Below are 230499 nucleotides of genomic sequence, written 5' to 3'. Positions count from 1 at the left end.
GCGATTTCGGCACGATTCGGCACGCGGAACCGGCTATGTTCAAGTAGAACTTGCACTCCGCGGATTCTGTATTATCATATTATTGATTTATTTACAATATTGATCAATTATTAGTATTTGTTATTATCCTGTCAATTTTTCTTTATAAAGATACCAAATAATTTTTAGGCTTACGCAAAGACCAAGAGCAGAGTTTAGCATAAAACCGAAAGTGCAGAGTGTCTCAAAGCTTTTGTGCATGGCTAAGCTGCTGGAAACAGCACAGCTCGGAAAAGAACAAAAGAAGATACTGTGTTAAAAAAAACATATTAGTGAAAAGCAAGGAAGGATGATTTATTTATTTATTTATTATTTCAAATAACAAATTGCACCTTACAGCTAATGCCTAAGATGATCAGCTTTGAACCCGTAGTAGGCCAAAGGACGCGCTCCTCTACGGCCGGCCGGGTGCCCGAAATATGCCGAGTTGCTGCAAAGCCGTTATAAAAAGAAAACAGCGCGGCCCCTATGCAGGGCTATGCATTCGCGTAGGCTGAATGTAAAGCCCTGCATAGGGCCCGATACCCAAAGTATCCCAGCAAGTCGTACTTTCAAGCAAGAACTAAAGCCGAGCAGCAGGCGAGCCGAAATCTAAAAATTCGTATACTAGGGAAAAATCGGTGACAATACAATATTATCGACCTGATCTGATGATGAAAACCAAATATAGAAGATAGGAAATGTGATAACACAACTTCATTAAGATTAGGATCTTTTAAAATGCCTAAAAAAATAAGAAACAAATAAAAAAACCGGAATTCCTTAAAATATTACTAAAGGTACACTGAGGTACACCGAAGGTACAGTCAGCGTCAAATAAATTGTAGCAGTCAAAGTGGCCAAATAGTTCGGTACACCATACTAAATATATGGTGTACCGAACTATTTGGCCACTTTGGTTGCTACAAAGTATTTGACGCTGACTGTACAATATGTTTATAAATATTTCGTTCAAATTTGCTGAGGTCCACCCGCCATCCTGACGTTCACGCAATCCTGATGTATTTGTACCAACCAAGGCCCCCGTTGTCTGTTCTCAGATGAAACGTAGTCAAAATCTAAATGTAAAATTGTAAACGAAACAGTTCTACATATAAATGTCACGCGGTTTTCGAACAATTCAAACGTAGTGTTGCTAACCCACGATTTTTAAAATTTTCCGACTTTTTCTACTGACAAATTTTGCTTGACCAACTTATATTTTATTATAGTATAAAGTATTCATTCTCCATTAGCATTCCTAATATATTTATTTAAGTGAAGATATCGAAACTTTAATTAATCACTATTCCGTTCTACTGTGTAGAGATTATCGATAACATGATTAAAATCGACAACTCCAAATCCCAAAAAACAAGCTAAAATAAAAACCTACGCAAATACATTTATATGCACACTTACAGCTTTCCCACCATAAAAATGGCTACGGCTTGAGTATTAAATTTTGTACTGAGAACAGACAACGTTGAGACCTCGGCGAGTGTATTGCATTTCTTTATCTGTGGAGTCCCAGTACGTTCCATTCCATTGTGGAGTTGGGTTCAAATAGAGTCAGACCAAGCTGAGTTGGCAGCGATTTTGATAGTCCAGACGGTGCAAGTGTTAAGTAAACGTCATAATTTCAAAGAAGTTTGACGTTAAAAAAAACACTTACTGAGCTATCAAAATCGCTGACAACTTAGCTTGGTCTGACTAGACTAAACATAGATGGTTGGATCCTGTAGATCAAAGAATACAATACTCAGTAGATGTCAAAAAGCATATAATCACTACGTTTTAAGAGACGGGACTCCCGTGCTAGCGAGTGGATTCAGTTTGTTTCGCAAATCATAACCAAAATTGAAAATGTACGACAAAGAACCGCAAAAAACCATAGTACCAGCATAAGATTTAAATGGTGTAGTACGCCACACGCTTGCGTTTCTTATCGATATCGATAAAATGGGGAGGATTGAAACATAAACTCGAAATCAGGTTAGTATCGAGTCCTCATTTAAGTTGTATGTTATATAGTGGATAGTTCTTTGAGTGGGCTAATACGTGGCCGGGCTTAATGTGGACCCGAATTATTTTTATACAGTTTTTAAGTCGAGGTTTTTTTTTTATTAATAGATCTTTATTTTCAAAATGATTTGCACACACATGTTTCAATAAATGTAACTTTTCTATGGGAAGATGTATCAGGTCTTCGTTCCCAACAAATTTGACCCACTGCCTGCATCTGAAAATATATAGCCTTGGATAAACATGCCTTTATCTACAGTTTATATTCCAAGTGTTTGCTAATGACTAATGAGATCATCAACTGATTATTTAGCGCTAATATGCATCTATAAATCATGTTTTTTGGCATCCAGTTATCAACAACCCTTTATCAATGTTCTAACTTTTTATGTATTTACGTCTGTTAATCATGAAAATCGGTCTGGCCTAGTTGGCAGTGGCCCTGCCTATGAAGCTGATGGTCCCAGAGATTATTTTCTTACATTTCAGGTTAATATATTAAATAATGACTAGATAAAAAAATATGTTAACTAATGACCATTAATGCATAAATGATAGATAATTTTCCACTGAAAGTCTTCGACGAATTCATTATGGTCATATTGCATGCAAGTTCTCAGGAAATTTCACATATTTAATTAAATTATTTACACTGATATACAAATAGACCTACAGTTATCGATAGTTATAGTACTTATAGTGTACATTCCTAGTTCACAACGAAAAAGAATATAAAATGTCTAATTTTCGATGTGAATAACCTGCTGACCCAAAATAATGTAAAGTATCTAAAGCAATACTTACCGGTCTTCATCCAAGGGAAATTTCGCCATAAAATCCCTTTTTTCGTGATTTTCTCGAGTGGCTCGCTTGTCACATATTTCACACTTAGTAAACCGTCTTCTCGGTCTCATTGTAACTTCACTATTTTCGATTTATTCACTAAATAAAAAAGAAATTGCACGAAATACCGAACAAAATATTGTAGCCTTCATAACAAACAAAACAATTAGGTTTGACAGTTGACTTGATGTAAACTTGACAGAATAAATAGCACTGACGTTTTCTTTTACTTCGTTGGCAATGATTTGCGAAATAAACTCCATACTAAACTTTTTTTGTTCCTAGTTGCGTCAGCCTGATAGATGTGCTATACGCGTGCACCCGTGAGGGACAGAACATACACAATGCGACAAATTTAATAAAATAAAATAAAAAATTCCTGACAACATGCCAAAAACAACTACGTAGGTTTGGCCGGATTATTTGTCTCCCACCATAAACCATATTAAAATTTACGGTGGGGAATAAAAAAAATGAGACTGTGACAAGGACATAAGACTATCCCGTTCGGTTATTCCCCCCGCTCATGCCTGTTCAAGTTATTCTAGATTCATGAGATTAGACGTTTGAATATGAATAGACGAGTGTATACTTTACACATAGTTTTTACTCAAATCAATCAAAACATGACATAAATAAAAACAATACTTTTTATTCTACGTAATTACGTATACACTATTATGGCAATGAACTATTGTTAAGGGCTCTTATTTCAAATATTCCTAGTTATATCATCCCAATTGCTGACTGAAAGTATTCTCCGAATTGTTGTTGTGACGTCAGAGGGTTTCTTTCTCTGTCACTCTAATGACGCCTTAATTGGAGTAAAAGAGAAAGATGCTCGCAATTAGCGAACTCGATTGCATTGCAACCTCCCGCCCTCAGTTGCGATTTCCGTTTCGTACTTCCTAGCGATGCGCAGAGGGAATGTTGATGTAGGATCACTGTCTACTTTGCGGGCCCACCTCGAAAATAGCAGTTTCATTATTTGCTTCTTTATCGCACGACAATGCAAATGTGATAGAGGCAAATAACGGAAATTTCGATTTTTCGTGGTAGGCCCATTAGGCACTAGCAAATCGAATTACTTGTAATTTGTATATAATTAAAAAAGTAAGCTTGAGTCTGGGGCTTTTTGCATACTTAAGTAGGTATAGGTCTACCGTTTAACTGAGGCAGTTGATAAGTAAGAATATTATGTTATTAAAATCTGCTACGAACTGATTGCAAGCATAGATTTGACTTATACCTAGGTACCTCTATCTATCTAAAACAAGCGTTTTAATCTTAATTTGATCTTGAGGAAGGGATACGAAGGTTAGCGATAGAGCCAGAGATTATAAACTAGTGTTCCTTGTAAGTAACTGATAACATTTGATTTACGTATGCAATAAGTAAGGTCCGACCGAGATCTCGGTCTCGGTCTCGGTCTCGGCATTCTCGGCCAAAAATCGAGCCGAGATCTCGGTCTCGGCTCTCGGCCAAAATGGGCCGAGATTCTTGCCGAGACCGAGAATAGGCAATGATCTATTGAAGTTGGTGAATTTGAATTTTCAGCGCAGGAGCGCCGGGGTCTAAGCCACTCGTTGGTTGCATCACCCGGTTGGTGTGACGTTTTTCGTAGCCACATTTTAAGCCAATTACTTATCAAATACTAAGTATTGGGATCGGATAGGCGCGGTTGCAAGTAATGACTTGTTTATTTGTTTTTTTTCGTTTTGTGGTTGTTGTTATTGATGAATAAATGAGTGTATATTGTTATCGGGATGTAACTTAGATTAACTTGTTGTGAGTGGAAGATGACACTGGATATTTTGATACTAAATATATTTGTGTCAATGGGAAAATGCAAAGCAGTAGATAAGTACAAAACGACACCTGTGGCGGATATTTTGGGTAGAACTCTTTATTTTGATTATTGTTATTTTTCCTCTTTTTGTGCACATCCGTACTGAAAAAACCGGCCAAGTGCATGTCGGACCACGCATAATGGAAGGTTCCGTACCTTCATACAATACAAAAAAGCCGTACAAGCAAAAGAGCGTATGTTAGTGGCACTTTCGTCGTTTTAATAAGAAGATCAGTTTTTTTATAACTCTTAAATGGCTTAACCGACCATATTCAAAATATTTTCCTGAAAAATTATTTGCTTATTGAGCTTCATTATCTAGAATTTTTTTAATGGTTTTGCTCTCCAGGTTCAAAAGTTAGAGCGGATCACACAATGTTTTTTGAAGTGATTATTGTCAAAAGTATTTACTTAATCAAAAAAACGTTTTTACCAACCTTTCTGTATTTTTAAAGACCTATCTAATGATGAGCCACATTACTTTTTTTTACTTTTTGTTACATTTATACGGAGTATATATTTGAAAATATATTTTACATTTTTTTTTTCGAAACTAAGAAGCGACTTACATTCTACACCTACGTTCCAACTTTGGTTGTAAAATATACCGTATAGTTTTTGAGTAAAATGGCTGTGACATACGCACAGGCCAACAGACATAAGGACATGACGTAACTACAAGGGTTCCATTTTTGCCGTTATGGCTACGGAACCCTAAAAATACTATTTAATAGCGCTACGAATTGATTATGATAACTTTTTTCTGATAAATCGTCGAATTTCGACTATAAAAACATTTTTAGTGCAAAATTCGTATTTTTTTTCTTTTTTATAAATTCTCGGTCTCGGTCTCGGTCTCGGCCGAGAATCCCATTGAATCTCGGTCTCGGTCTCGGTCTCGACCGAGACAAAAAAAACGTTCTCGGTCGGACCTTAGCAATAAGACTTGTACTAATACACTAAAATAATATGAACATAGAAAAAATTACTTACCTATTTCCTGTTATACTACCCATGCTTTTCCTAATGTGATTGTAGGTTTATAGTTATATATTCCAAGAAAACTGCTTAAATTATCAAATTTCAACAAAAAACAATTTGGCAAGATTTTGCTAGAGTCAAACCAAGATCAGCTGGCAGCCCAGACAGTGCAAGTGATATTTTGAAGGCCATACGTTTATGAAATTATGCAGTAGTAAGACATAGTGTTGTGTTCCTGCCGGTAAGGTTGCCAGAGCAGAGCAACGCGCATGTAACTGGTCTGGATTTGCAGGCGTATATAGGCTACGTTGACTGCTTACCATTAGGCGGGTCGTATGCTTGTTTGACACCGACGTAGTATAAAAAAAAGTATACTTAACACTAACCGGTCTGCCTGTATGGTATTATTGGTCATTATCATTATTCTCGTGTAAGGCCCGAGTGGACGCTCGAGTTGGGCGTGCAGCGGGGCGGGGCGTGCGGCGTGCATGTTAAACAAATGAAACTCATACTGGTGTCCTCAGTCGACGCTGCTCAAAGCAAATGCCGAGCGGGCAATGCAGCGTCGTGCGGGGCGTTGCGGAGAGGTTCAAACCTGTTTGTGATTTGCAGCGGCGATAACAGCGTGCAGTCATGTCAAGCAAACAAATAATTATTGACATATAAAATAAACCAGCATTTTGGCTATCATCTCACACTTTATACAAAAATAGACTGTATAAATAAATGGAAAGTAAATTAACCCTTTACCGCATATGCAACTAAACAGTTATTAAAGTTCAAATTTAAATAAAATATTTTTTATGACATGCGTTAAGAGTAAGTATTTATTTTCACTTTTAATCCATTGCATGTTAAGGTTTCGTATAAAGTGGGAAATTCTCCAAACAGTTTTCTTTACTTCACTACGATCTTGTTTTGTAGAAAAACAACACATTTTGAGCCATAAATGCTCTTCTAAAAAGAAATCAAGAATGTCGTCCGATGTCGATGCCATGGTGAATGCGACCGATTCACACGAGCGGTGAGCGTGCGCTGAGGCCACTCGCAGGATGCTTTATCTCACGCTCGCCCGCCCCGCTGCACGTCCCGCCGAACGCTCCGCTCCGAGCGTCCACTCAGGCCTTACACTTAGGTGGCTGAATTGAATCGAAATATAAATAATTAGATGAAACGTTAATATCAATAAAATATGTAAATGCACAAGGGGTTTCATAAATTTATTTATATTTTGTTCTAAAATTGTACATTCACGCACATACACTCAATAAATGACTTAAAAACTTGTTTTTCAGTCTGCTCCGAATACAAAATAAAGACAATACAAAACAGCTCTACTCATACCACTACTTACATACATGATACTCTAAACTGTATAACAGGGACACAAATATTATTATTCCAAAAATATTCCAATAGATAACTATTTCAAGGTGTACAATAATAAAATCAGGGAAAAAATAAAAATAACTCAAAATGAAAATATTTATTATAGAAAATAATACTTGACTCTGAAGTCAAATGAATTAATCTACAAAGTCATATGATTTCAATTTTTCTTATTATAAATCAGATTACGCAATACCTATTACAATAAATCTACAAAAAGGATCTTACAAATTATATCTTAAAGTTGTACGTTTCTAGGGAGAGTCCTGAGCCCAAACTTTACCCATGTTAGAGTAGAATTTGATTTCAATCACTAATTTTGTGTCAGAGAAATTCAATGTTACAACAACATTTTATAGGGGCATTTTTATCATACAATGTAAACAATAATGATATCTGACATGACTAAATTCTGGGTTGACAGGACTTCAAGAGTTCAATGTTGTCGAGATATCCCGAGATATCCGAGATATATGTTAGCAGAAATTTGCAGTGAGTCAACCGTCTACAACACAATGAATGTATCCCGACAGACACATTACACCTTATATTGAAGAACAAATTACACTAAGAATGAGTGTAGTGTAGTAGTGTCAATAATCAAAGTATTTACTGGTCGGAGCCCTCATCCTCGTCCTCATCATCCTGCTCCTCCTCAGTGGAGGCAGCATCCTTTCGCGGCGGCGGCGCGTCCTTGCGCGGCCGACCTCGCCCTCGGCCCTCTCCACTGCCACCCTGCATGGAACATCACATTTATTAATTTTAACACTGATATTAATCCTACAAAAATAACATTAGTAAATAGTATTAAACGTAAATAAAAATAAGCCATATAAGAAAGCATACCTTAGCCTTAGGAGCTGCTGCCTTTTTCTTGGATCCCTTGGGCCTGCCGCGCCCTCGTTTCGCTACCGGCACTTGTTCATCATCAGAGGACTTGGTTGACTCCTTTGCTTTTGTAGCCGCTGGTGGTCTTCCTCTTTTCTTTGTATCTGCTTTGGCCTCCTGAAATAAAATTAACAATTATATCAACAACTTTTAGAATATGGTAATCATTACAAATTTTATATTAAAGGAAAAAATTTAAAAATGTGCACTTCCGGCAGGACTGGAACCAATTGAGCTACGGAAGCCCTTGCGGAAATTTGGAGTATCACTCGCAGACGTATCTGCTGGTTAAAAAATTATTATGGTAAACATTGTTTTTTTTTTCTGACATGAAACTTACAGCTTGTGTTCCATTGGCTTTAGGTCTACCACGGCCCTTCTTCTCCACAGCAGTTGAACCATCATCAGACATTTTGAGTAAAATAAATTACACCTCCACAGGCAAATCTAAAAACAAAACATATTGCATCTTTAACAAGAAATACAAATTTTAATTTGTGTGACATGTTTTATTATAAAAAAACATGAAAAATACAAATGTAACTCATCTTTATCCCTAAAATTAAAGACTCTTTTATGAAACAGTTTATTCAATATTGAGCGGGATAGGCTCCATTTCGTGAATGCGTTGACTTTGCTAACACTACACAATACACAGAGGGATATTGATTAAAAATTATTCTCAAAGATAAATACATATCACAAACATAAGGCGTCCGTCACTTAACATTTACCAGAAAATAAGATTAAGTTTGACAAAAACTGTAGTTTAACTTTACTCACTTCTAGGAAAACAAAAGACAAAATTCAATATTCAGTTACAGGTCAGAAAACTCGAGACGACGCCAACACAATTTCGAGCTTATTTACATACTTAAGCGGCAAATCTTATGAAACAAAATGAAAATCGTGAATATTTCTTTAATTTTACCACAAAACCGCAAGTATTTAGTTTTCTGGAGAGGTCAAACACGAAAACAATTTTCAATGATACCAAGCGTACGAAGCCATTACATCTTCATATAATGGAGTCTGCTTGGATTCAATAAATGACGATGTTTTATACCAGCGAACTAGAGAAGCACAGTATTATTTTACGTAGATATTTAGTCAAGAATTATAATAAAATTAAATAAAATACTAAATCACAAGAAAAAAGCGCGAATAAAATTACTTACACAGTTGTTTACTGCGAGCGTTATCGCAATGGCGGGCGGCGAACGAACCGGGAACCGGCGGCAACGTTTATTCTGGCGTCTGTGTAGAGGGCGCCAATGTTCAAGTGTGAAAAGCTAAAAAAAAGTTAGCTTGTTTGCAAAGGCAATCGAATTCAAAATAACGCACGTTGTTGCATTTCGGTCTTATTCTAACTTTTGTAAAGATTGAAAAGCACTTAGTTTCAAATTTTAAAACAGGAAACAAGTAACAAAAAAGTGAAATAAACTAATACTTAAGCTGGGCTCACACTTATATCATGTTGTCGTATCGTATCGTATCTCCGTTGCGTAGCTCCAACACGTATCATGATTGTTAGTGCGGACGCAAAAAGATTGCGATCATGCAACGCGCCTTTTTACGCGCGGTTAATTTTTTTTTTTAATACTAAGTCGGTGCCAAAAATGCATACGGCCCGCCTGATGGTAAGCCGTCTCCGTAGCCTATGTAGGCCTGCAACTCTAGATGAGCTATATGCGCGTTGCCGACCCTAAATCCACCCCCCTTATGGTTACTTTTTAAACCACTTTACGGTTTTACGATATGATGCTAGTGTTACGGTATGCCCAAAGTGAGCGTCCATACCTAATGATACGGCGTTATGAACGGATACGCTGATAAGCTACGGTTAGTATGGACGCATTTTGTCACGCCACAATGCTAGTGATAAGTAGGGTTACCATAATTATTCGGAACTGATACGGGACAATGGAGTAATTGAGGTAGTAATGGCATTACAGGAGTGGGAGGGGGGGGATTGAGTGCAAATACATAAATAGCTTTGCTCTGTTATGTCCCTTTTTTTGTTACATATGTAAACAGACTGATGGATTGTGACCATTTCTCTATGTATTCTACAGCGATATCGATTTACGGGACAGATTCACATACGGGACGCGAATCTTCAATACGGTGACAATCCTGTATATACGGGACGCATGGCAACCCTAGTCATACGGCATGTCCAAAGTGAGCGTCCATACTTTGGATATGCGAGCTCGATCGATACAATACGCATGATTGTGATCGGCAAATCGTATCTCCGTCGCGTAGCTCCGACGCGTATCATGATCGGTAGTGTGGACGCAATAAGGTCGCGATCATGCAACGCGCCGCAATCCATGTTACTACGCGGTTATTCAATACCCCGCACTCGATCGGATACGCGTATCATGATCGGTAAGTATGGACGTGTTTTGACACTGTATCATGAATTCATGATACGCGGTTATAATCGGATACGTGATACGCTGCGATCCATCTCGAGTCGGTTTCTTCCCGATCATCAAAGGGGATACGGACATGCTTTTGACAAATTTGTACGGGTATCGATCCAAGCACCGATCAGGGGGCCTACCGCAAAAACCGAAATTCGCAAATTGCGAGGATGCTCTTTTACTCTTAGTAAGGCGTAATAATAATAATAATAAAATGCTTTATTGCACACTACAAAAAAAAAAATGGTACAAAGTATGTAAAGGTATAAATATGTAGGTAACAACAGGCGGACTTATCGCTAAACAGCGATCTCTTCCAGACAACCTAGAATAACCTAGAATAGTAATTAGAGTGACAGAGAAAAATGCCCGCAATTGACGAATTTCGATTTTCCCGGTAGCCGCCCAGATCAGTGCAGTGCTGACTCAGTAGAAAAAGGCGCGAAATTCAAATTTTCTATAGGACAATAACCCTTCGCGCCAATTTTTTTTAAATTTGCCTCTTTTTTCTACTGACGAAAATGGCATAACAGACTATATTATAAAACTAGCGTGCTATTAGAGTCAGACCAAAACAAATCAGGAATGATTTTGATATCGCTCAGCAAAATGTATTAGACTTAGACAAGTCTGCAACGATTTTGATAGCACACGCAGTGCGTTATTTTAAATCTTCTATAAAATTATGGCGTATAAATAAAACTTGCACTGCGTGTGCTATCAAAATCGTTGCAGACTTATCTTAGTCTAAGTCTAATACATTTCGATGAGCGATATCAGCAGGCGACATTTTTGAACAGCACGCAGCTCAGGGGGCCTAGCCAAGATGCCAATCCCAATCGTTTGCGCTACGACAGCGAAAGGCTTTATGTTTCTTTATAACTCTTACATACCCGTATTAGTGAGATAGAGAGACAGGATAGCGGTTCGTTGTCGTACCGCAAACAATTGGCATCTAGGCTAGGCACCTTCTACAGACGAACGATACGGTGTGTTACGATATGATGCTAGTGATACAGTATGCCCAAAGTGAGCGTCCATACTTAATGATACGGCGTTATGATACGATACGCTACGGTTAATATGGATGCATTTATCCATGCCACGATGCGAGTGATACGGCATGCCCAATGTGAGTGTCCATACTTAAGATACGCGAGCTCGATACGATACGCATGATCGTGATCGGCAAAATGATACAAGTGTGGACCCAGCTCTAGACTCCAACGCGTATCATGATCATTAGTGTGGACGCAAAAAGCGTAATCAGGGCTAAGACCATATGTTGTCTTTAATAAAGAAATTTTAATTTACATTTTAGTAATTTATATTAAATGATTCTTTATTTACAATACCAATATACAAAATGGATATATACGGACGATTACTATAACTAGCTTATATCTAAAATAGGCCCTTGAGGAATTGTACCAAGGATGCTGGCGGCATTTCCTCGTTGTATCGCAATACTGATACGTTCTGTGAGGAAGCCGCCAGCTCTTGGGTCGAATGGGTCGCCAGTTACGTCAACCCGACGTTTCGCGATTTCTCCAAAAACTTGTGCGCGCTGTAGTGTAGTAGAGGAATAGGGTTGTTTCCATCTACAAATCTTAGGGCAGAATTGTATCCCAATAAATTCTTTTGGATTATAAGAACATGTTAAACTACTTTTAGGGGACCTGTAATGACCATATTTTTGTAAATATTGAATTTAAAATATCTTTTCGCACACGTTACGTGACCAAACTCGAAACGTTATTGAAGATTCTAATGACGTCGCAACTCTCGGATTGACACTGTTGACAGTTAGGCGATAAACAACAAATCACAAATGTCAGTTGACAGTTCGTATCTTCTACGTGCGTATGTAGTTATGTGTCAAACCGTAAACTGTGACGTCACACAATTTTCAAAGAGCGTTTTGGGCGCGAAAGCCAGTCAAAATATATTTTGTTAATTTAACATATTTAAAGCTATTTTTAGTATAAAAGTTGAATTTTAGGGCAATTTTTAGTTAATATAGAACGTAATACAAGCATTTCAAAAAATTGGAAACAACCCTATTAGTGGCAGATTTGTGAGATTTGTATGGGGCACCCTGCATTTTTTTCTTAAAAGACGCCACTTGCCACATATAGCTATCAGATCGAGTTTGGTATCGTTTTATAATTCGAGGATGAGCAATTCATTTCTGGGACACACTTTTTACCCGTCCATAGAAGAAAACGGAGTAAATTGAAAAACATACAAAATTAGAAAATAAACAATTTCAGTAAGTCCTCGATCAGAATTATATAATTGCCTAATTCACAAAATAAAAAATATGATAATATAGCCCACTTATTCTTAAATATAAAAAGTATAACTTGAAAATTTTTTTTAAGTAAAAACTTGTCAAAAAACATATAAACGAGGACGCGGCGGAACCGCTCTCGCGGTCGGGCTTCGGACGCGGCACCGTGCGGATTGTAGTAGGTAAGAACAGAAGAATGACCTAAGGAATAAGTGTGCCAAGTGGCGACTTTTAAGAAAGAAATGCAGGGTCACTGCCACTATTTCTTCTACTACTGGGACCCCATGGACCTAGAGTTTTAACGCCAAATGGTACAAATAGTACTCTCTACTTTAATTTTTTTTTTAAGCGCCAATTATATCCACACTTCGATATCGGACCCGAATCGGGACTGATTTAGGTCCCGATATAGGGAAGTGCGGATGTAATTGGCCCTTGACTTCAGACCCGATATCGGGAAGTCTGGATGTAATTGGCTCTAGAATCGAATGCTGCCTTGACCCCGGTGGCCGAGTGGCTCAGGCAGGGCCTGCTCAGGGCTATAACCGCGAAAATCGAAGTTCGTCAATTGCGGGCATTTTTCTGTCACTCTAATTACGCCTTAATGAGAGTAGAAAAGAAAGATCCCCGCAATTTGCGAATTTCGGTTGTCGCGGTACGCCCCCAGGCACCTGCCGCGATAGCAGAGGACGCTGGTTCGATTCCAGCCTGGGGCACTGGAGGCCTTGGTTTTTTCTTAGTATATAACCCCCTCCAGACTATGCGCGTGAATCGCGGCGCGACATCGGAGCGAACATACCGCGACGTTGACGTAGACTCCACGCTCGCACAACTTCACGGCGATTTCACAGTTTGGTTCGCGGCAAAATGGCGCTGAAGCGTCAGCTGATCGGATTTAGTTTGCGGCAAGGCACTGATTCAAACTGGAAACTGTTAAATTGATTTTTGGTTGATCAAGTTCGCACCCAATATAAACAAGTAGCCGCCATAGAAGGTTATGACAGTTCAGATTAACCGACTCGTGAGCGAATCGCGGCGCGAAGCGATCGCGAGTGTGGAGTCTTGCAAGTTCGCGCTTCGCGTCTCCTTTGACGCGGGCCAAATACCGACAAAAACGGGGAATAAGGCGCGAAGGCGTGAACAATCTGCGAAATCGACGCGAGGGCCCTCCACACTCGCGTTCGCGGCTTCGCGCCTCGATTCGCGCACGAGTGTGGAGGGCTCTTAATAATACTTCCAATAGTAGTGTGGATGTTGGTGCTTGAGCAAGTCATTTTCCGTTTCACGAATTACCAGAACATGAAAATTACTGAAGGTGGAGATAATGAATATCTTTAAAAAATTAGACGTAAAAATACTTTGTCTCTAATTGCCAAAAATATTCAATATTTGATATTTTTGCATTTGAATTTTTTTTTACATTTCAAATATTGTTAACGTTCCCGATGTGTTGATATTTGGTGAAACGGAAAACGATTCTTGCTCAGGCCCGACGTCGGGCCCAACCTGACATCGGGCCCGTTTGCATGTTGATGTAATTGGCCCTTAGGGCTCCTCTACACGATGGTCCAGAGTAGGCCAGTCTAAGGGACGCAGCTATGCGAAGAAATGAGATAGCAATGTCTCTTGCTCCCTCTAACGCATAAATGTAAGGACTTGATTATTGAAACAACGACATATTGGAAGTGTCTTTTATTTGTAAAGCGCTGTCCCACTCTCACCTTATTGTTTATAGATATCTCTATTCTTGTTACTCTAACGGTGTTATTAAATATCGAATGAGACTACTATGGTTCGACCTAATAATCGACTTTGCCCTTACATGCCCTTTGAAATTTAAATTGAAAAGAATATATTATTTTAATTTTAAATTTCACATCTCTCTTACCCTTACATAAATGCGTCCCTAGGACTGGCCTACGCTGGGCCATCGTGTAGAGGAGCCAATAAAATCACATGACGTGTGACAGTCTGACAGTTCACTTCATATTTGATTTGACAAAATCAATTTAAGTCATGACGTCAGGAGGTCACTGAGCATGTAGTATTTTTTTTATGTCAGAAAGTTCGACGATATGGATGAACATCACTTTTTTCATGATTTAACGTATATAATCAACAATATTGTGGTCTGGGATACAACTTAATGAAAAATAACATGAGACAGCCAATTGAACCAAACAAAGAAGATTGCTGTAACAGTGGATGTATTCCGTGCGTATTTGATGTCTACGAAAAACAGCTAAAATTGTACGAAGCCTTTGTAAAGAACGGGAAATTGTCAGAAGTGGTAGAAGAAAATGCTATATCACAATTAGAATATACTAAGTTTACACTTGTACATAATTCGGAACTGTGTTCATTTCATAGGATCCTTGCATTCAAAAGGACTGAATCTGTTATTGGGAAAAAGCTATTTTGGAAAGCTGGTGATCATTTCTTAGTGAAATATAGTGCAGGAGGTGAAGTGTGTAGTAGAGCATATACTCCTATCAAATATAGTATTGAGAATAATGACTATGATTTTGCAATAATTGTGAAGAAATATGAGAATGGAAAAGTATCCAATTATTTGTGTAATATTACATCAGGGCAAGAAACTTTGTGGAGAGGGCCCTATGGATCTTTTGAATTGGTACCTAATAAGTATGAAAGAATAATTATGATTGCCCAAGGGACAGGCATAGCTCCATTCTATTCTATCATACAAGATGTTTTAACCAATGAAGATGATTACACTAAATTAGTGTTATACTTCTGTTGCTCATCACCAGAAACAATCATTTTAAGAAATGAATTATACTCTTTTAAATCTTATTGGAATTTTCAATATAATGTTTTTATTAATAATTCAATTTGTATGCCAAAGTATCAGGAACCTATTCATAATAGGAAACTGGAGTTTACAGATTTAAACTTTTTAGAACCATTTTCCAATAATGACCAATTTCTGCTATGTGGATCCACTTCATTTATGAATGATTTTAAAATCTGTTTAATTGAAGCAAATGTTTCTTGTAATAATATCAAGACATTGTAATAATCAGTATATAACAAAAATTTTCAACCATCAATCAGTGTTTTCTTTGTACAGTCAGCGTCAAATACTTTGTAGCAGTCAAAGTGGCCAAATAGTTCGGTACACCATACTAAATATATGGTGTACCAAACTATTTGGCTACTTTGGTTGCTACAAAGTATTTGATGCTGACTAGACACATAGGACACATTATTTTAAAAATTCCTTCCATACATTGATTGTAACTATCTTGTTATTTATAAGTGCATGGTTTAGATTGGAGGACTCTATATTATAAGTTTAAGAAAGTCACCCTTAAAAACTGCCCAAGTGTACAATACAAATTATTTTGTATCATACTTGTAATACCTACAGTAAGGCCATAGGACTTCAGAGATTTGTTTTTGCCCATTCAATACAAATTCATGAAAAATTAGACTTTTTATATATCTAGAATCTGACCAAGTTAACTCTGCATGGCATTTGTAATGACAAAGTGTTATATTATTAAAATTATAATCATTAATGTCAAGTTTCTATGAAATGTGTCATTTTCAATCAATAAGTACCACTTTGTTGCTTACTGCACGGCCGCTTTGACAGGAGCAAATTTCATCCTTATGGTAAGCAATAAAGTGGTTCCTTTTGATTGAAAATGACCCAAATTGTGAAGTTTGTAATGACACATCCTCACTTTGTTCTGTTCAAATTAGTGCAAAGTTAGTTTGGACAGACTATCAAAATAAAGAAGTTCTTTTTTCATGAATTTGTACTGAATGAGTAACAATAAAATCATGGCATTGCATGGTTGTGGGGCACAAGAATCTGATCCCACTAAGTTAGGGTACATATATTATTGGTATATTACCTCTACGTTTTCTTCCACAAAACAACATTTGCGTCGACACTTTCTGCTGAGAGGGATAGAGAAAGGTATATGTTATTTTCCTGTCCCAACCAGTAGCAAGATAGCAGAAAATGATGGACAAAAAGGTAGGTCGGACTATACATCATTACTTTACTCTTTGCTATACATTAGTTCTATGAATAGCTGGATGTTGCGTCACTTATCGGATAAGTATGATGACATTTTATTTTTGAGACGTCTTTTAATAATAAGTACACAGTATTTTGCATTGTAGAGTGTAATTACGGTTACTAACAGAAATATACTATAACCTCATATAGCTAAATCATCCTCATATAAATATAGCTATAAATCAAGTAAGCAATAACTTACTTAACAATGTTGGAGGGTAGAATAAGTTTTCTGCCAACAAACTGCTATGCAGTTTGGCAGATAAGTGATCATAGCCGATGTAACTTCTCTTTTATAAATAAATTTAAAAAAACTTTTCTACCATTTTTTCTACTATATCTACCATGCATCCATGTTTTTACTGCTGGTAACACTATCAGGTCAGATATGGATTTTTTCGCGCCGGCGCGAAACGTGTGTGCTCCTCTGGCACTCTAGTCCATAATCATTTACAATACCAATTTGTCGTATTTTTTTTATAAAAATAGTATGATATGAAATCGCATAAATTATTTAAATTAATATCATATACAATGTGTTGCACAAAATGAAATAGTATCATTCCTAACGGATAGTTATTTTAAATGGATTGAGGCATTTTGTATCACCACTGATAAAAATTGATATAGTTTGAAAAATGGGCTCAATCGTGTTAAAGAGTTTATCAATCCTTTTAGGGGTGTTTTTTATATTTGTTGGAATCACAAAGTTGACGCCTTTTATTTCTAAGGAACTTCACAAGGACTTGGTAAGTGCATTGTTTTCTATTAGTTATAAACATTAATGGGTGGGTGCATTGATTTTGTTACTGAGCGATGAGAAATGCTATTTCGGTATTTGGCCTGCCGCCTAATTCCCGCAGGTCGGCCGAGTCGGCGGGTTGCGACAATGAGTGGCGACACCGTTCCGAAATTCAATCTATAAAATTAATCATAGCCAAATTAATACAGCGTAACAATGTTCCTTATTTGCAAGCCTAGCTTATATCTCTGTTACGATGCCAAGTGATTAAAATAATGGGTTGTGATGGATAGATAGACATAAAAATCCGATGCGCGACGTTATTTACAGCACCGACGAAGTGCATGGTTACGCATATCTATGTAGAATTGTTAGTGTGTGGGTGACGTAGTTGTAGAAACTATATTAGTTTTATTTTGGGTTTACATCATTCCTCGACGCAAGGTCAAGCAAAGTTCGTTTACGCGTTTCTGTACTGCATTGACTGACGCGATTTTACACGTGCTTTTTTCACAAACTCATATGTTAGGCCTTGGTACATGTCTAGTCTACCTAATGACTACGCCATTAGACGGGTCCACAAAGAGCGAGCATACGCGCGAGGCATGCCTCGTTTTGTGAGCGAGGAAATTGCCTCGCGCGTATGTTCGCTCTGTGTGAGCCCGCTTATTTACTTACCTATCTTTGGAATATTGTGCTAATTGGACACCAACTGAAAAAAAAAAACATTAAAGATATTTGGAGCGAGTTCTCCCATGGGGCAACTGCAACTACTCTAAAAATTCTAAAATACATGTAGGTACCTATGCCAGGCGTTAGGATTGGAGTGACTTGGAGGGCCGCGGTCCTTACCCGTGACTAGGGTTGCCAACTTAAATGCACAGTTTTGCGGTACATTTGCGATCAATTTGCGGGACTTGGGTATACAATGCGGGACTCCTGTATTCAGTATTCATTTATTTCTTGCTTCCATGGTACATTTTTAGGTAGTAGTTACACATTTCTTACGGTATCACATGGACCCTGAATAGGGTGTAGCAAATACAAAACAATTTAAATAAAGTGCCAAAAAATATTTGCTAAAATTATATAATCTTATGTTTAAGGAGTCAGCCGTACCCGAACAATGGCGTAGTGTGCAGGTAGTGCCTATTCCCAAGCCCGGAAACCACAATAATTCTGAGATTAAGTTACGTCCTATATCTTTAATCTCGTGCATATGTAAAATTTTTCATGTTATGCTTGCGAAACGGTTAGAATGGTACGTAGAGAAAAATAAAATATTTGCTGAGTCTGTAACGGGTTTTAGAAGAGGCCAATCTTGTATAGATTCCTTGGTTCGCTTAACCACATATATACAACTGGGATTCTCAGAGAGGATGCCAACCCTAGCATGCTTTTTAGATATAGACAGTGCTTATAACAATGTTCTTATAGAAAAAGTGGTTTCCACATTAGATAATTTATCTGTTGGCTCTAAACTTTGTACCTACTTATGGGAGTTCCTGAGTAATAGAAAACTGAAAATAAAAGGTGAGACCACAGATAGGTTTGTCAGATGGTGTAGTAGGGGCCTGGCTCAGGGTGATCCTATATCCCCATTGTTATTCAATATAGTCACACATAGAATAGCAAAACTAACTAAAAACGTAATGTTATCACAATATGCAGATGACTTTGTCATATACAAAAAATCTCACAGTTTAAGCGAGAGTATTTTTCTGGTCCAGAATTCACTTAATGAGACTACAAAGATGTTTGAACAATTAGGTTTAGAGATATCAGCTAGCAAAACTAAAGTTTGTTTATTTACTCGTGGACGCAAAGTACAGTCGATCGATTTGAAACATAATAATAACCCGATTCGTACAGTGGACAAAGTTAAATACCTAGGATTCTGGTTAGATAAGGCTTTATTATTTAGTTTACATATAAATGAGATGAGGGTGAACATTTCTAAGTACTTGAACATATTTAAAGTTTTGACAGGACCGTCATGGGGAGTTCACCCGTCACATTTGAGAAGGTTATACATAGCTTTAATCAGAAGTAGACTGGACTATGCATGTTTCCTTTATGATTGTAGTGCTGAGTCACATGTAATAAAGTTAGACAGGCTTCAAAATCAAGCGTTAAGAATAATTGGCGGTTTTATTAAATCAACGCCAATTCACGTGATGGAAAGTGAGCTTTGTCTACTACCCCTATATTTACGCAGATCCTTTTTAGCTTATAAATATTGTTTAAAGTGTCTAACATGGACAAAGAACAATACTGTAGAACTTTTAATGTTGCTAGACGTTTCATCTCAGAATCGGTACTGGAGGAAAAAGAAAACTCCACTTCTAATGACTGTCTACCATGATATTAAAGATGAAAAGATATCTATGTCGAATCCTCTTAAGATGTTTTGTTTAGAAACCTGGGTCTCAAATATAGATGTCAAAGATGCAATTATCACAGATTTAGGTGTAGCTAAGCATCCGAAAAATACATACTACCCTTGTGATCTTAGGAATATCGTCTCATGTGAATTAAGTGAAAAATACAAGGATTGGCACACAATCTATACGGATGGGTCCAAAAGCGAAGGCAATTTAGGAGCTGCGTACCATGACCCGATATGTAATGTAAACAACTCTTATAAAATAACGTCAGAAATATGTATTATGTCGGCTGAACTATTTGCCATCTCAGAAGCCATATCATATGCAGTTAGTTCAAAACTTACAAAAGTTGTAATATTGACAGATAGCAAAAGTGCCTTGCAGCATGTAGCTCGCTGCACCTCTGGCACCAGAGGCACAGCGCTAGCGTACACAGTGCTACAGAAATTAAGAAGAATACCTGCCGATATGGTGCTGAGATTGCAGTGGATTCCCTCACATATAGGATTAAGAGGTAATGACGAGGTTGACAAGTTAGCCAAAGCTGCCTGCACGAGAGGGGCGGAGGTATATGTTACTCCAGAGTTTACAGAAAAACTACATATATACAGTAGAAAAACACGATGTACCTGGAAGGAACATTTTGACGAACGTTGCAAGGAGAAAGGTGTGTGGTACAAAACTATGCAATGTGAACCTCCTCATATACCTTGGTTCACAAAAGCAGATTTAAGTAGGAAATTAATTAAGATAGCTTTAAGGTTACGTTCTGGACACATTCCGCTTAACAAGTTTGCTTACTTGATGAAAAAAGAACCATCGCCAAACTGTGAGGCCTGCAATAAAATAGAAGACGTTCAGCATGTTTTGACGGAATGTGTACGGAATGAAGGCGAAAGATTAGCTCTGTTTCGCTTACTCAGTCTGAATAGGTTGGATATGGGTGGATTCCAGTGTATTTTGGCAGAGCCTTCGTCAGTTGAGGCCAAACAAATTTATTTATTTGTGTTAGACTATTTAAGTAGATATAAGACTATAACATAAATATTGACTGTAATATTGATTAAGGTACGATGGGGCTGACATAATCATTAAGGATTGTAAGTCCCTAAATAATAAAAGAATAAAAAAAAAAAAAAAAAAAAAACGTATCACAAACTCATTGCTAATAACAACATTCATTATATATGTAGCAATTATTATGTAGTATTATTTCACCCGGCCTAACTGGGAAATGGTATACCTATTTGCCGTCAACGTATTGAAAGGCATGAAAAATTCAACCAAGGTAACTTTCTAAACATTTATAGCACACTAGCGTATACTATTCATTTTATGACATAAACATTAAAGAAAATTGGTTAATATAGATCGGTTCAATCCCTAAACACTTCAAATTAAAGTCACGCGCTGGTGCAACCTCTGTTTCATTGCTTATAATCTAGTCTAGCCAGAAAACGGGACAATCGGCGTCCCGCACGGACCTTTTGCGGGACGCATACTTTAGGGCTCCAGAAACGGGACGTCCCGCGTATTGCGGGACGGTTGGCAACCCTACCCGTGACTGTACTTGTCCTTTGTCATACTGGCGACACAGGAATGTAAAAAATATCTTGTAAGCTTTTATTGCCAACTGTCCTTTTTGTGACAACACTATGGTCACTATTATCTATATTTAATAAAGAAGTTACATTAGAGTGTTTACTTAATATTAATATAAATAATAGGTAGGTACTAGGGGCTCTTGAGCTGTAGACCTCGCGGACCCCCAATGCTCTGCTATTTTAAAAACTTTCAAATAGTGTATCGACAACAATTACAACACATGCTTATACTCACTTAACTATCGATTCTGCTCATAAAAGTTCACTAGAATCGCTTGAGAAATTCGACCTGTATAGGAGAACAGCCGCACAACGAAATACGAAACCATTGTTTTTGCCTAATAAGCTGAAACGGAGACCTTCACTTTCGCTCAGTCAAGAACATCAAAGATCTATTATGTTAGTGAATGTCATGACTAATGGTGAAAGCCAGTCAGGCACAATAGTAGTTTATGTGACTGCTAGATAATGAAAAGCATTAAAGTATGGGTGTAGGTTTGAACGAGCTGAAAGCGAGTTTCATAAAAACATATCACACGAATATTTCTTTCTGCATTATCTACACACATATTATTGATATTATAAGCTCTGGCTGTCTATGATAATTTTATGTCACGATCATCATTGCTATTGCCGTATTAATTGACTCTGTTTGCAATTAACATTTCATTTCGATTAAAACGCCATCTCGACTGATACTAGTAATGAGGTCAAATCAAATTCCTTTGTTTTTCAGAAATGTATATGTATTATTAAATATAACTACACAATAATAACATTTTCACAGATAAGAAATTTGTTCTAACAAAACAGTTTATCTGTATGCTAGCCGTAATTTGCGGTTTTTGAACGATTCATATAGAGGGTTTATGATAACTAATGTTTGTTGACAGGCTTTTTAGAAACACTGAAGCCAGCTGCATACTAGCTAACAGCAAAGCTCTTTAACTGACTATCGGTGCACCATATGTAATTGCAATACGATCTATGAATAAGAGTGAACGATGTAAATAGGTGCTATTTTATCGACCGGATGAAGCTTCATTAGTTTCCGTTTCAATGAGTTTGCATGGTCAAAGCGAGTGCCTACTTGAGCAACAAATGAGGTTAAACTCCGGCGCTGTAATCAAATAAGTCCTAACTAACAGGCGAACATCAGTGAATTCGAACTCTAGGTTTCAATAAAAAAAAACTTATTTCATGTTTACGGAGTAAAGAGGCAAACTTTTTTTCACTTTTCAAAATACGTGTAACGAATTTAACTGATTATAAATAATTAAAACATTTTACTAAGAGGACATTAGGCCACAAAATATTTCAAGCGCCCTCTGTAGTGAGCAATTGGCTGTTGCTCCCCATGGTTAAATTGCTTAATGCTTAACTAAAACCCCCTGATAGTGGTTATTAAGCAAGCCTAATTTTAGGTTTCATACAACAATGATCTCTGGCCTTAGTAAACACGTTGGATATAGATTTGGCACCATATTACCTACCTATACTTGGTGCCATCTACAACAATGATGTCAATCGGGACTTCTTATGGAGATTTGCAATAGCTATTTATTTGTCTCTGCGATCAGCGATTCTATTCTATAAAACGAGATCATCAGTACCCCTAGTGTAAATTTTAATTAATTTTATCGACATCATAACGTGACGAACGCGTTTGCGTTAATTCTCATTTTGTATAGGATTTTGAGTTTCCAAAACGTCCCGCTTGGCGCGCTCTTTCTAAATCCAATACAAAATGAGACTAAACGCAAACGCGTACGTCACGTTTCAAAATCGAATTTATTTACACTAGGGGTACCTAATGAATGATGTGTAAACTGTCTTGACGTAATACCACAACAATATAAACGCCTTTAAGTCAGAACATAACTAAATGCTGCCGTCATCATTCTATTATTTAAAGCCAACAAAAATGTTAATGGACCCACGCGGAGTGTGACATGACAGATGTTTACATTGTTTCAGAGGAAGGAGTACGTTAGATATGCCAAGGTGTTTCCATTAACCGAGACGTTGGATTTCAAGCTGCCGTCGAAATGGTACAGGCGGACCGTGGGCGCGCTGGAGATACTGTTCGGGCTCACCATGGCACTATTCCCTGGACGTAAGTTAGCCTTACAGTTATCCGCCAAGTCTGTACCGTCCGTTAAGGAGCTGAACTTTCAGATTCGGGCGGCTACCCAATGCTAGGATTGCTGCCGCTAACTAGCACAGGGGTCGGCAAAATTTTGAGAATAACGAAAGTCAATCACCAGTTTTAGGAGTCTAAAAAAGCCGCAATCGTATACTTACCTCAAACGCAGCGGCTTACGTGGGCGATGACTCGTGAATGCGACGCGGCGCGGCGCGGCGGCGCAACGGCATTCGGAGATCGCCCGCGTAGGACACTTCCATAGGTATCAAAGGATTGAATTCACTCGCGTCGCGCCGCGCCGCTTCGCGTTCGCGAGTTATTCGCTCAGGTAAGACACTGCCTAAAGAGCCGCATGCACCAGAAGATGAAGATAGTTACGGAAAAGACCACCTTTGTTCACTTTGTTTGAATAGTAAAGTAGGATGGTCATCATCAGATTTACAGCTAGAATAATAACTTATCCGGTGACATATCGCTTGCCCTTATTATTTATTATGCAGGTTGTTTATTTAGTCAACTGCAATAATTTACGGGGTGAATATATAGATTATACTCACAAGGAAAGGTACCTACCCAACTGTCCGGTTCCGATTTGATTTATATTTATATATATGTTATAGAGTAGTCTAAAATAACGGACACGTATATTTTTTAGCTGCCCAAACTCAACCTATTGAGAGAAATTGTCCTCCAAAGTATCCGGTATTTTAGACAACTCTATATATAACATATATAAATATAAATCAAATCGGAACCGGACAATTTGGGTACCTTTCCTCGTGAGCAACTTTTATTACTATGGACGCAACCCCGAAGTCGCGAAAAAAAAATTGTCTGTTTGGTACATTTTGGCTGTCTGACCTTGCATTTTCTATGGGAGTAAAATTTTTTTCGCGATTTCGGTGTTGGTCTTGTAGTATGTCAGAATATTATAATAATGATTTGAATTTTAATTTAATTTAATTTATTGGATGTATGAATTGTGTTGATTATTACTATTTTATATTGTTATATTTTATATTATTTAATTTGATAATTATGACATGTCAGAATATTATAATAATAATTTAATTTAATTAATTAATTAATTTATAACCTATACATATATTCAAAACTTTGTAGCTATAATAAATTTACTGTCAACTTTCGACACATGATTAAAACTTTTAGAACGCAATTTGACTTTAATCCTTATTCTCTCACTGATATGTGTTAAATATCAAAAAGTGGCGCCATCCAAAAGGCCAAAGGTATGGCAGCATGGTTTCGAGCGATGGTGCCACAACCTTTAGCCGATGCCCAGTAATATGGCGCCACTTTTTGATATTTAATAAATTTAACACATATCAGTGAAAGCATAAGGATCAAAATCAAATGGCGTTCTAAAAGTTTTATTCATGTGTCCAAAGATGACAGTAATTTTACTGTGGCTTCAAATGTTCGTTGACAATAGAAGTGCTCTATTTCAAATTCTTTGCTCTTTCGAGACAGAGTAGGTAATATTAATGCGTTTTTTGAACATCATTAATTTCGATGATAATGCGATTTTCTTTTTTTAGTGCGTGAATCATGCGCGAAAATCGCGGACGGACACGAACCGCAAACCATTTAATTTAAGGAAGCGATGATAGTAAAGTATCCGCCCTCTTCTGTTGCAGTACAAAAACCTTGACGTAGCACTTGGCATGAAAATTTTGCGTGACCCGACTCCAGTAAGCTGTAGGTACAAGAACAACAAATTTGGGGGGAAAAAGAGTCAGACCAAGATAAGTTGGTAGCGATTTTGATAGCTCAGGCGGTGCAAGTGTTATTTTAAACGTCAAACTTCTATGAAATTATGACGTTTATTTAACACACTTTCACCGTCTGGTCTATCAAAACCGCTGCCAACTTAGCTTGGTCCGACTCTATTAAACGTCAAATTCAGGCAAAAATGTGCGGCTAGGCTCAATCTCTAGGGTCGGCAACGCGCATGTAGCTCCTCTGGAGTTGCAGGCTTACATAGGCTACGGAGACTGCTTATCATCAGGCGGGCCGTATACTTCTTTGCCACCGACGTAGTATAAAAAAAAAAGTGCTTTAGGATTGCGGCTTTGTATGAAATCAACGTCGGAAGACGCCAGTAAGTAGATTCGGAGCACGCTATGTTTTCATGCCAGGTACTTATATTATAGTATGTCAAGTACCTCTATAGCGCTCCTATTGGATAAGTAGGTAATATATGTCCGCGTCACTGTCAAGTCGGTGCAAAATTGCAAATTTAACGTCGTCGGAGTCTAATATGTACTGTACACTACACAGAATCTGAAGATGCCGCTGGACTGGATAAAATAAACTGTGAAGTGATATTTTGTTCCTACAGAACGTTTACCTCTACGTGTTATTTTTGTAAGCTGACCCACAAACCCTGCGTTACAGATAAGGTAAAGAACGCCGCGAACATCGGGCTGGTGGCGCTGATGGTGCTGGCGGCGTACTCCCACGTGATGGTCGGGGACCCGTTCGACCGCTGCGCGCCGGCGCTGGTGTTCTTCTTCATGCTGAGCGGCCGGCTCGTCGTCTGGTGAGTTAGCTACAAGTTTTCTCAGCGGCGCCTTAAAGGTTACCACTTCGTGCTCTTACCCAGTTCCTCTTGACACCTTCCTGGTTGTTTTCAGTTAGCTGTCAAAGTTGAGACTAGTTACTATTAATTGCCTGCAAACCGAAAGAGTATATTAGGCGTAGTCAGGTAGGTGGAACTTGGCGGTAATACAAAGTAGTCAAGCTATACCCGCGGATGCCGCGAAATCTGCTTTACGGCTGTTGTGGGTGGGATCATCGGCTTAAAGTACCTATAACTATTTAAAAGTAGGCAAGTGCTCAGTTATTAACTGGCGTCGTTACTTTGATGCTCTTTTATCCCATAACTATACATTTGCTGTTCGAATTGGATATGATGTAGCTTCCTAATTGGAATTATATCTTTCCGGTCTGCAAGGTTAAGTATAAACGGAAATGATGGAAGCAGAAATAACGCGTTCCATCTTTCAGATCGTAAATATAACCTCAAGTTTGTTTTTATATCCTGGACCTAAACATATTGAGACAATTTTGTCTTTTATTATCATCATAATATATCTTTGCTGACGCGTGTGTACGAAAAAGTGAATTCTGATTTTAGAGCCACCTACGCTCGATTGCTGCTTAATGTGCATAACAAATTTTATATTCCTGCATAAATTTCCCGCACACATCAAAGATAAACCGTGACTTTTGCATTCAACTAGAAACGGCTGTCATAAAAGCTAACCTCAGAGTTTCATTATCATTACCTACTACTAACAACAACATTCTTATTTGGCCATAGGTAGGCCTTAAGTCGTTGCAATAAGTTTTAAGAAAGGTCAATTGTCGACAATGGTACATAATTATAGTAATATACAGTAACTCTCCATACCTTGACCAATATTTATGCGATGTAAACATGAGTTACGAAACAAAATTAGCGGTATCAGACGTCTTACATTGGTCTGGCAGCGCGCCAGGAATCCGCGATGACGAACGCATGTCGCGCAAATAATACGCGTTCCAGTCGATTGCGATTCCAACTATGCCTGTTATTTGTAACACTGTACCTTTGTACTCGTACACTTAATCACCATGGTAGAGAGAACTGAACGCGTGAGAGCAATCCGATCATCATACGGCACATTTTGTGGTATAGATAGGTACGTTATTTTCGAACTTATGATAATGCCGTTCGGATTAAAAATTCTCCTCGTCTTCGTATACTTTTAGGAGTAGCGAAATACTAGGTAGATAAATCTATGTCGATTAGTTTCCTAAATTGTCAAATTTCCAGTTGGAAAAATTTCAGACATTTGAGACACTCAAAAATGTATCTATACCTCGGTTTCCTGTAAGATTTTCCTGAAATTTCTGAGAGCTTTACTAACTTTTTGGAAACTCTCCGCAACACTCACATCTGTAGGTAGACCTACTACACCAAATTTTAATCTGCTGAGACAGCAAGAAGTTTTACTTAATTAAACTTACCTAGCTCCTAAACGGCTACCATGAGTTGGCTATTGACATTTACGTTACGTTAGCGACTTCGTGAACTCGATAGCATTCCCTCTGTATCGCATCAGTGCGAGCGAGCTGGACTACGATCGAGTTTACGCAGATGTTTAAAGATTGTCCTCTGGCGTAGGTACAGTAGGGGTACACTTATGAGTCAAAGGGCCACCATCGTATGCAGTATACGGACAATAATGAAATGAAAATGATGTTTATCCTCAGGTACCAGATCAGCCGCCGCGAGGAGCTGGAGAAGAGCGCGGCGACACAGAACGGCAACGGGCTCAAAAGAGACTAGCTGAATTCATCCATTCTTTATTTGCACCAATTGCTTCCAAATTTCAACAATACCGTGAGAGGTTTAAATTGGAATTCGTAATGCATTTTGCATATTTAATAATGTTATTGTAAAATATTGTTTTACAAATCCTGTCGTTACGATCTTTAGTCACTGCTGTGATTTACTCTAGTCACTCGCCGTTGTTTTAGTTAAGTTACTGACTTAGTTGACAACAACCGTTTCGAAACCTAATTCTTAATAGGTAAGTATTTACAAATTGGGCCACGCCATCATTAGATCACGAACAATATTAACTCGTGCTCCGACTATCGATAGGAGCTATTTGTACCTAAAAGTGATATTAATTTAAGCGATACCTAAGCACTAGGTTCATTTTGTATGTGCGAGTATGATAGCAATGCGTATGTAATTTAGGGACTACGGTAACTGCCACTGTATATTATTATTGGTAAGTTTAGCCAACTAATGCACAAAGATATATCTTTGGTTAAAGCACCTTTACATTTTGTGGTGTCTGATTTGCTCAAAGGGAGTCTTAAAGATTAGCTATGTATTTAATTAATTTTGTTACCATCATGAATATCATGACGTCAAAAAACACGTATGTTCGTATAGGTATCAATAAACAATTATTATGATATGTAACCTTTTAGGTACCTATATTCATCGTAACGTTATGATTGTTACCCATTAGAAACTTCACTTTGACTGGAGATGACAAACTATTTAATAATCAGTGCAATTTTGATAAAATTAGATAATTGTATTATTTATTTGTGTGAAGTGCGTCGTGTTTGAAGTGTGATTGTTTGAATAAATGGAAAGATAATTATTTGGTTTCATTTGTATTCCCTGCCGGCAAAATTTACTTTTGGTTTAAATAAAACTCGAAAAGAATTAAAGCTGTTCTTTAGTACAAGCATATTGGACAATACTTGTTAAGGTAAACTAAGTATTTAATGTGAGTACCTACTGTTTCCATACAACTTGTTTTCAGTATATTTCAAATAAATAATATACAGATATATATGCCTATACAATCATCATGCGAATTTAAGGCGACATGTGCCTTAGACAATTAGAGGTATCATCAAATTTCTATTAAGCAAACTTTATGTATTTCTGCAACTGATAACAATTAGAAATGTTGCTAATTCGGAACTTATTATTATCGAATAGTTATTGAGTGTATTAGAGGTGTGTACAATAACTACTCTCATTCTCATCACAAAGGTCAGTTAATAGAAAATAGGATCAAAAATGTCACAAATCAGCATGGACTTCAAGATTACACCCTCTTATTATCAAGGTTTGATTTCAACAGATAAATATAACGTAAAATCACCTGTATTGCCTCGATTCCATAACAGTGTGCTGAAAATAAAAAAATGTTACAAAACTTCAAGCCGGGTCTCTTCCAGTTTGCAACAGTTCCAAGGCATTTTTGAGATTAGTGATGGCCGTCTTCATGTCCTCGTAATTGAGAGCGCTGCTCGCCCATTTGCAGTATTTCTGGGCTTTAGCTATCTGGTCCGGCGTGAGTTGGGCGGCGGCGCTCGTGCTGTCTCCGTACAGGGAGGCGGGCGCGGGCTGCTGCGCGGGGTCGTAGGGCACGAAGCCGCCCGGGGCGGGGTCGGGCGTGTAGGGCACGTTGGGGAGCTGCGAGGCCGCGCGCATGGCGAGGTTGGGGTCGGGCAGCGAGCTGCCGAGGCTGCTGGGCGGCGTGGCCGGCGCGGGCGAGGCGCCGGGCACCTGCGGCAGGCCGGGCACCTGCGAGAAGCCGGGCACCTGCGGCAGGCCGGGCACCTGCGAGAAGCCGGGCACCTGCGGGAAGCCGGACGCTGCGGCGGGCGCCGGGTCTGAGGAGGGTGTGGGGTTTGTCGCTTCTGAATCTTCGTTTTGTTCTCCCTCTTGGATTGGACCTGTGATAGGTATTTAAATTAACACATCTTGTTTTATAACTTCACCGAAAGTGAACATATCATTTACTACAGCCACAAAGAAATGCTGTCAAGTAGTTAGGGTTCAAGTTATGGAGGGTAGAGGAAGTCAGGTGAATTTTTCGGCTTCTGCGTTAATACATAACAACACATAATGACATTGATTCATAATTCCATTGTAAGCTGTTATACGGAATAAAAGAAAACAAACCCTTAGGTAAAAAGCCTCAAAAAGTAACCTTAACATCTAACCTATATGTATGAGTCAAAATCAAAATATTTCAGAAAAAGACTTTTGTGTTGCATTGAATGTTAGTTCTCGGTCATGTAGTTTTCTTGCTTTTATATAAATTTTAGCCATATACATAAGGTAAAGCATTTTTTTTTTTCAAAAGACAAGATCTAAACTCGAAGTCTCCTTAGCACATCTGCATTTTACTGATAATGATATAGTAATTTGAGTGATTGTACTAAATAAATATATGTACATATATATTAACGAGTGTTGGAGGAGGCCTATGCTTATTAAAGACACACTGAACTGCGGGACATTCTCTAGTTTAATATATATATATATGTATATCTAATTAAACAACATTATACCCAAGGATGGGAAAGAAATGGCTATATAAATAAAAAGTACCTGGGCGACCGAGCTTTGCTCGGTTATAACTATTTATTGTTATATGGTGGTGTATATGTGATAATCTTAACTACATTTTTTACTAAATTAAACTTGTCTAAAACAATAAAAATTAAAAAATTATATATAAACTTGAACATATAAAAAAAAAGTTAGTGTCACAGGGCGAGAATCGAACCCGTAACACTCGTTTAGCAGTCCGCGTCTTAACCCGCTGGACGGGTTACTATCAAAACGACTGAATCTCAAAATGACCTGTTTAGCATGAGGTCCAGAACGCAAAACGACCTCAGTATTAAAAAGCATATATCTCATAATAGCATGGTAGCAAAACGACTAACGAGTAAAAGGCCTTCGTCTCAGAATAGCTTAGTATCAAAACGACTTGTTCGCAAAACGACCACTCCGTGGAACGTCTACATTTTTAAATGCCTTAATAGCAAAAGGACTAGATCGCAGAAGAAATTACACAGATCTCTATTCCATTCAACAAACCGCAAAAAAAGAGACATTATATTTGATCGAAAATATAAGATGGAGCTGGAATCGCTGAAGGATGGAGATATTAGCCCATTTGAGTTTCTCAAAAGCATATCGGAAAAAAAAACGCCAATTAAAAATGTGCCAATGATTTATTTTATTATTATGATATAAAAATCATTAGGGCTATTAGAGTTGGGAAACTCTGTTTAAAATGTCGTTATACTGTTAAAAATTTCATTGCGTTAAGTAAAAGCAATTTTTTGTTAGTAATGAGTAAGCATATTTATTACCACGACATAAAGCATAGTTCATATAGAATTGGTACGCACTAGAAGATTGTTATTTTTTTAAGTTAATAAAATAAGAAAGTTATGAATGGTGAATTTTAAATAGTAATGTATTTAGCTTTCAAATATGTATAAATTTAAAAAAAAATCTCTGTTATGTTAATAATTGCGAACTGTTTTCATAATGGACCCCCGTCATTTTCTGCACAACACTTTTGTCGACATTTTTGGCGTGTTGATTTCTTGTAGATCGCAATGAATTGATACCCTGGACAATTTGACTAGTCTTATTTAATTTTATTTCATGATTGCCCAATATTGATGATGAGTATTTGATAGATTGAAATTGGGGACGATTCGAAGGATTCATCTCGCGGGGTATGTATTTGGCCTGATTATTAGCATACCATGCCAAAACTTTTTTTGAGTAGTGGCAGCTGGCTAAATCTGGCCAACATTTCACAGGACCGTTATGGGATCTAATAAATGCCAATACTCATTTCTCTAAGCACTCTTTAATATAAAGGTCCGACTTCATTGTTGACTATGTTATAAAACTTTTCGTCTTACAGCCGCAATTATAAATTCCTTGCCATATCATATGTTTTTTTGCGAACTTGTCAAGTTTCACGAACTTATATTTTTCGGGTAAATGACCTCTATTATTGGCCATATAAAACTTCGAACCGAGTAGTTGATTAAAATCGAGTTTTACATACGTCTTGTCGTCCAACTACAAGCAACCTTCGAATTCTGTCGGATCTGTTTAACAGTTCGATTTGGCTGTTTTATTGCTCGATAGCTCTTATAGCCACCTCTGAGGTGAATCATCTTTATCTTTCTAGAAGTTTCTTTGATTTTTTGGGATAAATCGTAATTAGACCGTCCTGAATTTTGTTTGAGTGACCTTAGGTCTTTTTTCCCAAAATCTTGTTATTTGTACCAGACCTCCGATTAGTTTGTGTTTTCCTGTCAGCTGATAGAGTCTCCTTGTAACTTTTTATGACCCCACAAATACTAGCTTTTAACATCTTAAGCGACTTAGCTGTCTTTGTCCGGGATCGATAAGAATTTTCGAAGTATTTGTGCACAATCAATCTCCTGTTCTCAATTTTCATGGTCGAAAACTTTAAAATGCAAAAAGCTAGGAAAAAAATATTTTGACAATTAATACTTTGAAGGTTGGTGATTGAACTGTAATTGTCAATTTTTTTCCCGCCATGGAATTATTATTTTTTAAACATTGCTAATTATGTGCCAATTCTATATGAACTATGCTTTAGATTGATTTATCTTTATTTTCTTTTGTTTTATTCCTTGCGATTTGACTATTAAGTAATTCTTTAACATACTTCATCTTCATGCATAATGTTTACATAATGTTATACAATTAGGTATCCATAGATGCCCGAAGAGAAATAGTGTTTCATGCCCTTTCAACAAGAAGTCGTTTAGCTATTCAACCATTTTGAGATTTAGTTCTTCTGCGATCTAGTCCTTTTGCTATTAAGGCATTTAAAGATGTAAGTAGACGTTCCACGGAGTGGTCGTTTTGCGAACAAGTCGTTTTGATACTAAGCTATTCTGAGACGAAGGCCTTTTACTCGTTAGTCGTTTTGCTACCATGCTATTATGAGATATAGGCTTTTTGATACTGTGGTCGTTTTGCGTTCTAGACCTCATGCTAAACAGGTCATTTTGAGATTCAGTCGTTTTGATAGTAACCCCGCTGGACCAGACGGACAGTGGCCGGCAATACGAAATTAGCGACCATATTCTGCGTCGAAAGAAAAACGCATGAAAACTCGAAAACACGCGTTTTCCCAAACATAAGACTAATCTAGATCGATTGTATACCCCCAAAAACCCCCATATACCAAATTTCAGCGAAATCGTTAGAGCCATTTCGAGATCACAGAAATATATAATATATATATATATATATATTTATATACAAGAATTGCTCGTTTAAAGGTATAAGAAAGATATATTAACCTGGGACAGGTGTTTCTCCATTCTTCAAGCAGTTGTGGATGTAGGCTGCCTTCCATTTAGCATACTTCCTGTTCTGTGCTGCTTCATCAGTTAGATCTCCAAACGTCGTCAGCACATCATAAATCATGCCGGCTGTGTAAAATGCTTTCACCATGTTCCTGAAACAGCAAGTACAGTCACAATTGTGTTGTTATTTCCAGAATTGAAATACTGAGAGTTTTAGGTAAGGTCCGACCGAGAATGTCTTTTTTGTCTTGGCGGAGACCGAGATTCAATGGGATTCTCGGCCGAGACCGAGAATTTATAAAATAGAAAAAAAGACGAATTTTGCACTAAAAATGTTTTTATAATTGAAATTCGAGTTATCAGAAAAAAGTTATCATAATCAATTCGTAGCGCTATTAAATAGTATTTTTAGGGTTCCGTAGCCAAAATGGCAAAAATGAAACCTTTATAGTTTCGTCATGTCCTTATGTCTGTCGGTCTGTGCGTATGTCACAGCCATTTTACTCAAAAACTATACGAAATATTTTATAACCACATTTGGAACATAGGTGTACATGTATTGTGTAAATCGCTTCTTAGTATCGAAAAAAAATTCGTAAAATATATACTCCATATAAATGTAACTAAAAGTAAAAAAAAAAAATGTGGCTCATCATTAGATAGGTCTTCAAAAATACGTAAAGGTGGCTAAAAACGTTTTTTTTGATTAAGTATATACTTTTGGAAAAATTCGCCCCAAAAAATTAGCGTGATCCCCTGTAACTTTTGAACCGGGAGAGCAAAACCATTTAATTTTTTTTAAATAATGAAGCTTAATAAGCAAATTTTTCAGGAAAATTATTTGCTTATTTAATTATTTAATTTAGAATATGGCCGGTTAAGAGTTACAAAAAACTGATCTTCTTATTAAAACGACGAAAGTGCCACTGACATACACTCTTTTGCTTGTACGGCTTTTTAGGGTTCCGTAGCCAAATGGCAAAAACGGAACCCTTACAGATTCGTCATGTCCGTCAGTCTGTCCGATTATGTCACCGCAACTTTTTTCCGAAACTATACGAGCTATACTGTTCAAACTTGGTAAGTAGATGTATTCTATGAACCGCATTAGGATGTTTACACAAAAATAGAAGAAAAACAATAAATTTTGGGGGTTCCCCATACTTAGAACTGAAACTCAAAAAATCTATTTTCATCAAACCCATACTTGTGGGGTATCTATGGATAGGTCTTTAAAAATGATATTGAGGTTTCTAATATCATTTTTTTCTAAGCTGAATAGTTTGCGCGAGAGACACTTCCAAAGTGGTAAAACAAAAAAAAAAACCATTAACCCGCATGTCATATCAATGTGGTTCAGTGAAGGGGACGGACTGAAAATCAGCGCTGCGCAATCAATTTGTAATAAAATGGCTGACGCAGCGTACGCTGAGTCCGTTCCTTTTGCCGCGCATGCCTATTATTATTATTTTTAAGTGAAACATTGTATTTTGTGTGGCAATAAATGGTTTCTTATTCTTATAAAATGGGTGTCCCCCCCCCCCCCGTAACTTCTAAAATAACAGAATGAAAAATCTAAAAAAATATATGATATACATTACCATGCAAACTTTCACCGAAAATTGGTTTGAACGAGATCTAGTAAGTAGTTTTTTTAATACGTCATAAAATTAAAAAAAAAAATATTTTGTTTTTCATCAAACCCATACGTGTGGGGTATCTATGGATAGGTCTTCAAAAATGATATTTAGGTTCTTAATATCATTTTTTTCTAAACTGAACAGTTTGTGCGAGAGACACATCCAAAGTGAAAAAATGTGTCCCCCCCCTCCTACTGTAACTTCTAAAATAACAGAATGAAAAATCTAAAAAAAATATATGATATACATTACCATGCAAACTTCCACCGAAAATTGGTTTGAACGAGATCTAGTAAGTAGTTTTTTTTAATACGTCATAAATGGTACGGAACCCTTCATGGGCGAGTCCGACTCGCACTTGGCCGCTTTTTTGTATTGTATGTGGGTACGGAACTTTCCATTATGCGTGGTCCGACACGTACTTGGCCGGTTTTTTTCAGTACGGATGTGCACAAAAAGAGGTACAATAATATTAATCAAAATAAAGAGTTCTATATTGTAAGCCAAAATATCCGCCACAGGTGTCGTTTTGTACTCACCTACTGCTTTGCTTTTTCCGGTGCAAATATATTTAGTATCAAAATATCCAGTCATCTTCCCCTCACAATTTAATCTAAGTTACATCCCGATAACAATATACACTCATTTATTCATCAATGACAACAATCATAAAACGAAAAGACACAAATGAACAAGTCATTACTTGCAATCGCGCCTATCCGATCCCAACACTAAGTATTTGATAAGTAATTAGCTTAAAATGTGGGTACGAAACCAATCAAAATCGTAAATAAACGTCATACCAACGGGCGATGCAACCAAAATTAAAATTCACCATTGATAACTAATTGCCTTGGTCAAAATGGGCCGAGATTCTTGCCGAGACCGAGATCTAGGCTCGATTTTTGGCCGAGAATGTCGAGACCGAGATCTCGGTCGGACCTTAGTTTTAGATATTCATTAAATTTATTTTTTATATTATATTATAGGGATATTCTTACATATACATAATTATAATATACAAATACTTAATACGTAGAAACCATCCATGACTCAGGAACAAGTATCTGTTCTCATCACACTAATACATGCCCTTACTGGGATTCAAACCCAGGACCAATGGCTAGCAACCCACTAGGCCAGGCCGGTCATCAAAATGTATATAAAATAATAAATGTTGTTAGAACTCATATTTCATATTTTAACATTATACATATATTAAAATATTTCAGTTTCAAATATTTGACCACAGTGTCATCAAGCTCACCATACTTATTAACCTATCGAATGAGCTAATGCTTTTACGTTAGTGAGATGACGATATGAGTTGTGCTGGTGTCCGACTTTATTACCTACATATAACATGAGTATCACATGATTATCCACCTGGTTTCTTGAGCTTAATAGTCGCCTCCAAACCTCCCCTTATAGCGACCCCATTCCTCACACAAAGTTTACCTTAAGTTCATATTAGCCTCACTGGATCACTGTTCACTCTGAGTACTGATAACGTTGGTCACAATATACCAGAGACTCATCATTATTCTAATAACACCATAAGAACGTTCTTGACTTGATCTAAAAGCAAATATCACTGCCGCGTAGATTTGTTCGCACACAACCTCCTTTTTCCTACTGTCGTTCTCATCTACCCTCTCAACTTCCGTCAAAAAATCCCAATAACCTAGAAGAGGTTACTTAACTTAAACGTGACTACTAGCGCCATCTACTCCATGACGTTGGCAAATATTAGCTGGTTCGCAATACGTTCGCGACACACAGCATCAATGATTGAATAACAATAAACATGATATGACTAGCCTTGTCTTTAGGCTGATATATTCAGAACTAGCTGCTTTGTGAGAAAATTGCTGTGAGAGGCAGCTTGGTTTTTGTAATCATGCCTCGCTAGAGGCAAACATGGCATACCTTTTTAACAAGAAAATATCACTACAGTTATTTTAGTGTAATAGGCTCACATTTGTTATGTCCAAAGTACACTTAGGATCACTTATGAAATAAAAGTACATGAAAACCCTGAAAATCATATTATTAATAAAGATAGAACTGCATTCTTACTTTCCATAATTCTGTTCTCTGTCTGCCTTGTCAGCAAATAGAAACAGTCTTAAAGCATAATTCTCCAGATGCGCCTGACCTGCCACCTCATTGCTGATGGCTTCATTGTCTTTCATGCTCTTCTTGGCTTCTTCTAACCAGTCCATTAGTGCTAAAAATATGCGGACATATTTCATACATTCAGTGAGTTACAACACACCATATATGTAAACAGTACAATATAATGTCTAGAGATATGATACAAATTTTACAATTATGCTTCAAAAATTTCGACAACAAATAAAAGCATCACCCACCCTAATACTTTTACAAATAGATATGTGCTTCAACAGTATGCATTCAAAAGTGTCTGCTACATCGTATTTGAGTTACATATAGACACAAGTATTTCTGTGACCTGTGTTTACCTGATTACTATTAATGCTGATTGTATGACCCATTTCTGTATTTGAATATGAAATATATAATCTACTCATTGAACAATGCGATAAATAAAGAGCAAATGATTAAGAAACTGTACTTCTGGTTAATTTTAAAATAAAGGAATCTTTACCCATTAAAACTTTAGTCTCTTCTGGTGTTTTCTTTGTTGTTGCCTTAAGGCCAACTTGTAAGGCATGTAGCCTGCACCAATAGGCAATCACTGGATCCCTTGATTCATGTTCTGTCGCTACCTTCAAATAGTGCTGGATGGATTTCAGACTGGGCGGACATTCCGGAATATTTGCCATCGCGACACTTACAGTGCCTAAATGTAGAGATTAGTTAATTAGAGATATTTACACTCTATAAAAGAGAATCTGTAATACTTACGATAATGAACAAGACAAAAAATATCAACAAAGTTAAACAGCTTAAGGAATATTAGGTTGGTATTCTTACCCTTTTTCAAAGCACTGTTCAAATTTGTCGTAGAATATGATGTATACAAACAACTCTTAATTTACGTGTTAAACATGAACGTAATAATTATTGAAACATGAAAAGAAAGATAAGAATATTGATAGTACTATGAATAATATGAATGACGTCATGTATAAAATGACATTCAAGCTGTCACTGTCAAGGGTTTACCACAGACGAAGAATTTAAAAAGTGCTGACAATAAAATTTTATAATCTTAAGTGGTTTCGCACTATGCTACAAATTAGTTCAAAATAAATCAAAATACTTTCTCACGGTACATGTGGGGTAAGTAAGGTACGAACTACATATGCAAGCAGAAAGCTAAAGTAACACGAGAGGGCGCGCGTTTCCTCGCTCTAGTTGCGAGTAGTCGTGAGTCGCTGTTCGCGCGGGTTGCTTTGCCGCTAGACTGAGGGACTATCGTGGAGATTGAAAATCGAAATTTGTTCTCATCTCTATCACTCGAATTGGTGAAATGTGATAAAAAGGGAGCTAACAATCGAACTTCGATGTTCGTGGTATAGGAGGTAGGCAGGTAGGTAGGTAATAAGCATTATTGATACCGTTACCGTTGTTACTTTACCTATAGGAAAGTATATACTGCGTAAGTATATTTCACTATTAATGTTCTACATAAATAATTAAAAATATACATTCACATCAATGAAGACCTAACAACATTTACCAGTTTACTACTACCAGCAAAGTAGGTTGTGTAGGGAAATACCCGAAAGCACGCATTGGGGCGTTAATGTTGACGGAAATAGTCCCCTTTACAAACGTCAACGTCAAGCAAGTTCAAACTTCAAAGGCAAGTCGCAAACGCAAATGCGTGATTTGTTTTAGTGCATTAAAGCATTTTTGTGAAAAAGTAATCCGCTGCTTATTACTAGTAACCATCCAGTCTTAAAAATGCCGTCAAAGCAGAGAAAAATCGCAATGATGGGTTACAGATCAGTCGGTAATGTGAAGGTCCTAAGAAATTTGCGTCTTATTTCGTTTTGACGTTTAATTAATTTAACAAAAAATGTTGCAGGTAAATCATCTCTAATTATTCAGTTCGTAGAAGGACAGTTCGTGGATTCATATGACCCCACAATTGAAAATAGTAAGTAACATTTTGATTACTCATCTTACAACGCGTGTTTCCCGAACAAAGATTTGCGATGTTTACATTTCTTGGGTAAAAACAGTAATGCGTAAGTATTTCTATTGTAAACATTAGTAAATAAAAACAAATTCAAATTAATAATTGTAATTAATGTATCATATACAAATTGTATAATGCATACTAATAATTATAATTCCTTATATGTGTTGTTTTTTTGTTTAAAGCATTTACAAAGTTCATACGCCTGAACTCTACTGAGTACGAGGTGAAGCTTGTGGACACGGCGGGGCAGGATGAGTTCAGCATATTCCCTCTTCAGTACAGCATGGATTTCCACGGCTATGTTCTGGTGTACTCCATCACCTCCAGTAAAAGCTTTCAGATTGTACAAATCATTTACGACAAACTGCTTGACATGGTTGGAAAGATACAGTATGTATACATTTTTCTTTATCTTCTATTTTCCTTTATTTGTATGCTCAGTGGAATTTGTACAGTCAGATAAGAGGCCAATTAGTTTTCTAACCTTAAATATGTAGTAAGGATATTAAACATGCCTAATGTGATCTTGTTTAACATAACATGACTTGTTGTGCCCCTTGAAGCAGATCAGCTTTGCAATGGGAGTCCTAAACAATTTGATGTGTCACTTGATCCATACTATAAGCTAAAAATAAGTAAGCAAGTAAATATTCTTTATTGCACCACAAAGAAAACAGATTTACAATGTAAAGAAAGGTAGCATCGGGCAGTCTTTCACTGTAAAATATCTAATTTTTTATAAGGGACTTCAAGTACATAATTTGGAATTTCCAGTATTGATCAAATCTTAGAGTAATTTGTTTTTTCCTGGATGGATAAAACAAGACTATTTCATTGTGGTAAAACCCAGGAGTAAATATATTAGTAATTCCCAATTCTGAATTGATATTGACATAGGCTCATCAGTTAAATAGCTGCTTGCCTATAATTACATAATAATAATATTTCCAAGCTACTTCTACCATATTGGTAGGATTCAATAAATAGCCTGACTACATATTGTCACCCTAGTTCCAATCGTACTAATTACATGGAAAATTTGGTCATAATATAGACATTGTTTTTGCACACTGTTTTTTTTGTAATACTATGTTTGTGACAACCATACAGCCCGTCTGATGGTAAGCAGTCTCTGTAGCCTATGTACGCCTGCAACTCAAGAGGAGTTACATGCGCGTTGCTGACCCTAACACTCCGCACCGTTATTGAGCTCTGGCAACCTTACTCACCGGCAGGAACACATCACTATGAGTAGGGTCTAGTCACTGATTGCAACAAATTTTTTGGCGTCATTAGTATGATTGTGAACTAGGGTAACAATATGGACTTTAATGTCTAAAAAAAAACAATAACAAATTACAACTTTATCGGCTTACTAATATTGACTTTTATAAGATTACAATTGAAAATGAAAAATGAAAAATTATAATTTGTGCTAACAAAAGTACACGGATTTTACAAGCATAATAAAGACAGTAACAATTTATAATTAGTTGAGAAAAAAAAGGCTCTTTTGTTCTATTACATTGAGAAGCTTATTAACTTCAAAAAATACTTATAATTTGTGATTAGGCGGATCCACACAGAGCGAGCATACGCGCGAGGCAATTTCCTCACGCATAAACCGGCCAGTGTAGACGTGCCTCGGCCTAGGTGAGGAAAACGCGCGAGCCGCCTCGTCTACACTGGCCGGTTTGTGCGTGAGGAAATTGCCTCGCGCGTATGCTCGCTCTGTGTGGATCTGCCTATTACAATAGTACACAGATTATACAGGCATATAAAAACGGTAACAATTTACAATAATTTGAGAAAAAAAGGCTCTGTTCTAAATGTTACTTCATCAATTTTAGTGTACCCATAGTATTAGTCGGCAACAAAACAGATCTGCATCTTGAAAGGAAGATCAGCACAGAGGAGGGCAAACGGTTGGCGGAAAAGTGGAAAGCTGCCTTTGTTGAGACCAGTGCTAAACGGAACGAGGTAATTACTCTTTGTTATTATAATACTCTCCAGTTTATATTATACAGATTATACATGTGAGTGGGACATTGCCATAGCTGTACTTTATTTATTTGTCCCTATACTTTTCGATACAGTCTTTATTTTATTAATTTTCGCATATGTAATCCTCTAGTAAAATGCTAACTTATAAAATACCAATTTCAGTCAGTGACGGACTTGTTCCACGCAATCCTGCTAGAGATAGAGCGCTCGGATGGACACATAAAGGAGAACGGCAACGGCTGCGTGTTGTGCTAGTTGAACAAACAACTGTGCTTTTTACTTAAGCTGAAGTGAACTAGATCTAATTTTAGATTATGCCTAGCTCATATGGGTTAACACTGTTACTCCTTCCTAATTCTCGGATCTCATTAGGCTGCCTAATTTTGAAAGTGTAACTGCATTTAGCATCTTAATTTAAAATGCTAAATGTGGTTACACTTCCTAAATAGGTGAAGAAATCATTTGGGATGCAGAATTTAGGAAGGTGTTATTCAGTATTTAGTATCAAGTGGGTATTCTATATATTTCTATTCGAAACAGAACTGTTATAGGCGGAAACTTGTAATAATTGGAACTACTAGGGGAGACCGAGCAAAATTTCGTCAACAACGTCAATTTCGCGGTGTCTATAATCGTCTTCACTGAAAAAAATGGATAGCCGAACTGGTTTTGTAACTTTACTAAATAACTAAACTACGGTTATAAGAAAATAAACTTTGCATAAATTTACAAACTTATTTTGTAGTGTATACCCAGTACCTGAACACTGAGAGCCAAACACGGTTTTGTAACATATAACACATAGTTCGCAAGTCCCAATTTTTGTGTAAACAGTAACCAAAATTTTGTTACAGTTATGCAAACCATTTCTTTCAGTGTTGAAGCAAGAGACGCATATTGAGGGACCCGTGGACTGTGGAGCGCGGCTAAACATATATATGTCTTAATATTTACGTTGTTTCAACTCACCTCGGTCTCCCCTACTATAATTGGAACACTGATTAAGTTAGTTGCCCTACGCACTTGATACTATCCCCGTATACAATAGCAATGGTTGAAGCATTATTTGGAAGCATAAATGTGTGAGCATAAGCCTGTACATTTTGTTTATAATTTATGCTTTATATGCTCTTACCTCATAGTTTGGTTGACCAGTGATTATTATAGTTAAATAGTCAGTAAATTGCAGAGTGTCATGGGACCTTGTTCCTACCTAAACTCTGTACCTCAGCATACGATGTTTGGAGATGTTTTCATAACACGACAGTGGCAAACAAGCTTGCGGCCAGTGGTAAGCAAACCCATTGGTCCTTCCAAAGGTATCACATGCAACTTGCCCATCCATGCGAGGCTTTGCTTTGGAGACAGCTTAAGGTATGCATCATGACCATCCGCGGGATCTATCGTATTTTTACCATCACCCATCAGGAACACAAACTAACAGTAATCTTAACTGAACATTGCTGGACTTTGTTAAAAAATATTAGTATATGCCTTTGGAGTAAATTGTGTGATTGTGGTCTTCTGTGATGACATTTAACATCTCCAACCAATATGTGTTGAAGTATAGAAACTTGAAATTGAATATAAATCTGTACATATTGCAATAAATGGAATATTTTATTACTTACATACATAGTTGTAGCATTTTGTTTTTGAAAGGTTGCATTTAATTTGGAATTTATATAAAAGTTATTGTAAGTGCTTACTAAATTTGAAGAATCATCTTAATAGTTATTGTTGTTCAACATAGTCTCAAATATTTGAAACATAAAACACTAAACTTTTAGCAGATAGAAATTGTTGATTGGTTCCTCTTTGTGTATTTTAACTGGTCATTTGCAGATAACTCTTAGATAAAGTATTGACCTTCTCTGAGTCTAGCAACATACGAAAGGAACATTTGTTTATAAACATAGATTACACGCCCACTAGATCGAATAAGATGACTTGCGTCCACGACGCCGTATGCGTTATATGCGTACTCGTATGTTTATTTATAATCATCAGTCTATCGCAGCTGGAATCCTTTAATGCTGGTTGTATGTTACTGTATGAGCCACAGAAAGTAACCTGCTTTGCGAAGTACGTTACAATTTACGATTCTAAAGTTTCTAAACCAACAGTATTGATGAATATTTGTTAGGTACTTTAAACTTGTAAAATTGTAGCCTGTGGCTTCGTGAAACGAGCTACTGTTTGTTGTTTTGACTGTGGAATAGCGAGATTGAGTTTATCAAACATAAGAATTCTCAGGTCATTTTATGTCAAGGCGTTTTCGATTTTTGGGGTTGCCTACCTCAAGGACAAACCTTATCGTCTGGTAATTATATTTATTTTTTTGGTAGGTTATTTTTTTAATGTTAATTTGAAAAACCTTAAGATAAATTTATTTATGTTTTTGTAACTTGGTTCAAATGTTGGGCTATTGTTATGAGTATGACCGATGTTGGAAATTAATGAATTATCTTTCATGTAAGTGAGAGTAGAGGATGACTCGCGCTAGACCGGGCTGGAGCTTCCGGCGCTTCGTTTTTCATGGAAAGCACCACATGATCGCCGATCAGCCGTCATAGAAAATGACGTGTCGGACGCCCCGGCCCGGCCTAGCGAGACTCATCATTAGTGCAGCATGAAAGGTCTAAATCATACAAAGTTGGATAAAATAATCCTTGTAATGGAAATTTTACTGATTGGACCTTTCGCACAGCTACATCCAAGTGTAGATTTAGTTCCTACTTTTAATTTGAAAAATATGTTAAATTATTTATAAGGCCATTGGTGGTCTATAAAAATGGGTTTAAATATTCTGATGATGAACAATGAGAGTGTTTCTACGATTCACTCTCCTTTTTAATCGTATCTCAGCCGTGTGTGGCTATGTAAACAATATACGTTTGATTTGATTGTAAAATTACGTATATAAGGTCTGCCTGGTCGCAGACTTGTCCTTTCATAATTGTAATTAGGTGCCTCCTATACCTATAATTATGATGTTATACTAAGTTTGTTAAATAATTTATAGCGGCAATTCATCTCAGACAGCGACGTTGAACTTTCTTTAGCATGTAAGCTCTTTCAATTCATTTTAGAGGGACAGTCAGCAACTGAAGCAGCTCTTATTCTCTTAGCAATAAAGCTGTGATGGTAATTTTAAATTCCTCCCTGGCTTGCTCACTGAACAATAAGTTCATAACATTTTTTTAAATTACTAAATTATGTTCGTACTTACCCTTAAAATTTTACAAGTCTCAATTTTCTTACAAATAAATAAGTCAAAATGACAGATTAAGACACACGGTTAATAGCTAATAGTGGCTTGTAGCGCGTTTATGAATAACGCTATTATTGCTTTCTATTGACGGCGCAAGGAAGTGGTCATAATAAAAACCACTGCACATTATGTCTCTGTTCATGTCTATGTTCGCATAATGGTCTTCAGTTGTGTAAAGCAAACTTTCACGGTGATTATAAGATACAAAATTACTAATATTTCTTCCTCGACTTATCGCAATCGTTATCCATTGACGGTTTTTCGGCGCAAGTTGTATTTTCTTATATCATTTAACAACATCACTGCATGAGATGAAATTGTTGACATTATATTTAATTTTCTGCTAGCATATATAGTTTCTAATGTATGTGTAAATATCTGGAATGGGCATGGGCAAAAGTATAGACAATTGTAAACGTAAGTATAGTGCGCACAGCAGTCCAAAAAGAGTACAGTAGGATAAGGTGTGATGTTTGTATGGCTCGAAAATTTAACAGTAAGTACATTGTTAAAGTGGTTTTATTTGACGAGGGTCCTATTTTACAAAACTAGGTTTATGCTGGTAGCTTTATAAGATAGGGCCTTGCCTTTATAAGTTGCTGACTTGCACTTGAATTGAAAGTAACATAAGTCTACTGAAATCATTTGTGTGAAAATCATACAAGAGTTCATAGTGTCAACATATTTACCGTTTTCAATAGATGGCGCTGTTTGTAGTCGGTAATTTGATTCTGGGGATACTATTTTGATGCCACGAACTCTTAAAAGCAGTGTCAGCAAGCCAGGCTTAAAGTCAAATAAGTAGCGAATTGGAAATTGTATTCGATGTTGGATTGAATTGGAGTAGATTTATTGGAAATTCTGAGATCCAGTCCCAGTTTACAAAAAAATACCAGCTACAAAAGCTGAAACTTACGAAAATTGTCATTTGACAGTAGAGTCGAGTTTAATTAGATTTTTTTTTTAATGCAGTTACCCCACATAATTTTCACAAACGACAGCAATATGTTTAAAATCCACGACAAAGCTATGTTTACATTTTTCGCCTTATTACAAAGGATCAAGGTGTAAACATATATTTGACGTTGACTGTACAACACCAGGAGCGTTGCCACAAATTTGATCTGTATCTTTTGACACACTTTACAACAAATGTTCTACTGCGATGATACTTGCTCTGTACTTCCAGTTAATCTATTCGTATGTGTGTATAATGTGAATCGAATTTATCAAGGCGTGTGCTGTGCATAGGATTTGTCTTGGATTAATATATGGATAAGTGTTTGGACGGTCTTTACTCGTGAGGTTGACCTAAAGTTGCTGGCGACTATAGACATCATCAGTGCTGGTTTACTATAGGTACATTGTGCACGTATCCGTAGGATCTTTGTTCCTTTTCACTGACGTTACGAAAAGTTGTCGCGCCTCAGTGGAAATAATGCTACGCACATCGAAGCACACGAGCGTTATGAAAGATTTTTCGTAGCGTTTTACGTGAAATTACGGATGTGTAAACAGCGTGTAACCCGGATAGGCTTTGAAAGAATAGCATGATATCACTTATTGCTATTGGTCTGTTACTATCTTCTCTAAAGAGCTACCGCGAACGTCTCAATTAAAAAATGGTCTATCTCAGGGGTTTCCAAACTTCGGTCTGCAGAACGGAAGCGAAAGCAGTCATAATAAGGTTTGACTGGCCCGAATTATACCCAAGGCGCAGTTTGGCTCTCGCTGTCTATCTACATCTCTATAAATACACAGGCCATAGCGATAGGTATAGAGCTTCAGATACATAATTTCATCTTTCGATGTTCGTGGTAGCCTTTCTTCAAGAGGGAAGATACGTCAATGATACTTAAATGGTATCATGTTGGTCTAAACTAGTGTTGGTGGGTAAATTTGCACATAACTGCTATTTAGATTTTAAAAATTGACCACTGCCAAGTATTTATAACTTTGTTCATAAATATTCGGGAACACAAAATCTGCTTGTTTGAACATAATGTGGCTTAGTAATCAAAGAATGGGGAACATTGTTATGAAGGTAATATTTTACCCATGTGGCGGCTTAATTTGCACAATAGATTTAGAGATCATGTTAATAAGTTAATTATTTTTGTCCAACTTAAAACTTGTTCAGTGGTTTTGTATTTAGCTCTACAGTGCACTATCATTATTTAGCTACCTTGATAACTGCCTGCAACTGTAAATGTAATATAAGTTATACCAATTACTTAATTGATTGTGTGTAATTATATATATGTTATTTATAGTTCTTTATTTGTATATAGTTAATTATACGTTACATTAAACAATTGCGAATACATTTGCTTTTTTACTTCTAGATTCTTCGGAGACATTCAAGTATTTATTTATTTATTATATTTTAGAAACATACAGTCGTTTACAAACAGTACTTATACAATATTGCTTAAGTTTAGACCTAGAGTTTCATTTGTTACATAAAATCACAGCCTGTTTTTTTCTTTAAGATTACTATTTTAAATGTTACCCAAAACTAAACATTTGAGAGCGTAAAGAAAAGAAAACATGCATTATTACCTAAAGAAAAGCACGTTTTAAAGTATTAATGGAACAAGTAAATTTATCTATGTTAGAGAGCGTGAGAGTCAGAATGGCGGGTGTACCTAAATAAAATTAAATGAAAACCATACCATATTTTTGTACCTAATTTGTACTATTTAGTACCTCCTTTAAAAAAAATTGTACCTCACGGTACTTAAAGTTATCACCAAAAAACAGGTCACCCGCCATCCTGACAGTCAGAATGGCGGGTGTACTTTATTACGCTATGTTCCCGTGGTTATTGATAAATTCTATAAAAGCCAAATTTTTGTACCTTCATATTCAATTATAATACGAGTCATTTTATTTTTGGTTTCCAAGTTTTACTCATTTTATATTTTGCTTGCTATTACAATTTTGCAGGCGTTATAATTTTTCAAATTATCGATTTCATTTTTAAGAAAAAACGCTAAGGTACAATTATTTTTAATACGCCAGGATTTAGTACCTTTAATGTTTAATCTGTTAAGTTCAAATAACTCAGTAAATCATGTCTTAAATAAAACCGGCCAAGAGCATGTCGGGCCACGCTCAGTGTAGGGTTCCGTAGTTACTCTTCCGTCACAATAAGCTAAACTGGAGCTTAAAGTATAGTAAATTGTTAACCAAGGGATGACACGGTACCTTTCACCCGAGTTAAACAAATAGGCAAATTTGCATAATCAGTACCTAATTAAAGTAAGTCTTTTTACTATGAAGGGAAAACTTTTTGCGATAACTCAAAAACAGCTAAACTGATCATGTCCGCTATAGTTTTCATTTAATGTCTTTCTTAAGCTCTACTTCCACGATTTTTTTCATATTTTTTGGACCTATGGTTCAAAAGTTAGCGGGGGGGGGGGGGACACTTTTTTTTTTCTTTCGGAGCGATTATCTCCGAATATATTCACTTTATCAAAAAATGTTTCTTGAAAACCCCTATTAGTTTTGAAAGACCTTTCCAACGAAACCCCACACTCTAGGGTAGAAGCGAAAAAAAAATATTCACCCCCACTTTACGTGTAGGGGAGGTACCCTAAAAAAAATTAAATTTTTAGATTTTATTGTACGACTTTGTCGGCTTTATTGATTTATATATCCATGCCAAATTTCAGCTTTCTAGCACTAACGACCACGGAGCAAAGCCTCGGACAGACAGACAGACAGACAGACAGACAGACGGACATGGCGAAACTATAAGGGTTCCGTTTTATGCCTAAATAGTACAAATTAGGTACAAAAATATGGTATGCTTTTCATTTGATTTTATTTAGGTACACCCGCCATTCTGACTCTCACTAGAGAGCTTGTCATTTCCGTTAAATAGTTTGCAGGCACGTCTTATGAATATATTTTGTGCATAACACGTTCTACTGGGAATCGAGAATAACCTTCTGACAGTGGCGCTGACGTCTACGAGGAACTCTGAGCTGTATTTGGTGTAGTAGCGAGGGGACATCTAATATATTACGCATAATTTTACAGAGTAAGACGGAATCTGCGATATCTCGACGGTTACCAAGTGTTTGAAGTTTATGGTGGATCAGTGATTCACTATAGCTAACATGTGTGTGACCAGTTCTAAAATCGAGAGTTTTAAGGAACTTTCTTTATATCCGTTCCACCCGTTCAATATGGATATTATGATAAGGTTTCCAAGTATTACAAGTTTGGGGGCTTTGCTTTGCTTGTTGATGGCAGTGAGGGTAAGGGTGAGGGTGGGGGTGGGGGGTTGTCTACATGGTGATTACGTCAGCAATATAACGCTTGCTTGCTTAGAATGGAGTGAAAAAACTGAGTAGGTTCCTGTATTCAAAACATATACCTTACTTACAGATTGTAGAACTTGTAGAAGTCGTGTAGTACCATTGGGAGGTAAGAGCTTTGCTGAAAAGGGGGACAGGGGTTGATAATTGCAAAAAATCTGCTTATATAATACTTAAACCCCTCTACTAGGTTCTCATCCAAGCTTTTCCTCCAGTCCAGGAAAAGCTTGGATGAGTGTTGCAAGAAATAGACCAGAATGGAAGACTTTGGAAGAGGCCTTCGTCAAGGGACGAGTTGCCGATGGAAATGATAAATAAATATACTTACAAATGTAAAAACTTCAATAATAAAGGCTATTTTTATTTATTTATACTAGGTTCTAGAAATTTGGTGTTTCTAATATGAATTAATTCGAATAGTATACATTTAACACATAAGCTTAATATTCTACCGCTAAACGATGAGATCTTTAATAGGCTCGGATCCAGAATTTGGTTTTGGCCTAGGAGGGATAATACTAGAGTACTGTTTTAGTAGGATCATGGAGATATAAAATAATCTTTCAAGTCCGTGAGTAGGATTAATACTTATAAAAAAAATGTTCGGTCGATATCATATCATGTTGACCGTGTTGATCTCGGTAGGTGTGTGACAAAGAAATTGTATTGTGCTTTTGGCTTTTACAAATTAAAACTTAAATGAGCAGTCAAGTAATTAAATGAATGAAGGTAATAATTAATTAGTTAATTTTATTAATTTCTGAGTATATAATAATACGCGTCTATTTTATAACCCTGTAGTACAAATTGGACAACTATACTCGCTTGCGCGTAATGTCACTTTGACATGCCCTCTGTTTGTCAAATTGTCAACAAGTTTATTGTGAAAATGGCGACTACTGGAGTTGGTTTCCGATGGTTAGATATATTAGAAAAGGAATTTGATAAAGCATGTGTGGAATTAGATACTTCTATAGGTAAGCGTTAAGTTATTACACGTTATTTAGAAACCTAGAAGTACATCAATGTCGTGGTGTTAGATATCTCATCTAACTTCGTTTCCATGTCGCACTGTCGAGTTTATGCAACATTTAAACTGAAATTTATTCCATTATTTCTTACATTGGTTATCCCTTCTTCTAAGAATATACTGCTTGTGTTTTGTTTTTGCTTAGAATCTTACTATTTCGAGGGTAATTACCTGCACAACCAATTTGTATCGTACTAACGACATCTCTTCCCCTTGTCCAATATTTGAATTCCCATGGTGCAAAACAGGTTCAAATTAATAGGTAACTATTTTTTTTGATACTAGTACCAAGCTATAGTAGGCGACACACTCACTACAAACCTCCCTGGCACACGTGTGCTGGCAGCCTGGCCACCGCTGCGAGCGAGCTTCTTTTGTTTACTAAAAGTAAAAAAAAAAGATCACTCAGCCTCTCAATTCTGTTTGCGTTGAATACTTTTTCCCAGACTTTTTTAAACCGACTTCAATTTCATAGAAGGAGGAGGTTCTGTATTCGGTTTTGGCTATTTTTTTGTTATTGTAAACTGTTTGTGCTTTTCCATGTTTTGAATGTGTACTGATATTGAACAAACTGTGAATCAAGTTTAAGTGTATATTTTCATTTTCAGTAGCCCAAACTTTCTAATATTCTGACTGTGATTTATTTTTTATTATTTAATATGTTTTGCTTTTTCTTCCTACTTTTTACAATAAGTTTTCTGTAATACAATTGTGATTTATTAACTGATGGTTATCTAATATAATAAGAGCTAGGAGTTTTTATAATCTAATGATAGGGTATTAATTAAAACTAAATATTTATTTCAGTGGACTTGGATTCAGAGGAATCAGAGTCAGTGTTTGCGGCGCGTCAGAAGATTGCCACGCTCAGCTCGTGTTTTGCACAACTTACGCACAAGGCCCTTACAATATTTCAGAACAGTGCAAAACTTGAGGTATGTCCCTAGTGGTAGAATTTTCAGCTTATGCGGTTATCACACTAATGCAATGTCGCTCCAGTGTATGAGTGTGACAGCCCTATGCACTTATATAGAGATGTCCCGCTTGCACACTAGAGTGAAGACCGCCTTAGATTCACTTTCTTATACTATGATGGTGTTCAACAAGTGTATGGGCCTGTAATTATTAGCTGCAACCATTTGGAATCGGATGAATCAACTGTTCGTTTCATTTCAGTACTTGCTAACATTAACATAGCATACCTCTGCTCCCATGTTCTATTAAGTATTTATGAAGGAAGTAAAACATCTGAGAAAGATACAATAAAAATACTACTTCTTATTTATATTATATGAGTGAGAGTGTTGTAGACTGCACAATAATTTTATTAAATCTTTTTGTAGCACTGCTCTAGTTTTTTAAGCAGAACCGGCTATTTCAACCCAGGATGTAGTTTCTCAGCTTTGATAATGGTTAGAAGGCTGCCCCAGAGTATAAACTAGACCAGAGCTTTTGATTGTGCAACTTAGTAACTGGAGAGTGGGGGCCGATTTTTTAAATTTCGACCACTCGATTACCTGTATTTTGTTCAATAATATCTCCACTACTAGGCATTTAAATTCTCGTAATGAAATTGAAAGCAAGTGGTCAATACCACCCGATTCCCAATTTCTATCGCTCGTATTTAAAAAATAGCATTTCGCTGTTTTCTAAATATTTTCGAGTGACGAAAACGAGCGCTCAAAATTCAAAAATCGGTGCCCTGGTAGTAAATAAAACATTAATACATTAAGGTTATAATTTTTTATATAAAATGATCATAAATCGTTACACAGGAGGCTTCCTCCAGCTAGGGCCCCGGTCGTAAGGATGTTTGTGCAGATGTCTCCGGTGTGGAGCCCTTGTCGAGGGTGTTTCCAAATCATGGTGATCTGGCTTTGGGGTTATGTTCAGGATGTCATCATTCTTGTTGGTGTCATCTTCACCCCTATAATCAAAGAAATCATTGTCCTCGACACTTCCCCAGTATTCTTCTTCTGACTCCTGTTCACTTCTGTAATTTTAATATACATAATTTAAATAAAACAGATAATACACAGTTGTACCCATTGTACCCCTAGCTAGGACTCTAGACGGTTGTTAGAAGATAGGGAAATTCTCTTCCTTTGCTGGGGTATAATAAATTTGTATGGATGCCTAGTGTATATTATTTTGTAAATCTTAATTTTTACTAGATTCAGTACATATACGCTTGTGCCGCAGAGTGCCGCACACTGGTGGAATGCCACCTTTACACGAACATTTGTGTGCACAAGTGGCTAAGTAAGTATCAATAGCACACACCTCCAACAATTGAAAATATAATGGCTAGAATTTATGCACTACAATCATGATTTGTCATGTATAGGTATCATATAAGGTAATAAGTTCTGGATCAAACCTCGATGGTTTTTATTTGCACAGTAACATTGAGTAAGTATGTCGTGTAGATGTGTTTATTATAAGTTGCTGGAGCCTTTTTTATCAAAAGAGCGTACTCCCATCTTAAAGGCCGGCAATGCACTTACAACCCCTCTGGTGTTGCAGGTGTCCATGGGCGGCGGTAATCGCTTACCATCAGGTGAACCGTCTGCTCGTTTGCCTCCTATATCATAAAAAATATATATATATATAGCTCAGGCGAGGCATGTCTACACAGGCTGAGCTGCTTCGCACAGCAATTGTCATGTGAGGCGGCTCGCTATGTGTCGACCCGCCTATCCTTTCCCTGTCATACAGGAAGTGGGGCTTGAAGCTTCAAAGAGGTGTTACTCCCCTTTAGTGTGCCTTTAAACTTACTTAATTCCTTTAAGTTTCTGCAACAACCGATCCGCTTCCGAGGTGACATCATCATCAGACGGTTGAGCCGGCGCGTCGGCGTCGTCACCAAGCCGCGCCTCGAGACGCTGCAGCGTCGCGTCAGCGCGTTCCGTCAGCGCGATAAACTTCTCGGTTAGCTGCTGCAGCTCTGTTTCTTTAAAGGTCGCGTGAGACGCATTGCGGAATACAGTCTCTAAACGTCGACAGGTAGTGTCGCTCTGGAAATTTACAACATACACACTTAAAAAACTTGCGTTTTTTTATTGGACGTAATCTAGGGAAAAAAATCCATTCCACAAAAATTTGTCTAAATAATTTTAACTTTCTCTGTCAAAAAGAAAAGTCATTAATTTAAATAAACAATTGTCGTCTTTCTCCGCAAGCGGATTTTAGATCGAACGGAACTTTTAGGTAGACTTCCGAGCAAAGCGGCTCCGGCGTCACTAACGCAGCGACACTGAAGCGGCGACAGAGCGATGGTATTATATTATGCAGTATGAATCTTACTTCCGAGCGCAGTGTTCCTATCGCAACGACAGTAACACGCGTCAGTATCGTTCGACGATAGCGGCCGTGCTACGTCTGTGCATGCACTGTCGCGCAGCCGCTGCGATCGCACGTGGTTTTGAGGTTATCAGGATACTTGGCCAGCGTCCGAAATGAAATACCGCTTTGAGTTGATATCGAACATGTACAGCATCGAATGAAAATGCTCTTGTACTGGATAGATTAAACATATTTTCAGTAGGAGTTTCTTGCTTGTTACGTACGTAATGTGGGCTGGTTGTATCTTCAAGGTATCAAATTCGACAAACTTCAATTCAGAACATTTTTTCCATTCAACAACCGAACTCTACAACATAAGGCATGTACCGAAAAAACTGTAAATTTCAAGTCGCTGTAATTTTGTTTCTAAGCAAGATGACTACGGCTTTCTTACCGCGATAAAAAGTCTTATAATTATGTTATGTATTCCAATATAAATAATTCTGGTTTTACGCTGTTCGATTTTACACCGGCAAATAGAAGAGATCACTGAAAATTGGTCTTTTCCAAATAGCAAGAAAATTTGCAACATCCTACATGCCTGATTTCGAAACACTTAAAATTACCTCGAAGTTTCGTGCATTTCATAATAAATAACTAATTTAGTATGTTGTCTCTTGAATAGAGGCTTCGAAGCGGTAGATCTCTAGGAGCAAGTGACCCTGGGTCCATCACAAAGATTGCTAACAGAATTTGCGAAAACGAAGCATAGCTGTCATAATTATCGTAAAAACTGGGGTAGATATGCGGCTAAAGTGCAACGAACTACGATGAAAGTCAGTTCAGTTCTTTGTACGAAGGTTAGGATAGCCAAAGTTACAGAAAATGTGTTACTTAATTCTAGGCCAAGTCGAAAATCATACAATTTCCTTCGTACAAAAATCGCATTTGGCAATTGACATAGAATAGAGTAAGAGCTCCAAACGTCCTGCAGCGCCCTTCTCTCAACTATTATTGGACTCAAATCAAGTGTATTAAAAGAGAAGAATGAAACAGCCAAAAAACATTAACAATTCTAGTAGATGATGGGCTGATGCAGGCAAATATGAAAAACGGGTCCGTAAAAGGCTGCCACTGAATGCGCTAGGAAGAAGCTGCCTATCTTTCCTACAGAAAAATTATAAATAAAAAAACTGACAATTATCTAAATTAAAAGTCGCTTTTTATTGTAGTTATTCTAAAACCCTTAGATTGTTCTCAATCGCAACAGTTTTTTTCATTTGAAGTTGACAGTTTTTTTTCGGTACACCCCTTACACTCTTCTGTTTCAGAAGTAGACAGAGGTGTACGGTACGTCAAAGAACATGAAGCTACTGATATAGCTTTAATTAGCCGGGTCCACACAGAGCGAGCATACGCGCAAGGGCGAGGAAAACGCATGCGCCGCCTCGGCCGAGGCACGTCTACACTGGCCGGTTTGTGCGTGAGGAAATTGCCTCGCGCGTATGCTCGCTCTGTGTGGACCCGGCTATTCGCTATGAAGAATTGCAATAATTTACTTTTGTGTTGTCACTCTCACTTACTTAAATAAATTTACTTTAAGTTTATATAATAAATATATACCTCATACTTAAAAATAGTTAACGCTGCGACACTGACGCAGCGGCTCTAACGCTGCGGCCGTTGCGTCAAAGCCGCTTTGCTCGGAAGTCCAGCTTTATAGTGTATACGTTATACCAATTGGGATTGGAAAGGTTTTTTTGTTAAGTAGGAAATTCTTGTTAAAATATCTTTTAACGATGCTTTTTCAAACGATTATTAAATAGGCAAGTTCGCCAAGCCTGACTTATCCTGACATTACTGACCTGCGGAGGTCGCCCAGAACTGAGCAACTTCATTACTTTGTAATCGTGATTGCGTATGCTAGTCTTAATTTCTTGCAGCTCTTGAAATGTGGAATTGGTTCTGTAAACAAGACAATAAAGCAATTTAGTAATTTACAAAGTGCCTAATATTTATTAAGACACACATAAGAAGTTCGTAGAAGGTTAAGGTACTGATTATGTGATGCCACGGAGTATGTGATAAAAAGAGCGGCGCCCTTTTGTTAATTCCTCTTGAAGATCGATCTAGGCTTGTCTTTTGGCGGTAAATTATGAAATAATAAAATATGTACTTATTGATAAGCGAGTCGATCAGTTTATCCAGCACGTCAGCTACGTGCGTGGGGTCGTCCAGCTGCACTCGCTGACAGGAGTCCACAAAACGCTTCTGTGCGTCCAACATCTCTTGCATCTGTGGACAGGAAAGGAGGTCATCCGGTTTTTACTTAAAACATACTATAGTTGATATGTAGTAACTTTAAATGTTAAATATAAACAAAGTTTCAAATGTGCAGAATTGGTATTTTTATGCCTTTCATGAACAATTGATTAATTCGGTACCATGACATCTTTATATTAAGTGATGTCATTTGTTTATTGCGTTTCCTCAGGCTTTCCGGATAATCCGTCGATGTTGTGACTTAAAGGGCCTTGTTTACTTAATGATCCGCATCGACCTTGTTTGTTAACGAATTAATGATTATTTTGAATTGGATTCGTCAATTTAAGTAATTAATTTCGGTCACAGTAATGAATTGCTTGTTGGCGGGAACTCGCAGCCCGAACCAGATGAGGGCCTTACTGTCAATAGTAAAATTTAACTTTTTAAAAGATAATACCCTCTTGACATCATTTGGGCATTTTTCGTGTTACGGTGAAGGAACTGAGTCAATCCTGCAGGTGTTGTCTCTAACTACCCCGGTTCGAAAAGGCGGCCTTTAAGGCGTTAGCTTTCGCCTCGTCACATTTACTAACCATAGGCCGCGTCGCATTAGGGATTCCATCTTACCAATCTTACCTTTAAGTCGAGTCTTGTACGTTTTGTCATTAAGCTGTATCGAACAGTCCGTCAGTTCTCGTCACATTTCCATAACCATAGATCGTCCCGCGTTGGGCATCTTACCTTCAAGTCGATCTTGTAAGTGTTGTCACTAAGGCGTTTTGAAAAGGCGACCTCTAAGTCCGCGGAGGTTAAGCGCGCGTCGCGCTGCCTTCTGGCGAGAGCGCGCAGCCCATCAGCTAATTCACGTCTCGTCACGTTCACTAGCGATAGGCCGTCCCGCATTAGGGACTCGAGGATCAGACCTCGGCGCCAGGTCTCGGCGTAGGCGCCGCTGACCTAAAAAATAGGGCGTAAATAATTTACTATTATTTAGTTTCGTCCTACATAATATGGGCTTCTAGTCTAGACGCAAATTATATAACATATGCTACGGCATGTGCTTAATATGAAGCGGGCCATAAACTTGGTGGCACCCAAAATATTTGTGAAAATTCACATTAAAAATCGCTAACGGAAAATAAAAACAGAAGAAGAACCATTCTAAATGTTTTGTCTTAACTTAGTTTATAGGTTAAGTAATTTATATTCTATCTGTTGGATTTATACCTTTTCTAGTAAATGTGTGTGTGAGGTTATATGGCTCGTCAAGTTTTGCGCAACCTCAAAAATTTTCTCTTCACTTCGTTCTATTTTATCCGCACTTTCTTTAACTGCTGCCTGAAAATTAAAATGCACATATAAAGGGAACCCTTAAATTCAAAATTATCACTTTCTTGTTTACGAGTATCTATCAGTTGACAGTATTATTCGTATGAATGTGAGGTTCTAACCTAACCTCTCTTTTCTTGGCACTACTCACAAATCTAGCAAGTAAAAGTGGTGAACAAATAACTTTTATCCCTAGCCTTCCTCTACCTATATCTAACATTGCCAACACCTGCCAACATAATGCCCTCTTTCCACTTAAAAATAATCATCGGAGGTAAAGGACTAAGCGCATTGGAGTAAAATTGTCAGACACTTCTACTGAGAAAGAGTTTCAGCACTTACTTTCCACTGCCAGCGGACTGTGCGGATCGAGTGAGGTGGGTAATGAGATCTCAGTTCGTGCAATGCAATGCAGTCCTTCCACTGCGTGCGGAACGGGCTCCGTACGGAGTACATTTAACTCGCAATGGCAAACAGCAAAAATGTGCTTCTACTGAATAAGTGTGAGCGGAGCGGACTTTAACGAGTTCTCGTGCGACGCGGTGACGCAGCGGAGCCATTTAACTTGTTCAATCCGCTTCATTCACATATTGCCATCCAGTATTGCGAGTCGAGTGGAGCCCTCACGGAATATTTGCTCGGCTCTGCTTAGTCTCATTCGGGGGAAGCACTTCCATGCAGTTCGCCGTTGCGAGTTTTGGTACGGAGTCCGTCCTGCCGAGTTACGATACTTACTTCAACACTAGTCTGAAGCAGGTGCATCCTATGTTCCAGTCTTTCAGCCGCTAGTTGAGCTCTTTCCAGTCTTAACGAGAGTGTGGTCTCCACACGATCTGTAAACAATGAAGTTATTTCGTTACTGGCTCCTCTGTAAGTTGGGCCAGCGTGTAGAGAGGGTAGTGGTAAAATAAGTAACACATCATTACACAGCATCAACATCATTAATTATTAGTGGCGTCGGATGGCTTATGTCGCGGCGGGATGGCCACGGTGTCGGTTTTTCGACCGCACTTCAAAGGTAGTGGGCCAGCGATGGTGCGTACGCATCTATATACACGTGGCCCATTTCTTAGTGCATGCTCTCAACCATCGCATGGCCATTTCACTGGACCAGCGCTAGGCTATCGTGTAGTCATACTACAGTCAACCAAGGCAATTATACTAAAAGTAAACAGATTCCTTACGATTTGATGTAGTTGTTTGTCCAGGTTGCATTTTTGTTTTGTATCTTTATTCAAATGGATTCGTATAAGGCGATGGGTGGTCTCAGTCATCGTTTAATCATTGATTAAGAGCCCTTGTCGAGTCAATTACTGCGGGAGTGATATTGCGAAAGTTGTTACCTAAAATAGGATATGACACAATAGAACCGTCGCTCATCAGTTTCCCGGATGAGAAGGGGGCGAATTCGACTTCTTTTAATGATGACTTGTGACTGTGCCGTTTGAATACATATGATGTAGCTACAAATTTTGGTATATATTTAATATTCGAAATGTATTGAATCGTAGATGGCTGAAATATGGTTAGTGTCCGTGTACTCCGTGTGTAGCTAAGCTTGCTCTGACATTGATAAAGCAACGTGTGGGTGAGAGTGCCAATATAAGCGTCATATCTTCATAGAAATTTGAACTTTATGGTGACACTTGCACATTTCGTCAAAGCAAAGCCTGCATAGAGTTAGCTTAGTCTGACTCAAAATTCGACATAACACAAGACTTTCGATGTCCCAAACTATTCAAAATATATATAGGTAGTATTGCGCCCTAGTTCTGCGGTCGTGAAAATACACAGTGCGTTCAGTTTGTTAACATGCACCAACGACAAACATCACACAACTTTATGAGCTATATGATCTTCATTAATAGTGATGTAACGCTAAATACATTAACGTTTGTACGTGAAATTTCGCGACGTTTTAACTTTTATTGTTGCTGTAGGTACTGTCATAAATAATTCAGACGATAAACATGTTGATGGATGTTTAAATGACTAGGTCAGGGTTTTGGTTTGAGGAGTTTTGGTGCCTAACCTACAAACCGATAAATATAATTGTTATGAGGCACTTTGCCATGTCTGACTGCACTTTATTTTAGGAATTTGTCGTTAAAATTTGCCTGAATTTATATGCTTTATAATGAATAAACCATTAAAATGGTGATCAAGTAGCATCTTTAGATATTATAATTTAATTTACCTACCTAGTTTGTCCTGTATGACTTCTAGCTTGCGCGCTTGTTTGGCCTGAGCCGCACTGACCGTGTCCAATACCCGCAGTCTCTCCTCAATTTTGCCCAAGACTCCGTTAAGTTCCTGAAAAGAATCATGTTTTTTTTCATTTAAAACAAGTTTGTTTGAAAACATTATCATGGTCTTGTTTGAAGAGCATTCAGAAATATCCGTCTAAACTCGGCGTTGTTGTCAAATAAATCAGTGCTCGTCAAAGTCAATATCCCTTTCTTAGTTAGGTGACGAGGCACGCTTTGTCAGTTACGATACGAATGTTTTACATTTACTCGAAATGAACATTCTAGCCCGTGTTATTATAAAAGCTGTCATGGAAAACATGGGCATTCTGACAAGCTGTCTAGCGAAACGATAGCAAAGTAGCTACGACCTTTTTGCGGCCCGGGCATTTCTCATTGTTCTGGCGCTGTTTAGTCCTATTTATCTAGAAAAATCGACGAAATCTTCGTACCGACATGGCTCTATTCGTTATTTAGTTCAACTACAGAAAATTGCAAAAGCTCGCTATTTTTTTAACAGTCAATGCTACATCTGTATCTACAGAATAAAATAAAATTTTAGTTAGAACAAAAAGCAAAGCCACGTGGATGTGGAAGCGAAAAATTCTCGTCCGTGAAATGCTAATTCCGAATGTGTGCTGTATAGGGCTGCCAGTTTAAAGTATGAAACTGACCAAGACAGTGTGTGCGTTGCGCGGGTGGACACGCAGCGCGTGGGACTCCGGCGAGCAGCGCGCCAAGCTCAGGCACGCAAGCGCTACCACCGCCCTTAACATCGCCCCGTCTGTAACAAAATAATATTTATTGTTTTCTCTTGTTCTCATTATTATTACTTGAACTCGAATTACTGACGTCGCTGGTGGCAGCTTAGATCGAATTCGCTAACTTATCCCTTAGTTATTGACTTATAGGCTAGCTACTATAGTTCATTTTTGCTAATACGACCTGGCCTGGCTTTCCAACGATGGTGGAAAATTTTACCTCATCGGGGTTAGGCTCGGTTTAGCGAGTAAACTTTTCAGTGTAATGACACTAAGGGCCAGTTGCACCAACCACATTTAACGGCCTGATCAACGTCAGACAGCAGTGAGGTATGAAACTTCCCATACAATAAAATTTAGCGAACGCTTTAACGGTGACAGACGGTTTGGTGCAACCGACCCTTAGTCTTCTAACTGTAGAACAACAACTCTCTTCAGTACGCGACTCTCCTTTAAAGTGCAGCCTTTCTATTTAATCAACCTTCTAATAAATCGTCTATTTAACTTAAACAATATTCAGTATCGTTTTTAGCATGTAACCCGCGTAGTGACTCACTTGTGACTTTGTCTTTACGAACCATAATTTACCGAGCGCTTCTATATCAAACAGAGTTACATCTTTACAGCTACTTCATAAACGCTTCGCGCTGCAAAACAAACATCTACCTCAATACTATTTTGTCTTGAAGAATCAATTCTAACCGTCTGTCTGACTGTGATTATTCAGTGTTGTTGTTAGCATGTAATCCGCGTCGCCGTCATTTGCGACACAACGCATTGTCTGTATCAAACACCGCCGCAGGTGCGAGGCGTCCTGTTTATATGCATCTATTTATTTGCATTCCGGTGCAGTTCGTGGACCCCGGATGGCCGGAATCATTGTCTGACGTCCTAAAGACAATGATAGTAAGTTTGTGTGAAGCTTAAAGGTAGTTAGTGCCTTTTGTTTATGATTGGACGCCCCCGCTTCGACCTTTCAACAATGCACTGTCAGCAGATCAAGCCGGATAAGCTTAGGGTTGCCAGACACAGACAGACCTTTGTAAAGTCCTGATGAAAGGGCCTGGCCGGAATGTCATAGTATAGTCGCCCCTGGCTGAAATTCAAATATTCTTATGCACGTTTATTTGTATTATTATTAGATATAATTTAACGGAATATTATTCCCTAAATTCTTACTGTTTGCGAAATAAATAAATAAAAGAAAAAATATTGTGTATTTTTTGTTTGCCAAGCTACGTAATCGAGTTAACATTGAGTTATAATAATAAAAAGTTATTTAAAAGTACATGCAACTTGATAATAAAATTGACCACTACTAAAATTGACAGCACATCAGTTACTCTGAAACGTGGTACAGTGCAAAATATCAGTAATTCGAAACAACGAAATTGGCAACTTGAAAACGTATCAACGAGCTAGTATCGTTTTTGAGGGTCCGTGGGTTTAGGCTTTTCTCTCACTCTCACTGAGCATGTGCGTGAGTGAATTTTAGGATTTTTGAAAATTTTAACAAATAAAAATGTATGAGTTCGATTAAAAATAAAACTGCGCAATTTTAGAAGCAATTTTCATATACTTAATAAATATCATTAGCTGAATATATATATTCAGGTTTTGTGCGAAAATGGTTACAAATTTTTAAGGTGCGTTTTAGACCCTATGTTACTAGAGGAAGGCCTCAAGATTCCTAATTAAATGTTTGGCAACCGTATTATGATCTAAAAAAATCGACTACGTTTTTTCAAAATCTGACGGCTGAACCTACAGCACCTTAATAAAGTTTATATATTTTTCAAGCATATTCATATATTCCGCCTCAAGCCCTTACAAGTGACCCAAATTCCTGACATGTCCAGAAAAAAACCTGACGTTTGGTAACCCTGTAAGATATTTTGTCTAGGGCGTATATGTTTGGCTGTTTCTGACCTGCCTTCCGCTGTCTTCACCATGTCAGTTGCGTAATATTCTTGTACCATTGTGGTGTCCACTTCAATTGTAATGCGTTTATTGATATTTTAAATCCCGGCTCGATTAGAGTTCTGCACCAAATGTTGGAATGATGTTTTTTTTATACGCAGAAGTTATTTTACTTAGCAAAGAAAAGAAAGAAAAGTAAGTTAGTTTTTAGATTGTAATAATAATAATTACCTAATATTTTAAAAGAATGAAGGTAAACAATTATCATCACCCTATGATCGTTAAGATTTTTCTAATATAATCATTTTAATTAAAGGACAGACCCGTTACAATAGGCTGTCTTGGCTTGAATCGGGACTATTAGTTGGTATCCCGTGTAACAAGCAAAAGGAAGTACCTTTGCGGCACTTTTACTGAGAAAGGCAGGTTTTTGCAAAAACTCAAACGGCTTAACCGATCATGTTCGTTATAGTTTTCATTGAAAGTATTTACACAGTTATTTAAACTTTATTGATAAAATTGTACATGTTTTATAATTAAATGTTATCTTTATCAAAAAAATGGTTCTTGAAGACCCTTATTCGAAATGAGAAAGACCTATCCAAAACCCAACATCACAGGGTAAACGCAAAAAAAAAATTGTATGTTTTTTTTGGAATTTTTATTTTACCGTTTTGCTGCCATGGTTGATTTATGTATTCATGCCATGTCACGATCACGGAGCAAAGTCGCAGATGGACAGATAGACGGACATAGCGAATCTAAGGGTTCCTAGTAGGCTACGGAACCCTAAAAAAGTGACAAATCTAACCATACCTCGCAACAACAATGTACCGCATTACGAGGGGGGTTTGTTTAGTAGACTGCACTTTACACTAGTCTACACGTAACCAGTAGCGGAATCCATTAGTTCCAGTGAGTGAGGATTATTGGGCCATGATTATTATGTGTTTGATGGTATGTCGGAATGAATCGTCACGTCTCGGCGTACATATCAATTTACCAGTATTCTAACTTCATCAACGGCCCCCTCAAATACGGCCTAGAGCATAGGTGGGTAACTACACAGAAGAGTTTATTTTTTTAAATACCTACCTTAACACCTTAGCGCAGGTAGTATGTAACTATGTCACTTAACCGCATTGCACATAAACATCTTAACATAAAAAAGACAAAACCAAACAAAAATGTACAAAGGGATTTTTCCAGCTAACCTTGTCTATCTGTTAAGATACGTGTTTTATTTAAGGCGCCGTAGGTTCAGAGAGCGCATTTTTTGAAAAATCGTAGAGACATTTAGATCACAATACGCCTCCCAAAAAAAAAATACAGCAATCTTGAGGCCTTTCTCTTTAGACTTCATCCATTCGAATCCAGATTTTTTGATTTTCGCTCGTTATAAAAAAATCACGAACATAGGTCTAAACCGCACTTTAAAAACTTGTAACCACTTTTGCACAAGAGCTATATTGATTACTTATTTTTATGAAATTAAAATGAATGAAAATTGCTTACTTATTTTTTACATCGATTTTTTTTTTGTTTAAACTAATAAAAAAATAATATTCAAAAACATGGTATCGTGATCCCGGACTCGCACATCAATCTCGCTCTCGCTTACGCTCAGTGAAAGTGAGGGAAGAACCTGAACCTACGAGGCCTTAAATATATTTAGCCGACCAACAAATCTAAAATAACAAATGAAGCTTTTTTCGCCACAACATTCGCAAGTGCTTCTAATTTACAATTCAAGTATTTTTTTAGTTTTAAATATAGGCAATTCGATTGTCTTCTAATACTGAACCAATCATTCCGTTTTCACATTTATACAAAACGGCGGTTTACCCCGAACGCGAACCTTTTTTGTTTCTTCCTGGGTGAAAACTGTGTCTAAATTGTTACAATGTGCGTTAAAAAGCGGCCAAAATACTGACGCATTCGTATGACTGGACCGTTCTGGTCACGTAGCTGCACTCATTCCCGTGCCCAATTCGTCGCGGACGCGTATCGTTAGTAATTGATGTCCGATCCGACCCGCCACTGTCCGATATACAGTCGCCGTCAAATGTATCGGCACGCCTCCATTGTCAAGGCTTTAGAGTGCATTTTCAGTAAGTTTTTAGCACCTTGGCCGCTCGGATGTACCCGATGGCAATCGTACAACGGACGTGATCAATAACTTCTCAAATATCCATCTATCATTGATTGATACAATAATTACGTTTAATGAGCCTTTATGAAAGAGCGCTTCGCTTCGATAAAGAAACTCACTTTAACGTAGCACATCTATACCGAAAGAATCACGCTTTAAAATATGTTTTGACAGAAATGTCAAATCGTAAATGGATTTTTGTTGATTTTGCTCACACTATATAAGAACAACGTAGAGTTCAATACAATCAACAAAGTCACATCAACTGTAGGCATTCCGAAATTCAGAGGGAAAGCACTCGTATGCGAGGACGTTGACCCGGTTTATTCAGAAGTGGAGTGGAAAACCAGATGTTCAATTTAAAGATCAATTAGATAGAGATGTAGATAAGGATCTCTTCTCGCAGTTGTTAGTGATATTGACCTTCCTTGTGTCCAGTTTTAAGTCAGAGGTAAATGCTGTTATGGTGTTAGATTTTTAGAAGCTTTATATTTAACTTTCCCGTTAGTATTATGTTATTTTGGGTCGAATCTTGGAAGCTAAATTAGAACCGCTTCCTGAAATTCGATAGAGATCAAATTTGGTAATTTTGATAAAGATATCAAAGGCTGGTGACAATGCAGTTTGATGACATCGTGCTGGTCTGATACAAAATTCAAATAAAACAAATATTTGGGAACAATCTTACACATATATACGGTGTTTCACGGGAAATCCGAAATATTTTAATAGTGTATTCCTGATCATATTTAAATACTAAAATGTGCTGTAAACATTTCTGGATTTCGCCTACTGTCAGAGTTAATGCTAATTTAAAAAAAAAAAACAATTTTATTGTTACTTAGTGCTAAACGCCTTATTGATGGCGATTTTGCTACTATGGGTAGTAAAAATATCCACATTGATAGATGAAAAAGTGTCAAAAAATTATTTGCAAAACTAGGTTTTACGAATAAAAGTACAAATTTATTTCAAGCGGCAGGTTTGCTAATAAAATTTGATTTTTATGTACAAATACATAAATTAAAAGTAATCTACTTAACAAAATAATTAATATTTTTTTGGCGAAATTGACTTGAAGTTGTATAATTTTTTTTCCAGAAATGCGTGGTCAAAATCTTTCGGGTTCCTCGTGATACACCGTGTATAAGGTACACAGCTTATACTGTGGGTGCTAGGCGACGATACACATACCTACTTTAATAGATAAATGTGGCGTTACATGTGCCTAAAGGGCATTCTCCATGTGCACAAGGATCCTTTTGGCAGGGAAAAATGTTCGTGAGAGACACAATAATAAGCCCTTACCGGGATTCAAACCCGGGACCTCCGGCTTCGTAGTTATAGGGTCACTACTAGGCTAGGAGCCCGTTATAAGGTACAGTCGCTATCAGATATATTGGAGCGGCCAAGCCGCTCACAAATATCTGAACGCGACTTTTGTCAATGCGTTAGGGTGCGTATTCAGATATTTTTGAGCACCTCGACCGCTCCGATATATCTGATAGCGGCTGAACGAACAAACCTAAATTTGAATTCCAGATATGTCATACATGTCGACACCGAAACAGTTGTAATTATGTAAATTTATGAGCCTGTGCAATTACCTAGGAACGAATAGGTGTGAGGTGATTGACTTCCTAAAACCGTTCCGCCTTCGTTGTTTGAAACTAGTGCACACAAAATGCAGCACAAACATATTTACTGGCTTGTAAACTATAAATTAATGTGTACCTAATTCACAAACCAATGAGTCGGCGACTTTGTTCCTATAGTCCAGTTTGATCTCCTAACCCCTATTAATAATAATTATACTGGTCCGTCTAATAAAGGTACTACAAGTATCCTTTGAAATACCTATACTTAATAAAAATGATTTTATTAATAACAGTCTAGGCCTTATGTTCACGACGCTTTTTGTGAACGCTCACCTAGTTTTTTTTTCTTTTTTTTTAATACCACGGCGGTGGCAAACAAGCATACCGCATACGGTCCGGCTGATGGTAAGCAGTCACCGTAGCCTATCAGGGGCAACTCCAGAGGTATTATACAGGGTGTTTATTTAGTCACCTGCAATAATTTACGGGATGAATATGTAGGTCATATTGAGCAACTTTTACTATGGGACCAACCCCGAAAGCACGAAAAAAATTCGCTGTTTCATATATTTTTGCTGTCCGACCGTGACATTTTCTATGGGAGAGTAAAAAAAAATCTCCCGATTTCGGGTTTGGTTTTGGTCCCATAGTAAAGGTTGCTCAATATGATCTGTATATACAGCCTGTAAATTATTGCAGGTGACTAAATAAACACCCTGTATGTCCCTAGCCGACCCTTTAAAAACCTGTGCACTCGTTTCATTTCTTCATGAAAAGAGTGTAGTCCCCATACTGTAACCTACCTCGAGAAAACCTCGGCAATGGCAAGGGTCCGCGGGGGGAAATGAAAATATAATAAAACCAGTCACTGTGACCTTAAGAGAAAACGTTAGTGGTCATTTTTCCATATAAATGATCTCGAAATTTTCTTCTCTGGATTTTAGCCTACATATTAGATGAATATATTTTTATAATACTCAAGTTCAATATTTCCAGTACCTGTGTAGTTACGTTTTGCTTTTTGTGATATTCTTGTTTTTATAAGAACTAGGTTATACTAAAAATCGCTGGAAACGGCCAAATAAATGATACTTAATTTCTTTCCTGTTCCGTTCCCAAAATTACATTTTTGGAGGAGGAAAATGGATTTCTGAGATTTTTACGTAGAATTTTTCGCCTAAGCTGCAGTTGTCCTTCTCGTACTTATTTTAGGAGCCGCCCCCGTCAGCGCGCCGTAGATTTTTACCTAAAATTGACAAATTTGAGAAGGGGCTCAGCTGGTATTTCCTCTTAAGGTCGGCGGCAAGCGGCAACCACATAATCGATGATTACACTTATACTTTAGCACAATCGGATCAACTTCGAAATCTCTGGAACAGTCATGAAAGTTGGTATGTATATAAATTAAAGTCCCCTTTTTCATGTCCACACCATTTAACATTTGGGGACCTCGAGGAATCGCAGCCATCTTGGAAAATGTGTACCGTCCAGGAGAAATTTGCGTTTTACTCTAAATCTACATTCTTTATGAAAATATAGTGTAGGCAACATTAAAGCTTATTAAATTCTACACAAAAAAGTCCTAGATATCTTTGCCGAAAAAATACATCTTGTTATAAGTAGAAAATACTTGCTGAATCTTAGTTTAACGCTTATACACTTCCAGAATATGAATTCCACTATTAACTATACATTTGTACGTGATCTACCCCAATATTAACATTTTACTCGACTGCGACTTAACCAGAAAGAAGGGTTATGGGTTTAAGTACTGATGATTCAGAACATCATGTTCTGAATACTGGACGGATTTTTTAAACTGATGTATCGGTAGATTTCTCTTACTCTTCGCAACTTGTTTACGCTTGTTTTATTACAGTAAAATTAACCCAACCGCCTTGAGAGGACTCCGAATATTAAATCATATTTTTTCTTCTAGCGCCTAAACTATATAGCGGATTTCAATAAAAAAGACATCAGTAGATCCATAATTAGAAGACGAGTGCTAGGCAATACAAAGTTACTAAAATTAACGGAGGAAAACTTTTTGGTGCTAAATAATGTTATTGCAAAAACAGATTTTAGGTCTTAAATGGGGTTCAAACAATAGTGACAGTAATCAAATATCACTCCTACTATTTCTGGGATCCCGGTATGCGTGTCTTAAAATTTGAGCTTCGGGGACCATGGGGATAAGACGGCATAGGAAAAAGTATGCGACTTATTTGTTTTTTTCTTTTTTTCTCTTTAGATCTCTATGGATTTAATTTGAATTTATTTCATGACTGCTCTAGAGATTTCGAGGTTGGTCTTAATCCGGTTGTGCTACTTATAAATTGAGGCGATATGCTCTGTAAGCGTGCCTAGCAGACTGGCGCGCTACGCGCTAGACACATGGATGTGGGTAGTTGTAGTTACACCACTGTCGGCTCCTTGTCAAAGTTCAGTGGAGCTGGAAGGGAGCCAACGCGGCTAGCGGCGTACTTCCAGGTGCGACTGCACTTTCATTGCTTTTTTCGTTTTACTAGTTCGGTGTCTACTGCCATTTTAAATTAAATAAGAAGTTTTCTGATACGTGATGAGACTGATGAGTTTTCTCTAATTAGCAAGATTTTGGCTCGCACATTCGTGTATTTCCGAAATTTTCCATTATTTGGAAATATTGATGATTTTTGAAACACGAATACCTATGATCATTGATCAAACTGCAATCTCAGTAGGTACATTTGAATTTGAACTTATCGCGAAATAAGTATGATGACGGATACGAACATTCTTTCTATAATTTTTAATTCTCTACGGAGCCTCTGCCGAGCTTAATGCACTTTTGTTTTAAGAACACGTGGAAGTCGTCTACACGTAAATTTAGATCGACCGTTTTTTTTTCTAAATATAGTTCTGTTTAAAAAAAAAATAGCTTCCATAATTCGCCAATATCAAAAGTGTGCTGTGCTCGTACAGCATGATGTTGTTGGGTAGTTTGTTTTTAGTAAAGTGATAGCTGGACTTTACTAATAGCCACGATGGATTGCTGGGTGTTGACAAAAAAAATGGTTAAAGCGTTTCAAAGTTTAATTATGCATTAGTTGCACACTTCCACGTTAGTTCACTGCATAATAAATAATCAATATTACACTTTAATCAACGTTATGGGCAAAAAACAAAAAAAAAAAATTTCGAGACGCCTCCGCCATTTTTAAGTTCAACCTCAAATCTAAATATACATGTCAACTGAAAATTTGCAGAATGACAGTTTAATATATAATGACCATTCAAAATGGCGGGAGAAGAAAGTATAAAAAAAAATTCAAATTGGTCAGGTCGCAAATTTTTCAATCTGCCCTTGCCTTGCTTTCGCCTATTGATTGGTCGAATTAAATTTATTTGCCATTGTTTTAGGAAAATATTGAGATTTCTCTCGTCATATGACGATGAATTGCAATTTGAATCCAGGCACCGCGTACGTTGGCATTCAGTGACCGCAAGAAAACATTTTCGTCCTCCCTTCCTGGTGTTATTGTGTGAATACTTCCTGGTGAGATCACGTTTATTTCTAAGCCACAAGTTTTCGCCGTGACAACGTACAATGTAGTACTTAACGTGTATATTTGTCTACCGGCACGTCTGCCTCGGAATCTCGCAGCGATTCATCCAACATAATGGTCGCGTCAGAACAACGGTGAAAATTAATCGGATTTTTTGTTGTCGAGTCATGCGGCTTCCGTCCTTAAATTAAATACTGGAAAGGAAGATATCCTTGTGCTTTTTATTTACATCGTGATATGTGCTTTTCTTAAATGAAATAGACCACCCGACCACAGCTGACTAGTGACTGTCAGTTTATTTTAATCTGGGCTGGTTTTAGATGGCAGATAGTACCTTTTAATGAAAGCGTTCCGACGCGGGGCATAATTTTGAATCTGTGACGTTTCAACAATGAACATCTCCGTGCAAGTACATGGGGCAGGTTTGTTAAGATTTATCGCTAAATTGCTGCTTCATACGACACATCGTCACAAAGAAAACTCGGAGACAGTGAGATCTATATTTAAAACGTAATGCCGAGGTTACAACACATGTCCTACGAGACACTAATCGTAATCCGTGCTGAATGCCGAGCCCACCGCGTCGTCATCTCAGATCTTAATACAGATAAATTGCAGATCATGTTACACCGGCGCTTGTTAATCCTTTGATATTAGCATTCAAATTACAATTCTCATCACTCACTTTCATTGATCTGCTTGTAAAGGAGGTTAGTGTGGCTATCTCGCGTGGATTTGGGGAATATCGATTGATGATGATGATTCGAAAGTCGTTACGGAAAACTAGCGGTAGGAAAGCTTAAGGCTTTAATTTTAATTTACATGCAAATGTAGTAAATATTACTAAATATACTTGATTTAAGCAGTTGTGTTGTTGCTTGATTCGGTTTTAAGTATGCTACTTCGTTATCGCGGGCGCAAGCTTACTGGTCGCGGGCTCTTCGGAATGCAGTTTGGTGGCCACTTATTGTAAATTTGCACTCATGTTGCAATTCCATGACTCACCGCGGTACGCAATTATATTTTTCAACCACCGTATTCGTAAAAAAGTCATTTCGTAAAAACTAACCAAGATTTGATAAGACCTTCGTCATAAGTCATAAATTCATAATGTTAACGTAATAGCCGCTCTTCGGATTTTTTTGTTTTTAAACCCCTAATTAAATCCCGGAATGCTAGTCTAATGCACGTGTTCCAACAGCCCCTGTCAAATGGGTGGAACGCATGTCAAAGCACGTCTGCCACCTTAACAACAACTTAACACCCACGGCGGCTTGTTAATCCAGCCGATGACAGTATACTTACATCATCAAGGAATCGCATTTAAACTAAGAAACTAGAACTAATTATTGTAACGATTTTTGTAGCTCTGAGCTTTAAGTCCTAGAATGCGTTCACGTTATCAGCTTGCGTTAGGTCGTGTCACATCACGCCCTCATTCTGAGGCGTGTCAGTGTGTAAAGATTGAACATAGGTACATAACACAAGTACCACACTGGTAGTAACATATTTCGATAGTTTTAGAGACAAAACAAACACGATTGAGTAAACAAAGGGAGTAAAATGTTCTGTTATATATGGGTATATTCATATATTTGTAAGAAGTGGGTAGCAGTCGCGTAATAAATACTTGTCGAGCAACACGTCTTTTATTTAACAGCGGCGGCGAATGGTAAAATTATAGTGCAATACAGTGTTTTTATCCACAAAAATGGCTGGCAAAGGTAAATTTTCGGAGTTTGATGTGAAAACGGGGAATTGGACTTTATATTGCGACAGGTTAGACATGTACTTTTTAGCTAACGGCGTTACGGACGATTTGAAACTAGCAACCTTGATCGCGAACGTAGGTGAAAGTGCATATGAATTGATAGTGAATTTATGTAGTCCGGACAAGCCATCTACATTAACTTATGCTAAAGTGGTGAGTTTAGTGAAAGAACACTTAGAACCCGTACCATCGGCGTTAGCGGAACGTTACAAGTTTCGGCAATGCAGGCAACAAAATGGCCAGTCTATTGCCGAGTACGTGGCCACGTTAAAACAAATGGCGAGGTTTTGTGACTTCGGTAGCGGGCTAGAAGAGAACCTACGGGACCAACTCGTGTGCGGGATTACCAGTGACGCGATTCGACAGAGGTTATTTGCGGATAAAAAACTCGAATACAGTAAAGCGGTACTAATAGCGACTACAATGGAGTCGGCGGAGAAAGATTCTAGTGCGGTAGAATCTCCGGTGATAGGAATGCACTACAATGCCAGCCAGATTGGAAAAAAACAGTGTACGGCGTGCGGCGACACGAGACATGAGCGCTTCGCGTGCAAATTTAAGGATTACATATGTGACACGTGTTCGCGTGTCGGGCATTTGAGGCGTGTGTGTCCTGAAAAGGAGGGGCACAGAGCTAGGGCAAGACCGGGAGCGACTAAGAGTTGGGGAACCAGTCAGGAGCACGGAAGTGGCTCTGGAAGCCACGGCTACAACGAGAGGGCATTGACCGGCCGTGGAGGCAGCACGGCGGGCAGGAGGCGGCGAGGCGCGCGCACGGGCGCGGCGCTCGCGCGCCATCACTGCATCCGGGGGCACCCCGATCCGGCCGAGGAGGCTAGCTGGCGCGACAACGGAGGCGAGGGCTCGGGTGCGGGCCTTAGCCGGCGCACGGACAGCGACGACGAATGGCCCATATATCAAATGGGACTAAGTCAATATCCACCGGTATGTATGGAGATACTTGTGCAAAATAGGCCATTAATCATGGAAATTGATACCGGATCTCCCCTTTCGTGTATAAATAATGACACTTATCAAAAAAATTTTAGTCAACTAGAATTAAAAGAGTGCCGCATACGGTTATTTGCTTATAATGGTTCCCGTATTTATCCATTAGGCTTCGTCGAAGTAGAAGTGTCATTTAACGACTGTGTTAAGAAGCTAGATTTGTATGTGATAGATAATGGAACCACTAATATATTAGGACGGCAATGGCTTGCCGAGTTAGATATTCAGGTTCCGCGAATAAAAGTATTAAGTGTCAATAAGCTGGTGAAGGATTATGGGAACCCGTCTCTTACTATGAATGACATCCTTTCCAGGTTTAAAGATGTGTTCGACGGAACCCTGGGTTGCTTCACCGGCGGGCGGGCCACGCTGCAGCTGCGCGAGGGGGCGGTGCCTGTGTATTGCCGGGCGCGACCTTTGCCCTACGCGTTACGTCAGCGCGTGGATGCCGAACTGGACGCCATGCTGGCGGCGGGCGTCATCACACCGGTCGACCACTCGGACTGGGCGACACCGCTGGTGGTGGCGCACAAGGCGGACGGCGCCATCAGACTGTGTGCGGACTACAAGGTTACGCTAAACAAGGTACTAATGGTAGATAGATATCCCGTGCCCAGGATTGACGATCTGTTAAGTAATATTAGTGGCTACAAATATTTTTCCAAGCTTGATCTATCACAGGCCTATAACCAGATTCTTTTGGATGATACGGCAAGTTATACGGTGGTTAACACACACAGAGGTTTGTTTCAATACAACCGTCTCGTTTATGGTTTATCCTCCAGTCCAGGCATATTTCAGAGGATCATGTTAAATTTGTTCAAAAATATGCCCCATGTCGTTGTCTTTCTAGACGATATATTGATCGCTAGTAAAACGATACAAGAGCATAATCAACACATACAGGAGGTTTTGCACATATTGCAAAGTAACGGGTTAAAAGTAAAAAAAAACAAATGCGAGTTTTTTGTTGATGAGGTTAAATATTTAGGTTTTATTATAAATAAGGACGGCGTTAGGGTTGACACGGATAAGATAGCACCCATTATTAAAATGTCGCCTCCCACCAATATTTCCGAATTAAGATCGTTTTTGGGCATGGTGAACTTTTACGGGAAATTTATTAAGCATTTAAGTGACATTCTGGCCCCTCTATACGAGTTGCTTCGTAAAGGTAAACATTGGGTGTGGGGTGGCAGGCAGAATGACAGTTTCATTAATGTTAAGAAGGCCTTGTGCAGTGTGGAAGCCCTGGTACACTATGATATGCGCTTGCCATGCCTGGTGACATGTGACGCGAGTGGACACGGCATTGCAGCGGTCCTGGCTCAACGCGGCAGCGACGGGGTGGAGCGCGCCGTGGCGTATGCATCGCGCGCGCTGACGGCAGCGGAAATACATTATAGTCAGGTGCATAAAGAGGCGCTGGCCATCGTCTTCGCCATAAAAAAATTTCACCAGTATTTGTACGGCCGTAATTTTGTTCTCCGCACCGATCACAAACCACTAGTTACGATTTTTGGGCCAAACTGTGGTGTTCCAACAGCCGCCGCGAGTCGATTACAAAGGTGGGCTATTTTATTATCGGCGTATGATTTTACTATTGAATATGTTCGTAGTGATCAAAATACCGCGGATGCCTTATCTCGCATGATACAGGGTCATCGTGACAACGGGGTTCAGGAGCGCGACGAGGTTCCTGAACAGACGTATTTACATTTTGCCTCGGACGCGATGTTGCTAGACTATAAGCTGCTACGTAATGAAACCTCGAGAGACGTATTACTGAGTCGGGTTTTGAACTATTTAAAAGATGGGTGGCCATTAGTCGTGGAGGTTAGAGAGTTAAAACCGTTTTTAAATCGCAAAAATGAACTATATGAGGAACTCGGGTGTATAATGTGGGGTCACCGGGTTGTTATACCAGAGGCATGTAAAGAAAAAGTGTTGCGGGAACTACATGAGCCACATATGGGTATTGTCAAAACCAAGGCTTTAGCAAGAAGCTACGTGTGGTGGCCCGGCATTGATGAGGCGGTGGAACGCGTTTGCCGCGCGTGCGTCGTATGTGCCGCGGTGGCGGACGCGCCGCCGGCCCACGAACCGCGCCTCTGGCCGTGGCCTGAACGTCCTTGGGTACGGTTGCACGCCGATTTCCTCGGTCCATTGGCTGGTGCAAAATATTTAATAGTAGTAGATTCGCATTCAAAATGGATAGAGGCAATTAAAATGTCAGGTACGTCAGCGAGTTACGTAATAGATGTGTTTAGAGAAATGTGGGCGCGTTTCGGTTTACCCAAACAGCTGGTGACGGACAACGGTCCCCCATTTACGAGTACTGAATTTCAGGGTTTCCTGGCCAGTAATGGAGTTGAACATATTTTAACCGCACCTTACCACCCAGCGTCGAACGGGGCTTGTGAGTCAGCGGTAAAAATATGTAAAAAGGTAATTAAAAAAAGTATGGAACAAGGGACTAATATTCATACGGCGTTAAGTAGATTCTTGTTGAACTACCGGAATACCCCCCATTACGCCACGGGTTACCCTCCAGCCAAGCTCTTGCTAGGTAGGTCACTTCGAGCCAGATTAGACTGCTTAAAACCAGAGCTGGCGTCACGAGCGCACGAGCATCAGGACCGCATTAGGAAGCAGGCAAAGGGGGTACAAAGAAGTTTTCAAGTAGGGGATTTAATTTGGTATAGGAAATTCGGTACTAATAACACTAAATGGTGCCCGGGGCGCATTGTAGAATGCCTTGGCGGTACAAACTATTCGGTTAAGGATGAATCTGGAACGGAAACGGTACATAGGCACGTAGATCAAATTAGGTCGAGAGTGATAGATCAAGCTGGGCAGAACAGTCCAATTAATAATCCTCACGATACATCACAACATCGAAGTTTAGCGTATCCTTTACCCTCCACCGGGCCAGCGGGGGGGCCAGAAGGAGTTGATGATGATGACGCTGCGGCCGGTAATGCACAGGTCGCGCCGAGTGAGACACAGCCAAATATTGTAATGAACCCGCCCGCGGCAGGTCAAGCAACTCCGGAGTTACTGGTGGCTAACCGCCCAACAAGAACGCGGTTCCCACCAATAAGATATGGATGGTCATAAGAAATACTATAATTCGTAGGAAGGTTTTTTTTTAAATTGTGTATTATGTCATAGGTTAATTGCATGAAACATGGCCCTTCAGGCGAATACTAGAACTAAATACCTAAATTAGTTTTTTTTAAATCTTTTAATTGAGTAAAATACATTATTTAATTGGTACTTTGCAATTCTCTTTCTCCCATTATATACAGTTAATTAAATACCTAACTACCTATTAATACGTAATATGTAATCAGTACAATAAATCAATAATAAACGAGTTGTAAGAACAGAACTAATAACGCAGGGTTAACAGGAAAACATGTGGTTCTTCACATGATGTAATCTTGGTTTAATAATAAGCACAAAATAAGTACATGTATATCCGCCAATAAGTCCAATTAGACTGTTAGTGTTTAAATCTTTTTGGAACTATGCGTCAATGTCCATAAATGATGGTGCTTAATGGTTACGTTAATGACAAAGAAAATTATTGTAAACTTAGGGTGAAGGTGATAATAAGTAGTTAGGTAACATCATTTTTCTAAATGTATACCTACTTAGTTGTACATCATTAACTTTTCTCGTAATTTTAGTCTATAGTGTGTCTTATGTTAATAACGTAATTTAATAGCTGTATATGTTTTCCCCCCTCATAGCCTCACGTAGGTAGCACACTATACTTCACTTTAGGGGTGGTTTTAGAATAAGGGTGAAGGTGTTATATATGGGTATATTCATATATTTGTAAGAAGTGGGTAGCAGTCGCGTAATAAATACTTGTCGAGCAACACGTCTTTTATTTAACATGTTCGAGCGGGGAAAGTTAAGGGACTTTAAGTAGGCTTATGGGGTGTTTCATGTTTTGTACTTATCCTTTCCGTGAAGGTACTGTGAATTGTGACTATAAGGCAAGTAGGTTAGAGACGGCAGCAGACGGCGCGGCGGCCGGTACATTGCGCAAACTAGCAATTAATTTGTATACACTAGACTGCAAGATTAACGCGGTATAACCAAACGAATTTTGTAAGCATTGCAAGCTATTTTGTGTACAAATGTAGTAACAGCAATGTTCTAATTTTAGCTAAATAGATACCTAATCGTACTTTGTTTTTAGACCGTAATCATCAGTTATGCCTTACATACGCGAATGAAAGATAATTCAAGGTTGGCACTTAGATACTTACGACAAACGGCCATTCAGTTTTCTTCCAGTCATCTAGTGATCTTGGGCCTTTGCTCGTAACTCAAGATCACTGGATGAATAGGGTAGTCCTAACCTTCCTAAAGGTAAGTAAGTAGGTATGTTTAACTACAGTAATAACATGTTTGCTTACGTATATAGTTATTATTACTTAGTTAATGCATTAAGACATAGGTTCTAGGAAATAGCTTTAATGACGATGATGTTCTAAGTTCTTAGCAAACGTGTAGGTACTTATTATTCAAATCTATTACAATAATAGGTACTATTAAAAAAGCATGTGATTTTTTTGTACATATGGATTTGGTTCTACGTATCAGCTTACGATTTAGTATAATATATTAAACATACTGCAAGTATTGCTGATGAACAGACATCGGATTCTAGTTGGCAAAATTTAATGACAGGTGGGGAGTTCCTATTCATATCGATAAATTAAAAAATATCGATAAATGGCCGCTTCAAGTTTGCTCTTAAAGATGTAATTGTATTAAAAGTATTATTATGAAACAAAATAATCACTCAAAATAAGAACAACATGGCTATTTTTTATAAATTATCATGTTATTTAATAATGTATTTAACAACGTTAAATGCAAGAAAAAGATTAACGGCATTTGTGGTCCTTTAAGGCCATAAGCTGCAGACAATACAAATGTTAACATTTTTTTGTTCCAATTTTATGTTCCTTCGGTTTTTTTTTTTAGGAAATTTCGTATGTTCGACATAACTACTTCACATTCTCGTATGTTGGACCATTGGTGTTTTCAAAGTAATGGCTACCTTGCCACAAATTTCCATTTTAAGTGACATATGATTCGTCACCCATGCCTCCGCACTGTGGAACGTTGGTATTTAGAATTTCAACGTGGTTGCTCTAGTTTTAGTGATAGGCATCGTGAAGGTCGACCAAAAACAGCCGTGACTCAGGAGAACATTGATGCTGTACGGCAAGTGATCGTCGAAGATCGCCATGCGACATACCGTGAGATAGAAGCTTCATTGGGCATTTCAGGGACCAGTGTTCAAAATATTTTGCATGACCACTTAGGCGTGAAAAAATTAATCTCACGCTGGATATCACATTTACTGAGTGAAGATCAAAAAATGGCTTGCGTTAGATGGTGTCGCAAAAGTCTACGTAAATTCAACCGAGGAAACTCTAAACACGTTTGCGACATTATCAGTGGAGTGGTACGGTCCGGATTCTAAACAGCAGTCGACTGTTTGGGTGTTCCAAGATGAGCCAAAACCGACCAAAGTAATACGCTCACGGAGCACTTCGAAAAAAATGGTTGCCACGTTTGTAGCGAAAAGTGGCCACGTTGCCACCACCGTGGTAGAGGATCGTAAAACGGTCAATGCTGACTGGTATACCAATGTTTGTTTACCAGAAGCTATCAGTGAGTTCCGAAAAACCGGCCAAGTGGGAGTCGGACTCGCACAGGAAGGGTTCCGTACCATTATCTTAAAAAACGGTCACCCATCCAAGTACTGACCCCGCCCGCGCCCGACGTTGCTTAACTTCGGTGCTGTATCACGGTGTAATAGGGTCCCGTTTTACCCTTTGGGTACGGAACCCTAAAAACAACCCTAGACGTCGTATAGTACTGCACCACGATAATGCGAGCTCGCCCACCGCTAGGCAGACAATAGAGCAAAACGTCCAAAATCTGGAACACCCGCCGTACAGTCCAGACTTAAGCCCCAATGACTTCTTCACTTTTCCAAAAATCAAGCAACGACTTCGTGGTCAACGGTACCGAACGCCTGAAGAAGCGGTTGAGGCATACAGACGGCCATTTTTGGAGACCCTGACTTCGGACTTTAAGTGTTTCGAAAACTGGTACGATCGAATGAAAAAGTGTATTACGTATCACGGTGATTACTTTGAAAAACAATAAGTACCAATTAACACTTATATTGTCTTTAGTTTTACCAAACGACAGAACTTAAAAGGCCGCGCTCGTATAGTTTAATTTATCAATATAGTAATTCTCTGCCTGTCATTAAATTATGCTCCCTAGAATCCGATGTCTGCTGATGAAACTCATCGCCTGCCTAGGAAATACCTAAGGGTAAATTAAAAATTCGACATATTTGATATTTTGTCTTCAGAAGCATTGCCGACTGTTGTAAAAGTTGAGTCCTCTGGAGTTGCAGGCGTACATAGGCTAAGGGGAAGGGGACTGCTTACCATCAAGCGGGCCGTATGCTTGTTTACAATCGACGTAGTATATAACAAAGTTGGCGTGTCCCGCTGATCCCATAAAATTCAATTCAATAATTTTAATTCAGAAGATAAATTCCATACATTAAAATACAATATAAATTAAGATAAAAATTAAAATTAAAATTATAATTAAATATGTTAGTGACAATGGGTAAATCCTTAAGAACTATGTTAGTAATAAATTGGCCTAATCAAAAAAAAATATATATTATTTCCCCGCTGTGGTATGGAGCTGCATCCATCGCCTAAGTATCGGGGAGTCCCACCTCTCGGCCAGCGTTTGTAGGATGGTGTTCGTGGAGCCGCGCACACGTTTCATCATCGAGGCGGCCCGCTTCCTGATAACGGCATAAAAGCCATCAATTTGCCGCTCCGCAAACATCACGGAGGCGCTGCAGTGTCGCGGCAGCCCGAACAGCACCCTACACGCATCATTATACTGGACGCGCAAGGCACTGTATGTACGCTGCGTATGTCTGACCCATAGGCTACACGTGTAAAAGGATTGGCAGTACGCCCTGAAAAGGGTTACTTTGACTGCATCAGTACAACGCGCGAACCGCCGGGCCAGCATATTACAACGTACAGCCAGCGCCCTACGTTCCCTCTCTATATCAAGGTTGTCACTTAGGTCATCGGTGACCCAGTGCCCTAAATATTTAAATTGCTGTACCTGCTTTAACGGTGCTCCACACAACCTGACAGGTGGTACATCATGATATGTTTTAGTGCCGGCCTTGAAAACCATGAATTCGCTCTTTACTGTGTTATATTTAAGTCCATAGGTCTCCGCGTATGACTCACAGATGTGCAACATTTTCTGCAACGCACTAATCGAAGGGCTGAGCAACACCATATCATCGGCATAACTGATGTTATTTATGCAAACTCCATCCACTGAGCATCCTAGGTTGGTGTTGCTCAGCTCCTCGATGAGTCGGTTCATGTACAGGTTGAACAGTCGGGGCGAGCTTAACCCACCCTGCCGCACCCCGCACTCCAACCCATACACTTCCGAGTGCGCCCCTGCCCACTTAACATTGTTTTTCTGCCTGCTATACCAGTACCTAATAATGGAAATGACTTCACTAGGTATGTCAGTCTCTTCTTTCATCTTCTGCCATAGCCTATTGTAAGATACCAGGTCGAAAGCCCTTGACAGGTCCAGATAACAGGCAAATACAGGAGTCTTTCTAGCTGTGTAATACTGAACAGTCTACAACAGATAAAAGCTGCCTGCATATTTTATGCATCTGATATTTATTTACACGTAATTATTTGAATGCTTTGAAGTTGTTAAACCATTTCGTTTGATAATAATAAATCGCTTTAAAATGGGGTTGCTATCGCGTGACTTACTATCATTTCGTGGTGTTATAGTATTAGAGTTTTTATTAACATCGGATTATTATGTCGGCCATTTAATTCAATAATGGATTTAACCCTTGAAAGTGTTTTGATTTAGATGCATGTAATACCCGGTCAACTTTAGGTGATAGTTAATAGTACATTGATGGCGATATCACCAAAATTGTTACTGATTTTATGAGAGTTTTAAAGAGACTCGATGCATAAAAGAATAAGTTTATATAACTCGAGTTTATATGAATATCACCCGTTTTTACACAACACAATGTTTTTCATGACAGATGCTTGCAAGAAAATAAGTTTCTAGGCAAAATTAAAGTTAATACTAATTGTGTCACAATAGAAAATAGTGTGATAGCATTAAGACTTGCTTGCACATTGAAAACTATTTATATTTGGAATAACAAATTCGCATAAATTTGTAACATAGTTTTTATGGAGTATCAACGGCGATCGCCTACTCCCTGTAATAACAATAACAAGAGTAAGTTTGATGAAATAATATGTAGGTATATTTAGTCCGATTCTTCTCAGTACAATCATATAATCCTTATTCAACTATTAGCGTCTAAACTGTTATACGTACGTTACAGTGTACTCGTATGTATGTAGTAAAATCTTAAGTACCATTTAAGAATGTAAAACATTTCCTTTATTTGTTAAAGTCTCTTTTAGTTTATATAAGTTTATGACACGCGACTAAAGCTCAGAGATATTACATAAACTGTCTAATCCCACTAAACCTTCACTTTATCAACACTACCACTCATCCGTCTAAACTTCGAAAGAATAATGTCCTAAAAGACAAATGAAGCTATAGACATAAGAGCGCTTTTAAAATTATTGTGTGATAGTTGCTGGCGACAAAAAGCTTACCGTTTACGTCGTTAATCTCTTTATCAAATAGTTGAGACTGCAGTGCGGGGGCAGCGACGGCGGCAGTGCATTGTGCAATCTAAGAACTGCATATTTTACTACTCTAATCGCATATCTGAATGCACCCACTACCGTAAAACACTTAACCAGTACCTTTAAAACATTTGTCGTGTTAAGATCTTGGGACACTACTAAGATGACACTATCAAGTACAATCTAAAACCCAGATTACATTCGCTATTCTATGCTTAGCACAAATAATATATGAAAAAAAAATACACTGTATTTTTGTAGTTTTTTATAGTATATCACAACGTACATTGTGCTCTACAAAAATGCACAAATAATTGATATTTGTCGCACCAACAAAATTGATTCCTTTATTATTATTCCGTATGGATTACCATGACTAAACAAATTAACTGTTTCTTAAACTGGTATCTGAATCTTTTATTGGCAAACATGTTTTATGAACAGCTGCGCGACAGCAAAGATTGGTTATCTATGTTTTGGAATGATGACAGTAAGACATAGTATTAGGGTACCGAAGATAAAGATGCTTGTACTGTGCGAGAAATGCGCTCTTGCACGCCTACCGTTCCTTGCAAGGCTTAAACAAACCTATCATCGGGACAATACCCTTTGCCTAATGACACAGTACAAACTCTATGTAAATAACAACTCACTTTGTATTCCTTTTAGTATCAGATGAATCATCGGCGAATACACATCACTTTACATACAGATTCTTGCAATTTGTGTTACGTTCCATGGTAAACATGGTAAAGGTACCTTATGAGGGTTTTTAGTTTCGGAGATATTGTTCTGATGTTTCGTAAAAAGATTAAAAATTGTTCATTTTTAGGGTTCCGTAGCCAAATGGCATAAAACGGAACCCTTATAGTTTCGCCATGTCCGTCTGTCTGTCTGTCTGTCTGTCTGTCTGTCTGTCTGTCTGTCTGTCTGTCTGTCTGTCTGTCTGTCTGTCTGTCTGTCTGTCTGTCTGTCTGTCTGTCTGTCTGTCTGTCCGAGCCTTTGCTCCGTGGTGGTTAGTGCTAGAAAGCTGAAATTTGGCATGGATATATAAATCAATAAAGCCGACAAAGTCGTACAATAAAATCTAAAAATTTAATTTTTTTTAGGGTACCTCCCCTACACTTAAAGTGGGGGTGAATTTTTTTTTTTTCGCTTTAACCCTAGAGTGTGGGGTATCGTTGGAAAGGTCTTTCAAAACTAATAGGGGTTTTCAAGAAACATTTTTTGATAAAGTGAATATATTCGGAGATAATCGCTCCGAAAGAAAAAAAAAATGTGTCCCCCCCCCTCTAACTTTTGAACCATAGGTCCAAAAAATATGAAAAAAATCGTGGAAGTAGAGCTTAAGAAAGACATTAAATGAAAACTATAGCGGACATGATCAGTTTAGCTGTTTTTGAGTTATCGCAAAAAGTTTTCCCTTCATAGTAAAAAGACTTACTTTAATTAGGTACTGATTATGCAAATTTGCCTATTTGTTAAACTCGGGTGAATGGTACCATTTACTACACTTTAAGCTCCAGTTTAGCTTATTGTGACGGAAGAGTAACTACGGAACCCTACACTGAGCGTGGCCCGACATGCTCTTGGCCGGTTATTTATTATTGTTTGAATTCAAACAATAATGCGTAATGCTTACATGTTTGCTTATAAGTGAAATATATGCCTAGTTATGTCGTAACCTTACCGCGGAACTACTTTATTTTTAAAGCAGATACATCTTCATTTTGGTTTAGTTACAAGCAATAAATCTTCACTTCACAAACACTACGTTACGTTAGTCAAAATATGTGGCTTGGCCGTTTCGTTACATGGAACTATTGTAGGAACCTACACCCAGCGCCTACACCACTAAAAAAGGAATGAATAGTGAAATAATTGTCACCTTACGCTAATGTGACGGTAGCGAAATGGCCAAGCCACATATTTTGACTAAGGTGTAAAGTTTGTGAAGTTTGTCTCTACATGAGATCTGATAACTTTTTGACAGTGCTCGCACTGTCAAAAAGTGGTACCTTACCTTAGTGGTACCTTATGGTTTCGTCTTGGTAACATTTTACATGAAATGTTTTTGATGGGATTGCAGTTTACAGATTTCACCCGTCAGTAATATTGTAATGTTGGGGCATAACTCTATAATAACCATAACGTACCTCTACCCATGGAACATCACAAATTTTAGCCTTTCTTAGTTATTGTAATTTTCGCGAAAAACTTTACTCTAAAACACCATCATCACCAATAATCAACTTTGTTCCAATTCCAATGAAAATGCAAAACAATTTTCAAGATGTACATTTGAAAAAATTGGTATTAAGTATGTCATTACCCTTATTTTGCATTTATTTTAATAATGGATTGGATATGACAAAGTCCGGGCCATTAGTTATCCATGTAATTGTAGTGTTCCCCAATAGATATATAGAAATGGAAGCATGTACAATTGTACACAGTTGTAGGGTCTATGTTTCTAGTACGGAAGCGTTGCGGTGCTGAGGGGGTCGAGAGTCGAGACCGCAGGTTCAATGTCTCGGTAACACGTCAGCGGTCTTTGTCGGTAGCACTAAAAAACAATAGCCATCGGTGACAATGAACAGATAATGTAGTAAAATTTAAAAGCTGGCATCGTGGCCGCCAGGCGGCAGGCATCTACCATTTGTTTTCACATTTGGTCTCATTTCGGGGCTCATTAGGAACGAATTTTTGGAACGATCCTTTATTTTTTATTGCATTTAGATATCCAACAGATCTACAAGTCCGCTTTGACCTTCTTGGTTCATAAATTAGGTGTGTTACGAATGTTAGCGAACCGGCTTCGCCGAGACATTATATTAATCGCGACATTAGCATGGTGATTCGCTTTGAATACGTATTAGGAGGCAGTTATCACGGCCCAACATCTCGCAGCGACGTTTTGCGATCCACATGCAAATATTTATTAACGAGCTAAAAGCTTTCAAGGTGACCGCTAATATCTACAGAATAAGATAAATATGCGCGTCCTTGGACCCGGTACGTCCTTAAACTACGTCCAAAAGAGAGGTATGGGCATTGTGAATGTTATCTCGCTTTGTGTGGTAGGGCACAGCCAGTGAATATCATTCCACCTTACAGAAAACAGCAGCCAAATAACACCAGACCCTACTCATAGTGTTGTGTTCCTGCCGGTGAGTAAGGTTGCCAGAGCTCAACGAGGGGGACGGGTTTAGGGTCGGCAACGCGCATGTAACTCCTCTGGAGTTGCGGGCGTACATAGGCTACGGAGACTGCTTACCATCACGGCGGGCCGTATGCTTCTTTGCCACCGATGTAGTAAAAAAAAAAAAAACTTTTAGGATAGATCTTCCTAAATGTAACGGGTAAAAGCTTCTAAATCATAACGGCTCTACTTCTGATGTTATTTAGGAGGGACTACAAATATTAAGGCATTCTTTTTTGAATTAAAGAGAACTGCATTTCTAATTAACAAGAAATATTCCTATAGTATGGGTACATACGGGGCTTAGACAAAGGCATTTCGTGAAGTCTTACCATAGTGAAAATGAAAATTAAGATATTGGTTCGGTTATTCTTATAGTTGTCACATTAATGTTACTTATCTACAAATGTAAGTATGTTCGTGTATAATTGACATTTACTGGATATGCAGGGCAACTTGTGGTCTCTTTAGGTACGCACATTGAATTGATTAGGTTATCATTATTGAACAATTATATTTTTTTAAATGGTAGATTCTGGTTTTAGGCTCCTTGATTCAAAGGCTTTAAATAACTAGAGTAATCAAGTCTTTGTCTTTTTTTGACTACGTAGGTTTTCCAAAGCTCTTGCAATTTACACATAATTTCGTGTATATTCAAAAAGCAAAGGTTACGAAATGCAAATGCCGGTACTTTCTCTCGTCTCGCAACTGATACGCTGGAAGTATGGAGGTTAAGAAAACATTACATCTTCATAAGAGATAGGATGCGAAACTCTAATATATGTCACACTATGTCTAATCGGGCGAAGTTTATCTTAGTCAAACGCCTTAATGGGCTCAAATACGGAAGATTACCAGTTATACCCATTAATATTTTTTAATATCCATAGTTGATATTCTATTTATTTATTTATCGATTTTGATTTATTATGCTCATTTATTTATATAAAGTTTTAGACAACATTTATGAATTATGGTCAACTGGGTCAAAAATATATCACTTATCTTCTATGTTATGGGTTATGAGATAGAAAAAAATTTATGATCCAAAATGCACTTTTATATTCTGTTTATACACATACCACTTAAAGTATAGACAGCGATCTCATAAACTAAAGGATAATGAAACTGGTATTTGTTTAAATAAATGTAAGACATTAACTGTCGCGCCCAAGGCGGGAGTTGTTTGTGGAACAAATACAAAACACTTGTGCCGCGGGAGCACTAGCCACCACCGCCGTGTTTGCTCAGGGTTCTCGCATGACTCGCGATCCGATGGCAAAGCCCTCGACTACCTCGTGGACACTTGGGATAGGTTGTTATACAAACAACCAAACTGGCTCACTTACACTCGCACTTGAAACCATTACGAGGCTCACGCTTTGCCAAACCTATTATAGCATATTATGTTCTACGTAATGTAGCGGATGCAATAGTGATATTAGTGATATACGTACGGTATTGAACAAACCGCAGGATACTTAATCACTCCCTGCGTTTATTGAGCTGTGCGATTTACTGGCGAAAGTCCCGAGGCACCGAATACGTTCCGCGTATGAACTATATTTATGGAGCTTAATTATAAATTGGACACTGCGAGTTGAATTCGCTTTGTAGAACGTGTACAGTCAGCATCAAAAGTAGCGGATGAAACAACGTGCCAAAAGTATCTGATATTCCGGATAAGTTTCCATATATAGATAATTTTCTAAAATTCGCGTTCAAAAGTATATCTTTTACGGTCTTAGTTGTTCTATAGTAAAGACATCACTTTTTGTTAAACTGTTGCAGAATGTACTGTGTAATGTATATGTGTGATACTTATGAAGCGTTATTTCATTAGCTACTTTTGATGCTGACTGTACTTCCCGCAGGGAGTAATACCACACTAATAACAAGTTTAATATTTTATTAAAGACAAGCTGTTCAAGTCGCTGTTACGCTTTTGTTTCTAAGTGTTTTGAAGCTCGTAATTAACGCCACATCGACTGCTTGCGATGAAGCCCTTACCCAACTGATGCTTAAGGCCCTACATGATAATTATGATATCTTACTTACGTACTCCGATTGACCTATTAGTATAGAAACAGTCAATTACCGTATTTTACGTAACGAGCCGGCTTTAATTGGCAATTGAAAAAGTTGAGATTTATTGACGATCAAAGGTTCCTTTAAGCGTTTCCTTGACCGGTATGAAATCATCGGTGTTGCAGCGCTAACGAGTGTTTGCTCTGGTGCTGCCCTTCACTCGAGCGCTCTCCCACGTCGTTATGCAATGATAGGGCTACAGGCCTCCGGCGGCAGCTCCTAGGGACCCTGCTACCGGTTTCACTTATAATTAGCTCTAGTTTATGTCGCTTTGACGATTATGATATCAGAAGCGGAGGCGACGGTGCAGCATGCAGCGTTGGGATGTTGTTGCAATTGCTTCCCGAGAGCAGGCGATAGAAGGCATAGACGAACCAATGTAATTGCGCTCTCATTGCGATCTCGATGTCACAGTTATATTGCTTCGCTTGAGATCATTCGGATCGTTCGCACTTAGTAAGCCATAGGAATACGCGGTTAACGTTGCACCGCACACCGCTTCGCCAGTTAACTAATGTCGCCCCACTAATGTCTTGATTTATGCTTTCGGCCCTAGGTTCGTTCACTTTACTCGCTGAGAATTCTAATTAAATTCTGGACTCTGTGACATCCTTAAATTCTGAAGGGGATTTAATAGTTAATGCTTTTTACTAGCAGTGCCACTTTACAAAGATCAAAGTTTAAACTTTACGCCTCGGGTTCCTGGTTGACGCGTAATTGAAATATGATCTCAGCTTTATGCACAGATAAAGTCGATGGATCTTTGTTACAAAGACAAACATCAATCGATCAATCTTCGTGGCTCCTTAGATATTTTGTTTACATTGAGACTATTGCAAAATCAATGCTGTCGCTCCAAGTGCTAAAATAAGCATATTTATGACAATTCTATGTAAATTAGTTATGTATGTATAATGTCTATGTAAAATAATATTAATAATACCCATTAATCCCATAATACAAGCTTTGCTTAGTTTGGGGCCGGGTTTATCTGTGTAAGATGCCCTCTAATATTTATTTATTTCATTTAAATACGGTCTTATTCTTTTATTCAAGTTACAGAGGTTTGTGGATAAATAATTTCGAGATATAATGATGTAACGTCTATTTTTTTCGAGTTATAGAGGTCAAATTTCAGTTTTCGAGTTAGGGAGGTAACATTCGTGCTGGATAGCCGTGAAGGGAATCGTTTTAATTACTTCGTCAATGAGGATATTTCGAGTAATGGAGGTTTTGGGCTTTGAAGGGAAGGGAAATGGCATTTTATTTCATGTTAACACTTCCGGTGCCGGGTGCCTCATTTCTAGTACAAAATGAACACACATACGTGTTCTTGGCAGTGAATGTTTTAACGGGGATTTCTTTCTATCGAGGTTCTAGTAAGTGCGGTATCACTGTAATTTACCGGCTTCGGCTATGAAACGGATAGGTTTGGCAAGCGTCCTCTATCTGATATATATTAGAAGTTTATTGCCTCTTGCTGCATTTTATTAGTCCGCCTTTAAATACGTAGTTAATGCGCCAATTTAGTGCTTATCAAGTAAATATTTGTAGCCGCCGTGCAGGTTAGAATCTCGACGACTCAAATAAAAAGCTTCGATTTTTAGTAAACCGATATGTAATAGGTATAGGTACTGCTTTACAAAGGGGTTCTTGCCAAAACGGTTAAGTGCAGAAAGTGGTTGTTGATTGTATGGAGGATGATGAAATAGTGATTTGCGATATTACATCAGTACCTACAAAAATGGATTTAAATTTAGGTGCCTCTAATTGGCCGCCATACAATATACAGTGTTTATTTAGTCACCTGCAATAATTTACGGGGTGAATATATAGGTCATACTGAGCAACTTTTACTATGGGACCAACCCCGATATAGCAAAAAAAAAATGTCTGTTTCATACATTTTGGCTGTCTGACCTTGCCATTTTCTATGAGAGGGCAATTTTTTTTTCGCGTTTTCGGGGTTAGTCTCATAGTAAAAATTACTCAGTATGACCTATATATTCACCTCGTAAATTATTGCAGGTGACTAAATACTTCTTCAGGCGTTTGGTACCGCTGACCACGAAGTCGTTGCTTAATTTTTGGAAAAGTGAAGAAATCATTGGGGCTTAAGTCTGGACTTTACGGCGGGTGTTCCTGATTTTCGACGTTTTGCTCTTAAATACTCAATTGTCTGCCTAGCGGTGTGCGAGCTCGCATTATCGTGGTGCAGTACTATACGACGTCTGGGGTTGTTTTTTCGGAACTCCCTGATAACTTCTGGTAAACAAACATTGGTATACCAGTCAGCATTGACCGTTTTACGATCCTCTAGCACGGTGGTGGCAACGGGGGCCACTTTTCGCTCCAAACGTGGCGACCATTTTTTTCGAAGTGCTCCGTGAGCGTATCTTTGTTCGGTTTTGGCTCATCTTGAAACACCCAAACAGTCGACTGCTGTTTAGAATCCGGATCGTAGGCATATATCCAAGACTCGTCACAACTGATAATGTCGTAAACGTGTTTAGAGTTTCCTTGGTTGAATTTTCGTAGAGTTTTGTGACACCATCTAACGCGAGCCGTTTTTTGGTAAATGTGGTATCCAGCGTGAGATAATTTTTTTACGCCTAAGTGGTCATGCAAAATATTTTGAACACTGGTCCCTGAAATGCCCAATGAAGCTTCTATCTCACGGTATGTCGCATGGCGATCTTCGATCAGTTGCCATACAGCATCAATGTTCTCCTGAATCACGGCTGTTTTTGGTCGACCTTCACGATGCCTATCACTAAAACTAGAGCAACCACGTTGAAATCCTAAATACTAACGTTCCACAGTGCGGAGGCTTGGTGCTTCATTATTAAAAACAGTAGTCAACTCTTCAAAGCACTGAAGACGCGTTAAACCTCTTTTGAAGTTGTAAAAAATTATCGCACGTAAATTTTCCTTCCAAATTTCCATTTTCACAACTGACTTGTCAACTTTGAACCGACGCTGTACTGAAACGATTCGGCCGATCTCGGGTCATTCTTTTGTTTTCGAGTTCTAAATTCAAATATTTTACGATGATACTAGTTTTTAGGGTTCCGTAGTCAACTCTTCTTCTTCTTCCTCCTGCCCTTATCCCACGTTATGTGGGGTCGGCACAACATGTTCTTCTCTTCCATTCTCCTCTATCTTTCGTCACCTCAGCACTCACTCCTATCTTTCTCATATCCTCTTTCACACAATCCATCCATCGTTTTTTGGGTCTACCATCCGCTTTCCGTCCATCAACATTCATTCCTAACATTCCTTTTCCTATATGGCATTCATCCCTCCTCATTAAATGTCCATACCACGCTAACCTACCACTCCTTATCTTCTCCGCTACCGGTGCTACTTTCAAACTTCCCCTTATATACTCATTCTTAATCCGATCCTTTCTCGTCACTCCACATATCCATCTCAACATTCTCATTTCCGCTGCGTGCACTCTTCTTTCATCCGTCACTTTCGTCGCCCAGCATTCTGATCCATACATTACAACAGGTCTCACGATCGTCCTGTAGATTTTCCGTAGTCAACTAGGAACCCTTATAGTTTCGCCATGTCTGTCTGTCTGTCTGTCTGTCCGTCCGAGGCTTTGCTCCGTGGTCGTTAGTGCTAGAAAGCTGAAATTTGGCATGGATATATAAATCAATAAAGCCGACAAAGTCGTACAATAAAATCTAAAAATTTAATATTTTTTAGGGTACCTCCCCTACACGTAAATTGGGGTGAATTTTTTTTTTTGCTTCAACCCTGGTGTGTGGGGTATCGTTGGAAAGGTCTTTCAACTAATAGGGGTCTTCAACAAACATTTTTTGATAAAGTGAATATATTCAGAGATAATCGCTCCGGAAGAAAAAAAAAATGTGTCCCCCCCCCTCTAACTTATGAACCATAAGTCCAAAAAATATGAAAAAAATTGTGGAAGTAGAGCTTAAGAAATACATTAAATAAAAACTATAGCGGACATGATCAGTTTAGCTGTTTTTGAGTTATCGCAAAAAGTTTCGCCTTCATAGTAAAAAGACTTACTTTAATTAGGTACTGATTATGCAAATTTGCCTATTTGTTTAACTCGGGTGAAAGGTACCGTTTCATCCCGTGGTTAACAATGTACTATACTTTAAGATCCAGTTTAGCTTATTGTGACGGAAGAGTAACTACGGAACCCGACACTGAGCGTGGCCCGACATGCTCTTGGCCGGTTTTTTTTTTTATAAAATCGCGAGAGGTTTGCAAACGACAGAACTTAAAAGGCAGCTCTCGTATATACTTATAGAATATAGTATAGTTACGATTAGCAGCGTAATGTAACATGAATCTGTTTATTATGCTCGACATACCTACCTATAATGCCAAGTTTACTTGATTATTAATATATTAAACGGCAATAAGATTGATAGATGGTCTTGACATCTAGGATCGTGTCAGTTTTGATAAATGGTTGTGATGAGTCCTTTGCCTTTCCTGCGGAACTATATTAAGTATATATCGTTGGCAACATTTACGTCAATACAAGCAAGAAGCAAGTGTGCTATAACTACGTGTTTGTTAATAAATATAACCTTTGCGGTCTTTAAATTTCCAAAAATCTTCCCATATATTATATCGAATTAACCATAAATTTTCTTTCGTTTTCCTAATTGAATTAGAAGCTTTATTAAGTCATTAAAAGTTTCAGCATCATACTTAATTTGAATTCAATTAAAAAGTCTAACAATTATGTAGATAAGTAAGCTGCAAAATTGCATGCACTTTTCAGTTGGCTGTACCTACAACAGAATTAAATTTGTAATTTCGAGTTCTGGCCTAAGCTAGTGGCTAACATTACCTTTCAATATTGTTCATTTCTAAGCATGTATATAATAATTATACAAATATGTGCCAAATTTTTAAGTCGATCGGAAAAGTTTGAATAACCGATATTGACTTTGAAGATCATGGATGCCCCGACCTGCAAAAACTGTTTTTTTTTTTCAAAATATCTTGTCTACTCACCCCCAGTCCGTGATTTATTCTTTAATGTAGGTTTTGAACAGATCTAGACATATTTTATTTAAATGTTATGTATGCAATTCGCATTTGCTTCATTACCTGCTCATTAACATTATGGTTATCCACCCCATCATCCACAATTTTATTAAAGTAGTAAAATGAAAGCCTGAACCGCTATTATCATTACTCTTTTCTATAGCGCCATTCATTCTAAATCTACTTCCCTTAATAATTACTTAGTTATGTTTATTATGATTAAAAGTATGATACCCATTTGACTAACCACAAATTAAGATTCCAATTAAAACACTATCATCTATATCATTAATTTTCTAAGGTCGTCATAATTTAGCGGTTGCAGATAAAAGCGAATTTTATTGCTCAAGCTCACGGTGCATAATTATGAATATGAATCTTTTATAATGACTTTGTTTATGTTTTATGCTAAGTGGATTTCATAAGGAAAATAATTTTTAATAATTTTTCCTGATCAATATCAAAAGTTGTGTCAAAATCCGTATTTTAGTTACCAAACTATTTTAAAGAGTGCTTAAGTATATCAACTAGGTGCTTTAAATATATTTTTATCAAAACACGAAAATTTTACTTACCAAAAAATATAATGTAAAAATATTATATATTACCGTGGCGACGTTAAACACTATCTTTTCCTTTAAAATTAACGCAAAGTTAACAATTGATATTCGCACGTCGGATGAGCGCGCAATCAAAACACAACGCTAGTGATAAGATAACACACCGACCTAGGGTTACTTCAGACGCGCAGGGTATCCTAGGGCTTCACAATCACTGTCACTGGTCATCACACGTGAACTCGCGTGTCTGTGGAAAAGGGTGCGCGACAGGTGCGCGCGCCGCAGCATCCGCAGCGGCTGTGGCGCCGGCCGCCTGCGCGGGCGCAGCGCCACGCGCCACGCCCCGTGCGTGCGACGTGCGTGGTTCGCGCTCCCTGCCCGCATGAAGCCTGAACTTGCAGTTTTCAAGAGGCTTTGTACATAAGCACAAATACATAAGTAACCGCTAATTAGACTTTTTATGGACCTCATGGTATCTTGATGTGAAAAAAATATATATATCACTGCCTAAATCAAATATAACTTATATTTCCATAGAGGTACATTCGTGTGGAAAAGTTTATGATGTGGTACCTGGGAGTCATAAACGATGTTTTTTTTAATCCTTTTGATTTATAATTTTCTTTTTCGATATGTAATTTTGTTTCTTCGCCATATTATCTAACGGAACGTATTCAACACCAGGAACTCATTACATAGAATCTTGTAAAGTTAAAGTATGCAATTTGAGAGGTTAATTCCCTACTTAATTTGATGTGTATTGTGGTTGCTTTTATATGGAAGCTAATTACTGGGTATTTCCTAGTTTTACTACTGCAATTACTGTAATAGGTACTAGCTTTCTAAAAAACACCTAGAGAAAGGACTATAAAATAAAGCCATGAACACTAAAATATATCAAGCACATTCGCTTTACACTCCAGAATGCAAGCAGATAGTAAGAATAACAACATACCAATTGAGACTTTCTTCTACTTATTTTCACTTGACGATTTTGAATGCGTGAGAAAGATCGAAGCCCAAACCTATAAATTGTAAATTGAATTTTACTAAATGAGTCCCTTGATTAGGCGCTAATTAAGAAAACACGGTGTTGAATGTGAGTAATGTTCGTTTTATGGTGAAATGACATCGCGTGTGTTTGTATGCGATGTAGTTCATTCAAACACTTGTGTTGCATCATGTCGTAAATATTAACCTTCTCAAATGCTCCATTCGATAAACGTAATCAATATTGGTTCTGTTGCTACTTTCAATTGCATGCACGCTTTCCCCTCAATGTTTTCATTGGTGCAAATGTAAATATAAGTAGCCATCATCAAGTATAAGTTATGAATGATTTGGGTCAGGCAGTATCCATATACTCGTACGCGGCCAGAAAACGCAATCCAATGCCTTAAGAATACAATTGTACTGAGTTATCAGTACGGAATTTTGCTATGTACTTACTAAATTCATTGTATAAATATGTGTATTTGCTTCATGCGAATACTTGGAAGGCTTATTTTATTACTTGAAGCACTTATCGTGACAGACATCTTATATTTGCTTGAATGATACCTATGTTTGGTGACATTTTTATATTTTTAAATTGATAAAAGAACCAAACTTTAAGAATAACATTCAAAGTAAAACACTGGTTGCTTTGTTTGCACATCAACGTCGCAGAATACGAAGAAAATAATTCGAACCTCAAGAAAATTCGGCGGAGCCATCGCTCAATATTACATTTGTCTCGAACAAAGTCTATTTATGAGTTTCGCATAGGTTCCGCGGTTTTACCGACATGGGCGTCGGTGTTCTTTGCACAAGTTGATAAGGCAATATTCTTTTTGATAAGAATTAGTACTGGCAAATAATAGGATTAATTAAATATCTTGAAGGATGAAATCCTTGACGCAACTTGAGCGTCGACTTTTCCAAGTTCTATTTCCATCTTTACATGACCATAATTTATTTTTTCTTTTTTAGTAGTCCTCACTAACGTCCATCCGCTTGGCAAATTTTATTGAACAGCATTGCCCTTCGTGCAAGACGGGGGACTTGTATTGCAATTAGCCAATTACAATTTTCGATTACCGCGAACCGTGTCCACAGCCGGCCGCTCTCGACAGGTTTTGTAGGTTCTGCCTTACGGGAACAGAGCACGGGTGGCCAATTGGATCTTCCTGGCTTTGGTTTCGCATAGGTTGCGCGAGCGCAGTCGAGAGAAATCCAGTGTAACATGGCCTCAACTCAAGATCCGACCTATGTGCAATTGAGGCATATGTACATATATGTGATTCGGCTCAGCCTTCCCTATTGGATACACCCCTGGGGTTTATTCCTGACATTAAGGTGAGCTGGACGCCTGCATAATTAATGCGCTTTACGCGCAGTTGTTCTTAATTTCGAAATCATAAGAAATTATCCTGGACCGCCCGAGTCGAACATAAGCTTGAACTCTGCAATCGGTGAGAACAACCCCTGTAAAGTAAATTCGCGTCTCTGTGGATTATTTATCGCGCGTAATTATAACTCTGGATATTGGAATATTAAATACTGTTAACACCATTATCGATGACATCGATGCAGGGGCTCAATTCGATATTTTTCAGTGGCAGCACGTGACATCGGTAACAGACTGTAGTTTTGCTTTTTGATTGACAATTATATAGCTGTCAACAAACAATTCCAAATTGTGATTTAGAATATTCCGTGTGTATGGATATCGCGTCCCTTTCGGGATTACTGTACTAACATTCCTGACTGCATTTAATTATTAAGTAGGAGGGGTATCCCTTACCTGCTTTATCCGCATAATATACCATGAAGCTAGGACATGCAGGGTATTCCATGAGAAGGTACTTCTTTCTCCACGAAACGTGGAGAGTGACTAAGGGGATTGGTCAAATTCTTTTCGTAGTCTTGATTTTTGTCCCCAAAAAATGTGACTGAGTGTAGCTTTTCGTACGGGTGATTTTTAGTTTTTAATTTTTCTCAAGTAAATTATAATCTACAGCTACATATAAAGACAATAGCACTCGACTTTAGTTATTTATTTGATAGAAGCCACACCAAAACACGCGTGACAGAGTGGTCAGTAACAAGACAACGAAAAGAATAAACGTCAAGTCTTCGTCAACAAGTCCCTGTGATCGATCCTTCGCGTTTTCTGGCCAAAAACCATTCGGAACGCAGATCTATGGGGTATATGCCGAAAAACACCCATTGGCGTAGAAATCGTGCATTGGCGGAAATGGAGATGGATAGGACATACTATTCTTAATTATACTATCGCGTGTGTTTGTATATAGCTTAATTTACAATGAAGGTGTGTACGATTTTCCAGCTTATTATCTGTCATTCCTAGGTGAATTTAAAAACTATAGGCGCGAGGGGTAATCGTTCTATACCTATAGAATATATGAATTTCGCGCCTTTGTGTACTGACAAAGTTGTTCGGCTATAGTTCTCAATGTTTGAATTCAAAATGAACTTTTTAACCGACTTCAATTTCATAGAAGGAGGAGGTTCTGTATTCGGTTGTTGAGTTTTTTAGTTATGAGTCATTAAATTCTGAGTTGGCATGATTGTCACCAATACTTATTTAACGACGAGTCGCCACGATTTGCAAATGTAGTAGATTGAATCTTCTCTTCTGTGGATTTATAAGTCACGCGCTAGGGAGTTCGTGCCGTGAAATTGCTTTTATAATAGTCAATATCGTTACCTTTCGCATTGACTTGCATCAATTTATTGGTTGTATCGATCTGGTTTTACTTGCGGTCACGGGCAGGCTATTCTTGTTAAGTAAATGTAGTTTCAAATCTTCACGTTACGTTACTTTGTTTTGTACTTTTCTAAATTATTCCTTAATATTTATCGATTCATTTTGATTGATCACTAGATAAAGTTAAAATATGCCTTAACACCTTTGCGACCTGGCCACGACAACGGCGGTGCGACGGGCGACGCGACGAAGTAGAGCGAAGCGACGAGCATGCCACGTACAGCGCTGTAGCGTTGGCGGCATCGGTCGAATAGGACTAATTCAAGTGTTTAAAAATAATGTCTGTCGGCCCGATTCGAAGAATGAGATATGATAATGATAGGTTCTGGTTTACATACGTTCTCATTTAGCTATCGTTTGTATTACGGAGGTAAGGAAATAAATCTCCATGTACCAAAAAGTGTCATCAAAAAACTTTAAATAGGTGGCGCTACAATACCTAGAATACTTGAACAAAAAAATCAAATCACTCCACTCCGCACACTTCACCTTCACTCCGTCAATAACACCTAGGTTCTTAGCTACTCTAGCGCTACTCTGGAGAGATTTGGAACTATTATTTATAGCTGACAGCTGGACACTTTTGCAACAGTTCCACCATAAGAGATGTCACTCCTCTTAATTCCACACTCCATAGTTTGTATGTCGTATAATTGACAGAAGCAGCTCGATTCGGGCAACCAGTGTCACTTTGACGTTAGAAATATCGTAGATAATAGATCTTATTGGGATCACAGCGGAATCAAAATAAGCGTCAATTTTGACATGTCGTTTAGTTATCGATCTTTTAAAGATCTTAAACGTGTCTTAATCATTCTGTTGAGGTTTTGATGGGTTTAAATTAAATCTTGAATTTAAACCCATCAAGGTCAGATTCAGGTAAGGGTAGGTAAGTTAAGAATTAAGATGGCTAAAGAGCTGTTTGGATATAGTGTAGTGTAGTGTATACATAGATTCATTAACTTAAAGGTCTAGGGTTCCTTAGCTTTTGAGTACAGAAGAGATCATTTTGGTTATTTTGTAAGTATATGTAATACTCCGTCTAGCATGTCGCTCATCCTTACCTGTATGTAAATTAATATCTTGAGTGTCATGCGTAATAATTGTGACACATATAATGTTCGTGACATCTAATACGGCTAACCTAACTATACCAGTCTGCCAATTCTATGTAATTGGAACGTCTAAATTTACTGCAGTACACGAAAATGTAAGCCTTATTTATGGCATGCATGCAATATGTCGCCGCTGCTGTGCGAATTCCTAACCCATATAGCTTTCCAATTGCTCCATTTAAGGCTAAGTTAGGTGAAGGCAATAAAAACATGGATGCTCGCTCAACTAAGGATTGCTCTGGTCGAATGCTTACCGAGCTCATTTCAGTTAAACGCCTATATGAACCAGTGTACCAGCGGCCTCATGATTCGCAATACCTAAATACGTAATCGGATGGCTCTTAAAATGGTTAGCTGTTAGGCTGCTCTCGGTAAACTTGGAATAGCACCCCCGGTAAAGCGATCTCGATTTCACCGCGCTACGCCGATTTATGCATCTACGAAGCCTCGCCGGCCGCTTCAGTGGAAGAATTGCCAGTAGTTACAATTACAATTTTATTGCAATGTAAAAAAGCTGCTTTACTAGTTACTGCCATTCCATGTCAGCTAATAGATGCAATCTCTTTTTTGCCCCGCTTAAGACACCGTGAAAGATCTGAGAGGATTACATCGGTGGGTTACATTCATGAATTTCTTATTCATTACTTAAGATTAATTCTCGTCGTAAGTACGAGTATCTCTTTGTTTAAATCGAAATATTTCGTATGTCTACGTGCATGTTAACTTATCTTGATTTCTTGATATATAAGGTAAACGAATAAATTGAGAGTGGGCCCTGTTAGCGAGCTGGCCATTAATTTCAATTGATGTTATATCTGTCGGTGCGAGATTTTGCAAAGTCGTGCGTGTCTCGACAACAAGTTATGATAATTGCGAGCATGAGTTCACCGTCGTTGACAGTGTAAACGTAAGGCCGGTTACACACGGTGTCTAAAGTTGCAATACAGTATAACCTTAACCGCGTATAACTACGAACTGTTATAGCTGTGGGCATGCTTAAGGGATTCATTTAATGGCGCTCCTGTATCGACAATCGCGTATCTAAATGATTTATGAGAGGGACTGCATATTGATGCCAGCGATGCATTGCGATTCAGTTGCATTTATTGCGGTTCCAAAATGTCCCCGCGAGTAATCGACCTTATGTCGTGCCACGTTTGTATCTGGGGTAGCATTAATTACAAAATGCCATGATTTCATTCATATTTGCTATAAGGTCCATTCAATTTTTATTTTTTATTTTTATTTTTTTATAAATCAATCTAACTAGAACATCTAACTAGAACATAAAACGAACAGAATTCTTTTAACTTATCGATTTTTCTTGGTGACCCAGGCGAAGAACTCCCATACAAAAAAAGCATGTCCCAATCGTGTATCGGCTTCGGTTTTTACATAACAGTGTAAAAATAAATATCCTACCATATATATATCATATTAACGGTTAGTTAAAAAGGTATTTACATCTAATTTACCAGTGCAATGCTAAAAGTCCGCTGTTGTTATATCTCAAAACAATGGCTAATTTTTAAGTCTCCTGACTTACCAAACATTACAATTGAAACGAAAGCAAGGGTACAACGCGGTATCGCTAACCCAATAGGCAGCGTATCTAAGTATCACGTACCAGTGTCCAGCATTGTGGTTACTTTCTTAATATCCGACCATTTCGTCTGGGTTAAGAAAAGATGTAGGATGTATTAATTGTCGATCCACTAACTTACCGTTGATATTTCGAACGTAATTTAGTCGTTTATACTATTTTTAAGCTAAATAGTTTATTGAAATATTTTTTCATTAAATGTCTTCTGGGTCACTGTTCTTCGCGGTCACTTTTCTGGGGACCCAAGAGACATTTACGATGACTCAGGAAACTTTTTTCTATACATTTTGGTTATTTTTCTCCTTTGTATTGCAATTATTAATTGTGTAATAGAAAATAATGTGAAAATAATATATCACTTTGATGATGAGTGGAAGTACTGGAAGTGGACTTGAAAATGTTTTTTTTTCTGCCTTGATATTTTGCGATATTAATTGTTAACATTCTGCAGTGAAAACGCTTTAGTCCACTCACTCTGAGCTTAAAACTATGAAGTGCTTATCATATTAAATCAGAATTTTAGTACATGCCACAAATAAGTGAAAATGTCTCTTGGCAAACTAAATTTGTCTCTGAGAAAACTACGATGTCGCTAAAAATTTTATGTACATTTAAAAAAATTCTAAAGGAGAGGAATTAATAAATTGGGTATTGAATACTGTTATGAAAAATCAAACAGGATCTCCCCAGTTTTGAGTTACCAGAAGAAAAGCGTTTGTGTTCTTTTATATAGTAGACGACCATTCCTTTCGATTAAATGAAGTTTTATTGGGTAAATCATGGGTAACCCAGGGGACACGTTTTGAGTCATCGCAACATAATAAGCAGCAAAAGTTGTCAATATATATAAAAACATTTTTTTTTAATATATATTTATCGTTGTTAATGAAAAACGTGAGATAAATCATTATACTAATTGAGCTTGTGGGCAAACGTTTTGACAGTAAACACACTTGTACAATTAGCATAAGATATTCGCGGGCGCTCGAAAACACGACCTTATTCTTGAGATGCTAAAGTGTATCTGAACCAATATTTTTGAGTACCCTTTCATGGATACGACTTGTTTGACGGCGACTTAGTTATTTGTTAATTTAGTCCTGAACCATGTCCGTAAGATTTATTATTTCTCTGCCCGCACTGTTGACGGTTGAGACTTGAGACGCAACAGCTGCCCCGGTAGGAATGCATTCCTGTTATTGTAAATCCCATAACGTGGAGTGTTGATAAATCGCTCATTTTATATGACTCGTCAATTTCGATGTTTCCCGATTAATATTGAAGTTCGATTTACAACTATAACAATGTAATAAGTAGAGTCAGTAAAGACTGATGTTCTCACTCTTTAAGACTCGAATATTTTTAACCGACTTCAAGATTTCAAAAGAGGAGGTTATCAATTCAGTTGTGTTTTTTTTTATGTTTGTTACTCCATAACTGCGTCATTTCTGAACCGATTTTGAAAATTATTTTTTTGTTTGAATTGATATATATACAGATTGGTCCCGTTTTTGTCAAAACTCAGTTCTGATGATGGGATCCATGAGGAATCGAGGGAACTCTTCAAATGTGAAAGGCATACATATAGTGATTTTTGTATTTTCTTTGACAAATCAAGCATTTACATTTAAAAAAGTGACATTTGATGAAGTGGAACTGCTGGTAATGATCAGAATGGAACTCTTCAACGACGCATAGTACACATTTGGCGATTTCTCCTCTTCGCTGTGTTTGTTAAGTAAATTCGATTTTCAAGACAAATTTTTGTCAGGTTCGAGTTCTGACGATGGGGTCCATAAGGAATCGAGTGAACTCTTCAAATATGAAAGGCATACATATAGTGATTTTTGTATTTTCTTTAACAAATCAAGCATTTACATTTAAAAAAGTGACATTTGATGAAGTGGAACTGCTGATGATGATCAGAATGGTACTCTTCAACGACGCATATTACACGTTTGGCGATTGGTCCTCTTCGCTGTGTTTGTTAAGAAAATTAGATTTTCAAGACAAATTTTTGTCAAGTTCGAGTTCTGACGATGGGGTCCATGAGGACTCTAGGGAACTCCTCAAATGTTAAAGGCATATATATAGTGATCTTAGTATTTTCATTAACAAATCAAGTATTTACATTTGTAGAAGTGACATTTGATGAAGTGGAACTGCTGATGATAACAGAACGGAACTCTTCAATGATGCATAGTTCACGTTTGGAAATTTGTTCTCTTTGCCAAGCAGTTAGGTTTTCAAGACACATTTTTATATTTCTATCCTAATTAGTTTTTTTTTAATAATTATCTGGTGCTTTATTTCATGCATGGTGTGAAATAATTTATCTTAAATACGTATTGCGGGTATCTTACCAGTCAACCATAGAGCAAATCTGAAATGTGTCAAGGTGGGTGCAGTGGCAAAAAAAAAAACATGTTACTTACCTCCTTTTCTACATAATTAGGCGTAGGACGCTGTCTTTTTAATTTCATTGTATGAAATCTAAAATCAACAATAATCGTTCTTTCACCGGTCTCCCTCATTGAAGTCAGTTTTTTTTCTTAAAAATTATTTAGACTCATATCATTCAGTAATAGTACATTACAGTACATATGGTGCTACTTTTCCGCACTAGTGCGTAAATTAGCACATTATGTACCTATGTCGAAAATTTAAAGGGTCATATGCTCCCTTCGGTCGTGTTTTAATTTATCCCCACTCGTTTCGAATTTCCTATTTTTCGCACTTGTATCGTAATGTACCTACTATCACGGTACAAGTGCGAAAAATAGGAAATTCGTAACGAGTGACTATAAATTAAAACACGACCGAAAGGAGTGTTTTAAATCGACACGAGTTGCGAATTACCTATTCGCACATGTATCGTACAACGTTTTACAGTACATATGGCTCTTTAAATGTTCGACACAGTAACGTAATATGCTAATTTTCGCACTAGTGCGGTAAAGAAGCACCATATGTACTGTAATAGTACATTACGATACAAGTGCGAAAAATAGGAACTTCGAAACGAGTGGCGATAAATTAAAACACGACCGAAGGGAGTGTTTTAAATCGACACGAGTTGCGAATTGCCTATTCGCACATGTATCGTAAAACGTTTTACAGTACCCTTAAATGCCTTTTAAATGTTCGACACAGTAACGTAATATACTAATTTTCGCACTAGTGCTATAAAGTAGCACCATATGTACTGTAAAAGTTATTTTAAACATTTTGGAAATTTGACTTATCTGTAGAATCTTTATCGAAATTACAACAATTACCTAAATGCGTTTTGTTATTCTTTCATACAATTAATACTGTTTCGGTAGTTTCACGAAGTATTTGAATAACAACTATTTTAATTATTTTATCATAGTTTTTATTGTACTTAACACATTACTCTTTTAGAGTCATGACTCAGGATTCGAAAGAGGTGGACTTCCAACTAGGGATTGCAATCCGGTCCGGCGGATCCGGTAATCCGGCCGAATCCGGCACTTTTCAGGAGCTACCGGATCCGGTAAAAATCACCGGATCCGGACCGGATCCGGTCAAATAAAAAAAAACGCCTAAATACAGCACGCACTGTGCGGTTTAGATGAGGAAAAGGCGACGGATGAGAGGTATTAACTTGAACAGAGCATAAAACGAATGAAAAAGTTTAAATTTAGTTAAATAAAAATATATTTATTATGACGATGACTGGGAACAGAAGTTGCCTTTCATGTTGGTGGCACGATAAGACGATTACATAAATACTGTAATAGAAGGAAAAATTAAACGAAATGAAATGATAACATTGATAATCTTTAGTTTACTTCGATTTTATATATATAATGATAAAATATTTTTTATTTTCTATTCAAATTTGAGAGAGAATCTTTTGTATTTACAATTTCATCCAATCTTATGCAATTTCCTTAATGGTACATGCTACTCTACGTCTAGCCAATTCTTTATTTGATCCAAGTAACTTTTCTTAAGGAGTCCCTTTCCTCGATGGATTTCAATCCTATACTCTATTATTTTTCGCAAGAGATCGTCGTGTCATGTTCCATTCCCTATAATTTGACCAATATACTTTTCTGTAAATAAAAAAAAGGTAATTTTTTTAAATCATACAGACTACTACTTTCTTGGGCAAAAAATTAGGGAAAATTTAATATCATTTTGGTTGATAGTAAAATATCTTATTTTCTTACTAGAATGAATGTCAACGTTACAAAGAATTCAATCAAGGAACAGTCACGAAAACTTGTCATTTCAAGGAGTTCCAATTCCCACCCCATATCCCATTACGGGCATTGGAAACTAATCAAATTTATAATTGTAAACGAAAATTTGATCACTTGTGAATGGTTATATATAATAAATGACCGATTTCATATTTGGGTTTTTAAGTGATATTGACAAGGTCACACTTTTTACTACTAAGAGTTATTTTATTGTTAAGAAGTTATTTATTAACTTCAAATTATAGATTTAGGAATACGTATTACGCAAAAAACTAGAAAAATATGTCATTTAATTCATTTTGATATCCCTATACCAAAACGGATCCGGTCCGGCCGGATCCGGCCGGGTTATGGCCAAAATCCGGCCGCTTCCGGCCGGATTGAAAATCAATCCGGTTTGCAATCCCTACTTCCAACGCAGTTTCATAAAACTGAGTCGAGTTTTTCTAATTCTGCGTCGGAGGTACATCACACTTACATGACATCTCGACTTCTGGTTCTTTCCATTAATAACTAATACCTGGGTGTAGGATTTGCATGACGAATCTGAAATGTATGGGAAGATCCGTGGATCCGGATCTAGATCCGGGTAATTTTATACATTTCGGATCCGGATTGCAAGTTGCAGTTTTGTGAGATACTATGTTAGCTGCGAAACTCTACGCTGAACGCCTGACACACGATATGTTTGTAGAACGTTAAACACGTACACACGCAATAAAGAGGTTGTTAGGTAAACCGGCCAAGGATCCTCGCACTAACTAAATCGCCTATTATATTTACCTTATTGTCTAGGCCTACTCAGTATGTGACAGAATTGTTTAAGTATTCAATACGTATTCTGAAATATGGTTAGAATCCAAAGCTTAAAAAATGTGTGTTCATGTCGTATATGATAAGGATCGGCAACGCGCATGTAACACCTTTGATAGAAGAAGAGTACTGGTGTAAATAAATACGCCTCAGATCTTATAACGTCTTGAACAGCACTTGGGGTGTACCGTGTACATACTTCTCCAAAATTACCTAATTTACCCGATGCATTGTAAATGATACAAAACCTGGCGCAATGACCCAAAATGCAACTTAGCCTAAGTGCTAAAGTATATTTATTAATTCATTCAATCGTAAGTCGTAACTAGTACTTTAGTCGTTATTACAAACTACATAATAAAATACAGTGTGTGGATTTACATAATAAATGTGATAGGTGTTTTTCCCACACGTCCAACTACTGAGTTACTTGTAGAAGTAATTTCCAATAACATTTTTCAACAATGATCTTAGTAATCTTGAACTGATAAATCAGTCATGAATCAAATCAAAATCATGATTCCGCAAAAGTAGACTGTAACAAATAAATAGATTTCTCGACAGCGCCTAGTTGTCTGCAATGAACGGAAAGAAGGGCTGGGACAGGGCCCCACTATCGCTTTGATTAACATGTTTGTTCTCCTAGATTGCTTATTTAATGAGATTCTCACTTTGTTCAACTTTTTATAATGCGCAAAGACCCTTATAAATCGAAATAAAAATACAACTATAACTTCGTTAACACGAGCTATTGGAAAGCTCCGATTTGTTATTCAAAATTATTCCAAGTCCCAAATAACTTGCTGATGGCAGATTTATTTGATAAAGTTTGTTTAAAAGGGAATTTGCCTATGTTTGAAGCTTTTTAAGCATTTCGCAATTAAAGATTTCATATTTACGATTAACTTTTATAATTCTTAAGGTGCCGTAGGTTCAGAGAGCGGAGATTATGAGAAATCGTACCGCTTTTTGAGTTCACAATATTCACAATACGGTTGGCAAAAATGTATTTAGCAATCTTGAGGATTTTTTCTAGTGACTTCATCGACTTTCACTCAATGTAAAAAAATCACGAACATAAGTAAAAGGGCTGGCTTCGGATCGACCAAGGTGGAGACAACTTCATCAAGCTGCACCGACAAGAGCCCTGCTCAAATTCAAGAAGCAGATAAGTCTAAAACGCACTTTAAAATATTTAAACAATAGATGCACAAAAGCTAATAATATGAAAATCGCTTCTAAAAACTCATCGATTACTTTTTTTGGTTAAAACTTACAAAAAAATAAAGTGAAAGTCAAGTTCGGTGCAGTGACCAAAAAAAAAAAAACTAAATTTTACCTCCTTTTCTACATAATAAGGTGTAGGACGTTGTCTTTTTAATTTCATTATATGAAATCCAAAATCAACAATAATTTGTTTCACCGGTCTCCCCCTTTTTTTTATTAGAAAAAGGTAAGCATTTGACCACAATATCACCTGATGGTAAGTGCCGATGCAGTCTAGGATGGAACATGCTTACCTAAAAGATGTCTATTCACTCTCGATTTAAAAAGATCCAAATTATACTGGCCTGGGAATAGATTTGCAGGAAGTGAATTCCACTCCTTAGCCGTTCGCATGATAAAGCTGGATGCGTAGCGTTTAGTGCGAATCAGCGGCAGAGTAACGACGTAAGGGTGAAACGCAAGTCCGCATCTAGTCCCACGGTGGCAGAACGGAGATGAGGGGGATTAGATTATGTAATCCCATCGCACACTCCCCGAAATGTATCCTGTAGAATACCGCTACCTTTCTAGGGTGTTCTAGGCTCTGCAGTCTAGCCTCTACCAATCTCGCATCTCCAATAAGCTTCCTAGCGCGTTTGTCTATTGAATCTAAGGCGGCTAGGTGATACTTGGCGGACCCATCCCAAAGTTCGCTGCAATACTCCATACACGACCGAACTTGAGCTATGTAAAGCTTAAGAAGCTGCCCCGGTGTGAAGTACCGCTTGACCTTAGAAAGGACGCCTAATCGTCTAGCTGCAGATTTAGCCAGAGATTCAATATACGCCCCAAAGCTCAGGTTAGACGAGATACTTATGCCAAGTAGCTGAAGTTGGTTGGATATCGGTACGGATACATCCCGGAAAGTCGGAGTCAGGTCGAAAGGACTCCGTTTAGCAGAGAACAGACACGTCTGCGTTTTGGTAGCGTTGAATTTGACCAGGTTTGCGTCGCCCCAATCGGATACTGCCTCAAGTGACAAATTCAGACGGTCTACCATAGCCTGTCGACAAGATTGGACCTCCTCTTTCTTGGCCCGAGCGTTGGAGAGATATCTGCCCACGACAGTGCTGTCATCGGCATACCCAAAAGTATCTGGGACTAGCATGTCATTGATATGCAGCAGAAATAAGGTCGCGGACAGAACAGAGCCCTGAGGAACACCGGCATTGATCGCCCATTGTTCAGATGTGTAGCCATCTAACAACACCCGGATGGGACTGGAACGCTCAGGAAATTCTCAATCCACTTGCACAGGCCGTCCGGTATCCCATATGCTGGAAGCTTGCTCACCAAACTTGCGTGCCAGACCCGGTCGAATGTTTTGAAGACATCGAGAGATACCGCAAGGGCTTCACCGTGCCTTTCGATTGCCTCGCTCCAAAGATGAGGAGCATGCACCACAAGATCTCCAGTCGAACAACCCCCGCGGAAGCCATACTGAGAGACATCCCTCATTGAAGTATTGGATCTCCTTGTAAGTACCTAGTTGGTTACTAAGTTCTGTTACTCGATTTGCAACCTCTTTATTTCCGTTAAAACAAATGCTACGGAAAAATAATAAATAACATAATATGGTGGATTTGTGAGCTATAATTATATACCACACATAACGCTTATCTCGTCGTCTCTATAATGAATTGGGGCCTAAAAGAGAATCGTATCGCAGTAATTGCGTTGCACAAATGTGGGAACCCGCCAAACATGATTTTGAAGTTGCTTGAAAACCTAAAAATCAACAAACAATTTGTTTATCGCATAATTAATAGACACAATAGTACTCAGAGCTTCGATGACCGCAAGAGGTCTGGAAGACCGCGCACCGTTCGGACCCCAGCTCTATTAAAGGCAGTGAAGGCGAGAATTGCAAGAAACCCTGTCCGGAAGCAAAAGTTGTTGGCAATACAGATGTCTGTGAAGAGAAGCTCCCTAAAAAAAGTTATCAATGAAGACCTTGGACTACACGCTGACCGCAGACAAAAAGGTAATTTGCTTAATGGACGATTAAAGACTATGAGGCTAGAGAGAAGTCGCGTGCTATTGAGGCCATCAACCCTCTTATATGATGATTTGGCAGGGTGTGTCATACTCAGGGCTAAAACAGGTTCATTTCTGTGAAAAAGGTGTGAAAACTGGGGCCAAAGTTTACCAGGAAACCGTTCTTGAACCAATAGTGAAGCCCTTAAGCCACACCCTATTTCAAAACCAGCCATGGGTTTTTCAACAGGACTCGGCTCCTGCACATAAGGCAAAAACAACTCAAGCCTGGTTTCGAAGGAACAACATTGACTTTTTTGCACACGAAGACTGGCCGTCCTCCAACCCGGACCTTAACTCCCTGGATTATGCCATATGGCAGGTTATTGAGGAGAAAGCCTGCGCTAAACCTCACACAAATCTTGACTCCCTCAAGCGGGCCATAGTTAAGACAGTGACGGAATTAGACATGACAATCGTGCGTGCCGCTATTGATGACTGGCCTCGTCGTTTGAGGGCCTGTGTCAAGGCCAGAGGACGCCATTTTGAATGATATTGTCATATGTAATTCCTGATTGTGTACCATTCTTGTGTACTTCATTTTAATATATAGTTTATTCAACTTTCGTTCGTATATTTTATGTAGATAAAGATTATTGCAGTAACAGAATTTAGTAACCAACTAGGTATATGTATACCCGTATCAGGAGAATCCGCTCTTTCTTAATGTAGGTACATAATATTAATATAACCTAAGCTAAGCTTAAAGTAATTATTAAAATTAAAACATTTGCTATTATTAGTAAAATTAAAACATACTTGGTGATTATTGATCACTTAATGGGGCGGCGAATCTAATTGGCTCGGGGCGCCAAATTTTTAAATACGCCTCTGCTCGCCGCGATATGATATAGAAGCAATTAGTTCAGGGATTAAAGAGTAATGACATCGCACATTCCTACTTGGCATTTAACAAGTCCCTCGTCTCATAATCAAGTGTACGAGTACAGAGATTGATTGTACAGAAAGTTTTACAAGTTTCATAATAGATATATATGACATGTCCTTTATAGCAATATAACTTAAATACCTACACATATGTATTACGTCGTGGTCTATTCTAAAAACCATCAAGAAAACATTCAAGAGACAATGTAACAAAAACACCCATTATGCATTTTACTCCTAACTCCATCGTTGTAGTCTCGATAGGTGTGTGGAAGTACTTGCCCTGTTAAAAGTATGATGGCTATGCTACCGTGCTACTCGTTATTTACATATTGACTATCTAAAAAAATGTAGGTACGGTGCAAAAAGCAGGAAATAAAAATCAAGGTTATTTTTCCTACATAGTATTTTCAGTGGTCGAGCTATAGGTACCTAACTAATGACTTGAGTACAGTGAGCATTAGAGGACATGCGTTATTTATAGTGTCCAATTGAAGATTCGCTTTCAGCCAGATTCGGACAAAAATCATGCTTCGGCCGTAGTTTCGGTTTCGGCGAATAAACTTACGAAACGGCACTTCGTACTCATATGAAACTTTGAAACTAAAGTATGTAACAGAGATCACTAGTTGGGGAAGTAGGACAAGTATAGTGGGGTAGGAGTATTAGGGTAAGTAGTTGATATTAGCATACTAATTTGTGTATACAGAAATTAATTGGTTTAGAAAACAGAATCCCTCTAATGAGGGGACACAGGAACACTTATGTGTTCATTTTGTACTGGAAGGCCCGCCCACCCGGCACCGAAAGTGTTAATTAATATGTGTATAAAAGCAGTTTATGTCATTTTTCCAAGTCTACAAAGATTCGGGTTCGGTTTAGGTTTCGGCAAAAAAACATGTTTCGGTCGGACACTAAATATTTATTTGAAAATCCCGTTATTGTTATATGAATAAATATTAATGATTGCAATTTTTTATACGTACCTAAGTACATAAATTTATAGCTATCAAATCATACATAAATTAAAACTATTTTCGATTAAAAATACACCCATAAACATTGATATTTAAATGGATGTCTTGTTAGACGAGTAATAATTTAGTGGTGGGTTAAAGTAGCTATGGTTCTGCGTATTAAACCACTGAATGGGACCTTATTCTCAAATGTGCATTTTATGACCAAAATGATATCAATATTGTATTGGTCGCGTGTGTAAAGAGGCTCAGCGTACCTACTTAATAGGTACACAACCAGCTTCTGTTTCGTCTGCGTAGAATGATGATTTCCGTGACAAAAATTATCATATGTCCTTCCCCGGGAGTTCAGGGAGTTTAAGATTGAAAAGGTAATAGACCTAGTAACTTTCACAATTTTAATACATATTAGTAGGGATCTAGTCAATGGATAGAAAATTAGCAATCTGTTAAAACAAGGTCAAAATTAAAGTATAAGTAAATGGCTAAAAATGCAAACGTTAAAATAACAGAAGTTGACAGACGTTTATGAATATCGACACTGGAAATCACTATTGAATATATCTGGTGGCCAGCAGATACAGCACTGGATAGAGATCAGTGGAGAAATTGGGCCAGGCCTTGGCCCAGCTGTGGGACACGACAGGCTCCAAATAATAATAATAATAAGCCCCCAGGGCAGCTTGTGGCGAGCTGAATAGGAAGTGACGTCCCTTGGGTCCCATACCCCCCGAGAGTCGGTCAGGCCCCTCTCTCCGACTTGCCTTGATTGGTCGGCTGGACTGAACACTGAGCAGGGGCCGCAGGATTCTCGCCTCTGGCTTGCCTTTACCGGCCGTCCAGAGTGGGGTATCAGAGCTTTATGCTCTGAGGGTGGAAGTGAAATATGCATAAGACTGAGTAGAAAGCAACGCACACCTCTGCACACCCTGAGCCGCTCAAGCAATGTTGTCCCCTTGTCGCTCCGAGCTGCGAGCGGCCGATTTCGGGGACCCATATGTGTGTTGGCGAGTCACCACCTGCTCATTTTGTCGTGTTTTTAAAAACATATGGTCGGGGCAGGTGCCATAGTATCCTCCATAGTCCCCATTACCAGTCCACTTGCAACTCAACCCTATAGCCCGGTTTATTTTTTGTACCCTTTTTTTTTAAATACTCCTACACTATAGTAGTGCACCCAAAGTCAACGGGTGCACTACTATAGTGTAGGAGTATATAATATCTGGTTGCACCTTGAGCTACAAGCCTTTCTTTCAAGCATTTCTCTTGGCACTGTCTTCGTCCTCCTTACGAAGCAAGCGTTTCTTGTTTACTTGCGATATTGAAGTGTGTTTCTGAATACAGCCCCTGATTTACATTTTTGTCCGAGGAAGGCACGTCGAGTTTTATAATCGCCGCTACGTCGTGTGAAGATAGAATTCAATTATAATCCAAGCCCATAACCCTGTAGGCGTATAGTCATTGCAATATTGCAATTATACATATAAATAGGTACTGTACGTATGTTTAGCGTTTCCGGTGAAATATGTCCGAAAATAATTGAACAACAAAAATATAAAATTTTTAGTTATTTATTATTTACAAATGCTTTTTTGCATCTCAATTTTTTTCTTTCTACATCTACATTGCTAATTCTAATCGGAATTCCCAAAAAATCGCTATTAGCGTAATCGCACAGCTTAGCGGACGTACGTGACTGCTCAATGGTAGCAGACAAAAGTATCACCATGTGCAAATGCAGCTTTACCAAAACCTCATATTTAAAAAATCGCGCGTCACCGTTGCTATTGTGCTCTCCCGTTTAGCACAATCGGATTAAGACCAACCTCGAAATCTCTAGAACAGTCATGAAATTTGGTATGTATATAAATTTAAGGCCCCCTTTTCATGCCCACACCATTTGACATTTGGGAACATCGAGGAATCGCAGCCATCTTGGAAAATGTGTACCATCCAGGAGAAATTCGCGTTTTACTCTAAATCTACATTCTTTATGAAAATATAGTGTAAGGCAACATTAAAGCTTATTAAATTCTACACAAAAAAGTCCTGGATTACTTTGCGGAAAAAATACATCTTGTTATAGAAAATACTTGCTGAATCTAAGTTTAACGCTTATACACTTTACTCGTCAAATGTCTTCTTTACGCTGATGACCTGGTATTGCTGGCGTCATCGGGTGAAGAATTGCAGGAGATGGTAACTAGAATGCATAGATCTTTTGAAAGGAAAGGAATGAAAATATATGTGAGCAAGACGAAAGTAATGGTATTTGAAAAGGGAGAAAGTATAACAAACTGTAAAGTTTTGATTGGTGAAGAAAGAGTTGAACAAGTGAAAGAGTTTGTGTATCTGGGAAACTGGGAACCTTGTTCACTATAGGGACGGTAAACATGATGAAGACATTGAAAGGAGAGTGAATGCTGGAAATCGTGTGAATGGGGCACTCAACGCTTTTATGAGCAGCCAGAATGTGTCGCAAAAAGCACGGTTGGCTATGCATAGAGGGGTGTTGGTGCCTACACTTATGTATGGTAGCGAAAGTTGGGTATGCAGAAGAAACATCAGAGTCAAGTGAATGCAGTGGAAATGAGAGCGTTGAGAAGTGTGTGTGGTGTAAAATTACAAGATAGAATTAGGAACAGTGTGATAAGGGAAAAGTGTGGACTGAACGAAGATGTAGTGACAAAAATTGAGAAAGGTATGTTGAGATGGTTTGGACACGTGGAAAGAATGAGTGAAAGAAGGTTAACAAAGAGAGTGTATAAGGGAGAAGTAGAAGAGGGAGCTGGAAGGGGTAGACCTCGGCGAACTTTCTCTGATCAAAGGGAAATCCTGAAGAAAGGCCAGGTCAAGAGCACCCTAAACCGACGAGCGTGTATGAGGAATGTCATGAAATTGAAGGAAGCGAAAGAGGTATGTCAGGATCGTAGCAAGTGGATATCCGTGGTCTCTGCCTACCCCTTCGGGAAATAGGCGTGATTATATGTATGTATGTATGTACACTTCCAGGGGACAATATGAATTCCACTTTTAACTATACATTTGTACGTGATCTACCCCAATATTAATATTTTACTCGACTGCGACTTAACCAGAAAGAAGGGTCATGGGTTTAAGTGCTGATGATTCAGTACACCCTGTAGCTTAGGATACTGGACGGATTTTTTAAATGACGTATCGGTAGATTCCTCTTACCCTTCACAACTTACTTACACTTGTTTTATTACAGAAAAATTAAACCAACCGCCTTGAGAGGACTCCGAATATTAAATCATATTTTTTTTCTTCTAGCGCCTAAACTATTTAGCGGATTTCAATAAAATAGACATCAGTAGATTCATAATTAGTACACGAGTGCTAAGCGATACAAAGTTACTGGTACTAAAATTAACGGAGGAAAACTTTTTAGGGCTAAATAATGTGATTGCAAAAACAGAGTGAATAGGTAATTCGCAACACGCGTCGATTTAGCAAACTCCATTTGGTCGCATTTAATTTATCACCACTCGTTGCGAATTTCCTACTTTCCACACTTGTATTGTAAATAACTATTAATAAAATAATTATGCAACATTTCGCATTTTCAATACTGTTTGTGTATAATATTTACTGTTTTTTTTTTACTAAAATTATTCCACAATCGGGGAGAATTTATGATACCTGCCCGAGTAGCCAACATGCCAATCGTTAACGCTCCATAGCTAGGGTTTGCAATATCCGCCAATTTTTCGGATCCGGATATTTCGGATATTAAAATTTTACGGATCCGGATAATACGGATAAAAAAATGGTTACGTTCTAAACGGATTTGCCGAAAAAGGGACTATTTTTATATATAAAAAGTAAGTTATACTCACAAAATCATATGTAAATGGACTAAAAGTTACATTTACTTCTTAAACGACAAATTTGTCAAGCATGTATTAATCTTTTATATACCGGTTTGATGAAATTACATAATGCGTGTCGCACTAGACGTGGTCCTTGACTCCCACCTCAACTTTCATGACCATATGCTAACATTGACGCGTGTCTGCTACAAAAGGTTAGGGTTTGTAATCAGGAAATCTAGGGATTTTCATGACACAAGTACGCGAGAAGTAAAGATTACGCGATTCCGCCTTCATTGTTTGGAACCCTTATGAGGCATCTTATGTCTTGCTTCTAGAGAGAGCAGTATTGCCGGGTGAATGGAAGAGAATTATCGTATTTGAGTGTCAAAATTATCGTATCTTTGAAAAAAGTATCATACGCCTATCAAAAAGGCAGTACCCCAAAAAATTCCTGCAAATTAAGCTTAAATTCCTATATACAGGGTGATTCAGGAGACGTTAGACGTTAAAAAAAAAATGTTATAATTTATTTACGCCATGTATGGTCATCCTATTTGTTTTATCCATAACAAGTGACAAATTGAATGTCATCGGAGTCTGGTTACTTTTGAAAAATCGTATCTCACCCAAGTGTGACATTTTGTTTTCTTCATAATCAAACTGCTGTCGTAACGGTTAAAGAGGTTTTATCTTTCTTAATTAAGTGTTGTAGGGTGTCCATGATTGTAGATTATTAAATTTGTCCTTCCCAAAAAGTTAAATAACAGAAATAAAGCGAGATTGTTTTACTTAAATATGATGATGAACGGTTCATTAACATTTACTGATTGTGTAGGCTTAGTCCTGCTCACGTCTCATGAATCACCCTGTATATATAATCAAAGGAAGCACACTTTTCTTCTAAATTGCGCACAAATCATAAAACTAATGAATGAATTTGTGTCTTTTTTAGATAGATCCAAACGGTTTACAGGAAATTTCAACATTTTTGTCTTACACCAAGGATCCGAACACCCAAAAGGGGCTCATATCAGCCTATTTCTGAGGGAAAGCGTCATATTTTGCTTCAAATACTAGACTTTTTAGGTGGCGCCATCCAAGGGCTGAAATCATCGTACTATAATGCTCTTTGGAACGTACATCGTACCGGAGCCAAAATTATCGCACATGTATCCTCTATATTATAGAGGAACCGTAAGAATACTTTTTGCACTCTCTCCCAGTGTTTCCAGGCGTACGATAATTATCGTACATGTTTATAGAGTCTATAAAATAATGTACGGGTACTATCTGTTTTTATACCCAACCAACTGTTTGCTAGGCATACTGGGTTGGGCTAACGTTAGAGGCAACGGAAAAAGACGGATGTGAAAATAATGCTTTATGCTTAAGAAAATAAGGAAACTCATGTAATCGGACCTTTACCCGACCGATTATGCACTTTCTGTATCTCGGAAACTAAAAATGTAATATAAATACGTAAGGAAGATAATTCAATATTTATTACCGTTAAGTTTTTGTTGGATGTTCATATCCGACGTTATAGATTTTTTGTCGAAAATTACCGTTATTGCTGTCAGGAGGTATCCAGATAGCTAGTTTTAAAAACTGTTACTGTTACTACTGTTAAGATCAAGCAAAATTCGCATTTATTTTATGATGTTATTGCGTGACGTGATGTACCTGTCATAATTGATGTGCTATCATATTTGAATTGATTAAATAATTGTAAATAATAATTTTAAATGACAAAATGGTATGAAATCATTCATAAATTTCATTCGAAAATTGTTTCTGCTATAGGTCCATGACCATATTTAACGGATCCGTAATATCCGAAATATCCGGATCCTAAGAGTCGTTGGATCCGGATCTTATATTTGACGGATATCTGGATATTTCGGATATCCGGATATCCGGATCTCAAACCCTATCCATAGCGTATCGTAGACATCTCTCTTTATCAATCTTCCATTATTAATGCGACAATGACAGTTGTGTTTCGTTCGCTACGGAGCGTTAGCCTGGTATCACTCGCCTACACGCACTCTTTCAACCGTCCGCCATAGCAGTGTTACAGTTTGTCATAAGTCAGATTCTCTCTGTCAATATCTTAACTCTATGGAACGAACTGGAAGTTTGCGACATCTCTGGCAAGTCAAGATTCAATTTGAATTCGAAGAAGTGCCACTGCGAGATATGCCGAAGGTTACGTTTCAATAAATCCAAAAAAGATTTCTGGTAATGCTTCCGGAGTCTAGGATATCTTAGGTTCAGATCTCATCATTAGCTGGGCTCTCACTAGATGTCTAGACTAGATTGTGAAACAGCAACGCGTGATTTTCTAATCCCAATACGAGAAACGTCGCGCTTTCTTTAAAAGATAATCGTCCATCGATTCTGAATTATAAATAATAATAATAACACATTTACAATTCTCAAACGCACGTAGTGCCTATAAAAGCACCGGGCTTTAATAGTAGTATATATATTCTGCGGTAAAGACTCTCCGGTAGACAGTTTACCGAGTTCCTGCGGTGCATTTTGTGGTGGCCTTAGCGCGCCGCCGTCTTGTCTTTGACCGCTAGCGCCGTGGACGCGCAAACCTGTTCCTAGTCGTCACTCGACAAACAGCGGTTATCGATAAAACACTAGACCAATCCTTATTACAACGAACGATTACTTGCCGATATATGAGACTCCCAATTCTCCCAAAATACCCGGTTGTCTTAAATACGTCACGCAGTCACGTGGGGGTCAATTTTCAAATGGGCATTATTGCTGTCCCTAGGCTATAATTCTAAATACATTGAATGAACAGTATTGCTATAGGTATAATAACTTCATTGTTTTTTTTCAAACTCTAAAAACGGCGAAATCTACTGCTATTTCGCGTGTCCCAGGTGCGATTTGGCTCGGCAAAAAAATTAATAAGTTTGGATGTAGGCAACGTTTTATCAATCTTTATGTAGATAATTATTTAGAGAATCGATCTACTTATTTATAAAATAATGCGTTATTTATTAAAAGCAGGAAAGCCTTTTTGTGGTTGTCCCGCGTGGCACTGATTTTGTTATGACTCAAGGATACCTCCCTAAATCTGGTTTGTTTATTGATCTACCATTACATCTTAATTACCTATAGCAATAGCACATTACTTGACCTTCGATCTCTAACAGTAGTGGACGCAATGACGGTATTTTTGATCGAAGAACAGTTAATTTTCTTGAATGATGTATTTTGTGGCACGGTTACTATGACATTTGTATGCGCTCTTATTTATCGATATACAATTGACATAAAAATGTGTCTCCTTATCTCTTCAAGTGGCGGCGGCCCCTTGGGTGGTCAGCGCGGATTTAGAGAATGTTACAAATTCAACTATTTTAGTTTATCTATGTATAAAAGTATATATTGAAGCATATATCGCTAAAATCAGCATTAAATGCGCTATTCGAATAGAACAGCCAAATGATTGTAATATTTATACATTTCTCCACACCTAATCGAACCCAGCAACAGCGACAGTTTTACAGTTTCCTTGTTAAAGATGACTACCACCACAAAACAAAGTTATTATTGGAGGTAATTGCTATTTAATTTTCTAAGTAAGGCTTAAACGTCTAAGGTTACGTTATAAAAAAGAACCTACGATTTAATTATATAATTTACAAAACAACCTCTTCAAAATCAAGATAGAACTCGGACTGGGCGGTCGCTCCCGGATGAACGGTTCTTACCAACAAATTTTATACTAAGCGTTATTGTTTTTCTTGCATTATGTTATCCTTGTCTAACTTGCTACCTACTTAGGGCGCTAGAAGAGCGTGAATATACTTCAAAGCGTTCACTTTTGCCACTAAATACGGCAATTCTGGTGGCCGACAGTGTACTGGATTTCGCATCGACCCGTGAGCGGTGGGCCGCCACTTGAAGGGAATAACAGCAGTCAATATGGTATAAGAATATTGTGATTAATAAATAAATGAATCGGGTACATAATAATAGACGGTAAAAAAACATTTTTGTCGACATTTGTATGGCATTGGCAACATTTGTACTGCTACTTCCACCATACAAATGTCGAATGTGGCATACCTACTTATGTCAACACAGTGCCAAACAAATGTCGGAAAGGTGCCATACTAATGTCATCTGCGTCTTACAAATGCCACAAAAATAATAAATAGTGCCATAACAATTTTGATACTGCCATAGAATGACGAAAAAATGCCATTTACATGTCAATAGTGCGATACAAATGTCGAAAAAACACCCTCGTGTTGGAATTTATATTGAAAATGTGAATACGACTCCTCCTGCAAGAGTTGCAAGTAATAAAGTGGTATATAGCACATTACTATAGATAGAGGGATAAACAGCGGGAACCCCGCCTTCGGTCGAGATTTGTATAGTGATTTTTACAAACTTTGCAATGAAAAAAATAGTATATCTACTTTGCCTGCAACCCTTCCGTTTCCCGGCCTTTATAGTAATGTACTATTACGTAATGATGGCTATCCTTATCAGATGTTTTACCGTATCTGCTCTGTTTATACCTAGTGTCTACTATGTTAATCCGTGCCGTAGCTAGAATATATTGTATAATAATGTGAAGGGCCTGCCCTGTCGCGGATTCATTGAACACCGCTCTCACATCCGACGCATCGCGGAATCTATAATGAAAAGCACGTTATGCGCGTTCAACGGCAACATTCAAATGGACAAGGAACGAAGTGCGGCTATGGAGTATCCAACCATACCGTAGTACTTTCGAGAATGCCATATAATCAGTAGAATCACATATATGTTTTATGAAACGATGGTGTTCGAACAGTCGTTTCTAACCAACATGTGTTGCTTATTTCATAAGACATTATTCAAATCAAATCTAATATAAGTATAATAAGGTAATACTAGGACAGGCACAAGCAGTGATCATTCCGAATAAGCGCATAGTTGATTACTAAGTAAGGAATTTCCATTTTTTATCAAAATCTACGAACAACATCCATGGAACTCATTTTGATGACGATAACGTGGTGACGAGTGTTGTAGCGAAGTCATTCGACAATTATGCAAAAATCTTTATTAGACGGAATAAAAAATAAAAATAACAACACATTAATTGTATAGAGAAAAAAAGGAAATTTTGTACAATAGTTCAAAATAAAATATTTTCATTTGTTTTTGACCCTATTTCTAAGAACTTTTTGATTCTTTTGACCCTCGTGCTATACGGAGAACACTAATATAGCTATAGAAAACAATAATAATAAAAACGAAATGAGAACTTCCTCCGTTTTGAAGTCGGTTACAAAGAATAGCGACGAAAAACCATGCACCACGCGAAAAACTGTCCTTAACTGTAGTTTGTCTTTTAGAAACCCTGCGGAATAATCCGAACAATACACATGGCATATGGCAGTTCATTTCGCCTTCGATACCTATGAACCCATATAATTTCGCTGCCAATTTTAGTGCAAAGTGGAACGCTCATAAACCACAGTGCCTCGGCAGCCACAGGCCCGACGTGCTTGCGGAATGAACTACATATCCGACCAGTGGGTTCTGAGTTGCTTGTCAATAATGTTTCTGTGTAATTGTGACCTGTTTATGACGTCGAATTATTTTGGGGAATTCGCGCTACTCAGATTTGGTTTCCTCAATCTAAGTGAGTTGTGCTATTTGGTATTGTTTCTACTTTGTGAGTTGTAACGAACCTTATCACATTTGAGAATGCGGACCTATGGTTATATGATAGATATAGAACTTTCTGGTTTTGAATCGGAAAATCTTGAATATCTTCTCTTCACACACTACAGCCAGCCGTCATCCACTATGTAGGTGTGCAATAAAGGCAATATTTCTCAATAAGCCTCGTTCGTACCTAGTTCAAGTACTATACAAATAGGTCATGGTCATAAATCATAATGTTGAGAAGATAAAGTACGCATATTTCAATGCGCTTATGAACGTCAAATAAATCTACACCTCTGACCCGAGAAGATTTAAGTCTCTCCTAAATTGTAGGAGGGTATCCCAGTATCAAAAACATTTCATCTAATAACTAACATGCATTAAATAAAAAAATACAATTTAAATTAATATGAAATTAAAAATAAATCATAAAATAACATACAGTAGGTAGTTTCTTATAGAAATTTGATGCACTAGATTGCTAATGCAGGACGTAATCATCCCTCTATTATTCATGATCATGATATAATCGCTTATTTTAGTATGCTCGCGAAATGAGTTTTTGCTTAACAACAGCTTTGATTGTAAGCTCGGTGACATTTTTTGCGGATCCCTTTGTTTGACTTAATTATTGAAAGTCTTATTGTAATGATTACATTAGGTATGTTTACTAATAATACTAATATCCTTAATAGGTCGTCATTTATACGGTTGCTCGATATAATAATTTTACACCGTAGCCAGGTGCGAATGCATGGATTTTTCACACATAAAAAACCTTAACACATAAGCTTAAATCTTATAATTTGTAATCGCGCTAATGGTACATCGGCGATACCTAATAAGAGCGGGAAACAACGCGCACCAGTCTCAAAAACTAGTTAAAAGTAAGTTTCGGAAATATCACACTTCGTAACTGCATGCATTTAAGTAATAAGAACCGATACCAAATACCGATTATGGATAACGAATTTACCGGGACGGATGTAGGATAAATACCACGGCTAACTAAATAGTTGAGTAATTTTATTAATTTTTATAAGTTTGCTGTTATAATTTAAATGAAGACTGAAAATAATAAACTTTAAGTAAACACTCATTAATAACTAATAAGTACGTAGTAAATCAAGACATAAAAACGTCGACGATATCTACAACATAAATCCGGATTCAATGAAATGCCGGCTTGTAATGTATACCGGTCATTTATAGACGCATGACATTAGCATAACGTCATTCGGGGAGTGCAGTATATGCAACACGATTCGCAGAAGTGCTAAACTGCTTACATTGCAGTCTTCGGTGAAGACAGCGGGTCCTACGTGCGCTATCACAAATCACAATATATGTATCCTGTGCTTAGCGGCATTGTCAAACTGGACAATGAAGCTTGGAGCACACTGCTCCGAGAACACGTGGCCACTCATGGCAAAAAGGTTCATAAATCCCAGGTGGGTCACTGGTTTAGTCAAGATAACAGGGAATCGTTGGTAGAGGAGGGCATGACGGTCGTATGGATGGAGTACAAACTCACCACTGCTACTGGTCTAGCCAACTGCAGGGTCCTATCTAACACTTTGAAAGGCACTAGCAGGAGCGGTAAACATTGGTGCATAGAAAATCGGAGTATCTACAAAACACAAAGTTCAAGCTATTAAATTGTAGTAGCACCGCCTAGTAGCATTTATGCATCCGTCATTGATTACATGTTCTCAGAAGCTAAAGTGCTTAAAGTGCAGTTTTGTCGCGCAGTAGACTACACACTACACCGGACTAGCAAGCGTCTAGATTTAAAAAGAACCTTTCATTCCTAGAAGATCCCATAGGTTACATGTAATTATTTTGATGTAAATATAGCTTTATGACGACCGGCTTGGCCTAGTGGGTAATGACCCTGCCTACGAAGCTGATGGTCCCGGGTTGAAATCCTGGTAAGGGCATTTATTCGTGTGATGAGCATGGATATATGTTCCCGAGTCATGGGTGTTTTCTATGTATTTAAGTATTTATAAATATTTAAATTATACCCTCAACACAAGCCTTATTGAGCTTACTGTGGGACTTAGTCAATTTGTGTAATAATGTCCTATAATATTTATTTATTTATACATATGTATTCAAATTAAGTATATTTATTTTCTTCACAATAATATTATTTTCTATATACATGCATATGACGTAAATACATTTAATAAATTATTCATAGTTATTTGACCATTCATTTGCCAATAATTTTTCATGCAAAACTACATGTATTTGCTAGTTACATGTTATATTCCTTGACCGCTTTGCGCGTTCCAAGTACTTATATGATATGTACCTATTTTAGTAACTTTGATGGTTTTACAATTGATTTAAAGCTATACAGTTATAAATACATAGAAGAAAATTATCAATTATCTAAATCAATTGAGTGTACCTTTGCCCTTTTATACAGAAACAGTCGTGTAACTGTTAAAACAGATTATCAATAATACAATACACAAGATTAAAGAGTTTGGATTCGCTCCAATGAGCCTGGCCGATGGGTTGCACCGGCGGCGATTTGTCACTGGGTTACTGTCCCGTATCACAGCTCGTACTATGCCATCAAACAGCTCATATCTCTATATCTAAATGCATTTTATGTTTAAGCATTAACAATTTTGAATTGAATACTTTATTTCGTAAAATTTGAAGAATTTGTAAGCAAGTTTATCTTTGTTTCATTGGCGAATCGAGTCTCAAGAATACGATCGGGTGGTTGACCCTCATAATACCTATCTTTGCTAATGAATCGATTGTGCAAGCGCGGGCGATAAGCGGCGTAATATCTAGCTGTTGATACGAAAGCACTGCAACGGACTCCACAGGGAAGCCACGATCTAATCATCTGATGCCTGGGTGGCGATCCATCCCTTCCCTATTGTTCCACTCCACTACATTTCTCAACTCATTCACAAATCCAAATCGATTTACAGTGCACCCGCGCCTGGCTTTGCCCATATAAGCTTAACATATTTTTATGGTAATGGATGGATCCATTGCTTTACGAATAAGTAATAATAAATTCCAATGCATTGCTCTATAGCGGGATCAGAAAAGTTGCACAAGCATCAAGTGTCGTGTTGGCGTGGGTGGTTTTAACCAGCTGACCGATACGTTCGCCAACTTACTAGTAAGACGACTGACCGGTAATTATATCGAAAGTACATCCCGTTGTCCCAAGTTCCAACCAGACATTGATTGTCTTGGAAATCAGTAGCTTAAACAATTAGTCAGTGTTTTATGAACAGTTAATGCGGAGAGCCGATTAGCATATTGACTTGTAATGAGTGAAAAGGTGGAGGAAGGTTCCCGACGTGGTCGGACTCCGAGACATCATGCAAATGACGAACACACGACGCGGAGATTATTGTACAACGAAACAATGTAAGGCATAGCAAGTCAAACTAACGACCTCACGCCACTACAACCTACCAGCACTCTACTTCTGCCACAATGCTTTAATACGCGAATTAGAAACGGCTTTGTTTGTGTTGCAAGACTTTTTTTTTTAATACCAAATGCATCCAGAATAATTTAGCGCCAGCGGCATAAGTGTGTGGTCCCTTATAAAAAGAAAATGTGTCGTCTTGCTACTAAAAAGTGATAGGTGTGCTGTAATTTAAATTGAGTGTCCAATTTCTTCTTAACTGGACATGTCGACGTGGAGAGTCTGAGATTTATTGTTGTTGCGATGATGCGCGTGGCTCGCGGCGCGTGCGCCCCGGCCTAATCGCCCGTGTATCTGAGACGTGCGCGCCGATATAAAACAGCGGTGAATCAATCTTTCGACCGCTGCTTGGACGTTATCGGTGATCGCCCACACTAGAGGAAGGGTCTTTCGTCAATCACTCAGCGCACATCGCTCACCGCTTCCGTATGTAATAGTCAAAGCTGATTGCATTATACTATCGCATAGCGCTTATAGCGCTTTGCGATCCGTATCTGTGTATATCGCAATAACTCGCGACTTAATTAGGGATTAGATGAAAGCGCTGTCATCGATCTTGGCATTCTCATTGCCTGCGGCTGCTATGTTATATGTTACTTGCGGTTTATTGGTTCCTTAATGAACGCGAGCCTTAAGCGCAACAACGTCTCACCTCTTCCAACTTCTTGAGAACTTACTCCTTTATTCTCCCAATGGCATGCCAACTGTATTCATTGTCTGCTTGTGCGATCTAACTGTAGACCTTCTATTATTTTTATTATTTTATTGACGCATTTATATATTATATATAGTGTCCGTAGGCAGCTGCGAACATTGTTATGATATTGTATGCAACAGTCGCCCACTTGCGACTATTATAGGCGATAATGATCTTGGAATCAGCGTAGGTCGTGTTTATTGAATATAAGGCTCATCCGTCACAATGTCTATTCGTCAGTTACAAAAGCTCGGTACAGGTTGCATAACGAAGTACGTATTTATGCAAAGTATACGAAGCGTGCGTAAGAAACAAGTTGCCAAATAAAACCTAAACAATGTCAGCCTTAATCAAAAGGTTGCGCTGGAGCTGTTGAACTGATTTGGAATACACTTCCTATTCAGAAATGGTTATCCTTTTGAAAGAAGATAACGAGTACAGGTTTTCATTTAAATTATGTTAAATATGTACTTACACATTTGTATATTTATTTATTTAATTCAATTCTTGTAATTATAATTTGTAGGCAAGCCTCTTAAATCCTAGTGCCTGATGGAGATGAAAGTTGATTTGATAATGCAGTTATCGTATTTATTGACTACGTGCGAAGTGCATGGTGATGGTGAGGGTGAGGGTAAGTAAAGCGATCCCAGCGCATAAGGTGGTAAAAATTAGAACTAACTGCGGATAGCGTCTTTAACATTTCTTACAAGTTATATGGCTCAAATTAAAACTTTAATTTACGATTACTCCTGAAATATTCATTTAAATTGTATGAAATGCTTAATATAACTAACGTATTTAATTTGATAGTTATTAATACTGTATCCGTGTAAATAGTCAATGCAAATGCCACATATTATGTGATCTTTTTCTAGAAGTTAAGAATGAGTATAGTAAGTTATCCTTAAAAGATAGACATTCAACTTCGCGGACTTTTTTGTAGACCCATGAAAGGGAGACAACCCCACCATACATTGTATTGTTATAGCTCAAACGGATTAGGCAGCGTTTTCGATTAAGCCAGCGTGATTTTTTCCGACAACATCGTTATATTTCAACCAATTTACACAAAACCTTAACAAGTTAACTATATAAAGCCTGACCAGTAATATATGATCACGCGGCATATTGCGGAATTTTACTGGAACTAAATTTTGCATACTAAATTGAACTGTCAACCTATACATGAGAATAACAGCGCCCTCTTGACAATGATCATATATTTCTTGTCGGGCTTTACCTAAACCTTCTTCAAGAATCACTGAAAGTAGTATGAAAATCCATTCAGTAGTTTTTTGTTTTGGAGTAGTTTTATAAGTGTAGTGAATTGACGTTTTCCCCTAGATTTGCGGATGCTAGATTGCGTGACAGTCGTGCACATAGCGAATTGAGGGCGCCACTGAGTTTCAACAGGCAACACATACATCCATTTCGTTAAGCCGGATTAGTGAGTCCTTTACATTTGTTATTTGACATTTATATATAACGGATATTTTTAAGTAACCTTAAAGAGGTTGTCGTTGAGATTCAAGATGGCGAAGACGTCTCGAGAATATTTTTTTGTGTTTTACTCATTAATGTTGTTTAAAGTGTAATATTGATAACTTATTATTATTATGCAGTAAACTAACGTGGAAGTGTGCAGCTAATGAAAAACTAATCTTGAAACGCGTTTAACCATGTTTTAATCAACACCAGTCAGTCCATCGTGGCTTTTAGTAAAGTCTGTACCCCTAGTGTAACTTTGATCGACATCATAACGTGACGAACGCGTTTGCGTTAAGTGTCATTTTGTATGAGATTTTTGACTTTCCAAAACGTCCCGCTTGGCGCGCTGTTCAAAAACCCATACAAAATGAGACTAAACGCAAACGCGTACGTCACGTTTCAAAATCGAATTTAGTTACACTAGGGGTACAGCTATCTCTTTACTAAAAGCAACTACCGAACAACGTCATGCTCTACGAGCACACTTTCAAAGTTACTACTAAATAATGAACTTGACATTGGCAAAATCATCATAGATTTGATGGAGGTCATAATTTAAAAGAAGAAACAACCTTAAAACTGTACTATAGATAAATTAGATAAAACTACTACGTATTTCATCAATAATTGTACATCAATGTTGTGTTAAGAGGTACTTACTTGACATTTCGGCAGATCAATCATAAACATATTTTAATCAGATCACAATCCGCCAACTTGAAATTTTGGCCAACCGCCTTGAAAACACATTTTATGTTGTTTTCTGAGACTATCTACATTTTGGTTTATTCATGTTAATGCTTCCTATTTCTTTTCTTTTGAATAAAACTAGTTTAACACAAGAATTTTAAAATAATACCTTGTTTTAAAAAAGTGATTGTTATGGCAAGTCAACTGGTGTTGCTACTATATTGTTTGTTTTGCTTTAGTCTCATTTTATAAACCCCCTACGCAAAAAGAGAGGTGTTTTATGGTTGATGCCAACGTCTGTCTGTCTGTTGGTGTCATTGTAGCTCTCAAAGAAATGGACCGATTTTGATGCGGTTTTGTTTACATGGAAGCGAGTGTTCTTGCGGTGGTTCTTAGCTATCTTTAATTCAAAATTCAAAAATTTATTTCACATGTAGGCCTCAAGGGCTCTTTTACAAGTCAATACAACATTTATAGTAACATCATATAGTGACATGAAAAATACATAACAACATTTATAAATACAACAGCCAATACCTGGGTAAAATATATTTAAACCATTATGTATCTACCTCAGATGTACAGTTCTGAAAGCGAAATCTATTTAGAACATAAGAAATTGCAGAACTATTGATAAGTCACGAACCTTTCGCCAACTAATTTGCATGTCAATACATGCGGAGAAATTTCTTATCGCTTCGTGTGCTTGTCCTAAACTATGGAGATACGTATTTTATGAGATATATGGAGAAATGCATTGTCTATAAACTGTCGATAGCGGAAGCTATTTGGCCGTGTCAATATGAAAGTATAAAATCATTTTTTTTTTTTACTTTGCTAGTAACTAATTCGGCGTTTGAGTTTCACACACCACTAGTTTAAAATTCTACCAACCTATGTCATGCAGCTTTTCCAGTAGAGATTAGCAAGATAACAAACGGCTAGCAAACGAATAAGCTAGGTATAGGGAAATTAGGGAAGCGTGCATGAACTATAGGAGGCAGCACTGGAGCCGTCAGATTTTTGGCGCGAGGCGTAAATGTGATGTTTATTGTTCCGATGTAGCCTACAAGATGGCAGAACCTACTATGCACAAGAAAACACGTGACGTGTAAATGTACACGTTTATGGTTCCGATTCAGGACACAAGATGGCAGACCGTCCAAGGCGCACGCGGTCCCTATAATTACGGTCCAAGGAGCCGGATCTTGTACACGTACTTAAATGAAATTGACATACAGGTAATTTTGTACATAAATAACAAGAATAAATATTAGTAAAAACGGCTAGTCAAGTAATTTTTAAACCTTCTAAATAATATTTAATAACCTCATACCCGTAGGCCCGGTAAATAATAACTTCAAATACTGGTTCTGATATTTTGATCGTTGCGGCAAGTATGTTGTTCAATAAAGCTTCTGTGTGGATTATGTTATTAAGCTATAAAATGAAGTTTTTCCACAAGGCATGTGACCGGCACCAACTAAATCATTTGCCGGTTTTCGATATTCACTTATCGGTTACGTGTTTCCTCTCCATATTTTCTTTTCCAACAGCTTGTAGTGGGTATTGATTTCTAACTGTTGTCTTCATTTATAGAAAGTAGTAACTTGTGGATGTTTGTGTTACAACATAGGCTATGGCTCTTTAATCTCTGAACTAAGAAGAATAGCACGAGATTTCTCTTGCTCACGCAGGTAATTATACTGATTAGATGTAAAATTGTAAACACAGCACATACACATTAGCCCTGGAAATTTGCGTCGGATATAATTATCAATAGAATATATTACTTTATAAATGATCATTCTAATTACATTTTTGGTGGTTATTTAACGCACTTCGTTATAGGGTTCGGGTTTGTTCAGCTACAAAATAATATAGATTTCTTATATTATCATGTAATGTGTGTACACGCCAGGAGCGAGTCGGAAGTGTAATGGTATCTCTTGGCCGAGTAAGCGAATGCAGTGGCCATCTCAAGTGGATGCAATGCGAGCGGCTGCACGCCGGTGGTCCATTTTGTATGCATTCATAACTTTACAAGTAGGTACCAATGCATGTTTATTCTGAATATGTTGATACGGTCAGTCGCTATGTTACAGCCTAGGTTATTCTTTTATATTACAATGCTTCCGGGCTATTCAATTCTTAAACTTATGTCACTCCGTTTTTTTGCTAATTGTTTAAACATAGGTAAGGTAAGTCATATATTCTATTCGTTTATTTTTATGATATTGAAAACTGCCTAAGGTCTTTTCTAATTGACTGGGCATATGTTAGGCATTACTAGCGAACGGAAAAAACATGGAAGACTAACGTCAAACAAAATATCAGCGTAAAAGTGGCCCCACTATTAAAACACGCAGTACTCATAACGAACCAATTGCAACTCGTCAAAGTTTAGGTCTTGTTTTCTCCGACCAAACATCGTTTGACCATGATTAATCAATTTTAACCACCCAAATTACGATTGGTGTATTACAAAATAAGGCGCTGTGATTGGCTGTAGCGTTGACACTTGAAAATACATGACAATGGAAACCAACTCTAAGCAGACGGTTTCATGCGATATAGAACGTTTTAAATGGAAAAAAAAACAGCTGGCATTTGGGATTTTTAAATTTTGCTCTGATCAAGATGAAAACCGATATGTGAGGATCTGAGAGGCCTTTTATTATGAATGTGAAATCAAAATTAAAAAAAAAATGCCGCAGGCATTTCAGAATTTTTCATCCAATCAAGATGAGAATCGAAATTGAGGATCCGAGAGGACCTTTATAACGAATTTTATGTCAAACATGAAAAAAATCACTCGCCATCTTGGATTTCTGCATTTTTTCTTTCGTCTGCATTTTGTCTTTACCCAATCTGACCTCGGAATCATAATGTTGGCCCACTCGGATCCTCAGATATTGATTTTACTGATTCGTATTTACTATCTCGAATTTAAATTATTAAAACGACGACCTGAACAAATTTAAAATTAAAGTTTCTTAATATCAACGATTGTATAAAATGCATAACATCATCCCCATATAAAACCTCAAACCTGTTTTCATGAAGAGAAATCAAAATAATATGATCCTAGCTAAAATATACGTGAAAGGTAATCCCATATTTTTTCCAGTGTTTTTTGGAACGACTAGCACATCATTTATCCGCACAATAAGGCATATTTCTTTTATTAAAGATATAATTTTAATACTTCTTACTGTGGCAACGGGCCGCCATTTGCGAACTAACTCAAACTCCGCGGCACAAAGTTGACGCCCCGCCCGCTTCGGCACAATGTGCGTGGGGTCATTTTGCAGAGCTAGTTCATCTATGTTTATTATCAATCGCTGGGCATTACTAAGCTAATCATTTTTTCAAATAAGTTAAGGGGGGGGGGGGGGGGTCACTATTTAACTAGACTTAACCTTAAGCTAATCTTAAGTTATAATTGTATTGTTATTTTTTTTTTAATTGACAAGTTTAATCAGTAAACCTCAAAATATTTATCTATATCAAAATTGCAATGACTTATTAGTCATTAGATAGATTATTACTAAATTTGGTTATTACCAAATCTATCTGTTCGACCGGCCACGAGCTACAACGCGCTCGTTAGGTTTAAAGTATGTACTTACTTACTTGTTCCAATAACTTAACCCTTAAATTGTCTTAGTTCCGCCAACCGCTCCCGTGAATTCAGGCGTGGCTGCTTGTTTGCAATTTTGTCAGTAAAGAGCTCATGATCAATCAGTGTTTCTCGTGATCGAGTTGGGACCTTGGGGTCTATCGGAGCTATAAATCAGATTGCAATTGACACTGCAGATCGCAGCCGTTTGTTAATGTCTGTTTGCTGACATGACGGGGTGCGGTGGCCACATAGTCAAGATGATAAAAGCAGTATACTAGTTTTTAACCCCCGACTCAAAAAGGGCCAATTTACATTTAATCAATTGTAAGACTCTTGATGTTGACTACGCTTTTTCTGTCCAGATTTTAATAGATTCTTTAGGTATCTTAACCTATATTACAGATTGTAAAATCATCATGCCTTTAAACACTTAAATCCATCTTGTAATTCTGATTCAACTTAAAATACTGTTTCCATTATCTAAACGGTGTATCCACTGGTCACGTCACGTATAAAGGTCAAACGATTTATGTGCGCGTGCCCACTGTTGACACCGCTAACATCTGTCGTTTTAAGTCCAATTTGCGCCGCGCTGATCCCGTCCTGCCCGGATTAAACTTAATTCTATTGCAGTATGCTTCTCTGAAATGAAAAGGCATATGTATACCGGTACTTTAAGAAGTTGACTACGTTTAAAAAGTAGGATAATGAAGTTGCGATTTGGAAACGTGCGTGGATTTACAAATTCTGGGCATAAAAGCTTGACATGCGAGCTTGTTGAAGGTTACTATTGTGTAATTCGTCATAGGGTCGTCTTACGTGTAAAATGATATGTGGCTTGTGTTAATACAGCTATTGTTGTCCCACAAATGTGTTCTGTAATGTACATGTACTTTTTTAACTTTAGAAGTTATAATTTATATAAACAAATAATATGTTTATTTAAATAAGAAAGAAAAATAAAGACCGTTTGCCTTGCTTAATCGGTCTCAAATGCCCCTTCATGCGTGATTTAAGAAAACTACGGTTCGGTACGGTACGGTCGCAATAAACCTTATGCCGAAGATTAATGAAACGGGGGCCTGTACTGCAAAGATTTTGTACAAGTTATTATTTTCTGCTTTTGTGGCTGAATTTGCTACATTTTGGGCTCTAAATTGATACCTATAACTATATTTTCTAATATTTATATAGACATTATTGGAAAACTATAAAATACAGGACAATAAAATAATACGGAGAGAATCTACTTTGCGTCCAATGCAATTCAGATCAATAGTAGATTGTTAACCAAGGGATGAAAGGCACCCATTCCTGTCCAGGTAGTTTGGTGCTCGAACGCAGTGAGTCGAACGTGTTTAACAGGGTTATTCCCACTAGTTACCACCAACTTGATTTGATGGTAACTACTGAGATTTTTCTTTCCCAGTAGTTACCACTGGTAAATGTTAGATTTTTTTTCCCCAGTAGTTACCACCAAAATTTGGTTCAAAACAGTCTAAATATAGTGCTTTAATCAATAATGAATTAAGTCGAATTAATTAGTCATTAGAGTAATTATAAGTCTATTACTGTTTCAGTAAACTGCCTTTAAAGTGATCAAGAATAGTTGATCTTTGACTGACGTGTTTGTTCGTTCGTATAATTGTGACGTTATTTATTGAAACGGACTTTATTGTCGATGGCGCTTACGCCAGTATCAGCAATATTCCTATATAAATACAACGCTGCGCAACGCAGTGCAGCGTAATCGCCCTCGACAAAAGATTCAGGTTTCATAGATAACGTCACAATTAATTCAATTTACAATTAATAAGATAAATTTTAACCAAACGTTAATTTCTCTTTAACTTTTAATTGTATGCACTAGCACCGGTTTTAAAATAGTTGATCACTTTTAAAGCGGTTAACTGAAACACTAATCAACTTATAACTATTTATTAAAGCACTCTTTATTTATACTGTATTTTTTCTACTGTTTTTATTAGTATTGAACTCGAACAAAATTTAGGTGGTTACTACTGGGAAAAAAAATCCCACCTTTTACCAGTGGTAACTACTGGAAAAAAATCCAAAAGTTGGTGGTAACTAGTTGGATTTATTTCCCAGTAGTTACCAGTGGTAAAAGGTGGGAAAAAAATACCAATAGTTACCACTGGTAACAACTTGGTGGTAACTAGTGGGGATAACCCGTTTAACACTCTACTTTTCATTTCAATTACGAGGAGAGTTAAAATACATATGCATTTAACATTTTTGCTGGGGGTCGGAGGCTATTGCCTTCGTTAGGGAAGTGGGACGTCGAATGAGGGAAAGGGGGGTCTGACGCCCGGGCGGGTTCGTACCTGGTGCAAAGGTTATCCATCGCCATTCAACGTGGCAACGCGGCTAGCGTTATGGGTACCTTTGCGCCGGGGACAACTCAGGGGGGTCTTTTTGACTAGACTTAAGTTAGTCATAAGTTTTGTTTTTTTTAAGTATTTTTTTTTGTGTTTATTTTGAAATATAATCTCCATATTTTAACAAAACACTGCTAAGTATAAACTTCAGTAGTATTTCTTGAGGGTACTTTCAATTAACAATGTAGGAAAAATATAGTTATTTATAGAATGGGGCGTAATTATAAGAATGAAAATTGTACAACAAATCCATTTAAAACCAAAATTTTAATTGTTTATTGTAAAAAGAGAACAAAAACGTACTTAGAAAGTACAGTGCTCTAGAACTTATTTATTTTTATTTGGCAGAAACTTCCACTGCTTCATTTTGAATTCGATACTCTTTAACCTATATGTTGGCAATATATTTAACTGCGTTTCAACCTAAATTCACTATCTTTACGATATCAGTTGATGATATTTTGTCTGTCGTTCTACAAGCATTTATGATGTCAAAGCATGGCCTGAAACATTACGAACCGAGCAGTATAAATAATCATTCAACTCTTGAACTCACGCGTGTTTTGGCTCACCTACCTACTGTAGAAATCCCGAATCTATGAATTTTTATGTACTATTAGAAGTAACACTATATGTATCTGTATAATTCAAAATAACAGTAAATAAGATACCTACTTGGTGACATCTGTGTACGAGTATTCGTCGGTTTTGATTAGAGTGGGCGATGTGATAATGGTCTGCCGTGTTTGATACCCATTAAATTTTAATTGGACCGCAGATAATTTTACCTTAACTGTATTGCCGTTTTATAACATAGGTAATATGTACGTACCTACACTTAAATGTGCCCTCAGAATCAGAATCAGAATTGTTTATTGCATGTTAGTGTACAGTTCTTTAAAACTATACTTAATACAGTTCCACATCCGCATGAACCATGTAAGGGTATAGCAATATGTATCATAGGCATTAGCAAATTAGAAAGGGCTGGTGTATGATTTATATTGGTTTCTCTCTTTTTCGGAAGTCTTATTTGTGCCGGTAACGTTATTTATCCAAATTAACGTCAAAAAAAATCATTTAATGTGTAATACCCTTTTTTACTACGTAAGTTTTTAATGCATTTTTAAAGTTACTATAATTATTTATTTGCCCTTAAACATGATCATGAATCTTTTGTCAAGGTATTATAGCGTGAATTTTTCAAATATTTCTCTGCAATCATGTTTGCTGCAGTGTGTTCGATGATAAACTATTCCAATCATTTCTGGTCTCGTAATCCTTGTCAACCGTCCTGATTCTAGTTATGTACTTAACTGTTTTTTTAACATCGGTAAAATTTGTGACATGGCCGCAATATCGCGAAATTTGATGTACATATCTCTATTAGATCTATATCTATTAGAAATGGGGTTCCCAATTCGCCAGCTGTATTAAACATCGATAGGTTCAAATAAAGCCAGTTTATTCTTAAGGTGCTTAGCACACTGGATCCGAGCGGGATGTCGCTATAATACGCGCATAGCGTCGTTCTCTCGCTCAAACATCGGAGCGACATGCAAATCGGATCTAGTGTGCTAAGTACCTAAGACTGTCAATATTTTATCTAAATTTTTGATTTTGAAAATGACTGTTTTTTTTTCAGGCGGAGCTGGTGGACATGAGGGCGGAGCTCGTGCAGGCGCGGGCCGCCTCGTCCGGTGAGCTATATAACGTTTTTAGTTTTTACTGCCCATCGTCGGCTTAATTTAATTGTTTATTTTATGCATTGAGAGTGCAATTTCATGATAAACCTTACTTATAAATACCCTGTTCCCCTTGACTTTATCGGCTTAAAGCGATAGATGTAGATGAAAGGAAATTCCGCGAAAGCTTATTTAATTTACAACCCCCCGTGTGATCCCGGTACTGATTTTCTACTTATACAAAATCAGTCCCGGAACCGCGAATTCCCGGGCTCATTCCGGAAGTATTTAAAGTTTGAGCATTAAATATTACCCGGTGGGAAGAAACATAATTAGCCTCCTGCAGTATCCCGTAAAATAAGTGGAATTCCCTTACTAATAACTGCCAACTGAGTACTACTAACTACTGAAATGTGTAACCGCCGCCTACGACGTTTCAATTTACCTAGTTGTTATAGGTACCTACTAGGATTGCGTAGGTACCTTACCTACAGTATACTTACTTTACTCTTTGCCTACAGTGTCGATATTTACAGGATAAAAAATAAGAAAAAAAAGAGAAAAATTGGTTATGCAGTCCAGAGTGCTTAATTTTCGGCTAAATAAACGTGATGACGTGACATAGTGACGAAATTATAGTAATTCAATAATGACCATGAAAGACAACACGGTACGGGTACGGTAGTGTACCTGTAGCCATACGGAGCCACGAACTTTAAAACGGGCTTGTTCCGATATGTATCACTGAATCGGGGAACATTACCTACCTATTACGTACGCGAGTTCTTAATATCAGTTTTATAAAGAAAAAAAAATGTGATTGCTAATTTAGTTTTCCATGTCACCTCGCCAGCTTATGCGATAAATCACGGCGTGTTGAAAGGTCATAAATTAGGCAAATTTTGGGAGACGCGTCATAGGACGTATAGGGAAAGTCAAGTGTTGATTTCCGTCGTGTTGGGCCATCTGCTGCATAATAAATGGGGTGTCTCTGTTAACAGGCGAACACAACTTTGATGGTTCACAAATCACAGTTCGTGGACAGGACAATCAAAGCGATTAAGTAGTTTAAGTACAAGTACTACTTCCAAAAATTATGATATTTAATCAATTTGGTTTAAATGCATGAAATTCCGAATACAAGATGTCCTTTAAAAAAATGATTATTTTGCGTAACAATAGGACTCATAATCACATACTATTAGATTACATTAAAATTACATAAAAACAAATTAAAAATATTAATATTAACATAAATTATTATAAATTATACAACACAACAAAAAAAAATTACAACATGCCTGTCGCCGCAATGTCGAATGTAGGGACAATCGACTCTGTCAGCAATCTTTTTTATAGGTACGGTTTGAATCACATTAGCTGTTGATATTTTTCATCATTCATCATTGATGAAAACATCCATCAACTAAATCGTATTCATATAGATAAAGAGATCACAGGTCTATACACCCAACAACAGGCGCGTTCACTATAGACATGAAACTATTAGCGTAATTTAAGGCGCTAGGCGCCGTTTTTGGCGAAAAACTGTTACTTTCTAGAGCTCATTTCTTCTAAATGGGTACAAAAAAATATGGAAACAATATATATGAACGTTCATTCTTTACGATTCACCACTGTACAATACTTTTTCAATAAATTATTTGTATTTAATATTCTATGTACAACAATTGTAACATTTGACTTTAGTCCTGAAATTTATAGTTTCACCGTAAAAAATTAACACGACAGGCCATTTTGCGGCTAACTTTGCTTATTTCTACTAAACGGCTTAATCTATTAACATTATTAACTAACAAAAATGTTTTAACAGGTTTTTCAAATAGAGGCGAAACACGTGTCGTGTTTTGTGCGATTCGTACGTTCGGTTGTGGATTGTTATATTTATTTGCGTATTTATTTTGCGGTGGGAGGGTGGGAACATTAATTGCATCCCAGTCCACTATAACTTGGACCTTTTTAAATCGAGAGTGAATAGACATCTTTTAGGTAAGCATGTTCCATCCTAGACTACATCGGCACTTTCCATCAGGTGAGATTGTGGTCAAATGCTTACCTTTTCGGAATAAAAAAAAAAAAAAAAAAAAATGTAAAAATACGCTTATAACGGGTTAGCACTGATTGACTAGCACGTTATCTTTTCGCGGATTAGCAAAGTAATATTTTGTGTTTTAATTAATATGGATTTCCGCAAACTACGCCTGATTCTATTTGTTACATTGTCATTTTTTAGGGTTCCGTAGCCAAATGGCAAAAAACGGAACCCTTATAGATTCGTCATGTCCGTCTGTCTGTCCGATTCTGTCACAGCCACTTTTTTCCGAAACTATAAGAGCTGTACTGTTCAAACTTAGTAAGTGGATGTATTCTATGAACCGCATTAAGATTTTCACACAAAAATAGAAAAAAAAACAATAAATTTTGGGGGTTCCCCATACTTAAAACTGAAACTCAAAAAATCTTTTTTCATCAAACCCATACGTGTGGGGTATCTATGGATAGGTCTTCAAAAATGATATTGAGGTTTTTTTCTAAAATGAATAGTTTGCGCGAGAGACACTTCCAAAGTGGTAAAATGTGCCCCCCCCCCCCCCCCCCCCGTAACTTCTAAAATAATAGAATGAAAAATCTAAAAAAAATATATGATATACATTGCCATGTAAACTTCCACCGAAAACTGGTTTGAACGAGATCTAGTAAGTAGTTTTTTTTTTTTAATACGTCATGAAATTAAAAAAAAAAAAACGTTTTTTTTTCATCAAACCCATACGTGTGGGGTATCTATGGATAGGTCTTCAAAAATGATATTGAGGTTTCTAATATCATTTTTTTCTAAACTGAATAGTATGCGTCAGAGAACCTTCCAAAGTGAAAAAAGTGTGTCCCCCCCCTGTAACTTCTAAAATAACAGAATGAAAAATCAAAAAAAAAAATATGATATACATTACGATGAAAACTTCCACCGAAAATTGGTTTGAACGAGATCTAGTGAGTAGTTTTTTTTAATACGTCATAAAATTAAAAAAAAAAATTTTTTTTCGTCGTCTATGGATAGGTCTTCAAAAATGATATTTAAGTTCCTAATATATTTTTTGGCCTCTCGTGCGTCCGAAGCGCTGGAAGAATCCCCCGCCACGCCAGTATCAATGATGTCATCCGTGGGGCCCTTGTTAGTGCCAGAGTGCCGGCAGTACTTGAGCCCAGCGGTCTAACCAGGGACGATGGCAAGCGACCCAACGGAATGACACTGGTGCCTTGGAGCATGGGTCGGCCGCTAGTTTGGGATGCTACATGCGTTGATACCCTGGCACCATCCCATGTCCCGAGCACCAAAGTTACCGCTGGCGCTGCGGCATCCTCGGCTGAAAGCCTCGAGCGCCGCAAATATGCAGCACTAGGAAGCAGCTACATGTTTGCGGCGTTTGGCGTTGAAACCTTGGGGCCATGGGGGCCAAGTGCGCGTCGGCTTTTTAAAGATTTGTCGGCGCGCCTAATAGAAGCCTCGGGCGACCAGGGGGCTGGCCACTATTTCGCACAGCGTATAAGTATCGCCATACAGCGGGGAAATACGGCCAGCCTTCTAGGCACCTTGCCCATTGACGGCGATTTGGGCCAAATGTTTTATCTTTAGTTTAAGTTGTTAGTAAGTTTTATTATGTATGTTTACTTCTTTGTTTTTAGATATTAAAAGACATTCCCTTAATGACATAATTTTATATTTATTTTTTATTAAGGAAATAAAAAACTGACTGTATAAACACACTATAGGCCTCAATTTAGTACCTGGCTCTAGATATTAATCTTAATCTGTAGTTTTTACTTAGGTATTTATTTGTATTGTAAAAATTGATAAAACACAAAATTAACTATTTAATTCAGGCTTGTAAAGTATTAGGTATGCATAAGGGAATATATTTCAACGACGTCGTTATCTTAATATTTGTTGACAGGATTGGCGGATGGTGACGACACGGCGGGCAGCGTATCAGACGCATCCCGCGCTCGCGCCGAAGCCGCGCAGCTCGCGCGGGAGAACGCCGCGCTCCGGGAGACCGTTCTTGCGTTACATTCAGAACTCTTCGGCGCCAGGTGTGTCTCCGTACACGGTTCATCCAATCATCTCTTTCACTCTCTACACAAGATCAGTCTTGCACTGCTCTTACCAAACAGTTGCCGGCGATCCCGATCTAGTCGTCGGTCTACCTTGTAAAACAAGACCTATGAGCATTGTTTTGAGTCCACTATCGCTCAAGTCTGGAAACTTCGTCAGGTCAATGATGTAATTATTTTTCATCAGACTGGCGACAAAATACCTGGACAAGGAGTTAGCGGGGCGGATACAGCAACTGCAGCTACTCGGCAGGGACATGCGGGCAGAAGTTCGGGACTCGCTTTGGGCTCAGGTTAGTCATCAAATATTTTATCGATATATCGTAAAAAAATTCACCAGTTTTTCTTTTCAACAGATTCCCCATTGTAATGTCTATAGTACTGTACACAGAACAGACGGTAAATTTCCATAGAATTCGTAGCCGCCATTTTGAACATTTAATTCCATAGACTGATTGTTTAACATTTTTTTCTGAAGGTATGAGTGGTACGAAACAAAAACGAATTCTTTGTCACGTGCGATCAGATCGTCCTAGGGATTTACGGAATGCAGGTTCATATAACTTTCTTTATTCTGTTAAATTTTAGTGTGATTAATAAAAAAGGCATCGATTCGATGGCAGGTAGAGGCGGAGATCCTGCTGCAGCGGCACAAGACGCTGGTGCGCGTGTGCCGCGGGCTGGCGCCGTGCCCCGCGCGGCCGGCGCGCGCGCGCTCGCCGCGCCCGCCGCGCCCGCGCACCGTGCGCGTGCGCCGCTCGCCGCACCTCGGGCTCGGCATCTCCGTCACGGTGCGTAACCTAATACTCTAGCCGTTAACTAAATATTTCATTAGCAAAATTGCACAAAATCAAAAGTTATTTAGTTTATCATGGTTGGTACAAAAGGTTCAGATCTCACATCAGCTAGCCGGCTGAAGCTAGATCTGAATGAAACTTTCGGGCGGCTACACCCGTACCTAGACAATCTGTTGTCTCCGCAGATACGCGGTGGACTGTGCGGCGTAGATACCTACTTGAAAACCGGGTAATCCTACAGCGCAGTAGAAAGCAGAAACTCGATCGCTCACTGACTCGACTGTTTTGAAATATTTTTATTACTTCATAAATTATATAATTTTGTTATATTTGTAGGGCGGGCGGGAGCACGGTGTTCCTATCTTGATCTCAGAGCTGGAGGCGGGCGGGCCGGCCGCGCTCACCGGAGAGCTGTACGTGGGCGACGCCATCCTGGCCATCGACGACCGGGACTTGACGCAGGTACTGTCTGATGGATTTGTTGTTCGTCAGATCTGTCAGAAAGATGTGTTCGGTGGATACATCCGTCAATGTATGGCGAGAAATTGACACAGATTTATCTGCCAGATGTCTGTCCGCTGTCTGTGTTGCAGAGTAGATCCTGATATAGTAGTAGAGCCAGTGTTTTACAATTTTTGGTTATTTTTATTGCTTGTAAAATTTGACATGTAAAAGTTGCCCTGTGGCCTATTTGCTAAGTAAATTGAACTTGAGTTTGAAAATTAAGCCTTGAAGTTTATTATTATTTCCGGTATTAACGTGGAACCTTGAAAATTTTAGCGTCACAGGTAGGAAAAACCAGCAAAAATATTCGGTTGGCGACTGCAGGATCCTTACGCATTTAGTAATTCTAACATTTTAAAACTATAGTACATATTCATAAAACTTGCATAATGAACGCAGCATCGACGGTTAACATGACATGTAGAAATATTCTGAAATTTCAAACGAATTGGCAACAGTCATGGTTCTTTTAGTGCTAGTAAATAACACTATAAAATGATGTGTCACCCTTGAGCTACTATTTAAACATACTGCGGGCTGCAGCAACGATTCACCGAATCGAATACGAATAATCCTCGCAATATCTCGGTCTAGATGCGAGCTCTCGACGACTACTACTGTAAAAGATCTTAAGTCGCGAGAGCTAGAGCCAGACTTGAGACTATCAGAACGACTTGCGTTGCGGATTGCTAATAAACGGATGAGTAATTGTTTGAGAACACTCGAGAATTTCGCGGAACACTCAAATCTGACGGATGCTACTTTTTGAGCTATAATGTGTAGACTAATGCTATTATTGGTACGCTTTTAGGTCATGTTTCGAGTAGATAAGAGTGCCATCGTTAACCAGATATTGCACCAAGATATCGCTGGATTTAGTAAGGTGATAGTTTTCCAAACAATGTTGTCTATTTATAAGTTAATATGATGTTTTGAGATGCTTGTTGCCCTGTACCTATGTAATATGTCTGTTGCGTACGTTAACAAAAATGAAGGGTTGTCATTTCTTAGTGTAATAGCAACTATATATGTATTTAGGAGCTATAACTAACTTTACTGTATATTTTAAGAAACTATAAATAGGGGATTTAAGGGTTCAAAACTCACTTTACAAGTTAATCAATAGGGCTAAACAGAAAAACTTTGTGATCGCCTTAGACACAAATTTTCTTGCAGACAGCGTTCTTCCCTGCCTGCTGCCATCATATTTCTTTTCTTTACCGAAAATTTCGTTATTTAGTATTAACCGATGATTGTAAATCGTTGCGTGCCTTTTTTAATACATGATAATAATGATATCGTAACGTGTTGCAGGCGTGCCACAAGGAGGCTGTGGCGGCGCTGCAGAGCGTGAAGGGTGACTGCGCGCTGTGCGTGCAGTTCATCGCGGCCGACGACGACGACCGCCTTTCCGACGATAACTACCGGTAACTGTCCCCGCTGCTCGACCAGGAGTAGCCTGCAGAGCGTGAAGGACGACTGCGCGCTGTCCGACGACAACTACCGGTAACTGTCCCCGCTGCTCGACCAGGAGTAGCCTGCAGAGCGTGAAGGACGACTGCGCGCTGTCCGACGACAACTACCGGTAACTGTCCCCGCTGCTCGACCAGGAGTAGCCTGCAGAGCGTGAAGGACGACTGCGTGCTGTCCGACGACAACTACCGGTAACTGTCCCCGCTGCTCGACCAGGAGTAGCCTGCAGAGCGTGAAGGACGACTGCGCGCTGTCCGACGACTACTACCGGTAACTGTCCCCGCTGCTCGACCAGGAGTAGCCTGCAGAGCGTGAAGGACGACTGCGCGCTGTCCGACGACAACTACCGGTAACTGTCCCCGCTGCTCGACCAGGAGTAGCCTGCAGAGCGTGAAGGACGACTGCGCGCTGTCCGACGACAACTACCGGTAACTGTCCCCGCTGCTCGACCAGGAGTAGCCTGCAGAGCGTGAAGGACGACTGCGCGTTGTCCGACGACAACTACCGGTAACTGTCCCCTAGACATGTGTAAGTAATGCGCGTAACATCACAAATGAGATATCACTCAAACGCGTAATATTGCATTACGCATCACTCCGAGAAACCAAGCATTACTTCAAACATCACTCGAGCACATGACTGGCCGAAGCGCGCGTAAACTCGTAAAGCATCAATATAGATTGACGCGCCGGTAGTCGGTACGAAAGGTCCGTTCAAGTCTATCTATATACAATCCGCGTAATGTATAATGAGCAATGAGACGTGATGGTGTGATGTGTGATGTTTGTTTGCCATGCTATCATTACTTTGCTATCCCGCTCGCACCCGCACTCACTGCTCGCTCGCTCTCATTCCGCAATGCTTTCGGAACACTTCGGATCGGTCCGCTCGGCCGAGCCGGTCGGTAGCAGTCGCATTTGAGTTATTGCAAATTTCATTAAATTGATACGATAACGGATTTTTGCACCTGCAATCGATTTAAAACTGTAATGCGTTACCATAGAGCTTACAATGTTTTTAGTATTTTACCTATAAGGATGCGGCTAAATGATAATTCGCTTGCGAGTTTGAATTTGACGAACAAAAACGTATTTACTGTTTATTATTGTTGTGAAATGTTTGGTTTGGTTGACTTTCGCGGGAAACTAAATTAAGCACGAGTGAAGTTACTTATTTATCTTTAATTTAATAGTGAGCTAGTGTTTACAGTACATTCTCGTATCAGTATCATATCATAATTTTATTGATATACCCAAATAAAAATACTACCATGTGACTCTCGATGGCGTTATCTCATTAATTAACAGATATTTTCTTTTATATTTTATCTATGATGCATATTTTACGACTATAAAAATAAAAACATTAAGTAACAAAAACGATCTATCACATGGCGGTGACAAAACACAATGCGTAATAGATCGACGCGCCGATATGATACGCCCTAGAATCCTAGCACTCGCTGCGTAATGTAGTTGGTACTGTGATGAGTGTGACGTTGACATCACCGCTGTATTCGTTCGGGTGAATGTTTCGTTTCGAGTGATAAGTGATGTGATATCTCAGTGTAACATTACGTTTTCGAAAAAGTGATGTGATGTAGGATTACTTTTTGAAGCACTGTTTCGCGCATGTCTACTGTCCCCGCTGCTCGACCAGGAGTAGCCTGCAGAGCGTGAAGGACGACTGCGCGCTGCCCGACGACAACTACCGGTAACTGTCGTCACGTGACTGTCGCTCATCAACGGTGCAGTGTGAAGGATGCGGTGCGTTATTCGTAATATGCTCGCAACACGCTCTAGTTTATAAAACGAATGTCGCATGGATTTTACACCATTATTACTGATGAAAAGAGAAACAAGCAGTTTTTATCCCTTTAGGTTAAAAAATGTCATGAACATGCATGCATCAGCTTAGTGTCGCACAGTGGGGCTAACTGTATTGCTCGTGCAGGTTCCCGCTGTACCCCGAGGACGGGGAGGCGTTCGGCGCGGAGGCCGACGGCTCCGGCGCCACGCCCACCGCGCCGCGGACCCCGGACTATGACAGGTAATCTTTATATTATCGGAGAATAGCATACTCCACTATATATATAAAAAATAAAATTTGGAGCAAGTTCATTATAAAACCACTATATAAAATTTGTTTAATATTTTTCTATAAGATTTTTTCCTTTGTATCAATTGAAATAATAACATGCCCTAATCTTAAATTAAAAATATTTATTGAGTTAAGGAGTCTAGTTCAGTAGAATTAAGTATGCAATACTATTTACATCTTTATTATATTGTTACAAGATAGGGATTAAATTAGTCTCTCATTTGAAGCATGTGTTTCTTTGTAATGTAAGGCTGCCGTCGTCGTTGGACGTGCATTTAAATTGTGAAATTCTTTTTTGAGGCAGATATCGTTTAGAGAAATAAAATAAAAATTATATGGCTAACTATCAAAGGGTTAAAATCGACCACATTGTAAAAACTAGTAACACACCACAATCAGACAGTATACAACACAGTCGCCTACGACATGGTTCCTTATATTTATTTTGTGGTGCTGTATATATATTTTCATCACACTTGCTCAAAAAAGATCTTATTTCATGCATGTGTGCTGAAGGACAAAGGCCTATTTTGTTCCCGTGGGAGTTATGGATTGTGAAGCTATAACTCCCTTAGGGAGTTCTAGCTTTATTTTTAATTATGTCAATATTCATACAAGACGAAGTAGCATACATGAGTTTTACTTTTAAAATACTGACATTTATTATTTAATATTTTTGTTTTTGTTTAAAATTATTTAATTTGATTAATTTAACAGCCGTCAATAGGGTTGTTTCCATCTACAAATCTTAGGGCAGAATTGTATCCCAATAAATTCTTTTGAATTATAAGAACATGTTAAACTACTTTTAGGGGACCTGTAATGACCATATTTTTGTAAATATTGAATTTAAAATATCTTTTGGCATACCTCACGTGACCAAACTCGAAACGTCATTGAAGATTCTGATGACGTCACAACTCTCGGATTGACACTGTTGACAGTTAGGCGATAAACAACAAATGACAAATGGCAGTTGACAGTTCGTATCTTCTACGTGCGTATGTAGTTATGTGTCAAACCGTAAACTGTGACGTCACACAATTTTCAAAGAGCGTTTTGGACGCGAAAGCATCTGTCAAAATATATTTTGTTTATTTAACATATTTAAAGCCGTTTTTAGTATAAAAGTTGAATTTTAGGGCAACTTTTAGTTAATATAGAACGTAATACGAGCGTTTCAAAAAATTGGAAACAACCCTATTATCATAATTGTCAATCGTGGCTGAATGCCGAATAGGTCTGTGCCTTCGATGCTTCACCTGCCAAGAAAATACAAAATGGCGGATGTATGTATGATATCTCACCGTATTTAATAATTATTTCGCTTAAAATTTAGTTTTTTCTTAGCAAGTGTGATGAAAAACATTGTGTGTAACTCCGGGGTTAAGAATATTGCAAACTCGGGTCTCTAATTAATTACCACCCTCGTACCCGAAATTTCACTTACCCCCCTGGTTGCACAATGTACTATTACTGCCAGACGTTTAAAATAAGGTGGACTGGGTTCCTCCGGCAGGCCTCACTCCGCGGCGGGCTCGACAGACTCGCGCTCGCCGCGGCCGCGCTATCCCGAGTACAACAACATCAACAACAACCTGTCCATACTCGACATGGACGACGACAGGTGGGTCGCTGTCTTCAAACACTTACAACTGCAGTCGATTATAAATACGCTAAAATAAATAATATTTTTTGATCTGCGATATGTTGTTCAACTACAGTATAGTCCTAATTTTCCATAAGCAGTTTCGCATTCACATCACCCAATATACTGTTTAATTTTTTTCTCCAAAACTATGTATATTAATGACGGATTTCAAATTTTGTAAGAATATTATCGTGACTTAAAGATATTGTCGAAAGGAAATAACATGACGTAACCCTTCGTGGTGCGAAATGAATATAAATCAAAGTCATTAGTAAAGATGCCACGAATATTCGGCAACTATATGGTATTAGACCACTTTGCCGAATATTCGGCATTTAGCCGAATATTGTGTAGTATTCGGCCGACTACCGAATCGAGTACCTATTACATCTACATATGAAGAAAAATTGCACAATTAGATAGTAACGCAAAGTATTATATTTAACATTTAAAATGTATTCTCGGGATGTAGTTAAAATATTTGGCGCTTCGGCGGTGAGGGTAGCCGAATATTCTGTATTTGTCAAAAACCACTAATCGTGGCATCTTTACAGTAATATAAAAAAATACTATTAAACATAATTAACGACAAGAGCAACGTCTACGAAGGTCTTGGTGGCTCAGATGGCACAGCGCTGGAGTATCGATCCAGAGGCTGTGAGTTCAAGTCTCACCCAAGACAGTAATTTCTCCACTTTTTAATTTATTCTAAGCTTAATAGCATCGTTCGCAGACGTTCTGCTTGTTAAAAATTAATTTAGTATGGGTAGCACATCCTTACTGGTGAATTTCCAATATGACTTGGAACTCCGGTAGCCGTCTAAGAAGTATAACATTCTTACGGTAGATGTCGGTCCCCTAGACTCATATGGTGGAAAATTTGCTGCCTATGGATGAGGTCTTGGTGGCTCAGATGGCAGAGCGCTGGAGTATCGATCCAGAGGCCGTGAGTTCAAGTCTCACCCAAGACAGTAATTTAGTGATGAAGACTAATTAGATAGTTTCTTATCATACTTTCAAACATCTCGTTTTGGGGGCAAGTTTACCAAGGCTGCTTTGAATTTTTTTACTTTCCTGCGAAACAATATATATTTTACACTTTTCATGCTCGTAAAATTGATATTTAAGTCGCGTGTAAGCGACATACAATTGCTTATTATACTCTAGAGCGTATAGTAAAATCATCTATTATGATCCTTATTGACTTAGCAATAAAGCTCAAAATCTGCTATACTGCCTGCCAGCCCTGCCGGCGCGCCCCCGACCGGCCCGAGTGCGATTTTCTTTAGTCTTGAACAATACGGTAAAATAACCTAAAATATTGGAAATTTTTGTAAATTTTCCTCGCAATCGAAGTGAAAAGCAGAGTGACTCAGGCATAAATGTCCATTTTTATTCTCGACTATATTGGTCCTCGCTGCTGTCGGTTCCAGCATCCGCATCGAGGCGCGCCCGCGCCGCGGCGGCTACGGCGCGCTGCCGTCCGCGTCGGCCTCGGCCGACTCCACGCCCGTGCACGCGCGCCGCCAGGCCACCAAGAAGAAACGCAAACCGACGGACTGGCGTACTAAAGGTGGGCGCTTGGCCACACAGGCCTTTGTCTCAATTTGACGTCATATATAGCTCTTCTAGAATCAATAACTTTTCGCTATTCAATACTTGTAATTGAACGTCGCCAGGAGCGTACCACACGGTGGACGACGCGCAGTCGTCGGACGAGAAGCCGGAGCCCGCGCCCGCGCCGCCCGACGCTAGCAAGCGGGATGCGAAGCCGTTTCGGATAGGTACGTGTTCAATGGGTGTAAACAAATAGATTCGTTTTTGACTAAAGTACCGTTTATATGCGTTTGCACGCGGCGCATGTAACATTCGCATGTTGAAGCCCATAAATGTAAATAAAGACAATATATTTAAAACAATGCTCGAAAATATGCCGCTCGTGCAAGTGACCCTTATCTGCGTGACTGGAGCTAGTCTCAAAGGTTAATGATGATAATGACGGTGCCACCGTTGCTGTCTGACCGGGAACAAACTCGTTTAAAAAGCATTTTACCGTCTTATTTGTATGGTTTAAACTCATGTAACAACTCATTCTGTTATCTGACAAGCCACACACAGGAGACCGATCGTCCTACATTACCCAAAGTAGTTTTCTCAGAATGAGCTGTTACATACGTTTGAATCTTAATACTATCACAATAGTTGCATTTTAACAACATGGCATGCCGCACTTAAGGCGTCTCTTCATAAAAGACTTACTTACTCTGGCGCAGCGACCCAAAATGTGTCTTGGCCTCCAACACGACTGCTCGCCACTGATCCCGGTCCTGTGGAGTTTCTCGCCAGTCTTCAAACTGGAGCTCGCGCAGATTCGTGTCCACCACATCCGCCCACCGATACCTAGGTCCAAAAAAAATCATAAAAGAAACAAAGGCTCCTTTAATAGATTAGGGCTCGAGCCGAAAGAAACATTTCATAAAATTCATACTTATACAAAACATCCGCATGTCACTTGCGCAAACAGCTCACGCTAGCTAAGTATACACACATGCGATAAACAGGTGCACGTAGCCTCAGCTTCAATATGCGTTAGCCGCATGCACAGTTTACAAGCGCCATATCTCTTATTCCTACCAACAACAAATTAACCTTCCCGTGGCAATTTTCCGCTTCTCGTGTTCCCGATTACCGCGGATCATTGTATTAATGAACTAGCATCACCTCTTGTGCAGGTTCCGCGCGGCGCGTGGAGGCGCTGGTGAACGGCGCGGGCGCGCGGCCGCGGGCGCTGCCGCCGCTGCCGGGCGCGGGTGCGGGTGCGGGTGCGGGCGCGGGCGCGGGTGTCGGTGCGGGCGCCGGCGCGGGCGCGGGGCTGGCGGGCGACGGCGACCCCGACTTCGGCACGCCCGTCTGAACTGCTCGCCGCCGCACCCGCATGCTATAGGAAATGCTTTCTTTTCACGATGGTTTCTGGCGGTCCCGCTTAATGCGCGTTTCCTTGTGGTCTGACAAATCGACTGCAACGTGCCTGCGTCAAAACTTCAATAGTTTAGTTGCCGAAATATAATTTGCACCGATTAGTCGTAAAACTTTATCTTTACGAATAAAAGGACGAAAGAGCGAGTAGTCTCGGCAAAGCGAGTGCCATCCATATAGTGCAAATAACTATTAGTTATGATACTTTGTCTTTCTAGGATATAGGATACGTTATTATGTAAATGAAACTTAATATCGACACAGATTTACTTTGAAATTAATATCTCAGTTTTGTAATGAAATAAAATCCCCTCTTGGTACTAATAAAAGGAAATAAAATTAATACATACAATACTTATTTAGACCTAATATTTAGCCGCGATCACGCAACAAAATGATCTAGAAACCCTAGATCATTTTGTTGCGTGGTTCTTTAGATTAAATGTCTTATTTAATTTAACAGACTATGAATTAAAAAGTTGGAAAACTTAAAAAAAAGAAAAAAAAAAATAAGTGAGATCTGGATTGTTTAGCTCAAGTACACTTAAGCAAAACCGGGTGTTAATAGTTTTGTTACTCTATTGTAAAATATAAGTCTAGCCATTTCGAGCAATTACATACAGACTGTAACAAAAATAGTTGGGATCCGTTTAAGGCTTGGAGAATTTAACAGCTAAAGTCACCTTTAAGAGCTTACCCCTCTGTCGAAAACCATTTTTTTTTATTGGAAAACTAAAAAAAAAAAAAAAAATTGAGATCTGGATTGTTTAGCTCAAGTACACTTAAGCAAAACCGGATGTTAATGGTTTTGTTACTCTATTGTTAAATATAAGTCCAGCCATTTCGAGCAATTACATACAGGCTGTAACAAAAATAGTTGGGATCCGTTTAAGGCTTGGAGAATTTAACAGCTGAAGTCACCTTTAAGAGCTTACCCCTCTGTCGAAAACCATTTTTTTTTTTTTTTTTATACTACGTCGGTGGCAAACAAGCATACGGCCTGCCTGATGGTAAGCAGTCTCCGTAGCCTATGTACACCTGCAACTCCAGAGGAGTTACATGCGCGTTGCCGACCCTAACCCCACCCCCCCTCGTAGTGTGTTATTTGGCTGCGGTTTTCTGTAAGGTGGAGGTACTTCCCCAGTTGGGCTCTGCTCTAGATCTGGAATGACATCTGCTGTGCTGTGCCCTACCACACAAGGCGAGATGACATTCACATTGCCCATACCTCTCTTTTGGACGTAGTTTAAGGACATACCCGGGTCCGATCCGATTGTACGGATTGACGTTTATTTAACATGGCTATTTTTACGTTGCGCCATACATTTGACGTGGCCCTCCCCCGCAAAGATTGGAAGACTGTTTTGTATGGCATATTGGTATCATAGTCTGATTAGGAAAAAAGTTGAGGAAAAAAATATTGATGCGTAAAACATTTTTTTCTTGTATGGGGCAGGTCGTCTAAGTCGGTCAACCCTCCATACAAAGTACTTTTTTTGCATAATAAAAATATTTCTTCTACTTTTTCCTACTTAGAGCACGATACCCATTATGCCCTTTAATGGATCCCCACTCACCCCACTGTTTTTGTTATATCTAGTATATTAAGCGGTGCAAATAATATTTCTTCAACTATAAGTGATATTTTGCTTTGATGGATCCGAAAATCGGTGACCTACGTTTACTATACGCCTGGGGGCCTAGCGTGAAAACCAAAATTCGCAAATTGAGGGGATCCTTCTCGTTTACTCTCACTAAGACGTAATTAGAGTGACAGAGAAAAATGTCCGCAATTGACGAACTTCGATTTTCGCGGTTATAGCCCCGATACGACATAAATAACGTTACAATCGTTATAATTACGAATAACTAGTGAAACACAATTCTTATAATATAACGATAAAAAATGTAAAGAAGGAAAAAGTTTTTTGGTTACCGAACTGTATTTTTTTTTCTTGTTTTCTTTTCAGGGCTGACAGGTTGGCCCCAACTATAGTTTAACAAGGCGCATTAAACGTGACTGTGAAACCACACTGGGCTATAACCGCGAAAATCGAAGTTCGTTCATGGCGGGCAAGTTTTTCTGTCACTCTAATTACGTGTTAGTGAGAGTAAAAGAGAAAGATCCCGCAATTTGCGAATTGCGGTTTTCGCGGTAGGCCCCCTGATGCCCTATTGTTTTCGGTGCTTCGTTTCGTGATTCTTACATCTCTTACTTCCCGTTAGCTAGCCATAGATCTGTTGAACTTAAGAAATAGAGTTTTAACTTGTAAAATATAGTCTTAGGGGAAGTAAACCCGGTGATCTTTACGCTAGAGTTAGGTATATTTTCAGTTTTAGAAAATATTCTAAAACTGAAAATATACCTAGCACTGCCGAGTAACGAGGCCGACGGTCGACCAGAAATACGAATTCAAATAATTATTATTATATTCTACGTCCATTCAGATAACGTTTTAGTGATATGTAGATGACCTGATCACAATCGGTGGTGCCAATTATCTGTGACAAAAAAATGCAAATCAAGCAATAATCCACTGCCTAGTAACAAGTGTGTATCTTTTCAAAGATAAATAATTAGAAACGTATACGCTAAATCAATGAGGGATTCATATTTCTTCGAGAATATTATTTCTAAAAAAAATACCTGTAACCTACTTAAATAAAGAATGATATTATACGAACTTATCGATGTATCGATCGACCAGTCGGCAATGTTGCCAGTACACTGCGTACAAAGGGAATGTACTCACAATTATAAGCAACTTGGTCATATGGTAACTTTCATTCAAGTGAGTCACTGCCATACCAATATTTAGATTTCAGTCTAACCTATCGTTTTAGAGAAATGCGCAATACTTAACTTTCTCAATATGCTTCATTTTATTAGTAAACTCCATAAATACACTTTACAACAACACCCTGTTTTAGCCTAGATATCCTAGTAGGATAGTGATATTAAATTGAGATCACTTTTATATTGGCTCGCCTTATGATACGCGCGGTACCATATGCAGGGCATCTTAAGGGCTTATTACACTTATCCTGCCGTCGGGCCCTACGTTCGTGGCCGACGTCAGCACCGACGTCGCGCCCAAGCACGAACGTTTTCCGTTTCAGTAAATATATTTATTTATATTTCCTGAAACGCTAAGAACATCGTTAGCAATATTTGACATATAAAAAATACTTTGTCTAGAATTGCCAAAAATATTTCATGTTTGATATTTTTGCAGTTGAACATTTTTTTTACATCAAGAAATATTGTAAAGCGATAGGCCAAGAAAAATTGGCCCGATATCGGGGCCGCCGTCGGCACCGACGTCGCGGCCTATCGTTCACCGTACGAAGGCAGGATAGGGTATACCTACTGGGGTTCATTGCAAGTAAATGAAAAGCTAGTCTCCTTCTCAATTCTCAGAGCATGGTTATAACTTGCGATCAACTCTTGTATTTTAAGACTTGTAATATTAGGATTTTTCGAGTAAATTAATTGTATAAAATAGTTTTGACGTATGTTTTGCACAAAGAGTGAAGACTGCTGCGCTGCGCGCGGTCTGAACGCGTTCTAATTTATTTGTTTATATTATGACTTTAGTGCCAATTACATCCACACTTAATCAGGCCTGATATTTCGGGCCCGAGCAAGAGTATTTTTCCGTTTCACCAAATATCAGCACTCAATATATTTGGCAAATGTACAAAAAAATGGTTCAAATGCAAAAATATTAAACATTGAACGTTTTTGGCGATTAGACAGTGGCGTAGCATAGGTCACTCGCACCCGGTGCGGATCCCAAATTTGCCGCCCTCTTATTTTTGTCATCCATTATAAAAAATTTGGGCATGGTGTAAAAAGAGTACTTTTATTAGTTTTATTGAATAATTTATTGAATTGAAAAGTGAAATTAACATTTTTTGACATAGAATAGAAGGTAGATAGTCACTGAATCACTAATACGTTATGTTATTACATTGTCTTCTATTACTATGTAATAAGTGCAATATTACTTTTTTTTTTTTTAACTGACACCTCCGCGGCGCCGCCCCCGGCAAAGTGCCGCCCGGTGCGGACCGCACCCTCCGCCCCCCCCATGCTACGCCACTGCGATTAGAGACAACGTATTTTTTACAATTCTGCTGATATTCCGTGAAACGGAAAACGATTATCATTTCGGGCCCGATATCGGGAAGTGTGGATGTAATTAGCGCTTTATACATTTTCTATGAAATTGATCTCTTATTTTCGGTATTACGTTTTTATTTAAGAATATTTATATATTTTATGAGAGTTTATATAAGTGTATATAGAATTAGGAAGTATGTTTCATTACAAATTGTACCTATCCCACAACCCAAATAATTTAAGGTCATTATTTTACTGTAAGTATATAATTATTTTTAGTGGTTTTACTAGTTTTGTCTTAGACGCCATAGCATTTTTGTATGGAGATAAAAGATTAAGAACATATCACGTACTTACCATTGTTTTAATTTACAAAAAAACGTATAAGCCTCAGTGGCACGATGTCGTTTAACGTTGACAAACTATTTGTGATTTTCTAACAGGAGACGGAGAGTCAAACCAAGATAACTCTGCAGCGATTCTGATAGCACAGACGTGCTTTGTGCAAGTGTTATTTAAACGTCATAATTTCATAACATTTTGACGTTTAAAATAACGCAAGTCTGACTCTCTCTATCTATATGTTTCATCGGCTATAAACGGCATCGAGCCAATCCTTCAGTTGGTGTTAAGATACAAACTTAAAGGCACTAAAACGAAACAGATCTACCTGCAATAAAGAAATGCCATTCATTTATTTTTTATCATAATATATTATTTCGTGTAAGGTAGACAATACTGCAGTAGTACATTCCATGCGCTCGCCCTGCATTCCTATAAGTTCCCGCAAAAGAGGGACTACGCGAACATCGATTTATGAAAATGTTTTTTCTTTATCTCTATCGTGTTTGCTGTATTTAAGTGACAGAGATGGCGATACATTAAATTCGATGTTCAAGTAGGTCCAAGCTCCGGATATAAATGTTTACGGGACAATATGCCTATGTATGATTCTGTATTAATTTTGTAATAAAATTTAAACAAAACTCTGTTGTTGTTATTTAACCGAGCTTCTTTGGGCTCTGTTTGCATATAAACTATACCTATAAAAGGCAAAAAAGCTCTTATCAAACTAATAATCAACACCTCTTTTCCTCTACCTCTAGAATCGTCAAGTTAATATGTGCATGACAAAACACCTGTCGCACTCTTTGAATATCGCCAACCCAACCTTGCACAGTTCTTCTTGCGCTGCTGGCTAGAGTCAGTCTAAGCTAAGTTGGCAGCGATCTTGACAGCCCAGCCTCTGCAAGTGTTAAGTAAAAGTCATAATTCATAGAAGTTTGACTTTTAAAATAACACTTGCACTATCTGGGCTGTCAAGATCGCTGCCAACTTATCGTCGTCAGGGGGCCTACCGCGAAACTCGAAATTCGCTAATTGCAGGGATCTTTCTCTTTTACTCTCACTAAGACGTAATTAGGGTGACAGAGAAAAATGCCCGCAATTGACGAACTTCGATTTTCGCGGTTATAGCCCTGACTAGTAATAGTATTGTATTTTACTAGGGTTGCCCCCTAGTAAAATACTAATAATAATTTATATACCTAGGTATTGTTCCGAAGGTTCGAAAATTGTTATGAAGATTTGCTTCCTCTTCCAGAGATGATAAGGGTTAAAACAATTAAGAATGTTTTCAAAGTCTTGAATTTTACGGCATCGAAATGTTTTGATTTAATATATTTTTTGGCTACAGCAAAATTACGTAGAACGGATCGTGTCACACCGTTCAAGTAGCAGCAAATATCTCTCTGGAAATGACAGCTGTGATAAAAAACGGTTCATCTTCAATAATACACGTTCAATAATAGTACTTAATGCTATGAAAATAAAGTCGTTTTCAGTTTGTGTATTACATGGGTTTAATCGTAGTTATTGAGTCTGTGGAAGTGACTGATTGTGGAACGTCACAATTTCCCTTACTCTATGGACACATTTGGTAAAGTAAAACACGAATGGCCAAGCCTATTTTTTCGATTTAGTGTTATACGCTATTGTTTTTTATTATTATTTTAATCCTAAATATCAAATTACAATCATGGTTGTTAAAGTATACATTAGTGGTATTTCTGGAAACAAGGAGGTATGTTTAATATTAGAAAATTCCTGGGTTGGCCGGGCACTTTCTTCGACTTCTTCGCTAAGCTGATTCATATAATAATTGTTTTTGATTACGTGACTCCATCGAATTCCAGGTGAAAAAGAGACAACAGCGTGTTATGATGATATTGGATTCTAAAAACATTAAATATGACATCATTGACATCACGGAACCGGGAAGGGAAGCGGATAAAGACTTTATGCAAAACAACTCGACATCGAACGGAGGGACCGTAAGCGACCCCAACCCGCGGTCCCCGCTACCTCCGCAGATCTTCAACGACGAGGAGTACTGCGGGGTGAGTCAACTTACTTTATTTATCATAAGATTCTAATTGTTATCCTGGTTTCAAATACTTGTCAATCAGGAAAAAATACAGGAAACACCAACTCATACTATTTATCAAACGCAACTATTGCTATAATAATATTTGGTCGGTCAGAAATTATGCTAATGTGCATGTAAACAACACTGGTGACCTTCAACTGAGAATTGCCAAATATAATTGATCCTATGATCTTGGCTGTCATACAGCATTCAATCTCTAAAAGCATAAATAAACATTAAAATTTCTGAGGTCTTAATGTAAAAGAAAAAGTCCACTATAAAATTTGTTATCAATATTATCAATGATAAATAAACAAATATCTATGCATGTCTTTTGTGATAATCTTATACATTATTTTATTGAATTACACTATTTCCCAACAATAGAATTCAGTTACATTCAACGTATATTGTCAGGTGTGGATCTCCTCTAACTAGTTGAACTCATAATTTGAATTTATCAAGGTTAATTTAATTAGTACCGAATTTGATATCCTCTCTAGAGTTCTTATAAGAACAAAATTGATCATCAATGTCATGTTTGTATTTGATACAGGATTATGACCAGTTTGATCTGGCAAATGAAGTGGATACACTGGAGGTATTCTTGAAAGTGGAGCTTCCTCCAGAAGAGCCGCCAGCAGCGGAAGAAAAGGTAAAGTACCATGAATGTAGAAATTTTAATTAATTTATGTACCTCCTGAGACCCAAAAGCAATCATTTTGTGTTTGAATTTGGAACCTTTAGTTACACAAGCCGTGGTAGCCAAGTGGATATGATGTCTGACTTTCAATCTGGAGGTTGCGGGTTCAAATCCTGGCTCATACCAATGAGTTTCTCGGAATTTATGTACAAAATATCATTTGATATTCAACACTAACTTTTCAGTGGAGGAAACCTGCAAACATCTGCAAAGAAATTCATAAATTCCAATATTATATATAATATTACAAACCTGTTTACGAACTCCTCAAAACAAGACTAGTTTAGTTTAGTTTAGTTAATAACCACATTTCAAAACTCATCAATGTGCAGGATATGACAGTCAAAAATTTTCAAAACATTGTTCATAGTTGGTTAATCTCTCTCTTGTATCAGGCAACAGAAGATACATTGAAACCTTTGCAGTAAACACCACATTTCTCTTTCACACAAACATATACACAGACACACTCACACATTTACTCTCATGCTCGCACAGCTTGTTCAGTCAGCATAAAATACTTTGTAGCAATCAAAGTAGCCAAAGAGTGGCAAACTATTTGGCCACTTTGACTGCTAGAGTATTTGACGCTGACTGTACCATGAGTTTAAAATTTAGATAAGCTCATTAATATCTGTAAAATCTTATTTTATCTGTATTTTTCGCATCATCTTATTGATAAATTTCCTGGTATTTCCTAGAGTCCTCACGACACAGGCTTGACCTAGTCTGAGGGCTACTGCTAACCAAATTGTAATTTTTGTAAGTGAAACCTACTTGTGTTTTATCCTATATTTGACCTATGCCTGGTGACATAATAAATTTTGTATTTTGTATAATTTCATTGCCATTTGATGTTTAAAATTACACTTGCACTGTCTGGGCTGTCAAAATCACTGCCAAGTTATCTTGGCCGAACTCTATAATTTCTGGAAAAACTGAAACCGTTAAGTTATAATGATTAATTTAAATAAATATAAAATATATATAAAATAAAAAATGTAAAAATGTTTAGAGAACTTGTGAAGTTTAAATTGAATTTGATTTATAGGTTGTGAATGGGGATGCTGAGAAAACTGAAAATGAAGATAGTAAGGCCTCCAAGGAGAACTCACAGGAAAGGGATACCAAATCTGTTGAAAAAGAGGGTACTCCTGCACTAAAGGAAGGATCGCAAGAGAAAGAAGCACCCCCAGCCAAGGAAGGAACCCCTTCAAAAGAAGGGACACCTGCCCCTAAGTCCAAGGAAGGTACACCAGCACCTAAGTCTAAAGAAGCGACACCTGCCCCTGAGTCTAAAGAAGGTACACCAGCACCCAAGTCTAAAGAAGGGACACCTGCCCCCAAGTCCAAGGAAGGTACACCAATACCCAAGTCTAAAGAAGGTACCCCTGCCCCTAAGTCTAAGGAAGGTACACCTGCTGCAGATGCCTCGAGGGAAGCTTCACAAGAAAGACAATCTGTTGAAAAGGAGGCACCAGTTGAAGAAACAAAGACTTCTGAAGTAGAGTCCGCAGTTAAATCAGCAAAATCCTCAAAAGAAAGTACACCGCAAAGGGAAAATGGTTCTGTGGGGTCTCGCGAGCAATCACAAGATAAAGATGAGGCTGTGGTAAAGAAGACTAACCCATCTGAGGCTTTGATCGAGAGTGAGCAGGCGGCAGCTGCGGAGTAAATGACTGGTTATATTTACTACTTCTCAGCTCAAATTAAGCCCCTCTTAGCACTAAGAGCATATCCATTAAGTCTATTCTGTTATTTATGGTGCATCATTCGCTTCTTTGGCATAATTAGTCATTGTATATAATGCAAAGAAGTTTTCGTTGAGAACTTGTGTTGTGGCGATGTATAGAGTATCATGTTAACAATGAAGTGGCCTATTATCGTAATCATTAGATTTATAACTCATTTTAATGAAGTTAAAGATTAAGATTTCTATTTAACAAATTTGTCCTTCAATTAAGGCTTGTATTATTTTAAAGTATTAATATTTCCTTTTTTTATTTTTACACATGAACTAAAATGGATTTGTATTCAAAATTAAAAATGTTTTATTTACTGATGTAAGTATTTTACTAATAAGATTGATCTTTTATTAGGATTTTAGGTATCCTTTTTGTAAGACATCCTGCCGATTTTTAAGTTCATTCGTCTTGCCATGATTATATTGACGATGAAATTTTGCTAGAGTATTAAATAATGTATTTATAAAATAAATTTAAAAAATGCAGTGTTTATTTTGCAAAAACTGTTCATGACAAGTATATTTCACTAATGTTTTATTATTAAAGACAGTTTTTAACTAATTTTTCATATGAATTATATAAATTACTATATATTGTGGTGCTTTCATTTCAAGGTCGTAGGAACCTATACATGCATGTTGAGCGAACAGGTGTGGATTCATGCCTAACGCCACTTTTAGTTAACTCAATTTTCATATACAAAGGATGTTGTTGTGAATTGATGTAGGTGGGGTCCGCACAGAAAGTCCGTTCGGTGGAGACGTGCCTCGGCCGCATTGCCTCGGGCAAGACCGAGAGAGATGCTTCGCCCGGCTATGTCCTCGCGAGGCGGCTTGTTTTGTGTAGGCCCGCCTTACCAGCAGTTTTCTCACTAGATTCTCATTGGACTTCATGGTAATTACGGTATTCATAAAGACTTAGAACTATATATATATATATATATATAGTTGGTCAAACCAATTTGTCAGTTAATAAGAACAAAAAAAACTATACTCGTCCTTTTTTTTGGGTGCTAGTACTAGTGTAAAACAAAGATAGTATGATTCTCTCTGTCTATGTTGACATGAGATCGTCCTTTGACAAACTATATATATAATTATGTATGTTTATGCCTATGTATTAATTATATTACTTGTATAGGTAATCATAATGTTGCACGGGCTACTAGTTCTCTGCTTTGCCCGAAGGTTGACTGGTAGAGAATGCCTTATGTCAAGTCCGCCTTTTGGATGATTGTATTTTCTTTTGTGCAATAAAGGTAAATAGGACTAATTAGGGATATTTTGACTTATTCGGAATGGGCATAATTGAAGAATGTAGAGATATAATAATCTAAATTCTTTATTTTACTTTGAGCAAAAAAAATCATAATAATTTATACGTTAATACATTATTAAACTTATCAATAGTATACACGTAACATAAACGGAATAACATGTTATAAAATCTAATGGAAATGTAAAACATTCAGGTATCTAATTCACTTTACTATAGTAAAGCTGAAATAATTGTCTAAATAGCCTCTGGCGTTTCATATACTCTTCTTGTTAGACGGCGAGGGAGGGTTGCTGAACTCCTTCATGAGGGCGTCCTCCCGCAGCTCGGCGAAGTTCCTGCGGCGCAGCTCGAGATCGGGGTGGTCGTCGAGAAGGCACGCCTGTATGTTCTTGTCGAGCGTGAGCCTCTGGCGGGAGTCCTTGAACTCTTCGACGAGGCTGAGATTCCTTTTGATGCCGTCGACGAGCCTGACCACGGAGTACTCGCCCTCCTGCAGCGTGGCGCCGGCGAGGCGCGCCGCGGCCGAGGCGCGCACGTCGGCGGCGCGCCGCGTGCACCACGCGCGCAGGTTCGCCGCGACCGTCACCGGGCCCTCGAACTCGTTCGGCACGATCCCGTCCACCTCCGCCTCGAAGAACGATAGCAGCGGGAACCAGATTCTCGTTCTAAAATAAAAAATAACTCATGTCATTCTGTAGTTTTAAGTACTTAAGTTTAATTAGCACGATGAAAATCAACATGATATCATATATTTTATAATCATTATAAAAACATGCTTTACTCATGAAATAAGATCTAATAAAAAACAAGTGATCATTATCTAATCATTTCGGGAAATGTTTCTAGTTTCTGAGAAAGTAACCATTATAGATTGTAAAACAACAAGTGTTGATAGCACTCGACGGCCAACAACTGTAAGTGTAACAGCGAAGAGGAGTGGCGGCGATGTGTCACGCACTCGCTAGATTAATGCGCTAACTATGTAGCGGCGGGTGTGGGCGAAAAGGGCACTAACTGCCACTCCGACCGGGTGCCGTTGTTTATAACGTATTACTGCCGCATTCGTTAGCCTGTTACTATAATTAGAGTAGGTAATTAACATTTTAGGGCGCGAACAAACATATACATAGGGTTTGTGTCCATTTATGACAGGTTATGAAATGCCTGTTATGTGTGGGCGTTTTCCACAAAACCGCAATCCAACTTTTCCATTCAATAAAACACTTTACAGTACATATGGTGCTACTTTTCCGCACTAGTGCGTAAATTAGCACATTATGTAACTATGTCGAAAATTTAAAGGGTCATATTATATGTATTTGTTTATATGTACTGTAAAACGTACGATACATGTGCGAATAGGTAATTCGCAACTCGTGTCGATTTACTCCCTTCGGTCGTGTTTTAATTTATCGCCACTCGTTACAAATTTCCTATTTTTCGCACTTGTATCGTAAATAACTAATAGCATCCACCTCTACAGGATTGTACCAGGGTAAATTTTGACGACCGGTCTGGCCTAGTGGGTAGTGACCCTGCCTACGAAGCTGCTGGTCCCGGGTTCAAATCCTGGTAAGGGCATGTATCCGTGTGATGAGCATGGATATTTGTTCCTGAGTCATGGGTGTTTTCTATGTATTTAAGTATTTATAAATATTTATATATTATATATATCGTTGTCTAAGTACCCTCAACACAAGCCTTATTGAGCTTACTGTGGGACTTAGTCAACTTGTGTAATAAAGTCCTATAATATTTATTAAAAAAAAAAAAAAAAAAAATCAAAAAGTTCTTAGAAATAAGGTCATAAACAAACGAATATTTTTTTTCCCATTTTATTATTCTACATTATTTGCTTGTTGTTCTATACATTTAATATCGTTTTTCAAGTTTTTTTTCCTTAAAAAAAAACGACTTTAAATTTGTCTCGAAAAACTCCTCTACAGCACGCATAAGCGCGCTGTCGTCGTCAAATTTAGTTCCGCGAATGTACTCCTTTAATTTTGGAAATAAGTGGAAATCACTCGGAGCTAAGTCTGGCGAGTAAGGCGGATGGTCAAAGATCTCAAAACCTAGTTCCGCGAATGTACTCCTTTAATTTTGGAAATAAGTGGAAATCACTCGGAGCTAAGTCTGGCGAGTAAGGCGGATGGTCAAAGATCTCAAAACCAGCCTGGCGGATAGCAGCCAGAGCCATCTGTGACCGATGAGCCGGAGCATTGTCGTAATGGAAAAGCACGTCAGCACGCAATTTTCCTTGGCGTTTTTTTTTATTGCCTGCCGCACTTTCGGGATCAATTCCGCGAAGTAGGCACCAGTAATTGTTCTCCCTTTTGACAGGCAATCAATGTAAAGGATTCCATCCGCATCCCAGAGAACTGAGGCCATGACTTTATCTGCCGTCGGAAAAACTTGTTTTTTTTTTATTGGTGGAGAAGATGGACGTTACCAGGACATGCTTTGTTTTTTCGTTTCAGGATCGAAATGGTGAACCCATGTTTCGTCCATAGTAACGAAACAGCGATAAAAAGTATCCGGGTCATGCTTGATAATTTCAAGATTTCGGTCTGCAACCTCCACACGCAAGTCTTTGTTTGCCTGGGTTAACACACGAAACCCATCTTGCTGACACTTTTTTAAAACCTAAAACATCTGTTATTATCGAATGTACACTGCCAAATGAAATCTTTAGGGTATCTGCTAGATAATTGATAGTGATTCGCCTGTCTTCTAAAACCAACGGTTTGTTGGTTAACTGAGATAGAAGGCCGACCGGAGCGGGGGTCATCTTCACAGCTTGATCTACCTTTTCTAAACTCTGCCACCCAGTAAGCGACAGTGGAATATGGTAAAGCATCAGAGCCTACCGTCTGCTGAATATAAAAAAAAATCCTTGGTAGAAATTTTCTTCATACACAAGTACTTCATCACGGCACGTAGCTCATTTTTTCCATAATTGAACGTTTTAGTCAGCGTCTTTCACAAAAGACTCATTTACAATATAATGGCGGGAACAAAAAAAAAACTCAAAAATTACATCATAGTGCCAGCTTCGAAAAAAAAACAAACCTCAAGCAAAGAGGTTTTACAAATACGTAGTTCTAAGGACTTTTTGATTCCCCCTCGTAGCCATTCATTGTTATCTTTTCGTAATATTCGGAATATATTCCGACATTCAAGGCTTGCCCTGATAAGTAAAATGTTCTAATGTAATCAATGACTAATCATAGATATGATGAGCAACGCTCAGGTTAATTGGGTTAAAGGTTTTTAGGACACAATGTTAAACCGTGTGACTTTTGTCCAATGCCCATTGACACAGTAAAAACAAACAGAAGTAATCATCGACCCTACATGGATTACGATATCTAACGCGCGAGGCCCAGCGCACACCATAATATTTAGCCGTTGCGCCTGTTCCATTCGCCATGTCGCTACCTACCTCTAAATGGAGAGAAACTGTTTATTGTATCTTCATTTCTATTGATAATCGGCGGCGAATGTGAATAGAGCAAGCCACCAGCATCGTGTGACGGCACTATGGCTTCGCCCGAACTGTCAAAGGAGCGTCTCCCGCATCATCGTAGAAAAGTACGTCGTACCCAAACTGTTTGTTTTTGGTGTATTAAATCCTTTAAATATTTAAAGTTGTATGTTACCTACTCAGTATAACACTACCAACCTGGATGAATCGTTGCGCATAAGCGCTTGGTTGTTGGACAGTGTGTGGTAGTAGAGGAACAACCGGGAGGTGATGTAGAAGGCAATGAACACGTCGATGGAGTAGTGCTCGTGCGCCGCCAGGATGAAGAAGATGCCAAACATGTTCATCACCCACGTCAGGATGTGGAGTAAGTACAGGCTGCGGGATGTGTCTGCGAATAAAAACACTCCTTTTAAATTAAAGGGGGAAAAATATTTACGCCCTAAGTGATATTTGAATACCTTCCTTTCCTTCCTTTCTTTTAACATTTTTCCTTTAATTCATTAAAATGAAATTAAAACGCATTTGCTTGTTATGAAATTAATTTAATTACACTCATATAGAAGGCAACTAACTATATTATCGGATGTTAATAAGGTTCATAATATGTCAAATTCAAATCAAACTTTTTTTTTTAATTGTCAAAACGATTTGCCTATCTCAAGGCAAGTAACTATGTTCGTATAAAGTTGCCACACACATGTGCTCGTGAGAGGCAGAACAAGATACGTCTGCCGTTCTGACGTGTCATTTGGTTTTTTTTTAGCAGTAGGCAGACATGAAAAATGAAACTGACAAGGACAAACAATAATAGCGCTTTCTCTGCTACTCCTACTGAAAGTCCTTAAGACCATCTCGTATGGCCATCAAATCACCCATAGTGTTTTTGCTTCAACTACTCTTCATAGTAGTTGTTTCAGATTTATTAAAAATATTGTTTGTCCAAAATAACTGCGGTCTACGTTTTTCTAATAATTCTTCATGGAGTGAAATGCCTACCCACCAAAATCATTTTAATGTAAAATTTTGATAAGGCTCGCACTGCAATGTATTACAGTTATAAGCTTGGCTCTACAAGAGATCTGATAACTTTTTAACAGTGCGAGCCTTATTGTTTCGTCTTGGCAACATAAAAATGTTAATGGTGGGATTTCACTTGTTTTTGTAAGTCCATCCCCATAATTTAAAGGGTTTGGGGATGATTTATTAAAAATTCTGAAATATGTACCTGGGGGTATCTTTTATACAATCTGCTTTTTACTGGATTCCTCCATACAAATTTCAACCCCCTTTTCCCTCCTAACACTCATCGCCGGGGGGCGGGTGATGGTGGTATGAAAGGGGCCCTTTAAACCCTTACGGCGTGATTTTGGAGTTGAAAACTATTATATAACCTTCCCCATAACAAAAATCATCTACATACCAAATTACAAGTAAATCGGTTTAGAGGTTATGGATTCCCCATACAAAATTCCACCTCCCTTTTCACCCCCTTAGGCCAAACGTACTACGTATTTAGGTTTTAGCCAAAAATACATATCAAATTTCAGCTTCTTAGGACTTCAGGAAGTACCGTAAGAGTTTTGATGATCATCAGTGAGTGAGTGAGTCATTGACGAACTCGTTTTTTAAGATATGAATAAAGTTTAAAGTATTAGATCTATGAAATTTAAAATTTATATGCTTAATAAGTCCACTATTGACATCATATCCCAAGAATTTTGTTTATCTGGTATAATCCAAACCCAAGTTATGAGGGTTCAAAAAATGACGAAGCGGTTCGAAAAAAGGTAGATAGTGCGCTTCGCTTTGCTCGTCTTGGCGGATATATTTTTTTAATTTACCTTTAACATCCCTTCTCGAAACGCAACGCAATACTTTCAGGAGCTTACGAAATACTTATCCTTGTTGGAAAGATACCAATGTCGTAATTTTCCCGATTATTAGCTATACAACAGCAGTTTATTTTAAATTGTTAATTATCAGCAACAGCTGGTCATCTGTTAGCGTAATTAGACAGACATACTCGTACTGGCACGGGAGTAGAATGTATTATTTATCATGCAACATCACGATAAACATTATAAATAGTAATGACTATTAAACGTCATGATAAAAAGGTTACCAGTAGAGATAACTTTTATAACATTCACACAGCGGTAAAATAACAGCTACCTAAATAACAGGCGACTTTAGAGTTTATAAATGATTTGTATCTAATACTAACAGCTCTAACCTAACTATTGTAGAGGCACGTACGAGCCACATAGAAATAATCTCGCAAATTTTAAACAAAAATACGAGTATGGATGCCGCTAAAGAACGCCCAATTTACATACTAGGTAGAGCCAGACGAAGCTAAGTTGGCAGATATTTTGACAGCACAAGCTGTGCAATTGTTAAGTAAACGTCATCCTAACAAAAACAAATGTGAAATGAGAGCCAAGTTCAATATTAAGAATATGTGTCGTTGTCGACTCGCCGGCAAAATAATTGATATCTATATAGGTGCCAAATTTTGTGCTGTGTAGAAAATCCTGAAATTATAAAGGATTTGACTTGGCTTTTCACCAACAACCAAATTTTGGAAAAATAACACAGATCAATATAATACCTAGCCTATCTGTAAAAACTAGCATGGTTGTTGCGTCGTCAGTTCCTTTTTCTTTGAACTTGCCTGGACCGCGTGTCTAGATAATTTTATAGAATTTTGACATTTAAAATGAATGAAACACTTGCGCAGTCTGGGCTATCAAAATCACTGCCGACTTAGCTTGGTCTGGCTATAATATTAATTTAAAAAAATAACATTTTGAATGTACCTAATAGCCGTACGCCTTGGAGGGCTATTTATAAAAGGTAAATTTGGGTCATCGTATTTTGTACTACTTTGTGTACTTACTATAGTTTTTAATAAATACTTCAAAATAATATCAAATAACGGAATAAAATAAACAGCACACAAATGAAATTCGAATTATATATACTTTTAATATTATCTCAGGTATTAGCGAAAAGTAAAAATGATTTACATAGGTACTTTAAATTACTGGGAAAGAAATGTATAAAACGCGCACCAGTAAGCGCGAGCTAGATGCAGTGTCATGATTGTATTCGTATCATTCCAATAACGAATCGAGTTGAGAGTTTTAACTTCGAATAGGCCTTCTGGGTAATTTATCTTAGACGAACGATGCACACCTCGATTCATACTCGACGAGAATCAATCAGCCTAGACTAATATGTGTACCTATTGTATGTTTAATCGAGCGTAGAAAGCTCGCTCGCTCTAGAAAGTATGGCATGCGTTCAGAGTTTCAGAGTAGCTTGATAGCGCTAGGTCTTGATCTCTGGATACGATATAATAACGATAGTGTTTTTCTCGGTAAACGCTAACCAATAAAACGTTCCCGTCGTAGGTATACGCTACGCTATACAAGACAAAGATAACTGTCATAAATCTCGCGCGATTGAGCATTTGGACATTACGAATCATCGAAATATCGCAGTGAATTATAAAAGAGTAAGAACTTCTTTAAGAGAATAGTGGAATTAGGGGCGCTGGGCGACCGCTTCTCCGTATAAACTTAGTCCCCATTTTCATTTCTTCTCTAGATATTAACATTATATAAATATAATGACGCAATGTGATGTACATTAACCATAGCTTTTCCCCTTCTTTTGTCTTTTTCCGATTTTATATATAGTAGTTTTTAAAAATGTGTATGGAATTTGTTTTTCGGTCCTAACTCATAATCAATAAATCGAAAAAATCAAACGACCCCTTCATAGCTATTAAATATATACTCGTTTGTGTGAAAATATATAGCAGAGTACTCGAATAACGTATGCGGAGTGAAATCTGCACTAAGTTTGGAACATGTAAAAAGTAAAAAAATAAAACAAACTGAAATTATATCTAACTGCCAATTTAAAGTCTATATGTATGTCAATTAATCCGGTAGTAGGTCAGTTTCATGAGCAATGCATTCTTTCTCTTGAAATGGTCAATTTAGAAGAACACCGTCGCGAAACTGTATGTAATTTCTCCAGTACTATTTCCCTGTGGCCGTAAGCGAAGATAGTGGAACATTTTGTGGAAACGGGTTAGAGCTGAAGGTCTGTTTTTAATATTTTTGCGTCCTCTTTCTTCACAAAAACTACCGCTAGAAAGTCTGATTCAGGGAAAAATTCCAGCATTAGCTAGTTTTCTGGGAGAGATAGATAAAAGATAAGGAAGGCCCGGTGAGTCACAAAATCTTACAGAGAGGTCACGAGAACATTCAAATGTTGCAGTAAAACGGTTTAAAAATATCTTAATGGTATGGGCATCGGCAAACGTTTATGAAAAGTTAAGTCAGACGGCGGACTTAACTTACCGAAAACAAAAAAATGCTCTGAAAATGCGGATACGTCATATAGTCAAAAATGTAAAAAACAGCTGTTTTTGCATTATGGGATTTATGGGGTGCTAATCATATGTCACTTAAAATAGAAAGACATGGCAAGGTAATTATTATTTTGAGAACACCAATGGTTGAACAGACGAGAATGTGAAATATGTCGAGCATACGAAGTTTCCTAAAAAAGTTTTCCTAAGGAAGATAAAACTAACTAAAAATAAAGCCAACATTTGTGTTTGCGACACAGATGGCTTTAAAGTACCTTAACTGCCGTTAAATATCTCGCATTGTAGTAAACTTTATCTTAAATTTAACATTGTTAAATACGTTATAAAAAACATGAATATTTATAAAAAATAACCATGTTGTTTTTATTTAATACGACATTGAATTTTGTACATTTTTCACTCCGCATACGTTATAGCGTATTACGCGCTAGTCTGACTTGAGTGAGTCCAAAGCCAAGTCCGTGCAGTTTCTTGCAACAAACGCATGAGCATGTCTTGCATAGAAATAGTTTATATGCGTTTTATATCGGTACATTCACCCTACACCATTTTTAATTTGGTTGATTTCTTCATCCGTCGCACAGTCGAAATAACTATAGAAAGGGTTTCGTTAAAAAAATTGACTATAAAGAAGTCTCAAATCATAACACTTTAATGACACATTTTACTTTTAGCAACCATTTAATAGTATCAGAGGTCTCCGGAATCATTGACGATGAAGGTGATCTTGCTTCACTTCACTTTGTTTTTGCCACGTCTTGAACGCGTCGAACGCAAATAATAAAGCAAGGGTAAGACATAACAAGACAAGTTTACTATACTACAATTGTGGTACAGCAATCTGGGGGCCGAATTTTGAATCTCGAGCGCTCGATTTCCTTCCGATTTCTTCGGATTTCCTTCAATATCCATATACTAGGCATTTAAATTCTACTAATAGAAATGAAGACGAGAGGTCAATATCACGAGATATCCGATTTCTATTTCAAAGATATCAATTCGCCGTTTACCACAGATTTTCCAGTAACGAAATCGAGAACTCGAAAACGAAATTTAAAAATCGGCCTCATAGTCTACAAATTACTGTCAACAGAATTTGACGTCTAGTAGACCGTACTCCAAAATGTCTATTTTCTATGCGTTGGTGCTGATTTTAATAGGCTACGATCACAACCAATAAAATAGAATAATCTTGATGTCCAGATGCGAGGGGTATTTGCGTGCAACACGTTCACCCGTGGAGATACGGTTATATCCGTAATTGCCTTGGCTCGTACATAACGATTATTATGGGTTTCTTTTACGATCTCTATCTTAACTACGATTAACGTCAATTTAACAAACAATGAAATTATTGTAAGCAGTTGATATACTGCCAGATAATAGCGTCGTTATAAATGTTACGTGACGCTCTCTCCGACGCTCGTGGCGTCTTGTTTTCAATCACGTACGAGTATATTAATGACCTAGTAACACGCATTATTCGATGGCGTTATAGAAATAACGCCACGGAAACGGAATATTTTGACTGATTGTGTTTTCGTTTCCAAATCGTGTGCGTTTTGTTAATCGTTATTGAACTGTTCCCGGCGGTCACAAATGGGAATGATTCACTCTATTGCCCCCAATTTGACCTTGGTGGGACAATAAGTGATCATACACTCGTGATTGTTTAATATGTTGGATGCTGTATTGACGTTTGATTAATACTTAAAAATAACATTTATTTAGTAAGTGCTAAGGGCAAATATTTAATTTAATAATTAATAGATCTAAATACGAAAATAAATATCAGCTCTATTAAGAGACTTTGAGGCTTTGACGCTGCTGTGGCAAGCGAGCGGTCAACCGACGTATCTAGGACATGTTATTATAAGAACTGATACAAACAAAGTGTTTAGAAAACAAGAATACGATTATGATGTACGTATTTGTATCCAGGCCACGCGATAGCAATGTCAACAAAGACTGTGCGTCAGCAAAACGAACTATCGCTTCCTTGTCGATAACGGAATTTGTATTTATTGACCACGAATGTTTTTACCAAATTCTAATAAGCGACTGTTGCTAAATATAACTACATAAATAGGTAAAATGTAAATTTAATGCGCATTGTTTTTGTTAAACTTAATCTAATATGTTAAGCCTGTTGTTTACTTGTTATTTGCGCATTTTCTTCTTGTTTTTCTTTGTAGGTAGGTACTGTGCTAAAACACAAAATAATACCATAGAGTTAAGATATTACTTAATAATATGGTTGACGGGAGTACCTAGTAGACATCCATACAGCTTAGGGCCTGTACACAATTTGTGTGTTTCATTGTTTGTTTGTTTCGCATCGCATCGCAGTTTTGTGTACAGACCCTTAGACTTCTCAATTAGAGTTGAAAATTCTCGAAAAAATCAAATCTTTTTATAGGACGTTTAGAAATTTTCGTTTTTTCCGTATTTTTCAGATTTTTGGAAATGATTGCAAGCACTTCGATAACAAAACACACGACTAATCAGATAATATCTAAATTATGGATTAAATGAATGGAAAAATTCACAAGATCTTTTCAAAGTGCGTTTTTTTTTTCAGACTTTTCGTTTTTTATCGAAAAAATATGTGTAACATTGTTTTTTTCCGAATAAAACTTAAAAAAACATGGCTTTTAGAAAAACGGGAATTTATTTGGGTTTTGTCAACCCAAATAAATTCCCGTTTTTTTCTCAATAACCATAATAACGATAACGTATTTATTTTCTACACGAATTTCTAATTGCTCTGGTGATGTGTAAGGCAGAAGTCGTCATTTGTGTATACAAACAAACCAACTATGTAGCAATAAACATGGTACACTCTGCTCCGATTTATCACAGCACAAACATGTGTGGATTTCATTAAACTTTGGCAGGGTACACGATCTCAAAATAACAAGCCATCCTTCAGTAAGAATTTCCGTGTCGCGTAGAGAAGGTCTGCCGGCCCGGAATCTTTGTTTTGTTCTATTTTACTGAAAAGTTTAACCTCCAACTACTTTTACTTTATACGTCAGTAAGTTGGCGCGTGTATGTGCCGCAAGTGTGATAAACCGCAGGTCACCTAAACAAGAAAAATGTTATCTAATTAGATACACGCTTACAGAATGTGAGTTATTCTTTGTTCTGCTAAACTGGCGTGTGTATATTATATCTATAGTCTGGCAAACCAAATTTGTCAGTAAATAACACAAAAACCTATCCATATCCCACCCACCCACTTTCTTTTGGGTGCTAGTAGTATAGTCTTTTTTAAGCGCGAAGAGTACGGTGACATTAGATTTTTTTTATTCCATGCCATGGACGTTTCAGATCAATCCTTTTTTAACAGAATTAACTTCAATCCCAATAGAACAAAATACATATCTTCGTAGCTTACAATAAGTAAGTAAGTAAGTAAGTAAGTAAATATACTTTATTGCACCAACAATTATACATTTTACATACATGTAAAACTACAAATGATTTTTAAAGGAAAATAGAACCAGGTAACAACAGGCAATATCTCTTTATAAGAGACACAAATCACCAAATGATATAATATTAACTGAACTCAGAGTTTGACTCTACTTAAATATCTGAGAATAATAACCAAAGCACAAAAACCAGGCTAAAAGAAGACTTTGGTAAAAGGTATTTTATTCACAAGATGCTATTACTTTTAGTTAATGAGTGAATGAGACAGCAATCCGCAATCACTTTCGTTTGTTTAAGGCTTGTCACTTACATAGTAGTTATATATTAGTTGTAATATTTCCCGGAATTTCACCGGTCATTTGTTAAAATATGTGCTGAGTTTTTACTTGTACCTAAAGCTTCCAAGTTCCTTTATGTGTCAATTTCTTGTGTGATCGCGGGCTGTAAATCACATACAGGAAGAAAAGAAAATACGCACGAACTGGTAACCTTTTATCGGTGAGTATCGTTCAACTTGGATGATATTAATTTATAGGACCTAGGAGAAGAAAAAGAAGAACCTAAACATAAAAATCAATATGACTAATATTTTTTTGTTTATGTAATTATTTTCGAAATTTTCTGCTAACTATGAAAGGTTATGTTTTTCGCATACAACCTCGGAACAATAAACTATCGACATTCATAGCTTTATTTAGTTTAATACAAAAAAATACATGAATGATAATTGTTTAACTTTCATTATATACCTATTAATCCTGTTAGTTTGACCAAAATAATATAATACTCACTAGGAGACTTGTTTTACATGTGGAAAATGGAAATATACACTGAAAATTATACCCTGACAACTTAATAAAAAAAAATAGGCGTCATTGAAGCGTATTCACAAGGTTTTCAGTAAAACTACCAGTAGGAGTAGCTTTAGTATAATGTGGTTCTATAAAGTGGGTTAACTTTACACACACATGCAGACTAAATTTTACACTCGGCATTTTACACAGATCTCCAACTTGAATTCATAAATTTTTTACGGTTAATACGCTTTCCAGATACATTTATGACGCGGTTCCTTCTGAACCTACTAAAGCTGTGGAATTGGCTCAAATATGTGTTTTCAGCAGCCGTTGCTTTCGTATTTAGCACATTTTCTATAGCTATGCATAGCTGTAATCCATAGTTCCAGGTTTAGAGTATAAGTAGTAGTACCGCTACGATGTCTTATTTAACAAATTAATAAATAAAATGTTCGCTTTGAAGTTTAACCACAGCAGTTGGACAGCGTCATTGAAAAAGATTTTGTTTTTTTAAGGAGGGTTTACCCTCCATACAAAGTTAGTAGGGAGCAAATATTCATTACAAAACGAGACTTAATCGCGTTTAATTAAGTTTTAAATCCCCTTTTATAATTATTAATATCTAAATATCGTGAAAATTGAAATATGAGTTGGGAGCAATATTGCTGTAGCTAAATGCTTTTTATTTTTATTACTGGCAACTGTATTTAGAAGGGCAAAGCACACATGCGCATTTCAGATTTCTAAAGGACGAGGAATTATTGAAATAAAAAAGATCAAAAATATTCATTAGTATGTGTTAACGGATATTCGTATACGAATGATTTAAACTGCCTTGTATTTGTTACATTGTTACTATACTCTGGCAATCACTGTGCCAAAAAAAGGCAACAATTTAAAAAATGTAGGCGCGAATGGTTTTGCGCCTTCTTCTTCGTCGTTCTTCTTTCTGAGTCTGACACATCATCTAATTCGTAAGGAAGTTGAAGACGGCTGGTATTCATCTTTGCGAAGCATTTTTTACCCGCTTTTTAATTATTATTCAGAGCTACTTATCGACCGAAACGATTCCGCTCGTATCAAATCGTTTCAATTGCGTCGAATTGTGAAGGTATGTATAATTAAAAATATAAATCATCACCAACAAATCAATTATATGCCCTTTGCAAATTTAATCGCGAATCGTAAAAAATCGTTTCTATTTTGCATTGTCAGAACCCTAGAATTGCTTTTTGACACATGCCACTCTATCCAGCGAGTTAGGAAAATACTATATCATATCATAAGACAAAGACAGTATGATGATCTATCTCTGCCTGTGTTTGAAATGAGACAGTCCCTGGCCAAACTATATTTCAAAATAATCGATAGCCTTAAAAAGAGATTAATCACTAATTTAGAAGTTAAAAATAAATAACTCTGTCCTGATACAATACTGGCCAGGTTGCTGTGGTAAATCTTCACGACACGCACAAAACTATTCGAAATTTAAGATAAAAGGTACATGAAGTGTACTTACATTCAGTGATGAAGAAATTCAGCAGAGTCAACGCAACCGTATGCCCGGAGAACATGTAGTCCCCACAGGTCCGGACGCCGCGGACCGACATGCCGGCCCCGCTCCAGATCTCGTAGGCCTGGCGCAGTCTCCGGCCCCACACAGTCAAGTCGTCCGCCGGGGGGTACGACCGCGGCTCGCACTTCAAGTGCGAGCCCGGCACGGAAAGCGACGTGATCAACATCGTGAAGCAGCGGAGCAGGAATACCGTGCCAGCGAGAGCGAAGAACCTTCGGAGGAGGATGAATCTGGGACAAATGGAAGGAGACAAATGAGTGCATGCCTTATAAAAGGCATCCTAGGCAATTATTTGTAATAATGAATTTACCTATAGGTAACTATACGCCAGTAGGTAACTATACCCTTCGCTCACCATGTTTTGTACCAAACATTAGGGCGTCAACATCTATAAAGGCCCTTCCAAGGATATCGTTGCTAAAATTCTTTGTGTGCTAGATTTTGATATGTTTTGTAGGTATCTAACTACTTTGGATTTCATTAGATAAAATATTTTCTTGTGCCATATTTATTATCATACGGCTATTATGAATGTTCACCTATAGTTATCATGAGAGGTGTCATTAGAGTTGAATAGCCTTCCAAGCCGTTCTAAACCTTTTTGTTATCTTTCTACATAAGTAACAGTAACTACATATGCACACAACAGCAGTGTGAGTAATACATAGGCACTCACAGTTACTTTGATAGGTATCAATGTTAATCAAACACTTGACAAATATCTAGATAAAAGCGCTATTCATTCATACGGCTAAGGCATAGTAATAGTAAATCGGCACTTGATGGAAAACAACAATAGCCGCCTCTTTCTAGATCTTCTGATGAAAAATAAGTATATACCTATTATAATTTTTATACCTAACTAGAAATCTACCAGGCCGTCCGTTATGCAGCGTTATTTTCTAAGATGTTTTTAGAAATCTATAGCCACACTGGTTACATTATGAGTACACGGTACCTATTGTTTAATACACTCAGGTCAAATATTTACAAAGACAAATGAAAAAAGTTGTATAACTTGTAGTAGACATATACAACATACATACTCGAAGAAAACAGGAGACAGGATTAGCTCCTATAAAGAAAATACAAGGCTGATGTGATGTAATGGCCTAGGGATTACAGGGTACCTATAATGTTTCGCTGTATATCTTTAAAGAGGCATCCTATAATATAATATCATTTTACGAAAAGGACACGAAATACTAGTATTGTAACGGGTCCGACGAAACTTAGAAAGCCTGTCTGAGTTTTAAATTAGGCTCACATTAGCCTCGACGGTTTGAGTCCTTAGAACTGACAAACAAAGGTAGCTTGATGACCCAGGGTGGGTTGACGGCCAATGAATCATACAAATATGTATAATGTACATTGGTAATATAGATATAGGTATCATCACATTTGATGACAACAAAGGAAACAATGCAAACATTACCACATTTCTGGCCAACACGAACAAATAATTAGTTTAGATCAAGTGTGAGTTGTGACATGGTGCGTTCAATAATAGACTTTGTGAACGTGTGCATTCTTTTTCATAAAACAAAAGGCATCATAGGTCAATACGACTTGTAAGTACAGACTTGAACGTGCTGACAAATAAGTACCTACACAGGAAAAATCATGTTTACGGTATTACCTAAACATTGCAGATAATGGAGCAAAAAACCACACTACAGGCCATTTGCGTGTTCCAGACAGGACAGTTTGACCCCGTATAAACAGTTAACTCCGAGTTAGTTGGCTAACCCTGGAACGCACAAACGACCCTAAGAAGCTAATGACATAATTAAAAACACGTTAGTAGTGGGCCAAAATACTATTTCCTGCCTTAAAACTTGTCCCTTTTCAAATTGAAATCAATTTCTAATGCAAAAATTACAATGTAATACGTTACATAAACTTGAATAAAGTTTCTTTTTGTGTACCACTAACCAATGCTTTTCCTGCAAAAATAATCTAATAATATATAAGGTTTTAGTAAAGTATCGCAGTTGTTGTTGGGAGATCCCATGTTTTTTAAATATCGGCATAAATACTCTTAATATAGTTATCGTGAAAAAAGATAAATAAATAAAACTTCTACCTAATTCCGTACGTACATTACAGCCCTGGGTCAAAATTACGGACAGCATCGCCTACGTGTAATAATATCTTTTACGAGCAAGTCAAAGTCAAATCTTTATTGCATATCACAAATCACATAAGATGGAACAGAAAGTGTAGAAGTACCTGTGACGCCCTGCAAGGGCACAGCAATTTAAGAGGACTAAATCTACTTTAAACAATGAGAAACCAATAATCTAAACATTGCAATTAAATACATGAGTTTTAGCATAAACCATTAGTATTACCATCAATCATTAGTATCCTCTTCAAAGTATTCACTTAGGGAATAATAGCATTTATTTATTAGAAATATTTTTAATAATTTAGTGAATGTAGTAGTCTTTTCCTGATTTTTTATAGAGTTAGGTAACTTATTATATATCTTGATCATCATGTAGTGAGGGCTAGACGTTACAATTTTCATTCTCGAGAAGGGCAATTTAAGTTTATTAAGATTCCTGTTATTTCTTCTAATATCTGTTACTGGGGTATATAGTTCAAAATGTTTTCTTACAAATTTACTGCATTCAAAGATATACATGGAAGTTAAGGTAAGTATTTTAAATTTAATAAAGTATGGCTGGCATGATTCCATTTCCATAAGATTAATGTTGGCAAGAATTCTTATGCATTTCTTTTGAAGAATAAAGATTTTATCGACTTCGGTACTTTGTCCCCACAGGACTAGACCATAAGACATTCTTGAATAGGCAAAAGCGTAGTACGCCGTGAGAGCCGTATTGAAGTCGGTGCCGCGTTTGAGATGCTGGAGTGCGTATATAAAAGAGGAAAGTTGCTTTGAAAGTTTAAGGATATGAGGTTTCCAGTTAAGGTGGGTATCCAACTCCACTCCTAATAAGGTAGCAGAACTAACAGATTCAATTTTAATATTATTATAGCAGAATTGAATTGGCAGTGAGGCTTTCTTTTCTGATATGGTTTGAATTGAATAATTAATGATTTCCCCAAGTTGAGTTTAAGATTATTAGCTTCTAGCCAATTTTCGATTTTTTCTAAAGTGGTATTTAATTTATGTTCAGCTTCGAGAATATCAGAGCAGGGAAGAAGTACAGAGACATCGTCAGCGAATAGCACGCTATGGTTTTCTAATATGTTAGGGAGGTCGTTTATATATATGAGAAATAAGCAGCATCCTAAGACGCTACCCTGGGGGATGGAGCAAGTAACAGCAACTTTATCGGATCGTGTTTGTTGAATTTTGCCAGTCTGAAAATCTGTGTATTCTACTTCTACATATTGAGACCGATTACTGAGGTAGGATTTGAACCACTCATGAGCTAATCCTCTGACTCCTGTAATATAAAGTTTTTTTAACAGGGTTTCATGGCAGACTGCAGCAAGTGTGATGAAAAAGCTATTTTCTGCTGTTAAATTTCAAATCCCCACCCGACACAAGCATAATGTGTATAGTTATTTTTTTGTAACCACCACAACCCTTTTTTCCTTTTTACCGCTCTCTATTCTTCAAAAACGGATTGTTGTTTCTTCATGTTGGCTGGTGAAATTGAGTTTTAGATGATAATTTTCAATGATGAATATTTATAGCGTTTATTTGGATTTGTTTTGTAATGTTTTTACAGGTAGAGTCAGACCAAGCTAAGTTTGGTATCTATTTCGTTAGCTCAGACGGTGTAAGTGTTAAGTAAACGTCATAATTTCATAGAAGTTTTACGTTTAAAATAACACTTGCACCGTCTGGGCTATCAAAATCGCTGCCAATTTAGCTTGGTCTGACTCTAGTGTTTTCCTCGCATTGGTGTGGTGCAAAATGTCGTGTTCCACTCTGTAGCAAAGTTTCTTTAACCCTCAGCCTTGACCCTCGCAACGCTCAAGATTCCACTTTTTGAACTTCGGAATCTCTCGCTTGCTCGGGTATCAATATTAGCACGATGAGTTAAACAACAATTTTGCCCCCTTGTAAAACAAATAACTAATGTTGGTTTCCGTCTGTAGCAGCTACCTAAACTAAACGATGTAACCTGCATAGCATAGTAAGTATATGCCCAACCTGGGGTTGAGCTTTAATTGTGGTTTCTGGTTCCATATATGTATATGATGAAGGTTGCTGTGTGTTTCTGAAACATGTATGTGTCATGTTCACATGCAATGCACAACTGCATAAATTGCATTGCTTATTATCCATTATGCGCATCCTTGAACCACGGATCGAATTGACAGCAACAGGAAACTGACAAGTAGAGATGTTCGGTAACTATTCTGCCACTTGGCCGAGTATTCAGCCGAATATTGCGTACTATTCGGCTGAATACCGAATATCTATAATAACACCAACTTATGAAGAAAAATTGCATAGTGTGTCGCAAACCATTACAATTATTTTAATATTTAAAATGTATTCAAGGGAAGTTGTTATAAATTAAGATATTTTTTTGAGAATTTGTTGCTTGCAAATGTTTTTTTTTTTATATCATAGGATAGATTTACTTGCCTGAAATACGAGTACATACACTGCTAATGAGTATCAAAACTTCAATCTTAATAGCAAACATGTCCCTTTGTAGTCGACCAGTGTTCATAATAAACGTGACCGACGTACACATTTTTTACCGAATATTCGGCGGTTTGGCCTAGAGTGTGGCCGAATATTCGATATTCGGCCTAAACCACTATTCGTCTCATCTCTACTGACAAGTGAGTGTCGGAAGGGATCATTTTGTGATCCACGAGTGTTCAATCTGACGCGTTAACACTTTCCCTGTCCCGCGAGTCGCATCAAATATGACTCATGACTATCAATTTATCATAATATATTCAGTTAGTATGACAGCAAAGTTAAACATACATGATTTAAGGCGCGGCGGCAGTGCGACTTCTTGCTCTGCGCAGTACGTACTATACGCACTTGCGTATAACGTATAGCGTTTACTCAAATTGTTTATATATATATTTTTTATTGATTCAAAAAATTTACACAACATTACAGGGAACTAATACTAAGGTTAACTGGAAGAGATCCCATACAGGGATAAGTTCGCCTTTGTTGTATTTAATTTAATCTGTAACTGTGTTTTTCGTGTTTTTATTTCTATGTACAATAAAGTATATACATACATACATACATACTAATACACTGTGAAATTTATAATAGACAGTATTTATACAAACTAGGTACATGAAACAGTCTAGAAAGGACAAACAGAACAAATGTAAGAAAGAAAGACTAATACAAGACAGAAGATTCTCGCTTATCCATCGTCTCACAGAACTTCATTCATTCTTTATACAGCACCATCCTACTACTTGCAAATGGGTACCTAATGATTCTCCGACAATTAATTCGCAGATTATCGATTCGCAGACAACAATAACAACTTTTGGCCGACTAACTTTACGCAGACTCTTGGTTCACATACAGTTCAGATCGCTTTTGTGTAAATTAGTAGAACTATTATTGGACGATTTTCATTTGGCAGAGTAATATTTTGGTTTAAGGAATGTTTAGTCGAATAACGTTTCACATTTTATACATCGTTATTTTCCAAATAATTTTTTTTTACAAAAAATAAGAAAATCGACTACAAAAAGAATGAATTAAAATATTTTACTTACTTTTTTAAGTATATGCGTTAAGCATAGTTTAGGTTTGAATCAATTTTTAACTTAAATATGAACAAAAAAAGCATAGGTATTGTACAAACAGCAACACTCTTAACCGTCCACCGATGGACCTTATGCCATTGTACGAGTAATAAGGTCCACCGATGGACAGTTAACAGTGTGGGCCATCGTTCCTATGCAATATAGGTTTTTAATATCTGGGAGACTGTATAAAACTCAAAAATACGTATTTTCCCAGAGATAGACCTAGCTAGATCGATCGATAACCCCCATATAGCAAATTTCATCGAAACCGTTAGAGCCGACCCGAGATTCCCGAAATGTATAAATAGTATATATGCAAGAATGTTCTGCGTATTGACTACTCGTGCAAACGACTATTATGCTTAATGACATTCTACCACACGTTACTCGGTCAAAGAACCCATCTGCAAATCGTTGTCGGCGAATCGAAAATCGGCGTATTTTTTTGTCGGAAAATCAATAGGGCACCCTTGCAAATACATTACATTCCGGTGCTGATGCGAGGAGCGCGTTAATATATTTTAGAGCGCGAACAAGTGGTGATTTGCAATAGGACATAGTACGTGTTTTAGGCACAACTAATAGGTGACGACTTCGTGGTCGAAAATTAAATTGGGCCTTAGCCATAAATGGAACGAACAGGCGTATGAGCTGTGCAACCAGTTCATGGCAGTCCGAGTTCCCCCGTAAGACATTACATATAGTAGTCAAGAGCCTGTAGTTACGCCTTACCTCTAAGGAATTAAATCCTAAAACGCCAAACAGGAACTTTGGTGGGTACAAATATGGGCAATACCCGTGAATCTTTTTTATAGAAGTTGTCTATTAATAATAATAATCTAAATGTAATCTAATTATATATGTTGTATGAGTTGAATCTTTAGTCTCCACGTAAGTATCGACTTAGGGTCCATCTCTACAGTTCATATTTAACTGTGGCAGAACTTAGAACATCTGCCACAGTAATGGTTTACAAATAGAGACATATCACGAGTTGTCTAATTCAATACTATTTGTAGCTGCTTTACAATATTAGTAATCAACTAAACGAACAATTCAAAACAAATTGTGTTCATTACAACGCTCATTATAATTCATCCAAAGGTAAACAAATATTAATCAGCCATACGACTTTCTGATCTATATGAGCCTAACTATGTATCTATGTAGGTATCATAATAGTACATTACGACACAAGTGCGAAAAATAGAAAATTCGGAACGTGTGGCGATTAAATCGACACGAGTTGCGAATTACCTAAGCGCACATGCATCGTACGTTTTACAGTATATATGGCCCTTTGAATTTTCGACTTAGTTACGTAATGTGTTAATTATCGCACTAGTGCGGTAAAGTAGCACCATATATACTGTAAAAACCCTAAAACCTTTACTCCGAAGCGGTAACCCTGACTACGCAATCTCAAGCAAGATTTTTTTCACGTGCATACAAATAAAGTAGGTGAACCATGTAATTCACTGAGGACACAATCTCAATTTTATAAGTTTAACACAATCAGACTTCATTTAATTTCTCTTGACGTTTCGAGTGTGTGTTGCATAATTGTAGAGTGGCCTCAGAGCTGTTGCCTCTAGACGTGATCGAAGCCACCCGTCGCCGTAACTAGTACCTATAAATTGGCTCGATAACCGCAAATAGGATAATTCCGGGAAAAAGTCACCTTTTATAGGCCATTATCGTTGCCAGGTGGTTGCAACGTTCTGGTCTGTTTGTAGACTAGTCAAAATACGGTAAAATCAGCTTAATATAATCCATAAGTAATAAAGCAACGGCAGGAAAATACGCCATAATCAAGATTAATGAAAACAGGTCAAATCGTATGGAAACACTATACAAAGTGACCCGTTTCATTTTCTTTTAAGTGTATACTCAAAAAACCTTTTTCCTTTATGGTAAATCGTGCATTATCGATGGGAAATTCATTGTCCTCTTTTACAGGCACTACAGGAAACCACACTTGCCCTATTTTCTTTGATTTCCTTTTCCATACATTAATAAAATGACACGATCACTCTTTCGCATTCACCCACGTCCCTCCGTGCCCAGGGGGAATTTGTTTTCCCACCAGATCTCTGCCGTTATTTGGGAACACCCTATCCATGGTAGAAACATTAAGACAAACATTAAAAGCATACAACCGAAATTACGTCAGTGACCATGATTCGAGTGGTTATGACGCTTTTTAAATATTTCCATAAGTTTAGCTAGCGGACCCCAGGCTGCTTTAGAGAGCCGTAGCAAAAAAAAACCGCTTGAAATTGTATATTATGGCTCACCTGTGTTTATGGAAGAGCAGCACAATAAGCCAGATAGCCAAGAGCAGCGAGCCGGTGATCTCGCACATGTCGAATGCCCATGGGATGTGAGGCACATTATCCAGGAAGAGGTCCGGCAGCGGTGGGTATTTCTTCATGTCTGGAACCTTGTCATGTACTATCACCATCACCACAGCCGTCACCCACGTCACGAGGAAGACATACCCTTTTGAGAAGAGAAAACTTTAAGTTGTGTTATAAAGGGTATACACATTGGGATTCAGAACTGTATAATATTGTATATTCTAAAATATTGTCTGTGGTCTAATTGCTACTCCATTATTTTTAGATATATTATATTATATATATAACAGCATGTTTTATGGGAAAATATTGATATAATTTTCTCACATGTGTATAATAAACAGTGGTGGCCAAACATTAACCATTACAAATTGAACCATAAACCGTAACGGATGATTACAGTTTACGCATTCTATTTGTAATGGTTAATTTTCAATATGGTACATTCTAATTAACTTTCGGCCAACACTGATAATAAACACCCCTATAATGGATGTGGTATCGCACCAATAAATAAACATAAACTACAAAACTTGAAAAAGAAAGTTGCTTTAAACATTGGCAACAATTTACCATAAACTAGAGTCATAGAGCCGCTTAAGTATGATATTTCATTAATTTTGGTCTGTTTTAAAAGAAATGACGCCTTGTTGGCCAGATTGGCAGTTGGCATTATGTTGAAACCAGGGATCGGAAACCGGTATTTTTTGTATAGGAACGAAAACGGTATTTTTTTCGTTCTTTGTTAATTATTTCATTCCTAATGTGGCTATCTAATAATACGAAGTCATTATCTAAAAATACACCTACATTTAGAGTATAAAATAAACTGAAATATATGGTTATCCAAGTTTTTGCAAAAAACCAGTTCCAATCCCTGGTTGAAACCAATAGGGTTCTTGAGTGTATTTAATAGTTATTTACGATACAAGTGCAGAAAATAGGAAATTCGCAATGAGTGGTGATAAATTTAAACACACCCGAAGGACCATATGTACTGTAAAACGCTGTGTATCATACAATGTTTTACAGTACATATGGCTCTTTAAAGTTTCGACATATGCACGCAAAGTGCTCATTCCCGCACGCGTGTGGGAAAATAGCACCATATGTACTGTAAAATAAATTATTTCACACCATGCACAAAATACGGTACCAGAAAAATAATAGAATAAAACATAGACTGCAGTTATTTTTTGACATAATTTCTATTTAATAAATCAGAGAGAACTAAGTCACTTGGTCTGTTTTTCATATAGGTACCATAGTCCCTAATTGTTTTGACAGTTCGAAAAAAAAATTATTTTGAATAGTCAATCAAATAACCTATTGCACAAAGCGGTAGACATACTCCAAATTGACTCTTAAACGTTTCATGATTGGTACCGTTAATCTTAAAACTTTCAAAGGTAATGGATGAAATCTTGATGAAATGAAACATTTTGTTGATGTGTTTATAATGCCAATAATATAATAGTAAGTCTATATTTTTGTATGTATAATAAAATAGAAATATATAACATAATTCCTGTTTGACAAACATTACCAGCTCAGATATTAATAGGCCCGCCAGACATTCTGCTTGGATAGGCTGGAAGGATATTCTTACAGCAATCATTAGTGTAGGGAACAAAGCTTGACAAATTATGAGTCAATTATCTAGCAAGATACTCTTTTTTTCACACAACACAGTCCATTAGGCAAAACAACTAGGATTAAAAAAAAATAAAAATATTTTTATTTTTTCAAGAATTTGGCATTACAAGAGAGTGCAGTGCAGTGATCCTCATACTAGGCTCAGCCTGTAACGTGGGAATCTCAGAGAAGTATTGAAATGGTGCAGTTCTTGTTTTAACAGAATATATTATTGTTAAAGCTACTAACTTATATATAACTCATATGTCGTTTATGAGTTATTGAAATTTTGATTTTATTTCAATAAATCAAATTTGAAATTTAAATGACATAATCAGTCGGGAGTTAACGGCCTACCACTCCAAGGGATAAGATAGATACGCTGGAATGTACAACATACAACATAAGATCTATATTGGGTGCTATTTGGCACATTTGGAGATGCAACAATGTGTCAGAGACATGTGTATGACCAATAATAATAATGTAACACATGTTTGGATGAATGACATGTTACTTTGTAACTTACCAAGGGCTAGAGCAGTTTTCCAGATCTCTGGTTTCAACTTTGATGCCTTTGCATCCGGAGAAAAGGTTGGCACACATTCATTGTTACTCTCATATGAGAATTCACTGGGCAGTTTTTGTTGAAGATTATAACTAAGGTGCGACAAATTAGTGCCGAGGAAATTAATGTTCGTCGAAGGATTCACCAGCGCGTTCTCATCGCAGAGGCCGAGCTCACACATAGCCCCGCGATTTTGTCTCTGCAATTTCTTCACTGACAGAATAAATCGCTTTCTTTCACCAAGCTTCAACTGATCGAATGGAAACTCGTAGAAGTCCCTGTCCACGAAGGACAAGAGACATTGGCCATCTATGTCATGAGATTTACAAATATCTATTATAAAGTTGGATATTCTGTCTTTATGTAATAAATCTAACACTTCTTTGTTAGTCCAGTTTATTACATCCAATTCCATTGTTATACACACACACTAACTTGTCCTAATAATATTAATTGTATAATTACACGAATAATTTTAAGAATAAATTATTTAACAAATATTTACAGCTACACTGAGACATCCCAAACAAAAACTGACTATTTATCCAATGAATGAATGGAGTGAAATCAAATGTCACACACATACATCGCCACTATACGATTATCGTACTGTCAACTTGATAATGTTGCCAGCGCAAATATTAAAAAAAATCCATTAAGTCCTCTACAGACACACCTCAGAGGGAGTCTTGCACACGGCGCATGTAACTGGACCAAGTAGAAACTAGAGCTCTCGCCTGGGCAGTTTAGGTTTACTCGGTAGACTACCATAACAAAATAAATACTACGATTGAACGATGCAAATAACTGGAGCAGGTAAATAAAGCACACTTCATCATACCATAGAATAATTTGATGTCATATATATGTGTAAATAGTACGTGTGGTATGAAAAATATCACGCTAGTTCTGCTGGGAGGATGCTCTGTAGCAGAACCAGTTTGCAACAAGGTTTACAAGGAAACTAAGCATGAAGATTTTTTTCAAATAGTCATAGAAATTTATAGATATAATGATATTTTTTGATCCATTTATGTTTATTAAAGAAGAGGTGGTTCTACCGGAGAGCATGACGTAGGTACTTAAATGAAGTGTTTCTATTAGTTCATCCTCGCACATCTCTGGAGGAAACGCAATAGACCGCTTATACTTGCTCAAGCCGCACAGATCATGCGGGTTAAGAGGCTGTCAATACCTAAAGCGCGCACACTGTCTATTTGTATCGGAGTAAATGAGATAGCACTGTCGCATGTTACTGGGCCTGGGCAAGGGAATAATAAGAAAAATATTTAAATAAAAAAAAGTGGATTATTAGTGTACTATTTTACTCAATAGCGGTTTAGATATAAATGTTTTGAAATTGTGATTTTAATTGCAGACCCATAAGTCAAAACAATAAAGACATAAAACCGTTTAATTGTGATTTTAAGACCAATCTTTGCAATTATTTTCTATCGAGCCGATTTCGTTCAATCATGTATCGAGTACAACCACGGTCTTTGAAATATAATTAATATGAACATATATTTTTATTACTTGACTAAAACTAATAGTCTTTTTTAAAAAACTGTTTAAGTAACATCAATTTCAAGGACATTGGGTGTTGACAGCCTCTTAACCGCGCGATCCTGCTGCTGGCCCCGTCTGCTTCTTTATACTGTTGTTCATAATTACATAAGACAACAAAACTATTATATCTAACTAACCAACCTTACTTTAATTTAACCCTTGGGACGCCTAGTGCCTGACCCGTACCAGTCCTGTCAATTGCCGGAGGGTCTTAAATTTTTGTACCCGTCAACTGCCTATTCCCGGATCTGTACAAACAACTGCCTTGTGCCTTATCACCTTATCAGTCACCAAATTTATTCCATCATATTTGTTACAATTTTGAGATCTAAACACTTACAAAATAGAGTTATAGAGTATATTACTTGCATTTTAATGCAGTTTAAGTCGCGGCAGTCAACGGGTGCACGTACGCGAGCCTATCCGGAATCCGGCACTAGGTATCTGACGGGTACAAGTACGTTTGTCGATTCGTCGTTCCGGGTTAATGATCGCTAGTTTAAGTGGTATTTATGGGGAAAATAAAACTCATCCAAATTACAGTATAAAATACAATATATTTAATTAGATAGTTATTGCAAAAATTGTTTTAATTTAATGATGCAACACGCATTACCTTATCAGGACCCACTCTATATTCTATATGGATTATAACATTTAAATATACATATTATATATATCTACAATCGTCATTTCCAGTATCCTGGTAATGAAGAACTGAAAATTGAAGGCATTTTATTCTGTGTTTTATAATAATATAATTCAGGAAATAAGTAGATAAATTGTAAAATAAAGAATTAGGTGTTGCTGTTTTCAATACTGTTTATGTAGGTGGGAGTTAATAAGTTTAAATGTAAAAAATTAAAAATCAGAAAAAAAATTGGAATTGAATGTAGATTATAGACAAAATAGATAGTGCAGGATCTTTTAATGAAAAGCTAAAATTTTTATTAAGAAAAAAAAATAACCAACTGCACTATTGCACAATCAGTAGCAGTGACACTAGAGGGTCAATTGTTTTGACATAGTGATGATCTACTCGTATTCGAAAACTCAACCCAGTAGAGACATATAAAACTATGATAATCAGCTCTTTCTAATGTAATGCAAAGAAGACCTAGCACAAAGTGAAGCTTTAAAATACTGAATCATATTATTGAATTTAATATTTATAAATAACTTATAGGATAGCCCCAAATATAACATTAGGCGTAGATTACATAACAAACAATTAAATAACAAATAGTAACTGTGACTTTCCTTCTTGCATGAATAATACTTATAAGTAATAGTTATAATTAAATACGACGACATAAGTTACTAGATACCTACAATGTTTGAGTTCAACATAAAAAATAACAAGTTCATAATGATACAGAAAACTAACAAAATACTAAATGCAATTATAAGAAGTATTCATTGAACACAAGGTACAGTCACATGTATTTATTTGTATGCTTTCTTGTAACTATAGGTACATTATTAGGAAGATTTCGTATTGAATGCATAGGTGGGACATGTTACTAAAATACCCTAAAGTCGAGGGGGAATGGTGATTGTTCAGTCATCGCGAATACTGGCTATTGTCATGAGGAACGCACAGGATTGGCCAACACGATGGTATTACCTACCGCTCTAATTAAAGGTCCGGGCCTTTTGTTAACGCCCGATTTAAACTTCGCAAACATCGAAATTTGAAGATCCTTAATTACCTCTAGCATTCTTGCACTATTGCAGATAGACGACCTATAGATTTCGATGTTTGCAGAGTGCCTCCATCAACGACATTACAACCTATTTATCGATAGGCGAAACGCAACGCGAAGAATGTGTTCGTACACAAAGTTATCGCGGCAGGGCAGCCGTAACAGATCGAACATGACGGGCACTTTGAGTAGCGCGACAAATTTTCTTGCAATCTATGGGAGCTAGCTTTTACCGTGGGTATAAAGTTCTCGCCGATCGCATTTTAAAAGTTATTTATATCCACGATAATGCTAGCAAGGCTGAATATTCTAAAATATTAAGCTCCGAATTTATAAATGACTGGCAACACTTAATGCCTAATGTAGGGTGCCGCCAGTAACTATTCATAAAAACATAACTTTATAGCAAATAGTTGACCAGTAAATGGGGTGTTTCTATATTCACTATTAATAATATTTAAATGCAACTGTAGATTCGTAATAATTAAGGTATAAATTCATTTATCGTTATTGAACACAGGCAGTGAGCGACTTTAGTTAGCGAGGAACGCATGTAAATATGTAGTTAACCTTTTGTCCGTTCCGTCTGTTATACCCGTCAGAGGAAAATCTTACCTCGGACGCTATCATAGCTAAACTCCTCAGTGGGGCATTTGAAAGTACACAGTGGCTTGCTATATTATCAAAAAAGTGACTGTATTAGTAAACAACGAAGTAATGATTCGTTTTTTCCCCCCTTTAATTTTTTGCCAGATTATTTACAGCAAGCGTAAGGTTTAATATTGCATGTAATTTGCGATGGCGTGGCGTCCAAATGGCAACTTCTTATTTTTGACGCAGCGTTCAAAAGGTTAAGAGCTTGTTGAGACCATATACAACCAGAGTTCTAGCATGTTCACTTATAAATATATTTTTCTGCAATTTTCACGAGTCAGGGACCCTTAGCTTTCCGCGAGCATTTATAAATATTAAAAATAATTAATAATTATTAATGTACAACACACAAATAAATAATCTATAGATTGCTATATATTACAAAGCAGATTATGTACCGCATCAAACTAAGAGCTCCTGATTGAGTCTTTATTTATAGGAAATTAGCTTTGAAACAAGTCGTAAAACTGCTACTTGCTAGATGATCTGGTGTTATTTAATCGGAAGCTCGGATTGAAACAAGTAATTAGATTCAGTTTATAACATAGTATACAACCTTACTTAACTTATTCTTAATCACTGCGGATAACCAATTAATGTGTGACGATGTACAGAAAGGGCTCAGAACACACAAGCGCATTACTGTCGATGCATATTTTAACGTCACTTGACAAACACCAAAATCAACGGAAAATATTAGTTTATGCTGTTTTACCACAACTTTTTCTTTATAGAGTCTAGACAGTAAGCAAAGTCAGTAAAGGCTCATTCAAGTTGCCACATTTCTGAACGTCGTTTTAAAGGCATAATCGCAAACCGGTCTCCGCAGCTACAAATATCATAACATAAATAACAATCTTTCTGTACACATAGGAAAATAATACACGGCCGTAATACCACTAATATAGGAAGTCATACCGTCATCATGGTAATATCAATATGGCGCGGATTGTTAGTTCAAAGACAAATGTTGAACGAGGATCAGGCCGTGTTCACAGGGGACTCCACAGAATATGGCGATTATACAGACGACTCGGACAACACGTATTTAAAATATTTCCAGCACCAGTTCTTTATAAAAGTGATAAGGATTTTCTGGCTGACCTGTTTTAAACTTGTTAGTTTAACAGGTATTTCAAAACAAGAGCAATTGCCACGAGCAATTCTTTAAATCTCTAGACACAATACAATGTACAATGTCAATAGTGTAAGGGTTCAGTGAAAACACAATTTAGCAAAGTCGTAAATTCATCTGCGTCCCCTTTTCAGTCATTCGCCCCGAATGAACTCGGCTTAAATACTTGTCTCCCGCGTGAAATTCAGCATTCCGTCGTTCATTTACAAAATTGGTACATCCTCTTAAGACATGTATTAGGTACATTTGAGTCAAAGTTAAATACACCATTATACCTCTGCTGAGTTGGCCAACTTTCATCATCGTTGCTTCTGTACGTAACTAAAATATGGCAACAACTAACGATTATAGGTGATTCCAGGTGAGTTGGCACAAATGGATCAAATAGGTGAATGATAATATCTACGTGTGCATGACAAAATGGTTACATACATGGTTATAATAATTGTGTACTTAGACAATTTTGTCTAATAAAATAACCGTCCAAATGCAGTATAAAAATGTTACTAAAATTATCAATTACGTTCAAAATTTTGGTGATTATTTTGCAATAGTTGATTACAATAAATCTATTCGTACCAGATCTCCAGAAATCACTTACATATAATTGTTTTCGGTGTAGTCGGGAATCATTTTATGGGACATTATTACTGCACACTAGACTGCTTTAAGCAGTGTGTAGTTTATGCGAACTCTTCTTATGCTTTCTGGTGGGTTCCTCACTCCATACACATCATATTTGCTATAAGATGTTCGTTGCTGAAATGCCTCGGAAATTGGTCGTACCCTACCCTCAAAGGTTGAATGCGATCTTAGCAAGATAGTCGATATTATAAATTACTGCAGTTCCACGGAAGCAGTGGTTAGCAAACAACAAATGAAATCTTTATGTTTATGCCGCTTTCAGTTGATAAATCTAATTGATAGGCTTGGGTTCAAAACTATTCTTTCCGCTTCGGGTATCACTAATAGGCTTCTCTGCAGCGCACGTGAGGTAGCGTACGCCAGTACTTTCCTCAAAATCCCAACAGCTTACATTATCCTCGCTACCATGAAAGAAAAATGATAAAGAACCGTCCCGACCCCAAAAATATTAGGTCGATGCCGCATTTAGTAAAACATTATCTCTTTCGCCATCGTTCCGGGGCGCACCTGTGCTACTCCTCGCGCCTCGCGTAGGGGGGGAGGGCGGCGCGGCGGCGTGGCGGGCGAGCAGCGCGCGCGGCTCGGCGGCGAAGCACTCGAAGGAGGCGTCCAGGAACAGCTCGTGCAGGAAGCGGCGCGCGCACATGAGGTACGTGGCGCGCGCCAGCTGCCCGCACACGTCCGAGTACACGCACGCGCTGCGGAACACGTCCGGGTGCTTCTGCTTCAGCGACAGCACCGCGGAGCGCGTCTGGGATACAGTATAACTCTTTATTGCATACGCACTTAACACATTCGGTGCCAGCGCGAGCTACGCCCTACCACAGTATAATAGTACGCCCTACGAGCGTAGCCGATAACGCGGGAAAAACCGTACGTAGCGAAAAGCACCTATAAACATAGAACCCGCCTAGCGGGTCGCTGGCAGTGAAAGTGTTACAACACGGGGCAAACAGGAACAGTGGAAGTATGGTTAATCATGTTTTGTTGGTTTCTCTGTCATGAGCTACGGGATGCCAATTCAGTTGACGATTTTTTAAGTCTCGCCTAAACGGTTTTTTACAAAAAACACAATTTGTATACATTTCTAAGGAGTTCGTTCATAAGTAAGATTGCAACCTTGCTGTTTGTGTAGCTATAAATAAGGTATTTATTGAATCAAACTTTAGTCTTTAATCAGCTTTCACTTAGTTTAATAATTGTTTCCCCAATTTCCCGCATCACATGGCGACCCTGCCACGTGAGGTGTTAGGTTCGCGCGCCGCCGCGTTTGCGAAATTGCATTATTAGTTATTTTATTGATCAATGTCCATAGTAAGCTTTAGTAAAAGGTAATAAGAATTGAATCTAAGGCAGAAATTCCACTGATTTGTTTAGTTTAGTGTAGCTAAATTATACCAAGTCTCAAAGAGAGATAATGTAAAAGGAATTTCATATAAAAATGTTGTACATGTTACTTCTGGAGTCCCAAGCCTCTACAGTTTTGTTACTTACGCTCAATATGATATGCTGGATTTGCCTGAACTTATATTATGAAATGTCACAAGACAATTTCAAGAGAAACACAGAAAATGGGCTCGTATAAGAATAATGATCGGTTTAAATTAAAATCCAGACAACAGTGACAAGCTACGAAAACAAATAGAATGGTCGTTGTTACCTGCCGCAGGTAGATGGGGTTGGACATGCAGCGCACGTGGTGCAGCAGCTCGGCCTGCGGCGCGCTGGCGGCGCGGCCGCTGTCGCCGGACCCGCCTTCTAAACCTGACGCACCAGTATACTTTATGATAGGCATGCTAAAAATACTAAGGCTACTGCATCAACCACACTCGGCGGATTGACGACGTACTCCGCAGATAACTATAAAACTACCTATTCAATGACGACCGGTCTGGCCTAGTGGGTAGTGACCCTGCCTATGAAGCTGATGGTCCCGGGTTCAAATCCTGGTAAGAGCATATATTTGTGTGATGAACACGGATATTTGTTTCTGAGTCATGGGTGTTTTCTATGTATTTAAGTATTTATAATTATATATTATATAAATATCATTGTACCTAGGTACCTACAACACAAGCCTTATTGAGCTTACTGTGGGACTTAGTCAATTTGTGTAATAATGTCCTATAATATTTATTTTATTATTTATTTATTAATAAATAAGTGGCGCAACTATACCAACTGAAGCGTGTGGCAATTTTACGAATGGGCACAGTCTAAAAAAATATTCGGGTATTTCCCGTTTTTATACCCAACAAAATACTTGCTAGGTTCTTTAGACTTGAAATCTTTGGAGGTAAGACGAAATTTTAAGCTCCTTACGCCTGCCTGTTGCGTCTTGCGAGGTGAATCGGACTGTGCCAAACTGGTGCCGCAATTACTGCGTCTTTTTGTCCCTACGCCAACCAGAGTCAATTTCCGGCCTCGTGACCGTGGTCTACTTGTAGGCCCGATTTCGTGAACCATGTCTCACAGAAAATCCCCACTTGTTCGCCCTTTATCCCTTCTGAATGCGCTCTTAGCATCAGCGCCCGAGTGTGATTTATTTGCTGGCAGGTGGAGCGAAGTGCGAGAACCTCACAGAACCTCAATAATTCATTGAGGTTCTGTGAGACGATGGATGCACGTCCTTCAACAGTTTGAATGTGCTTGTTATGTCTTACGTTATGGTAACCTGCCTAGAAACTGTCGATGCCTAATTAGTAATTGTATTGTATTAGTTCAACTATTTTTGTTTCAATTTGTTTGTAGTTTTGCAGTGATTTAGTATATACTGTTATGCTGTACAACTGTTTTGGAAATAATAAATAAATTACACTCCTAATTCAGTTCAAAATCGAGTTTCTAGTACTTATTTTCAACTTACCAAAGAAAAACGCCTCTCTCAGCTCGTGCGAGGACGGCGGCCTCGTCCGCACGCACGCCAAGCACTCGTTGGCCGCGTGCCTCCACTTCCCGTCGTTTGTCGACTCCAGCTTTGCTTCCTTGTCGATATTCGAACTGGAATCGTTGAAACTGCGTTCGACACTACTCTGTCGTTCGATGGCCTTCTCGTTTTCCTTCGGGTTAGCTTCTTTGTTTCTGTCGGTTAATGTTCTGCTCGTGACGGTGGCGCTGGATATTCGTGAGCTGACGTCGGTCGAGCTCGACACGTCTACTTCGAGACCTGATGGAATTATAGATCACATTATAAAAGAAAAAAAGTTTAACTGAAAGAACGATAGTTCGAATATAGGCCTGACAAAATAATAAAAATAAAAACGAATTATTATTACTAAACAAAAATATGCGATATTCTTTAAGGGAAACAATTTAACACATTTAGTGCCGGGAATCCGCTCGGCGGGCGCTCTGTTCGTAGTCGCTTTCCTCTACAAAGCGGGAAAACGCTAGAATCGGCTACGCGTGTAGTGCTACGAAAAATGCGTTAAAACAGAATAGAATGGAAATATTTGTATGTGAAAACATTAGGTAGGGTAGTAGCATCCAGTAGCCGCAAAGAATACCATAAAATACCCCAAAAGGACTTACATTTACTTAACCGTGGTTTTTCAGTGCTAGCGATGCTCGTATCGTTCAGTAATGTTGAGGATTTGTTCACTTTCAGAGGGTCTTTCTCTTCCACATCGATATCATGTAGTTCACTGAAAAAAAAACAAGGTTAACAAAAGTGTAATGATTGTCCAACTTAACTAATGCTCATACACAGATTTACATATATCATAGATGACGCAAATGCATTATACTTCGCGTGTCCGAACCCCGACCAAGCGTCGAGGTTTGCAAGTTATCAGATCGCATGTAGAACCAAGCTTCTAACTCTACAAGCCCTAACTTCACAAACTCTATACCTTTTTTTTTATTAAAAGCCTATTTTGTGTCCCACTGCTTGGCAAAGGCCTCAACCTCCACCATCAAAGGTACTTAAATACTAAATACAGTACGTAGCAGCCCCCTTTTATAATATCTATAGTTAAATTTAAACAATCACAATTATTTTCTAGTGGCGCTAGTGAGCACGTTTATGGGCTCTTAATAAGCATAGCAAATGGCCAACAAAAAGCCGTAATAATTGTTAAATAAAAGACGTGTTGCTCGACAAGTATTTATTACGCGACTGCTACCCACTTCTTACAAATATATGAATATACCCATATATAACACCTTCACCCTTATTCTAAAACCACCCCTAAAGTGAAGTATAGTGTGCTACCTACGTGAGGCTATGAGGGGGGAAAACATATACAGCTATTAAATTACGTTATTAACATAAGACACACTATAGACTAAAATTACGAGAAAAGTTAATGATGTACAACTAAGTAGGTATACATTTAGAAAAATGATGTTACCTAACTACTTATTATCACCTTCACCCTAAGTTTACAATAATTTTCTTTGTCATTAACGTAACCATTAAGCACCATCATTTATGGACATTGACGCATAGTTCCAAAAAGATTTAAACACTAACAGTCTAATTGGACTTATTGGCGGATATACATGTACTTATTTTGTGCTTATTATTAAACCAAGATTACATCATGTGAAGAACCACATGTTTTCCTGTTAACCCTGCGTTATTAGTTCTGTTCTTACAACTCGTTTATTATTGATTTATTGTACTGATTACATATTACGTATTAATAGGTAGTTAGGTATTTAATTAACTGTATATAATGGGAGAAAGAGAATTGCAAAGTACCAATTAAATAATGTATTTTACTCAATTAAAAGATTTAAAAAAAACTAATTTAGGTATTTAGTTCTAGTATTCGCCTGAAGGGCCATGTTTCATGCAATTAACCTATGACATAATACACAATTTAAAAAAAAACCTTCCTACGAATTATAGTATTTCTTATGACCATCCATATCTTATTGGTGGGAACCGCGTTCTTGTTGGGCGGTTAGCCACCAGTAACTCCGGAGTTGCTTGACCTGCCGCGGGCGGGTTCATTACAATATTTGGCTGTGTCTCACTCGGCGCGACCTGTGCATTACCGGCCGCAGCGTCATCATCATCAACTCCTTCTGGCCCCCCCGCTGGCCCGGTGGAGGGTAAAGGATACGCTAAACTTCGATGTTGTGATGTATCGTGAGGATTATTAATTGGACTGTTCTGCCCAGCTTGATCTATCACTCTCGACCTAATTTGATCTACGTGCCTATGTACCGTTTCCGTTCCAGATTCATCCTTAACCGAATAGTTTGTACCGCCAAGGCATTCTACAATGCGCCCCGGGCACCATTTAGTGTTATTAGTACCGAATTTCCTATACCAAATTAAATCCCCTACTTGAAAACTTCTTTGTACCCCCTTTGCCTGCTTCCTAATGCGGTCCTGATGCTCGTGCGCTCGTGACGCCAGCTCTGGTTTTAAGCAGTCTAATCTGGCTCGAAGTGACCTACCTAGCAAGAGCTTGGCTGGAGGGTAACCCGTGGCGTAATGGGGGGTATTCCGGTAGTTCAACAAGAATCTACTTAACGCCGTATGAATATTAGTCCCTTGTTCCATACTTTTTTTAATTACCTTTTTACATATTTTTACCGCTGACTCACAAGCCCCGTTCGACGCTGGGTGGTAAGGTGCGGTTAAAATATGTTCAACTCCATTACTGGCCAGGAAACCCTGAAATTCAGTACTCGTAAATGGGGGACCGTTGTCCGTCACCAGCTGTTTGGGTAAACCGAAACGCGCCCACATTTCTCTAAACACATCTATTACGTAACTCGCTGACGTACCTGACATTTTAATTGCCTCTATCCATTTTGAATGCGAATCTACTACTATTAAATATTTTGCACCAGCCAATGGACCGAGGAAATCGGCGTGCAACCGTACCCAAGGACGTTCAGGCCACGGCCAGAGGCGCGGTTCGTGGGCCGGCGGCGCGTCCGCCACCGCGGCACATACGACGCACGCGCGGCAAACGCGTTCCACCGCCTCATCAATGCCGGGCCACCACACGTAGCTTCTTGCTAAAGCCTTGGTTTTGACAATACCCATATGTGGCTCATGTAGTTCCCGCAACACTTTTTCTTTACATGCCTCTGGTATAACAACCCGGTGACCCCACATTATACACCCGAGTTCCTCATATAGTTCATTTTTGCGATTTAAAAACGGTTTTAACTCTCTAACCTCCACGACTAATGGCCACCCATCTTTTAAATAGTTCAAAACCCGACTCAGTAATACGTCTCTCGAGGTTTCATTACGTAGCAGCTTATAGTCTAGCAACATCGCGTCCGAGGCAAAATGTAAATACGTCTGTTCAGGAACCTCGTCGCGCTCCTGAACCCCGTTGTCACGATGACCCTGTATCATGCGAGATAAGGCATCCGCGGTATTTTGATCACTACGAACATATTCAATAGTAAAATCATACGCCGATAATAAAATAGCCCACCTTTGTAATCGACTCGCGGCGGCTGTTGGAACACCACAGTTTGGCCCAAAAATCGTAACTAGTGGTTTGTGATCGGTGCGGAGAACAAAATTACGGCCGTACAAATACTGGTGAAATTTTTTTATGGCGAAGACGATGGCCAGCGCCTCTTTATGCACCTGACTATAATGTATTTCCGCTGCCGTCAGCGCGCGCGATGCATACGCCACGGCGCGCTCCACCCCGTCGCTGCCGCGTTGAGCCAGGACCGCTGCAATGCCGTGTCCACTCGCGTCACATGTCACCAGGCATGGCAAGCGCATATCATAGTGTACCAGGGCTTCCACACTGCACAAGGCCTTCTTAACATTAATGAAACTGTCATTCTGCCTGCCACCCCACACCCAATGTTTACCTTTACGAAGCAACTCGTATAGAGGGGCCAGAATGTCACTTAAATGCTTAATAAATTTCCCGTAAAAGTTCACCATGCCCAAAAACGATCTTAATTCGGAAATATTGGTGGGAGGCGACATTTTAATAATGGGTGCTATCTTATCCGTGTCAACCCTAACGCCGTCCTTATTTATAATAAAACCTAAATATTTAACCTCATCAACAAAAAACTCGCATTTGTTTTTTTTTTACTTTTAACCCGTTACTTTGCAATATGTGCAAAACCTCCTGTATGTGTTGATTATGCTCTTGTATCGTTTTACTAGCGATCAATATATCGTCTAGAAAGACAACGACATGGGGCATATTTTTGAACAAATTTAACATGATCCTCTGAAATATGCCTGGACTGGAGGATAAACCATAAACGAGACGGTTGTATTGAAACAAACCTCTGTGTGTGTTAACCACCGTATAACTTGCCGTATCATCCAAAAGAATCTGGTTATAGGCCTGTGATAGATCAAGCTTGGAAAAATATTTGTAGCCACTAATATTACTTAACAGATCGTCAATCCTGGGCACGGGATATCTATCTACCATTAGTACCTTGTTTAGCGTAACCTTGTAGTCCGCACACAGTCTGATGGCGCCGTCCGCCTTGTGCGCCACCACCAGCGGTGTCGCCCAGTCCGAGTGGTCGACCGGTGTGATGACGCCCGCCGCCAGCATGGCGTCCAGTTCGGCATCCACGCGCTGACGTAACGCGTAGGGCAAAGGTCGCGCCCGGCAATACACAGGCACCGCCCCCTCGCGCAGCTGCAGCGTGGCCCGCCCGCCGGTGAAGCAACCCAGGGTTCCGTCGAACACATCTTTAAACCTGGAAAGGATGTCATTCATAGTAAGAGACGGGTTCCCATAATCCTTCACCAGCTTATTGACACTTAATACTTTTATTCGCGGAACCTGAATATCTAACTCGGCAAGCCATTGCCGTCCTAATATATTAGTGGTTCCATTATCTATCACATACAAATCTAGCTTCTTAACACAGTCGTTAAATGACACTTCTACTTCGACGAAGCCTAATGGATAAATACGGGAACCATTATAAGCAAATAACCGTATGCGGCACTCTTTTAATTATAGTTGACTAAATTTTTTTTTGATAAGTGTCATTATTTATACACGAAAGGGGAGATCCGGTATCAATTTCCATGATTAATGGCCTATTTTGCACAAGTATCTCCATACATACCGGTGGATATTGACTTAGTCCCATTTGATATATGGGCCATTCGTCGTCGCTGTCCGTGCGCCGGCTAAGGCCCGCACCCGAGCCCTCGCCTCCGTTGTCGCGCCAGCTAGCCTCCTCGGCCGGATCGGGGTGCCCCCGGATGCAGTGATGGCGCGCGAGCGCCGCGCCCGTGCGCGCGCCTCGCCGCCTCCTGCCCGCCGTGCTGCCTCCACGGCCGGTCAATGCCCTCTCGTTGTAGCCGTGGCTTCCAGAGCCACTTCCGTGCTCCTGACTGGTTCCCCAACTCTTAGTCGCTCCCGGTCTTGCCCTAGCTCTGTGCCCCTCCTTTTCAGGACACACACGCCTCAAATGCCCGACACGCGAACACGTGTCACATATGTAATCCTTAAATTTGCACGCGAAGCGCTCATGTCTCGTGTCGCCGCACGCCGTACACTGTTTTTTCCCAATCTGGCTGGCATTGTAGTGCATTCCTATCACCGGAGATTCTACCGCACTAGAATCTTTCTCCGCCGACTCCATTGTAGTCGCTATTAGTACCGCTTTACTGTATTCGAGTTTTTTATCCGCAAATAACCTCTGTCGAATCGCGTCACTGGTAATCCCGCACACGAGTTGGTCCCGTAGGTTCTCTTCTAGCCCGCTACCGAAGTCACAAAACCTCGCCATTTGTTTTAACGTGGCCACGTACTCGGCAATAGACTGGCCATTTTGTTGCCTGCATTGCCGAAACTTGTAACGTTCCGCTAACGCCGATGGTACGGGTTCTAAGTGTTCTTTCACTAAACTCACCACTTTAGCATAAGTTAATGTAGATGGCTTGTCCGGACTACATAAATTCACTATCAATTCATATGCACTTTCACCTACGTTCGCGATCAAGGTTGCTAGTTTCAAATCGTCCGTAACGCCGTTAGCTAAAAAGTACATGTCTAACCTGTCGCAATATAAAGTCCAATTCCCCGTTTTCACATCAAACTCCGAAAATTTACCTTTGCCAGCCATTTTTGTGGATAAAAACACTGTATTGCACTATAATTTTACCATTCGCCGCCACTGTTAAATAAAAGACGTGTTGCTCGACAAGTATTTATTACGCGACTGCTACCCACTTCTTACAAATATATGAATATACCCATATATAACAACAACAACAACAACAAGTTTTATGTTTAAAATCCAATTCAAATATTTGTTTTTTAAATAATTCCGTTTAATATCATTATTTTTTTTTAATTCAGATTTCATTCATCTGTCAGAAAATCAATGTCATTCGAGTTCATCGATTTGTGATTTAAGGGAGCGGGGAGTGAACGAGCGAGACCGCTGATATAAAATCTATAAGTATGAGCGAGACAGTTGAATCTACGCCTACTACTAACTATTGCGTCAATTTTTGGACAGTCAGGTGCAGCACAGTGGACACACGCGACTCACCTCGGGAACAGCGCCTGCAGGTCGCGCGGCAGACAGATGCCGATGTAGTGCGGCGGCGGGCCGGCGGCGGCGGCGGGCGCGGGCGCGGCCTGGGCGGGAGTGGTGCAGCACAGTGGACACACGCGACTCACCTCGGGAACAGCGCCTGCAGGTCGCGCGGCAGACAGATGCCGATGTAGTGCGGCGGCGGGCCGGCGGCGGCGGCGGGCGCGGGCGCGGCCTGGGCGGGAGTGGTGCAGCACAGTGGACACACGCGACTCACCTCGGGAACAGCGCCTGCAGGTCGCGCGGCAGACAGATGCCGATGTAGTGCGGCGGCGGGCCGGCGGCGGCGGCGGGCGCGGGCGCGGCCTGGGCGGGAGTGGTGCAGCACAGTGGACACACGCGACTCACCTCGGGAACAGCGCCTGCAGGTCGCGCGGCAGACAGATGCCGATGTAGTGCGGCGGCGGGCCGGCGGCGGCGGCGGGCGCGGGCGCGGCCTGGGCGGGAGTGGTGCAGCACAGTGGACACACGCGACTCACCTCGGGAACAGCGCCTGCAGGTCGCGCGGCAGACAGATGCCGATGTAGTGCGGCGGCGGGCCGGCGGCGGCGGCGGGCGCGGGCGCGGCCTGGGCGGGAGTGGTGCAGCACAGTGGACACACGCGACTCACCTCGGGAACAGCGCCTGCAGGTCGCGCGGCAGACAGATGCCGATGTAGTGCGGCGGCGGGCCGGCGGCGGCGGCGGGCGCGGGCGCGGCCTGGGCGGGAGTGGTGCAGCACAGTGGACACACGCGACTCACCTCGGGAACAGCGCCTGCAGGTCGCGCGGCAGACAGATGCCGATGTAGTGCGGCGGCGGGCCGGCGGCGGCGGCGGGCGCGGGCGCGGCCTGGGCGGGAGTGGTGCAGCACAGTGGACACACGCGACTCACCTCGGGAACAGCGCCTGCAGGTCGCGCGGCAGACAGATGCCGATGTAGTGCGGCGGCGGGCCGGCGGCGGCGGCGGGCGCGGGCGCGGCCTGGGCGGGAGAGGTGCAGCACAGTGGACACACGCGACTCACCTCGGGAACAGCGCCTGCAGGTCGCGCGGCAGACAGATGCCGATGTAGTGCGGCGGCGGGCCGGCGGCGGCGGCGGGCGCGGGCGCGGCCTGGGCGGGAGTGGTGCAGCACAGTGGACACACGCGACTCACCTCGGGAACAGCGCCTGCAGGTCGCGCGGCAGACAGATGCCGATGTAGTGCGGCGGCGGGCCGGCGGCGGCGGCGGGCGCGGGCGCGGCCTGGGCGGGAGTGGTGCAGCACAGTGGACACACGCGACTCACCTCGGGAACAGCGCCTGCAGGTCGCGCGGCAGACAGATGCCGATGTAGTGCGGCGGCGGGCCGGCGGCGGCGGCGGGCGCGGGCGCGGCCTGGGCGGGAGTGGTGCAGCACAGTGGACACACGCGACTCACCTCGGGAACAGCGCCTGCAGGTCGCGCGGCAGACAGATGCCGATGTAGTGCGGCGGCGGGCCGGCGGCGGCGGCGGGCGCGGGCGCGGCCTGGGCGGGAGTGGTGCAGCACAGTGGACACACGCGACTCACCTCGGGAACAGCGCCTGCAGGTCGCGCGGCAGACAGATGCCGATGTAGTGCGGCGGCGGGCCGGCGGCGGCGGCGGGCGCGGGCGCGGCCTGGGCGGGAGTGGTGCAGCACAGTGGACACACGCGACTCACCTCGGGAACAGCGCCTGCAGGTCGCGCGGCAGACAGATGCCGATGTAGTGCGGCGGCGGGCCGGCGGCGGCGGCGGGCGCGGGCGCGGCCTGGGCGGCGGCGCTGCGCGGCGCGCGCGCCTCGCCCGACCCGCTCTCGGCCACGCACAGCGGCTTCCAGTCGTAGTCCAGCAAGCTACACAAGATAAGCGTTAGGGTTATTCAATACAAATGCCAAATCGGAGAAACATATAGAGAAAAATTCCACCGACTATGAGTTTAAGGCTTGTAAATAGTTTATTTTCAATATCTATCTATGCTCGTTTTAGAGGAATGCGGCTGGGTGAGTAAAGCTACCGTTGGAGGGTAAACTTACAAGGAAGGGTACCCAACTGTCCGACTCCGATTTGATTCATTTTGATATATATTATAGAGTAGTCTAAAATAACGGACACGTATTTTTTTTTAGCTGCCCAAACTCAACCTGTTAGGAGAAAATGGCCTTCAAAGTACTAAAAAGTTACTAAATCTTCTAACTACTATAGAAAGTGATGCTCAAGCAACTTGCTAGTTAATGGCTGGTTTGAGTATATGTTTGAAAGCAGCAAAAAATAATGAGCACGTGTTTTGTTATATCGGCTAAAACTCATTTTTTCCTAAAAAAATCGACATTCGAAGTTTTATAATATCTTTTCGCTAAAGTTACACATAAAGACAGGTATTTTTTTAGGAAAACTTGAGTTTAAATAAAATAAATAAATAAATAAGCAGATAGACTAATCTTGTTTCCTCATACAAAGTTTGGACCCCCCATTTTACCCCCTTAGGGGATGAATTTTGAAAAATCCTTTCTTAGTGTACCCCTAGACCTTCTAAAGAATCTACGTGCCAAATTTGGAATCTCTAGAACCAGCGGTTTAGGCAGTGCGTTGATATGGCAGTGAGTCAGTCAGTCAGTTTCTTCTTTTATATATTTATAGATTAACTAAATAAAAAATTAATAGGACATAAAGCGACCTATACGATATAAATTGCCTCGAATAGCATGGAGCATTTATCCAAAATTATCCAATATTTTATCTTTTTTTACCGTATTTTTTCAAGACTAAAGAAAATTGTACTCGAATCGTTCGGAAGCGCAGGGCGCACCGATCGGGGGCGCGACGGCTGGGCTGGCAGTTTGTATGGCAGATTTTGAACTTTATTACTAAGTTAATAAGGGTTGTAATTGATGACTTTACGCTTAAAGCATAATAAGCAATTTCATGCCACTTACACGCGACTGGAAGGAGAAAGGTTAAGATTAACTGGAAGGAGATCCCTCAATGGGGTTCGCCTTTGTACTTACTAATTGCATGTTACTTTTAATATGTTTTTTGTACAATAAAGAATTTACTACCACTACTTAAATGTAAATTTTACGAGCATGAGAGGTGATTTTTTTTTTATTGAACAACAAATAAGATGCACAAATACGAGGGCCATGTACGTACCTCAACTTGGCCATTCTCTCTCTAGTTGACTTGGCGCGGTCCCTCAACGAAGAGAAAGGCTTGCTGCGCCGGTGGGTGTCGGACAACAGCCAGCTCAGATCGTCCATGTCGCTCGAGCCCGACGCCGCGCTCTCCGACAGGTGAGGTCTGCAAGTTAGATTATGCTTTAATATTATCAATACTACTTCACAATCAAAATACAAACAAGTTATCTAAAATTAAATTACGAACACTTTAGACAAACTGTATGTAAATTATATACATATGTATATAATACGATGACTGTCTGTGTGTATGTAAACATCTTTGCATTTATGGTATTTAAATATCCTACCGACTGCGCCAGTTTTTAAGCTGACGAGTAAGAAAAGAAAAAAAAAACCGATGTGATATCTCTTTTTTATACTTTAAATATTGTCACATTATAAATAGAGTAGACTAGTATTTGTACATCTTTGATTTAGTTTAAAACGATACCAAACGTGACTTAGAACCTTAACTTAAACAGTTATAACTTCAGACTACGCCGAAGCTAAACATTTTCCCCCTTATTCATAAACGTGTACTAAAGTTACGATGCCGCTAATAATCGTTTGTCCCTTTCCGACGTATTGGTATGATGGACGGGGGGTTTAGGAATAACTGTTGGAAAACCTTAATGAAAAAATAAATTTATAAACTGTAATATATCTCGTTATACGATTTTAGGGGTGATAAACTAACTTAAAATTAATGATCAAAATCCACATAGCGGAATTCCGAAACGTTTTCTTCTAACGAATAAACGTTATATTCCAACAAAAATCAGAATAAAATATTTTTTTGGCAAATATAATTACCGTCTGTGTTTATTGAGTGATATTAAGGTGGCATATCCACTCATGTCCAACTGAGAGGGCGGCGAGCTCGACACATCTGGAGCTGTGAAACCTGCGGACAAACCAGACATTGTATGAAACTACATGAAATCGAACAATAATCACACAATTATTAACTGATTTTAGGATATTCTAACTCATTACGATTTTTTTGTTAATCTTTTTAATTGATGGGAAAAATATACTGGTTGTTAACAGAAGCAAACACTTGGAACTTAATTAAAAAGTGTTACCAGTGACACCAAATTTATAACAGATGGGAAAACAATCTGAAAATTTTCACGTTAAGTGATAAGAGTTGTCATAAGAATCTTCATCTCCTGGAATAGTGCCGAAAGTATGTGATGTATATTAATGGAGTCATACTTGAACTTGAAGTCCGTCGCTGCGTCTCTGACAGCCTTGGTCGATGCGAGCCGCTGCTGCCTTTCATTCCGTACAGGCTCGACGAGCTTGGTATGGGACTTAGCGTCAAAACTCGATCACTGAAAGAAAAATTACATGTGATACAACTGTTTTAGACTTACAAAAAGTGTAGCATAGTAATATTATTAGCAGTACTCACGGAATCGTATATTTCCCGAGCACAGAATCGCAGCTGCTAACGCCACTCGTGCTGGACTCGCTCGTGTTCCTCACTCTGCCTTCATGAGCATGCTCTAAGGAGTTCATTCTGCTAATAAGTCTCTCTGCGGGGTTCCTATGCGGCCGGTCGAAATCCCTAAGTATGTCCACCGTTCTGGACTCAGTCATAAGCGTGCGGCTAATTGAAGCGCCTTGAGAGGGGAGGGTATGAGACTTTCTCTTGTCCGGTTCTTTGATGTTAAGCTTGCTATCGACCATGTCTTGGCTCAGTTCGTTGATTTTGCTTGGTTTGGTGATTTCTGAGTGCAGGCTCTCGCTGAGGTCGGTGTGGTCGGAGTGCTCGCTGGCCTCAGCGTCGAACACTTGGAATCTCCGTTCGGGGGACGCGATGAAGTTGAGTGTCGGGTTATGGATGGCGTAAAATTCGTCCTGGATTATGGGGAATTGGTCCTGCCTTGTATGTCGCACGCACAGCCAACCTGACAGTGGGGAACAAAAACTATAAATAAAGATGTTAAAGTTGGAACCTCTTCATGTTGAATAAAGGTCACAGCTAACAGTGGTGGGCGTAAAACATATCCTTAAGACAAGCCGACGGATTTACTTTGTTATTGTTATGTCTCCAGCGCGACGTTGCGAACGTCCCAGGGTGTAAAAATTCTTACCTAGGTCCGACAGCAAGTTAGCCCCTTCGTAAGTGCTCCCGATCAGTCCCAGCACGTAGAAAGCAGTGGCCCGCACAGAGTAGACGGGGCAATGTTTCGCCAGCCCTACGACCCGAACCGGTATCGACTCTTCGCTGGGGTTAGTCAGCGAGAGGAGTTGTTGTAGTCCTAGGGGGTGCAGCGCGGCGTTGCCGACGGCCCAGAGAGACGCTTTCACGTCCATTATCTCTTGCTCGGTGACGCAAGTTTTGCGTTGAAGCACCTGGGATACAAAAAATTGAAAGGTACGTGAAACTGATAAAGGAAAGTTAAGATGTTATTTTTCACCACACCAACTGGTAAATGCCCTCTTGATTGTTCAAAAACTAACGAGAAAGTTGCATTTTATCCACATGTGGGGCAAAGTAATCAGATGCAAATTTTGAGTTGTTTTCTTATGTTAGCTGGTGGCATTCACTTTTAAATTATGATTTTGAATGATACATTTTTTATTACGTTCAATTGGATTTCATTTGGATTGATTATTTTGGTATTTCATAGTTAGTATTTTCCTCGCGTTGGTGTGGTGAAAAATGTTGTGTGTCACTCGGAGGCAAAGTTTGTTTAACCCTCGTGCGTTGAAACCCTCGCAACGCTCAAGATTCCATTCCTCGAACCACTCGCTACGCTCGTGGTTCAATTTTGGATATCAATACTAGCACGAGCGGTTAAACAACAACTTTGCCCCTTTGTAAAACAAATAACTATTAAAGTTAGGTTATAACATTATAACAATTATGAGTAAAAATATCATTGCACTGACTGACGGGTTATAATGCCATATGGAACAGGTGCCATTTTATTTACATACAAACAAATTCTATAATTTTAAGTTGCATAGTTTCGAAACGCAACGCAATCTCTAATTTTCTAATATTTGTTATGACATACATTTATTTAAAGATACCGATTAAAACATACAAAAATCCGTTTCTATACCATTTTGCATTTATTAATTTCATACGTTTTGCAATTTAAGTATATTTATTTATTTATTTATTTATTTATTTATTTATTGTTCGGAGAACCAACAGCTATAAATTGTACAATAGTTATATATATAGATAACAAAGAGCCAATTATAGGTTCCCACCGGTAGCAACAGGTTAACAGATAATTGGTGGTTAGCACTAGATTTTTTTTTTTTTTTTTTTTACAACGTGTTACCACTAATATTTTTAAATATTAATACTAAACTTATTATATTATATACTGAACAAAGAAACCAAAACTTATTAGTAATCTTAATACGTTAATCGATACAATAATATGCCAACACATACGACTCGCTCACTCAAGTAATTTGTCTGTTAGAATCCGTCTTATAGTTGTGATGTTGCTATTAAAAACGTCTATATCCCGCTCCTTCGTTAGTTCATTTAGACTTTTACCAGCTCGTAGTAGAAAGCTATTCTTTCTGTAATTACGTGATGAAAAAGGAATTGAGAGGGGAGGGAAGTATCTTTTAGACCTAGATGGAGTATTGAAGGAGAGCTTAGCGAGCAATTCAGGACAATCAATGTTACCATTTAAAATATTAAGTATATAAGTAATATCTGCAATCTGTCGACGTTTATGTAGTGGGATAAGGTGATGTTTTTTACAAATATTCTCATAATTGGAAGAATTATAAGGAGTTTTCATTTTAAAGCAGAGGTATTTTACAAACTTTTTCTGTATACGTTCTATTCTGTTAATGTAAATATTATAACTGGGGCTCCAAATTTGAGACGCATATTCAAGTTTACTTCTGACATATGTACAATAAAGAACTTTTATAGTTTTAATTTGGGTAAAATGTAAAGAACTACGCATTATGAATCCCAAAGTCTTGGTAGCACCAGTTACTATATTATCTATATGAGTATCAAATAAAAGCTTTGAATCATGGGTGACTCCCAGGTCCTTCATACATGACACAGATTTAAGCACATGATCATTTAGCTTGTATGAAGTTGGAATTGAACTTTGTTGTCTAGTGAAGGTCAAAGTAAAGCATTTAGATACATTTAGATCTAATTTATTGGTCTGGCAATATGCAACAAGACGTGTAAGGTCATCTTGTAGAAGAGCAGAGTCATCCAATGAATTAATTTTGGTAAAAATTTTCATGTCGTCAGCGAAACATAGCAATTTGGAAGTGTGGAAACAATCACTGATGTCATTGACAAATATATTGAAAAGCAAAGGCCCCAGCAACGATCCTTGAGGAACGCCACTGGGAACAGTTACCCAACTAGACACATAGTTGTTAATGACAACAGCTTGCGACCTATTGTCAATATAAGACGTGAACCAGCGCAACAGATCACCGTGAATACCCATATTACTTAACTTGAGGATTAGCAATTTATGGTCAATTTTATCGAACGCTTTACTATAGTCTGTGTAAACTACATCTACTTGACTACCTTCAGACATGACTTTAGTTACATAATCATTAAGGAGTATCAAATTTGAAACGGTAGACTTACATCGCAGGAAACCATGTTGGAAAGGACTAAAATAATTCTTAATTGCCGCATATACTTGAGTATAAACTAGTTTTTCAAGTACTTTAGCAAGTATACAGAGTTTTGAGATTGGCCTATAATTAGTTACTTCCGTTTTTGGGCCTTTCTTATGAACGGGTGTAATGTAGGCTGATTTCCATATGGAAGGGACGTTACATTCAGCAAATGAGCGCTTGAATAGTAGAGATATTGGAATCACAATTGTATTCGCGCAATTAATCAGAAAGAGGGCCGGCATATCATCAGGTCCAGCTGATTTGGACGGATCCAATTTTAACAGTAACTTTATAAGAGCATCTGAGTTAACTTCTATATTACTTATATGTGAGATAGAACCACCTACAGAGTCAACCGGCACCGCTTGATCAATACTAGGCGCAGAAAATGTTGTATAGAAATAGTTAGAGAAAGCCTCACATATATCAGCGGCCGTATTGACCAATCTTTCGTCATACTTTAAACAACTCGGTACACCATGTGAGCTAGAACGCGACTTAATGTAGGACCAAAACTGCTTCGGGTCTCTAACGATATTATTTTCGAGGCGTCGAACATATGTTGCAAAACATGACTGTTCAAGTTTTTTGACCCTGTCCCTTTGAAAATTAAAAGAGATTAAATCTGATATATTACCATATGTACGGAATTTTCTTAGATATTTAGATTTCTCTTTGATAGCTTTTTTTAGCGCGGGCGAATACCACTTAGGAAAACTATCAGTATGACATATTTTACTTGGGATATATTTAAATCGCAGTTTTTTAAATGTGGAATAAAAAAAGCTAACCGACTCCTCTAATGAGCGTCGCGAGAATTCATCCTCCCAATTAATCAAGGTCAACTCGTTGTTAATGGAACTATAGTCACCTTTATTGTAAAAATATTTTATGCGAGGAGCGGGTTTTAAACTACTTATTTTTGCAAATTGAATCGAAACTAATATAGCTTTATGATATGGATCAATCGGTACTAAAGGGTCCGAACACTCACTAACATGTACTACATCATTGGACAAGACAAGGTCTAATAACTTACCATACTGGTTACGGACATCGTTATATTGATTTAAGTTTAGCGTGTTTAACTCATCAATTAAACTACACTCATCGTTAGTTTTATAATTCGAGGGAATCAAAGTAGAATGCTGATGTGTCCATATAATATTGCTCATATTAAAATCGCCTATTATTAAATACTTGTCATCACACCCACGTAATACCGCTTCACCTAGGCTGTTGAGGAAATTAGATAATTGCTGTGAGAAGGTATTACCATTATTTTGTTTACATAAGTATAAAACACATAGGTGCAGTTTAATTGATGTGTTTTGATGGCCCTTAATAGTCAAGGTCACCCATAGATCCTCGGCTGTTGATTGATAGGTAGGTTGCGGAATGACTGCCAGCTCCCTGCGAGTAGCTATAATAACGCCACCTCCTCGATTTTGGCCAGTTACAAGCGGATCACGATCTCGCCGCCAAACGACATATCGATCATCAAATAACTCCGTGTCCAATACTCCATCTAGTAGCCACGTCTCTGTTAGTAAAATTATGTCATAAGATGAAATGTTTAAGTTACGATAAAATAAAGAAGTTTTGGAACGGAGTCCCCTCACGTTTTGGTAATAAATTGTAGGATAAATACCTCCCTCGTTATTATTTAAAGCCATTTACGAGTGCAATATACGCAATAATAAAATATCAACAAATTAACCGAGCTAGGTAAACAGTGAATTAACTTAAATAAGCGTATTAGGTAAAATAACTTCATTTGCAACTGGAAATAAATGCAACGCAAAGTAGAAATCGTAAGAGGACATAAGCGGTTTCTAGTAAGTGCGAAAGAGCGAGTAATTAAGCATAACTTAAAAGGTCGATGATAGACAAAGACAAATATAATTAAGTGAGCATGCCCTGAGCGGCGCATCTGGAATGCGTATAGCGATAAGCCGTGCACCCGATAACAATAAATAGCTGGACCGGCCGGGCCGGGCCATGCAGTGATACTCAAACTTTGGCATACATGGCCGAAATTGTTATTAGCACAGGTTGACACAACTTTAGCGAACAGAGAACACTTTAAAGACAAAAAGAAAACTAAGATCCAAATTAAAGTAATCTGTTTAAATCACTTTCGTTGTTAATGACGTGAACTTTCGAGTTGTCATCCTTGCGTACGTGAATCTTCGCAAATTTCACCCACACATATTTATAGTTCTTGGATTTCAATTCGGTTTTCGTTTTTGTTAGCAGCATTTTATAATCAGGTGTTAGATGATCATTTACAAAGATCTTGTTATGACAATCCTTGAATCCGAGTTCTTCCGCTGATATAGTCTTCCTCAGTCTCGCCGAAGCAATGAAGTTCTCTTTAATATATCGATTAACGAAACTAACGATGATGGATTTTTCTTTAGAATTGTGAACAGGAATCCGGGATATGTAATTAATACTGTTGGATTGTATCGGGAACCCAACTATCTCGCCGATGTGTTTGATTGTGATGTATAAACTGAACATCGTTTTAGGCCAAATAGAAGCTTCGTTAACTTTTTGGCAAGTCATAGTTATATCAAGCCTCATTGACGCTCAATAGTCCTAATGATTCAGGTTAGGATAAAATACAGAAAGGGACACAAAGGTTATATATGTTTTGGGTTAACGCCTAAAAGGTTCGGGACGAATACGAAAATCCAGGACGAAAAAAGCGGCCAAGTGCGAGTCGGACTCGCCCATGAAGGGTTCCGTACCATTTATGACGTATTAAAAAAAAAACTACTTACAAGATCTCGTTCAAACCAATTTTCGGTGGAAGTTTGCATGGTAATGTATATCATATATTTTTTTAGATTTTTCATTCTGTTATTTTAGAAGTTACAGGGGGGGGGGGGGGACACATTTTACCACTTTGGAAGTGTCTCTCGCGCAAACTATTCAGTTTAGAAAAAAATGATATCAGTAACCTCAATATCATTTTTGAAGACCTATCCGAGCGCGTCGTGGATCGCCGCCTCCACTAGGCGCACGTATCTGTGTGTTACGTACCGTTAGAGCAGGCTGCAGCGCCTGCGGCAGCATGGCGCGCGCGAGGTGTGACGCGCGGGCGAGCGCGTGCAGCGCGTGCGGCGGCGGCCGCGCCGTGCGCCGCGCACGAGCACGCGCGCCGCCGCCGCCCGAGCACAGCGCGAGCGCGTCGTGGATCGCCGCCTCCACTAGGCGCACGTATCTGTGTGTTACGTACCGTTAGAGCAGGCTGCAGCGCCTGCGGCAGCATGGCGCGCGCGAGGTGTGACGCGCGGGCGAGCGCGTGCAGCGCGTGCGGCGGCGGCCGCGCCGTGCGCCGCGCCCGAGCACGCGCGCCGCCGCCGCCCGAGCACAGCGCGAGCGCGTCGTGGATCGCCGCCTCCACTAGGCGCACGTATCTGTGTGTTACGTACCGTTAGAGCAGGCTGCAGCGCCTGCGGCAGCATGGCGCGCGCGAGGTGTGACGCGCGGGCGAGCGCGTGCAGCGCGTGCGGCGGCGGCCGCGCCGTGCGCCGCGCACGAGCACGCGCGCCGCCGCCGCCCGAGCACAGCGCGAGCGCGTCGTGGATCGCCGCCTCCACTAGGCGCACGTATCTGTGTGTTACGTACCGTTAGAGCAGGCTGCAGCGCCTGCGGCAGCATGGCGCGCGCGAGGTGTGACGCGCGGGCGAGCGCGTGCAGCGCGTGCGGCGGCGGCCGCGCCGTGCGCCGCGCACGAGCACGCGCGCCGCCGCCGCCCGAGCACAGCGCGAGCGCGTCGTGGATCGCCGCCTCCACTAGGCGCACGTATCTGTGTGTTACGTACCGTTAGAGCAGGCTGCAGCGCCTGCGGCAGCATGGCGCGCGCGAGGTGTGACGCGCGGGCGAGCGCGTGCAGCGCGTGCGGCGGCGGCCGCGCCGTGCGCCGCGCACGAGCACGCGCGCCGCCGCCGCCCGAGCACAGCGCGAGCGCGTCGTGGATCGCCGCCTCCACTAGGCGCACGTATCTGTGTGTTACGTACCGTTAGAGCAGGCTGCAGCGCCTGCGGCAGCATGGCGCGCGCGAGGTGTGACGCGCGGGCGAGCGCGTGCAGCGCGTGCGGCGGCGGCCGCGCCGTGCGCCGCGCACGAGCACGCGCGCCGCCGCCGCCCGAGCACAGCGCGAGCGCGTCGTGGATCGCCGCCTCCACTAGGCGCACGTATCTGTGTGTTACGTACCGTTAGAGCAGGCTGCAGCGCCTGCGGCAGCATGGCGCGCGCGAGGTGTGACGCGCGGGCGAGCGCGTGCAGCGCGTGCGGCGGCGGCCGCGCCGTGCGCCGCGCACGAGCACGCGCGCCGCCGCCGCCCGAGCACAGCGCGAGCGCGTCGTGGATCGCCGCCTCCACTAGGCGCACGTATCTGTGTGTTACGTACCGTTAGAGCAGGCTGCAGCGCCTGCGGCAGCATGGCGCGCGCGAGGTGTGACGCGCGGGCGAGCGCGTGCAGCGCGTGCGGCGGCGGCCGCGCCGTGCGCCGCGCCCGAGCACGCGCGCCGCCGCCGCCCGAGCACAGCGCGAGCGCGTCGTGGATCGCCGCCTCCACTAGGCGCACGTATCTGTGGAGTTCATAACATAACGTATTCGTATCTGCCCGATTGAGTTCGTGGTTAATATTCGAAGTTACGAATACGGAAACAGTCTTCGGTAAAAAAAAAGCACTAGACTTTATCTACTTTTAACTATTTACTAGATCGATAGTGTTCAAAATTAAAGCGATTGCGCTGTCGTTTCAAAACTTTTATTACATTTTCAATAACATTTTTGATATAAAAATTAAAACTTCGAATATAAATATAGACATCATAAACATACATATATAATTAAATGTATCAAACGGAAGACCTTTTACTAAGTTGTACTGAAAATTTACCGGTAATTGTAGTTCTTGACCCAGTAGTCCACATGTTTCTTGATAAAGGCCTTCGCCTTGTGGTCCTGCTGCGCGCCGGCCGCGGCCGCGATCTCCAGCCCGAGCCAGACGAGGTACCCGCGGTCCCCGGCCACGGACATGTCGAGCGCTGCCGGCTCCGTGCTCTTGTCGAACCCGCAGTTGTGACCCAGCACGTTTTTTTGGAGCACTAACTTCTCTAGTAACGCCTGTGAGAAATATGTAGTCTAAAAATAGAGTTGAGAGCTAAAAGATCAAGCTAAACACTCATTTTGCTCTCACTATGAAGGTTAAAAACATAATAAAATTAAATTATATAGATGATTTCGTTAGTAAGAATTCTGTATTTAAATTTTCACGTCTGTACCTCTCATCTTATGCTTTATATATACTTACAGGTACGCTATAGGCTTCCTCTAACGCCATTACAGCACATTTGACCACCGACTTCGACTCGTCCTTTAGCTGGGCTATAAGCATCTGCAGCAGCCAAGTATCCATATCCACCCCGCTCGTTTCCTCCTCTCTTTGAGACGACTTCAAATGCTCTTGAACCAAGTTCTTTTTCAACTTTGATCTTCTCCGAACCAATTCTTTAGATTTTTGCGAGGCCCGTAGTAAGACCGTAAGGAATTGAGTGGCGTATAGTCTTGAAGCTTGAATGCTGCAAGTCAGGGTTTTAGCCAGTATGTCCCGTGGGTAAGAGTCGAGGGTGTAGTCGAGGCTAGATATGACTAGTTTCACGTAGCAACTGTGGTGGGTTTTTGTTGAAAGTTCCAGAAGGCTGAAATAAAAATCTTCATTAATATACTCACAAAAATAAGTTTTACAGAAAATAAAATAGAATAGGTAGCAGATTAAATATATTAAAAGTGAAAGTAGTAATAGCGGTAAATTCGTCACTTCTCAAGAAGTACTGCATTGGGACACCTGTCTAACAACAAATTACATAAAACCAGATCTGCTTAAATAAAGTCATCGCTATCTGTCATACAACACATTTATTTATAAAACATCTCCACGTGTCGCTTCCAAGAGCTAAAGCAGGGTCTACTTAAATACTATAAAACACTCAATACTGACTCACTTGTCATACAAGTTGGTCTGCTTGAGCAGGTCGAGGCCGGTGTGCGAGTGGCACAGCTGGCCGATGAACAGGAAGTACATCTGGCACATGGTGTTGCTCATGTGCTGCGGGCTGAACAGGCACTCGTGGGCGCGGCGCCCGGTCTCGATGGCTTCCACTTGCCGGCTCACGTCCCAGAACAGTTCTTCTAGCAGTCTTTGAGAGTCGGCCTGGGAATAATGGAACTGATTACTTTGACAAATTACAATATTAACCCGAAGGCCACGAAAGAAAAGGCTCCGGGTGAAATTACTGGATTGCTTGTGCTGTGAGCGTCGACACTTATTTTTTATGGCCGCGCTGGTGCTGTGCCGTGTGATGTGGCCATGACGTGGGGGCCAGCTGTCACTTGACTGTCAGGGCTGTTTTGTTGTCAATGTTGCAGTGTATAAATAGTTTAGTTAATTAAAGCATAACCGCCTCGTCGTCGAACGGCGTACTCCTGGGTCACAACGGAAGAACAGCGCTGGCTTTGCCAGCTACATGCTGAGTTGTGACCCTTTTATGGCATTTTGCGCTAAATGTTAATTCATTGCATTGTCAACATGTTTTTGTCATCCGTGTCTGTTTTGTCATAAATAAATGTATTTTCTTTCTTTCTTATGTCGGCCAACTGTTAGCATACTCCCAAAACGCATTTAATCAAATTGTAAAATTGAAAGCAGATTATTACCGAAAAATGGCGGTAGGATGCGCAGACGGCCATTAGACGATCAGAGCTGAACTCAACAGACGATACGACGTTATATTTAGAAAAATCTATGTAACGGAATAATCAAAACTACAAGCCACTGTTTTTAAAAGGATTTTGTCATATTTAATCAAGGACCGTTGACACAACGTGTATGGAAATAGTCAAGAAATAATATATATGGCGTGCCATTTCTACCTTACATCGCTCACGGGGCAATGATTTTGCCTGCAGATTTATACGGTCCCCATGCGTCATCGTGCCGCAGAGCCTAACGACCTGGTAGACATCACTCACGGTCGAAATACCGTCAAATTCAAATGGCTGAAAATCGTTCTGTTGGTACTCACGTCATTGTGCCGAAGCAAGTGTCTGATTAGCTGGCAGCCGGCCCGGGTAGTGGCGTGCCCGTTGGATGTGGTAGATACGTCCGTGTGGGAGTACTTGTTGGAGGAAGGCTTGAGGTAGTTGATGATGCGTGCGACCCACGCTTTGTGCCCGCTGTCGCACAGGTTTAGGAGCGGCGCGGTGTCGTTCTCCTGAAACGTACTCATTTTTAGGCGCTTCTGTCGAACGAGTAGAGCTTAGTACCTACTGAAGTATTCATGTCACATGAAAAACAATCGAAGTATTTGGACAAGCACCATCAATTCGTTTGCTGAACAAGTAGACTTTGTAGTCGAAAACATTTTCCATATTTAAGGATTTTGTTACAGGTTTACACTTTTATTATAATTTATTATTACCTTCAAGATAGCCCTGATAAATTCCCAATTCCATGTGTTGCCGTCCTTATTCTGCATCACCAACGTACACCGAATCAGATTGTCACTATCCCGATCGAACAGATTAAAGAACTTGGCCGATTTAGTCACTTTGCTCACCGCGGCACCAGTCCGGGAGCTCACACTTTTACTTTTCACTAACACACCGTAGTTTCGGTTGGCTACATCGGCGCGCGAGCCGACGCTGTGCCGTTGTTTCGGTTCTTCGTTATCAGACTCGTTGAGGAACTCTATACTATTATCCTTATACATAAAGTTTTTAGGCTTAGCCATGTTGGCGTTGTCTATTTCTTTTCTACTTTTTGAGGTATCTTCAGGTTTGTGTCTGTAGGCGCCGCTACAGTATTGTATGATATGGTCGAGGAACAGGGAATGGCTGGCCGGGCGCGCTTCATGTATGGCGTGGAGGCGCCTGAGGGCCGCCACTGCCGCCAACGCCTGTGGTCGCCCGCTGGCCGCTTGTGACATGAGCAGGGGCAGCGCTGGCGTAATGCTGCACACTTGGGGAGGTAGGAGGAGGTGTATTAAATGCAACAGTTGACCGAGGAGGACGGTCGCGCGGACGGATATGAAGGTGTCGCTCGTCACTATCACTTCAGTCAGCCCGTCTAGTAAACCAGCCTGGGAAAATAAAATGTAATAGTTAGTAATGAAAAGCAAAACACAAAATGAAATCTGGCCAAAAACAACGATCTATACTTGATATAAACTGTAGACTTGCGTCTCTTCCGTTTAACCGTCTTTTGACCGCTAAAGACTCGAGCATTTAACCAACTGGAGACACCTTGTCTGTAATTTTCTGTACAAACCAGTCTGCCTATTTTTGCGGGGGACGGGCACAACAAATGTATGTGTAAACGTCAGCCCATACAATAAGCATGACGCGAGTATGACCATTGGCCGAAGTTTTCGACAGAGGGTAAGCTCTTAAAGGAGACTTCGGTTGGTTTAATGCTCTAAGGCCAAAGACGTCAACTGACCCGCTCGGTTACAGTGATAATATCAACCTTCGTGCATTACGATACGGTTTACAATGGCACGTTGTATATAATAGGCGTGGCGTTCAAAGTACGTCTACAGTATAGAGCTAACACCTTATACACTTCTTCTTGACGTTATACCATCGTACAATAAATACCTAAATCTACAGATGTTTTTCGTTTACGTTAAGTCGTTATGTTTTCGAATATATATTTATGTATGTGGCCTCTTGGCGTAGCAACTTGCAAGGCAGAAATGCTAAAAAAAAAAAAGTTTACATAACACAATGGGTGGGACAACGAAACGGATTTACCTCTAAAAAGCATTGGAGCAGCAGCGCAAGATGGATCTCAGTGATATCAGAGCCAGTCGCGCTGAGGTGAGGTAGAATGGCTGTGCCCTCCGCGGCCACGAAGCCCTCGTTTAGCCGCCACGAGTCCTGCAGAACATTCATCGTTTTAGCGTGAAAGCGTTCAGTACATGTGATAGTTTTCATACAGTTAAAGGTATTCCGTTATTTTCAAATCTAAAAGCGCCTGCAGCACGGTCTACCGCATTCTGATTTGAACTATAATAACAAGAACAAACGGTTTCATTTGAAGTGTATACCGGAATATACTAGTTCACTTCACCATTCACATCAAATTGAGCTTTCTACTCATTTTCATTCAGATTTTTCATGATTATTTTCCATTAGATAATATTTTGAAAGTGGCAGAGCATGCTTAAAGCAGCTTGCGATCAGAATGATAACTATCATATCAACGACATTTGACAACGTATTTAAACTAGCACAATTTTCACTCATAATTTTAAAACTGAAACGGGACTTAATTGCGTGCACTTACTTTTATTATTTGGCCTGACATTCGTAGTTCGTAGACATTCCTGACACAAGCAGACTGGCGAGGAATGGGGTTAACCGGTCGAAGTATTTAACAGATGGCGCTAGCATAGCCTGCCCTGTCAATCTCTAGAATAGGGAATATTACGCGAAACTATGCGTTGGGGGCACCACTACCACAATCCTTTAACAGTTGCCAACCCTATTGTATCAAGATTTAGCTGCGTGATTAATTCCCGTTTGAGTTTTAAAATTATGACATTTGGCGTATTAGAATTATTAAAATATAATAATGGTGTGCCAATACAACACAAAACTCACTTGGAAGTCAGACGGATCCACAGCGGCTAGTGCCACAGAAATCTCGTCCGTCCACTCTGGCTGAGGCAATCCAACGAGCTCATACAACAGATCTAATATCGCTTTCTGCAAAGAAACAAAAAAACTCACTATTTCTGTGTACATTTTGTAACGAGTATTTAAAATCAAAATAATAACTAAGTGCAATTATATACAGTGCTTGTTTTTTTGTTCATGTTTATGTGTAATAAATACAAAATAATATACTTCTGTTCTGTGGCAGTCAAATTTGTAATTTTGCAAAAATATGTAATTGTAACTATTTTACCTACAGAAAGTTCAAATTTATTTGACTTCTGTAAGGTGCACTTTGACTCCAGCCACATGATCATACCATTGTCATCGATATATCTTCTATCTTTTAGCTCGAGACTTGTTTGAAACCTTATCACGCGATAAAAGCAACACCGCCTTCGTACCCTGACTTCCAATCTGGGCAGGTAGAGCGCGGAGACCATGGCGCGCAGGCCGCCGGAGTTGCGCGGGTGGCAGAAGTGCAGCAGGCCGGGCCAGCTGCGCAGCACGCACAGCAGCGCCAGCCGGCTGCACGTGAACCGCATCTCGCGCTCGTCCCTGCCACGGGGACCCTTATTACAACGTGGTAATATCAACTTTGCTATGGATTAGAGTTTTGTAACAATATATCGTGAATTTAAAGGGTGCTAATAATAATTAGAAAATGAAATCTAGCAGACTGCATGTGAACCGCATCTGCTGCTCGTCCCGTGAAATGGAGTTTAATTACAACGCAGTAAGGACTATCTTGCTATGCGTAATATTTACATGTTTTAGGTTTTGGTCTTCAGTTGAGGTCGCTTCAGGCATCATATTTTATAGGAAGACCCACAGCTTTATATGTATAACTTGACGCTGGACTCGGCATACGGCATCAATCGGACCAATGAATTAAGGATCAGAATTTTATAATTAATAAAGTTTGATTAATATTCAAGTGTGAACCGCATCTCGCAGCTTTTATACCAAAAGCGCGATTTAACGGGTGCTAATAATTAACCAAACCCCTGATTTAAATATAGAATGTAAAAATAGTACTCAAGGTCAATTGATACTTTCTAAAATGCATATTACTTGTTAGCGTCCCCCTGGGGCCTGTTGTGGAAGTCGCAGTACGGGAAGCTGAGGCAAGTGAGGTCTATCCTGGCCGCGTTCCTCGAGGCGGGCTCGTTGAGTGTGTGAAGAAGTACGCCGCAGAGCGCCTCGGCCATGTGCGGTGTAGCGCATTCGGCTAGCTGCCGGGACACTGCTGTTACACCGCCACAGGCGATGAATAGGTCGGGGTTTAGCACGCCTGTGGGTAACGAAATCGAGGCATCAACACCTTGGCAACGAAACGCATGCTCGATACTGACGCTGATCGTCATACATTGGTAAAAACGAACGGTACCTAATGTTTGCTTTAGATTAGATTGCTAGGACACTTACTGTATTGTTTTATTTACCCATATCATGACATTATTTATTATTATTTATTTCCAAAATAGTTGTACAGCATAACAGTATATACTAAATCACTGCAAAACTACAAACAAATTGAAACAAAAATAGGTTAACTAATAATATTATGTATAATTACTAATTAGACATCGACAGTTTCTAGGCAGGTTACCACACTAAGCTATAACACTGACTATGCTATGAAACCACTAAGCTATGAAACTGTTGAAGGACGTGCATCCATCCTCGCACAGAACCTCAACAATTCATCTCGCACTTCGCTCCACCTGCCAGCAAATAAATCGCACTCGGGCGCTGATGCTAAGAGCGCATTCAGGAGGAGTAAAGGGCGAACAAGTAGGGATTTTCTATGAGACACGGTTCGCGAAATCGGGCCTACAAGTAGACCACGGTCACGAGGCCGGAAATTGACTCTGGTTGGCGTAGGGACATCAACATTCATGTAACATGTATCCATATCTAGTACTACTTACGTTGCTAGCAATTGTAATACAAATAAATTAAAGGCAGTAAAAAAATGACATACAAAGCTTCTACTTGCTCTATTTTCTTTGTATAGCAATTTTTAGCTACGAAAACTTGTATAATTCTTGTCATCCACGATAACGCGATTGTCAAATGTAACCTTTATAATAACATTACAATAAGAGTCTAAGGCACGAGTCGCTGTGAATGACACGATCTATACCAGATATATAATATATGTTACGTAAATGTTCATGCCAAGTTTCATGTAATTTAAGCATGTCGTTTTAAAATTAGACCGGAACTGCGATTATACGGGCGGGTTAATGCGACTTCGCTAAAAGCCAGGGTAACATAAGTTATTATCATAATTCAAAAATAACAAAAACAACTGCTTACAGATCTCAGCGAGCGTCGCAATAGCGGGCCTTGCAAGCCGGTCGGGCGAGCCGTCACCGGCGCCCGCCCTCGCGACCGCGGCCAGGCACCGCAGCAGCCCCTCATCCACGCGCGCGGCGCGGAGCCTCCGCGGGCCCACGCACCCGACTATGGCAACCACGCGTCGGACCACGCGGAGTGCTTGGGCGCGCTCCTCTTCGTTGCGGAGCATGAGGTCCATTGATCTAACGAGCATATCAAGTTATAAGGCCAGCACTCGTTTATTACAGAAGACGGTTCTTGACAAATTTACCGCGGAAACGAACACTGTGCGGTCTAGCGTAACCTTTCTGATTTCCTGACACAAAATCATTTTATCTCTTTAAAATAGGAGTAGACTGGACACTAGCAAAGGGATACAGACATGCCTACTAAATAAAATAAATATATAATGTACAAAGTTAACAAAGTATTGTCTGGAATAAAGGCTGTTTTTTTACACCTTACACCTAGTCATACGAGCTACAGTAGCGGAAAAAAATCTATCATATTGTGATTTTTCTGTAAAATATTTCAAATTAGATGAAACCAAAAATTGAATTTGTTGATAACTAATCAAAAAAGGTTATATTGATTTATTCTCAACCAATTATACGCTAACAGGCTGGTACATATTTCGAAATTCAATTTTAATTCATTTTTCTGGAATTTAGCGTCCGTCACTAGTAGTATTTAAGTCGATAAAAAACGGAATATCGTGCTAATTCATAATCATATTTGTAAGAAATATCAGTTCCGTCATGGGGAGACCTTGTGGAAATAAATACTTAACAGTAGCTATACATGAAGCAATTATAATTGGCTATAGAAATGGCTTCACACAATCGACGCTGGCTAAGCAATTTCAAGTTCATCAGTCTACTATATCGAAGGTTTTGAAACGGGAAAAAGCTCACGGAGGTGTCAAAAGGCCCAACAGACCTGGTCGCCCACGCTGCACATCAAGTTTGGTAGACCGCAACATTTTGCGAATAGCAAGACACAATCCACGACTCACGGCGAGCGACATTATGCGTGAAATATCCAAATTTTTGTACCTTCACATTCAATTATAATATGACCCATTTTATTTGTGGTTTCCAAGTTATACTCATTTTATATTTTGCTTGCTATTTCAATTTTGCAGGCGTTATAATATTTCACGTTATCGATCTCATTTTTAAGAAAAAACGCTAAGGTACAATTATTTTAATTACGCCAGGATTTAGTACCTTTAATGTTTAATATGTTAAGTTCAAATAACTCAGAAAAACATGTCTTAGAAAAGAGCAGGCGCAATTTCAAAGAAATCTTCCGTAGAAAAATCATGCAAGTAAATGTTTGCAAAAAAATAATTAAATCTTGCATATAGCGTTGTTGTCACACGGCCATTATAATATAATAAAACATTTATTTCAAGTAAGTTACACTCATATCTTGGTTAGTAAAACTTAATTCTAAAATATATATTAGTTTTTAAAACCAAGGAATATATCTATGTATATCCTTGGTCTGAATTAAAGATTATAATAATAATAATAATAATAATAATATACATTATTTTTCTTCAGCTGAGTACGGCACATGTAGCCGACAGCAGCGTAGTAAATAAGGGGAGTCTAGCCTGTCCCCTATCATTTTCATGATGGTGTTGGAACTGGCGCGTATCCAGCGCACCAGCGATGCGGCTCTCTTGCGGGTAGTGGTAATTAACCCTGGCTTCGGCGAACATCCCTGATGTGCTACAGAAGCTCAGTAGCCCCATCAACACCCGAAACGCGTTGTTATACTGGACGCGGAGGGCTTCATAGGCCGTTTCGTATACGAAAGCCACAAACTGCACGAGTACAGTGAGGTACAGTAAGCTCTAAATAGTGTCACTTTCACCTCCCTGTGTGTGAGCAATCATATTCGCCCGGATCGACAGAGCCCTCCTTTCTCTCTCTATGTCTTTATCATCTTCGAGGTCTGCCGTAACTATGTGTCCTAGACATTTAAACATATCTACCTTTTCAAGGACTTCCCATTAAGTTTGATGGGTGTCACTTCGGCTGTTCTGCCACGACCGACCTCAAAGACCATATATACATTATATTAACATTATATTTTAAGCCATGAGTTTCAGCATCTGTTTCACACACCTCTAGCAAGCTACGTATACCGCCAACAGATGCGCTTAGCAGAAATTACGAATTACATTTATAAAACGAATACGAAATTAAAATTACGTTTTACTTAATCAAGCCATTGAAAAATGTGACATACAATGTCCTTTGGAGCATCAGTCCTTTGAGATACTACCTACTTACGTTTAGTAACAAATGTATGAACTCGTACTAAACACTAATTACTATGTAAACAGACCCTAAGGCAAGTGTACACGCTGTCCTTCACCAAAAAGCTAGTGGTAGGCTAAACTAAATTTGATATGAGTTATTCGAAACATAACATTTATGAATCTAACTGCCAAGTTTCGGGAATCGGGATCAAAAACAACTTTGCGTTTATTTAAATTTTTAAGGATAACTATGCCTCGCGCGTCAAATAATGGTCGCTATGACACATTTAAGCACATATTTAACTTATTTATTTATTATTTACATGAGCTGACAACCTATATTGTTTTTTTTCTTTCTAAGGACCATTGAGCAAGAAATCTTAATGCAATTTTGAATGTTAATGTTGTTTAAATTTAAACTTCCATTTATTACATTATAATTATTATCATACAATTAGTTTTTTTTCTTGTTGTTTGTTTGTTTGTTTATTATCATGCTTCTTACCTTGTGACCAGATAAGGCAACCTCAGGTTATTGAATGTTGCAACATCACTTTCCGTTCTGATTAAATATCTGAGCACTCTTAAAGCTGCAGCTCTCAACACCATGGACTCATCCACCAGGCTTATTCTTATGCTGGAAAATCAACAAAAATGAAAGATATTTCATACATTAGGTATATCACTTAGGATATATATATATTTTTTTTAATTTATTTAGGAAACAAACAGTCACATATTAATATATATAAGCTTAAGTGATAACAAACAGACCTTTAGTTCCATTGAAAATAAAAGTATACATAGTAAATTACAGATCGAAACAGGGAAGGTGTTAGGCATCTTCTTGTCTGTCACGCGTACAGGGACTTCAAAACATCGGTAGGTAATTAATAAATGCATGACATAGTACAGAATTTAAAGTGGTATACAAAATAATTAAAATACATGTATCGCTATAGTTGTTATGCGTGCAAATAATATATAGTTACTAGGTACTTAAAGAAAACGTACAATATTTATAAAGAAAAGATTGAACTTCGCAGAATGCTACTGTATTTACAAAATGATAATGAAAAAATATCTAAATTTGAAAATTTATCATTGTAATCACGACAGGCTCGTCTAAAAAAGTATGCTTGGCAAAATTAGAGCCACAAAAGCTAATATGGAATGTTTGGGGGTGGCGAGTGGGAATACGACGAGGCAATTTAAAAATATTTTTTTCAAGAAGATCAGGAGAGTCAATATAGTTATTTAAAAGCTTATATAAAAACATTTGGTCTATATATACGCGGCGTCCGACTAATGGCGTGAGACCGTGCCGTATGCTGGTACTTTCAGACAGATTCAAACCATGGCGGAAGTTAAGTGACTTTAATAATTTATTTTGAATTCTTTCAATTCGCGTTTTATGAAACTGTATATTGGGGAATCCAAACGATGCAACCGAATTCTAAAACACTACGGACGTAAGAGGAATATAATATCTTTAGAGTATTAGGGTCTTTAAAGAGTTTAGAGAGCCGAAGTATCAAACCCAACTGCTTATAAGCTTTTGTAGTAATAAGATCTATATGTGAAATAAAATTGAGCTTTGAGTCTAAAGTGATACCTAGGTCTCGAACTAAGGAAACTCTAGTTAGTTGCTTGCCTAAAAAGTTATAGTTAAATAAAAGGGGTACACGCTTATGGGTGAAAGTGATACACTTGCATTTATCAGGGTTGAGTAGTAGTTGGTTGGAGTTGCAGTAGGTAGCAAAACTGTCAAGATCACGTTGTAGTTCAAGGCAGTCGTTGTTTGTTTTTATAATTTTAAATATTTTTGTATCATCAGCGTAAACAAGATGCCTTGAACTATTAAGTGATAAACCTATGTCGTTAATATATAGGATAAATAAAAGTGGTCCTAAATGCGAACCTTGGGGTACACCTGAATCAATGGTCAAGTATCTTGAAGTAAAGCCTCTTAGAGATACTGCTTGGCTACGATTTTGTATGTAAGATTCAAGCCATCTATGAAGATCACCGTGTATACCAAGATCATATAATTTTTGAAGTAGGTGGGCATGATTAATTTTATCAAATGCTTTTGAGAAATCGGTATACACGGCGTCAACGGCGTCGGATATTTTGTTTGTTAAGTATATTAACTTTAGAATAGAATATTTTTTATTCGTAGACACAAACAAGACACATTAAATTACATGATATAACAAAAACAAAGGAAGTATAAAGTGCCACGAAATGGCCTTATCTCAGCATGTTGCTGGTGGCTTCCAGCGCTGATCTTCCGATGGTTTTTTGGACGATTTAGGTATTTTGTTTATTAGGTATAACAGCTTTAGGTATTTTGTCCGTTAGATAAATCAACTTAAGGTATATTGTCCATTAGGTATATCGTCCATTGGTTATAAGAGCTTTAGGTATTTCGTGCATTTGGTATATTACCTTTGTCACCCAGGTGTCTTGTGCATTATGTAGGTGTTTCATCCATCATGTTATTTGATCTTAGGTCATTCAAAGTTTAGGTAAAATAATTGTTAGGTAGTTTGAAATTAGGTGATTTAAGCATATATACAGTTTAGGAGTATTTTAGGTATTCTGTTCTGTTCAGTTCAAAAATACCAAACCTTACTAGGGTAGTGGCACCAATAGATAAACAATCAAGCAGCTACCCCAACTTTGTTTTTTTTTATCTGTATGTTAGAGCGTGTTTCCAGTAATTTTTATTTATTAATATGATTCAACATACAATGAAGTTGAGATTAAATGAGTCAGAACTATCTTACTATCATATCATTATGCAGTATTTTTATAACAGTAAATTAATGCCACATTAGCAGTGATCGGAACTATGGGAGTAAAACTTTAACAAAACTTGTTAAGCGGAGATAAAATAGTGCATACAGCCCTATAAAATATTCATGTCCATAGGGATAGGAATAGTATAGTACTTACAGCCATAAAAATATTTACATTCATAGATATTCGAATATTTTTAAGGCTATAAGCACTCTTTTACGTCCTCTTGATAAGTTTTGTTAAAGTTTTACTCCCATAGTTCCGATCACTGCACATTAGACCAATTTGCCCAGAAGATGAACAATGTGTCCTAATTATGAACAATTTGGTCCTATTGTTGAACCAATATAAATGATATCCTCCAAAAGCGGCCAAGTGCGAGTCGGACTCGCGCATGAATGGTTCCGTACCATTTGAGACTTATTAAAAAAAAATCTACTTGCTAGATCTTGTTCAACATTTTACCACTTTGGACACACACTTTACCACTTTGGAAGTGTCTCTCGCGCAAACTATTCAGTTTAGAAAAAAATGATATTAGGAACCTAAATATCATTTTTGAAGACCTATCCATAGATACCCCACACATATGGGTTTGATGGAAAAAAAAATTTAAAATTTTATGACGTATTAAAAAAAAAACTACTCGCTAGATCTCGTTCAAACCAATTTTCGGTGGAAGTTTGCATGGTAATGTATATCATATATTTTTTTTAGATTTTTCATTTTGTTATTTTAGAAGTTACGGGGGGGGGGGGGGACACACATTTTTTCACTTTGGAAGTGTCTCTCGCGCAAACTATTCATTTTCGAAAAAAATGATATTAGAAACCTCAATATCATTTTTGAAGACCTATCCATAGATACCCACACATATGGGTTTGATGAAAAAAGATTTTTTGAGTTTCAGTTCTAAGTATGGGGAACCCCCAAAATTATTGTTTTTTTTTCTATTTTTGTGTGAACATCTTAATGCGGTTCATAGAATACATCCACTTACTAAGTTTGAACAGTATAGCTCTTATAGTTTCGGAAAAAAGTGTCTGTGACAGAATCGGACAGACATGACGACATTTGGCTACGGAGCCCTAAAAATGGTTTTATAATATTTAAAAGACAGCTTTTTATAGAAAGCAATGGTTTCAATTACATAAAAATAGCAATATTACTGAAAATAAAATTAGGTAAAAAGGCCTTATACAGATTACTTTCCAATGAACCAATAAAACAGTTGGTTCAACTTTTGGTCATGATTTGGGTAAATGAACTAACTGAATCTATGAATGTTCAATTTTAAGGAATAAAAGCTAAAAGTTGAACTAGTCATTTTTTTGTTGAAGTTTTGGGCATAAGTAGAAGTAGATGAGCCAACTCAAACCTTAACCATGTTAGATATAAAATGTTATCATCATCTTTGGTTAAAAAATCAACTATCAGCAGATGATTCATTTAAGACATGAAAATGTTATCTACCATTTTGTGGGGAATAAATAATGCCATTTGTAAAAACTAGGTCTTGCCTTAAAGTTGAACTCCATTCATCTATTGGTTTGTATTCACTATATCGAACCATAACTTGAACAGCAAATTTCTTATATTTTAATGAACAAAAGAAAATATTAAATAACAAATACTAGAAGAAATAGTCCAGAATGTATATGAAGCGAAATCATATCAATATATTTATTATTCTATTTTATATGCAACTAAAGGCTTGTTTTGAAGTGGCCATCTTAATAAGATTTCCATACAAACAATCTGCTCTCAACAGCATACATACATTTATTGTCTTAGAACTAGAATGTTAGCCTCAAGGAAGAGTCATAGTTTTATTAAAAAATTCCACAAAGCGTGTAAAGCATGTCAGGGTTTGATAATTTCGATTTTAAAACTAAACATTCATGTTCTGGGGGTCGGTCATCTTTTGGTGCTACTATCCTATCTCAATTACGATGGAGTGCTTAATTTCTGATCTTTTTAATTACATTTGGTTATTTGATAGAAAACTAATTAGCCTCTGACTAAACATACCATGTCATCAATTCATCAGAAGTGAATCCTAGGTTGCTGATGTCTTCCTTGCCGAGTAGTGTCACCAATGCATTCAAGTAAGACAGTTTGCGGGTGTCTGAGCTACTTCTCTGAGCTCCACGGAACACTGTGATCTTTGGCACAGTTTTGTTTGTGGGTGAAACCTCATGATGGAATGGTTTCATTAAATACAGCCCTTCAATTATTGATATTACATTCTCCTTTGGTGTTTTGTTTTTTGATGTCCAATTTAAACACATCACTGGTGGTTTTACCTGAAAGAAAAGCAAAATAACTTAATATCTGTTTCAGTTTAAAACATAATATCTAATTGATGACCTGCCTTAGTTGGAATTCTACATCATCATTATCTCTTACAAAAATAGTAAACTAATTATTGTTTACGTTTTACAGTTTTTAAATTATTAACATTTCTTTTTCAAGTACCTAGTCTAATTGTAGTTGTTCAATAATTATTTAATATTGCCGGTTTATTTCAAATCACGTCTTCAATGTTATTTAACAACAAACTACCATATTCCTAACCTCATTTTTGTCACTTTCTCAGATTACTTTTCCCTCAAGCATTTAACTTTTAAACTATAGTACTAATAGTTTCTGCTCAATTTATTTCTGAAATGGTAATAATATAAGCAAAAAATATACCTTTCCTCCGATTAAACCAATTTTCAGAAGTAGCCATTATAAAATCATTTCATGGCACAGTTGATGGACGAAAGAAGCTCATGGTAAACTCAGTCACAGTAATACTTTATATAGTAGTAAACACACGTATGAACTAACAACAAAATGTTTATGATAAAAAATATATCTAATTAAATATTATTGACAATTTACTAAACATTATTTATGAAAGCTTGCTTGACTTCATTTTGAGGTTATATTTGGCATAAGTGTTGCAATACTAGAAATTTGAGTTATATTACTGAGGGCCTACCGCGATTACTGAATTTCGCAAATTGCGGGTATCTTTCTCTGTCACTCTAATACGTTTTGCGAAAGTTAGAATAAAAGAGAAAGTTGGCCGCAATTTGCAACTTTATGAATTTGCGGTAGGTCCTCTGGATTATTTTGCAGAGATCCGTTTTGTAGATTTTTCTATTATGCATATTCTAACAAAAATTAGCACAAATGTTTAAATTTATAATTTAAATTATCTGATATATTATCAGGGTGAGATTATAAGCATGTTATAAATTATACACCAACCCAACAGTACATACAAACTACTCGCATGTCATATCGATGAGGTTTGTGGAGCCCCTTACCGATAGATAGAGATATATGGAGTGTGGAATAAATATATATAATAAATATGGAGATCTTTATTTGCATACCAACATATCAGTATGATACATAGGTATGTACATAAAGGACCCTGGAAAGTAAATAGAAACCATACCAAGAGGTATATTTTACTGAGGCAAGCATTTAAGAAAGAGACAGAGGATCGTATCGGTGTGGGATCGGTCTCGCTCTCTGTGACACTGACACTTTTAAGCCAGTTTTGATTTTTTGATTGCTTATTCTTTTTGACTTTTGACAATCTATTATTTAAGTTTTCCGGAGTTACTTTTTCAGTAATTAAATAAAATCCAATACAGTTAAGGATACCGTGTAATAGACATAGAATTAGAATTCTTCAACACCCATCTTTTATACTTTTGAAGCCGCTGCAAGTAAGTATACAAGTACTTATAATGTTGAAATTTTCGTGTCATTTATAATCATAGGATTATTATTTAATCATTTATTTGTTGCAAACCATGGTATTACACATGTTCTTAAAATTAAATAAGCACAGTCATGGACCCTACTACAGCGTGGTAACAGGTTTATACGAACGAACATAGGTACACACCTTTCCATGACATAGAACTCTACCCAAGAATTTATGGGAGATAATTTTATATAATAAGAAATATTAATTATAAGTAGTACTTAGTAGGGTGGTGGTCTAAGTGGAGAAAAAGTGAGGAGGCTTTCACCCAGCAGATGGGATCTGCAGTCAGCCCCAAAACAAAGATAAAGAATTAAAAAAAATAAAAATAACAACCTGACTGTAGAACAAATAAAGCTTTAATAAATAATAAGTACTTAGTAGGTATATATAACATAAATATAAAAACAAACTAACTTTGATCTCCTCCATAGGTTAAGTAAAATAATAATTATAATATATTATACTTATGTGTATTTAAAAATAATGTTCATAAATGGGTACTACTATATTTAATAACTTTAGTCCTAGCTAGCTATAAGAATACTTGCAATACCCTTTTCAGGGTGCCATGTGTTTCTATAATTTAAATGTAATAACTATGTACCATGGTTCGCAATAAACGATTTCTGATTTCTTAGAAAATAAAAACAAACAGAACAAAAGTTAAATTGTAATATTTAAAATTTATACATTAAAATAAAATAACTATTGCAGTACTATACTTGACTATGCACTAGTTAAATAGAGTTAAGTAGGTAATAAATTCTATTTCACTTACAGCTGGATTTTGAGACATTTTGATTCACAATGGATGCTACTGCACAACCTGAAACGGAAAACCCATCAACAGGAAAAGATAACCCACCACCAGAGGAAGAAAATGCTACACCAGACAAACAGAACACACCCTCAGATAGTAAAAAACCTGTTGACTTCAGACTGAAACACTGGACCAAGGATGAAATCTATGAGCTTCTGCAAGCAATCAAAGTGTTTGGTTCTCAAAATGTTACTTGCATATCACAAAGTATTCCAAATAAATCTGCACAACAAATAAAAGATGCCATTGCATGCTACAAAGAAAGAGCACTCTCTAAACAAAATCCCCTTAAAAGAAAAATTTGGAGCTCAAAGAAACATGTCAACAGGCCACCTATACCACTAATCAGTTGGGCCAAGTTTTTACAAGATTCTCTTAGCTACAAGGATCTACATACTGAAACAGCTACTGCTCTGAGAATAATTGCAGAATTTGACAACATACCTGCAGCAACACATACTGAAAACATAGATTTTAGGAACATATATCATTCTATAGCTAATGCCATGGAGGGTAAGGCAATAGCAGACAATGGCCCAATGGTTACCATTCTCAACAAATGTATTGTTGATACTGCATTAACCAGCAAAGCATTCATGCGTTTAGCAACATTGCAAAATGTTGTTGAATGGATTGACATGTCTGACAAACCATGTGTGTTACCGAGGCCCACAGACAATTTGGAATTGGCAACCTTGAGGCATTTGGCGTCACAAAGAACATACAATCCTCTAGGCATCCCTGAGCAATATCTAAAGCCCAATTAATTATATTAAGGTATAAAAAAAACTGTTTATTATTTTAAATGTTTTATTACATTATGGCTTTACAATTTAGAGGCATAATACCCCATAACCTTACACATATATACATAGACATGGAATAATAAGTTGTACATTATTTGGTAACTGTTGTGTTGTATATCTCAATAAGGGGTCAATAATCTCAAATTGAAGAATTATTGAGACAGAATAGGGTACCTAATTAAAAAGCTTGAAATACTTAAATAAATACAAAAATAGTTCATATTTTTTGAGAGATGCTGCTGACAACTACTTCCAGAACCAGGTTACAGGTCCAGGTTTTACAATTTCATTATAGACAGTTGTATGCCATGGTCAAATCAATATATTTTTGCTACTCACCAACTAACTTTCTACAGATACAGTCTTAAATCATTAAGCCATTTAGTGCTCAAGCTAATTCGATTTTCCAATTTCAACTATACCCTCAATCAAGTCCTGGACTGTATATATTATGAAAACAAGGTGCCTCCAGATTAGGCGAACGCGCCACGAGTAAGGTACCTGCGCCAAAGAAAGTTTTGTCTATGGTACTAGCGAACATGGATGCAAAATTTGAACCCATTCACTTGATTCACTCATATAAAAGATCGAAATGTTGAAAGTAGGCAAGGTTAAGTACCAGGCTTTCTTTGGCGCAGGTACCTCGCGTCGCGTGCGTCGGAAATGATGCTCTAGAGCCATAGCCTTATCGGACGCGCTGTAACAGCAAGTTAAAGAGGTATTTAAGAGTTGAGCCACTCCACAAAGCGCGCGAAGAGCTTGACGGCTATCTTGACCACTCGGTCCCAGAAGCCGGGCTCCTCAGGCTCTTGTTGCTGCGGCGCGCTCAGGTCGTCATCGTCGAAGGATTCAACTTGCCGCTTCTCGCGGAACAGTGTGCTCAATGGTGCGTCATCTGAAATTAATATGTTAGGCGTTGGTCAACACACTATAGTCCAGTTCTTAACCTTTTTGCGAGACCACTGGGAAAAAATGAAAAGGACTACCAACGTTTTATATGTGAATGTCTGTGTCGAATAAAGTCAATAAAGAGTTGTTCTGTCTATTGAATCGCGGATCACTTTAGTTACTTTTACTTTGAGAACCACGGGTAGAGAACCACTGCTATACAGAGTGAATATATAGGTCATAATGAGCAACTTTTACAATGGGACCCGAAATCGTGAAAAATAATTGGCTGTTCCATACATTTTGGCTGTCTGACCTTGACATTTTCTATGGGAGGGTAAAATTTTTTTTCGCGATTTCGGGTTTGGTCCCATAGTAAAACTTGCTCAGTAAGACATATAGGTATATTAAGCCCGTAAATAATTGCAGGTGACTAAATACACACCCTGTATTATTATTGTCTCTGTTTTTAGGCATGTAATATACCTAACAGATTGTATTGTAAGCAAAAAAGACCTCATAGGTAGGTACGTTTCGCTTGCGATTGAGTAAATGTTTACAAAAATAAAATTAGTAGAAGTCATACACATTTTTTAGCAAAATCGTTCGCTTCTTTCCCGTAGACATCAAGTCGAGGGAAACTAAAGCTAATTTTTACAGGTGGGATACATTTTTTCAGTACTCCAAACTCACATAAGAAAAATAGGATATAAATGTACCAGAGTCTTTAACTTTGATTGTATTGTCCACAGAAAGTGTCTTTTTTCTAAAAATAAATGTGTTTGACCCAGGTTTAAAATACGCCGCCCTGCCTCTCGAAGCTTTTACTAATACAAAAGTAAACAATTTTTTTTTTCCTAAAAACTCACTTATTAATTCTGTGTCCGGAACTGCGATCTGAAAATAAAACGATTTACTTAGTTAATTGATGCAGACTAACCCAGTATATACCTAACTACCTTAGTAATGACAATGACAGTATGTATGCCGCTTCCGCTGTGACCTAAGATGAATTAAGTAGGAATTAGTAATTACAGTTTTGTGTTGTTCTCGATAAGGTGCAAAATGTGGTAAAGCTAATTATTATCAGTATTATCACAATAGACCGTCTTGCTTTTAGCATTGGATTATTTTGTATAGCCAGTAAAGTCTTCATGGAAAAAAAAACTACATAAAACAAATTATGGGACAAATTTTTTCTTACTGCCCTCAATATTCTTATGCTTAATTAAGAACTATCCGTCGCACGATGAGACGATGCTGAAGAGCCCATACTCGATTGCCTATATATTATATCATGTGCATGCCTTACACACGAATACACAGTAGTTAAGGTACGCGGAATTTCCTCTCTTTTTTAGTAACATCCATTGCGTGCCATTAGGCAAATTATGCATTATTTACAAAATATTGTTATTTCTTAGGTTTATTGATCCTTAGACAAAACAAAGGTCAGTATAAGTTACTCATGAAGTTCAATCTGTTCAATTCATTTTGAATTTGTAATATTTCATGCTCGGCAGCAAAGTGTGTTTGCCTCTCGTGCCGCAGACCTTCGCAACGTTCCAGATTCTGGTTTTTGAACCACTCCGCTGGCGGTTCAATTTTGAATTCTCTCGCTTGTATAGATTTTTTCAAAACAGGCTCGAGAGGTGCTGTATACCTAAGCACCTAATTCCTAATCATCATTTGTATTCATTTCCTTTCGATATCACTGGTCATTTATTAATTATTAACCGCTTTCGAAAACTAAGTTGGATTTCCGCAACTCTTTTGACGCAATTTAACATATGTAGCACAAATTGTCTTTATTAAGGAAGAGGAGGGACAATTTATACACTATTAATTAACCGACGACTTTCGTACGAAAATAATATTAATCCGTACTCACTTGGTACCCATCTGCACGTATCGAACAGACCGCCACCAACGCAACGATCACAGCAACCACAACGATGGTTCTCATGGCGAGCCAATTACCACATTACGTCCCCATGACTGTGAACTTGCGTTTTATACAAGGGCGTGGTTTCAGCTCGCTTGCGCGGGAAATCATGGCTTACCGAGAATAAGCCACGGTGATTATAGTTTGTCGGTACTTATTTTGTACATCTTTACCATGTTATACCGACAGCGATAAGTGCTAAATGTAGTGATCTGAAAACAAATAGCAATTATTTATTATACCTTTATTTCGGCGTTTTACCGTATTTGGGGAAGACTAAAGTGGATCATACACAAGCAAAAAAAAAAAGCAAATCGGTATTTGAAACATTTAGGTATCTATTTCTTTTGAGACCTACATCTGTGTATAACGCAACACTTAGGTATAGGATCACCTCGATATACTCTGTGTTCTCAGATATTTAGACATAGAAAGCTGAAATGTGAAAAGCTCACCTTATATATTTTTTTAGAAGATAATTTGGAATGCCAGAAGGGGAGCAAAATTGTGCAGCCCGTGAAACTTTTTGAAGAATTATATGATCAGTAAAGACCTATTTTAGATGTAAGCTAGTTATAGTAATCCTCTATATAGATGTATCCATTATGTATAGTCAGCAGTAAACAATATGGACGATGGAAGGTACTTATTTATAGGAATACCTACAGGGTTTTTTTTGTCTATGCTACAGGGTCTTTTTGGTAAGTGGCTTTACCAATCTAGGTGTGCGACATGCGCTTTGCCTGAGCCTAGTGGACCAGGTTTCCAGTCCTACCAAGAATGCACTGTGTTGGCCTCCATTTGTCCCAAAAGGGGCTCCCCGCGGTTTACATCGATTTTTGACTAGTTTTGAGTCGTTACTCCTACATAGATAGAATTTTAAGAAAAACCGCTATCGGTTCTTTAGTGGCTCCTCTACACGATGGACCATCATAGTGGCCCACTAAGCTGGGCCAGCGTGTAGAGAGGGTAGTGGTGTCGGATGGCTTATGGCGCGCGGGATGGCGATGGGATGGCCGCGGTGTCGGTTTTTTGTCCGCACATCAAAGGCAGTGGGCCAGCGATGGCTGTCCGCATCTACACGTAGCCCATCCCTCAGTGCGTGCTCGATCGCGGTCGAGTGAGGACGTTCGTGCTGTGTATTATTTTGATTAAAAATGACGAGTATGTGGCCGCATCACGAAAGAATAAAGTTTTTAGAGTTATATCGGGGAGAAAGCGTAAGGGCACCTCTACACGATGGCCCAGGGTAGGCCAGTCTAAGGGACGCAGCTATGCGGTGGAATGAGATAGTAGTATCACTTGCTCCCTCTAACGCATAAATGCGTCCCTTGGACTGGCCTACGCTTGGCCATCATGTAGAGGAGCCATAACATGGAACCCCAAACATAAAGACCAAAACTATAGAAATAAGGTAGCAGGATATTTAAAAAAAGTTTTTATAACAAATAGTGCACGAATTAATTAGAGGATTAGGAAAATTACTTATACATTACGCAGACATCTGTATATACAGTACATTCACAATTTAAATAAATAAATATACCAATAATAAAAGAAATTAATATTAGATACCTACATATCTAAATATATGTACATATGTACATAAATTATATATATGCACAATATATACCTACACAGCGGCACATTAAGGAAGAGACAAGTAATGATTTTTAGTAGGGTTTCAAAGGTTTGAAGAGTTTATTGCACAAATTTAAGAGCAATTCCTAGCTGAGCAACTTTTCAAATCTCGAATTTTTGAAGCTATGTTTCTGTCGCGCTGCGGTGGGCGGGAGCCGGAGCTATCTAAGTGTGAGTGCGCGCACACAGACGCGAGACTCGTGCGCTCGCTCATTGCGCGCCGTTCCCGACGCCCGACGCAAGTTGTTTTTGTTGTTACCACGTAATATTGTTTAAATTTTTATATTATACTGTATCTATTACACCCTAATACCAAACACCCTATCACCTGTACTAAATGTATTTTACACCTATGATGACGAAATAATAAATGATTGATTGATATTAATTACCATATAGGTAAAAACTGCAAAAAAGAATGATGTCTCAGCTTCGGTTGTCGTCGTACAGTCAAGTCCAAAAATATGTATCGAAAGAATCGTCTCATAAATATGGTACTACGCTCTTATTACACTGGAATAAGATGCTATGGGACATATTTTTGAGTAAGATGTGTACACCCATATTTTTACACTTGACTGTACCTATCCGTATCAGTAAGTTGGGAGTGATCACGGTGTGTTGTGAAATTTTGTAAGTAGGTATAAATATACCTATGGTTAAACTACAATCTATTTAACTTGTAGTACGATGGGGCTAAACTTGGGCCGCCTTATTGAAGAACGTATATATCGCAATGACAATCTGGGTAAAGTATGTTGGGATAATGCCGGACAATTTTGGGACTAATTTTTTTTTTTAATTTAATTTATTTGAATCAAAAGAAGAT

The 230499-nt window shown here is 38.5% G+C and overlaps 15 protein-coding genes across 18 annotated transcripts; 7 read left to right on the top strand and 8 right to left on the bottom strand.

Annotated features, from left to right (window-relative positions):
* Nucleotides 1-7187: 7187 nt before the first annotated feature.
* On the bottom strand, nt 7188-9300 carry LOC133519737 (high mobility group protein HMG-I/HMG-Y). Of its 2 annotated transcripts, none has more exons than XM_061853798.1 (4): nt 9172-9300; nt 8334-8440; nt 7952-8110; nt 7188-7840 (listed from the first exon to the last, which is right to left on the bottom strand). In XM_061853798.1, exons 2-4 carry the CDS (start codon nt 8403-8405, stop codon nt 7715-7717), a joined length of 357 nt encoding a protein of 118 aa, XP_061709782.1. In that variant the 5' UTR covers nt 8406-8440; nt 9172-9300; the 3' UTR covers nt 7188-7714. The 2 variants fall into 2 exon arrangements, with proteins under 2 accessions (XP_061709782.1, XP_061709783.1); XM_061853799.1 differs by lacking the exon at nt 9172-9300 and adding an exon at nt 8777-8795 and having other exon boundaries at nt 7583-7840.
* Nucleotides 9301-14712: 5412 nt separating this feature from the next.
* Nucleotides 14713-15792, top strand: LOC133519733 (NADH-cytochrome b5 reductase-like). The gene has a single exon (XM_061853795.1). The coding sequence runs from the start codon at nt 14865-14867 to the stop codon at nt 15756-15758; it is 894 nt and encodes a 297-aa protein (XP_061709779.1). The 5' UTR covers nt 14713-14864; the 3' UTR covers nt 15759-15792.
* Nucleotides 15793-17177: 1385 nt separating this feature from the next.
* On the top strand, nt 17178-28843 carry LOC133519735 (novel acetylcholine receptor chaperone). The gene is made up of 4 exons (XM_061853797.1): nt 17178-17524; nt 23486-23624; nt 26073-26217; nt 27936-28843. The coding sequence occupies exons 1-4, from the start codon at nt 17414-17416 to the stop codon at nt 28009-28011; spliced, it is 471 nt and encodes a 156-aa protein (XP_061709781.1). The 5' UTR covers nt 17178-17413; the 3' UTR covers nt 28012-28843.
* A 65-nt stretch (nt 28844-28908) lies between these two features.
* On the bottom strand, nt 28909-38129 carry LOC133519732 (vacuolar protein sorting-associated protein VTA1 homolog). Its single transcript, XM_061853794.1, has 5 exons — nt 37970-38129; nt 37641-37835; nt 37088-37238; nt 33363-33520; nt 28909-29936 (listed from the first exon to the last, which is right to left on the bottom strand). The coding sequence occupies exons 2-5, from the start codon at nt 37816-37818 to the stop codon at nt 29416-29418; spliced, it is 1008 nt and encodes a 335-aa protein (XP_061709778.1). The 5' UTR covers nt 37819-37835; nt 37970-38129; the 3' UTR covers nt 28909-29415.
* Nucleotides 38130-38708: 579 nt separating this feature from the next.
* On the top strand, nt 38709-44954 carry LOC133519734 (GTP-binding protein Rheb homolog). The gene is made up of 5 exons (XM_061853796.1): nt 38709-38954; nt 39030-39101; nt 39329-39536; nt 40997-41126; nt 41313-44954. The coding sequence occupies exons 1-5, from the start codon at nt 38906-38908 to the stop codon at nt 41403-41405; spliced, it is 552 nt and encodes a 183-aa protein (XP_061709780.1). The 5' UTR covers nt 38709-38905; the 3' UTR covers nt 41406-44954.
* A 3174-nt stretch (nt 44955-48128) lies between these two features.
* LOC133519730 (Golgi-associated PDZ and coiled-coil motif-containing protein-like) lies at nt 48129-150419 on the top strand. Of its 2 annotated transcripts, XM_061853790.1 has the most exons (13): nt 48129-49732; nt 50593-50720; nt 131636-131690; nt 135647-135785; nt 135994-136099; nt 136430-136597; nt 136940-137065; nt 138422-138534; nt 140534-140629; nt 142200-142307; nt 143765-143904; nt 144011-144115; nt 145064-150419. In XM_061853790.1, the coding sequence occupies exons 1-13, from the start codon at nt 49603-49605 to the stop codon at nt 145243-145245; spliced, it is 1596 nt and encodes a 531-aa protein (XP_061709774.1). In that variant the 5' UTR covers nt 48129-49602; the 3' UTR covers nt 145246-150419. The 2 variants fall into 2 exon arrangements, with proteins under 2 accessions (XP_061709774.1, XP_061709775.1); XM_061853791.1 differs by lacking the exons at nt 48129-49732; nt 50593-50720 and adding an exon at nt 118843-122419.
* On the bottom strand, nt 51514-91742 carry LOC133519731 (uncharacterized). The gene is made up of 10 exons (XM_061853792.1): nt 91543-91742; nt 59585-59694; nt 58866-58977; nt 57400-57497; nt 56563-56673; nt 56077-56292; nt 55247-55365; nt 54936-55035; nt 52564-52802; nt 51514-51778 (listed from the first exon to the last, which is right to left on the bottom strand). The coding sequence occupies exons 2-10, from the start codon at nt 59684-59686 to the stop codon at nt 51553-51555; spliced, it is 1323 nt and encodes a 440-aa protein (XP_061709776.1). The 5' UTR covers nt 59687-59694; nt 91543-91742; the 3' UTR covers nt 51514-51552.
* On the top strand, nt 70484-72119 carry LOC133519729 (uncharacterized). The gene is made up of 2 exons (XM_061853788.1): nt 70484-71602; nt 71980-72119. The coding sequence occupies exons 1-2, from the start codon at nt 70598-70600 to the stop codon at nt 71983-71985; spliced, it is 1011 nt and encodes a 336-aa protein (XP_061709772.1). The 5' UTR covers nt 70484-70597; the 3' UTR covers nt 71986-72119.
* On the bottom strand, nt 78304-79397 carry LOC133519450 (uncharacterized). The gene has a single exon (XM_061853455.1). It carries the CDS (start codon nt 79313-79315, stop codon nt 78410-78412), a length of 906 nt encoding a protein of 301 aa, XP_061709439.1. The 5' UTR covers nt 79316-79397; the 3' UTR covers nt 78304-78409.
* A 923-nt stretch (nt 150420-151342) lies between the features above and the next one.
* Nucleotides 151343-154902, top strand: LOC133519724 (SH3 domain-binding glutamic acid-rich protein-like). The gene is made up of 4 exons (XM_061853786.1): nt 151343-151516; nt 151629-151832; nt 152418-152516; nt 153616-154902. Exons 1-4 carry the CDS (start codon nt 151472-151474, stop codon nt 154237-154239), a joined length of 972 nt encoding a protein of 323 aa, XP_061709770.1. The 5' UTR covers nt 151343-151471; the 3' UTR covers nt 154240-154902.
* Nucleotides 154903-155634: 732 nt separating this feature from the next.
* Nucleotides 155635-180159, bottom strand: LOC133519722 (ceramide phosphoethanolamine synthase-like). Its single transcript, XM_061853783.1, has 5 exons — nt 179551-180159; nt 177324-177528; nt 169237-169523; nt 159270-159462; nt 155635-156252 (listed from the first exon to the last, which is right to left on the bottom strand). The coding sequence occupies exons 1-5, from the start codon at nt 180002-180004 to the stop codon at nt 155841-155843; spliced, it is 1551 nt and encodes a 516-aa protein (XP_061709767.1). The 5' UTR covers nt 180005-180159; the 3' UTR covers nt 155635-155840.
* A 1536-nt stretch (nt 180160-181695) lies between these two features.
* On the bottom strand, nt 181696-223079 carry LOC133519480 (uncharacterized). The gene is given in 34 exon segments (XM_061853486.1): nt 181696-186049; nt 186959-187062; nt 188165-188464; nt 188830-188942; nt 194782-195171; nt 195306-195656; nt 195699-196049; nt 196092-196442; nt 196485-196658; nt 197956-198102; nt 198795-198885; nt 199200-199318; nt 199399-199897; nt 200084-200345; nt 205683-205863; nt 205904-206040; nt 206075-206236; nt 206271-206432; nt 206467-206633; nt 206859-207235; nt 207550-207776; nt 207964-208351; nt 208655-208863; nt 209735-209923; nt 210131-210790; nt 211464-211589; nt 212316-212420; nt 212774-212927; nt 213444-213663; nt 214695-214918; nt 217496-217627; nt 221827-222062; nt 222064-222101; nt 222493-223079. Coding segments are annotated over 34 exon segments (7686 nt in total). The 5' UTR covers nt 222530-223079; the 3' UTR covers nt 181696-185746.
* On the bottom strand, nt 189390-194486 carry LOC133519700 (uncharacterized protein K02A2.6-like). Of its 2 annotated transcripts, none has more exons than XM_061853755.1 (2): nt 193345-194484; nt 189390-192966 (listed from the first exon to the last, which is right to left on the bottom strand). In XM_061853755.1, exon 2 carries the CDS (start codon nt 192224-192226, stop codon nt 190160-190162), a length of 2067 nt encoding a protein of 688 aa, XP_061709739.1. In that variant the 5' UTR covers nt 192227-192966; nt 193345-194484; the 3' UTR covers nt 189390-190159. The 2 variants fall into 2 exon arrangements, with proteins under 2 accessions (XP_061709739.1, XP_061709740.1); XM_061853756.1 differs by having other exon boundaries at nt 192242-192966; nt 193345-194486.
* A 229-nt stretch (nt 223080-223308) lies between the features above and the next one.
* On the top strand, nt 223309-225208 carry LOC133519698 (uncharacterized). Its single transcript, XM_061853753.1, has 2 exons — nt 223309-223526; nt 224351-225208. Exon 2 carries the CDS (start codon nt 224378-224380, stop codon nt 225155-225157), a length of 780 nt encoding a protein of 259 aa, XP_061709737.1. The 5' UTR covers nt 223309-223526; nt 224351-224377; the 3' UTR covers nt 225158-225208.
* Nucleotides 225183-228211, bottom strand: LOC133519699 (uncharacterized). Its single transcript, XM_061853754.1, has 3 exons — nt 227976-228211; nt 226954-226981; nt 225183-226091 (listed from the first exon to the last, which is right to left on the bottom strand). The coding sequence occupies exons 1-3, from the start codon at nt 228048-228050 to the stop codon at nt 225919-225921; spliced, it is 276 nt and encodes a 91-aa protein (XP_061709738.1). The 5' UTR covers nt 228051-228211; the 3' UTR covers nt 225183-225918.
* Nucleotides 228212-230499: the final 2288 nt, after the last annotated feature.

This window comes from Cydia pomonella, chromosome 7 (assembly GCF_033807575.1).
Source record: "Cydia pomonella isolate Wapato2018A chromosome 7, ilCydPomo1, whole genome shotgun sequence".
Taxonomy (NCBI): domain Eukaryota; kingdom Metazoa; phylum Arthropoda; class Insecta; order Lepidoptera; family Tortricidae; genus Cydia; species Cydia pomonella.
This window is presented reverse-complemented; position numbering and strand designations above follow the sequence as displayed.

Excerpts from the sequence above, each read along its gene's own strand:
- LOC133519730 (XM_061853790.1), top strand. The coding sequence starts at position 49,603 with ATGCCCTCTGTTTGTCAAATTGTCAACAAGTTTATTGTGAAAATGGCG. Across the intron at positions 138,535-140,533 it reads CTTTCCGACGATAACTACCG|GTTCCCGCTGTACCCCGAGG; the intron begins GTAACTGTCCCC and ends TTGCTCGTGCAG. Across the intron at positions 140,630-142,199 it reads CGGACCCCGGACTATGACAG|GCCTCACTCCGCGGCGGGCT; the intron begins GTAATCTTTATA and ends TTCCTCCGGCAG.
- LOC133519722 (XM_061853783.1), bottom strand. The coding sequence starts at position 180,004 with ATGGAATTGGATGTAATAAACTGGACTAACAAAGAAGTGTTAGATTTA. Across the intron at positions 159,463-169,236 it reads GAATTTCTTCATCACTGAAT|ACACATCCCGCAGCCTGTAC; the intron begins GTAAGTACACTT and ends TTTTATTCGCAG. Across the intron at positions 156,253-159,269 it reads ATGCGCAACGATTCATCCAG|AACGAGAATCTGGTTCCCGC; the intron begins GTTGGTAGTGTT and ends TTTTTATTTTAG.
- LOC133519724 (XM_061853786.1), top strand. The coding sequence starts at position 151,472 with ATGGTTGTTAAAGTATACATTAGTGGTATTTCTGGAAACAAGGAG. Across the intron at positions 151,833-152,417 it reads ACGACGAGGAGTACTGCGGG|GATTATGACCAGTTTGATCT; the intron begins GTGAGTCAACTT and ends TATTTGATACAG. Across the intron at positions 152,517-153,615 it reads CGCCAGCAGCGGAAGAAAAG|GTTGTGAATGGGGATGCTGA; the intron begins GTAAAGTACCAT and ends TTTGATTTATAG.
- LOC133519735 (XM_061853797.1), top strand. The coding sequence starts at position 17,414 with ATGGGCTCAATCGTGTTAAAGAGTTTATCAATCCTTTTAGGGGTGTTT. Across the intron at positions 17,525-23,485 it reads AGGAACTTCACAAGGACTTG|AGGAAGGAGTACGTTAGATA; the intron begins GTAAGTGCATTG and ends ACATTGTTTCAG. Across the intron at positions 23,625-26,072 it reads CATGGCACTATTCCCTGGAC|ATAAGGTAAAGAACGCCGCG; the intron begins GTAAGTTAGCCT and ends CCTGCGTTACAG.
- LOC133519733 (XM_061853795.1), top strand. The coding sequence starts at position 14,865 with ATGAAAAATAACATGAGACAGCCAATTGAACCAAACAAAGAAGATTGC.
- LOC133519731 (XM_061853792.1), bottom strand. The coding sequence starts at position 59,686 with ATGTTAAGGGCGGTGGTAGCGCTTGCGTGCCTGAGCTTGGCGCGCTGC. Across the intron at positions 55,366-56,076 it reads CTTACAAGATCGACTTGAAG|ATGCAAGAGATGTTGGACGC; the intron begins GTAAGATGCCCA and ends TCCTGTCCACAG. Across the intron at positions 52,803-54,935 it reads GTTCTGGGCGACCTCCGCAG|AGCGACACTACCTGTCGACG; the intron begins GTCAGTAATGTC and ends GTAAATTTCCAG.
- LOC133519698 (XM_061853753.1), top strand. The coding sequence starts at position 224,378 with ATGGATGCTACTGCACAACCTGAAACGGAAAACCCATCAACAGGAAAA.
- LOC133519729 (XM_061853788.1), top strand. The coding sequence starts at position 70,598 with ATGGCTGGCAAAGGTAAATTTTCGGAGTTTGATGTGAAAACGGGGAAT.
- LOC133519699 (XM_061853754.1), bottom strand. The coding sequence starts at position 228,050 with ATGAGAACCATCGTTGTGGTTGCTGTGATCGTTGCGTTGGTGGCGGTC. Across the intron at positions 226,982-227,975 it reads TACGTGCAGATGGGTACCAA|ATCGCAGTTCCGGACACAGA; the intron begins GTGAGTACGGAT and ends TTTTATTTTCAG. Across the intron at positions 226,092-226,953 it reads TCCGGACACAGAATTAATAA|ATGACGCACCATTGAGCACA; the intron begins GTGAGTTTTTAG and ends TATTAATTTCAG.
- LOC133519734 (XM_061853796.1), top strand. The coding sequence starts at position 38,906 with ATGCCGTCAAAGCAGAGAAAAATCGCAATGATGGGTTACAGATCAGTC. Across the intron at positions 39,102-39,328 it reads TGACCCCACAATTGAAAATA|CATTTACAAAGTTCATACGC; the intron begins GTAAGTAACATT and ends TTTTGTTTAAAG. Across the intron at positions 41,127-41,312 it reads CCAGTGCTAAACGGAACGAG|TCAGTGACGGACTTGTTCCA; the intron begins GTAATTACTCTT and ends TACCAATTTCAG.
- LOC133519732 (XM_061853794.1), bottom strand. The coding sequence starts at position 37,818 with ATGGCAAATATTCCGGAATGTCCGCCCAGTCTGAAATCCATCCAGCAC. Across the intron at positions 33,521-37,087 it reads AGAGAACAGAATTATGGAAA|GAACATGGTGAAAGCATTTT; the intron begins GTAAGAATGCAG and ends TTGCTGTTTCAG. Across the intron at positions 29,937-33,362 it reads TGGAGAAACACCTGTCCCAG|GTCCAATCCAAGAGGGAGAA; the intron begins GTTAATATATCT and ends TACCTATCACAG.
- LOC133519737 (XM_061853798.1), bottom strand. The coding sequence starts at position 8,405 with ATGTCTGATGATGGTTCAACTGCTGTGGAGAAGAAGGGCCGTGGTAGA. Across the intron at positions 8,111-8,333 it reads AAGCCAATGGAACACAAGCT|GAGGCCAAAGCAGATACAAA; the intron begins GTAAGTTTCATG and ends ATTTTATTTCAG. Across the intron at positions 7,841-7,951 it reads CAGCAGCTCCTAAGGCTAAG|GGTGGCAGTGGAGAGGGCCG; the intron begins GTATGCTTTCTT and ends TGTTCCATGCAG.
- LOC133519700 (XM_061853755.1), bottom strand. The coding sequence starts at position 192,226 with ATGTCGCCTCCCACCAATATTTCCGAATTAAGATCGTTTTTGGGCATG.
- LOC133519450 (XM_061853455.1), bottom strand. The coding sequence starts at position 79,315 with ATGAAAGAAGAGACTGACATACCTAGTGAAGTCATTTCCATTATTAGG.